The sequence below is a fragment of the Sphaerodactylus townsendi genome, linkage group LG03 (assembly GCF_021028975.2).
Source record: "Sphaerodactylus townsendi isolate TG3544 linkage group LG03, MPM_Stown_v2.3, whole genome shotgun sequence".
Classification (NCBI taxonomy): Eukaryota; Metazoa; Chordata; class Lepidosauria; order Squamata; family Sphaerodactylidae; genus Sphaerodactylus; species Sphaerodactylus townsendi.
The window spans coordinates 178,218,800-178,434,840 of record NC_059427.1 but is presented as its reverse complement, the minus strand read 5'-3'; the positions used below and the strand labels follow the sequence as shown (position 1 = coordinate 178,434,840).

The 216,041-nt window shown below is 54.8% G+C and overlaps 2 protein-coding genes across 2 annotated transcripts; one reads left to right on the top strand and one right to left on the bottom strand.

The window, feature by feature from the left end:
* Positions 1 to 59,558: 59,558 nt before the first annotated feature.
* On the top strand, positions 59,559 to 170,502 carry LOC125428049 (arf-GAP with GTPase, ANK repeat and PH domain-containing protein 2-like). The gene is made up of 13 exons (XM_048487626.1): positions 59,559 to 61,436; positions 131,731 to 131,883; positions 134,484 to 134,570; positions 134,648 to 134,752; positions 136,854 to 137,013; positions 148,277 to 148,381; positions 148,512 to 148,658; positions 152,042 to 152,101; positions 156,843 to 156,994; positions 158,423 to 158,513; positions 161,841 to 162,063; positions 163,662 to 163,917; positions 167,326 to 170,502. The coding sequence occupies exons 1-13, from the start codon at positions 59,559 to 59,561 to the stop codon at positions 167,530 to 167,532; spliced, it is 3,624 nt and encodes a 1,207-aa protein (XP_048343583.1). The 3' UTR covers positions 167,533 to 170,502.
* Positions 167,603 to 192,260, bottom strand: TMEM106C (transmembrane protein 106C). Its single transcript, XM_048487625.1, has 14 exons — positions 192,109 to 192,260; positions 185,113 to 185,116; positions 184,900 to 185,038; positions 181,691 to 181,754; positions 180,172 to 180,331; positions 179,939 to 180,079; positions 179,310 to 179,359; positions 176,680 to 176,733; positions 174,436 to 174,577; positions 170,145 to 170,201; positions 169,919 to 170,077; positions 169,197 to 169,358; positions 167,872 to 167,961; positions 167,603 to 167,668 (listed from the first exon to the last, which is right to left on the bottom strand). The coding sequence occupies exons 1-14, from the start codon at positions 192,258 to 192,260 to the stop codon at positions 167,603 to 167,605; spliced, it is 1,440 nt and encodes a 479-aa protein (XP_048343582.1).
* Between the last annotated feature and the right edge of the window lie 23,781 nt (positions 192,261 to 216,041).

Here is a 216,041-nt window from a genome sequence, read left to right as displayed (position 1 = left end):
TGTGTCTCAGAAAAAGATGTCAGTATGCTCAATTGAGGTGCTGCAGTCAAGAAATAGTATGCTTTCACTGCCCATAATACACAATTTTCTGCATTATTGAACATGGTACTTTGATACAAGAGTATTTCTGCTTGTTGCAAATTGCTTAGGTAGGCACTAGGATCCAGGTGGAGCATTCTACAAAAAAGAAGGTCCGGCATGTTCAGTTCTGTGATGGAGGATTACACAACCCTACTAACATCTTTTTCTGAGACAGTATAGTGGCCACTATATGGTAAGGCTCAGGGCAGTGTACAAACATCATTAAAATCACATACAAACATTCAAAACATTTAACAGTAAAATCCAAGATGTTGAAAATTAATAGCCTATAAACAACCCAGCCCAGTTTGAAGACAGACGCCCCACCCCCATTTAATCAGACAAGCATGGGCAATAATTCAAGGGGGTAATGCTAAATAGCATTAGTGTTAAAGATGGCACATGTACTCCAGGGAGATTGGCTGATGGCATCGGGATATATGAGTGACCTCAGTCAAAGGCCTGGTGGAACATCTCTGTCTCACAGGCCCTGTGGAACTGTTTAAAGTCCCGCAAGGCCCCTGGTGTTAGTTGATAGAGAGTTCCACCAGGCTGTCACCAAAACACCTTCATAAGGCAAAGCAGTGCTTATCTATCACCACACTATCTCTAGCCCACTTAGTTCAAACAGAGTCCTCTGCATCTCAAAGCAAGCTCAGAGCTACCTAGTCAATTGTTATGGCTCCCACAAAGAATTTTATCAGTGGTTGAGACACACAGTAGTGTTCCTGGGCGTTTCCCCACTCACCCCGATCCCCCCTATGCCGCGCGCCCAGGCGTCGGGGTCATCAAAAGGCGCCGTTTACAAGAGCACCAGGGATGCCGCGCGCTGAGGGGGCGCGACATTGGCAGCGTCGGGGTGGCTGCGCTGTCGCCGCCCCTGTCGTGGGGAGTGCCCCAGGACCCCGTGCTACTTGAGGAGAGTAGCGCGGGGCTTAAGGTAAGTGGGGAAAGGCCCCCTGTCTCCAGAGGGAGAGAACTTGAGGCAGCTGGCAGCTCAGATTGGTACCTTTTCAGCGGTGGAACCTCCTCTGTAGAATGCCTGATGCCAGTCCAAAATATTTATTTCTCCTCATACTTTTAAGTAGGGGGTTGAGCTTTTTTTTTTTTTTTAACACACACACACACACACACACACACACACACACACACACACACACACACACACACACACACACACACCCTGCCAAGGGGGCAATACTATCTCTGGGCTGTTTTAGATAATGGAAACAGTGTGAAGGAAGGCTGAAACCGCTTCCGCTTCTGCTCTGCAGTCCCAATCCATATCTGGTCGTTGTGGCATCTAGAAAATTCATTCCCAGCAGTAGCTGTCTGATGGAATGGAGTGAGAGGCAGGTCAGAGTTACTTTGACGTAATTCATTAAATATTGTAACATCTCGTTCCACCCTTGGTTAAAGACATACCAGAGAGGATACAAATTCTGTTCCTGGCACCTGCCTTCCCAGTTTCGTAATTTATCTTGGCATGTGTATGCACAGTGTCTTTTCTCAAAACAAGCTATCAGTTATTCAGCTTGTATTAAACAAGAAGAGCAGGCAAATACTTGGGGTCATTTCCGCCATAGGTGACGTTCAGGCTCCATCTTACTGGTGTGAACTTTCTTCTACTCTTATTTAAATTTGGCCACAAGGGGTGGGAGAGACCACATCTTATCTCTTCTCCTAACCGGCTGAATTCCATTGGGCTCTTGCTCAGCATTCCCAGAGTCCCTGAGTAGCTCAAGGCCACCATCAATCAGGCTGTTGATTTCACAGTCCAGAATATATCTGTGTATTTGCATTAAGGCCACATTCAGGCCATCTTCAGAAAAGCACAAGATTTCTTCAGGCAAGGTAACCAACATCCTGATGGTCCCAGAATTCTTACAGAATTATAACTGATCTTCAGATTACAGAGATCAGCTCCTTTAGAGGAAATAGTGATTTATAATATACCATAGAGTAGGAGACACAGAAGTCCTGGAGTAACTACAAAGGATGGATGCTTTAGGACTTGAAACTCTATGGCGTTCTACAGCGACTGATGGTCATTAACGACCCTGAAGGCTAGAGGCCAGATTGAAAGCGGGATAGGATTGCTGTTGGGTGGTGTCCTCCTAACGGTTTTCAAGAATGGATTTTTCCACTTAACAGTGAGGAAAAAAATGAATAGGATTTTGACAGGCTTTGCTGGTTGAATGGAACATAATTATATAGCCGCCAGTTATACTGGTGCAGATATTTGGGATCGAAGTGCTATGAAACAGAAGCATGCATATAAATGGTGTAAAGTGGGAGAAAATGGTGGGGGGTGTTTAAATTTAACATTTGAATTTTGACGAGAGAGGATTTCCTTGATGTAAGGGGAAGGATTGAAGCAGATGAACTTTGACGTGGATGTGATGTCATAGATCTGCCATCACAGGATGTAATACCACGCCTCTCCTGAACTACCTGCCCTCCCCAAACTCCACTCTCCCTGGGCACCACTCCCAAATTTCCCAAACTGGAGTTAGTAACCCTATGCACAGGGTACCTCCCGCCTGCTTAAAAGTAAGCTATATTTTATTAACTGGATTTCTCAGGATTCCACCACTATCACCTTATTCAGAGTCTGAGAGGACAAAATGAATGCATTGGTGGCTATTTGTTGAATTTGTGACCTAAAGGGCCCATTTCCGCAGCAGCTGGCCAGATCACCACCGTTGGCATACATTTGTGTTAATTGGTGGGCCTTTCCCCACTTTCGACCTTCCCCTTTATGCCGCGCGCTGCTCTCAGCGCGCAGCATCCCAGGTGCGCGCCCGGCTGTATCGACCTCTCCGCTTCTGCGCTGGCTATCAAAAGGCGCCGCTATGGAGAAGAGCGCTTGGGGATGCTGCGCATTGAGGGGCTGATAGTAGCAGCTTCGGGGCGGCTGCGCTGTCGCCGCCCCTCTCAGTGGGGAGTGCCGAGGGACCCCGCGCTACTTACTCTCCTCGAGTAGCGCGGGGCTTAAGGGAAGTGGGGAAAGGCCCGGTTTGCTTGGGTGATTTGTTTCCCCTGGGGTCGCCATGCGCATGTCATCCATTCTTTAAACTCAGCTTCACATATTGCTTCCGTGCATGTATTAATCAAGTCTGCACATGCCCAGAACTTACTAGATCCAACTCCGGCTTCCAGATGGCAATGAAAGAATGAGCAGCAAACGTGCAATCCAATTTGGTGCTGTCATTCTTCATATTTCACACACACAAACTGCACTCTGAGTCCCAAGAAATTACATCTCCAAGTGCGGCCGGGCATCTTGATCCTACTGAGCATAAATGTAAACATATGCACATGACCACTAAAGTGTCATGTAGCATATAATTTGACATACTCCAGCTGGTGAAATCCATTTTTAAGTATGCCAAAACAAGTATGCCAAAATAAGATACTTTTTTGACATTTGTTCAGACACGACAGGGTAAGGAAGCAAGATGGCAAGCAGAAGGTTAATCAAGAATCCTTCCTTTGCTCATTGAGTTCTTTTTTGTGCTAAAGATGGTTCCACAGAAAAAAGCAGGGATGCATGTTGGTAGACTCTAGGGGTGATCGGATTTTTCCCCCTTTAAAAAGTTCACCATGCAATAGAAGAGTCTTTTATAGCCGGTTCTAGGGAGCCAAGATGTTCTGAATTAAAGTACATCCATATGTTCTATGGAAATGCCACATTCTGGAATGTAGAACATTCCCATAAAATAACGGACAGCTGGCCTCCCTGAGACAGGGCCAAACAAATAGAACAGGAAGTGCCCACAGGATGCTATATTATGGAGTCCTCTCCGCTCATCCAAGCTGTAGCTCACTGGTAGGACACAAACTTTGCATATGTATGGTCACAGGAAAGATCTTTGCCTACAGCAATGGAGAGCCACTGCCAATCAAGGTACAAGCTAGTTAGACCACTGGTATAAGGTACTTCTTTATACCTGCTTCTTGTTTCCCAATTCCATTGGACTACTGATGACGGAACTTGGAGAGGTGCACAGGAGGAATGGATCTCATCTAAGCACAGTTGGTTTCCCCTTTTGTCTGTCTTGAGCTGCTGATGAATTTCATTGGGTGCCCCAAGTACTATTTATTTTGAGGAAAAGTGACAACATTTCTTCTTTGCACTTTTATCTGGAATTTTGCACTTGACCATTTATGCACTTGGGTCTCCTTCACACTGGGCATTGTAATGATTTTAATATGTTTGTGCGTGACTTTAAACTGAAAGCTAAGTTGGAGAAAGAAAGATGGCCGAGAGAACAATATGATTGCTTGATTCTAGAGCAGGGGTAGGGAACCTGCGGCTCTCCAGATGTTCAGGAACTACAATTCCCATCAGCCTCTGTCAGCATGGCCAATTGGCCATGCTGGTAGGGGCTGATGGGAATTGTAGTTCCTGAACATCTGGAGAGCCGCAGGTTCCCTACCCCTGTTCTAGAGTGTGCATGTGGGGTAGCTGTGCTGGACTGGCAGAAGGTGACAAGATTTCAGAGTGAAAGGACTAGGAGTGTCAAAACTTTAGTCTGAGAGAGTTAGCGCTCTGCGTGAGCATGGCAGAATGTGGATTTGGGCGTCTTAGTTGATAGTTCCATGGGAACGTCAACTCAATGCATGGCAGCTGTGAAAAAGGCAAACTCTATGCTGGGGATCATTAGGAAAAGAATTGAGAATAAAACTGCAAAGATTGTCATGCCCTTATATAAAGCAGTGGTGCGACCAAGACTTGGGAGCTAACTGTGTCCAGTTCTGGGTCAGCCAAGCATCTCAAAAAAAGGATATATTGAGGAGATAGAAAAAAGCAGGAGAAGGGCAACAAGGATGATTGAGGGACTGGAGCACCTTCCCTATGAGGAGAGGCTGCAGCGTTTGGGACTCTTTAGTTTGGAGAGGAGACGTCTGAGGGGGATAGGATTGTAGTCTATAAAATTATGCATGGGGTAGAAAATGTTGACAGAGAAATTTTCCCCTCTTTCTCACAATACTAGAACCAGGGGGCATTCATTGAAAATGCTGGGGGGGAAGAATTAGGACTAATAAAAGGAAACACTTCTTCACGCAACGTGTGATTGGTGTTTGGAATATGCTGCCACAGGAGGTGGTGATGGCCACTAACCTGGATATTAGCTCTTTTAAAAGGGGCTTGGACAGATTTATGGAGGAGAAGTCAATTTATGGCTACCAATCTTGATCCTCCTTGATCTGAGATTGCAAATGCCTTAACAGTCCAGGTGCTCGGGAGCAACAGCCGCAGAAGGCCATTGCTTTCACATCCTCCATGTGAGCTCCCAATGGCACCTGGTGGGCCACTGCGAGTAGCAGAGAGCTGGACTAGATGGACTCTGGTCTGATCCAGCTGGCTTGTTCTTATGTTCTTATGTTCTTAATGTGTTAGGACTTCTAAGTGAAAAGATCGAATGAGTAAAAGCTCTGTGTGAGCAAATGCTAGTGAGTTGTTTTAGGGTTTCTGTGTGAGAAATCATAGAGTGTCAAAGTTTTGTGACAGTGAGTCAGAAAATCAGAGTGTATACGGAGAAAATCAGAGCCGCAATAAACTTAGACAAAAAGAAAGACAGAGAGTCTGAGAGAACTATGGTCGATTCCCCACGGACCATAAATTGCGTGTTACTCACGCAAACAAACACGTGTTCCCCACCCTGAAACAGCATCACTTTCAATGTGGCGTAGTGGTTAAGAGCAGGTGCATTCTAATCTGGAGGAACCGGATTTGATTCCCTGCTCTGCCACTTGAGCTGTGAAGGCTTATCTGGGGAATTCAGATTAGCCTGTGTGCTCCCACACACGCCAGCTAGGTGACCTTGGGCTAGTCACAGCTTTTCGGAGCTCTCTCAGCCCCACCCAGCTCACAGGGTGTTTGTTGTGAGGGAGCAAGGGCAAGGAGTTTGTAAGCCCCTTTGAGTCTCCTACAGGAGAGAAGGGGGGGATATAAATCCAAACTCTTCTTCTTCTTCTAAACTGAGGACCTCATATTCTCCCTTTAAATCCATGCCGAAGGGGGTGGATTTAAAAGGAGAATCAGGGGAAATTTGGGGGGTGCCTGCTGTCAGGGGTGCAATTGTTAAGATAGAAGCACCAAACGTTCAGGGTATCTTTAGGAGTCTCTCCTAATGATACTACCTAGGTTTGGTGAAGTTTGGTTCAGGGGGTCCAAAGTTATGGACCCTCAAAGGTGTAGCCCCCATCTCCTATTAGCTTCCATTGGAAACAATGGGGGATGAGGCACCCCCTTTGGGAGTCCATAGCTTTGGATTCCCTTGTCCAAACTTCACAAAACCTGGGTGGTATCAATAAGAGACTCTCCTGATAATACATACCAGGTTTGGTGAAGTTTGGTTCAGGGGGTCCAAAGTTATGGACCCTTAAAGGTGTAGCCCCATCTTCTATTAGCTCCCATTGGAAACAATGGAGGATGGGGGCACCTGGGTGGTATCAATAAGAGACTCTCCTGATAATACATACCAGGTAATATCATCAGGAGAGTCCCCCAAACAATCCCTGAAAGTTTGGTGCTGCTAGCCCAAACAATGCGCCCCCTGCAGGCCAAAAACCAAAAAAGCACTGAAATGTTTTAAAAACCCACAAACGGAGGGGCGGAGCTTCGGACATGAATGGGGTGTGTGTTCAAACCCGAGAACCCTCCCCTTACCTACGTCCATGCCGTGGGGTAAGTAGTGCATGCATAAATGGCCAGTGTCTCATTGGTGTCCTTAAAAATATTGTCTGTGAACTTCTACAGCCAGAGTAGCAGTGATCCCCAGTGGAATACATATCTTTATTCATTCATTGGGCCCCTAAAACCATTGTTGGAATTGGTCCACACCCAAATTATTTTTATCAATTATTTACGGAGCACTTTAAATATACAAGGTGCTTTTTGAGCCATGTGGCTTGTTGTTGTTAGGGTTGCCAACAACATGGGAAAAGAAAATGCCCTACCCCTTTAATAGAAGTTTAATGGGATGCTATTTATCAGGTGATGCTATCTACCCGGATACCTTGAGAAGTTTAACCTGCTTGTTTCCATATGTTAAGCTGCTATTAAAGGAATAGTATACATTTTGTTTGTTTTTGTTAACGACCTTAGTTTTAATTAAGCAGCTTCATGGAGGAAGAGAGGTAAAACCCTGACAACTTCTAGTTTTTAATATTCAGGTGGCTTTAGGGTGTCACCTTCCCAGGGCCAGGAGCAGCAGGACAGGAAGTAGAAGGAGAAGCATCCCCCAAAAAGGACCTCCTACTATTCCAGAAGATTGGTGCCATTAGTATCACTTGGGTCCCGCAATTGCTCTGCCACCTGAACCGATCTGGATGGTTCCTTTGAACTAACAACATTCAACATAGATATTGGCACAGTCCCTTGTTTTGGGGACCAGGCTCACTGGTTTGGTGCATCCGACATTCGCAAGCCCAAAGGAGGAAGTTTAGGAAACACTGTGCTAAAGAAGTGGATCAGCAGGAGGGACACAGGCTGTGGTTTACAAGGCAAAGGGCACAAGAAGGCAGCCTAGAAGGTGACTGACAAAATGTGTCGAGCAGTAAAGGAGACAAAAGAGGTCATATAATAAGAGGCAGAAAGGGGAAGATTTTTTGCCTGGAGGACTAGACCAGTGATGGCAAACCTATGGCACGAGTGCCAGAGGTGGCACTCAGAGCCCTCTCTGTGGGCATGCACACACAGAGTTCATCATGTGGGGGGCGGAAAATCACCCCCCCACACACACACACACATCTAGGCTGGCCTGGGCCACTGAGCACGATGTGCGCACCGCGGTGAGCAGGGAGGACTCGGCTGGCGGGCCTGGTGCCTGTGCTCCAGGTGGCTGCTGCCCGGTGGGTGGGGGGCACAGAGGAGGCAGAGATGCTAGAGAGGCACAGAGCGGTGCACACGGGACTTGCTGGAGGCTAGAGCAGGCTGGCCCCTGCTCAAGCGGGTGGGGTGGAGGAAGAGGGGGCCAACCAGTTTTTTCTAAACTAAAACCTCAGCATTCAGGTTGAATTGCTGTTTTGGCACTTTGCGATAAATAAGTGGGGCTTGGGTTGCCATTTGGGCACTTGGTCTCAAAAAGTGTTGCCATCACTGGACTAGACACTTGATTGCGTAGAAATTAATATTTCCATGATCGAAAGAAGCTACCGTGCATAGGCTGATACTCCAAGTACGAGGGGGTGGCCTTGAATTTTTCTGTGTTGCTCTCTCTCAACATGACAGTTTCACCACACTCGTTACTAAAACGTAACACATTTTACAATCCTTTTCCGGATTTTCCAGTCCCCTGAGAGGCTGTCAGAGGGAGGTAGTGGAGGACACCCACAGGTTATTCCGCAAACTGGGATCTGAAGCTGCTGTCTCCCTGCATCCCACACCAACTTTTGATCCAGCAGTGTTTGGTCCAAGCAGTATCGAACCGGGCCCTGAAGCTCCTCACATCCGTTCCCCGACACACCCCTTCATTTCCCGTTCCCTTGAGTAATTGTGTGATTCAAGGCTCCTGTCTGCTAGGCCGGCTACAGCTGCCATTTTACCCCTCCTCTCTGCCCCCGGCTGTTCTCCAAACTCCAGGCTGACACACTTGTTATACCAGCAGGGTGACACAGTGCCTGCCATTTCCTTTACCTCCCCCCACCACAGCTCCCCCCTCCCACAACCACCCCCTCCACCCCCCCACCCCCCATGGCAGGGCTACTGGGCAATTCAGGTTTTAATACTAACTGGTGCTTTTGCCATGTCTGTTAGCTTCAGGCCAGCAATTAGCAACAGTTTTTGACCCTGGTCTCACTGAGAGCCAGGTGGATAGGCCACCCCCACCCCTTCCCTTCCTCCCCAGCACCCCAGACCTCGCTGCATCTGCTGCTCGAGACAATTGCTGCCATCTCCCACGTAGCAACCCAATGTTCTGCTGCCATGACAACCAGCCAGCCTGGGAAGGATGGAAGGTTGCTAGGATGCTGTGTGGCACCTTTCTTTGGAGGTGATTAGCCATAGCTTGGGTACAGTAGTACCCTCAGTGGGCAGGTGGTTGGAGCCTTGGTGGAGAAATACTTCCTGTTTGAAATACCACACCAAAACCTTTCCCCAGATTTCCACAGGTGATTGCCTAGTGAATCCCAAAGGCATCGTGCTCCACTTCAGCTTGGAAACAGGGCAAGTTTTCCATCGTGCTTTTAAGGAGCAGATTAAGACGCTTGTTCCAGACAGACAAATGGAAAGACTTCTTCATGCAATGAATCATAGAATCATAGAGTTGGAAGAGACCCCAAGGGCCATCAAGTCCAACCCCCTGCAATGCAGGAACACCCAATCAAAGCACTCCTGACACATAGCCATCCAGCTTCTGTTTAAAAACCTCCAAAGAAGGAGACTCCACCACACTCCGAGGTAGCGCGTTCCACTGTCGAACAGCCCTTACTGTCAGGAAGTTCTTCCTGATGTTTAGGTGGAATCTCTTTTCCTTCACTTTGAACCCATGACTCCTGGTCCTAGTCTCTGGAGCAGCAGAAAACAAGCTTGCTCCCTCACCAACAATAAATCCCTTCATATAATTAAACATGGCTATCACATCACCTCTTAACCTTCTCTTCACCAAACTAAGCATTCCCAGCTCCCAAATTGGCCTGTGGACATTTTTGCCATGAGATGTGGCAGCAGTCACTGGCTTAGAAGGTTTTAAAAGATGGTTGCCCAGATTTATGGAGGATAGCTCTATTGGTGACTGTTAGCCATCATTGCTAAATAGCACCTCCTGGTGCAAGGGCAGAATGCTCCTGGCTATCAGGTCCTGGGAAGCAGCTGGCGGTTGCTAGATGGCTTTGCTTGGAGCTACCTTGATGCTGGACTAAATGGATCATTGCACTGGTCAGGTATGATTACTCTCATGGTTATATGTCATTGAGGACCAAATGTGGGCAAGGCCCTTACCCTGGGGAGGCTCGTGGGTGGCAGGAGGATCCTGCCTCATAACAGCCACTTTGAGAGGAACAGGAAGGGGTGAGCCTCCCTGAGGTGCCAATCTCATGCTAGGGATGGAAGGAAAGGTGGCTCTTCTGGTAACACCAGATGTGGCTCTCCGTAAGGCCTGGAGTGGGTAGATCAAGCGGACATGTTAAAATCAAATGGCATGCAAATTGCACCCTTGAGTTGCTTCTCCCCTAACCCAGCTGTGACTCCTCCCATTTGTGCTTGAGTCTCAGTAATGTACAAGGCTCTTTACGCTGCCAACTCTGCAGATATGAACAGATGTCCTTCTGCCATCGCTGCAGATACTGTCCGATTTGAAAGTATTTTAACATGCTTACTTAACTACTTCATAGTCCGTGTTTCTCATTGAGATAAACAGTGCAATCAAACAGCGGCCAATAAACAGTGCTCTCTGATCAGGTATGACTAATCTTATGGTTATATGTCCCTGAGGACCAGAAGTGGAACTACCAGGGGATGGGGTTGCAGACCAGGTATACAATTGCCCCTGGGGCCTGACGTAAAATCACACACACCCCACTTAACTTAGTGAAACAGTGCGTGGCTGGAGAAGCGGCCTGTTCCCTTCAGGCTGAAAACGGCCTGGAGGGAACTACACTTCCCAGGAGACCTTGCGAGCCCTGAGGTCTCATGGGAAGTGTAGTTCCCATCGGACCATTTTCAGCCTGAAGGGAACAGGCCGCTTCTCCAGCTTGCACTGTTTCACAAGTGTGTGAGGGTGTGTGTGTGTGTGGGGGGGGGGGACACACAGAGCGTGCACTGGACATAATATGGCCCAGCTATGCCTCTGCTAAGGATGAAACCAAATGCAACATTTTGAGTTTCATGAATGGAATTTAAATTTGCTAGAACTCCCAGCGTGTTGCCTGGTTTGGCATTCAGTATGCCTTGTAGAAAGGGCTGCCAATTCACCTTGGGATATTCCAGGAGATTTGATGGTGAATCCTGGAGAAGGTGGGATTTAGGGAGTGGAGCGGGTTCAGTGGGGTAGAGTGCCGCAGAGCCTACCCTACAAAACAACCATTTTCTCAGGGGAAACTAGTCACTGTAATATGGAGATTGGTTCACTGTAATCTGGAGATCGTGCGGAGCTTCTCCCAACAGTGGCATAGTGGTGAGGGGCAGGTCACCTCTAATCTGGAGAACCGGGTTTGACTCCCCGCTCTGCCACTTGAGCTGTAGAAGCTTATCTGGGGAACTAGATTAACCTGTGCACTCCAACACACACCAGGCTCAGTGACCTTGGGCTAGTCACAGTTCTTCGGAGCTCTCTCAGCCCCACCCACCTCACAGGGAGTTTATTGTGTGGGGAGAAGGAGAATGTAACCCCCTTTGAATCTCCTTACAGGAGAGAATGGGGGGGGGGTATAAATCCAAACTCTGGGCGACCTTGGGATTGTCCTAGCTGTCTCAGAACTCTCTCAGTTCCACCTACCTCACAAGGTGTTTGTTGTGGGGAGAGGAAGGGAAAGGAGTTTGTAAACTGTCTTGAGACTCCTTACAGGAGAGAAAAGTGGATATAAATCCAAACTCCTCTTCCTCTTCTTCTCCCCCCCCCCCCCCCCGGAACTAGGCTTTCTTTGCCAATTTCCTGCCAGGCAGATGTCTTTGCGACTGATTGAAGCAACCGGCTGATCGTGAAGTTGCTGCTCTATGATTTCATCTCATCCTACTCCAGCAGTGTAGAAACTGCAAAAATCATATGGCAGCTGTGGAATCGTGCAGAAAGAATCAGTCTAGTTTCAGAGAGAGAGGTCAGGGCTGGTATTCCCTCCCCGGTTCTCCAGAACATTTTCTGCAGACCAACCAGCTTTGCCAAATAGGTTTCTAGACCTGCTCCAGCCTTCACCAGCTTCTTTGCTGGAGCCAAAGTGAAAGCTGTGTGAGACGTCCTGTCTTTTTCCAGGCCTAACCTGGCAATGACAATCATTTTGGTTTGTTTTAAGGCTTTACTCTTACCATGGCACAGAATATTAACTGTGCCATGGTATGTGTGTGTGAATGGATGACTAGAAGGGGGGAGGGCCTAATAAATCTAATAAATAATAATATATAAGGGGAGGGCCCTATAAACCTAATAAATAAACCTAATAAATAATAATATATAAACCTAAATAATAATAATAATAATAATAATAATAATAATAATAATAATAATAATAATAATAATAATAATAATAATAATAATAATAATAATAATAATAATAATAATAATAATAATAATAATAATAATAATAATAATAATAATAATAATAATAATAATAATAATAATAATAATAATAGAAGCAATATTGTCAGGAGTGTCAGGAGGCCTGTTATGGGGATTTTGCTATTGCTGCTTTCTGTATGCTGGGGGTGGAGGAATGGGTTAATTGCATTTCTAACTGACTTTTGACTCTCTTCTGTATGATGTTATACTGTACCAGGTGCTGCTCAAGGTCAGTGCCTGGCCATCTCTACTGTTATCTCTTTCCCAGTTCCTTTTGGGCGCACTTTCCCAGGATGGGGGGTGCAGGCTGCTTTAACTACTGGGCTTTGCGCGGGCAAACCTCAGTTCTGGCATGACCAGAGAAGATCCTCAATACTCAATAAACTACTGTCTTTATACATGAGTTTGTTTCAGTTTTTGGGATTCTGACAGATATGGGGCTGTGTCAACACTGGTCCCCATTCTGTTGGCACTAGGGACAAGTACACCAGTGGAGAAGGAGAACATACCAGTGGCAGGGCAGTGGCACCCCGCAACTTGGCAGTGCTTGAACCCAGATGCTCCATTGCGCTGGTAGAAGAGTCCACACCAGCATGGGTGTGGGTGGTCTGGGGGTGTTCCTGTGGGCAGAACTGACTTTATTTGGCATCCAATGGGCTTTCAGCCCAGAAACTCCCCCTATTGCAGTAGCCAACTTGCACCATCAAAAGTGACAACCTTCCCTATCGGGTTTTTCAGACAGTTGAGAGTTTCTCTGTTTCCCCCCCTTTCCATGCTGCCTGAAGGGTGCGCTGCCACGGTGCCATCCCTGGCTGCCCCTCTTCTACCCCTCAGGCCAGTGATGGTGAACCTTTTCGAGACCGAGTGCCCAAATTGCAACCCAAACCCCACTTATTTATTGCAAAGTGCCAACATGGCAATTTAACCTGAATGCTGAGGTTTTAGTTTAGAAAAAACCGGTTGGCTCCCTCTTCCTCCGCCCCAGTCGCTTGAGCAGGGGCCAGCCTGCTCTAGCCTCCAGAATGTCCCGTGCGCACCGCTCTGTGCCTCTCTAGCATCTCTGCCTCCTCTGCACCCCCCCCCCTCGGGCAGCAACCACCCAGAGCACAGGCACCAGGCCCGCCAGCCGATTCCTCCCTGCTCACCGCGGTGTGTGCACATCGTGCTCAGTGGCCCAGGCCAGCCTAGATGTGTGTGTGTGTGTGTGGGGGGGGATGATTTTCTGTCCCCCACATGACGAACTCTGTGTGTGCATGCCCACAGAGAGGGGTCCGAGTGCCACCTCTGGCACCCGTGCCATAGGTTTGCCATCACTGCCTCAGGCTATAATAATAGCATCAACATTTTGCTTCCTTGTTTAAATACCTTTGCTTAAAAAATTAATATGACTGGTTTTGAATTTGTTTTGATGTATCCCAATGTGGCTTTCTTTATGTTTGTGCAGTGTTTTGGAAACTCATGAACGTACAAAAGTAAAAACAGCAATATTCTGATATCCGCTCAGCATTGGACCCAGGCTCAAACCCCTGTTCTGCCATGGGAGATTCCCAGGTGATCTTGGGCTAGTCACATGCTTTCAGTCTGACCTACCTTACAGGGTTGTTCCTGGGAGAATAAAATTGAAAAGAAGAGAACAATTTAAGTCACTTTGGATCCCCATTGAAGTGAAACGTGGGGTGTTAATGACATAAATTAAAAACCAGCCATGCACAAAAATGAGAAACGAGAATACAAGAAAGCGTTTGCAATTATTTAAAACTATTTACTTAAAATAATTGCGTAAAATAACCTTGGATCCCCACTGGGGAGAAACATGGGGTATAAATGACAGAAATAAACAATTTTAAAACCAGGCATGAACAAAAAATGAAAGAGGACACAACAATCAATCTATGGCTACCAATCTTGATCCTCCTTGATCTCAGATTGCAAATGCCTTAGCAGACCAGGTGCTCAGGAGCAGCAGCAGCAGCAGAAGGCCATTGCTTTCACATCCTGCACGTAAGCTCCCAAAGGCACCTGGTGGGCCACTGCAAGTAGCAGAGTGCTGGACTAGATGGACTCTGGTCTGATCCAGCAGGCTAGTTCTTATGTTCTTATGTTCTTAACAAAAGCATTTACCATTATTCACAATAAGAAATATAAAGATATGGACTTGCCTCTGGGAGATGTAGCTTTTCAGAGTTCTGGAGCTATCACAGGAAAGACCCAGCTCCCAGCGGAAGTCAGCTCGGCTTTTAAAAAATGATGGCAGTGAATTCTACAAGAGGCAAGATGGAACTGTGGTGCATAAAATAGTCTAACAATATAATTTGGAGACTGCCAAACCGCAAGGGTAGAAATAGGGATCAAGATAAGTGAGGACTGAAATAGTGGTTATTTGTATGTTTTCCTTCTTTTCTTCGAAGCATGTAAATATGTCCAATAAAAGCTTCATCCAGTAACATTAAAGAAACCTTGACCATAAGAAGAACATAAGAACATAAGAACAAGCCAGCTGGATCAGACCAGAGTCCATCTAGTCCAGCTCTCTGCTACTCGCAGTGGCCCACCAGACACCTTTGGGAGCTCACCTGCAGGATGTGAAAGCAATGGCCTTCTGCGGCTGTTGCTCCCGATCACCTGGTCTGTTAAGGCATTTGCAATCTCAGATCAAGGAGGATCAAGATTGGTAGCCATAAATCGACTTCTCCTCCATAAAGCTAAGCTTTAAAAGGGGCCATATCAAAACAGCTGCAAAACAGTCACAACAGCACAACATTTCACCACTGAAAAAGTGATAGATCTATTATTATCTATATGTATAAAAAGCTTACCGTGACTTTGTTACTCACGCCCTAACGCCGAAACGCCTGGACCGATTGCTCCCAAATTTTGACACAACGTCCCTCCCTGTTGCGGGCAGGTAATCGGATCTTCACCGGGCTTGCAGGTCACACCGGAGCCTGGTAAAAGGCACGTTTCCCCAATCCCACGGCGAACCAATCAGGGGCCGCCGTGTCGGGGAAGGGGCATGCCTTGCCCGTCTTCGCAGAGCCGTGCACGTGCACACCGCGTTACACTGCCTGCTGCCGCCCACAAGGAGAGGCTGGAGGAGTGTTCACAACCCTGCCGCAGGAAACACACGGTAGCCCTCTCCCCTCCCTCCTCCCTTCCTTTCCAAACCCCCCCCCCGCCACGATGAAACTTCCCCAACCCAGCCGAGTGCAAGCCACTCACACAGGCGTTGGCCCCAAGGTCACCCAGCAGACTTCATGTAGGAGTGGGGAATCAAACCTAGTTCACCAGATTATCGTTCACTGTTCTTAACCACTACACCACCCTGCAACATCTCTGCTTGATCTATATTTTGGAGAAAAGGAAAAAAAATTAAAAGATTTCTAGCTGCAGTAAAAGTGTTGCATTCAAAAGTCATGTGATACAGAGTACCTATGCTACCTGCACCGCAGTCACATACTCTATCAGAGGAGGCATTTTAAGATACTTCCCTTGCAAGATTCTAGATGGTAAGGCATTGATGTGCACCAACATAAAATGTTGCCTTTACCGAGGAACAGTCAAATATGAACAGTAGTCGGGCAGCTGGCCAGATGGAAGGAAGCCGACAGATTGGGTAGAATAAACACATTGTGCTCTACAGATTGTACTGTTGTCATCATACCTAAACAAACGTTTCCTAATAGCGCTCATATCTTCCTGTTTGGTGACCGATTGAAGGGAGTTCAAGGAAGGAGAAGGAGAAGGAGGAGGAAGAAGAAGAAGGAGGAGGAGGAGGAGGAGGAGGAGTTTGGATTTATATCCCCCCTTTCTCTCCTGCAGGAGACTCAAAGGGGCTTACAATCTCCTTGCCCTTCCCCCCTCACAACAAACACCCTGTGAGGTGGGTGGGGCTGAGAGAGCTCCGAGAAGCTGTGACTTGCCCAAGGTCACCCAGCTGGCGTGTGTGGGAATGTACAGGCTAATCTGAATTCCCCAGATAAGCCTCCACAGCTCAGGCGGCAGAGCTGGGAATCAAACCCGGTTCCTCCAGATTAGATACATGAGCTCTTAACCTCCTACGCCACTGCTGCTCCTGAGTGTTATCCCAGTGAGGCAGTTTGCTATCTATGTCTTCATTCTCTAGGGCAGGGGTCTGCAACCTGTGGCTCTCCAGGTGTTCATGGACTACAATTCCCATCAGCCCCAATTGGCCATGCTGGCAGGGGCTGATGGGAATTGTAGTCCATGAACACCTGGAGAGCCGCAGGTTGCAGATCCCTGCTCTGGGCCTTTGTTTATGTATATTACTAAATGGCCTGCTCTTCATTTCACTCTTTCCTTTGTCAAAATAATTCTGTATACTCCGAGAACTTGGATCTTGAAAACATTATAAGCAATGCAAAGAAAGAAACACAGCCTGATTTGCTTCTTTTATTCCATTCACAATGTCTTGTGCTACCGTTCCCCTTCCACGTTTTGTGCGATGCCCACACCGCTGTGCCGTTGCTGTCTCTGTCCCCTTTTCGGTAATAAATCTGGTGGGTCCTGTGCTAGACTTTTCCTTAATCTGTTTGGATCTGCTAGTCTCTTAACTGGATATTAACACTGCACCTGTTGGGGTCAGATGTATGTGTTCGGAGTGCTGTGTCTATTAATCCTCTAGGTTTTCATAGGAAGCATAAGGCGAGGATGCATCCCGCGGGTCTTCCTCTCTTGTTTAGAGGTGACATTGGCAGCAGAGAATACTTTCACTGCTGGGCCTGAATTCTGGCGAGCTGTTGGCTCACGTTGCATCGGCTCCCTCTCTTTTGCCAGATGGAGCTGTGCCTCTGGTTTGCCTGGCTGAATCCTGAGTCCTGCTGTGTGGGCTTTATTGGCTTCCTTGATTCCTTTGCTGCTTTCCTCAAATATGCCAATGGCACAGTAGGGTTGCCAACCTCCAGGCGGGACTGGACAACGTCCTGGAATTACAACTAGCCTCCAGAATAAGAGAAAAGGGCAGCTTTGGAGAAAATGGCTCTTTGTAGGGTGGACTGTCTGGCTTTATACTCATAGAATCATAGAATCATAGAGTTGGAAGAGACCCCAAGGGCCATCACATCCAACCCCCTGCAATTCAGGAACACACAAAGCACTCCCGACATATGCTGATCCAGCCTTTGTTTAAAAACCTCCAAAGAAGGAGACTCCACCACTCTCCGAGGCAGTGAATTCCACTGTCGAACAGCTCTGACGGTCAGGAAGTTCTTCCTAATGTTTAGGTGGAATCTCTTTTCCTTCACCTTGAATCCATTACTCCATGTCCTTGTCTCTGAGGCAGCAGAAAACAAGCTTGCTCCCTCTTCGACATGACATCCCTTCAAATATTTAAACGTGGTTATCATGCCACCTCTTAACCTACTCCATGTCACCTCTTAACCTACTCCACTAAGGTCCTTCACCTTTCCATAAACCTCCTTCTCCAGGTCCCACCCCCAAATCTTGGGGTTTCCCGAACCAGAGTTGGCAACTGTTAGCCATGTCATGTTGATCCCAAGAGGAGCAGCAGTGGCGTAGGAGGTTAAGAGCTCGTGTATCTAATCTGGAGGAACCGGGTTTGATTCCCTGCTCTGCCGCCTGAGCTGTGGAGGCTTATCTGGGGAATTCAGATTAGCCTGTGCACTCCCACACACGCCAGCTGGGTGACCTTGGGCTACTCACAGCTTCTCGGAGCTCTCTCAGCCCCACCTACCTCACAGGGTGTTTGTTATGAGGGGGGAAGGGCAAGGAGATTGTCAGCCCCTTTGAGTCTCCTGCAGGAGAGAAAGGGGGGATATAAATCCAAACTCTTCCTCCTCCTCCTCCTCCTCCTCCTCCTCCTCCTCCTCCTCCTCTTCCTCCTCCTCTTCCTCTTCTTCTTCTTCTTAAGTAGACAAGGTGTGTGTTCACACCCATTTGTATGAATGTATGGAGTGGAAGATGATGAGGCATGATGGTGGAATGCAAGGCGGTAGAGGGCTTTTTGCCTGGAGGCCTCAAAACCTGGACCTGGCAAAGTTTTTTAAAAGGGAAGGCTGAAGAGAAATGATGTTAAAGCATATCGTATGTGAGGAATACTATGTGTGTTGCTGAAGAAGAAGAGGAGGAGGAGGAAGAGGAGAGAAGGAGGAGTAATAGTTTGGATTTATACGCCACCTTTCTGTCCTGTAAGGAGACTCAAGGTGGCTTACAAGCTCCTTTCCCTCCCTCTCCTCACAACAGGGGCTCAGAGAGTTCCGAAGAACTGTGATTGACCCAACGTCACCCAGCAGGAATGCAGGAGTGCAGAAACACATCTAGTTCACCAGATAAGCCTCTGCCACTCAAGTGGAGGAGTGGAAAATCAAACCTGGTTCTCCAGATTACAATCCACCTGTTAACTCTCAAGTCGCAGGTGATTTAAGTCTCGGGCTCTCAAGTCGCAGGTGATTTATGGTGACCCCCCACAATGGACTTTGAAATCAAGAGAGAAGCCTTCTCCTGCAGAGCCTTCCTTGGAGGTCTTCCTTCCAAATACTGACCCGGCCTAGCTTCCGAGATCTGAGGAGATCAAGCTGTGCCATACCGCCTTCCCTCCCAAACTATCATAGATGCCTATTCAATAACGCTAAATATCTCTGTTTCTGTATCTCCCTGGTGACTTCATAATAGCTGAGTGCTGTCACCAAGACTGACATCACAAAGGCCCCTGACAGCAGATGGGGAATGATCCCTAGTAGAGTTGGCCAGCATGCTGAGGGGAGATAAGGGACGCAGTGCTGTTGTGGCGCTTGGAGACTCTTCTCCGAGATGAAGAGTGAGTCAGATACACGTTTTTCCCCCCATCCTGTTTCAGACCCTTTAAGGACATCCTTGTGTGGGAGTTAAGGGCTGTGCTTCGCTGCTGTTCCTCCACATGGAAGAGAAAGAAAGGGGAGGGGGAAAAGGAGAGAAGCGCCAATGTGGAGCGTGACTGAGACTCTCGGATCTCATCCCACACAACTTGCTTCTCTGCCTGTCAGAAGGCTGACAGGCTGTTTGGGGACACCAGCCCCTTAGAGAAGCTTAAATGGAGAGATGAGGGTGGGAGGGAATAGGAGAAGGTCAAGCTCCATAGTAGCTTTTTCTAGGAGAGGGTTTGCTTGGGTGAAGTGGGGGTGGGGGGGCTGTGGTGTCCAGCAGGGCCATTCTAGCAACAGGAAGTTGGCAGGTTTTAGGGTACCCTTCAAAGGCAGCAGGAATGTAGGAGTGCAGAAACACATCTAGTTCACTCAAGTGGAGGAGTGGAGAATCAAACCCGGCAGCTAATCAACACGCCTTGGATTAAAATGATGGTTTATCAAGGATCTTCTCTACAACGACAGTTCCTGATTGAGTGGGGTTTTAAAACTGGGTTTTTTCCCCCTAGATTGATGGATTGTTTTATTTTTGGGATCCCATTTTCAGAGGGGTGGGGAAAGCGAGGAGCAAAGTTTTCATACATCTAAAATGATTTGTTTATCCCAGTGTCAATTTTCTACCCCAAAAGTTAGATTTTTTTTAGTCACCTCTGGGTGCGTATATTAAAATCCACCTTGAAAGTGGTGCCTACGTGGTAGTGAGCATGAAAGATACTACTACATATCACTGGCATGATGCTTTAGCAGTGTTTCAAGTTCTCTGTATATATTCTTTGCAGCAGAGATGAAAGCTGGGAGAATGGACAATATCGCTTCAGATTGTTGGGGGGACGATGACATTTTTGTGCCGCTACATGAAAAAAAACTTCCTGCTAATTATGAATTAGCACAAAATTCTTCTTCTTCTTCTTCTTCTTCTTCTTCTTCTTCTTCTTCTTCTTCTTCTTCTTCTTCTTCTTCTTCTTCTTCTTCTTCTTCTTCTTCTTCTTCTTCTTCTTCTTCTTCTTCTTCTTCTAGTTGACTCTCCCTCCCTCTCTGCTTAACCTCACCAGGGTTGTTATGGGAATAAAATGGGGAATGGAGACGCATATATGTCAACCTGAGCTCTTTTGAGGAAAGGTGGGATAAAACGAAGACTGATTTATTACGATAAAGTGACTAAAAGGGTGAGGTTTCTTTCTGTTCTTCCTTACCTATTGAGCCTGGAGAAAATGGTATAAGATCTAGCTTTCTCCAAATTTCACGTCTCGTTGGTCCCCAATGGATGATGGTCACTGTGAAGATAAAATTCAGCAAGAATTTGACAGAGCACAGCTACCGGTACATGTACCTTTGGGTGGATTTCAGCGGCAAGTTCGCAAGAGATTAGACATCAAGTGATGTGTAAATGCATGAATCCGCACTGAGGATTAGTTAAATACAAATGCGTGATACACAATGTTCTCAATTCTTCCCCGACTCCCCTTATCTGTACCACATGCTTTCTTCAGTTAGCTTGAAACGGGCTGGTTGTGAATTGGATTGGATGAGGAATTTACTTGCTTGCCAAATAGGTTACTTCTGTTTCAGTTGTAGTAAATAGGAAGGTATGAATTTGCATGCATTTAAGTAAATTAACATGTTTAAATAGATTAAAAATGACAGGATTTCTCTCCAGGAGGTAATATTTTAACTGCAGGGGAGAGGATGTGGAAAGTTTTACTAGGTAATTTCAACATTTGACTTCCATTGATTATTTAGTGCATCAGTTGGGGAGACTAGGGCTGTTTCTGCGCTGCAAAATTATATCTGTGTATGTTTTTTTTTTAACCTGGGTCTATTTTGTCTTGGGGTGTCCATCTGCATGGCTGTCCCATTTTTTTGAAGGAATCCCGTGAAGACTGGGAGGAAATACTCCAGCTTGTTTTGCATGAGCCCAGAACTTCTGTTTTTACTTTGGAAGCATATGTGAGCATGCCCGGTGTCCTCCGTTCTGATTGGCTGTTGTTCTTGAGTGGCAGCTGCAAGCATCTCTGAGGATGCCCGGTGTCCCATGTTCTGATTGGCTGTTGTTTTTGAGTGGCAACTTGAATGAACGTCAAGTGGGGAGATTAGGGCAGGAAAAATAAATCAGTCCTGCTCCCAATTGGTTTTCACACGGTAGCAGGCTGTAGCAGGCTCACCCTGGGTTTTTTTTTAAAAGAACCTCCAATTTGGCAGTTTTTGAATACCCTGGGATGAGGGAAAATATTGCAGGGCAAACCCACCTAAGGACCTGGAATAGTATGGAATTCTTGGCGCACAGGGATATTTTCTTGCTCAACCCAGGATATTTTGACAGTATGGAAACAACCTGAGTCTCTCTGTTTGTTGCCCACTAGTCAGTTATGGAGCAGTGGGAGGAAAACAAGTTAAATAAATAAGGATACTCGGAAGTGATGACACATCCACAGTGTGAAGTCAATGCAGTGTTCTATGGTTTGGGTTCTGCCATAAGCGTTTTCCCCAAATCCTAGAGCGTTCCATTGATGTCATGCCAGTGACATGATGTCACTTGTGGACATTTGCCAGGATTTATTAACCCCATCCTCACCACCTCCCCTTCCTGCTGGTTGACAACAAATGGCTGGCAACTCTCATCAACTAAAACTAATCTCCATTATCGTTAACCTAAGGCAGTGATGGCGAACCTATGGCACAGGTGCCAGAGGTGGCACTCAGAGCCCTCTCTGTGGGTACGCGCACACAGAGTTCATCATGGGGGGGGGCGGAAAATCACCCCCCCACACACACACATCTAGGCTGGCCTGGGCCACTGAGCACGACATGCGCACACCGTGGTGAGCAGGGAGGACTTGGCTGGTGGGCCTGGTGCCTGTGCTCCAGGTGGCTGCTGCCCGAAGGGGGCGCGCAGAGGAGGCAGAGATGCTAGAGAGGCACAGAGTGGTGCGCACGGGACTTGCTGGAGGCTAGAGCAGGCTGGCCCCTGCTCAAGTGGGTGGGGCGGAGGAAGAGGGAGCTAACCAGTTTTTTCTAAGCTAAAACCTCAGCATTCAGGTTAAATTGCCGGTTTGGCACTTTGTGATAAATAAGTGGGGTTTGGGTTGCAATTTGGGCACTCGGTCTCAAAAAGGTTCGCCATCACTGACCTAAGGAGTACTACTTAATATAAGGAGTACTACTATCGTTAATTTAAGTACAACTTTATTCTTGGCCTTTAATGGCACCTTTGTTCCCTTTTTAGCATTTATATCCATTTACTTTATTTATGTCCTGCCTTTCTCCCCAATGTGGACCCAAAACAGCTTACATCACTCTCCTCTTCTCTGTTATATCCTCACAACAACCCTGCGAGGCAAATTAGGCTGTGAGTGTGTGACCCAGCAAGTTTCTGTGGTGGAGTGGAGATTCAAATCTGAGCTGCCCAGATCCTAATCTGACACTTTAACCACTATAAATGCTGTCTCTCTAAGATCAATTCTTATTATGTTATCCCCCACCCCCACCCCCGCTTTTTGTTCTTTTTCCCGGGTTCTTGAGGTTGCAGTAGGCCTTGGGGAAACGGTCCTGTCTCTTTAATAGAGGCTTAATGCTGGCATGGAGGCAAATACCATCCTATCAAGCGCCTTTTGAAGGGACAGGAGAACTTTTCTCTTGCCCACCGTCGGGCATTTATGTTAGCCAGATTCAACAGTCTTCCTTCAGCCTCTACCAACGGAAGGTATCACCAAATTCCAAAACAACAAAGACACTGTCGCTGTGGCTCCATTGACTCTCTTACCCATGTCCTCCTAGAGTGTCAAATAAATGCAGATGCGCGTCTCAGATTAATTCACCCTTTATTAGTGGCGAGGAAAATTTCTAACCCTACTGTTGCCATACGTTTTCTTCTTGGAGATTACAATGCTCATACAACACGTATGGTAGCTCTATACCTGACAACCATTTTAAACTGCTAATTTATTCCCATTTTATTACTTTTAACTGTATTTTTAAAATATATATATATATTATACCAGTACACTAAACCAAATTGGTTTTTTATTATTTGGCACAGAATCAAATTTTTAAATATAAAATATGATACATAAAACAAACGTAGAACTTCTTATAAAAGATAGGTATCGTCTCCAATCTGTCTAATCTGCATGGTAGGATACCTATTGCTGTATCATTTTGCTTTTAACTTGCTAAACAGATCTATTTTTATTGCAATTTTATATTAGATTGTATTTTTACATTGATGTGTAGGGGTATTTATTGTCATTTGCTCTGGCTATTTCTTTTTCTTTTTTTTTAATCTGAAGTGATTTGAACCCCTTGAAGTCAACCGTCAAGTTATGTGGTCTATTTCCTTGCTACTGAACTATACTTGAGACTGAAGAATGTGTCTGTGTAAATCTTGATCTATTTATGCCTATTAAAGGTTAATAAAGATAAAGATAAAGAGAACTTTTCTCCAGGCAGTTGGCAACCTGAAGGGTGTGCCCTGATACGAGCCACCCCCTCGGCCCACTAAGGTCAGCAAAGCCTGCTACATAGGATGCACAGAAAGTGGCCTGCAGATCCGGTGTGTGTGTGTGTGTGTGTGTTTCCCTCCGCCATCTTCTTGTTTAGATTTTTAACATCCAGTCTGATTTTGAGTTCTGGAGAACTGAAAAGCTTACACAAAATGTGGTGTTATTTTGACTGGTTATTTTGTTACTGGGTTTTGCAGGAGCTGGTAAGTCTAACCCAGTGGTGGCGAACCTTTTCGAGACCGAGTGCCCAAATTGCAACCCAAACCCACTTATTTATTGCAAAGTGCCAACATGGCAATTTAACCTGAATGCTGAGGTTTTAGTTTAGAAAAAATGGTTGGCTCCAAGGAGTGCATTACTCGGGAGTAAGCTTGGTGGTAGTTGGTGGCTTTGCTTTGAAGCAACCGCACAACTCTTCCAACGGGTGAATCTTTACTCAGAGGTAAGCCCCATTGCCAGCAACTGAGCTTACTTCCAGGTAAAGGATCGCGCTTTAGTTCTTCACATGAAAATCAGTGAGGTTTAACAGCACTTATCAGGGTTACCTACGCTGCTTCCCCAAAACTAGGTCTTAGGTTTAATGTTAATAATCGAGCCCAGCGGCCCAGGCCAGCCTAGATGTGTGTGTGTGTGTGGGGGGGGGTGACTCTGTTAGTGCGTGCCCACAGAGAGGGCTCTGAGTGCCACCTCTGGCACCCGTGCCATAGGTTCGCCATCACTGGTCTAACCCCACCCTCTGCTCACTCTCTCCCCCTTTCCTGAAATCTACAAGTCATACATTATGAATCATTTACAGCTTACAAAAAGCTTTTCTTTGAACTGTCAGGCTATCTGGCAAGGAGAATGTTTCTGAATACATGCAAAGCCTCCTCCCTTAATCTCTGACTTACCCCAGCGAGCTCTGGGAGACATCAGAATTAACCCCCACTTTGGCCTTCCTTTGTGACTGTTCCCATCTAGCGTCTGTTCCCACCTTAGGGCCAGTTCATATTGTGTCCTCCTGATACATACATGTTTACCACTAAATGTGCACATAATGATGATCCGCTTTAAATACTGACTCTCTGATTCATGTATCTGCCTGATGCATTCATTGAAATATACAGGCTTGTTTCCCACAGAAACAATATCTGTTTGCATGGACAGACAGCGTGCATCAATGATATTTAGTGGCTCTGGAGCCGCACGTGGCTCTATAACATGTCTTCTGTGGCTCTTCTGAGCACCATTTCCCAGCATGCCACCTGCCCCACGTTTCAGGAATGTAGACAAAGTCCTTGCCTGGGACAGGGCAGGGGCTTTTGGGTGACAGGAGGATCCACTTTCAGAGGAACAGGAAGTTGTGAGCTTTCCTGAGGTGCAAATCTCATACTAGGGATGGAAGGAAACGTGGCTCTTTTGGTTGATGGTAATACCTGATGCAGTGGCGAAGCTACAAGGGGGACAGGGAGTGCACTGTGCACTGGGCTGCCATCGCCTCTGGGGGGCTTTTGGTGAAAATCACCTCCCAGGCCCCTCCCTTCCGCCCCTCAGTGCTCTCAAGCGCTCTCTTCCTCACCTTCCTTCATTATCTTAGTAGTTCCTTTTTGAGAACTTTTTCAGGCTGCAAAAGGCCTGTTCACAGTAAAAACGACCTGATCAACTACAGTTCCCAGGTGACCTTGGGGCTCACAAGGTCTCCTGGGAAGTATAGTTCCCATCAGGCCATTTTTACTGAGACCAGGCCTTTTGCAGCCTGAAAAAGTTCTGGAAAAGGAAAGGAACTAAGGTAAGTGGGGGGGGGGGCGGTGGGGGAAATATAGTATGCTCACCAGGCGCAGTTTGGCCCAGCTACGCCTCTGACCAGATGTGGCTCTTCATTAGGCACGGAGTGAGTAGATCAGACGGATGTGTAAAAAAAATCAAATAGCTTGAAAGTTGCACCCTTGAGTTCCTTCTCACCTAACCCAGCTGTGACTCCTCCCATTTGTGCTTGAGATTTAGTGATGCACAAGGCTCTTTTCACTGCCAAATCAGCAGATATGAACAGATGTCCTTCTGCCAGCGCTCCAGATCCTTCCTTTTGTGGTGGCCAAAATTTCTTTTATTAAATAGCTGGCCAACAGAAGAGATTTTCTAATAGTTTTATTTGCAAAGGAAGGGGAGCCATCCCTACCAGGGCAGACTCCACCTACCATCCACAATACATGCATCTATATACAGCTCTTTTCTCCCGATACGCAAGTCCCTCTCCGTTCCTCCATTGGCTAAGAGTACTTAGGAGTTCCACCTACCCGATCTGCCTTTTACATGTCAAGAAGCCCCTTCCTCATATGTTGGAAGCCCCTTACCATTCCATGTTCATTATCGACGCCCCTTATTCAACCCGGGGTGTGTCAGTTAATATGTATTAGCTAATTAAGCATGCGTATTAGCCCTTTACTGATACAACTCATGCCCTTTGTCCTACTTTCAAGCAGCTTGTGGTCTCAACTAGTCCTCATCAGTTTTCTGCAGCCTGGTCTTGCGATCCACTCCATTCATGGTACGAAGAAAACATCCTGTTCCTGTTATCACACTTTCCAATGGTTGCCATTTTGAAAGTATTTTAATGTGCTTGCTTATACATCCTAGCCGCAGGTAGCGGTAACTCTTATGGTATCTCCAGATAGTTGGGATTATAATTGATCAGCCCCTGCCAGCATGGTCAATTGGCCATGCTGGCAGGGGCTGATGGGAATTGTAGTCCATAACATCTGGAGTGCCAAAGGTTCGCCACCACTGTCCTAGCCCATGTTTCTTTCAGACAAACAGTGCAATTAAACAGTGTCCAATAAACAATGCTGTGGGACCAGAATTACAAAATTTAGAAACAGTGCTAAAAAGTAATCAGACATGATACGTCAAACAGTGCAAAAAATGAAACTACAAAATCAGGAAACGGGGCATTAAGGAGAAGGTAAAAATGTAATAAACAGGGAAGGCCTACAATCTTGTTCCCCTTATAAAAGCATGTTCCTGAGCCATTCCATCAAGCTATAGCCCTATTTCTATAAAAATGACCTCCTGAACAATTTTGTTTTGCAAACATAAGGTTGGGAGTCTCAGGCAGGCCATACCATAAAGAGGCCACAATAGAATCATAGAGTTGGAAGGACCCAAACCGGCCATCTAGCCCAACCCCTTGTTCAATGCAGGATCAGCTTAAAGCATCCCTGACAAATGTTTTGTCTAACCACTCCTTGAAGAATGTGTGTGTCTGAGCAGCTATCGATCTTGCTCATTTGCAGGGTAAGAAGGATTTGCTCAGATAAGCAAAGTTGTGGCAGAGCAGAAGTGATTTTGTTGTGACTTTAAGAAGCAGAGACGGTTGGGAGCAGAGGTGTAGCTCTAAGGGGACGGGGGCACTAATTCACCCAACGCAGCCTTCTGTGGGGGGTGTGGCGAGGGTGGAGGATGCACTGGTGCGCTAGGCGCTTTCCCCCCTTGCCACGCCTCTGGTTGGGAGGTTAGGAATGCCTGTTCATGGCATATTTGACTCACCTATACTTTGCCCCATTAAAACATGGCTGCCAAATTTCTACGAATCTAGTCTCTATGAGCAACGGGGTGCCAACAGGGCTACCAAGTTTGCCATTAAACCCACCCACCCCCATTATTGCTTAGAAGGGCAGTGGGGAGAAAAATGTGCTGAAAGTTGCTGGCTCTCTGACAGTATGATGTCACTTCCAGAACAAACCTGGAAGTGATGTCATTGCAACACTAAAATTCACCAGTAACTCTATGGCTCAGCCCAGCAGTGACATCATAGAGTCAGAATGAAGACACCCCCTCCCCCGTCTCCTGCTGGTTGCCAGCAATTGGCTGGCAACCCTAGATCATTCCTCCTTGGCGCAGATATTTGTCTGTTGAACCGTTCCCAAACTGTAAAGTCCAAAATAAGAGGGGGAAAGGGTTACTGCATGCTGCAGCGTTCATTCTCATTACTGGACCTTCCCCTATGTTATTTTGGACTTGGCACAAAAACAGACAACGGTCTCTTTCTTGGAAAAAACATGTTAATTTTATTTATCAACTACTTTTCTTTGAAGGAGCTCAGAGTGGCTTTACATGTGGCCCCCATCTGATCTTCCCACTTCCTAAGGACCCGGGCCCCTTATTTTCAATAACTGAACCTTATCATGTGCTTTCTGCCAGCTCCCCAGTGGGGATAGGATCCTATTTCCTGCAGCTGATGGAAGTGATGACAAGAGATAATTTTTTAAAAAATGGCTGTTGGGCCAATGGTGTGATGTCTCTTCCAGGGAAAACCCACAAGGGATGTCAGTCCTCTCTAGGAATTGCCAGAAACTCTTTGGTTTTTATGGGCAATTCCTAGAGAGGCGAGACTTCATGCTGTCACTGATTTCCACCCTTCCACGTCCTGTTCTCCTGCTGGTTGCGGGGGCTCCTTAGCTTTCAGGCTTTTCTCTGGACCGCAAGCCTATTGCCAGACCGGATGGCTGATTCTGGCCTGTACAGTTCAGTGCTGTATTTTATTAAGGACCAGTACCAAACGTACGGAGTTTATTTGTCTGTTTACCTGTGTTATATTTGTCTATTTACCTGTGTTGTCTATTTGTCTATTTACCTGTGTTGTATGTTTATGCTGTGAACCGCCCTGAGCCCTCCGGGGGAGGGCGGTATACAAGTTTAATAATAAATAAATAAATAAAATATTTCATGTCAAGGGTTTCCTTTCGCCAGGGCTGTCGTGGAAAAAGGGAATGATGAAACCAGCAGGAAGTTGGGACAGTGTGGGTGGGTTGCTATGGAGATGCTAGCAGTATATCACTACAATGCAGGGTGCCGTTCTTCAACCATCCACCTTCTGGTTCAGAATGTTCTTGTGCTGATGCTGATCAGCACCTGAAGGAGAGAACTGGGGAGTGTGTGTGTTTCAGAGGGGATGTACCTCTCCACCTTTGGGAGCCCGGGGTACCAAATGGACAGTGTCTTAAGGCACAAAACTGATTTGACGTCGTGTTGTGGCAGCTGTGTGATGGGAATGATCAGGACCAAGTGGCCTAATTTGCTGTGTATAACCGGAATTCTGTATTTATAGCACTATTCGGATGTTGATGCCCGAGACTCTTTGCTTGTTGTAGAAGAAATACCTTTTGTCCCTACAGGCATGAAGATATGGCTACCCACTTCCAGGTGGGACCTGGACTTCTCCCATAATTACAATGGATCGATCTAAATCAGGGGTCTGCAACCTGCAGCTCTCCAGATGTTCATGCTGGCAGGGGCTTATGAGATTTGTAGTCCATGAACATCTGGAGAGCCACAGTTTGCAGACCCCTGATCTAAATGGTAGAGATTGATTCCCTCAGATAAAATGGCCACTCTGCAGGGTGGACTCTGACATTTTATCGCACTCTCTCCAGGCTCCACTCCCCAAACTGCAAGGAATGTCCCAAGTTGGAGTTAGTAACCCTGCATGAAGATAGGCCTGTTAATGTGTGAATGATGACATGTCAGGAGCTACGGGTCGTGGCTGTTGGTGGGGCTGTCTGGTTGCCCATAATTCCGTTCCTAATTATGACTTTGAAGCAGAGGCGTACCGGGGGGAAATGGCGCCGAGGGCAACACCCACTCCAGGCGCTGCCCCCCCCGTGCCCCACTTAGCCGGCAGCGACAGTCTCGGTCAGCCTGGTGGGGCCGGGCCTGGTGGGGCAGGCTGCGGGCCCACTGGGCACCCCCATGTGATCCAATGTGGGGCGCTCAGGGTCTTTTGACCCCCTAGGTCCCTCTGGCAGATATACCACTACTTTGAAGACCTAACTACTGATCATGGTTTCCTCGTGCCCTTTCCGGGTCCTGCTGGTCAGTCACGTGCTGCAAGTTCCATGCTTGAACTCAATCCCTGGGCATGCAGAGGTCCAACCTTCTTCATGCCTAGGAATTCTGTTCCAAGGACAGAACTTGCAGAAGTCTTTTGGCCTGGGTGGGGGCACTACTGAGAAAAATGTAGCATGTACCTGGGCGCGTATGCCCCAAGCAGAATAATTATGCAAAACAAGTGAATGGATTCACGTTTGCTAAAAGTGCATAATTGATGGAAATTGCAGAATCCAGCGATTCTGGACTCTATATCTGGACTATCTTGGTCTTGAGTGTTGACTATTCATTTGTTTGAATCAAAGTATTACATCCATTGCTGCTGGCCAAAAGTTCCTCTATCTTGCTGTATCTGCTGGGTGTGGACAGGGAAATCAGCTGAGCCGAGAGACTCTCAGACATAACTTGGTGAATTCCATAGCTGACTTAAGCAAGGGTGAACAGATTCAGACATAGCATTAGATGCTTTCACCATGGATAAAAGTGATCCTGTGGTCACATTTAGATAATAATTGCTGTTTTCCAATGTTAAGTGGACTGTTTCCATCATCCCCTGCCAGCATCATGCTGGCAGGGGATGATGAGAACTGTAGTCCATAACATCTGGAGGGCCGCGAGTTTGACACCTGTGATATATGGCAACTGATGCCCCATGAGCTGATCAAGTATCTTCTCCAGGGATAATCCCATCAGCAGTGCCATGAGAAGGTAGCATGAAGTTAGGGTTGCCAGCTCTGGACTGAGGAATTTCTAGAGATTTGGGGTGGAACCTGGGGAAGGTGGGGTTTGAGGAGGAGAAGAGTTTGGATGGATACCCCACCTTTCTCTCCAGAAGGAGACTCAAGGTGGCCTACAAACTCCTTTCCTCTCCCCACAACAGACACCTTGTGAGGTAGCTGGGGCTGAGAGAGCTCTGAAGAACTGTGACTAGCCCAAGATCACCCAGAAGGAATGTAGGAGTGTGGGAACACATCTGGTTCACCAGATAAGCCTCCACCACTCTGGTGGAGGAGTGAGGAATCAAACCTGGCTTTCCAGATTAGAATCCACCTGCTCAGGAGATGCACCTTAGCTGGCTGTACTGTCCTAAAGTCTACCGTTCAAAGGAGCTGTTTTCTCCAGAGAAATTGACCCCTATAGTCTATAGATTAATCATAATTCTGGAATATCTTTGAGCCCCACCTAGTCTTTTTCTGTTTTACTATACATCCTCCACATCTAATCATAGCAAAGAAATGGTAGTCTGGAAGAGGAGCTTCCTTGAAATATTCTTTAGCATCCACTTGGCCCTTTAAATCAGTGTCTGGACCAGGGGTCCCCAAACTTTTTAAACAGGGGGCCAGTTCACTGTCCCTCAGACTGTTGGAGGGCCGGACTAAAAAAATGCTATGAACAAATTCCTATGCACAAATGATTGTAAAATGTTTGATTTCACCTTTCAGCCTTTCTGTCATGGTCTATTTTTAGAACAGTGGCCAAAGTATGTCAAGTACAGGGTGGGCTCCAAATATTGTTGGGGAGGCTGTGGAATGGCTTCCTGTAAAAAAAAAAAAAAAGAGCAGAACTTCTCCTAATGAAGAAGACTCCCACCTAACCCAGGATCAGGTATCTTCCTGGGGTTCTTTCCTCCCAGCAGCCAGCCAGCGACCTCACCAGCCCGGCTGGATGCCAATGGGGAGTGAGGCTGAACAGAAAGCCCTCGGAGAGAGCAACACATGGAGTAGCTTCGAGGTGGGAAGGGCGGAGCAGGCGCTAAGCTACACATGTAAGGTTTCCAACTCTGGGTCAGAAAAAAATTCATGGAGATTTGGGGTGCCAGTCATGTAACTGCAATCAAACAGCCAGTTGGGGCCGGGTTCCTCCTCTCTCCCTCGAGCCCCCACTGCACATGAATGGAGCTTATCGCCATGCTCTGGCGGGTCGGATAAATGCCTTCAGGGGCTGTAAGCCATTGGCCCTCTCGGGTCAGAAGGCTTGGGGACCCCTGGTCTGGACTAAGAAACAGCAAGAGGTTGAAAAACGGTGTTTGTCCCAAGAGTAGTACAGGATGTTGTATTGTATTCATTTACTTCTGCTAAAATAATTTTTGCTCACCACTGGAAAAGTCTGCAACTTGTAAGAGAGATTGAATAAACAAATTAAAAGGGGTTTTTTTGGTACGTGATTGATTTATTTTGTAAGATCTAAGAGGCCAAGAGACATCAATATATGGAACCAAATGATTTATTATATGTAGTGTTATGAAGAATAGATGTTTGCACAAATGTAGGATTAATGCTACTTATTAAAGTATTTGATATAATTAAGATGATTAATGTGGGGGGTTGCACATTAGAATTTGTAAATGTTTATATTTATATTTTGGTTAGCAGCAACCAAGATTGAGTTCAGCCTCTAAAGGAGGCTACTATTCATAGTCACTGTAGTATGTATATGTAATATGGGGGTTGCAAGTAGTCGCATGGACATTCTGCTCAGATCAGGCACTGTTTGGGGAGGAGCAAGAGCCTGAGATTTTTTGATGGGAGTTGTTTCTGTGGAAAACCCACTTCAAGTCCTATATCCCACTTCAAGTTTATCTTCCTGTATACTGCTTGGGACCATTTCAGAAAGCCCTTGTGTGGGAGGCAAATATTAACACTGGATTTGACTCATGGTTTTCAGACATCTGTGATGAGAACTGGGCAGGGGGCCTTTTCTAGGATAAACAAGGGTTGCTTCAAAAACTGCAATTAAATCTGGAACAACTTTTAGAACAAAGGCTCTAGAGCAGGGGTGTCCAACTCTGGCACCCCAGATGTTCATGGGCTACGATTCTCACCAGTCTCTGCCAGCATGGCCAATTGGCCATGCTGGCAGGGGCTGTAGGGAATCGTAGGTCGATTCCCCACTCACGATTAGATGCGTGCTCGTCACTCATGATTAGATGCTCGCCACTCCAAATATCCAGGTTTTCAGAGAACTCCCCCACTTCACCAGTGCCAAACGCCAAGAGATTCATTCCATTTCTGCCCCCCCCCCCCCCCCCCGCACGTGTTATTTTAGAACCTGGAAGAAAGTAGATCTTTTGAAAACGTGTGGGCAATCTGATAATTGGGAAGTTGGGGGTGAATCCAGATTCAACTACCCACTTTAAGGAAGTGACATGGAGCCTCCCAGCTAATCACACAGGGCTGTGTGCGATGCACGACAGCCCCTTTTCCCCTCGCCAAGAGACCAGAGATCCACGTGGATAATGGCAACATGGGGCTGGTTTTGACTGATTGACTGAATAGAAGGCAATACAAAGCAGTGCTACACGTCGTAGCCATGTGGATACAACTACAAGGAGGCGCATGGAAACAAGGCTTTGTTTTAATCGTCCGTTTCTTTGTCTCCGCGTGGAGTCGTTCTGCACATGCTTGCGCAGACGTGGATCCGTCAGTTTGAAAGTAAAAAAAATTGCCGCCCCTTACAATGGCAGCAGCCAATCAGGATAGCCCCTGAGCAGATCGCACATTTGATCCGCCGACAGTGGGGACTTTTGCATGGCTGCTGCGTTTTTGGGAACAAGGGGGCAGAAGCTGCAGTGGGGACCATGAAACTCAAAAGGTCCCAAATCTAACCAAACTGGTTTGTATCTACTTTCATTTTTGAAGTAGAGAATTGACTGTAGTCCATGAACATCTGGGGCACCAGAGTTGGACACCCCTGCTCTAGAGGGATCTGGGAGGGTCTCATTTCCACTCTCACTATAGTCAAGGAAGACTAAATGTACTGATTGTGGTGGGTTTTCCGGGCTGTGTGGCCATGTACTCTTTTATAATATGTACTCTTTTGATGCAGAGGTAGTGAAAATCATCTTGGTGTCAGCATGTTAAAGGAGCTTACTGGTTAAGAGCAGGTGCACTCTAATCTGGGGAACTGGGTTTGATTCCCCGCTCTGCCACTTGAGCTGTGGAGGCTTATCTGGTGAATCAGATTGTGCACTCCAACACATGCCAGCGCCGGGTGACTCCTTTGGAGATAGTCACAGTTCTTGAGCTTCAGCCCCACCCACCTCACAGGGTGTTTGTTGTTGGGGGGGGGAGGAAAAGGAGATTGTCAGCCCCTTTGAGTCAGCCCCCGGAGATTTGGGGCTGGTGCTTGAGGAGGGCAGAGTTTGGGGCAGGGAGGGACTTCAGAGGGATGTTCCACTCTGTTCCACAGAAAGGTGATCGTTCAGTCACTTGAGATGCAGCATTTGAGAAAAATGTGTGCTTCCGCATTAGAATATATCCCGAACGAATATGAGAATTATCATTCATTTTTACTCACTGCCTTTGTCAAAACTGTTATCTTGTGTATTATTGAACATGACACTTTGATACAAGAACATTTATGCCAACATGTACTTTCACTTTCAAAAGGATGGGGGTGGGAGGAGCAGGGTGAGGTAGGCACCAGGACTCAGGCTAAGCATTCTACAACAAAGAAGGTCCGGCACGTTGAGTTCTGTGGCAGGGGAATATACTACTCTCATCTTTCTGTGGAACAGAGTATTGTTGATGTGGAAGAACATCATAAGCTGTTCCTTAAAAAAAAAGCAGAATAGTGTTCTAGCCCACATGAATAAAGGGAAAATCCAGAAAGGGCCGCTGTGGAACTGTTGCTGTTGTTGCCAACCTCCAGCTGGGTCCTGGAGTTCTCTTGGAAGTACCACTGATCCCCAGACCACAGGGATCAGTTCCCCTGGAGCAAATGGCAGCTTCAACAGAAGGATTCTTTTGGCATCACATCCCTCTGAAGTCCCTGCCCCAAACTCTGCCCTCCTCAAGCACCAGCCCCAAATCTCCAGGAAGAAGAAGAAGAGTTTGGATTTTTATCCCTCCTTTCTCTCCTATAAGGAAACTCAAAGGGGCTTACAATCTCCTTGCCCTTCCCCCCTCACAACAGGTAGGTGGGGCTGAGAGAGCTCCGAAAAGCTGTGACTAGCTCAAGGTCACCCGGCTGGCATGTGTTGGAGTGCACAATCTGATTCCCCAGATAAGCCTCCACAGCTCAAGTGGCAGAGTGGGGAATCAAACCCGGTTCCTCAGGTTAGAGTGCACCTAAACCCAGTTGCCCAGATTAGAGTGCACCTGCTCTTAAGCACTACACCACGAATGTCTCAAGCCAGAGTTAGCAACCCTGTCTGTTGCTCAACGAGAGTAGATCTGCACTAGTGAATTCCATGCCCCATCCATCCCCGACACAGCTTCAGCCCAATGTAGTTGTCCCTGTTATGTATTTCCTCAGCCGTACGCCAGTCATCCCATTCCTCTGCTGGAATTCCAAATTCTGCAGGAATATTCCTTCTGAATCTGCTAAGTATCTTTATTACATATACATTCATAGGTATTTGCTTGGCTTGTACAATTCATTCGCAATATAGAATTTGGGTTTCTCTCCTGCAGCGTTTTGTCATCTGGGGGCAGAAATCTACTGTCCGCAGTTCCAAATGGATCTTGGTTGGCGCACGGCCTAACCTTTTAGGGTGTTTCTATTTTGCGACTGCCTCCTTAATTCCATTGTACTGGCTCTCTGTGCGTGTGTTAGTGTTCTGGAGATGAGGGAGAGAGGCTGGCGCCTATAAATAGCATATCAGAGAGGAGTTTTAAAAAAAATGAGCAAAAAGAGCTGCTTAGAGTTAAGAGCATAATTTGCACCAATCTCCTAATAAGGATGAATCACATTGGAAAGGGTTCTGTTTGGATAGAAAAGGTGAGGCAGAGAGTAGGATAATTTGAGACTCAGGATAAGTTATGGAGTATTACATCAGTCCCCTGCCAGCATGGCCAACTGGCCATGCTGGTAGGGGCTGATGGGAATTGTACTCCATAACATCTGGAGTGCCAAAGGTTCGCCACCATGGGCATAGAGCATATCAGTTAAACACCTGTTTTAAAAAAATAATCAGAGAAATGCCCACTAACTTTGTCTCTGTCTTGGTGGGCTGCCTGTTCCATTCTGGACAGGTTTGTTCCCAAGTGGCTTGTTACTGCTTTGCGTTTACCCACCTCAGAAGAACATTTCTCCTCTTCCCACACAACTGAAAGGGTGGTGACCGGGACCAGAGGCGTATCTAGGAAAAATGTAGCCTGGAGAAAAATCTAAGTTTTCCACCCCTCCCCGTCCCCGTATGGGCAGCCTCCCCCACCAAGACAAAACAACTTTTTTGCACCAGGTCTAGAAGTCAGTGTATTGACCCAAGGGGGAGAAGGAGGGGTGTGGGGGGCAATTTTTCACCCCCCACATGACTAAATGGCCACAGCCCGGGGACATTTGACCTCGTATGTCCCCCTGGGCAGTACACCCCTGACCAGGACTCTCTCCATGCGCATGTCAGAATCCCAAAAACTGAAACAAACTCATGTATAAGAACAGTAGTTTATTGAGTATTGAGGATCTTCTCTGGTCATGCCAGAACTGAGGTTTGCCCGCGCAAAACCCAGTAGTTAAAGCAGCTTGCACCCCCAATCCTGGGAAAGCGCGCGCAAAAGGAACTGTGAAAGAGATAACAGTAGAGATGGCTAGGCACTGACCTTGAGCAGCACCTGGTACAGTATAACATCATACAGAAGACAGTCAAAAGTCAGTTAGAAATGCAATTAACCCATTCCTCCACCACCCAGCATACAGAAAGCAGCAATAGCAAAATCCCCATAATAACAGGCCTCCTGACAGCGCACCTCCAAAAACGGAATAGCTCTGCAAAGATTTTTCATGGCTAAGCATGAACTCTGTTCGTCATCAAGCAGATAGCTTGCCAACAGTCTTTGCTGGCTGCGATTCCTTCTGTTTTTCTTTTCTTTTTTTCCCCTTTTGGCATACGGCCGCATTCCCTACTTTAATTTGAGCCTTTAATCGTTCATATCTCCGTGACACTAGTAAGTGTTTATAATAGTACATCTGCACATGGTGTTCCTTTTTAGTATGTGCATGTTGGGTTTGAGAGGCAGGATCATGAGCGGCCTGGAGTTCCGATTGTAAAGAGACCAAATCGAGGGGTTTGTTAGCAGAGGTAGTGAGAAACTACTGCCAGAATGCCATGCCATACCCACCTCTGCTTGAAGAAGATGAGTGTGGATTTATATCCGTTTTCTCAACCGTTAAGAGTCTCCAAGTGGCTTACAAAATTCCTTCCCTTCCTCTTCCCACAACAGACACCTTCTGAGGTGGACACGGCTGAGAGAGATCCGAGAGGACGGTGACTAGTCAAAGGACACGCTGCAGGCTTCATGTGAAAGAGTGGGAAACAAATCTAGTTTACCAGATTAGAGTTTTGCCGCTCATGGGGAGGACTGGGGAATTCAACCCGCTTCGCCAGATTAGAGTGCACTGCTCCTAACCACCACACCACGTTGAGATTGGCAGTGTGCTCTTCCCTCTTCGAAGGTCACTGACTTCAATTTTAGAAGGGTGTAACTCTGCTTAGAGAGCCAGAGTGGTTTGGGGGTTAAGGTGTTGGACTAGGATCTGGGAAACCAAGGTTTGCATCCCCACTCTGCCATGGTGACTTTTGGGGCAGTCACACACTCTCAACCTCAACCCTGGCAAGAATTTGAGCCAGAATGGTGTCGTGGTTAAGAGCAGGTGGATTCTAATCTGGAGAATCAGGTTTGATTCCCCACTCCTCTACCTGAGTGGCAGAGGCTTATCTGGTGAACCAGATGCGTTTCCACACTCCTACATTCCTGCTGGGGGACCTTGGGCTAGTACAGTGGTTCTCAACCTTCCTGGTGCCGCAACCCTTTAATATGGCTCCTCATGTTGTGGTGACCCCCAACCCTAACATTTATCCATTTTACAGATGGAGAACACTGATGCAGAGAGTCTTAGGCGACCCCTGTGAAAGGGTAGTTCGACCCACAAAGGGGTCACGACCCACAGGTTGAGAACCACTGGGCTAGTAGTCACAGTTCTCTCAGAACTCTCTCAGCCCCATCTACCTCACAAGGTGTCTGTTGTGGGGAGAGGAAGGGGAAGGGGCTTGTAAACCACCTTGAGTCTCCTTACAGGAGAGAAAGGTGGGGTATAAATCCAAACTCCTCCTCCTCCTCCTCCTCCTCCTCCTCCTCCTTCTAAAGATCTCCAAGGAGTACCAGAAGCACGATACAGAGACAGGCAATGGCAACCCATCTCCAAATATCTCTTGCCTTGAAAACCCTATCACAAATCAGCTACAAAAAATGCAAGGAAGAAAGAAAGAGAAAAGAAAAAAACTCCATTTAGGATTGCCCTGGCAATCTAGCAGTGGCTCATGATCCATGCAACCATTTTTGACACAGTTTTTTTTTCACTCTGAAGCCATTCCAAGCTGATCTTTTAAAAAAATGCAGTTGCTGGTTTGTGAACACTTGGAGACAGCTCAAGATCGCGACCTCCCAACTCCTGGCTCAAGCCGAGTTTCACATTCTTTCTGGCGTTTGACGCTTTTCCTAGGAGTACTCACAAAATATGAACTGGCCCAAAAGGAATAGCTCATCTACTACAGTACAGCAGGATGATAGGATGCTAAGTCTAATAGATAGCTTTAAAAGGGGCTTGGACAGATTTATGGAGGAGAAGTCGATTTATGGCTACCAATCTTGATCCTCCTTGATCTGAGATTGCAAATGCCTTAACAGACCAGGTGCTCGGGAGCAACAGCCGCAGAAGGCCATTGCTTTCACCTCCTGCATGTGAGCTCCCAAAGGCACCTGGTGGGCCACTGCGAGTAGCAGAGAGCTGGACTAGATGGACTTTGGTCTGACCCAGCTGGCTTGTTCTTATGTTATGTTCTTATGGTATCACTTGTGTGTCACTTGGGAGGGCAGTTCCAGGGCAGATCCAGTTCTAGGAACTGTCTGTGTCGTCAAATAGTTGAAAAGGTGTGTGTGTGTGTGTGCGTGTGTGTGCGCGTGTGTGAGAGAGAGACAGAGAGAGACAGAGAGAGAGACAGAGAGAGGCGGAACAGGGATGCTTACCTGTTCCTGTCAATCTCTTTTCTTCTGCACTCCCTTCCCAAGTCAGTTTTCTACCATCTGCATATACCTGAGAACCCCAGTTGGAAGGAGGGGAACAGATTGTGGGGTGGTGGTGGGGCGGGGGGAAGGAGCAAGTATGGAACAGGATGGGCTTGTGGCTAAAGCAGATAACTCCAATTCAAAACCTGATAGTTATTCCCTTCTAAAGCATTTAAAATGCTTTAAGTCAGAGGTCTTCAAACTATGGCCCTCCAGATGTTCAGGAACTACAATTCCCATCAGCCTCTTTCAGCATGGCCAAGTAGCAGGGCTGATGGGAATTGTAGTTTCTGAACATCTGGAGGGCCATAGTTTGAAGACCTCTGCTTTAAGTTATCCAAGCGGGGTTTTGCTTAACCAGGTGTGATGTCTCACATGTTTAAGAAGTCTTCAGGACTGTGACATCCTGCCTGTTAATAATTGTGCTTTCTGTCAGGACCATGCCTGTCAGTATCTTGATGTCTTGCTGTGTGTGATTTGCAATTGTTTCCCTGTTTCCCTCTTCCCTTCCTAGCAATCTCCTGGTGCCAGCCCATCTTCAAAGAGGTGTGAAAGGTTCCCAGGTTCTTTGTAGCTTTGTAGTAGAAACTGTAGTGGACATTTGGTGTGGGGCGAAACGGGGGGGATTAAAGGATATAAGTCCTGGATCTGAGCTCTCTAGCTCAGATCCTGCTTTACATTGTTACTCTTCGTATTCACCTGGAATAAACTGCTTTTGGACTTTCCTACAGTTTCTGTTATTTCCACGTTCGAGAGTCTGACACTTTCTAGGATACAGGCAAATAAATACTTTGGGGTTAATCGTCGGTTCTACCACCAGATTACACGAGACCAAATACAACAGTAGTTATTATACATTGTAATCCCCTGTAATCCCCATAGTGATCATGGGGGATTGGCAGAAAATCTTTGGATGCTTCCATATAACACTGATCCTGCTGCAGTTTCAAAGGTTCTCAGTGGAGCTCTCAGGATTGTGAAACCCGCCGTCTTTTGCCTTAGCCAGGATACATGACCAAGAAGATCACATACCCAAGTTCTGCAGCAAATATATTTTAACCAATTGACAAACCCACAATCAGCGACTAGAGAAAGGTGGAGAGTGATAAAAAGAAGAGAAGAGAAGAAGAGTTTGAATTTATATCCCCCCTTTCTCTCCTGTAGGAGATGCAAAGGGGCTTACAATCTCCTTGCCCTTCCCCCCTCACAACAAACACCTGTGAGGCGGGTGGGGCTGAGAGAGCTCCAAAGAACTGTGACTAGCCCAAGGTCACCCAGCCGACATGTGTTGGAGTGAACAGGCTAATCTGATTCACCAGATAAGCATCCAAAGCTCAAGTGACAGAGCTGGGAAACAAACCCGGTTCCTCCAGATTAGAGTGCACCTGCTCTTAACTACTACACCACGCTGGCGTAGTGTAATGGAGGTGTGGAGAAAGGTGGAGAGTGATAAAAAGAGGTGTACTTACAGGTGAAGTGGGGAATCTGCTAGTGAATTGTATAAGCCTGGAATGAACGGTTAGTTTTTAATCAGTGGTTACTTTTAAAAACATTGGTATGGGTCCATGCATCCCTGACAGCCACCTCTTTTGATCTAGAAGCTCTGCTTAATAATTCCAAATGAAGGAGGATGGGGAATAAGAACATAAGAACATAAGAACTAGCCTGCTGGGTCAGACCAGAGTCCATCTAGTCCAGCACTCTGCTACTCGCAGTGGCCCACCAGGTGCCTTTGGGAGCTCACGTGCAGGAGGTGAAAGCAATGGCCTTCTGCGGCTGTTGCTCCTGATCACCTGGTCTGTTAAGGCATTTGCAATCTCAGATCAAGGAGGATCAAGATTGGTAGCCATAGATCGACTTTTCCTCCATAAATCTGTCCAAGCCCCTTTTAAAGCTATCCAGGTTAGTGGCCATCACCACCTCCTGTGGCAGCATATTCCAAACACCAGTCACGCGTTGTGTGAAGAAGTGTTTCCTTTTATTAGTCCTAATTCTTCCCCCCAGCATTTTCAATGAATGGCCCCTGGTTCTAGTATTGTGAGAAAGAGAGAAAAATGTCAATATTTTCTACCCCATGCATAATTTTATAGACTTCAATCATATCCCCCCTCAGACGTCTCCTCTCCAAACTAAAGAGTCCCAAACGCTGCAGCCTCTCCTCATAAGGAAGATGCTCCAGTCCCTCAGTCATCCTCGTTGCCCTTCTCTGCACTTTTTCTATCTCTTCAATATCCTTTTTGAGATGTGGCGACCAGAACTGAACACAGTACTCCAAGCGCGGTCCCACCACGGCTTTATATAAGGGCATGACAATCTTTGCAGTTTTATTCTCAATTCCTTTCCTAATGATCCCCAGCATAGAGTTTGCCTTTTTCACAGCTGCCATGCACTGAGTTGACATTCCCATGGAACTATCAACCAAGACGCCCAAATCCCTTTCCTGGTCTGTGACTGATAGCACTGACCCCTGTAGCGTGTATGTAATTCATGGGGGGAAAGCACTCTGAATAAACTCAGGTACCTCGACCTGGATAGCCTAGGCTAGCTGATCTCATGAGATCTCAGAAGCTAAACAAGGGCAACCCTGGCAAGCAGAAGCATACCACCCATGGGGTCATGGGGTATCTCATGTCCCCAGGCGCCACCCTTTTGATCATGTGGGGGGATGCAAAATCGTGCCCCCATGCGATCAAGCTGCCAGGGGGGGCACCCCTCTATCGGAGGCTGCCAGGAGCCTTCTGTGGGCAAGACCTTGTTTTTGCACCCCCCACCTCTATTGGAGGGTGGGGGGCAAAAACAAGGCCTTGCCCCGGGTGCCACTTTATGCTGGTACGCCTCTGCTGGCAAGTATTTGGCTGAGAGACTTCCAAGGAACACCGGGGTTGTGAGACAGAGGCACGCAATGGCAAACCAGGAATCGTCATAACTCAGTTGTAACTTGATGGAAGAAAAAATAGGCTCAGGCATTATTATTGTTTTTCAGTTTTCAGAGTTACTGAAAATAAGTTGCCAAACAAGGTTGGAAATCCTGGCTTGGGAAATTCTTGGGGATTTGGAGATGATTCCTGGGAATGGTGGAGTCTCGGAGGGGGAGGAAGTTCAGTGGGGAAGTGATGTCATACCGTCCACCTTCCAAAGATATCATTTCCTCCTAGGGAACTGATCCCAGCAGCGTGGAGATCAGTTGCAATTCCAGGGGAACTCCAGTCTCCACCTTGAATTTGGTAACTCTATTATTAAGATGCCCCTTATTGTAAAGAACAGAAAGACAGGGCACAATTTTTTACAGGTAAATAGATGTATCCCGATCAAGGTAAGATGTGGCCTTCATTAACACATTTTAAAATCACGTACTTTGGCTTAACTGGCTTGAACCGCTACACCTTATGCACATGATCATGCCTTAAGCAGTTACGAGCCAGTTAAGAAATACGTGATTTAAAAACTGGCTTCAAATACTTTGATTTAATTGTGGCAAATGGGGCCGTAAACTGGTGCCTCCCCCTCACGGCTTGCTGATACTAATAGCTCCCCTGGAACAAAGAGCTGCTTTGAAAAGGTCCAACAGCTCCCGGGTTCAGCTGCGGAGCTGAATATCGGTGCCAGTAGTGCCGGCAGGAGCCGGAGGATGTCTCTTTTCAGCCAGCCTTTCCCAGCTGGCACCGGCATTAAAGAAACCAACGGGAGCAGCTGGATTTGCGCGGGCTGCTGGGATTTTGTTTGCAAGGCCGCATAGGCCTGCCTGAGATACGCTTTGATGCTTGGTCTTTCGAAAGCTCACAAAGCGCACCTGCTGTCCAGCCAAAGGTATTCCCTAATGAGGGTTTGCTGTGGCTAACCCTACAGTTATCCCTCCTTGCTTCCTGCAAAAGGTGCAATTTCAAATTAAGGCGCATTTTAACAGCCATGATATCTGCTCGGAAAAGTCTCTCTGTAAACAATGAGAGTTCCAACGTGGGATGCCTGTTATGAGATTTTATTGCAGTGAAGCCTAACCACGTCTAATGTAGCCACCAAGCACTCTGCAGCCTTTCTTGCTTGCTCTTCCCCGCAGCAGAGCCGAAGGCTGGTTCAAATTTCCATTTCAGAAAATGAAACTGAGGCGCGTGGAGGGGCAGGACAAATAGTGGGTGCGCTTTACTAGGAGCTGCGATCTGCGAGTTTTGTCGATCTGCAAGCCAATTACCATATTCCGTTCTGTGATATCCGAGAAAGAAGACTGACCTTTTTCTTTCTTTCACGACTCATGAGATTGTATCAATGGATAGAATCAGGTGTGAGCAGGAATCAGCATTGCAAGTTTATGCCTTCCATGTGCTTGGATTCTTCCTAAGCTGTTATGGTATTATCAGGGCTGTTAAGAAAAAAAGATGCCCTTTTATCCAGGATTTTGTATGGCTAATATTTAAGGAGGTTTTTTCAATGAGCACTGATGTCTAGAAGCTATTTCCTTAACCAGCATCGGTGGCTGATGCTAATAAGACCTTTGCAGCTTGGCCACATTTTCCTATGGAGGTGCCAGCATTTCTGCAGCTGCTAATACAGCGCAGGAGCAACAGGGATTCCAGATGTCAGGCTTCCCAGCATTTCCCAAATCCCCACGTCAGCAACTGCCACCATCCTACCACCAAGTGGGCTTTATCAGCATGGTGTAGTGATTAAAAGCAGGTGGACTCTAACCCGGAGAACCAAGTTTGATTCCCCATGAGTGGCGGATTCTTATTGGGTGAACTGGATTTGTTTACTCACTCCTACCCTACTTGCTGGGTGGCCTTGGGCTAGTTCTAGCTGACTCAGAACTCTTTCAGCCCCACCTCCCTCAAAAGGTGTCCTAAACTCTTCTTCATCATCAAGGTTCTTTGTTACTGGTAATTGACGTAAAAGGGGCCCCATGGCACGGAGTGGTAAGCTGCAGCACTGAGTTTGATCCCATCTGAAGTTGGTTTCAGGTAGCCGGTTCAAGGTTGTCTCCGCCCTCCACTCTTCCAAGATTGATAAAACAAGTACCCAGCTTGCTGGGGGGAAAGTGTAGAAGACTGTGGAAGGCAATTGCAAATCACCCCATAAACAAGGTCTGCCTGGAAAACGTGATGCGAAATCACCCATGGGACAATAATGACCCGGTGATTGCACCAGAGACTACTTTTACCCTTACCTTTTATTGATATAGTGATATTGTGATAAACGAGAAATGTGTGTTCTACTGTAAATGAGGAGATGAGTCATAAGGGAGGATGCTTGTGGCAGGACAAGATAAGACCTTGGGATGACTAGGATGAAGGTCAAGGCTTGTATCAGATTGTTCACATTAAGCATGCTTTATAGGCTAATACGTATTAACTTTTCCTGCTGCTGACAATAAACTGTACTATAATGAACATACAAGAAGAATAGAAGGGGGGGCACATATTAAGGAGGAACATGTAAATAGGAGGACCAGGAAGTTGCGTCTCTGAGTATCCTTAGCCAATGGGGGAACAGAGAGAGTGTGGCAAATTTGGGAGAAGAGGATAAATGTACTGCAGATATACTGTTTCTGCGGAGTCTGCCCATGTGGGGACAGCTCCCCTTTCTTTGCAAATGTAAAAAGGTAAAGTTTCCCCTTCAGTCGTGTTCGATCCTGGGGTACCACTGCGAGCAGTGATTTCATAGGCAAGCCATTTTTGTGGGATAGTTTGCCTTTGCTTTCCCCGGCTATTCTTTACCCCCTAGCTATGTGCTAGGTACTCATTTACCGACCAAGAAATGGATGGATGGCTGAGTTGACCATAAGCCAGCTGCCAGGATATCTGACCCACAGGGGGCTCGAACTCCTGACCGTGTGAGTGGCAGTGCAAGCACTTAACCACTACGCCACGCGGCTCCTTCTTTGCAAATAAAGCTACTTAAAACTCTCTTCTGTTGGCTGGATATTGGGTAAAGAAATATTGGGCACCACAATTATATTGGTATGGTGATTGCCAAGTTTTTAAAACTCTTTGAAAAGTCCCACAGAGGTACAGAAAGAAAAATAGCCATCACAGGGACTGCGGTAGGGGAAATTGCTGAAGGGTGTGTGGGGACAGGAAACCCAAACTTTTTTGAACCTTTACTTTGCTCCAGTGGCGTACCTAGGCAAACTGGAGCCCTGGGCAAAACCTGAGTTTGATGCCCCCCCCATAGGCAGCCACCCTCCCCCACCGTGACCAAACAAAAAATTTTTTCCACCAGATCGTTTCAAAGTCACCATCACATTATAGAACATGCCCCAACTCACAAATCTGAACACAGCAGAAATATTTTTGAAAACATTTTCAAAATGCTTTCAAAATAGTAATAATAACCTTTATTAGGCATTGAGAGAATAAAAGAAATAAAGAAAACAAGCATTGGCAGGAAGGGGGTGGATTTAAAAGGAAAATCTGGGGAAATGCCTGCTGTCAGGGGGTGCCTGCTGTCAGGGGTGAAATTATTAAGATAGCAGCACCAAAATTTCCAAGTATCTTCATGAGACCCTACTCATGATACCACCCAGGTTTGGTGAAGTTTGGTTCAGGGGGGTCCAAAGTTATCGACCCTCAAAAGTGTAGCCCCCATCTCCTATTAGCTCCCATTGGAAACAATGGGGGATGAGGCACTCCCTTTGGGAGTCCATAACTTTGGACTCCCTGAACCAAACCTCACCAAACCTGGGTGATATCATCTGGATAGTCTCCCAAAAAATGCCTGAAATTTTGGTGCTGCTAGCCTAAAAACTGTGCCATCTGCAGGCCAAAAATCCCACAGACGAACCTGCCATTTTTGCGCCCCCCACAAGGCGGCGCCCAGGGCAACTGCCCACTTTGCCCAATGGGAGGAACGCCTCTGCTTTGCTCTTTTCCAAAACACCAGAGCAAGTTTGGGAAAGACTGCAAAAGAAAACGAAAAATGAAAGAAAAGACAATACAGTGGGGAAGTAGAAAAGAAACCTGCTTCTCAATACCAAGCAAGCCTGGTCAAATGGCACTTCTGCAAGTGGAGTTGCCAGCCAATGGTCAGTATGCTGTGGGAGACTGAGAGATGGGGAGAAAATGCAGCAAAAATTTGAAGTGGTAGTGATGCCGTGACATCATTTCTTGGCCAAAGCTGGAAGTGATGTTATGCTGCTTTATTATTGAACTGAATCCGAAGACAACATGACATCACTTCCAGGTTTGCCCCAGAGATCAAGGTAAGATGTGGCCTTCATTAATATATTTTACATATTGTAATTCCAGTATCACCGTGACAGTGACTTTTTTTTCTGCCTCCCCCCCCCCCCCAGCCTGCCAAGTGGGGGTGGGGACAGACTTGTAACCCTATATGTAAGTGAGCTAGTTTGCAGCTAGAGAGAAATAATTGGGGAATTGAAGTGTAGCTGTAACCCCCATGCTCAGAATGGGTTGACCCAGAAAGGGGTGGAGACTCAAACCAGCAGAAGGCTGCAGAGCTAGTTTGGAGGAGTCAAGGCTACCAGACTCGGACCTTGGTTGTATAAGCCCTTAAGTTAAGGGCTTCTTTTTGTGGTTGTAATGGGTGAGAGTTCTCCTGGAAACCTTCATCATGTTGAATCCTGTTCATCAAGCCCTTGGAGTCTTCAGGAGCCAACCCACTTGCAAAGAAGAATTGAACTTGGCAGTATCAGTAGACTGTAAATATAAGGACTTGAAAATGCAACCTGCACAGGACCTTGAAATGTGATGTTAAATGTTGATGTTATATATTAAGAAAGTAAACCATTTTGTTTTTAAATTTTGTTGTTGCAAACTCATTTCAAGTTCTGCCCCACAGAACCCACAAGCTGAGGTTACATAGCCAGCAGAGGAAGTTAAGTTTTTAAGCAGGCTTAGCAGCAACGACGCTCACTTTGTTTTGGGGTGAACTTTTTGCTTTAAAAGACTAGCAGGCTTTGGGTGCCTGCCTTTATCCAGTAAGGCCTGGTTCACATTGGATTTAGCAGCCATATTTGCCATAGGCACACTAGCATTTATTCCATGTTTGCTGTCATATGCCTGTGACTTGTGACTTTAAACCTGCAGTGTACCTTCATTGCTGATTTCGTATGCATATTGTGTAACCCTCCATGTATTACGTTGGCTTAAGTAGCCTGGAAATTATGGCGTGGTACCTGAGAATTTTCCATTTGACATCACTAACTTGCCCATTTGAGATTACTAACGTGCCCATAGAAAATGTTAGTCACACTACTCGTGAATCGGCAGTGTGGAAGCATCAGGACCACCGGGTGACCAACTTCAAAGTGGGCCTTGTCTGAGGCCAGTCTCTGGGATTGGTTTCCCGATTTGTGAACCTCTGCAATTGTCACAGGCCTCACTATTGTTCTTCTTGGCCAATTTAATCAGTCTTCGCATTTCTTGTGGGGTTCTGTATTATTTTCTCACTCCCCATCACTAGCCATACATACACCTCTACCTTTGATGATCTAACATTTTGCCTTTCCCATTAATGCTGATTTCCTCCCTTAGTTTAATTATTCCTGCTGTTTTCCTACATTTTCAGGGCTTTGGTTGCCATAACAACAAAATGCAGGGATTTTTTTTTAATCGAAGACATATTTTTGTCAGCTCCTCTGACTCAGAAGGAAGCAGACACATTTGACTAGGATTTTTTGGGGAAAGGGAATGAGATTGTCCAGGATAAAACATTATTGGCAGGAAGGATTTTGCAGAGCGGCTGCTTATTTTGTTTTTAAATTTCAGCTACGAGTCAAAATAGTATACAGATTTTCTGACCCTTGATTTATAAAGTTCCATCTGTAATCCCAAAATGTAGGTTTTTTTCTTTCTTTTTTTGTAGTTTAAAGTTTTTATTCTATTCAAACTTAATAACGAATTTAAAAAGAACAATATTTACAGACAAAGATAGAAAAAATAAAGTATATAATGAAGAAAGGAAGAAAAGAAAGAAAAACAAAATCTATGGGGAGGCTGTCTTTCTGAAGCCATTCTGCTTGCTAAACACCTGTTGATCATGATATGAATAGAGTCTGTGGTCTCTTTGATCAAGCCATACAACTTCAATAATCATATTTGGGTTCTCTAAACAAGAGAAGGTGGAGGTAGAGAATAATATCACCCTTCCAATCATTGGTGAACCATCCCTCAGTGAATGTGCCGCGAGGAGCTAATAAAAAGCTCAACGTGTCAACGTGCCATTTCCCCGGGAACTCCCACAGGATGCATTTTTGAGAAGTGTTAGATCTACCAAGTGCTTGTGAAACAATAAGAGTCACTGGATGCTGGGAAAATTCTGGTTCCATCTGAGGAGTCTACTGCTTGGTGGCAAATGTGTCTCAGTGTCTTTGGTGTCCTAAAGACACAGAATGGCCCTCTTAAGACCCAGACCTAGAGATCCTAAAGGCCAAAGGCAAAGGCTAAAGTGGAAACGTGCAGGTTCCATTGCTCAGTGGCAGAGCATCTTCTTGGCATGTAGAAAGGTTGGTCCTTGACGTCTCCCATTCTAAAAGGATGAAGTAGTCAGTAATCTGGGGAACCAGGTTTGTTTCCCTGCTTCTCCACATGAAGCCTACTGGGCGATCCTGGGCCAGTCATAGTTCTCTCAGAACTCTCTGAAGCCCCTCCTACCTCATAAAGTGTCTGTTGCGGGGAGAGGAAGGAAAGGAGTTTGTAAGCTGTTTTGAGACTCCTTACAGGAGAGAAAGGCGGGGTATAAATCCAAACTCATCCTTGTCCTCCTCATCTTCCTCTTCTTCTTGTAGAGTTGCTAGCTACCTGGGGGGAAAAATCCTGTCTCTTAATGGGATGAATTCCAAATTGTGTTCAAGGTTTTGGTTCAGACCTTTATGGCCTTGAGTCATCGAGGGTTTAGTATCTGCGGAACCACATCTCCCCATATTGCCCACAGAGAACGCTTCACTCTTCTAATAGTAATCTCTTGTTCCCTGATCCCAAGGATGTTTGGTTGGCCTCAACCAGGGCCTTTTCAACCCTGGCATCAGTGTGGTGGAACTCTCTGTTGACAGATACCAGGTCCCTGAGGGACCTTGGTTAGTTCTGCAAGGCCTGCAAGCAGAGATGTTCCACTGGGCTTTTGACTGAGGCCACCCATCATCTGACTGTTCATCTTGCCAGCCTCCCAATTTCCAACAAGCGCTTCTTAAAGTGTGCATCTCCACGCACACGCTTTCACCCCTTGACAGCCTGTTAATTGAACTATGTCAGGTGGGGAATGATATAACTCTGCTGGGGGTTGGTTATTAAATGTTTGCCATAGATTATTTTAGTGCTATTGTTTATTGTATTATTAGTATTTCTGTAGTTTAACTTTGTATGTAAGCCACCCTTTGCCCTGTTGGGAAGAGCGGTGTATAATCATCATCATCATCATCATCATCATCATCATCATCATCATCATCATCATCATCATCATCATCATCATCATCATCATCATCATCATCATCATCATCATCATCATCATCACAATAATAATAATAATAATAATAATAATAATAATAATAATAAAACAACAACAACAACAACAACAACAACAATATGGGAACATTGTCCAGAGAAAGTAACGGAAAATGAGAAGGTCAAGATTCTGTGGGACTTTCGAATCCAAATCGACAAAGTATTGAAACACAATACACCAGACATCACAGTGATTGAGGACGAGAAAATGACCATCATTGACATAGCAGTCCCTGGTGACAGCAGGGTCATTGAAAAAGAAGGTCACTAGATACCATGTGGGGGGCTGTCCGGACACGCAGGGGGGCTGACCAGACACGCAGGGCTTATCCGGACACGCATGCGGGTGGGGGCTTATCCGGACACGCGGGGGGGGGGTGTCCGGACATGCGGGGGGCTGTCCGGACAACCTCCCATCCTCCCCTCTCTGCAGCAGGGCCGCGCCCATAACTTTGTCCAAAGCGTCAACATGCACAACAAAGGGCTTGGAGGGGTCGCCATGGAGCAAGAGTGGCCCCGACGTGAAGGCGCGCTTGAGTGCCTGGAACGCCGCCCCACACTCCGGCGACCATGGCAGCGGAGCCAAAGGCCTTGTTGCTACTGGCCCCTTCTCCTTCGTGCAAAGCAAATCGGTGAGAGGGAGCACCAGCTGGGCAAAGTCTGGTATAAAGTCCCAATAGAAGTTGACAAAGCCCAGGAAAGACTGTAACTGATGTCTGGTGCGGGGCTCCTGCCACTGCAACACATCTTGAACCTTACCCGGGTCCATCTCCAACCCCCGGCTGGAGATCCGGTAACCCAGAAAGTCCAGCCGCTCCTTATGAAAGTCACATTTGGAAAGCTTCACGAACAGGTCATTGTCGAGGAGCCGCTGTAGCACTGCCTGCACAGTTGCGACGTGCTCCTCCTCCGACTGGGAGTAAATTAGTACATCGTCCAAATACACTACCACCCCCTTGAACAGAAAATCCTGAAGCACTTCATTTATCAAACACATGAAAGTCCCGGGCGCCCTGGATAACCCGAACGGGAAGATGCGGTAGGCAAAAAAGTTCCACATTCATTTCCACACATTAAGTCTCTGCTAAGGGGTCAGGGTATTTTCCCCCCCAGCTTGTTGCCTACCTTAAACCCAGAGTATCAACCAATGTTAGCACAGAGGCCAAGGACTGATGTTGCCTCCTTCTCCTGATTTTCTGAGATTTACTGGCTCCAAATGTCACCATAGCTAGTTGCCAACCATGGCTAAGTTTGCCAACAGGCCTGGAAGAAAATGTCCTGTCCTTTTAATAGAAGCTCAAGTGTGAAAATGTGTAATTAAAGCTTTTTTATGACATGGAAATAAACAACACATGCTGATAAATAACATCCCATGAAGACATTTTTCTCCTCTGGCACCTTTTTAGCAGCCTTTGATTGATCAGTCCTCCCTGTATGTCTGATTCCCTGGACCCCTCCTCAGATTCGTAATGACGCTTATGCTTGTGCACTTGAAAAGGAACAAGGGGAGGGAGATCACCTGATCCTGCTATGCTTCGGGCTTGATCTGGATTGGGTTATTGTGGAAACTTTCAATGGTGTCTTCAGTTCTCAAATGGTCAGCATCCATGGGTTTTTCCCATGGACTTCATAAGGTCTATTTGGCCATTACATGGTTGTGTACACGGGATGTAGCTCATCAAACTTGCTGGTTGTAAAGATCCCTTCCATTTCTAGTGTGATTCTAGCAGGGGCGGAGCGCTCACAGGGACATGTGTGGCCACATGACCCCGGACGCAGTCAGCTGGTCACGTGGGGGCGCCCCCACAACTCTCCACTTGGCCCCGCCCCACCAAGCTGTTCTTTCAGCTGGTGGTGTTGCCGCCAGGCACCCCTTGGCCCCACCCCGCCAGGCTGCTCCTTCAACTGGTGGAGCCTCTACTGGCTGAAGGAGTAGCATGGCTGGGCCGCCATTGGGTGCCCCTTGGCCCTGCCCGGCTGCTCTGTGGCAGACTCTCACCGGCTAAGGTAAGTGGGGCGCAGGGGGGAGGGCGCCCAGAGCAGGTGTTGCTCCGGGCCCCACCCCACCCCGCTACACTTCTGGATTCTAGAAGCTGGTTTGGATACTCATGTGTATCAGTTGAGCATGACTCTTGTAAGCAATCTCCACTGAAAGGTGTTGTGTTTACGTTGATGTTAAGTTACATGGAAGTTTCCTCTGTGGTGATTAATCTGTAACGATTCCTTTACTTGTAACAAAATAAGAGTTTCCCGCGGCACCTTTAAGTCCAACAAAGTTTTGTTCTTGATATAAACTTTCATGTACAGGCGCACTTCTTCAGATACCAGTGTGCATACACATGAAAGCTTATGCCAAAAATAAAACGTTGTTAGTCTTTAGACGAACAAAGATGGCCCAGGTATCTTCTCAGAAGATGGCCCAGGTATCTTCTCAGAATGGTCATGCATGATGCATGACTAACAAAGGTGCCACTGGACTCAAAACTTTTTTCTGCTGCACCTCTTCGATACAATCAGTGAGCGAGGGATGTGGCTACATGGATCTGTCCCGTCATGACAAAATCAGGGAGGACCAGCAGCCAACCATACTTTTCTACCTGGCATACTAACCTATCTGGGGAATTCAGATTAGCCTGTACACTCCCACACACGCCAGCTGGGTGACCTTGGCCTAGTCACAGCTTCTCGGAACTCTCTCAGCCCCACCCACCTCACAGGGTGTTTGTTGTGAGGGGGGGAGGGCAAGGAGATTGTAAGCCCCTTTGAGTCTCCTAGAGGAGAGAAAGGGGGGGGAATATAAATCCAAACTCTTCTTCTTTTTCTTCTTCTTCATAGCCTGTTTTTCCATATTCTTACTTTTCCAGGCTTCTTCCCTTGATCCAGTGAGGTTTGTCAGTTAAATGAACATTATCCTTGGCCAAGCCATGAGCAGTGTTGCATGTCTGCACCTCTTTAGCTACAGGGGCCTGAAACACTGAGAAATAAGCTAGGATGGATGTTTCAAAGGAGAGTTTATATTTAGTACCAGCCACAAACCAGCTGTGCTCCACTGCTGGCCCAGGTATCTTCTCAGAATGGTCATGCATGATAATTCATCACCAGGGATCTCAGACTAAGGCCTCTAAAAGCAGCATCTGGGTTCTTCGCTGGAAAAGGAAGTAGATGAGCCTGCTTCCAGAACAGATAAGAGGCAAACTACATTTCCTTAAGGCTAATTTATGCTGTGCAGGGCAAGAAGCAGGCCTACATACCAGCCTAGCAGAGGTTCGCTGTAAACAGGGTGACACCAGTGGTGGGGTTCTAATAATTTAACAACCGGTTTGCTCCTCCGCCACAGCCCCCCCCCCCCTGCTGCCCACTGTGCTGCTGTGGAGGAACTTCTTGTGGGGTGGAGGGGCCTTGCCATCACTGTTCTGAAAACCCCCTTACTCTCTGGGAGAGGGTGCTCCAGAGCTTTGAAAGCCGCTTTTAACAACCGGTTCTCCGAACTCAACCAAAAACGAGGTACCGATTCTACTGAACTGGTGCGAACTGGCTGAATCCCACCACTGGGTGACACCCATAAAGGGAATTAGACAAGATAATGACCCCAAGACAGCAAGGACTCCTTCCTTATCAAGGGAAGAATTATTATAAAGTTGAAGTCAAACTCCAAATCCTTTTGATCACATGGAATCGCACATCTATAAGGCTTCAACGCTGAGTTTGTCCCAGAAAAGGCAAGTGTCTGTTAAGAAATTTCTTAGCATAATTAAGATGGTGTCGCTCCACTCATCAAGATTGGAAAGCCCGGAGTGAATTGAAAGGGGGGGGGGGGTGTACAAAACCAGCAGGCCTCGTTTTAGTATGCTTTCAAGAACAGATGAAGGTTTAGCCTCTTGGCTGTGTAGGGGTTTGACAGTCAAACCAATTTAAAAGTTTAATATACTGTACATCAGAGGTCCCCCATCTCACTGAGGCAGTGGGCACTGATCGGATTTTGTGGGAAGAGAGGTGGATGCTTCCTTCATATGGCCCCATGGTTCCCAGTCACAGATGTTGGGAGGTTGCATCTTCTTACAGCGGAGGTGGCCAACTCTGCCCTCCAGATGTTCATGGACTACGGTTCCCATCAGCCCCTGCAGGGGCTGTTGGGAATCGTAGTCCATGAACATCTGGAGGGCCAGAGGTGGACACCCCATCTTACAGTGACGGCAGCTGTTTCCAAATGGGTGCAGTCATAAAGGTGATGCCCCCTGGCTTCTTCTGAAGCTCTGGTGAAGTGGAAGAAAGCCAGGATTGGCTACTTGCTTTGGGCAGACAAGACTGTAGGGGGAGGAGCAAACGGGCCAAGAAACCCATCAGGAGTCATCAGAGTTCTCATAGGAACAACACTGGGGACCATCGCTGTTCATGCATGGGCAAACAGATGTGATGGAGACTGAGATGGACATTCCTTTTGACCCTGAACAACTGCAGCTGCATTAGAACAGATACTGCAGTTCACTTGACTCATTAGAAGTACAACTAACTAGAAGCATGATAAAGATTCTTTAGGTGTGGTGTGGTTGGGGCACTGATGCTGTCTTTAAACGGATGTGTGGATTCCTGTCCACGCAGAGATACATCCCAACAGAGATTAGCCTGGTTGCGCTTGAAGAATTTGTCACGTGCGGAGTGTGTGACAAGTCAGGCTGGTTCAAACCAGAGCAACTTGGCTACTCATTGTGCAAGGCTTTATTTATTTATTTAACCTTATGGGCCCCCTCAGGGCGGCTTACAACAGTGAATGAGATAAAACCATAAGCAGTTCAATGAAACCATAAGCAATCCAATAAATCATAAAAATTCAACAGATGGTCACCTCGTTCTCATCAATAAGCATCGATTAGGCGGAATAACACCATTAAAAATTTAGACTGTAATTGCCCATAACTCAAAACATTCATACATCCACTAATAGGAAAAAGTAACAGGGAAAGGAAAAGATAATTAGGAGTCTGGCTAGTTAGAAGAAGAAGAAGAGTTTGGATTTATATCCCCCCTTTCTCTCCTATAGGAGACTCAAAGGGGCTTACAATCTCCTTGCCCTTCCTCCCTCACAACAAACACCCTGTGAGGTAGGTGAGGCTGAGAGAGCTCCGAGAAGCTGTGACTAGGCCAAGGTCACCCAGCTGGCGTGTGTGAGAGTGTACAGGCTAATCTGAATTCCCCAGATAAGCCTCCACAGCTCAGACGGCCGAGCTGGGAATCAAACCTGGTTCCTCCAGATTAGATACACGAGCTCTTAACCTCCTACGCCACTGCTGCTCCTTGCTGCTCCTTGTCTAGTTAGACACCGTTGTTGTCCTCAACCGTAGGCCTGGCAGAACAGCTCCGTCTTACAGGCCCTGTGAAATTGTGCCAAGTCCTGCTTCTGAAAGCAACACGAATCCTGCTGGGATAGCAGAGAAGTGCATGCGGATTCACGCACGCGAACACCTTCCTACCAGGTAGAGAACAGTGGAGATTATGTCTCCGTGATGTAAGTACAGTTGGCTAGAATTGCTCCCTCAGCACTTTGGAAAGGAAGTCGCCGGTGCGGAGCGTGCTGCTTTCTGAATATGAATCACTTTCAGTGGAGCCATCAGTTAGGATATTTAGGTGCAATTAGCATTAAATCGGCCTGTTTGCTGGCAGCAGGAGAACTCTGGATGGTCTATAGCATGCAAAAGCACTCGGGGGAGGGCAGAGCATATATGTGGGTGTGCACGGCGGCCTGCCTTCTCAGTCACTGCTGTCTGTGGCAGCTTGGAAGGCCACAGGGAGGGCTGCCAGATTTGGCTGGGACAGGTTGGGCCAGACAAATTATTGCTGACTGGGAAACGGGGGGCGTTTTCTGCTCGTCGACAGTTTTTGCTTCGTAAGCTGTTATTTTTCCTTTTGAGCACCGGACATTTTGGGTTACATAAATGCCATCGGAAGGACGGCTGCATTTGCAGGCTCTGTGCTGCCGTGATGCTCATCGGCCCTAATTTCAACGCAACCCCACCTTGTCTTGTTTCACCGTCGTTTCATTCCCTCGGACACATGGCTTAAACTAGCTACATAACACAGACATGCTGCCCCAGAACACATCTTTTAATCACCGCTAGAGTAATCATTCAAGGGTTAAAAGAATCTACCACCACCACCCTTTCTGCTGCACCCTTATCAGATATTAAGCAGTTGTATTAAATAAGAGAGTGGAAGTTACTTAAAATCATAGAGTTGGAAAAGATCAGAAGGGTCATCAAGTCCAACCCCTTGCTGTGCAGGAAGACACAATCAAAGCACTCCAGACAGATGGCCATCAAGCCTCTGTTTAAAAACCTCCAAAGAAGACTCCACCACACTCCAAGGCAACGTATTTCACTGTCGAACAGCCCTGACAGTCATAAAGTTCTTCCTAATGTTTAGGTGGAAATTGGAATCTCTTTTTCTGTACCTTGAACCCATTACTCCTTGTCCTAGTCTCTGGAGCAGCAGAAACAAGCTTGCTCCCCCGTCAACGTTATATCTCTTCAAATATTTGAACATGGCTATCATGTCACCCCCTAAACCTTCTCTTCTCCAGACTAAACATACCTAGCTCCCTTCAAAGGACATGGCATCTAGACATTTTACCATTTTGATCACCCTCCTCTGGACCCATTCCAGCTGGACCCATTCCACTATCCTTCTTGAATTGTGATGCCCAGAACTGGACACAGTATTCCAGGTGAGGTTTGACCAATGCATAATAGGGTGGTACTATTATATCCCTCAATCTATACTCTTGTTGATGAAGCCCAGAATTGCATTGGCTTTCTTGGCTGCTGCATTACACTGCTGACTCATGTTCGGTTTGTGGTCTACTAAGACTCCCTGATCCCTTTCACATGTACTGCTATCAAGCCAGGTGTCGGCCATTCTATATCTGTGCATTTCATTTTTTTCTGCCTAAGTGTAGTACCTTACATTTATCTCTGCTAAAATGCATTGTGTTAGTTTCGATGTAACAAAGAATACAAGGATGAGATCCTGTTTTGTCAAGCCCATGATATAGTGGTAAGAGTCAGATTCCCATCCCCATTCTGCCATGAAAGCTCACTTTGTGACCATGGGCCAGTCACTCTCTTCAGCTTAACCCACATCACAGGGTTGTTGTGAGGATAAAATGGAGGAGGGGAGAATAATCTATAACACTCTGAGCTGCTTGGTGGATGCAAAAAATGTACGAAATAAATAATTGCTTGAAATTTTGCTCTTCGTGGCGGAGGGCAAGACTTCAGAATTGCCACAAGCTCATCTCTGTGTACTATACGCAGCTTCTTCCGCCCTCTTCTTCCGCCCTCTTCTTGTTCGTTGACGTTTCCCTTCCCTTTTGCCCTTACACTATCAAACTGAACAGTTCATCCGCTCAATCGTTTAAATTTTGATGCGATGATGCAGTTTTTGCCACCGTGTTCCAATTCTTTGGCATTGCCCTCATTCTCCTGAAGGCCTCAATGAGAGTGTCTCAACCACACCCTGGATTCTGAACCGCTTTCCGGAAGAAGGGAACCATGAACTTGACATACACTTACGAGATTTGTGGGATCGCCAGCAAACTTGGACAATGTAGCAAAAACTACCCTTTGGCCTGGTTGTCTCATCCTGGTGACCACGGACCGTGATCCATTAGATTGTGTCTGTTTCTGCTGGCAAGGGACCACCTCAGCATACCGTAGGCCTTACCAGTCTGATTTTTTCAGATCTCAGAAGCTAAACAGGGTCAGCCCTCGTTGGTACTCGGATGGGAGACTGCCAAGGAAGCTCAGGCTATGCAGAGGCAGGCAACGGCAAACCACCTCGGTTGGTCTCTTGCCTGGGAAACACCATAAGGGGTCGCCACAAGTCAGCTTCTACTTAACCTCACCATTCTGCAGGCCTGACTAGCCCGTCTTGTTAGATCTCAGAAGCTAAGCAGAGTCAACCCTGGTTAGTACTTGGACGAGCAACCGCCAAGAAAGCTCAGGCTATGCAGAGGCAGGCAACGGCAAACCACCTCTGTTGGTCTCTTGCCTGGGAAGCACCATAAGGGGTCGCCACAAGTCAGCTTCTACTTAACCTCACCATTCTGCAGGCCTGACTAGCCCGTCTTGTTAGATCTCAGAAGCTAAGCAGAGTCAACCCTGGTTAGTACTTGGACGAGCAACCGCCAAGAAAGCTCAGGCTATGCAGAGGCAGGCAACGGCAAACCACCTCTGTTGGTCTCTTGCCTGGGAAGCACCATAAGGGGTCGCCACAAGTCAGCTTCTACTTAACCTCACCATTCTGCAGGCCTGACTAGCCCGTCTTGTTAGATCTCTGGTGAAGCTGGGCAGAGTCAACCCTGGTTAGTACTTGGACGAGCAACCGCCAAGGAAGCCTGTGGCTATGCAGAGGCAGGCAACGGCAAACCACCTCAGTTGGTCTCTTGCCTGGGAAGCACCATAAGGGGTCGCCACAAGTCAGCTTCTACTTAACCTCACCATTCTGCAGGCCTGACTAGCCCGTCTTGTTAGATCTCAGAAGCTAAGCAGAGTCAACCCTGGTTAGTACTTGGACGAGCAACCGCCAAGAAAGCTCAGGCTATGCAGAGGCAGGCAACGGCAAACCACCTCTGTTGGTCTCTTGCCTGGGAAGCACCATAAGGGGTCGCCACAAGTCAGCTTCTACTTAACCTCACCATTCTGCAGGCCTGACTAGCCCGTCTTGTTAGATCTCAGAAGCTAAGCAGAGTCAACCCTGGTTAGTACTTGGACGAGCAACCGCCAAGAAAGCTCAGGCTATGCAGAGGCAGGCAACGGCAAACCACCTCGGTTGGTCTCTTGCCTCAGAAACCCCATAAAGGGTCGCCACACGTCGGCTTCAACTTGACAGCACTTCAGACACACCCACGGCGTTCTGCAACAGCAGATGCGCTGTAAAAAAAAAACAATATCTTGTGCAGCCGACATGGAGCACCAACATTCCTTTTGCCTGCCTGGGCCACGGGCAGGCCTTGTGTGGGCCCGGAAGGGAGGCGTGGTGCGGATGGCTGCAGAGCCAGCCAAGACGGCTTGTTAAGCTAACTCCGGCCACCTGTAACTCCACAGGCAGCGTCGCCTAACAGGCTTTCCTCCTCTAATTACCCCGCTGATCCGGTGGCAGGTGGGGGATTTGAGCACATTAGCCGCCTGAGCAGCTAAGCCTCCAGATGTTGGGTCTCCCCAGCTGTTTCCTCAGATGACCTTGGCCATGGGGGCCAATGGAAGGAGCCCATCAGCACTGGCCAGCTTAGCCCCAGGCTAGGTACAGATCAGATGTTATTATTATTATAATATATTCTTTTTTGGCCAACGCCAAATGGGCGGCCGGTGTGCAGCCGGCCCCTGTTTTGGGGAGGAAGGGCCCGCCCAGCGATGCGCTCAGGGCGGTTTTTTTTTTTTTTTGCGCGCAGGAGGCGATTCCGCGCGATCCAATCCGGGATTTCCACGTGGCGCTGCAGAAACCCCTTCAATTCTCGCCTGGTGGATTTGCAATGTGATAACTCTCAGGATGGGGCTGTCTGCCCCCTCCCTTCTTTTTCTCTCCCCCCCCCCCTTCCTTTTTCTCGATCTCTGTAAAATGCAGCAAGGGAGCCTGGCGCAGGGAGGGCTCCTTTTTCCCCGGGAGCCGTGTCGCCGCTGACATCGCCCGGCTTTGATTTCCCACGCTTGCACCCACCCCCCCATCTATCCACCTTGATCTGGGCTCTCCCTCGCTGCACTCCTGGCTCGCCGCCGGGCTGCTGCTGCTTTTTTTGCAACCGAAACGCTCTCGAGTCGATGGGGGGACTGGACGGAGGGACGCCGGATTGCAGCACAGCGAACTAGGCGGCGGGTCCCCGGGCCTCGTCCCCCTTTGCTTGCAGCCAGTCGGAGGGGAGGAAAAAATAAACCCGGAGACCTGTAGGAGGGCTGCGAAGGCAAGAGACCCGGAGGGGCGGCGGGAGAGCCCTTGGCGGCGGGCCAGGACTGGGAGGTCTGCACCGAGGGGGCGACCGGGGTTGCGGCAAGACCACAAAAGGGGAATTCGCTTGCAGCAAAGCGGGGATATTTCCCCCCTCCCTCCTCCGCCGCCTCCTCCTCCTCCTCCCGCTCCCCTCCCCCGCCTCCTTGGCTTTCCATGCTGCTCCGGCTGCTGTTCGTGGGAACAGCCAGCCTGCGCCCTCCGCCACGCCGGAGCTTTTTCTGCCCAGGCAGGCTGGCAGCCTGAAGGGCAGCGCCAGACTCCATCCCCACCCTCCCTGGCTTGAAGGATGCTCACCTGGGCGCCGGCAGGTGGGCTGCATCGGAGCAGGTAAGCCGCCCGCTCGCCCGCCCACCCCCTCTCCCCGGAGCCGGCGACTGGGAGATGCCCAGGTGCCTGTCGCGTTCCTCGGCAGCCGCCCTTTGTGCATGGACAGAGCAGCGAGGTGGGCGTTAGGGCTCCTGCTGGCACCTGGTGCCATCCCGCAAGGGGTGGCGGCGGCGGCGGCTTCGGGGACCGTTTGGCAGATGCCAGCTGGAGCTGCGGCGGCCGCCACCTTCCGCTCCCCCGGGCACCCATGAGCAGAGGAGCCACCTTGCAGCGCCGGACGACCTACCTGATCTCCCTGACCCTCGTCAAGCTCGAGTCGGTGCAGCAGCAAGGGCAGCAGCAGCAGCAGCAGGAGGACGACAAGGCGGGGGTGGGAGATGGAGCCCCCCAGCCCGACTGCAGAGAGGGCCCTTGCCAGGACGCCAGCCCTCCGGCCTCGCCGGCCGCAGACCACGCCGGGGTGAAGGGCCACAAGGAAGCCCAGGAGGCTGCCAAGCACAAGAGGCAGGAGCGGATCTTCCACCGGCAGGATGCCCTCTGGATCAGCACCAGCAGTGCCGGCAGCACCCCTGACTACTTGCTCCAGCTGTCGCCCAGCAGTCCCGGGATGCCTGGTCCTTCGCTGTCCCCAGACAATGCCGGACGGGCTAGTTCCCTTTGGACGTCGCCCACCAGCAGCAGCCAGGGCACCTTTTGGGAGGCGAACGTGGGGTCTTCGGCAGGCCCCAAGGCCAAAGCCTCCGTGAGCCCACAGGCGCCTGCTGTGGGCCCAAAGCCTGAACTCCTGGGGCCTTTGGTAGCACCGGCGATGTCCCCCAAGCCCGAGCCAGCGGTGGCCTCTGCCACGCCACCGGTGCCACCCGAGCCTGAGGCCGCCGTGCCCTTTCTAACTCCAGCTGTGGCCTCCAAGCTGGAGCCAGCGGTGCCCTTTGTAGCTCCACCTGTGCCCCCGAAACCTGAACCAACGGTGCCCTCTGTAGCCGCAGCTTTCCTGCCAAAACCTGAGCCGGCTGTTCCTTCTATCACTCCAACTATCCCCCCCAAGCCAGAGTTTCCGGCAGCTGCCTTCCTTCCACTTGCTGCTCCCAAACCTGAGGCGGGGGTCCGTTCCATCTCTCCGGCCGTGACTGCCAAGTCTGAAGTCACTGTGGTTCCAGCAGCCCCTGCCGTGGCCCCCAAACCCAAAGCCATTTTCGTTCCGGTCCTTCCCACCATTCCACCCAAACCAGAAGTGGCTCCAATCCCCAAGGCTGGGCTGAAGGGAACCTTGGAGCTGCCTGGAGACGAGTCGCCAGCTCCCACACCCACCACTGCCAGCTGCTCCTCCAGTGCTGCGGCACCGGGACGCCGGATGTTGGTGAGCCACGCCAGCTGGGGTGGCCCAGAGCCTGGGATGACCGAGCTTACTTTGGGCCGAGTGGGGGGCTCTTCTTTCTCCCATTCGGGGGCTTCTTCTCCTCACCCGGCCGCTGGGAACCGGCGCCTTCGCTTGGCCACAAACAAGCCCTTCAAAACAGTCACCACCAGTGGGGCCAAGGTGGGTGGTGAGCCAAAGGCCGGCAAAGGAGGCCACAAAGGGGGCACCCCCAACCGCTTATCGTGGCCGGAGAGCGAAGTGAAAGGCCGCATGAAGGTAGCCATCAAGGGGAGTGGGGAAACGGTCCCCAGAGGGGGGACCCGGGCGAAGTTATCTCCTCACAAAAATAAAAGCAAGACTCTGGACAACAGTGACCTCGGTCATGGGCCGGTCAGCCTGTCCTCGTCTGGTTCCTGTTCCTCAGAGGCAGCCGTGGGGCTGAAGAGAGGCCGGGAGGGGGGTCGGTCCTCTACCCGTGACCGCAAAATGCTGAAGTTCATCAGCGGCATCTTCACCAAGAGTCCTGCTTCCACGCCCACTCACCCAGGGCCCGGATGGAGCCTGAGCCACAAAGAGCTGCTCAATGTTGAACTAGCCAAGGCAGAATTGCCCAGTGAGTATGGATGCCTGAGAGGCCTGCTTGCATGCCAGGGGTTGAGCCGACAGCTGGCAGACTGGGATGTGGGGGAGATGTGGGAGAAGAGAAAGGGGACCCCGGGGCCAGTGGGTGGTTTGGAGAAGGCTTGTGGTGGGGAGCTGCAAGGAAAGGTAATTTGTACCGTCTCCGTGTTGCTGCCTGGGAAGAGAAACCCATCTGGTTCTTTTCCTCACTCCTTTTGCCGTGTGACCTCTAGCTAACCTCTTCTCTCCCCTGCCCTTTACAGGTTTTGTGCCGAAGATTCACTAATGTGAAGGGGGGGGGGTGTCTTTAGGGTCCTGGGTGGTACCTTGTCATGGAAACCTGCATTTTCCTGGGGAAGGCAGATTCTGGACCGCCTAGCCTTGTTGCCAAGGTGATGGTAGATGATAGCCACCAGTGAATCTCTTGTCAAACTCCGGAAGTGTTGTTGAGGTGGGGCGGAGCTTCTTGATCCCATGTGTGTTCCGTAGCAACAGAAGAAGTCTTATTTTGGAGAGGGGTGTGTGCGCGTGTGATGGATTTTTCAGTGCCTGACCCCCGTGTTTGTTTAGGCCCTGTAGAAACGTACGATTCATACCTTCGTGATCTATCTCTTTCAAGACCCCTGAAATGGTACAGAAAAAGAGAAAAGCCCCTCATTTCTGATATGACTCAAACAGCTCATGGCTTGGTAGTAGGTTTGCAGGCCAACCTGGTTTCCCTCCTCCATCCAAAACCTGGTAGAGTGCCGCTGTATTGTCTGCCCCATCCTCATGTTTGGGCCCTTCTCCCATGGTAGCGTGGGGTGATATATTCATTATAAGGTGGGAAGGATGCTTTCTCCAGTAAGGTTTTCCACACGTCATAGACTATCTCAAGATGTTCTTCAGGTTTGGAGCTGGCTTGTATGGAAGAGGTTAGGTATCATTCCAGAAGGTCACCCCAGCTCTCCCCTTTGAGATGCAGCGTTGCTCTTCTTCCATCTTTCTGGCCCTCCCTCTCTACGATGTGATGTATTTGTTGCAGGAAGCTGTCTATGATGAGAAGAAAATGAGGATCACGATGAGGAGATTGCTTATGAGATGCTCTGCTTGTTAGGGGGGTTGTGGTGCCAGCCCGGCCTGCTTCAAGGGTCTCTCTCTCTCTCTCTCTCTCTCTGCATTCTTCGGAGCATGATGAGATGGACCCTGCTGAGCCAGAAACGGCAAGCACAAAAACGGGATCATAATTTATCTCTGCAGCAAGTAGTCCTCTTGCTTGTGCTGAACAAGAAGGGTGCTTATTTTACAGGTTGCTTCAGGAGTAGTGCATGGAAACTAGGGGAATAGACAGAGGGGGAATGAGAGAATGAATGCGTAGGGTTTTGGAAAGGAGATAATTAAGTGAAGATACGGATAGATCTATTTGACAGTGAATGGTAAATGTTTTTCTCTTACCCAGCAGGCAAGGATTGTTGCCACCCGTTGAAATTTAGCTTGCAATAACTGTTTCAATTGCTTTACTGTGTTTATAAAGAGCTGTGAGCGCCCTGAGCCTTTAAGGGGAAGGGCAGCATACAAAACTAATTAATCATCATCATAATAAAATAGAAGAAAGTAAGGCTAGTTTGGTATCTTTTTGAAAATGTCCCCCTAAACACATCACAAAGATGTGAATAGTTGGATTCTGCTGTAGAATGTTCTATTTTATTTTATTTGTAGCCTGCATTTCTTCCAAGTGGGGATTCAAAGAGCTTGTAGCGCCATTCTTCCCTCCTGTATTTTATTCTCAGCCCAACACCCTTGTGAGGTAGGTTAGATTCAGAGAGAGAGGCTGTCTCAAGGTCACCCTGTGAGCTGTTGTCGGACTACCAATAGAGACTGAATCAGTCTGTTCTGTTGCAAACCAACATAGCTATGCTCTGAAACTATAGCAAAATATCCCTATTTAGATACGTGGAGGAGAAATTTTCCCATGGAAAAATATTGTGTCAGAAATTTTTCTGTCCAAAGCACAGGTTCATACAAGCATCAAAGTCTCCGTAGAATTTGAATACCTGAGACTCTCTGCTTTGGGTGCTGTGTGGTTTCCGGGCTGTATGGCCGTGTTCTAGCAGCATTCTCTCCTGACGTTTCGCCTGCATCTGTGGCTGGCATCTTCAGAGGATCCTCTGTTGGGAGCAAAATTAATATAAGACACTTGCCTTATATTCGGGAAAACACGGTAGTAGCCTTTTCATGGCACGCCCCTGGGGCCAAGGATTAAAGCTTTAAAATAGCTCCACTGTGGCAGCAGAATTAAGCATGTTGATGTCACCCTAACCAGTCAACAATTAAAAGTATAGAGAGAACAGAACATTCTGCCACGAGAAATGTTACAAAATGTAAAAATAGCGGTAAATGTTCCGCACATTAAGTTAAATAACTTCTTGGAGACATCTTCGCAGAAAGCAACGGACACTCCTGTGAGGAAACTGGAGCAACTAAGCGTCTTTTCTTTGTTTTGCTTTTTTGCAATATGGGAAAGGAACAATGTGGGCTGAAAATATCCAACAAGAAATATTAACTTTGATTTGATAGCGTCTAAAACCTGTGGTGTATGACAGAACAACAGAATCAAGAAGGCAAAAGTAATGATACTGATGAATTAAGCACAATTTGAAAGTTGATTGCGAAGAAATTGTTCAAGATTTTTTCCTCGCCGATCCACCATTAACCAAGAGGGAGACGGCAAGCAAGAAATCAGAGGGTGACCGGAAAAGAAAGAAAGAAAGAAAGAAAGAAAGAAAGAAAGAAAGAAAGAAAGAAAGAAAGAAAGAAAGAAAGAAAAAGAAAGAAAGAAAGAAAGAAAGAAAGAAAAGAAAAGAAAGCAAGAAGATTCTTAAGGGAAGAATGTGTTGTTGTTAATCAAGATAAAGTTAATTCATGCCACAGTATTCCTCGTTACTCTGTGGCGGGTGTGAACGCTGGACAATGAAGAAAGTTGATTCCTTTGAATTGTGGTGCTGAGGAGTTTTACACATACCACGGACCACCAAAAAAGACAAATCAGTGGGATTCTAGATCAAATCAAACCTGAACTCTTCCTAGTCACTAAAATGACCCTAAACTGACCAAACTGACCACCTATACTTTTGACATATCATGTAAAAATGAGTCATTGGAACAGACAATATTACCAGATAAGTTGAAGGCAGCAAAAAAGAAAAGTTCCGAACATGAGATGGATTGACTCTCTGTCAAGGAGCCTATGGCCCCCAGTTCACAAAACCTAAGTCAGGCTGCTGGATAACAGAATGCTTGGGGGGTCATAAATTCATTGGCAGCAACTCAAACAGCCAGGAGGGAAAATGATTAAGAGCAACAGACTCTGGCCTGGAGAACCAAAGATGATTCTTCCCCACCTCCACATGAGCAGCGGACTCTCATCTGGTGAACTGGATTTGTTTCTTGCTCCTCCACATGAAGCCTGCTGGTGTCCATGAGCTAGGCACAGTTTTCTCCAAACTGCCTTTACCCCACCTACTCCCACAAGTTGTTTGTTGTGGAGAGAGAGTTTGTAGACCGGAGATTCCTTACGAGAGTGAGTGCAGTATAATCCAAACTCCTTCTTCACTTAACATGTACACTAATTATATGTTTTCCCCTCAATTTTAAAATTCAGCGCCAGGTTCTTCATCTGTCAGTTGAGCCCAGCAGTTGTAATTCTCATATCATAAAAAATTGACCCGCTATGGCTCATGCCCTATCTCACTCCGGAAAACATTTTAGAAGAACCTCCTTGAAAAGGAATAAACCATTCTCTCTAAGACTTACCATCAGCCCCTTCCAGCATGGCCAATTGGCCATGCTGGAAGGGGCTGATGGGAATTGTAGTCCATAACATCTGGAGTGCCAAAGGTTCACCACCACGGATCTATGAAGTTGGGACAGCAATGTCCATAACTGGTTTGAGCAAATTCACAATGGAAAATCGTATTAAAAGGGGATGGGGCAGGAGGAGAAACCTTCTTTGTGCATGCCAATCTGCTTGGAAAACATTATTTGGGGTTTAAGAAGCTAATTTTTTTTTGTTGAGAAGTCCGCTACAGCAGAGAAGAAGAAAATGAACGAGTTGGGCAGAGGGGAATATCGAAGATTATCAAAGAAGCTGGGAAACATTCCAGTTACCGTTTGAGGGGAAAGCATTCTTCATATGCCTTGAAGGGGCACTTAATTTTTAAAAAGATTCTACGGCCTACTCTAGACTTGAATGCCACGTGTTGAGAAATGTAAAATGCCAGTAGCATGTTCAGTCCAGTGCTTCAAAATGAAAATAAGGGCATGCTTATTGCACTTCTGTTTCCATATTATCAGTTCCTGTTTGATGCAATACTCCCCCCCCCAAAAAAAAATTAACCTTGCTGGAGACTCTTCACCCCTTCCTGCATTTATTTACCTTGAGATAATCTGTCTTCCTGCCCAGTGTAAAACAAAGGATTATCGATCTTTTGACGGTGATGTAGAACAAATTATGTGGGTGTTTTTTTTTTACTATATCTTCAATTTTTTATCCTGGAATACATGGCTCTTTTGATCCCATATTGTTCAGGCAACAACCCTGTGGGGTAGGTTTGACTGAGACTGGGTGACTGACCCAAGGTCATCCATCAGGCTTCCTTGGCAGAGTGCGGATTTGAACCTGGGTCTCTTTGAGTCCTGTCCACATTGGCTCTTAGTAAATAATAAAAATAACCAACTAAAGGTGGTATAAAACTCCTTTCAATCTCTGGGTGAGCAAGAACGTTTTGACCTGGTGCCCAAATACCAGAAATTAGGCCCCAGGCAAACCTCTAGGGCAGGGGTCTCCAACCTATGGCCCTCCAGATGTTCATGGACTATGATTTCCATCAGCTCAACCAATTGGCCTTGCTGGCAGAGGCTGATGGGAATCATAGCCCATGAACATCTGGAGGGCCATAGGTTGGAAACCCCTGCTCTAGGACAAACAATCCAAGGACAGGGTGCCACTGTACAAAAAGCACTGTCCCTGCTTGCCGCTCCTCCCACCTTCATGGGTAGAAACTCAAAAGAGCAGGCTTTGACAATACTAGAACCAGGGGGCATTCATTGAAAATGGGGGGAAGAATTAGGACTAATAAAAGGAAACACTTCTTCACGCAATGTGTGATTGGTGTTTGGAATATGCTGCCACAGGAGGTGGTGATGGCCGCTAACCTGGATAGCTTTAAAAGGGGCTTGGACAGATTTATGGTGGAGAAGTCGATCTATGGCTACCAATCTTGATCCTCCTTGATCTGAGATTGCAAATGCCTTAACAGTCCAGGTGATCGGGAGCAACAGCCGCAGAAGGCCCTTGCTTTCACCTCCTGCATGTGAGCTCCCAAAGGCACCTGGTGGGCCACTGCGAGTAGCAGAGAGCTGGACTAGATGGACTCTGGTCTGATCCAGCTGGCTTGTTCTTATGTTCTTATGTTCTTAAAAGAAGACTGTGACTTCCAGAGGGATGGCATTTCACTTGGGTTGAGCAGCCGAGTATCAGATCTGGCTCCCGCCTGGACCTGGCATCAGTGGGCTAGAACCAAGGTCACATCTGTATTTGCTGTTATGTGTGGCCTAAGGGCCTTTTCTGTTTTCTATAGCTTTGCTTGTAACTAGTGAAGTATGCAGACCTCCCCCCTTCCTGGAGAAGGGAATGAGCTCTATCACTGGCCTTGGGCTGAACACTATCCTTTTCTTATGCAGGCTATTGTGGGAGCCTGGTGGGAGGAGGGAACAACCAAATAGGCAGTGTTGGAAGATATATACTTGCTACAAAAGCTTGAGCCCCAGCTCCGGCTTTCTGCAGCTAAGGCCCTGACACAGTTCAATAAAGCTCTTGAATCATTCCCGAGTCTCAATTATTGACTGGAGTAACAGACCCTTACACCGAGGGCTCCCAAACTACACATTGCTGATAGGGGCTATTTGCTGGCCGTAGAGTACGTTTTAAGGTCCTTTCCTCCCCAGATATTGAGGACCTTAAATATGGCAGGTGGATTAGAAAGATCTGGATTTTAGACCCACTAGTTCTGAAGAAATCCAGAATCAGCACTGTGAGTGAGCTGCTGAGCTCTTGTAAACAATCTCTCCCCAATTTTTTGTTTTCCTCATTAATCTTTCTTTCTCTTGTTACTGTTATGTATGCTCTATTCACAGGTGTCAAACTCGTGGCCCTCCAGATGTTATGGACCACAGTTCCCATCATCCCCTGCTAGCATCATGCTGGCAGTGGATGATGGGAACTATAGTCCACAACATCTGGAGGGCCGCGAGTTTGACACCTGTGCGAGTCTATTTACTTCTGTTTTTTTAAAAAAACTTTCTTTTCTGTAATTCTTTGTTGGCCAAATAAAAAAATATTTTTAAAAAAGAAAAGCAACGAAGACCGTAACGGAGAACAGGCTTTAAGAGGATCGTAACTGGTGAGCGGGACAAAACAAGAAGAGATATAACCGCTGCCTTTTGCTTGTACCATCTTGGCATTCGCAAGGCATTTCCTTTCACAAAGGCGACAGTAGAGCTTGTAACTTAGCAGCTGTGGTTGCTAAAAATTAATGATTGTCCTTGGTAAATTGTGAATGTTGGAGCATAAGAAGAAGAGTTGGATTTCTATCCCCCCTTTCTCTCCTGTAAAGAGACTCAGAGGCTGACAAGCTCCTTTCCCTCCCACCCACCCCCAACAAACACCCTGTGAGGTAGGTGGGGCTGAGAGAGGTCACCCAGCTGGCATGTGTTGGAATGCACAGACTAATCTGAAATCTCCAGATAAGCCTCCACAGCTCAAGCAGCAGAGCGGGGAATCAAATCCGGTTCCACCAGATTAGAGTACTCCTGCTCTTAAACACTACGCCACTGCTGCATAGCAGGAAGCGGGGCAGAATAAGAAGAGCTCTGCTGGATCAGATCTATACCCACAACCTGTTTTACACAGCAGCCAACCAGTTGTCCTGGAGGGCTAACAACGAGGCATAGAGGCCAGACCAGTGGTGGGATTCAAATAATTTCATAACTGGTTATTTACAAGCACCATTTTAACAACCGGTTCTACCGAAGTGGTGTGAACCTGCTGAATCCCACCACTGGGCCAGACCCTTACCTTGTTCAGATTTTAGAACACAATCTTTCACTATTAAGCTTCCCAGAAATCTGTGGAATATGGAAGTAGTAACCCCTTTTCCCTGTTTTCCAAGCTCCACCCCCAAGTCAGGTTTCTCTCCATGCAATTAGCACGAATGGCAGACGGGCTTGGTGCCAGCCAAGCCATCTTGTAATTTGCTATCTTTGGTCCCTCTTGACCTATCGGTTTAAAAAAGAGAGGAAAGAAATACAGTATCCACTTGCAGGGTTCAAAGCAATTGGCTGGTTATCCTCTTCCTTCTGGCCACTGGAAGAGGAGTGTAACCTATCCTTTCTCCCTAGAGCACATCAATCACTTATCTAGCAACTGCAAATCAATGAGAAATGAAATGTGTACCTAGGCTGTCGAGATGTTGCGAGGAACTGAGACGAGAACAGGGCTTTGTGGGATTTTACAGAGGCGACTCTGAAGCCAGGAGGGACCAGGTGTTGGGCTGCGCTGATTCAAGAAAGATGCACCAGTCGCTTAAATCTAAGCCTTGGTACTGATCCACAATTTTTAATCTATTTACGCTTCAGCTCTCTTTGCATTAACCAAAAGCACACTGCAAACAGCCCTATGAGAGCAGCAGTGGCGTCATGGTTAAGAGCAGGTGCACTCTAATCTGAAGGAACCGGGTTTGATTCCCAGCTCTGCCACTTGAGCAGTGGAGACTTATCTGGGGAATTCAGATTAGCCTGTGCTCTCCAACACACGCCAGCTGGGTGACCTTGGGCTAGTCACAGCTCTTTGGAGCTCTCTCAGTCCCATCTCACAGGGTGTTTGTGGGTGGGGGGGGGCAAAGGGAAAGGAGTTTGTTAGCCCCTTTGAGTCTCCTTACAGGAGAGAAAGGGGGGATATAAATCCAACTCCTCCTCCTCCTCCTCCTTCGTACCCAGCCCTGCACCAGGCTGTATTTTACATCGTTTTTTTACAGTTTCCTTCATGCCAGCAGTGCCATTGACCGAGCAGCTGAACTGTCTACCCACCCACTGTGCAAATGAGTAGCTGGCATTCTCTGGAAGAAGTCCTAATCTTGGGGGCAGTTGTCATAGTAGTAGTGGAAACTGATGTCATGCATTTTTTTTTGTATGTTCATGTGTACGTGGCCAGACAACTGTTCCAACGTGAGGATTCTTCCACTTTTGAAAAGTCCAAGTGAGTTGAGACTAGGGTCCTTGTCGAAACACCTTTTTAAGAACTGTAGCAATCCTACCCCAGTGTTAAAATTATAACGTAAAAGCGGGGCGGGTGGGACAACCTTTTACAATACTGAAATGCCACCTGAGGTTAAAATTCTGTGCCTACTTCATCCCAACCCCAAACAGATGTCCCACCTCCCAACTCGTCAGACCTGGTTCTGTCAAATGTTTGGATTTGGCAGGCTTTCGGTGAAAGTCGTAGATAACTGCTGACCCTCTCGGGTATGTTTATTCGTGCTGTTGTGGTTTACGGTTGCTGCACGGGTGATATAGTCACGAGGATGCTTTTTGCTGGTACCAAAGGTTGTGATGGAACATATCAGAGGCTATGGTCCTCTGGCATGTGTAGGGCTAAGCTTATTTTTATAGGTCAAAACCAGCATTTTGAATTCCATTCAGAAGAAAAATGGAGAGCTTGTGCAGGTAGTGGAATAGAAGGAGAGTTTGGATTTATACCCTGCCTTTCTCTCCTGTAAGGAGACTCAAGGTGGTTTACAAACTCCTTTCCCTTTTTCTCCCCTAACAGACACCTTGTGAGGTAGGTGGGGCTGAAAGAGTTCCGAAGAACTGTGATTGGCCCAAGATCACCCAGCAGGAATGTAGGAGTGCGGAAACACATCTGGCTCACCAGATGAGTCTCTGCCACTCAGGTTGAGGGATCAAACCCAGTTCTCCAGATTAGAATCCATCTGCTCTTAACCACCACACCACGTTGCCCTCCATTGATTGCCCTTCCAAGAAGTGACAGTGGAAAGTACCATCAAGCCAAAGCTGACTTATGGTGACCCCGTAGGGTTTTCATGTCAAGAGACGTTTACAGTGGTGGCGAACCTTTGGCACTCCAGATGTTATGGACTACAATTCCCATCAGCCCCTGCCAGCATGGCCAATTGGCAAGGGCTGATGGGAATTGTAGTCCATAACATCTGGAGTGCCAAAGGTTCGCCACCACGGCGTTAGGAGATAGTCTGAGCAAGTTCTGAGAGGTAGGGGGAGTGTTGCTGTTGGGTTGATGGCCGCAACGCAGGAAGCCTATTAAAGGACCCCGTGGCTGCACCATCACTGAGCCATCCCCGGCCATGGTGTTGCTACTTTCCCCCCAGACTGCACTTCCTGAGAGTCTTAACTCAGCAAGCATTCACTGTGTAAGACTGTTCTGTTTATTATGGATGCAGCAAAGAGCTCTTAAGAGCCAGCGTGGCATAGTGTTTAAGAGCAGGTGGACTTTAATCTGGTGAACCAGGTTTGTTTCCTCACTCCTACATTTCTGCTGGGTGACCTTGGGCCAGTCCCAGTTCTCGCAAAGCTCTCTCACCCCACCAGGTCACTGTTGTGGGGAGAGGAAAGGAAAGGACTTTGCAAGCTGCCTTGAGTCTCCTTACAAGACAGAAAGGTTGGGTATAAATCCAGGGGCGTACCACGCAGGGGGACATATGGGGTCAAGTGTCCCCAGGCTGCAGCCATTTAGTCACGTGGGGGCGGAAAATCGGCCCCTCACACCCCTTCTCCTTCCCCCCAGGTCCATACAGTGACTTCAAGATGACCTGGTGCAAAAAACGTTGTTTGGTCGTGGTGGGGGAGGGTGGCTGCCCAGGGTGGGGGTAGCGGAAAACTCATATTTTGCATCGGGCTACATTTTCTCGAGAGCCGCCTCTGTATAAATCCAAACTCTTCTCTGTTCCTGGTGAGGCTCTCTGTTGAATTAAGATGAACCCCCTACCCATAGGCAGGGAGAAAAACAGGAAAATACTGACATTACTTAAAATTTGAAGCTGGTGTGGAAGAAAGCTAAGAGCCCAGCACAGGGACATAAGAGTCAGTGGGTCTTAAGCAGTCAAGTACTTTCTGTTGTGACTATAAAAGGGACAGCATAGTGGGCGTGCACTCCAATGCATCTGATGAAGTGAGCTCGGCCTTATGAAATCTTATGCTGGAATGAATTGTGTTGGTCTTTGAGGTGCCAATGGTCTTCTCTGTTGTTCAAATGCCTTTGTCTAGGGTGGGAGGGAAAATGGAACGAGTGTTTGCTTAACTATCCAAACGCGCCACCCCTGTTCTCACTTGCCCTTGCCGACTCTTGTTCGAAGTCCCTCACAACCGAGAGATGACAGGCCTGATTTCCTGAGCCATTTCTGGGTGTTGTTGGGCATCTCTGGGCAATTTTTGCTTTTTGAGTCTAATTTGAGGAGATGCCGCTTCCTTATCCTGTCAGAAAATATAATCAGTTGCTAAGTGTTCTTCTCTCTGGGGATTGAGCTTGCTTGAGGAGATTTCTGGCCTGCCCCAAAGGTTAGTCAAGGCCATTTGGGAAGGCCTTATTGTTTGCTTGTGTAGCACCTGAAGGGGACAAGCGAGACAATATACTGCGGGTCTTAAAATTGAAACTTTTGTGTGATTGACGGGCACTCATCAGGGAGTTATGAGGTAGCTGCCAGAATTAGGCGTTAGGAAAAATTCTGCACATGAAGCTTATGGGGAGTAACATTCAAGTTCATGGTCAGAATTGACTGGAGGGTTCTGACCAAACAGGAACAAAGTGTCAAGTGTTGGTGGGTTATGTTATGGCTGATCTCATTGGTTCTTTTTGGACTCCTTTTCAGTCTGTCACCATGGTTCAATGATGGCACCATAGATTGCCCTTTTGAGGAACTTACATACATACATACATAAAACCTTTATTAGGCATAATACCAATGTAACAACCAGCATTATCCAGGCAAATGTTCCATACATAAAACCATCACAGGTATTATTCCAAAGTTCCTAAAAGGAACCTAGCTACAGAATTTAAAATCACAGAAGAAGAGTTGTTTAGTAGGAATGCAACCTTCCCAGCCACAGAGTATTCCTTAAACTTAGCAGGAAGAAGAGTCAAAAGCCTGGTCCCAGCTTCTTCGTATTTGGGGCAATTAAGCATTATATGTTCCATAGATTGCACCACTATAGAACAGTGGGGGCATTTCCGCTCTTGCGAGTCAATTTTAAGAAACCTCCTTTGGAGTACAGAACAAGGGAAGGAATTACAACGAGCCCTTGTGTATATCCATCTAAGCTTGGGCTCTTGGAGTATACTCAGATAGTCTGCCATCAGATTGGTTTTGAATTTGATGTTGAAAAAGAAGGGGGAACAGTTACTTTGCGCTTGGTCTTGTAGAACTTGTAGCTCCTGGTCAAGGAGTCGCCCTTTTAGTTGAAAAAAGAGTTCGGAAGGAGGTAGCATTTGTAAAGAGTCCCAGGAGAATCCCAGGGAAAGTGGCACCATAGATTGCCCTTTTGAGGAACTTGCCGTGAACAGCCTTGAGCAAGCCACTATTCTCCATTTCCATTTCTCTGTCCTGCTTCGTATTTCTTTCATGGGGTTTAGAATATTGGCCTGCTTTACAGGGCTGTTATTAAGAATTACTGGGGTGATGTGCATGAAGAACTTTCAGTAGGTAGGAAGAAATCTTCATGAACCCAAAATATGATTGATAATTCTTCAAAAGGATTACTGGAGAGGATCATGAGAATCCAGTGTGGGCTGAGGGTTGGAGCATCAAACTAGAATCTTGGACATCCATATTCAAATCCCCAACTAGTTACAGAGCTCATTGGAAGACTTTGGACTAGTTGGCTCAGCCTTAACTGGCTCACAGAGGTAAGGATAAAATGGAGTAACGACAGTCCCAAGAAGAGATTTTCTTTGACTACTTCAAAAAGCTCTATTGAAGATCATGGGCTCTACATGTCCAAAAACCATGTGGGCTGAGGTCTGAAGTATGAAGGGAAATTGGGCAGAGGAGTAGCTGAGCCAGAGTGCACCCAGTGCGCATTCTGTGTTTTCCACCACCCCCCGCCCCCCCCCCCCACTTACCTTAGTGAAACAGTGTAGGCTGGAGAAGCGGCCTGTTCCTTTCAGGCTGAAAATGGCCAGGTGGGAACTACACTTCCCATGAGACCCTGGGGCTCACAAGGTCTCCTGGGAAGTGTAGTTCCCACCAGGTCATTTTCAGCCTGAAGGGAACAGGCTGCTTCTCCACGCTGCGCTGTTCATGAAGGTAAATGTGTATGGGGGGGGGGGTGTGCCGTGGGTGTGTGTAATTTTCCACCCCCCCAGGTGCGCCCAGTGCAACACGTACCCCCCCCCCCCAGGTCTCCTGGTAGCTCTGCCTCTGAAATTGGGTAAGCTTGAGTGAACTAGCTTTTTAATAATTAAAGTTAAGCAGACATGGAGGCGACTGTGAATAATAAGAAGTAGAGTTTGGATTTATATCCCCCTTTCTGTCCTGCAGGAGACTCAAAGGGGCTTACAATCTCCTTGCCCTTCCCCCCTCACAACAAACACCCTGTGAGGTAGGTGGGGCTGAGAGAGCTCCGAGAAGCTGTGACTAGCCCAAGGTCACCCAGCTGGCGTGTGTGGGAGTGTACAGGCTAATCTGAATTCCCCAGATAAGCCTCCACAGCTCAGGCGGCAGAGCTGGGAATCAAACCCGGTTCCTCCAGATTAGATACACGAGCTCTTAACCTCCTACGCCACTGCTGCTCCTCCTGGTGGCTGTATTTTGATCGGCACTGCCCAGGCTAGCCTGATCTCTTCAGATCTTAGAAGCTTAACAGGGTCGGTTCTGGTTAGTACTTGGATGGTCTACCAAGGAGTCCAGAGTTCTTATGCAGAGGCAGGCAATGGTGAGGCATCTCTGTTAGTCCCTTGCCTTGAAAACCCTACTTGGTTGCCATAAGAAGAGAAGAAGAGTTTGGATTTATATCCCCCATTTCTCTCCTGTAGGAGACTCAAAGGGGCTTTCCTTTCCCTTCCCCCCCTCACAACAAACACCCTGTGAGGTGGGTGTGGCTGAGAGAGCTCCGAAGAACTGTGACTAGCCCAAGGTCACCCAGCTGGCATGTGTTTGAGGGCATGGTTTAATCTAGTTCCCCAGATAAGCCACCACAGCTCAAGCGGCAGAGCGGGGAGTCAAACCCGGTTCCTCCAGATTAGAGTGCACCTGCTCTTAACCACTACGCCACTGCTGCTCATAAGTCGGTTGCGCCTTGACAGCACGTTACACGCACACTGGATAAAGGTCATATTGTATTGTTTTCCTGTATATGATGAGCTCCTACTCTCTTCATGTTGCCAGCAAAAGGATGGATTTGGAGTGCTGGACAGCTGCTTTATGACCTTGTAGCCCAGCCTCTGACCCTACCCCTTTCTTGCTGGCAAGCTTGTGACCCAGGAGGATGAGCCTGTGGCAAGAGCCAAAGGTCTTTAGTTTTGACTGGTAACCTTGGATGGGAGGGATGGGGGTGGATAACAGATAGGAACCTGGTAACGTGGAGATGGAAAATCGGCCTCTTTTTTTCCTCCCCTCTACTTCTGTTTGTCCCTTTACATTGTATTTTTGTATTATAAACCACTTTGGGTCAGAGATGTACCAGCAGAAAATGGTGCCCAGGGCAAGACTTTATCTTTGCACACCCCCTGCCCCCCCTCCTGACCTGGCCCCAATTACGGTCTCCCAGAAGCAGCCCCCCCCCCATGGGAAGCCATGCCTGCCTTGAGTCGAGGGGTGCCCTGCAGGCCCGTGGCAGGCTCCTGGCCCGGCGCCAGCTACTGCCAGCTCGGCCCCCCCCCATTGGAGGCTGCACGAGGCAGGCACTGCCTCCAATAAAGGGAGAGTTGTCAGCTGCCGCCACCAGGCCAGAAGCCTGCCGTGGACCTGCCGGGCACCCCAGGAGTGGCCTATGATGGGGGTGGGGGGGCGGCTTCTGGTTTTTTTGCCTTCAATGATACCGTCTTATAGATAAAGGTGATTGGATACACAGCAAGTATTGCCCTCATTTTGAACTGGCTTTTTTGCCCTCGGTGATACCGTCATATAAACAAAGGTGACTGGATACACAGCAAACATTGCCTTCATTCTGAACTGGCTTTTTTTGCCCGCAATGATTGTTGCGTTGCCTTGTCATTTCTTTGGATGTGTGAACATTTCCGAGTCCTTTGGAGCCATCCCTCAAGCCAGCAAAACGGAAAAAAAGCATGTTTCACAGGAGGCAAAAGCATTTGTAAAAACATCACTAATTCCAGCTCTCATTAGAGTTCAGGATGTATATAAGAATCTATCCCTGTCCCTTCCAGAGCTCAGGGTGGCTTAAACAGTGGATCACAAAATCTGATCTAACACCAAGTCAGAACTATGAAAACTATAAGGCTGCTGGTGACCCTTGTGTGTACTGAAAGTGCGAGGGAAAATCTGTCTTGTCATCTACTCTTAAGTAACGCTGTGAGTAGAACAGGTGAGTACGACAAGTAAAGGCACCAGTCCATTGATCCATAAATGATAGCATCCTTTTTCTCACCGGTAGCCAGCCAAAGGCCCTTGGAAGGCCGACCCACAAAGCCTAGCAAGCAGAATCTCCCCATCTCCCCCAGCACTGGGATCTGGCGACTACTGCCTCTGAACAAAAGTTTCTAGTCCTTGTGGCAGAGAGCGATGGATAAGCCTCTCCTCCATAAATGTTGTGGAATCCCCTTTTCATGTCAAGTCAACTAGAGGTCATCATTACATCCTGTGGCAGCGAATTTCACAAGGGAATTGAAGGGTTAGCGGGGTGGTTACATGAGCACTCGATTCTCGATTTCGAATACCTTTAATGGCATATAAATAGTTAAACATTAACATTGCAAGATAATAACAGCCTTTACAACTTCTGACGAGTTAAAATAACACCATTTAAAAATTTAGCCACCGCTTCCAACAGCTCGTAGTTGTGGCTGTTTAAAAGATATATAACCTTCTGTTTATCTGTAATGCAGGAAGGGGATTATGTGCTTCTTCCTATCTATCTCATAAAAAGGACAATTCAACAGCTTATGAGATACTGTTTCCACAGAACCCATGCCACACGGGCATTTCCTTTCTTTATGTGGGATCCCAAGGTGGCGTCCAAGGCTAAAGGAAGAAGGCAGGGCATTACACCTAGCTAAGGTGATTGGTACATGAGCACTCACAAGCTAGCATTCAAGTCCTTTATGATCTTTGCTGATACATGTATAAAATAAGGTTTGCTCTCCCCCCTGCTATCCAATGTCTTTCCCTTCAGGGATGAAGAATTTCCCCATAGCATCGTTACAGGGAGGTGACATGATAGCCATGTTTAGATATTTGAAGGGATGTCATGTCGGTGAGGGAGCAAGCTTGTTTTCTGCTGCTCCAGAGACCAGGACCAGGAGTAATGGGTTGAAGGTGAAGGAAAAGAGATTCCACTTAAACATCAGGAAAAAAATCCTGGCAATAAGGGCTATTCGACAGTGGAATGCACTACCTCAGAGTGTGGTGGAATTTCCTTCTTTGGAGGTTTTTAAAGAGAGGCTGGATGGCCATCTGTCAGGAGTGCTTTGATTTGTGTGTTCCTGCATTGCAGGGGGTTGGACTGGATGGCCCTCGGAGTCTCTTCCAACTCTATGATCCTCTGATTTTTCTTATTCTCTTTTCTCTTTTAAAAGAGGAATTTTCCTTTCACTTCTCTTCCAAGAGAAACGGATGTGCTCTTTGGTAATTTTTGCCCTTGCAGTTGTTTTATATCACCCACTACAGGGTGGTCTTCTAGCCAGGAAGACAGGAAGGCCTGGAAAGACGTAGCCGGCTTCTGAGCATTTGCGGAGTGAAATTGGGAAATTTTGCAGACCTTCCTTTTCCTTCCCCTCCTTTCTTCAGATTTCTCGGTCATCAAAACGGAGTTGATTTGAAGCCGGCTTTGAAGGAATTGGATTGCTGGACTTCAGGGAGAAATCGAGGAAAGAGGAATTAAGAGAATTTCTCTTAACAATGCTACTTCCCCTGTAGCTATGAAGCACCCATGGGTTTTTACCTCTTAGCACAGCCTGAAGGAAATGCAGGCTTTGTGTCTGAGAGAGTTTCCCTTACCTGCTGTGTCAGTGTTGGTTTTTAGCCATTGTTCTTTTGATGCTCAGCAATAGAACGTCTTCCTCTTGGCACCCTCCGGCAGCGGATCGTGTGGCCTGACCTTGTGCTGGCACAAGAGGCTCACCTGTGGTGTGTTCTTTCTGGCCCCCATTGCTCGCTGCAAATAATAAGTGGCCTTCTCTTGTGGCTCCTCTGCCTTCACTCTTGGCTTCTCTTGGTCACTGCCTTAGTCACTCTCTTAGTCACCCCCGCCCCAGTCTAACATTTCCATTGTCATGTCTTTCATTCTGCGTGCATGGTGCTCGAAAACCTGGCCCCATCTACAGCACTGAGGGTGGCAGCAAGGACGTAGGTGGGGGGGGGGGTTCTCGGGTTCAGAAGCTCTGCCCCCCCCCCCCGTTTGTGGGTTTTTGTATTTTTAAAGTGTTTTTTTTCAGTTTTTGGCCTGCAGGGGGCGCCGTTTTTAGGATAGCAGCACCAAAATTTCAGGCTATCATCAGGTGCCACTCCTGATGATACCAGCCAAGTTTGGTGAAGTTTGGTTCAGGGGGTCCAAAGTTACGGACCCCCAAAAGGGGTGCCCCATCCCCCATTGTTTCCAATGGGAGCTAATAGTAGATGGGTCTACCCATTTGAGGGTCCATATCTTTGGACCCCCTGAATCAAAACTTCCCCACTAAACCACCATTAGGTGGTATCATCCGGATAGTCTTCTGCTGATACCACCCCGGTTTCTAGTGAAGGGTTACGTTCAGGGAGTACTAAAGATTATGGACTCCCAAAGGTGGGTGCCTCCATCCCCATTGTTTCCAATGGGAGCTAATGGAGAGATACTTAGGGCTACACCTTTGAGGGAGTCCATAATTTTGGACCTATAACCTTGTAAACTTCACCAAACCTGGGTGGTATCTACATCCAGGAGAAGTCTTCCAAAAGATACCCTGAAGAGTTTGAAAAGTGCTGCTAACTAACAATTAGTGTACCCTGACAGCCAGGCACCCCCCAAATTTTCCCAGATTCTCTTTTTAAATCCACTTGCCCTTTGGCATGGATTTAAAGGGAGAATCTGAGGAATCCCCAGTCTAAACATTAAGAAAGTGATGTTGTTTCAAGAGTGGGGATAATCCACCCCAAAACAGCATCACTTTCGCAATGTTTTATCTGGGGACCTCAGATTCTCAACACTTTAAAGGTGGAATTTAAAAGGAGAATCTGGGCTCCCTAATTTAAACACCATTGAAAGTGATGCTGTTTGGGGGTGGCTTCCAGCATCACAGCAGTCGCCCATGGGGGGGGGGGGGTGCGCAAACCTCACATTTTGCACTGAGCTCCATTTTCCCTAGCTACCCCTCTGCCTGAAGGGGAGAGACAAGGGACTGTCGGCTGCCAGCTGAGAGCCCAGCCGGTGGGGGAGGCGGGGTGGGCGGGTCACGGGAGTCTGCCATCCCTTGCCTTGGAGAGCTGCTTTTATAAGCACTTAGGCTGGGGGTTGGGCTTGGGGAGGCGTGGCCACGACCCCAGAGGCAGGTGGGGGTGTGGCCTTGCCCCGAACACCCCCCCCCCCAAAATCTATACCTACGTCACTGGGTGGCAGGTACCTGGATTGGCTGGCAGCACTTCAGTTTCTTAACAGAAAGGGTCTGGAGCTGCCCCTTCCTTGTAGTTTGTATCCTCTGTCCCGGAAGCTGGCGATCCCAGGTGTGTAAGGTCTTGGCAGTAGGCCCTCAGGGCAGTGAAAGTTGCATTCTGCAGATGTGCAGATGAATCATTCTGCAAAGTTTAGGGGTAAAACCTAAAGTCAAATTAAACTCTATTCACATGCCCTGGCAGAGCAATTGGTGATGCTCTCAAGGGGCTGCATGCATGTTGCTAACCCCTGAAAATGACTGCCTAGTACCCAAGAGTCTGTCTCCCTTTGCAATTTATAGAGAAACAGTGAGGTGTAGTGGTTAGCGTGTTGGGCTGTAATCCTGGCGACAGGTTCAAATCCCCATGGATGCTTGCTCAGTGACCCTGGGCTAGTCTCATGCTCTCAGCCTAACCTACCTTATAGGGTTGGTGTGTAAAATGGAGAAGAAAATAATGTAAGGCTCTTTGGCTACACATTGAGGAGGAATATAGGGTATAAATGAAAGAAAGGAGACCTATAGATTGCAGATTCAGTGTCCCTTTCTGATTGCTGTAAAAGAGGACAAGCTGGCTTTCACTGTTGTAACTTTAAAGTCTGAGCTCATTCCGCAAAGGACCTCTCCCCTCCTCCAATCCCGTGAAGGACTTAATTTCCATTTTTGTCCCTTGGCCTAAGTTATCTCTGGCCCCTTCCGCACATGCAGAATAATGCACTTTCAATCCACTTTCACAATTGTTTGCAAGAGGATTTGGCTGTTCCGCACAGTAAAATCCAGCTGCAAAGTGCATTGAAAGTGGATTGAAATTGCATTATTTTGCATGTCTTGCTTAAGAGAAAAAAAATTCTCCGGTATCACATCTCGATTTAAAAAACCTGTGATCATGATCTAACGCCACTTTTAGGTGGCTTCCTATAAAGGAGAGAGCCAGTGTGGTATCGTGGCTGTGGTGTCAGACTAGGATCTGGGTGATTTCGTTTCAAACCCCCAGTCTGCTCCGGAAGCTTGCTGGGTGACCTTGGGCCAGTTGCAGACTCTCAGCCCAACATAATTGACGTGACAGTAAAATAGAGGATCTCCTTGGATAGAAGGGCCGGATAGAAATGAAGTTAAGTAGATAAATAAAATGTGGCAGTGAAGTCGAGGAAGGGCAGAGGACCAGTCCCAAGTCAAGTCAGAGTCAGTGTGTGTGTGCGTGTGCGTGTGCGTGTGTGCGGAAGAGCCTTGTTTTGCTCACTTCTTCTTCATGCTCTTTTATCTACCAGGACACGGCGCTTTGTGATTTCCTCGTTTCAAAGAATGCTTCACGGTGCTCAGACGCCCACTCAGGGGCGTTCTCGCTCCGTCCTCACGGCAGCCATTTAAAAATGAGTTAATGACACACACGGGGTGAAACAATGCGAGGAGATTTGCCACCCCCCCCCCCCCAAAAATATTCTCCCACCCTTCTCCCCATTCCATGCACAGCCAATTGTGGCTGTGTCGTTTGGCAGAGCCTGACACTCTAATGAGCTGCCTTGCTGGTGACTCAGATTGCTAAAACCCATGGTTACTTTTCCGTTTTAAACTGAGGCACCAACACCCGAAATCGTGTTCCTTTCCCCCCTTTTTAGAAGGTATCTTCCCTCTGTTTTCCTCACCAGCTGCTACTCTGTGCGCACAAAAGTCCCTGTTTGCTTTCAGTGTCCCCTCCTTGCTATATAGAGCTCTGTGTGATGAGGAGCTCACAGGCGCATTTATCCCTGCAGCTTTCATGACAATGGGCCTAGCCTTCTCTCCGCCACCTGGCATCGTGGGAGTATTTCCCGTCGTGCCACGCTTCAGTGTCTGAAGCAGCACTTTATGGAAACGTAGCGTTCCAAACCTACCGGTTGCCATGTAAACCGAATTCAGAGACGAGGTGTCGGACAAAGGCTTCTTAATGCTTGGCGCACTCACAGGTGTATGAAACTCCCAAGTGAACTGGAGGTTTGCATCTGTGGCGGATGGTTTTTTTTACTCTCGTAAGTGCTCTTGCTTTGGGTGAATTTCCATGTGTCTTCAACAAGTGTCCCCTTGAATATTCGACCCTGCTGCAGAAATCTCCCTCAGTTGTTCGAAGCTGCTAGTATATTTGGGTGTTGTGTGGTTTCCGGGCTGTATGGCTGTGTTCTAGCAGCATTCTCTCCTGACGTTTCGCCTGCATCTGTGGCTGGCATCTTCAGAGGATCTTCAGAGGATCTTCAGAGGATGCCAGCCACAGATGGCGAAAGCAGCTAGCAGAAAATACTACCGTAGACCTACTACAACCTAATCTATTTCTAATGTTCAATCCGGCCGTGAAAGCCTTCGACAATACATTGCTAGTATATTTGCTTGTGGTGAGAAAGGGTTGCTTGCAGGTGACCCGGCAGGGAAACTTCTGGGTCGTGGAAGAGAGTTGGTTCTTTTTTATTCTTTCAAGCCACTTTTTTGCCATCAATTCACAGCCAAGTTTTGGCAACCCCATCATGTTTTCAAGGCAATCGATGCTCAGAAGTGGTTTGCCATTGCCTGCCCCTATGTAGTGACTCTGGTGTTCCTGGAGTGTCTCCCATTCAAATACTAACCAGGTTTGACCCTGCTTAGCTTCCAAGGAGCCGCGTGGCATAGTGGTTAAGTGCTTGCACTGCCACTCACACGGTCAGGAGTTCGAGCTCCCTGTGGGTCAGATATCCTGGCAGCTGGCTCATGGTCAACTCAGCCATCCATCCATTTCTTGGTCGGTAAATGAGTACCTAGCTCATAGCTAGGGGGTAAAGAATAGCCGGGGAAAGCAATGGCAAACTACCCCACAAAAGAGGCTTGCCTATGAAACCACTGCTCGCAGTAGTACCCCAGGGTTGGACACGACTGAAGGGGAAACTTTACCTTTAACCTGGGCTATCCAAGTGAGGGCTTCAGGCCAAAAGGGTCTCACAAATGAATAACGTGGGTTTATTTGAACAGGAAAACCAGTCCAAAATTTGTGGACTAGAAACCCTGGTGGTGGTTGTATGCAAGACTGGTCTAAAGGACTGGGAAGAGTAGATTACTGAGAGATTCCTGAATATGGTTTCTGTATAATTCTGAATACATTTTTTCTGGTAAAGGTAGCAGTACTGATCAGTTTATGCAGCAAGCAATCTGCTCCCCTCCTGTTCTGTCTTCCAAAGAAGAGTCAGCTTGGGATACCTTGCAGAGTGTGAAAAGCTACCATATATACTCAGGTATAAGTCGAATTTTTCAGCACATTTTTAATGCTGAAAAAGCTCCCCGACTTATATGCAGGTCATTAAAAAAATTTGTGTTTTTACTTTGCCAGCCAGCAGGGGGCGCAGTTTTTATGCTAGCGGCACCAAAATTTCAGGGTACCCTCATAAGACACTCCTGATGATAGCAGCCAAGTTTGGTAAAGTTTGGTTCAGGGGGTCCAAAGGTATGGACCCCCAAATGAGGTGCCCCCATTCCCCATTGTTTTCAATGGGAGCTATTAGTAGATGGGGCTACCCTTTTGAGGGGTCCCATAACTTTGGACCCTCCTGAACCAAACTTCACCAAACCTGGCTGGATGCTCATCAGGAGAGTCTCTTTATGATACCAACCAGGTTTGGTGAAGTTTCGGGTCGGGGGGATCCAAAGATTATTGACCCCCAAAGGGGATGCCCCATCCCCATTGTTTTACAATGGAAGCTAATAGTAGAATTTTTTCCATTTCTGATAATATCCCTGCTTAAAATCTAAGTTGGGTTACATTTGGACATACAGATGATGATGAGGAATCCAGTTTTGGAGGATTTTAACTCTTGTGTTTTTTTAAGCTTGGTTTGCTGAGTTTGAGCTAAGGTTTTGTACTTTTAAAGGTTATTGTTGATACCATATTTGTTCTTATTGACCCTCTTTTCCACTCACAGAGCCAGTTTACTGTTTTTCTTTTGCGAAATAAATATTCCAAAACATTTTAACCTACTGATGCCTCGAATTGATGTAATTTTATTGGCATCTTTTTTTTATTTTGAAAATTACCAGCAGCTGCTGCATTTTCCCACCCTCGACTTATCACAGCTTTGAGGTCAATAAGTTTTCCCAGTTTTTTGTGGTAAAATTAGGTGCCTCGACTTATATGCGGGTCGACTTATACACGAGTATATACGGTATGCAAAGATACACAGACCACAGTATTTTACTAGCCATCAGTGGCATTTGTGGGGACTGTTCTCCCCCCCCCCCCAAAAAAAAAATATTGGCCAAAGTGTTTTCCTTTACATTCCAGACATACACAACTCCTATAAAGATCGTTGCAGTAATGCAAGGCAGGTGGATGCTATTTGTCCTTTATGAAATATTTGTACCCCACTTTTTCCCCACTGGGACCCCAAGCAGCCTCCATCATCATTCTGTGCTCCATTTTATCCTCATAACAGCAGCCCTGCAAGGTAGGTTCGGCTGAGAGAACGACTGTCTCACAGTTACCCAGTGAACTTCCATGGCACAGTAGACATTTGAACCTGGGTCTCCTAGAAGAGTTGGATTTATATCCCCCCTTTCTTTCCTGTAAGGAGACTCAAAGTGGCTTACAAACTCCTTTCCCCCCCCCCCCACAACAAACACCCTGTGAGGTAGGTGAGGCTGAGAGAGCTCAGAAGAACTGTGATTATCCCAAGATCACCCAGCTGGCGTGTGTTGGAATGTACAGGCTAATCTGAATTCCCCAGGTAAGCCTCCACAGCTCAGGCGGCAGAGCAGGGAATCAAACCCGCCTGCTCTTAATCACTACACCACTGCTGCTCCTAGTATTTACTCTGACATCCTAACTGCTTCTCCATGCCGGTACAAATTTTGGGGAGAATGTCTGAGACTGAGAGTGTGGGGTTTGTTTGAGGCCACCTCTTGATCTCAGCTGATGTGACATTGGAAGTGGGAATATCTTAGAACGTAACCACTCCACTCCGCCGTTTCTCGTGCAGTCATAGGTTTGGACAGAGATTTGGTGGCTCATCTTGTTTGTGCCTCTGTCATATGACACATCATGTACCTAAAGCATTCTTGATGGGAAGCTGTCTACTCTCTTCTCAGGTGATGCTTCCTGGCCATGTCAATTCTGAGCCCGGCACAATCAAGAGATGCCACTTTTTATTAGGAGTGTGACTAGTTAGTTAAGGCGGGGACATCCTTCTCCCGCTGTCTTTATAAGTGTGAGGTATGCAGCTGTCAGAAGTGCTCGTTCCTGACCCCCTTCCCACCCCCTGTGTTTGTACAAGTCACCAACAGCCCAGAAGGCAGAATAAAAACACCATTCCCTGTTAACCGCCATATTGCAAATTGCCATCTTCCCACACATTTCAATTGCTGCTCTGTAAACGTCTCTGCTCCCATCCATTTCTCATGCCGATACGTAATACCAAGGGTCAGCAAAGCAATATTTGTTTCCTTTCCACTTTGTGCCACAGTTCCGCCTGCCCCACCCATGCTGCCTTAATTTTTTTTGCTGTTTAGTTAATGACTCTTCTATCCACAGTAAAGCTGTTCTGAAACATAAAGCACAATCCTGAAAATGCTTTCCCAGAAATAAGTTCCAGTTAGTTCTCTAAGGCCCCTTCCGCACACGCAAAATAATGCGTTTTCAAACCACTTTCATAACTGTTTGCAAGTGTATTTTGCTATTCCGCACAGCTTCAAAGAGCACTGAAAGCAGTTTGAAAGTGCATTATTCTGCATCTTGGCGAATAAGCCCTAGTGAGCACCGCCCTTCTCCGCCGTCCTCACAGGCTCGGCCCCTCACAACCAATCAACACATGATAACAGAAGGTGAACATCACAGGGTCCTTTGTTCAAATGGCCTTTATTTCCACTTCAAGCAGTTAACAGTTCTCTCCATGTCTCTTTTACCAAAAACCCTGGGCTTCCCCTTCTGCCCTTTTATACCACTCAGAAAGTTCCTCCTCCCCCTGGATCTCCCTGCTCCAGGCCACAAATGGCTGGAGGGCTGTCTGTCAAGCCCTGCCAACTTGAGATTGGCCTCCCAGTGCTCTTGGCCCTCCCTCCTGATTACAGCCTGGTCTGGGCTGTGTGGACCTCACCCGACTCTGAGGAAAGGTTGGGGCTTGCTGATTGCAGCCTGGTTGGAGCTGTGTCAGCCCTGCCCTGCTCTGTGAAAGTGCTGAGGCTGGCTTCTGCTGCCCAGGCCTTCCTGCCACTTCCCCTGGTTTCTGGCTTCCACAAGGTGCCTTTGTTCACTGGTGAGTCTGGGGGCAAGATTGCCAGTTGCAGGGTGTCCTGCCATCTATGGGTGGGCATTGATGAAAGGGAGGGCTGTGAGGAGGGCTGCTGGAGGCTTGAAGGCAGCCCTGTTCCCGGACAAGGACATACTACTTGATAGGGTTGTATTCCAAGAAGAATGGGGACTCAGAGAAGGGCTAATGTGCATGCTTTTTGTACCCCATATAGACACAATCTGAAACAGTTCCATGAAAAACCACTCCACATGTTTCATGATGTGTGCAGAGAAAAATCAAAAGAAACCAACGCTAAGAAAAGAAAAAGCATAGCTGGCATATTTGATCAGGTAGCTGATGTTTCCTAGTTGTGACAAAAATGCCAGCAATGAAGAGAGTTTGGATTTATATCCCCCCTTTCTCTCCTGTAAGGAGACTCAAAGGGGCTGAGAGAGCTCTGAAATAAACACCCTGTGAGGTGGGTGGGGCTGAGAGAGCTCTGAAAAGCTGTGACTAGCCCAAGGTCACCCAGCTGGCGTGTGTGGGAGTGCACAGGCTAATCTGAATTCCCCAGATAAGCCTCCACAACTCAAGCTGCAGAGCTGGGAATCAAACCTGGTTCTCCAGATTAGAAGAAGAAGAGTTTGAATTTATATCCCCCCTTTCTCTCCTGTAGGAGACTCAAAGGGACTTACAATCTCCTTTCCCTTCTCCCCTCACAACAAACACCCTGTGAGGTAGATGGGGCTGAGAGAGCTCCAAAAAGTTGTGACTAGCGGCTAGCCCAAGGTCCCCCAGCTGGTGTGTGTGGGAGTGCACAGGCTAATCTGAATTCCCCAGATAAGCCTCCACAGCTCAGGCGGCCGAGCGGGGAATCAAACCCGGTTCCTCCAGATTAGAATGCACCTGCTCTTAACCACTACCCCACCTCTTAACCACTATGCCACTTCTGCAATGAAGGAGAAATAAAGCTTGACCCACAGAAAGTCAAAATGGGAATATAATGAAAATCATTCCAGAGAGGGAGCCATGTTAATCTGTTGCTGCAGAAATATGCAAGAATTCGGTTCACGCAAGATGCTGCTGGTGTAAAATCTTGGTAGCCTTCGGTGCTGCCAGTATCCTGATGTGAAAGTATGGCTCACTTCAGGACCTTGGAGAGCATTGAAAATGGTAAGGGTATCTTGAATGATTCTAAAGGGGGGGGGGGTAGAGAACCATGTCTTGATGTGTGCGCACATTCTGCGTGAATCAGGGGGTTTCTAGGGGAGGATGTTGGGAGCATGTTGCCCGTCACAGATCTAAAGGGATTTCAATTCCTAATTAGGGATTAGAAGTGAGAGCAGCCCAGGAAAACTGGATCATTGTAAAAGGTCTGGAACCTCCTTATATCTGGGAATCATAGGCCCCACCACATCATAGACCACACTGTAAATCCTGTCAAATACTTAAGTCTTGGTAGAAACCTATCTTAGTTTGGTAGCTGAGTTTGTACTGGAGGAGCAGTGGTTTGTCCTGGGAAGAGATGTGAAGGCCCTGGGTATAAGGCCCTTTCTGCACGGGCCGTTTACAGCGCCCTAGGGACAGCAAAAACGCCGTCCCTAGGAAGCTGTTTGCATGGGGGGCCCAGCTGCTTCACAGCCGCGCCGCCCTCGCTCCCCCTCAGTGTCGCAAAGCCGCCATTTTCCCACCTTGCTCCCCGAGCGAGGTTTTTGGAAAACGGCGGCTTCCAGCCGCTGCTGTGTGAACGGCAGCAGCTGAAAAGCACCATCCCCCCTTTCCCGATCGACTTACCTTCCCACCAGGCCTTCCAGTCACCCGAGGAGCCTGGGGACCACGCCCTGCCCTCGACTCTGGAAGGCGGTTGCTCAGGGCAGTGATCTGACCTTGGCGACATGCTGGAAGTGCAGGGGAAGATGAAATCCCGATGGCTTGGCTGGCCTGGCGCAGCGTTTGTGCAAACGGTCTTGGGGGGGTTGGGTCAGCGTCATGTACGCCGACCCAACCCCCAGCGTGGCCGTGTGGAAGCGGTCTAAAACAGAAAAATTTGGGGAGAAAGGAATTTTTCCTGTTTCTTCCCCCCCTCCTCCTGGGGAGGGGGGAACCTCTTTCAATTGCAAGATTTGGACGAGCATGGGAGAAAAGAAAACTGTGGTTTTCTTTTCTTTTAGAATAAGCAAAATTCTTTTCCAGACTCACTCAAAATGGGTACAGTGGAATTTTAATGTAAAACAAACTACAGCATCTGACAATGTTAATTCCTAGGTATACTTTTGCTACATTCAGGATATTTTTCAATGATATGTTAACTGTGTAAACATGGACTATTTTAGCAACCTAAAGTGTTTTCAATGTTATGAACTTTAAGTTGATATCCAAATTTGTTGTTGTGACTATTGCAGTTCAAATAACCATCTTTCTTTTGCTTACTGCAAAACACCTTTTCTAATTTCAACTTTTTTTTCCTGCTTATCAGGTGGCAAAAATTAAGATACTTGAGCTGAACTAGCATAGGGTGCCAAAGCACTCTGTCAAGTACTTTTCAATCGTGCTTGTAGCAAATGAAGTCATTGATATGTTCACACTTATAACAATTCACATTTTATAACAATTGCAAGAACTGGGTATTGGTGTCAGGGAAGAAGTGCCATGCTACCAAAGTGCGGTTTGTGCCGTTTTATTTAAAGGAGGCATAAGCAACAGATAATGAGAATGAAATGGCCTTCCCGGTCTTAAGACCGTTTACTTCAGGCGTCATCAAATGATGTAACTGTTTAGGATTGTGCTATTAAGTGTGGTCATAGTGGTATGTGGTGTGACCCTACCGGCACAATTTGTTGCTGTGATACATAATAGCAAGTCAGTTAAAGGATCCACAAGTTGCTTCTCATGCCAAAAGTTCTGTTGGTCCTGAGTCTTGCTATACTCCCTTGTGCGCAGGTGAAATATCTTTGTGTTCAGGTGAAATATCTTTAAAAAATTAAACCAACCAGTGGCTCATATATGCTTTCACACATTCATCTTTTATGTTCCTCATATACCTCAATTCACACATTTTAAAATGTTTTGTTGGGGTTTGCATAGGGCAGGGGTAGGGAACCTGCGGCTCTCCAGATGTTCAGGAACTACAATTCCCATCAGCCTCTGTCAGCATGGCCAATTGGCCATGCTGAGTGAAACTGATAGATCCCTAGGCTATCTGGAAAACAAGGTTCCCTACCCCTGGCATAGGGGATTCGTGCTAATTACTAGGTGTCCCTAATTCAGTGATGGCGAACCTTTTCGAGACCGAGTGCCCAAATTGCAACCCAAAACCCACTTATTTAGTGCAAAGTGCCAACATGGCAATTTAACCTGAATACTGAGGTTTTAGTTTAGAAAAAAACGGTTGGCTCCGAGGTGTGTGTTACTCGGGAGTAAGCTTGGTGGTAGTTGGTGGCTTTGCTCTGAAGCAACCGTGCAACTCTTCCAATGGGTGAATCACGACCCTAGGAGGGTTTACCCCATTGCCAGCAACCGAGCTTACTCCCAGGTAAAGAATCACGCTTTAATTCTTCGCATGACAATCAGTGGGGTTTAACAACAGGGTTACCTACACTGCTTCCCCAAAACTAGGTCTTAGGTTTAATGCTAATAATCGAGCCCAGTGGCCCAGGCCAGCCTAGATATGTGTGTGTGGGGGCGGGGTATGTGTGACTCTGTTAGCACTTGCCCACAGAAAGGGCTCTGAGTGCCACCTCTGGCACCCGTGCCATAGGTTCGCCACCACTGCTCTAATTCCTTCTGATTCAAAAAGAGCCATCATGAAAATCTGTCAAACTGGCTTTTTCAAAGTTTGAGCTAAGACAGAGAAATGCCTTTCTGCGTATGTTCATGGCATCCATACTATCACCCCATCTTCTGTGTTCTTAGAATGGAGCACATTTCTTCGTCCCCAAACTGTCCAGAAGCATAAGGCCACTTTCGGTGTATCCATTTATAGCGTTTCCTGTACCTTTGTAATTCTGCCTACTCCATTGTTTATAGTATACCTTGCCTTAGGCAGTTTGTTATTCACATTGTCTTTTGAGTCTGTACTATAGCATTGTTCAGAGATGTCTCATGCTGTAACAAGTTCATTGCTTTTATTCTGTAACCCGTCTTGAGCCTGATCAAGATAAGAGGGCTATAAGGGAAGTAAACAAAAGAAGCTCAATTTCCACACAGAGAAGGTAGTAACAGAATTAGATTGCGAAGTCGCCATTTTCAGTGGAACTATATTCTGGATTTATTTGGATCCATAGCAGTGGTTCCCAACCTGAAGTACAGGGGTACACACCAGAACATTTGGGAGTACGTGAAAAAAAAATTACATAATGGGTTTGCTAAAATCTTTTCCACAAAAAGTTGACAGTAAATTTGTATATCAATCCGCCATTTCCTGGGCCTTCTGTGTAGTAGAATGCTCTGAACATTCTACTACAAAGAAGGTTCAGGAAATGGCGGATTACTATACAAATTTACAGTCATCTTTTTGTGGAAAAGAGTATAGTGTGGGGTACAATTTTAGGGAAATGGGTTGCCAAGGGATGCACAAGTGAAAAAAGGTTGGGAAACACTGATCTAGTGGGGTGCCCTTGCTTGCAACATGATTCTGAGCATACTTACTCATTAGTAAAGCCTTCTGATTTCTGTGGGACTTCTGTAGTTCAGCAGAGAGGATCCTGTAGCCACTCCACATGAGCACAGGATATGATGCTGGGCACAGAACTCTGCTTTCATCGTTTGATATCCTGCAACTTCACGTCATGCAAACTCAGCAGGTGCATCTCTGCTTGCTGAATTTGTACATTTTATGTAGGTTATTGAATTTGGGTTAGCTTTGGGTTAGCTTTGGGTTAGCTTTGTACAGCAGTGGCGTAGGAGGTTAAGAGCACGTGTATCTAATCGGGAGGAACCGGGTTTGATTCCCCACTCTGCCGCCTGAGCTGTGGAGGCTTATCTGGGGAATTCAGATTAGCCTGTACACTCCCACACATGCCAGCTGGGTGACCTTGGGCTAGTCACAGCTTCTCGGAGCTCTCAGCCCCACCCACCTCACAGGGTGTTTGTTGTGAGGGGGGAAGGGCAAGGAGATTGTCAGCCCCTTTGAGTCTCCTGCAGGAGAGAAAGGGGGGATATAAATCCAAACTCTTCTTCTTCATGTTTTCACTCCAAAGTGTGGTTAAGGAAATGTACTTGCTTTTCATGGTCAGATGCCAACCCTAAGACATCTTGCAAATTGAGCTGATGCTTCAAAATACTAACTTGAAAATGCTCACTGGCAGGAAAAAGGTAAAGGGAGTTCCCTGAGCAAGTACCAGGCCATTCCTGATAGATGGGGGTGACATCACATTACAACATTTACTCGGCAAACTATCTTTACAGGGTAGTTTGCCACTTCCTTCCTGAGTCATCTAGACTTTGCCCCCAGCAAGTTGGGTTTTCACTGGCAGGGGATGTGCTTAACTGAGATTTGGACTTATTTTCTGCCCTCCAGTTAACCATGTTGCTTCTCCCACATCACCAAGGTGTGGAATGCTTAGACTGATCTCCTTTCCTGATCATCTGCCGTTCTGGCATCATCATATTTTGGAGAGGGCACACATGCTTTTCTAGATAAGTCCAGGGGTGCATTTAGAGTGAATGAACAAAGGGACAAACAAACAATGAACAATGAGTGAATGAACAATGAGTGAATGAACAAAGCCATTGAAACTCACAAGCACCAAGGCCCCTTCCACACACGCAAAATAATGCGTTTTCAAACCACTTTCACAACTGTTTGAAAGTGGATTTTGCTATTCCGCACAGCTTTAAAGAGCACTGAAAGCAGTTTGAAAGTGCATTATTCTGCATGTGCGGAATGAGCCCAAGACAACTTCAACAGGAAAGAAGAGACTTTGAAAGTTAGCAAAGCTTGGCTACCAGTACTTAAAAACACCAACAGCAAACCCCAAGGGCATGCTAAGTTCATGAACAATGGACTCCACCCAAACACAGGATTTGCATTCACCAATACTACTGCTGCTGCAGGGCATGAAAATGTGAATCACTCCCTGGACTGATAAGCCCCACCCGCAATACAATACTATCAACCACATCTTTGCATAACAAGTTCTACCCAAACACTTACTGATTGGGGTGCTGTGTGGTTTCCGGGCTGTATGGCCGTATTCTAGCAGCATTCTCTCCTGACGTTTCACCTGCATCTGTGGCTGGCATCTTCAGAGGATCTGATAGTAGGAATGGAAAGCAAGTGTGAGGTCAAAAGGTGAGGCCCTCTGAAAAGAGTAGCCTGGTATGTGAGTCACAAAGAAGTCTGTAGCCTGGGAGTAACAATGAAGATAAGCAAGGTCAATAGGTAAATGCATCTGAATAGAAGTATCCTGGTCTTCAGATGCATTCACCTATTGACCTTGCTATCTTCATTGTTACTCCCAGGCTACAGACTTCTTTGTGACTCACATACCAGGCTACTCTTTTCAGAGGGCCTCACCTTTTGACCTCACAGTATATATACTCCACTTGCTTTCCATTCCTACTATCAGATCCTCTGAAGATGCCAGCCACAGATGCAGGTGAAACGTTAGGAACAAGATCCACCAGACCACGGCCACACAGCCCGGAAAACCCACCAGAACCAAACAAAGGGACATTTGCAGATAAATGCCAAGGCACGTTAACAATGTCTGCATGAGGGGAAATGCCCTAAGGCCATAAAGAGGAAAGACAGCTTTTTAAAAATAGCATACTAAGGATGAGGGCCCCGATTGCAGACATATTGAGGACCCTTTTTAGTTACACCCCTGCCAGATATTAATGTTAATGACAAAACAGCTGCTGATCTCTCATATGAATCGCTGCAAAGGCTATCTTTGAGTTTATGCGCACTCTGGTAATTGAAAACCATGCTGTTAACTGGTGTTAATTAGTACAACCATATTTTATCCAGTTTTTTTTAAGCTTCATTAGTTACCTATTGATTTCCGGGACACCATTCAAAATGCAGTTTATGAGCTTTACAGTTCTGAGTGGTCTGAAAGACCCACATTTTACTATGGAAATCTGCCCAAGAATTAGTATCATTTATAAAAATAGTGACCTGAGAGAGGGTGTTTTTGTGAGGGGCACCCTGTCTTTGAAGCAGGGGTGTAGCTAGGGAAAATGGAGCCCCGTGCAAAATCTGAGTTTGGCTGCCCCTCCCCCCCATGTTCATTTGTGTTTTTTGTATTTTTTAGTGTTTTTTCAGTTTTTGGCCTGCAGGGGGTGCATTGTTAGGCTAGCAGCATAAAAATTTCCGGGTATCTTTAGGAGACTCTCCTGATGATACCAGCCAGGTTTGGTGAAGTTTGGTCCAGGGGGTCCAAAGTTATGGACTCTCAAAAGTGTAGCCCCCATCTCCTATTAGCTCCCATTGGAAACAATGCGGGATGGGGGCACCCCCTTTGGGAGTCCATAACTTTGGACTCCCTGACCCAAACCTCACCTAACTTTGGTGGTATCATCAGGAGAGTCCCCTGGAAACTCCCTGTAATTTTGGTGCTGCTAGCCTAAAAACTGTGTCCCCTGCAGGCAAAAAACTGGAAAACACTAAAAAATGCAAAAAACAAACCTGAAAATGTTGCTGCCTCCCTGGTCCCCTTGTAGCTACGCCTCTGCTTTGAAATATTGTATCACCCACAGCTCTCCCCCCCCCCCCCCCGTGCCTAGCCTTAGTAATTTCAGCAGTGGTGACCGGGTGGTGGTGTCTTTTTATCGTTAATCATGTGTGCACGTGTTTATTTATTTCGATTTGTACGCCACCCCTCCCCACAAGGGCTCAGAATAGTTTGCAGTGGTAAATAACAGATAAAATTTGATTAAATAAACAATTAAAACAGTTATGGTAGTTAAAATCCAATCTAATATAGTTGAAATACATTTAAATGGAAATCAACTAAAAGCTTAATTTCAAATCAGAGTTAAAATAAAACTGGCAATAGATGCCATTTAAAGCAAGTGTTTGTGTCTGTGTGTGTATATATACAGAGAGAGAGAGAGAAAGAGAGAGAGATTTATTTCACTGGTCTCTTATGGCTTTATTGGGTTGTGATTTTACACATTTGATCTGGAGACCAGTTTGGAAGCCCAGGACTGAGAGATAGGGTATTAATCTTCCGACTAACTACATGAGGCTGCCCTCCATGCGTACCACTATCTTTGATCTATCTCACCTACTCTGATTTTGGAAGTCTCAAACCTCTGTCCTCAGCAAAGTACCTGTCAGTTTCTTCTGAGAGTCAGCATGGTGTAGTGCAGTGGTTCTCAGCCTTCCTAATGCTGTGACCCTATAATACAGTTCCTCATGTTGTGGTGACCCCCAACCCTAACATTTATCCACTTTACAGATGGAGAACACTGATGCAGAGAGTCTTAGGCGACCCCTGTGAAAGGGTCATTCGACCCCCAAAGGGGTTGCGACCCACAGGTTGAGAACCACTGGTGTAGTGGTTAAGAGCAGGTGGATTCTAATCTGGGGAACCGGGTTTGATTCTCCACTCCTCCACCTGAGTGGCAGAGGCTTATCTGGTGAACCAGATGTGTTTCGGTACTCCTACATTCCTGCTGCGTGACCTTGGGCTAGTCAGAGTTCTCTCAGAACCCTCTCAGCCCCACCTGCCTCACAAAGTGTCTGTTGTGGGGAAAGGAGCTTGTAAGCCACCTGGAGTCTCATTACAGGACAGAAAGGTGGGGTATAAATCCAAACTCCTCCTCCTTCTCTTCTTCTTGCAGTTAGTGCTTTTTTAACTGTTCAGGCTTCCAGTATTTTCATAACATTCCAGACGTATGTTTTTTCACCAAAGTTTTATGCAACTCAGTACAGTTTTCCATTGTTCTATGACTTTTTATACATATTATATATCATTTGCTTGATATGTATAACAATGTATGTTTAAAAATGTCCGTGATTTGGTTCAGTAAAATGTACACCTATCAACAGCTGTTCCCTACTGCTGTATTGAGTGTTCTGTAATGATTCTTTCTGTGAATATTGTAATACTCTGGGTGTGGTTCTGCACCACACAATCCTAACCTCTGTGCATGTGTGTGATAGGTATATTGTCATAAGTGACTGTGTGTTCTTATCCCAAGTACTATTCAAGAGGAGATCATAGTGATCTTGTTGCTGTTCTTTCATTAGCTTACAAACATAAAAAGACATATGACACAGGGGCTGATGCAGGCATTTGTATTCAAGTTATGCAGACGTTTCTAACCCCCCCTCATCTCAAGTCACACAACATTTGCTTCAGAACTAGATGCAGCAAAGGCGTCGCTGGGCCAAAGTGCGCCCGGTGTGCGCTCTACCCCTCCTGGTCTGCGGAGCCCTGCCCCGCCCCCCTTAGTTCAGCCTGGAGAAGCGGCCTGTTCCCTTCAAGCTGAAAACGGCCTGGGGCTCGCAATGTCTCCTGGGAAGTGTAGTTCCCACCAGGCCATTTTCAGCCTGAAGGAAACAGGCCGCTTCTCCAACCTGCACTAAGGCAAGTGTGGGGGGCTGCCACAGGGTGGATGGGAGGGGAATGCCATGGGGGGGATGGGGGGGAACCCCAACCCCCCTGCCCCCTGGTAGCTTTGCCTCTGAGATGCCGGGCAATAATGAACATATATTCACAAAAACCTTTCTTCCTTGAGGAAGTAAAGGATCCAGCCATATGCATGTGGAAGCATAAATGGCTCAGTTTCTCTTGTGCAACAACTAATACTTTCCCCCATATATATTATGGTGCCCAGAAATTGGTTGCCAAGATCTTGTACACATAAGGATGCAGTGAGTTTTTGCTTTGTGCAAGCAGCTACCATGGTTTTTTCTTGCATTTTCACTTGCCCAAGAGCTCTAACACAAGCAGAGATTTTTCACTAGATTCTACTGCCTAATTACTGCAAATGCTAATTTTTCTGATAATACACCTCCAAATCTCATGTTACAATCATCATCATCATCATCATCATCATCACCATCATTTTAATTTGTACCCCGTTCTATCCCTGAAGGGCTCAGGGCGGCTAACAACATAGGTAAATAAAATACATTATAACATTATGACTGGTAAATACATAAGACTAAAATAAAGTCAAATTTCAGATGGCAACTTAACACTACAAACCTAACAATATACTAATAGTAATAACAGCAGCACTGTATTAATACACAACAACATACATCAAACTAGATCTAGACTATCAAATGCATTAACAGCAAAAAAACTGTATATTAACAGTGTAGTAATAACAGCATAGTCATTAGCTTATCAGAACAGCAATATATAAACAATACCAAATAGTAATGTCTATATTCAGTGGCTGCATACTTGTAGCAGGACAAAACTGTCAATTTGAGATTCAAGTGCTGTTGCTGAACATTTCCACAATGTCCCAGTCTTGTTCCTGATTTATTTGCGAGTCTAAAATTGGAAGCCACATTAACTTTTTTCTTGGGAGGAAAGGGCTCTTCTGACTCCTTTAAAGACCAAAAGATTTGTTGAAGCATAGGCTATCATGGATAGGAGCCCACTTTGTCAGACAGGAAGCTGTTCAATCGGTCAGGGTAGCATCTCATGGGAATCTCTTTCACACTTCCCTGGAGCTCCATGGATTTAATGCCTCCAAAGGGAGTCCTTAAAGCTGTATCTTCTGACCCTACACACGATGTCATTCAGTGTTCTCAAGCTCAGGGTCTAGTTGTGACTGTTGATGGTGCAATCCTGTGCTTCTCTGCTTGGAAATAAGTGGCCATTGAATTCATTGGTTCTTAATTCCATGTAAGTGGGTGTAAAATTGTAGCCAAAGGATTTAGCAAAACTGTTGTCAACGCACATGGAAACAGAACCCAGAGAGAAGAACATTGCTTGAGAATATGCTGCTCAATGCGACCAGTTCGCCTGGCATTGCCTGACCAAGTTTGTTGGTATGCTGTTGTTACATTCAAAGCTGCTTTATCTAGAGTCACATTCTTGGTCCCTCAAGGTGATCATTGTCTACTCAGCCTGGCAGACCTCTGAGCCATGGCCTCTCCATTGTTTTCACCCAAGGCAGCTAACAATCCGTAATTAAAAAAAAAACCAATATCAAGAGAAACATTGTCAGCAGGGTTTAAAGTGGAGTCACCCTGATAAGATGAGAAGGTTTAGTAGTCTTCTTGCACTCATCTCCTACCGCACTTGGAAAAGAATACTTTCCACTCAAGATGTTCTTTTCATAGGTTTTACTTTAGCAGTTGCAAGGTTACACAAGTCTATTCTATACAAGACTATAATACTATACAGAACTCTTCAGCTAGAACAAAGTTCAACACACACTGAACTCAACTCCATCTCTATCTCAGTCTCTGAACTTAGCATAGTATATACAATGCATACATCCAACAGGATACCCCCCCCCCCCCGCATCAGCTTCTCTTGGTCTAGAGTTACAGTTGAATTCACCAATCATGTTAAAGGTTAACTGTTGCTACTTCTTGCCCCTAGACTGACTGTCTCCGGCCTCTGGGGTTGGCAAACTTCTGCTAACTTGAAATGACCCTTTAGTGAACTTTTACTCTCTTTTTTATATATCATGGCAAACATCGCTACTAAAATCTCAGGCACCTGCAACCATATGGCACTCCCATGCCCCCAAAGATGGTTGTTCTTCAAGAACAGATGTAGGGGGCAAATAGTCGAACCTGCATTTTGAAGACTTTGTTGACCTGAATCTATTACATCACCGCCACAGATTTATTCTGTGGTCTCAGGCATAGATCTGAGTAATGCCATATAAATGAATAATAACAAACCCTGGGCGGAGGGTGCTGCACACCTTGCAATGACGCCAGCCTGGTTTTGTTTTTTTTAAAGGACCTGTTTTATATGTTATGAAGAGGCTAACGTGGGTTTATCACAAACTGTGAACACTCAGCATGGAGCTACAGCCCCAAAAAATACATACACTGTACATATTAATGCTGGTAACCTAAGTGGAGTTCCACCGCCCATTGGCTTAAAAAGCACTTAGAAAGGTGAAATTTTAAATATGATTATTCTGCAGAACACTTGGATGAGCATCTTAGTGAAACATTTTTTGAAAGGGTGTGGAAAGCTCACCAGAAATGTATGGTCTGATATTTTCTGGCCCCTTTCTGGAGTTCCCTTTGCAGATGCTTTTCACAGCATGGTGTAGTGATTAAGAGCAGGTGGGTTCTAATCTAGAGAACCAGGTTTGATTTCCCACTCCTCCAACTGAGTGGCAGAGGCTTATCTGGTGAACCAGATGTGTTTCCACACTCCTACATTCCTGCTGGGTGACCTTGGGCTAGTTGCATACAAAGCGGAGCCTGAGACAGTATAAATATCAACAGCAAAAACACAATACCCCTGTCTGGCTCTAATACAAGATTAAAAACTCCATTTTAATGAAAATATTGAAAACATATATATCCTTAAACATGTGCACTATATACGAGGTGGACAACAGACGAATCTGAAGCACAAACACACATACATTGGAGGGAAATCCCTAAACCAATTCACAGGCAACAAGTCTCTATCATGAGATCATCCTATTCTGTGATGCGATCATCGTATTCTGTAGAGTGTGCACAGTTCTGAGAAACAGTCATTGGCTGATGGTCAATCTGAGATGGAGGTGGAAGCATTGACCTGGGATGAATCCAAGACGTTCGACTTGGTAGTCTTCTTCAGCCACTCAAATCACTCTGGGCACAGTTTGTTTCACAGTCCGATACAATTCCGGCTCATACACATAAGGCATTTCGCTCTGGCCTCAAACTCAACACCACAGGTCTGCCCATTATCCTGCCAGTATGTGGAAAAGTGAAATGTCCAAGAATTTTTTAGAAGAACCACTCAACAAAACTCAAATTGCCTGCAGCTGTGCCCCCTTGCTTCAGATTCATCTGTTGTCCACCTCATATATAGTGCACATGTTTAAGGATATATATGTTTTAAATGTTTTCATTAAAATGGAGTTTTTAATCTTGTATTAGAGCCAGACAGGAGTATTGTGTTTTTGCTGTTGACCTTGGGCTAGTCACAGTTCTTTGGGAGTCTCTCAGCCCCACCCACCTCACAAGGTGTCTTTTGTGGGGAGAGGAAGGGAAAGGAGCTTGTAAACCACCTTGAGTCTCCTTACAAGAGAGAAAGGTGGGGTATAAATCCAAACTTCCTCCTCCTCTTCTTCTTCTTCTTCTTCTTCTTCTTCTTCTTCTTCTTCTTCTTCTTCTTCTTCTTCTTCTTCTTCTTCTTCTTCTTCTTCTTCTTCTTCAACAAATTAGTCTTTTGCCTAGATCAGGTTCACTTTGAACCTAGAGCTGTGAGTGTAGAATTCCCTTCTTTTTTTCCTGTGGGTGCTCATTGCGTAGTGCTAACTGACACTGAATATCCTGTAATGCTTTATACCGCCATTTCTCTTTTGCTGTTCTCCTATTGCTTAGCTACCTGTAGCAGCGTAGAGCAGTATGCATCATGCCTTGGGGAGGGAGGACTGGGGGTGTTCAGCTGTACCCCAGCTGCAGCATTAAGGCTGATGTCTGTCTTTTTCTCCCCCCCCACCCCCGCCTTACCTAAATAGCTTTCAGGTCCGCTCTACCAACAGAATCCCCCAGACAGCTTTGCTAGGCTGCCTTTGATGCCCTGATTCCATCTCTCTCTCTCTCTCTCTCTCTCTCTCTCTCTCTCTCTCTCTCTCTCTCTCTCTCTCTCTCTCTCTCTCCCTTTTCCCACCACAAACCTCTGTCTGAGCAGATGTGTTAATCAGGAGGAATTATAAGGGTGTAAAATGACTCCTCCAGCTTTCCCTTTGATCCGCGCTGATTGACATTTCAAAAAAGCCACCAGCCCTAGAGAATCAGAATGCAGCAGGCTCAGAAAGAAAGAAAGAGGGAGGGAGGGAGGAGAGGGGAGAAGGGATGGTTGGCGGAGATTTATTAGAGCTGTGCTTTGTTTGGGGTGAGCTGGCACCAGATCGCACTTCGGAGCCTTTACAACCGGCAAGTGGTGGCTGTCGGCTCTAATTGTAAGAATGGTCCGGAACGGGTGCCCCAGCCCCCTGGCACAGGGCTGCTGGAATGTGCTCCCCGCCCTGACATGTCTGGGAGTCAGAAGCCAAAGATTAACAAGCACCAAAATTCTGGGTGGCTTTTTACAGACTAATCTAATATTGAAGGGGTCCGGGGAGAAGGGTTAAGTGGAAGCAGGACATAGCCTGAGCACCATTTTTTCATGCCCTTGAATGGGTGTGCTAACTATAAATGACAGTGCTCCTGAGCATGTGAAGAGCACTTTTACACTCTTCCAGTTGCTCATCTAGAGTTGGATGGTAGTGAGCAGCAGTGGCGTGGTGGTTAAGAGCAGGTGTACTCTAATCTGGAGGAACCAGGTTTGATTCCCCGCTCTGCCACTTGAGCTGTGGAGGCTTATCTGGGTAATCAGATTAGCCTGTGCATTCCAACACACGCCAGCTGGATGACCTTAGGCTAGTCACAGTTCTTCGGAGCTCTCTCAGCACCACCCATCTCACAGGGTGTTTGTTGGGGGAGGGGAAGGGAAAGGAGTTTGTTAGCCCCTTTGAGTCTCCTTGCAGGAGAGTAAGGGGGGATATAAATCCAACTCTTCTTCTTCTTGTAGAACAAATAGACTTGAAAGGTGGGATTGGGGGGCAAGCTAGAGTCTTCCTAGCACTGTCCCCCTTGAAGAACTAAGTCCATTCTAATTTTGTATCAGAAGGAATTTTGCTGATCAATTGGGTTCTGGAATAAATGATAAAAATATAAGCATATGTTTAAATCTGCTGATGGTGGCTGGTTTTCCTTCTTTCAGGATCAGTGGTCTGGGATTTTCTTCAGGAAACATTGGGAGAAATAGGCCCTCTGACTGTTGTTGTTGTTGTTGTTGTTGTTGTTGTTGTTGTTGTTGTTGTTGTTGTTGTTGTTATTTATTCGATTTGATAAACCGCCCTACCCCCGAAGGGCTCAGGGCGGTGTACAACAAAACAAGAACAACCATAATAAAACAAATCGAATAACCCCAGTTAAAATACAAATCTTAAAACTATAGCAGCAGCAATCCACAATAAATAGTTAATAATTAATAATAAGGGGCGTCTGGCATCACACCCTGGCGATCAAGACCTGGGAGTGGACGAATTCTGGGAGGGGGCTGGCAGATGGTCAGATGGTCAGGTGCACAGCCAGTAAACAGGGCAATAAGAAGGGGTGGGGGGCTGTTGACACATACTCTCTTTCCTTCTAGTTTGCTGTGGGAAGCTACCTGTTTTTGGCTTTGGAGGGCTTTTTCTCCCCGTGTGGTATATGGTCTTATCCGGAGCTGAAGTATCCTGCATGGTTTCTGGGGATCCAAAACAATGAAATCATATTTCCAGGTGCTGAATTGGCAGGCTGTCAAACCAGCTGCCCCTACATTTCCAATTCCAAGAGGCATTTGATGTTTTTTTTGTTTTGATTTTGTGGCATTTTGAGATAACGCAAGGCTGAGAGAGAATAGCGTTTGATCCAAAACTGAATGTGCCATTTTGGTTGTCTGAGGGCTTATTTACTTAAAGCATTCATATGCCACCGCTTCCAGAGACTCGCTTGATGCCGCTCACGAAATATGCAAGGCAAAACAATAAAAAACATCACATTGTTCAAATTAACAGCCATTACAAGCACAAAAGCATCACCATGCATACAAATCCCATTAAACATTTGGGAGTTGAACTGTTCCTCATAATAGTACAATTGGCCACCTAGTCCCGCACCCTATTTTAAGTGTGGCCCACAGACAACAGCTCTTACCCACCTATCTGTCCCCAGCTCCTAAGGTTCAATTTGGCTATCATGGTTAATAAACCAAAAATAGACCTATTCTCCATAAATCTGTCCAATTCTCCAGAGTTAATTAAGAAATCATGGGATGAGGGCAAATTCTCTTACGGTGAAAGAAGAAGAAGAGTTTGGATTTATACCCCCCCCTTTCTGTCCTGTAAATAGACTCAAAGGAGCTTACAATCTCCTTTCCCTTCTTTCTCCCCTGTGAGATGTGTGGAGCTGAGAGAGCTCCAAAGAACTGTGACTAGCCCAAGGTCACCCAGCTGGCATGTGTTGAAGTGCACCAGCTAATCTGATTCATCATATAAGGCTACACCGCTCAAGTGGCAGAGCGGGGAATCAAACCTGGTTCCCCAGATTAGAGTGCACCTTCTCTTAACCACGACACCACGCTGAGGAGCAGCAAAAACAGTTCTCACAGTGGAGGAGAGTGAGAAGTGGGATCTCCAACATGCATGTATTGGTCAGGGCGCCATTTATTTCTTACTTTCCATAAACGATGAAGAGGGAGGAGTGAGCCATGTTTGGGGATGACTCTGAATAATTCAGGGTAGTGAAACCCAAGCAGATTGAGAAGGCCCCAAGGGTCTTTCCAAGCTGCAAAGTCAATGTGGGCAGAAGCGTATGTTCGACTTAGTTCAGTAATCTTTTCCCCCTTAGGGGTTTGTCTGTTTGTTTTAAGGATACTGTCTCAAGAGATGCAGCTTTCAAGGGGAATCTGTTGGAAAACAGCAAGTTTAGCGTTATGCATTCTCAAGCAGGGATCAAAACCACTTGAAGGTGGCCATTTTTAGCAAGAGAACACAGGGGAAGAATTAAATAATCCCTTCTTTCCCTGTGCTGAATTCTCCCCTGAAGTTGTAGGGCCACACTGGCAGTCTAGAAGGAGAAAAACGTGGAATGAGAAGGATTTTGAAACTGCATATAGCCATGGTGGCGAACCTTTGGCACTCCAGATGTTATGGACTACAATTCCCATCAGCCCCTGCCAGCATGGTCAATTGCCCGTGCTGGCAGGGGCTGATGGGAATTGTAGTCCATAACATCTGGAGTGCCAAAGGTTCGCCATCACTGGCATATGACATGTAGATCTGCCTGCTATGTAAAATGATGTATAATTGGATAAAATTCTTAATCCTATATGCTCTGACTTTAGCTGAATGGGCCTTGGGGTAGATATATCAGTGAAAAGGTCAATTAATGTTTGGTGGCCGTGAAAAAGGCAAATTCTGTGCTGAGGATTATTAATAAAAATTGTCAAAGGCTTTCATGGCCAGAATCCACTGGCTGTTGTGTCTGTGGTCTGATAGTGTCTGGATTCTGGGCTGTGTGTCTGTGGTCTGATAGTTTTTGCTCCTAATGCTTCCCCTGCTTTTATGGCTAGCGTCTTCAGAGGCATGCCATAGTGAGCTATGTACGCATCTAACATGTGATGCCAGCCATAGATGCTGGTGAAACGTTAGGAGCAAAAACTACCATATCACAGCCACACAGCTTGGAACCCACAACAGTCAGAAAATAAAATGACCTGACTCATAATTTCATATGTGGAGTGACTGCTTGTGGAGTGCTGTGTACAATTCTGGGGGCTGCATCTGTGAAAAGGGGATATTGTGGAACTGGAAAAGATGCTCAAAAGAGCACTCTGAATGATCAGGGAACAGGAGCATCTTCCTTACATAGAAAGGCTAAAGTATTGGGGGGAGGGTCGTAAGTTCAAGAAAAAAAGTATTTTAAGGAGAGACATCATAGAAGTTTATAAAATTATACAAGGGGGTGGATCAGTGGCGGATTTAGATGAAGAGAGGCCCTAGGCTATTTCCAATTCCCCGCCCTCATGACTAGAGGAAGATGGAAGAGTGTTTTAAACAAAATTGAGTAAAGCCAAGGATGATGACGGGTGTTTAAAATCCCGCCATCCACAATTCCTCCTCTAACAATGTTATTGTTAAATACCATAGTGACTGAAAAAAAACACATAAATATTAAAGTTAGCACTGTGAAAAACATTTGCCATAGCCAAACCTAGTAAACATTTTGTGGAATAAGCGGGAATTTGTCAGAGATATTATACACCTTGGCAGGAGGTCCCCTAGATTTTGAGGCCCTCAGCTTCAGGCTGCCAATTCTATAGGTCAGTGGTTCACAACCTGGGGGTCGGGACCCCTTTGGGGGTCGAACGACCCTTTCACAGGGGTGGCCTAAGACTCTCTGCATCAGGGTTCTCCATCTGTAAAATGGATAAATGTTAGAGTTGGGGGTCACCACAACATGAGGAACTGTATTAAAGGGTCACGGCATTAGGAAGGTTGAGAACCACTGCTATAGGTAAATCTGGCACTGGGGGGATATCACTAGAAAGCCCAGTCACCTAGTGAAGGGGATGGGATAGTAGACACTGGAGAGACAAAGGAAAGTGGCAGCAGATGCCTGGAGCAAGTTGGGCTTGGCTGCCACCATGTCAGATGCTAAAAGAGGCTCTGGACCTAGATGTGGTGGGGGTGGGGCTGGGACTGAAGTTGCAATGGGGGAAATGGGATTCCCTCTACTCCCATGAGCCTTGTGGACCTTGTTAATATCTATTAGCTATGATAGCTAAAACAAGACCTCTTGAGTTCAGAGGGAGCTGCTGAGCCTCCCGTAGAAGGAGCAGCACTGAGGCCCCTTCCGCACAGGCAGAATAATGCACTTTCAATCCACTTTCACAATTGTTTGTAAGGTCGATTCCCCACAGGGAAATTCTATCTAGATCAAACCAAGTTTGTAAAGAAACCATACCTTTTCATCGGGGTCTCAACCTCCCCACCGCTGCATGTATTCAGCGAAGACATGTAGGCCTATCTCGGATTCCAGAAATGTAGCAATCCCCACTACCACGCGATCTCCTTTGCGGGTCTCTCCTGATTGGCTGGCATGCCATGTTGGGGCGGGACCTTTTTGGGCGGGAAATTTTTCCTTGCTCTTTGCAACCTGAGGTACACTCATTTGCAAGGATGAACGTTTAAGCGTTTAGGGGCTTAAGCAGGTTTTCGCTCATTTGAAAGGGTGAACGGTTAATCGTTTGAGCGGTTTTTCGTTCTATGTTAACGTCTCTCGCTGAGACCAACAGTGAAATCGAAACCCAGTGAAATCGAAACCCAGAAGAGGCTGCGCGCGCATCGCTCAGCGCCTGCCAAGAGCTGATTGGTTGCTAGACTTGCGTCACGCTCTGCGGCGGGAATTTTAAACACGGATTGGACCCCGTTCCTCCCCTCGAAACTGGACCGAAACCGTGCTAAGAGGAAAAGTTGTACTTGCTAGCAGGTTCTACCGGGATGTGGGATAAGGGGCAGGGGCGTAACGAGGCAGCCCTGGGCAAACTGTAGCCCTGGGCAAAACCTGAGTTGGATGCTCCCCCCGTGGGTGACCACTCCACCATGACCAATTTTTTTTTGCACAAGGACATTGGTGCCTGCAGGGGGTGCATTTTTAGACATATCAGCACCAAAATTTCAGCGTATCATCAGGAGACTGTCCTTATGCTACTCCCTAAGTTTGGGTGAAAGGTTTGGTTTCAGGGGGGGGGGCCAAGTTATGGACCCTCAAAACTGTAACCCCCATCTCCTATTAGCTCCCATTGGAAACAATGGGGGATAGAGGCACCCCCTTTGGGGAGTCCATAACTTTGGACTCCTTGAACCAAACCGCACCAAACTTGGGGGGGGAGTAGCATAGGGCAGTCTCCTGATGATACCGCTTGAAATTTTAGTGTCACTTGATCCTTAATAAAACTGCGCCTACCTGGCAGGCCAAAAATGGAAAACCACTAAAATACCCAAAAACGAACCCAGCATTTTGATGCCCCCCCACAAGGTGATGCCCTGGGCAGCTGCCCACCTTGCCCAATGGGCATTATGCCAGTGATAAGGGGGAGAATGAGCGCTAGAAACAGGATTAATCCCTGTTTGTTGCTCAAGCAGTGGGGAGTTCTTGCTGAAACCTGGATATTTCGTGTGAGTATCAAGTAATTAATTGACCGTGGGGAATCAACCTAAGTGGATTTTTGCTATTCCACACAGTAAAATCTAGCTTCAAAGTGGATTAAAAGTGCATTATTTTGCATGTGTGGAAGGGACCTGATAGAAACAACTCAGGGGACATGGCTGCCTGCCTTGATGGTTTCCTCTTTGGGCTTTTCACTTCTTGCAGTTGGAAATTGGGTTCTGGTATAGAAGGATTCTTCATCTTATGCTTTGATGCAATCTTGCTCACGGGTCTACCCAAACAAACGCAAGAGGGGCCTCAGTCAGAGCATGTTTCAACACATTTTTACGACTGTGCTTGGGCCGTTTAATTTACGGGAGCTGCCCTCAGCTCAGGAAAGATGGACGAGAAACTGTCAATTTTTCTCCCATCGGCTGGGAGGATAATTATTCCCCCAAAAGCAATGCACTGCTCCAACCCTGCGCAGTCTGCTCCTGCTTTTATTAATACTGTTTATGTGAGCGCACAGTCGAAATGCGTTTTGGGCTTGTTTTCCAATTTTTTTCCCCCCCAAGGGCTGTTAACTTTGGGAGTATTTTTGATGGTTCTCTTCAGATATCTGCCTGTCTGTTTCACCAGCGCCCTTTTTACACATGGCTGACAGCAGGAGGAGATTAGTAAAATCACTCATTTAAACCCCACCCAGCTGGACTGCTTGTCAGTCGTTTGTGAAATGGGCACACTGTTGCTGGAATATTCTCTTTTTTCACAATGCCTTGCCGGCCACACAAACGCCTCTCCAAATGGCTGCGTGATGAAGTGAAATTGGCGGGTTTATCTGGTAAGCCACAAATAGGGAAGTGTGGAGAACCAGTGAGGGGAGGCTATCTGACCTATAGGCTGGTATTTAACTATTAATTTATATCCTGCTTTTTTATTTGAAAGGACCAAAGGAGCTTACCGTAGGACAAAAGAAAACATATCAACCGATACAAGTCATAACAGCAACGTTAAAAGATGGCAAACTGTGAACTGTATAGTTGCATTATTATATGTTTACCTCCTTTGGGCTACTGTATGGAATTTCTCATTTGGGCTCCAAGTTGTCTCTGTGCTCATTCACTTTCTCCTCTTCTCTAAGGCTGACTGGTGTGAACATGGCCTAAATGGGAGCTTGAACCTAGGTTTATCCCCCTCCCAAGTCTAGCGCACTAATCACCGAGCAGCTTCCATGTTGTTTCTGACTCCAAAGAGCCACCTGGTTGCCGTTCGTGTCAAATTCTACCTGGTTTGCGGAATGGATGGAGAGAAAATCTGAACTCTTTAAAGCATAAAGTAGTAATCTTTGGTCCAGAACTACTTCTTCATTGCTGACACTAGACATTTCAGATCAGAGGCGGAGCTACCAGGGGATGGGGGGGTATGCATTGCACCAGGCGAACGCTTGGGGGACAGAAAATCACCCCCTGCGGCTCCCCCCCCCCCCCCCTTATCTTAGTTCAGCCTAAAAGTGCAGGCTGGAAAAGCGGCCTGTTCACTTGAGGCTGAAAACACCCAGATGGGAACTGCACTTCCCAGGAGACTTTGCGAGCCCCAAGGTCTCCTGGGAAGTGTAGTTCCCACCAAACCATTTTCAGCCTCAAGTGAACAGGCTGCTTTTTCAAGCCTGCACTTTCAGGCTGAGCTAAGGTAAAGGGGGGCGGGGGTGCCGCACCGGGGGGCGGGGGGCGGCGGAAAACACAGAGTGCGCACAAGGCGCAGCATGGCCCAGCTACATCTCTGTTTCAGATGTTACAGTAGCACATTCGGGGAGGTTCTAGAAAGCATGTAATGGGGATGTGCGCTACCCATGATCCTCAAAGAATGTACAGTTGCCCTGTCATATGAAAAGGGCAAGATGTGAGATTCCCAGGCATATACAGCTGCAGTACATGCAAACAAATCACTGGATTTGTATTGTTGAAGGCTTTCACGGCTGGAATCACTAGGCTGTTGTGGGTTTTCCGGGTTGCATGGCCGTGTTCCAGTAGCATTTGCTCCTGACGTTTTGCCTGCATCTGTGGCTGGCACCTTCAGAGGATCTCTGGAAAAATCACTGGGTTTTTCAGGGTTGATGTTAATGCAGACTAAGGTGGTACATGCATAGTAAACCCATGCATTGCCCCATTAACACCATGCGGCAATCATGTGTATCAAGAGCATTGTAAGCAGCACAGTCTCCCATGATGTGCAGTCCTAGGGTTCCTGGTCCTCATGACAGCCAATTTTGAAAATGATTGTTACTTGAGTAGGATTCATTCATCCCACTTCTTCCCTGGGTGCTTTGATTCCCCTAGAACAGGGGTGTCCAACTCTAGCGCTTCAGATGTTCATGGACTACAGTTCCCATCAGCCATGCCAGTAGGGGCTGATGGGAATTGTAGTCCATGGACATCTGAAACGCCAGAGCTGGACACCTCTGCCCTAGAGGGAGAAGGAATACCCCTTGTGTAGAAACCAACCAGGCCAAGGAGAACTTTGAGCTATCTTTATATGACTGGATCCACTATGGTTGTGAGAGAGTAAGAATTTATCCATGCTCACAGAGAATGTTTAAGTTTTGTAGAAGTTAAGGCAGGGGTGGGCAATTATTTTTTCCATGGGGCCGCATAAGAAACAGAAAATATTGTGGAGGGCCGGGCCAAAAGGCAGGGGGGCGAGGCGCTTTTGAAAGCCCCGCAGAAGCCGGCAGCCAAGGCAACTGACTTCTGCAGGGCTTTCAAAGACGCTTCGCTCCCCAGCAAGGCAGGGGGGCGAAGCGCTTTTGAAAGCTCCGCAGAAGCCGACAGCCAAGGCAACCGGCTTCTGGGGGCTTTCAAAGACGCCTCGCTCCCCAGCACGGCAGGGGGGCCAGTCAGGGTCATCCGGCGGGCCGGATGTGGCCCGCGGGCCGTATAATGAGGTCTGAGTTAAGGCATGGCCTTCTGGAGCAGCAGTGGTGTAGTGGTTAAGAGCAGGTGCACTCTAATCTAGAGAACAGGGTTTCATTCCCTTCTCTGCCACTTGAGCTGTGGAGGCTTATCTGGGGGACTAGATTAGCCTGTGCACTCCAACGCGCGCCAGCTGGGTGACCTTGGGCGAGTCACAGCTCTTTGGAGCTCTCTCAGCCCAACCCACCTCACAGGGTGTTCGTTGTGGGGGGGGAGAGGAAAAGGAGATTGTAAGCCCCTTTGAGTCTTCCTGCAGGAGTGAAAAGGGGCAGGGGGGCTATAAATCGAACCTCCTTCAGTTCTTCTTCTTACAAGTATGCCTCAGATCATACCAATGCTTGAGACCTCTTGGAGATGGGATTTTGGTGCAGCTTATGAATATCTAATTTGATATTCACAACAGGAGCCAGAAGGTTTTTAGACGGTGTATCCCTTTGCACCAAATACTGAGCAGTCCTTGTTTTGCAGTCAATAAGCTATCAGTGCTGCTATGTGAGGTGGTCAAGACATTTGAGGTCATAGTCCAAGACTTGAGATTTCAGCCTTGAGAGAGGCTGTTGCAAGCCTCAAGGTAGGTAAGGGTATGGGATACTAGCTGCCAGTACATGCTGCCTATTAAACTTTTTATATAACAGCTTGAGATGAGAAAGAACACTGTCAGCCTCAGGAAGTCACTCAGTTGGGAGATCCAGGGCTGTCACAGGAACTTTTAATTGCAAGGGAATTATGTACAGAGTTTGGGACAGCAGTCACACTGCGTGGTTGAGCGAGCGCATTCATGCATGTGGTGAAGAATGGCCCCCCTCCCAATTCATGCTGCCGTTAAGAAGACATCCCATGTCACTCCCATGTGCTAAATTAAGAACTCTCTTTCCCCAGGCAACAGATACACTTGTAGTGTGCGCAGCAAATAAATGTATTGAATGCACTGGCCGGAGGCCAGGGTACTCCTGTTTAGTGACAAAGGGAAATAATTTCCCAAATGAAACAAGATGCATTTGAGAACGAGACGAAACTGAAGACAGGATTACAATAGCGTGCAGGGATTTGGGACAAAGCTGAAGATCACAGAAACATACAGGGCATCATTATAATCTGGGAACAGCCCTCATTTTTCAGTCTGAGTTTTCACGCCCATTACATAAAAGAGTGACCATGTGCTTGGTAGATTCAAAGGCAGTCTTAGTGGGAGCTGCTGCTGATTTTGCCAAGAGAGGTGTTTTTTTCCTTTGGAGCCGGTTCTTATGTTAAGGAATGGCCTGCATCAGGGATTGGCCTTTGCAGATAGCTGGAGGCCTCTGTCCAGGACCACTACACCTAAGCTGTGCAGCGTGACCTAGACTATGGCCCCTTCCGCATAGCAAAAGTACAGCGGGTTGCAGTCGGGATAAAGCAACCCGCTGTCCAGTCGGCGCGTTTGCATGCCTCCGGTGCAGGCAGCGAATGGAGCCCATGGAAGCAATGCGGGTTACTGTTGCACCTTTGCATGGAGGCGTGTTTTTTTTTAAAAAGCTACCTCTCACCAATGCGTGGCTATGGAGGCATGCATGACTGGACCCCCACAGCCACGTTGACGGATGTTACAACCGTGTGCACCTGCGTGGCTACACAGATGCCAGGCGAGGAAGAAAAGAAAAACAGAACGCACAGCCGCATTACAAGCGCCTCCTGCCCGGCCACTTGCTTGGAAGCGGCTGCAACCCAGGCTATTTAAAAAGAATCGTGGATAGTGCGATTCTTGGAAAACTCGGGTTGGGGGAGGGGGGGGACATGGGGCGGACTCACGTTAGGAGCAGGATCCGTGTGAAGTTCCCTCCCAAAATGGGTTTTATACTGTCGTTAGTCCACGTTTATTGGCCCATGCGGAAGGGGGCTATGTTCAACACTGCATATGGCACTGTATGTGCTGTCAAGTTATATCTGACTTATGACAACTCCATAGGGTTTTCAAGCCAAGAGACGTTCAGAGGTGGTTTACCATTGACTGCTTCGGGGTAAGCTGAAAGAGTTCTGAGAAAACTGTGACTGGCCCAAGGTCCCCAGCTGGCTTCATGCACAGGAGTGGCGAATCAAACCCAGTTCTCCAGATTAGAGTTAATTGCTCTTAATGGCTATGCCATTCTGACTCGCTATGTTGCATACAAAGGCCAAAAGGCTGTGACATAAAGGGGATCATTTGATGCAGGGATTTAGATGTTTCTGCAAGGGCAATTCAGGAAGACAAATGTTATTTCTGTAAGTTTTGGTCCCAGGAATACCTTTCTGTTGTTTCCTTTGCTTCCAGAATCGTTTGATGAAGTAACATGAGGACAGTCCCGAGTTCCCTATAGTGAATCAAAGCACACTAGGGAATGGAGTAAGCAGGCTTTGTTCTGATAGTATAGGATTAAATCTAACGGTTCTTTTCCACCAAGCATGGCATCTTCTATTGAAACAAGACTCCATGAAGCTGCCTTATACTGAATCAGACTGTTGGTTAGTAATGTCCACTGTGATGGGCAGCTGCCCTCCAGGGTCTCAGGAGAGCCAGCGTGGTGTAGTGGTTAAGAGCAGGTGGATTCTAATCTGGAGAACTGGGTTTGATTCTCCACTCTTCCACCTAAGCGGCAGAGGCTTACCTGGTGAACCAGATGTGTTTCCGCACTCCTACATTCCTGTTGGGTGACCTTGGGCTAGTCACAGTTCTCTCAGAATTCTCTCAGCCCCACCTGCCTCACAAGGGGTCTGTTGTGGGGAGAGGAAGGGAAAGGAGCTTGTAAGCCACCTTGAGTCTCCTACAGGAGAGAAAAGGGGGATATTCTTCTTCTTCTTCTTCTTCTTCTTCTTCTTCTTCTTCTTCTTCTTCCCCCACCCTCCCCCCCCCCTTGCCCCCCCCCCCCCCCCCCCTTCAACCCTTTGCCCCCCCTCCCCCCCCCCTATCCCCCCCCCGCCCCCCCCCCCGAACCCTCACCCCCCCCTCCCCCCCCCCCCCCCCCCCCGCCCCCCCACCCCCCCCCCCCCCAACCCACCCCCCCCCCCGCCACCACCCCCCCCCACCCCCCCCCCCCCCCCCCCCCCCCCCCCCCCACCCCCCCCCCCCCCCACCCCCCCCCCCCCCCACCCCCCCCCCCCCCCACCCCCCCCCCCCCCCACCCCCCCCCCCCCCCACCCCCCCCCCCCCCCACCCCCCCCCCCCCCCACCCCCCCCCCCCCCCACCCCCCCCCCCCCCCACCCCCCCCCCCCCCCACCCCCCCCCCCCCCCACCCCCCCCCCCCCCCACCCCCCCCCCCCCCCACCCCCCCCCCCCCCCACCCCCCCCCCCCCCCACCCCCCCCCCCCCCCACCCCCCCCCCCCCCCACCCCCCCCCCCCCCCACCCCCCCCCCCCCCCACCCCCCCCCCCCCCCACCCCCCCCCCCCCCCACCCCCCCCCCCCCCCACCCCCCCCCCCCCCCACCCCCCCCCCCCCCCACCCCCCCCCCCCCCCACCCCCCCCCCCCCCCACCCCCCCCCCCCCCCACCCCCCCCCCCCCCCACCCCCCCCCCCCCCCACCCCCCCCCCCCCCCACCCCCCCCCCCCCCCACCCCCCCCCCCCCCCACCCCCCCCCCCCCCCACCCCCCCCCCCCCCCACCCCCCCCCCCCCCCACCCCCCCCCCCCCCCACCCCCCCCCCCCCCCACCCCCCCCCCCCCCCACCCCCCCCCCCCCCCACCCCCCCCCCCCCCCACCCCCCCCCCCCCCCACCCCCCCCCCCCCCCACCCCCCCCCCCCCCCACCCCCCCCCCCCCCCACCCCCCCCCCCCCCCACCCCCCCCCCCCCCCACCCCCCCCCCCCCCCACCCCCCCCCCCCCCCACCCCCCCCCCCCCCCACCCCCCCCCCCCCCCACCCCCCCCCCCCCCCACCCCCCCCCCCCCCCACCCCCCCCCCCCCCCACCCCCCCCCCCCCCCACCCCCCCCCCCCCCCACCCCCCCCCCCCCCCACCCCCCCCCCCCCCCACCCCCCCCCCCCCCCACCCCCCCCCCCCCCCACCCCCCCCCCCCCCCACCCCCCCCCCCCCCCACCCCCCCCCCCCCCCACCCCCCCCCCCCCCCACCCCCCCCCCCCCCCACCCCCCCCCCCCCCCACCCCCCCCCCCCCCCACCCCCCCCCCCCCCCACCCCCCCCCCCCCCCACCCCCCCCCCCCCCCACCCCCCCCCCCCCCCACCCCCCCCCCCCCCCACCCCCCCCCCCCCCCACCCCCCCCCCCCCCCACCCCCCCCCCCCCCCACCCCCCCCCCCCCCCACCCCCCCCCCCCCCCACCCCCCCCCCCCCCCACCCCCCCCCCCCCCCACCCCCCCCCCCCCCCACCCCCCCCCCCCCCCACCCCCCCCCCCCCCCACCCCCCCCCCCCCCCACCCCCCCCCCCCCCCACCCCCCCCCCCCCCCACCCCCCCCCCCCCCCACCCCCCCCCCCCCCCACCCCCCCCCCCCCCCACCCCCCCCCCCCCCCACCCCCCCCCCCCCCCACCCCCCCCCCCCCCCACCCCCCCCCCCCCCCACCCCCCCCCCCCCCCACCCCCCCCCCCCCCCACCCCCCCCCCCCCCCACCCCCCCCCCCCCCCACCCCCCCCCCCCCCCACCCCCCCCCCCCCCCACCCCCCCCCCCCCCCACCCCCCCCCCCCCCCACCCCCCCCCCCCCCCACCCCCCCCCCCCCCCACCCCCCCCCCCCCCCACCCCCCCCCCCCCCCACCCCCCCCCCCCCCCACCCCCCCCCCCCCCCACCCCCCCCCCCCCCCACCCCCCCCCCCCCCCACCCCCCCCCCCCCCCACCCCCCCCCCCCCCCACCCCCCCCCCCCCCCACCCCCCCCCCCCCCCACCCCCCCCCCCCCCCACCCCCCCCCCCCCCCACCCCCCCCCCCCCCCACCCCCCCCCCCCCCCACCCCCCCCCCCCCCCACCCCCCCCCCCCCCCACCCCCCCCCCCCCCCACCCCCCCCCCCCCCCACCCCCCCCCCCCCCCACCCCCCCCCCCCCCCACCCCCCCCCCCCCCCACCCCCCCCCCCCCCCACCCCCCCCCCCCCCCACCCCCCCCCCCCCCCACCCCCCCCCCCCCCCACCCCCCCCCCCCCCCACCCCCCCCCCCCCCCACCCCCCCCCCCCCCCACCCCCCCCCCCCCCCACCCCCCCCCCCCCCCACCCCCCCCCCCCCCCACCCCCCCCCCCCCCCACCCCCCCCCCCCCCCACCCCCCCCCCCCCCCACCCCCCCCCCCCCCCACCCCCCCCCCCCCCCACCCCCCCCCCCCCCCACCCCCCCCCCCCCCCACCCCCCCCCCCCCCCACCCCCCCCCCCCCCCACCCCCCCCCCCCCCCACCCCCCCCCCCCCCCACCCCCCCCCCCCCCCACCCCCCCCCCCCCCCACCCCCCCCCCCCCCCACCCCCCCCCCCCCCCACCCCCCCCCCCCCCCACCCCCCCCCCCCCCCACCCCCCCCCCCCCCCACCCCCCCCCCCCCCCACCCCCCCCCCCCCCCACCCCCCCCCCCCCCCACCCCCCCCCCCCCCCACCCCCCCCCCCCCCCACCCCCCCCCCCCCCCACCCCCCCCCCCCCCCACCCCCCCCCCCCCCCACCCCCCCCCCCCCCCACCCCCCCCCCCCCCCACCCCCCCCCCCCCCCACCCCCCCCCCCCCCCACCCCCCCCCCCCCCCACCCCCCCCCCCCCCCACCCCCCCCCCCCCCCACCCCCCCCCCCCCCCACCCCCCCCCCCCCCCACCCCCCCCCCCCCCCACCCCCCCCCCCCCCCACCCCCCCCCCCCCCCACCCCCCCCCCCCCCCACCCCCCCCCCCCCCCACCCCCCCCCCCCCCCACCCCCCCCCCCCCCCACCCCCCCCCCCCCCCACCCCCCCCCCCCCCCACCCCCCCCCCCCCCCACCCCCCCCCCCCCCCACCCCCCCCCCCCCCCACCCCCCCCCCCCCCCACCCCCCCCCCCCCCCACCCCCCCCCCCCCCCACCCCCCCCCCCCCCCACCCCCCCCCCCCCCCACCCCCCCCCCCCCCCACCCCCCCCCCCCCCCACCCCCCCCCCCCCCCACCCCCCCCCCCCCCCACCCCCCCCCCCCCCCACCCCCCCCCCCCCCCACCCCCCCCCCCCCCCACCCCCCCCCCCCCCCACCCCCCCCCCCCCCCACCCCCCCCCCCCCCCACCCCCCCCCCCCCCCACCCCCCCCCCCCCCCACCCCCCCCCCCCCCCACCCCCCCCCCCCCCCACCCCCCCCCCCCCCCACCCCCCCCCCCCCCCACCCCCCCCCCCCCCCACCCCCCCCCCCCCCCACCCCCCCCCCCCCCCACCCCCCCCCCCCCCCACCCCCCCCCCCCCCCACCCCCCCCCCCCCCCACCCCCCCCCCCCCCCACCCCCCCCCCCCCCCACCCCCCCCCCCCCCCACCCCCCCCCCCCCCCACCCCCCCCCCCCCCCACCCCCCCCCCCCCCCACCCCCCCCCCCCCCCACCCCCCCCCCCCCCCACCCCCCCCCCCCCCCACCCCCCCCCCCCCCCACCCCCCCCCCCCCCCACCCCCCCCCCCCCCCACCCCCCCCCCCCCCCACCCCCCCCCCCCCCCACCCCCCCCCCCCCCCACCCCCCCCCCCCCCCACCCCCCCCCCCCCCCACCCCCCCCCCCCCCCACCCCCCCCCCCCCCCACCCCCCCCCCCCCCCACCCCCCCCCCCCCCCACCCCCCCCCCCCCCCACCCCCCCCCCCCCCCACCCCCCCCCCCCCCCACCCCCCCCCCCCCCCACCCCCCCCCCCCCCCACCCCCCCCCCCCCCCACCCCCCCCCCCCCCCACCCCCCCCCCCCCCCACCCCCCCCCCCCCCCACCCCCCCCCCCCCCCACCCCCCCCCCCCCCCACCCCCCCCCCCCCCCACCCCCCCCCCCCCCCACCCCCCCCCCCCCCCACCCCCCCCCCCCCCCACCCCCCCCCCCCCCCACCCCCCCCCCCCCCCACCCCCCCCCCCCCCCACCCCCCCCCCCCCCCACCCCCCCCCCCCCCCACCCCCCCCCCCCCCCACCCCCCCCCCCCCCCACCCCCCCCCCCCCCCACCCCCCCCCCCCCCCACCCCCCCCCCCCCCCACCCCCCCCCCCCCCCACCCCCCCCCCCCCCCACCCCCCCCCCCCCCCACCCCCCCCCCCCCCCACCCCCCCCCCCCCCCACCCCCCCCCCCCCCCACCCCCCCCCCCCCCCACCCCCCCCCCCCCCCACCCCCCCCCCCCCCCACCCCCCCCCCCCCCCACCCCCCCCCCCCCCCACCCCCCCCCCCCCCCACCCCCCCCCCCCCCCACCCCCCCCCCCCCCCACCCCCCCCCCCCCCCACCCCCCCCCCCCCCCACCCCCCCCCCCCCCCACCCCCCCCCCCCCCCACCCCCCCCCCCCCCCACCCCCCCCCCCCCCCACCCCCCCCCCCCCCCACCCCCCCCCCCCCCCACCCCCCCCCCCCCCCACCCCCCCCCCCCCCCACCCCCCCCCCCCCCCACCCCCCCCCCCCCCCACCCCCCCCCCCCCCCACCCCCCCCCCCCCCCACCCCCCCCCCCCCCCACCCCCCCCCCCCCCCACCCCCCCCCCCCCCCACCCCCCCCCCCCCCCACCCCCCCCCCCCCCCACCCCCCCCCCCCCCCACCCCCCCCCCCCCCCACCCCCCCCCCCCCCCACCCCCCCCCCCCCCCACCCCCCCCCCCCCCCACCCCCCCCCCCCCCCACCCCCCCCCCCCCCCACCCCCCCCCCCCCCCACCCCCCCCCCCCCCCACCCCCCCCCCCCCCCACCCCCCCCCCCCCCCACCCCCCCCCCCCCCCACCCCCCCCCCCCCCCACCCCCCCCCCCCCCCACCCCCCCCCCCCCCCACCCCCCCCCCCCCCCACCCCCCCCCCCCCCCACCCCCCCCCCCCCCCACCCCCCCCCCCCCCCACCCCCCCCCCCCCCCACCCCCCCCCCCCCCCACCCCCCCCCCCCCCCACCCCCCCCCCCCCCCACCCCCCCCCCCCCCCACCCCCCCCCCCCCCCACCCCCCCCCCCCCCCACCCCCCCCCCCCCCCACCCCCCCCCCCCCCCACCCCCCCCCCCCCCCACCCCCCCCCCCCCCCACCCCCCCCCCCCCCCACCCCCCCCCCCCCCCACCCCCCCCCCCCCCCACCCCCCCCCCCCCCCACCCCCCCCCCCCCCCACCCCCCCCCCCCCCCACCCCCCCCCCCCCCCACCCCCCCCCCCCCCCACCCCCCCCCCCCCCCACCCCCCCCCCCCCCCACCCCCCCCCCCCCCCACCCCCCCCCCCCCCCACCCCCCCCCCCCCCCACCCCCCCCCCCCCCCACCCCCCCCCCCCCCCACCCCCCCCCCCCCCCACCCCCCCCCCCCCCCACCCCCCCCCCCCCCCACCCCCCCCCCCCCCCACCCCCCCCCCCCCCCACCCCCCCCCCCCCCCACCCCCCCCCCCCCCCACCCCCCCCCCCCCCCACCCCCCCCCCCCCCCACCCCCCCCCCCCCCCACCCCCCCCCCCCCCCACCCCCCCCCCCCCCCACCCCCCCCCCCCCCCACCCCCCCCCCCCCCCACCCCCCCCCCCCCCCACCCCCCCCCCCCCCCACCCCCCCCCCCCCCCACCCCCCCCCCCCCCCACCCCCCCCCCCCCCCACCCCCCCCCCCCCCCACCCCCCCCCCCCCCCACCCCCCCCCCCCCCCACCCCCCCCCCCCCCCACCCCCCCCCCCCCCCACCCCCCCCCCCCCCCACCCCCCCCCCCCCCCACCCCCCCCCCCCCCCACCCCCCCCCCCCCCCACCCCCCCCCCCCCCCACCCCCCCCCCCCCCCACCCCCCCCCCCCCCCACCCCCCCCCCCCCCCACCCCCCCCCCCCCCCACCCCCCCCCCCCCCCACCCCCCCCCCCCCCCACCCCCCCCCCCCCCCACCCCCCCCCCCCCCCACCCCCCCCCCCCCCCACCCCCCCCCCCCCCCACCCCCCCCCCCCCCCACCCCCCCCCCCCCCCACCCCCCCCCCCCCCCACCCCCCCCCCCCCCCACCCCCCCCCCCCCCCACCCCCCCCCCCCCCCACCCCCCCCCCCCCCCACCCCCCCCCCCCCCCACCCCCCCCCCCCCCCACCCCCCCCCCCCCCCACCCCCCCCCCCCCCCACCCCCCCCCCCCCCCACCCCCCCCCCCCCCCACCCCCCCCCCCCCCCACCCCCCCCCCCCCCCACCCCCCCCCCCCCCCACCCCCCCCCCCCCCCACCCCCCCCCCCCCCCACCCCCCCCCCCCCCCACCCCCCCCCCCCCCCACCCCCCCCCCCCCCCACCCCCCCCCCCCCCCACCCCCCCCCCCCCCCACCCCCCCCCCCCCCCACCCCCCCCCCCCCCCACCCCCCCCCCCCCCCACCCCCCCCCCCCCCCACCCCCCCCCCCCCCCACCCCCCCCCCCCCCCACCCCCCCCCCCCCCCACCCCCCCCCCCCCCCACCCCCCCCCCCCCCCACCCCCCCCCCCCCCCACCCCCCCCCCCCCCCACCCCCCCCCCCCCCCACCCCCCCCCCCCCCCACCCCCCCCCCCCCCCACCCCCCCCCCCCCCCACCCCCCCCCCCCCCCACCCCCCCCCCCCCCCACCCCCCCCCCCCCCCACCCCCCCCCCCCCCCACCCCCCCCCCCCCCCACCCCCCCCCCCCCCCACCCCCCCCCCCCCCCACCCCCCCCCCCCCCCACCCCCCCCCCCCCCCACCCCCCCCCCCCCCCACCCCCCCCCCCCCCCACCCCCCCCCCCCCCCACCCCCCCCCCCCCCCACCCCCCCCCCCCCCCACCCCCCCCCCCCCCCACCCCCCCCCCCCCCCACCCCCCCCCCCCCCCACCCCCCCCCCCCCCCACCCCCCCCCCCCCCCACCCCCCCCCCCCCCCACCCCCCCCCCCCCCCACCCCCCCCCCCCCCCACCCCCCCCCCCCCCCACCCCCCCCCCCCCCCACCCCCCCCCCCCCCCACCCCCCCCCCCCCCCACCCCCCCCCCCCCCCACCCCCCCCCCCCCCCACCCCCCCCCCCCCCCACCCCCCCCCCCCCCCACCCCCCCCCCCCCCCACCCCCCCCCCCCCCCACCCCCCCCCCCCCCCACCCCCCCCCCCCCCCACCCCCCCCCCCCCCCACCCCCCCCCCCCCCCACCCCCCCCCCCCCCCACCCCCCCCCCCCCCCACCCCCCCCCCCCCCCACCCCCCCCCCCCCCCACCCCCCCCCCCCCCCACCCCCCCCCCCCCCCACCCCCCCCCCCCCCCACCCCCCCCCCCCCCCACCCCCCCCCCCCCCCACCCCCCCCCCCCCCCACCCCCCCCCCCCCCCACCCCCCCCCCCCCCCACCCCCCCCCCCCCCCACCCCCCCCCCCCCCCACCCCCCCCCCCCCCCACCCCCCCCCCCCCCCACCCCCCCCCCCCCCCACCCCCCCCCCCCCCCACCCCCCCCCCCCCCCACCCCCCCCCCCCCCCACCCCCCCCCCCCCCCACCCCCCCCCCCCCCCACCCCCCCCCCCCCCCACCCCCCCCCCCCCCCACCCCCCCCCCCCCCCACCCCCCCCCCCCCCCACCCCCCCCCCCCCCCACCCCCCCCCCCCCCCACCCCCCCCCCCCCCCACCCCCCCCCCCCCCCACCCCCCCCCCCCCCCACCCCCCCCCCCCCCCACCCCCCCCCCCCCCCACCCCCCCCCCCCCCCACCCCCCCCCCCCCCCACCCCCCCCCCCCCCCACCCCCCCCCCCCCCCACCCCCCCCCCCCCCCACCCCCCCCCCCCCCCACCCCCCCCCCCCCCCACCCCCCCCCCCCCCCACCCCCCCCCCCCCCCACCCCCCCCCCCCCCCACCCCCCCCCCCCCCCACCCCCCCCCCCCCCCACCCCCCCCCCCCCCCACCCCCCCCCCCCCCCACCCCCCCCCCCCCCCACCCCCCCCCCCCCCCACCCCCCCCCCCCCCCACCCCCCCCCCCCCCCACCCCCCCCCCCCCCCACCCCCCCCCCCCCCCACCCCCCCCCCCCCCCACCCCCCCCCCCCCCCACCCCCCCCCCCCCCCACCCCCCCCCCCCCCCACCCCCCCCCCCCCCCACCCCCCCCCCCCCCCACCCCCCCCCCCCCCCACCCCCCCCCCCCCCCACCCCCCCCCCCCCCCACCCCCCCCCCCCCCCACCCCCCCCCCCCCCCACCCCCCCCCCCCCCCACCCCCCCCCCCCCCCACCCCCCCCCCCCCCCACCCCCCCCCCCCCCCACCCCCCCCCCCCCCCACCCCCCCCCCCCCCCACCCCCCCCCCCCCCCACCCCCCCCCCCCCCCACCCCCCCCCCCCCCCACCCCCCCCCCCCCCCACCCCCCCCCCCCCCCACCCCCCCCCCCCCCCACCCCCCCCCCCCCCCACCCCCCCCCCCCCCCACCCCCCCCCCCCCCCACCCCCCCCCCCCCCCACCCCCCCCCCCCCCCACCCCCCCCCCCCCCCACCCCCCCCCCCCCCCACCCCCCCCCCCCCCCACCCCCCCCCCCCCCCACCCCCCCCCCCCCCCACCCCCCCCCCCCCCCACCCCCCCCCCCCCCCACCCCCCCCCCCCCCCACCCCCCCCCCCCCCCACCCCCCCCCCCCCCCACCCCCCCCCCCCCCCACCCCCCCCCCCCCCCACCCCCCCCCCCCCCCACCCCCCCCCCCCCCCACCCCCCCCCCCCCCCACCCCCCCCCCCCCCCACCCCCCCCCCCCCCCACCCCCCCCCCCCCCCACCCCCCCCCCCCCCCACCCCCCCCCCCCCCCACCCCCCCCCCCCCCCACCCCCCCCCCCCCCCACCCCCCCCCCCCCCCACCCCCCCCCCCCCCCACCCCCCCCCCCCCCCACCCCCCCCCCCCCCCACCCCCCCCCCCCCCCACCCCCCCCCCCCCCCACCCCCCCCCCCCCCCACCCCCCCCCCCCCCCACCCCCCCCCCCCCCCACCCCCCCCCCCCCCCACCCCCCCCCCCCCCCACCCCCCCCCCCCCCCACCCCCCCCCCCCCCCACCCCCCCCCCCCCCCACCCCCCCCCCCCCCCACCCCCCCCCCCCCCCACCCCCCCCCCCCCCCACCCCCCCCCCCCCCCACCCCCCCCCCCCCCCACCCCCCCCCCCCCCCACCCCCCCCCCCCCCCACCCCCCCCCCCCCCCACCCCCCCCCCCCCCCACCCCCCCCCCCCCCCACCCCCCCCCCCCCCCACCCCCCCCCCCCCCCACCCCCCCCCCCCCCCACCCCCCCCCCCCCCCACCCCCCCCCCCCCCCACCCCCCCCCCCCCCCACCCCCCCCCCCCCCCACCCCCCCCCCCCCCCACCCCCCCCCCCCCCCACCCCCCCCCCCCCCCACCCCCCCCCCCCCCCACCCCCCCCCCCCCCCACCCCCCCCCCCCCCCACCCCCCCCCCCCCCCACCCCCCCCCCCCCCCACCCCCCCCCCCCCCCACCCCCCCCCCCCCCCACCCCCCCCCCCCCCCACCCCCCCCCCCCCCCACCCCCCCCCCCCCCCACCCCCCCCCCCCCCCACCCCCCCCCCCCCCCACCCCCCCCCCCCCCCACCCCCCCCCCCCCCCACCCCCCCCCCCCCCCACCCCCCCCCCCCCCCACCCCCCCCCCCCCCCACCCCCCCCCCCCCCCACCCCCCCCCCCCCCCACCCCCCCCCCCCCCCACCCCCCCCCCCCCCCACCCCCCCCCCCCCCCACCCCCCCCCCCCCCCACCCCCCCCCCCCCCCACCCCCCCCCCCCCCCACCCCCCCCCCCCCCCACCCCCCCCCCCCCCCACCCCCCCCCCCCCCCACCCCCCCCCCCCCCCACCCCCCCCCCCCCCCACCCCCCCCCCCCCCCACCCCCCCCCCCCCCCACCCCCCCCCCCCCCCACCCCCCCCCCCCCCCACCCCCCCCCCCCCCCACCCCCCCCCCCCCCCACCCCCCCCCCCCCCCACCCCCCCCCCCCCCCACCCCCCCCCCCCCCCACCCCCCCCCCCCCCCACCCCCCCCCCCCCCCACCCCCCCCCCCCCCCACCCCCCCCCCCCCCCACCCCCCCCCCCCCCCACCCCCCCCCCCCCCCACCCCCCCCCCCCCCCACCCCCCCCCCCCCCCACCCCCCCCCCCCCCCACCCCCCCCCCCCCCCACCCCCCCCCCCCCCCACCCCCCCCCCCCCCCACCCCCCCCCCCCCCCACCCCCCCCCCCCCCCACCCCCCCCCCCCCCCACCCCCCCCCCCCCCCACCCCCCCCCCCCCCCACCCCCCCCCCCCCCCACCCCCCCCCCCCCCCACCCCCCCCCCCCCCCACCCCCCCCCCCCCCCACCCCCCCCCCCCCCCACCCCCCCCCCCCCCCACCCCCCCCCCCCCCCACCCCCCCCCCCCCCCACCCCCCCCCCCCCCCACCCCCCCCCCCCCCCACCCCCCCCCCCCCCCACCCCCCCCCCCCCCCACCCCCCCCCCCCCCCACCCCCCCCCCCCCCCACCCCCCCCCCCCCCCACCCCCCCCCCCCCCCACCCCCCCCCCCCCCCACCCCCCCCCCCCCCCACCCCCCCCCCCCCCCACCCCCCCCCCCCCCCACCCCCCCCCCCCCCCACCCCCCCCCCCCCCCACCCCCCCCCCCCCCCACCCCCCCCCCCCCCCACCCCCCCCCCCCCCCACCCCCCCCCCCCCCCACCCCCCCCCCCCCCCACCCCCCCCCCCCCCCACCCCCCCCCCCCCCCACCCCCCCCCCCCCCCACCCCCCCCCCCCCCCACCCCCCCCCCCCCCCACCCCCCCCCCCCCCCACCCCCCCCCCCCCCCACCCCCCCCCCCCCCCACCCCCCCCCCCCCCCACCCCCCCCCCCCCCCACCCCCCCCCCCCCCCACCCCCCCCCCCCCCCACCCCCCCCCCCCCCCACCCCCCCCCCCCCCCACCCCCCCCCCCCCCCACCCCCCCCCCCCCCCACCCCCCCCCCCCCCCACCCCCCCCCCCCCCCACCCCCCCCCCCCCCCACCCCCCCCCCCCCCCACCCCCCCCCCCCCCCACCCCCCCCCCCCCCCACCCCCCCCCCCCCCCACCCCCCCCCCCCCCCACCCCCCCCCCCCCCCACCCCCCCCCCCCCCCACCCCCCCCCCCCCCCACCCCCCCCCCCCCCCACCCCCCCCCCCCCCCACCCCCCCCCCCCCCCACCCCCCCCCCCCCCCACCCCCCCCCCCCCCCACCCCCCCCCCCCCCCACCCCCCCCCCCCCCCACCCCCCCCCCCCCCCACCCCCCCCCCCCCCCACCCCCCCCCCCCCCCACCCCCCCCCCCCCCCACCCCCCCCCCCCCCCACCCCCCCCCCCCCCCACCCCCCCCCCCCCCCACCCCCCCCCCCCCCCACCCCCCCCCCCCCCCACCCCCCCCCCCCCCCACCCCCCCCCCCCCCCACCCCCCCCCCCCCCCACCCCCCCCCCCCCCCACCCCCCCCCCCCCCCACCCCCCCCCCCCCCCACCCCCCCCCCCCCCCACCCCCCCCCCCCCCCACCCCCCCCCCCCCCCACCCCCCCCCCCCCCCACCCCCCCCCCCCCCCACCCCCCCCCCCCCCCACCCCCCCCCCCCCCCACCCCCCCCCCCCCCCACCCCCCCCCCCCCCCACCCCCCCCCCCCCCCACCCCCCCCCCCCCCCACCCCCCCCCCCCCCCACCCCCCCCCCCCCCCACCCCCCCCCCCCCCCACCCCCCCCCCCCCCCACCCCCCCCCCCCCCCACCCCCCCCCCCCCCCACCCCCCCCCCCCCCCACCCCCCCCCCCCCCCACCCCCCCCCCCCCCCACCCCCCCCCCCCCCCACCCCCCCCCCCCCCCACCCCCCCCCCCCCCCACCCCCCCCCCCCCCCACCCCCCCCCCCCCCCACCCCCCCCCCCCCCCACCCCCCCCCCCCCCCACCCCCCCCCCCCCCCACCCCCCCCCCCCCCCACCCCCCCCCCCCCCCACCCCCCCCCCCCCCCACCCCCCCCCCCCCCCACCCCCCCCCCCCCCCACCCCCCCCCCCCCCCACCCCCCCCCCCCCCCACCCCCCCCCCCCCCCACCCCCCCCCCCCCCCACCCCCCCCCCCCCCCACCCCCCCCCCCCCCCACCCCCCCCCCCCCCCACCCCCCCCCCCCCCCACCCCCCCCCCCCCCCACCCCCCCCCCCCCCCACCCCCCCCCCCCCCCACCCCCCCCCCCCCCCACCCCCCCCCCCCCCCACCCCCCCCCCCCCCCACCCCCCCCCCCCCCCACCCCCCCCCCCCCCCACCCCCCCCCCCCCCCACCCCCCCCCCCCCCCACCCCCCCCCCCCCCCACCCCCCCCCCCCCCCACCCCCCCCCCCCCCCACCCCCCCCCCCCCCCACCCCCCCCCCCCCCCACCCCCCCCCCCCCCCACCCCCCCCCCCCCCCACCCCCCCCCCCCCCCACCCCCCCCCCCCCCCACCCCCCCCCCCCCCCACCCCCCCCCCCCCCCACCCCCCCCCCCCCCCACCCCCCCCCCCCCCCACCCCCCCCCCCCCCCACCCCCCCCCCCCCCCACCCCCCCCCCCCCCCACCCCCCCCCCCCCCCACCCCCCCCCCCCCCCACCCCCCCCCCCCCCCACCCCCCCCCCCCCCCACCCCCCCCCCCCCCCACCCCCCCCCCCCCCCACCCCCCCCCCCCCCCACCCCCCCCCCCCCCCACCCCCCCCCCCCCCCACCCCCCCCCCCCCCCACCCCCCCCCCCCCCCACCCCCCCCCCCCCCCACCCCCCCCCCCCCCCACCCCCCCCCCCCCCCACCCCCCCCCCCCCCCACCCCCCCCCCCCCCCACCCCCCCCCCCCCCCACCCCCCCCCCCCCCCACCCCCCCCCCCCCCCACCCCCCCCCCCCCCCACCCCCCCCCCCCCCCACCCCCCCCCCCCCCCACCCCCCCCCCCCCCCACCCCCCCCCCCCCCCACCCCCCCCCCCCCCCACCCCCCCCCCCCCCCACCCCCCCCCCCCCCCACCCCCCCCCCCCCCCACCCCCCCCCCCCCCCACCCCCCCCCCCCCCCACCCCCCCCCCCCCCCACCCCCCCCCCCCCCCACCCCCCCCCCCCCCCACCCCCCCCCCCCCCCACCCCCCCCCCCCCCCACCCCCCCCCCCCCCCACCCCCCCCCCCCCCCACCCCCCCCCCCCCCCACCCCCCCCCCCCCCCACCCCCCCCCCCCCCCACCCCCCCCCCCCCCCACCCCCCCCCCCCCCCACCCCCCCCCCCCCCCACCCCCCCCCCCCCCCACCCCCCCCCCCCCCCACCCCCCCCCCCCCCCACCCCCCCCCCCCCCCACCCCCCCCCCCCCCCACCCCCCCCCCCCCCCACCCCCCCCCCCCCCCACCCCCCCCCCCCCCCACCCCCCCCCCCCCCCACCCCCCCCCCCCCCCACCCCCCCCCCCCCCCACCCCCCCCCCCCCCCACCCCCCCCCCCCCCCACCCCCCCCCCCCCCCACCCCCCCCCCCCCCCACCCCCCCCCCCCCCCACCCCCCCCCCCCCCCACCCCCCCCCCCCCCCACCCCCCCCCCCCCCCACCCCCCCCCCCCCCCACCCCCCCCCCCCCCCACCCCCCCCCCCCCCCACCCCCCCCCCCCCCCACCCCCCCCCCCCCCCACCCCCCCCCCCCCCCACCCCCCCCCCCCCCCACCCCCCCCCCCCCCCACCCCCCCCCCCCCCCACCCCCCCCCCCCCCCACCCCCCCCCCCCCCCACCCCCCCCCCCCCCCACCCCCCCCCCCCCCCACCCCCCCCCCCCCCCACCCCCCCCCCCCCCCACCCCCCCCCCCCCCCACCCCCCCCCCCCCCCACCCCCCCCCCCCCCCACCCCCCCCCCCCCCCACCCCCCCCCCCCCCCACCCCCCCCCCCCCCCACCCCCCCCCCCCCCCACCCCCCCCCCCCCCCACCCCCCCCCCCCCCCACCCCCCCCCCCCCCCACCCCCCCCCCCCCCCACCCCCCCCCCCCCCCACCCCCCCCCCCCCCCACCCCCCCCCCCCCCCACCCCCCCCCCCCCCCACCCCCCCCCCCCCCCACCCCCCCCCCCCCCCACCCCCCCCCCCCCCCACCCCCCCCCCCCCCCACCCCCCCCCCCCCCCACCCCCCCCCCCCCCCACCCCCCCCCCCCCCCACCCCCCCCCCCCCCCACCCCCCCCCCCCCCCACCCCCCCCCCCCCCCACCCCCCCCCCCCCCCACCCCCCCCCCCCCCCACCCCCCCCCCCCCCCACCCCCCCCCCCCCCCACCCCCCCCCCCCCCCACCCCCCCCCCCCCCCACCCCCCCCCCCCCCCACCCCCCCCCCCCCCCACCCCCCCCCCCCCCCACCCCCCCCCCCCCCCACCCCCCCCCCCCCCCACCCCCCCCCCCCCCCACCCCCCCCCCCCCCCACCCCCCCCCCCCCCCACCCCCCCCCCCCCCCACCCCCCCCCCCCCCCACCCCCCCCCCCCCCCACCCCCCCCCCCCCCCACCCCCCCCCCCCCCCACCCCCCCCCCCCCCCACCCCCCCCCCCCCCCACCCCCCCCCCCCCCCACCCCCCCCCCCCCCCACCCCCCCCCCCCCCCACCCCCCCCCCCCCCCACCCCCCCCCCCCCCCACCCCCCCCCCCCCCCACCCCCCCCCCCCCCCACCCCCCCCCCCCCCCACCCCCCCCCCCCCCCACCCCCCCCCCCCCCCACCCCCCCCCCCCCCCACCCCCCCCCCCCCCCACCCCCCCCCCCCCCCACCCCCCCCCCCCCCCACCCCCCCCCCCCCCCACCCCCCCCCCCCCCCACCCCCCCCCCCCCCCACCCCCCCCCCCCCCCACCCCCCCCCCCCCCCACCCCCCCCCCCCCCCACCCCCCCCCCCCCCCACCCCCCCCCCCCCCCACCCCCCCCCCCCCCCACCCCCCCCCCCCCCCACCCCCCCCCCCCCCCACCCCCCCCCCCCCCCACCCCCCCCCCCCCCCACCCCCCCCCCCCCCCACCCCCCCCCCCCCCCACCCCCCCCCCCCCCCACCCCCCCCCCCCCCCACCCCCCCCCCCCCCCACCCCCCCCCCCCCCCACCCCCCCCCCCCCCCACCCCCCCCCCCCCCCACCCCCCCCCCCCCCCACCCCCCCCCCCCCCCACCCCCCCCCCCCCCCACCCCCCCCCCCCCCCACCCCCCCCCCCCCCCACCCCCCCCCCCCCCCACCCCCCCCCCCCCCCACCCCCCCCCCCCCCCACCCCCCCCCCCCCCCACCCCCCCCCCCCCCCACCCCCCCCCCCCCCCACCCCCCCCCCCCCCCACCCCCCCCCCCCCCCACCCCCCCCCCCCCCCACCCCCCCCCCCCCCCACCCCCCCCCCCCCCCACCCCCCCCCCCCCCCACCCCCCCCCCCCCCCACCCCCCCCCCCCCCCACCCCCCCCCCCCCCCACCCCCCCCCCCCCCCACCCCCCCCCCCCCCCACCCCCCCCCCCCCCCACCCCCCCCCCCCCCCACCCCCCCCCCCCCCCACCCCCCCCCCCCCCCACCCCCCCCCCCCCCCACCCCCCCCCCCCCCCACCCCCCCCCCCCCCCACCCCCCCCCCCCCCCACCCCCCCCCCCCCCCACCCCCCCCCCCCCCCACCCCCCCCCCCCCCCACCCCCCCCCCCCCCCACCCCCCCCCCCCCCCACCCCCCCCCCCCCCCACCCCCCCCCCCCCCCACCCCCCCCCCCCCCCACCCCCCCCCCCCCCCACCCCCCCCCCCCCCCACCCCCCCCCCCCCCCACCCCCCCCCCCCCCCACCCCCCCCCCCCCCCACCCCCCCCCCCCCCCACCCCCCCCCCCCCCCACCCCCCCCCCCCCCCACCCCCCCCCCCCCCCACCCCCCCCCCCCCCCACCCCCCCCCCCCCCCACCCCCCCCCCCCCCCACCCCCCCCCCCCCCCACCCCCCCCCCCCCCCACCCCCCCCCCCCCCCACCCCCCCCCCCCCCCACCCCCCCCCCCCCCCACCCCCCCCCCCCCCCACCCCCCCCCCCCCCCACCCCCCCCCCCCCCCACCCCCCCCCCCCCCCACCCCCCCCCCCCCCCACCCCCCCCCCCCCCCACCCCCCCCCCCCCCCACCCCCCCCCCCCCCCACCCCCCCCCCCCCCCACCCCCCCCCCCCCCCACCCCCCCCCCCCCCCACCCCCCCCCCCCCCCACCCCCCCCCCCCCCCACCCCCCCCCCCCCCCACCCCCCCCCCCCCCCACCCCCCCCCCCCCCCACCCCCCCCCCCCCCCACCCCCCCCCCCCCCCACCCCCCCCCCCCCCCACCCCCCCCCCCCCCCACCCCCCCCCCCCCCCACCCCCCCCCCCCCCCACCCCCCCCCCCCCCCACCCCCCCCCCCCCCCACCCCCCCCCCCCCCCACCCCCCCCCCCCCCCACCCCCCCCCCCCCCCACCCCCCCCCCCCCCCACCCCCCCCCCCCCCCACCCCCCCCCCCCCCCACCCCCCCCCCCCCCCACCCCCCCCCCCCCCCACCCCCCCCCCCCCCCACCCCCCCCCCCCCCCACCCCCCCCCCCCCCCACCCCCCCCCCCCCCCACCCCCCCCCCCCCCCACCCCCCCCCCCCCCCACCCCCCCCCCCCCCCACCCCCCCCCCCCCCCACCCCCCCCCCCCCCCACCCCCCCCCCCCCCCACCCCCCCCCCCCCCCACCCCCCCCCCCCCCCACCCCCCCCCCCCCCCACCCCCCCCCCCCCCCACCCCCCCCCCCCCCCACCCCCCCCCCCCCCCACCCCCCCCCCCCCCCACCCCCCCCCCCCCCCACCCCCCCCCCCCCCCACCCCCCCCCCCCCCCACCCCCCCCCCCCCCCACCCCCCCCCCCCCCCACCCCCCCCCCCCCCCACCCCCCCCCCCCCCCACCCCCCCCCCCCCCCACCCCCCCCCCCCCCCACCCCCCCCCCCCCCCACCCCCCCCCCCCCCCACCCCCCCCCCCCCCCACCCCCCCCCCCCCCCACCCCCCCCCCCCCCCACCCCCCCCCCCCCCCACCCCCCCCCCCCCCCACCCCCCCCCCCCCCCACCCCCCCCCCCCCCCACCCCCCCCCCCCCCCACCCCCCCCCCCCCCCACCCCCCCCCCCCCCCACCCCCCCCCCCCCCCACCCCCCCCCCCCCCCACCCCCCCCCCCCCCCACCCCCCCCCCCCCCCACCCCCCCCCCCCCCCACCCCCCCCCCCCCCCACCCCCCCCCCCCCCCACCCCCCCCCCCCCCCACCCCCCCCCCCCCCCACCCCCCCCCCCCCCCACCCCCCCCCCCCCCCACCCCCCCCCCCCCCCACCCCCCCCCCCCCCCACCCCCCCCCCCCCCCACCCCCCCCCCCCCCCACCCCCCCCCCCCCCCACCCCCCCCCCCCCCCACCCCCCCCCCCCCCCACCCCCCCCCCCCCCCACCCCCCCCCCCCCCCACCCCCCCCCCCCCCCACCCCCCCCCCCCCCCACCCCCCCCCCCCCCCACCCCCCCCCCCCCCCACCCCCCCCCCCCCCCACCCCCCCCCCCCCCCACCCCCCCCCCCCCCCACCCCCCCCCCCCCCCACCCCCCCCCCCCCCCACCCCCCCCCCCCCCCACCCCCCCCCCCCCCCACCCCCCCCCCCCCCCACCCCCCCCCCCCCCCACCCCCCCCCCCCCCCACCCCCCCCCCCCCCCACCCCCCCCCCCCCCCACCCCCCCCCCCCCCCACCCCCCCCCCCCCCCACCCCCCCCCCCCCCCACCCCCCCCCCCCCCCACCCCCCCCCCCCCCCACCCCCCCCCCCCCCCACCCCCCCCCCCCCCCACCCCCCCCCCCCCCCACCCCCCCCCCCCCCCACCCCCCCCCCCCCCCACCCCCCCCCCCCCCCACCCCCCCCCCCCCCCACCCCCCCCCCCCCCCACCCCCCCCCCCCCCCACCCCCCCCCCCCCCCACCCCCCCCCCCCCCCACCCCCCCCCCCCCCCACCCCCCCCCCCCCCCACCCCCCCCCCCCCCCACCCCCCCCCCCCCCCACCCCCCCCCCCCCCCACCCCCCCCCCCCCCCACCCCCCCCCCCCCCCACCCCCCCCCCCCCCCACCCCCCCCCCCCCCCACCCCCCCCCCCCCCCACCCCCCCCCCCCCCCACCCCCCCCCCCCCCCACCCCCCCCCCCCCCCACCCCCCCCCCCCCCCACCCCCCCCCCCCCCCACCCCCCCCCCCCCCCACCCCCCCCCCCCCCCACCCCCCCCCCCCCCCACCCCCCCCCCCCCCCACCCCCCCCCCCCCCCACCCCCCCCCCCCCCCACCCCCCCCCCCCCCCACCCCCCCCCCCCCCCACCCCCCCCCCCCCCCACCCCCCCCCCCCCCCACCCCCCCCCCCCCCCACCCCCCCCCCCCCCCACCCCCCCCCCCCCCCACCCCCCCCCCCCCCCACCCCCCCCCCCCCCCACCCCCCCCCCCCCCCACCCCCCCCCCCCCCCACCCCCCCCCCCCCCCACCCCCCCCCCCCCCCACCCCCCCCCCCCCCCACCCCCCCCCCCCCCCACCCCCCCCCCCCCCCACCCCCCCCCCCCCCCACCCCCCCCCCCCCCCACCCCCCCCCCCCCCCACCCCCCCCCCCCCCCACCCCCCCCCCCCCCCACCCCCCCCCCCCCCCACCCCCCCCCCCCCCCACCCCCCCCCCCCCCCACCCCCCCCCCCCCCCACCCCCCCCCCCCCCCACCCCCCCCCCCCCCCACCCCCCCCCCCCCCCACCCCCCCCCCCCCCCACCCCCCCCCCCCCCCACCCCCCCCCCCCCCCACCCCCCCCCCCCCCCACCCCCCCCCCCCCCCACCCCCCCCCCCCCCCACCCCCCCCCCCCCCCACCCCCCCCCCCCCCCACCCCCCCCCCCCCCCACCCCCCCCCCCCCCCACCCCCCCCCCCCCCCACCCCCCCCCCCCCCCACCCCCCCCCCCCCCCACCCCCCCCCCCCCCCACCCCCCCCCCCCCCCACCCCCCCCCCCCCCCACCCCCCCCCCCCCCCACCCCCCCCCCCCCCCACCCCCCCCCCCCCCCACCCCCCCCCCCCCCCACCCCCCCCCCCCCCCACCCCCCCCCCCCCCCACCCCCCCCCCCCCCCACCCCCCCCCCCCCCCACCCCCCCCCCCCCCCACCCCCCCCCCCCCCCACCCCCCCCCCCCCCCACCCCCCCCCCCCCCCACCCCCCCCCCCCCCCACCCCCCCCCCCCCCCACCCCCCCCCCCCCCCACCCCCCCCCCCCCCCACCCCCCCCCCCCCCCACCCCCCCCCCCCCCCACCCCCCCCCCCCCCCACCCCCCCCCCCCCCCACCCCCCCCCCCCCCCACCCCCCCCCCCCCCCACCCCCCCCCCCCCCCACCCCCCCCCCCCCCCACCCCCCCCCCCCCCCACCCCCCCCCCCCCCCACCCCCCCCCCCCCCCACCCCCCCCCCCCCCCACCCCCCCCCCCCCCCACCCCCCCCCCCCCCCACCCCCCCCCCCCCCCACCCCCCCCCCCCCCCACCCCCCCCCCCCCCCACCCCCCCCCCCCCCCACCCCCCCCCCCCCCCACCCCCCCCCCCCCCCACCCCCCCCCCCCCCCACCCCCCCCCCCCCCCACCCCCCCCCCCCCCCACCCCCCCCCCCCCCCACCCCCCCCCCCCCCCACCCCCCCCCCCCCCCACCCCCCCCCCCCCCCACCCCCCCCCCCCCCCCCCCCCCCCCGCCCCCACCCCCCCCCCCCCCCACCCCCCCCCCCCCCCCCCCCCCCCCCCCCCCCCCCCCCCCCCCCCCCACCCCCTCCCCCCCCCACCCCCCCCCCCCCCCCCCCCCCCCCCCCGCCCCCCCCCCCCCCCACCCCCCCCCCCCCCCCCCCCCCCCCCCACCCCCCCCCCCCCCCACCCCCCCCCCCCCCCCCCCCCCGAACTCTCTCAGCCCCACCTACCTCACAAGGTGTCTGTTGTGGGGAGAGGAAGGGAAAGGAGCTTGTAAGCCTCCTTGAGTCTCCTTACAGGAGAGAAAGGTGGGGTATAGATCCAAACTCCTCCTCCTCTTCTTCTTCTTTTTCATCATCATAACTGAGACTTGTTCTCCATGCAACAGATGAGGTGGTAGAAACTTCGCAGCTTATATTAGTTCAGGCTGCAGGCGAGGGACCATATGATTGAACGTTCTCCTGCGTGTGTATAAAGTGCCACCAAGTCTCAGCCGATGCATGGCAACCCAATAGGGTTTTCAAGGCAAGAGATGTTCCGAGGTGTTTTGCCATTGCCTGCCTCCACATGGGGTGAGAGAGTTCTGAGAGAACTTTGACTGGCCCAAGGTCACCCAGCAGGGTTCATATGGAGGAGTGGGAAATCAAACCTGGTTCTCCAGAGTAGAGTCCACTCCTCTGAAGCACTATGCCATGCTCCAACATGCTTAAAAAACGCCCAGCCCAAGCACCACTTTTCTGCTAGTTTTCTATATGCAGGGATTCCCCCGTTTTCGAACATAACACACACACACAGCTGCAGCCTGAGGCAGTATAGTCTTGGAAACCCTTATGTGCTGTTATTGTAGGCCAGGCCTCTGTCCTTTCCTTGGGCAAGGGGGCCGGTGTGAGTCGTCTTCAACTTTTTCCTAGGCAAGTAACGGTGGCCATACAAGCGACTACTCCTCATCCCTGCCTTCCACACCGAACATCAGCCATCGGGAGCTGCGCGGTGAAGCCTCAGCCATTATCGGTACACCAAGCTCCCTCCACCGTGGGACCAAACGGAGAACCAGCCTTTTCACTGTGAGTTCCGTAGGATTGTAATGGGAATGGTGAGCAGGGACAGGAGAATCAGCCTAGCCCGGAAAAAAAGCCCTCTTGAATCCTCTGATTAACAACCGAAGAGCTAGAAATATCACAGCTACTGCAAGGAAGCATGGGGGGGGGGGGAGCTAGATATTGTTGCCTTTCTCTGCCTTTCCCCCCGCCCTCTCAAAAAATACCCATGCAGTAGGATCTGATGATAAAGGCCATGATAGTTCCCATGATAGTTGCATGGGAATGTCAACTTAATGCACGGCAGCTGTGAAAAAGGCAAACTCTATGCTGGGGATAATTAGGAAAGGAATTGAGAATAAAACTGCAAAGATTGTCATGCCCTTATATAAAGCAGTGGTGCGACCGCACTTGGAGTACTGTGTTCAGTTCTGGTCGCCACATCTCAAAAAGGATATTGAAGAGATAGAAAAAGTGCAGAGAAGGGCAACGAGGATGATTGAGGGACTAGAGCACCTTCCCTATGAGGAGAGGCTGCAGCGTTTGGGACTCTTTAGTTTGGAGAGGAGACGTCTGAGGGGGGATATGATTGAAGTCTATAAAATTATGCATGGGGTAGAAAATGTTGACAGAGAGAAATTTTTCTCTCTTTCTCACAATACTAGAACCAGGGGGCATACATTGAAAATGCTGGGGGGAAGAATTAGGACTAATAAAAGGAAACACTTCTTCACGCAACGTGTGATTGGTGTTTGGAATATGCTGCCACAGGAGGTGGTGATGGCCACTAACCTGGATAGCTTTAAAAGGGGCTTGGACAGATTTATGGAGGAGAAGTCGATTTATGGCTACCAATCTTGATCCTCTTTGATCTGAGATTGCAAATGCCTTAGCAGACCAGGTGCTCGGGAGCAGCAGCCGCAGAAGGCCATTGCTTTCACATCCTACATGTGAGCTCCCAAAGGCACCTGGTGGGCCACTGTGAGTAGCAGAGAGCTGGACTAGATGGACTGTGGTCTGATCCAGCTGGCTTGTTCTTATGTTCTTATGTTCTTAAGTGTATAGTATCCAAAACTTTGTGTCTTTGAGAGTCCCCAGCTCGGTAACTTCTAGATCCAAAATGTAGCTTCCAATTCTGTATCAGCCATGTTGGGTCAAGGCAGTAATATCCACGCTGTTTTCTGCAGAATGGCACGACTCAGTAGATTTGTAGAAAGTTGATTTGACACCCTGCTTTTTTCTATTGTACAATGTCTCAAAGGGGCTTACAATCACCTTCCCCTCCCCTCCACACACACATAACAGGCACCTAGAGGAGGCTGAGCGAGTTCTGAGAGAACTGTGACTGGCCCAAGGTCGACCAGTAGGCTTCATGTGGAGGAGAGGGGAAACAAACCTGATTCCCCAGATTAGAGTCCACTACTCTTGTGGAGGAATGGGGAATCAAACCCAGTTCTTCAGTTTCGAGTCCACTGTTCTTGACTAGTACATCCCAGTGCCCTGGTTAGACAATTTTCTCTAAACAGTGGTGTGCCTGCAGTGTGCAGCTGCTGGGCAGTGGGTTTCAACCCATAGGTCAGAGCTGTCAGATGAGTCATAGATCCCCAACTGCTGGGTCACAGACCACCACCAAAATTATCAATTATTCTGCTGATTTATGCTGCTAGTTCACATGCACAGAGAAAGCCTGCCCCTCCTGGCATGCACAAACAGCAATATGGGCCGTTTTGCACGGCCACCTGAGTGGGGGTGCATCAGAATAGTTTGTTGATGCACCCCCCGGGACCGTTCGCATGGACGGTCCTGCTGGGTGCGCAGCTGACGGCGCAGCCCTTGCACGGGCTGCGCTGTCCCCAAACGGCTCTTACCTTCTCCTGGCTTCCGTCGCGTTGCGGAGGCCAGGGGACATGCCCCCGTGGCCAGCGCGACGGCTCTGGAGTCGGAGGCCAGGAAGCGTGTCCCCTGGCCTCCACAACGCAACGGAAGCCAAGAGAAGGTAAGAGCCATTTGGGGAAGGCGGGAGGAAAATGCTGACTACCACCCGCTGCTGTTCGCATGGCAGCGGGTGGAAGACACCACTTTTGGAAAACCTTGTGAGGTTCAAAAGCAGCTTTTTTTGTACCGCTTGGCCGGCACAAGCACAGCGCTGCTGCAGTGCAGAAGCGCCTGCTGTCCCAAAGCGCCCCAGGGACTGTGTTTTTACCGTCCCTGAGGCACTGTTATTGGGCTGTGCGGAAACAGCCATGGTGAGGTGAGATCACTCAGCGGGAAAAAGGGTTCCTTTGTACTCAGGGTAGGGCTCCCCTTTCTGTCATGCAACTCTAATGTCACTACTTGTCACTTACTTGCAACTCATTGGATCTCATGCTGCTACCTGGAGTTTAAAAGTAGGTCTTGGAACTGGGAAAGATTGAAAACCTCTCTAGAGGGTCCAGTTTCAGTTCATGCGGAATTATAACAAAAGTCCCAAGGCCTGGGTTTCAGACTGTACTCTGAAATTCCTCCCAGAACCTCTGCAGCACACAGAAACTGAGGCAGAAAGAATTCCCCAAAGTTGGAAAGTTTGAAAACCTCTGGATTTTGAAGCATTGCCGTGTTTCCATTGATCTCTCTGTGTCTCTTCGTAGAATCGCAGAGGGAGCGACACAGAGAAACGGAGCCTGGACAGCAGGGGTGAAACCACGGGGAGTGGCCGAGCCATCCCTATCAAACAGGTGCCCTCTTAAACTCAAAGCCGGTTGTTGGTTTTGCTTCTTAACGGCTCGCTCACGCCCATTGCCTCTCCTTTCAGAGTTTCCTGCTGAAACGAAGTGGCAACTCTCTGAACAAGGAATGGAAGAAAAAATACGTGACCCTGTCCAGCAATGGCCTTCTCTTCTATCATCCCAGCATTAACGTAAGTGCACCATAGCCTGAGCCCTGGGAGAGATGGAGGCTGAGGCGCCCGCCATGCCCCCGCCCGCCATGCCCCCGCATTGGCCCCCGCCCAGTGCAAGACGCCCCCCCCCCCCGTCCCCTGGGTGCTATGCCACTGAGCTGAGGTAAAATAGTGATTCCTCAGGCCATTGCTTATGCTACAGAGAATCAGGCATTTACTTAGCTGGTCCAGGTTACAAGCAGCTAGACCACAATGGGCCTTTCCCCACTTACCTTAAGCCCCACACTCCTTGAGGAGAGTAGCGTGGGGTCCTCCAGCATTCCCCACGAGAGGGGTGGCGACAGCGTAGCTGCCCCGACGCTGCCGCGCCCCCTCAGCGCGCGGCATCCCTGGCGCTCTTGCAAAGGGCGCCTTTTGATGACCCCGCACAGAGCACGGAGTCGTGGGGACGCCCGGGCGCGCACCAGGGATGCTGCGCGCTGGGAGCAGTACGCAGCAAAGGGCCCACAAAGGTAAGTGGGGAAAGGGCCACTGAGGAGTTCCTCTCTACTGGCTCACCTTTCCACATCCTTTCACAAATAGACTCTGCTGGCACCAGCAGGCCATTAATAAAATTGCAGAGAAACAGCTGCCATCAGACTTTCTATAAAAAAAATCAGAAACCCCTCCCTCAGTTCAGCCAACTTGGGGGGGGGGGGGGGGGTTGAAATTTTACTTATTTGTGGTATTCTGAACTAACCAGGCCCTTTCTTGTACCTTGACAAGGCGTTGCTGTTGTTTTTTTGTGGTTGCAAAGATACCAATTTCAGAAAAAGAAAAATTTTATCTTCAAGAACATTGCACACAGTTGATACAACGAAGCCCGCAGTTGAACTGCAAAATAACGCAGCATTTGAGAACAAAGCCAATTCAACTGAACCTCAATTTTCAGGACACCTAATGCCCAGTTTGGATCAGGGCTGCAGGGGGAAGGGGATTTAGCCTTTTGGGATGGACAGGCCCGGCTCCTTTTCCCCCCCGAGGCAACTAATGGGAGCTGGCATTACTCTGGAGGAGGGTGACAGTTTAAAACAGGGAGGGGGTTTTTTTGAGCAAAGGGAGGCAGGCCTCAGCATGGAAGAGGAAGAATTTTGAGTCTCTGAAGGGAACAGCATGGGGTGAAGCTGACTTCTGAAAACAGTTCCTTTGTAAATGGTGACTGCTGGGGTGATCTGGGGTTATAGGTTGACATATTAGAAACGCGGTATTGTTGTGTTTGAGGCCCCCATGTTGTCAAAGTTGTAAATAGACATTAACTCTGGTTTTCTCCATTTAAACACTGAGGAATGGGTGCCAGTTACATCAGGGGAAGAAGCTCACGAAAGCTAAGATCTCAGCCTGTTTATAAATATATTTTGAGGTGAAATAAAGAGCGGCAGCATGTTCGAGACTCTAGTCCCAATAGCTCTGGGCTACCTTGTCTGGCGGTCCTCTGCGAGAGGACCTGGTAGGTGAAGTGGTCATCACGATATATTTTAAAAGAGGCAAGACAAGCGGTGACCTGCGTCTGCCTGACCTCCCTGTAACCCTGCACTTGTATGGTGATGGTGGAAGATAGTAGAAACTCGAAGGCTCCTTCTGCACATGCAGAATAATGCACTTTGAATCCACTTTGCAGCTGGATTTTACTGTGCAGAACAACAGAATCCACTTGCAAGCAATTGTGAAAGTGGATTGAAAGTGCATTATTCTGCATGTGCGGAAGGGGCCTGAGTGAAGGGAAAGAGAGATTCGTGTCTTCCTTTCCTCTTGTGCCATTTTCTTGATCTGAAATGGCCTCAGAGCGCCATTCTTTGCTCTTCTGCAGGAATTGTGTGTGTCCCGATGAGTTTGATGTTAAGTTCCCTTGATGGGACAAATAGCAACTCCCCTCGATTCTCAACAGCCTGTTCTGCCACTTCAGAGGTCTGCCCCATCGTTCCCCGCTTTGTTCTCCTGCACATGTGAATTGGGCTTTTGTGCTTGGGTGGACGGAGCTAGAAGTGCCAGCGATTTTCAAAAGGAAAGTTTTTTTTTAAAAAATCACTGATTTAGTGTTTGTGGTGCCCATTCTCTTCACCCATTCTTTGTGCCCCTCTAGGACTATATCCATAGCACCCATGGCAAAGAAATGGACCTGCTCCGTACCACAGTCAAGGTGCCAGGGAAGCGCCCACCACGAGCTATTTCGGCCTGCGGTGCCTCCTCAAGCATTAATGGCTTGGTGAAGGATGTGAGCAGCGTTGGAGTAGGAGACAGCAGTAAGTGACTTGTAGCTGCAACAACACGAGCCACCGCTGTAACAGGTCCCTCTTATTTTTCTTTAGTCACTCCACACAAATCATAAGGTTTTGTGCCAAATGGCATGTGTAGTGGTTAAGAGTAGGTAAACTCTGATCTAGCGTACCAGGTTTGATTCCCCACTCCTCCACTTGAGCAGCAGACTCTAAGCTGGTGAACTGAATTTGTTTCCCCGCTCCTGCACATGAAGCCTGCTGGGAGACCTTCAGCTAGTCACAGTTCTTTAAAACTCTCTCAGCCCCACCTGCCTCACAAGGTGTCTTTTGTGGGGAGAAGAAAGGAAAAGGAGTTTGTAAGCCTCTTTGAGTCTCCTTACAGCAGAGAAAGGTGGGGTATAAATCCCAACTCATCTCTTCTAAAAGAATGCAAGAAGACTTTTATGCTGATTAGTTCCCTTGTGTGTGCAATCACTGGGTCGAATCCAGACTTAAAATTTTAGTGACAATATTTTCCTGCGCGCTTTCAGAAGTTCTACTCTCTGGTGCCATTTCAACAGCCCCTGGTGGGAGCTGTTTTCCCCGATGCACCCCCAGAGAGCTTTTGGGAGACTTTTAAAAACAGTGATTGTTATAGTTCTGTAACACTATAATGCTGGAACAGTTACCAATTGTTTTTGAACCCTCAAAAAGACCCCTGGTGGTACAGTGGCGGGGGGGGGGGGGGATGCAAGGAAGAAAAAGGAGTGGCAGTAAGGGGAGAATAAATTTGCAGAAAACTCCCGTATGGAATCCTTACTGTGCAGAAACAGCTGTGCATTATCTTTTTTATCAAAATTGACCTATCTCATTTTTTCCCATTTAAAATGACCTCAACTGCTATTTACATAAGCCCTGTGCAGATAACCTCATTTTGGCTGCTTTCATGGGGAGGAAGAGAGCATAAGCATACAGCATAAGCATACAGGAGCAGCAGTGGCGCAGTGGTTAAGAGCAGGTGTACTCTAATCTGGAGGAACCGGGTTTGATTCCCCGCTCTGCCACCTGAGCTGTGGAGGCTTATCTGGGGAATTTAGATTAGCCTGTACACTCCAATCCATGCCAGCTGGGTGACCTTGGGCTAGTCACAGTTCTTCTGAGCTCTCTCAGCCTCACCTACCTCACAGGGTGTTTGTTGTGAGGGGGGAAGGGAAAGGAATTTGTAAGCCCCTTTGAGTCTCCTTTAGGAGAGAAAGGGGGGATATAAATCCAACTCTTCTTCTTCCCCCCGTCTCTGGACGATCACGAAGACATCTGTACAGAGTAAATCTGTAGAAGAATTGTTAGTGCGTATGTTCCTTCACCATGATTAGCAACATTGCTGGTCCTGTTGTTGATCAGAGGGAGGGAGCCTGTGTATGGAATACTTACTCATCACATTTGTACTGTGCAGATGACTAAGTGGAAGTGAAGGTCAGGGCTATTCCCCTCATGTCTACTCCCCCTCCCCTTGCAGGCATTTAACGTTTGGACTAGTCATCAATACAGGTCTATTATCAGTGGAGACCAAATGCAATGCAAATGGAAGGCCCATAGCCTTCTTTAGACTGAGGTAAATATTCACTCTCTTCCCTGTGCTTTTACTCTTGAATGATACTTTGGGGAGTACTTAAGGGAGAACAGAGCTGCCATTACTTTTTATGCGGTTGCTAATTGGAAATGTGTAAGCCACAATCCTCACGTTATCACGGTGGTGCTTTTCCCACACAAAACAACAATGTGGGCTCCACAGCAATAGCGTCTCGCCATCTCTCCATGTGAGAACATTTATTTATGTGTTATGGTAAATTTATGTGCCATGCTTTTCATTCTGAGAAAAGTTACAACATGATTTAGAACATCAAAACCACCACATATATTAGCAATTCATTATTGTTGTTGTTGTTGTTGTTGTTGTTGTTGTTGTTGTTGTTGTTGTTGTTGTTGTTGTTGTTGTTGTTGTTCAGCTTAATAGACTGCCCAACCCCCGAAGGGCTCTGGGCGGTGTACAATGAGACATAAAACAAATACAATATAAGGTCTCATAAATACAATATAACGATAAAACATTAAAATTCATTAAAATACAACGGATGCAAGTTAGTGAAGATTAAAAGTATAGCGAGACAGCAACTAGGAGATTAATAAAAACCCACTTCCAAGACATGGGAAGTCCTTCTGCCAGTGAGTGACGCATCTCTCTGGGGACCCTTGCTATGAGAATCTTCCACAGAATCTGCCTGGTGACTAGAGGACTACAGAAGATGTCATGGCAGCTTTTGGGGCTTCCTATTCTTTATCACCTACTTTATGCCCCCTTGCCTGTTCTTTTTCCTCCCCCTCTTAACTTCGTTCCTTCCTTCCCTTTTTTCTATTTCTTTTAATTCATTCCTCGTGGTGGTGGGTAGTGGAAACTAAAATACTTTCCCTGGGATTTTCCTGGGAAGCCTTGCAAATGCTGCCTGCTTCTGAAATCTTCTCTCAATTAAAAAGGCGACTTGCTAGATCAAGAGTTTCAAGTTCTGCAGGACAAGGCGAGAAGCAATTGCTCCCCCCTCTTTTTTAACATCAAATTTAAAATCAATCACATGGCAGATTATTTGAGTTTACTTCAGGAGCCCAAGCATAGATGGATAATCACTAGGGCTCGTTGTAACTCCTTCCCTTGCTCTATGTTACAAGGAAGGTTCCGAAAAATTGACCTGCAAGAGCGGAAATGTCCTCATTGTATCACAGCGATTCAAACCATGGAACATATATTGCTCGACTGCCCCAAATACGAGGGATCTAGGACCAGACTTTTTGCTCTTTGTCCTGTAATCTTTAATGAATACTCTGCTGTGGGGAAGATTACGTTTCTACTTAACAATTCCACCTCCGAGATTTTAACTTTTGTAGCTAGGTTCCTTATAGAAACTTTGAAATGATTACCTGTGATGGTTCTCATGTATGGGATACTTGTTTGGACAATGTTGGCTGTTATGTGGATTCTATGCCTAATAAAGGTTTATATATATATATATTTATGGTCCCACTGGGCAATACGCTATGGGAACCGATTGTCAATTACTAATTTTAATTGCAAATCTTTGTTGTAAGATGCCTTGAGCTCCATAGAGAAAAGGGCGGCCTAAAAATCAAATTATAACTACATAAGCATAAGCATGAGCATTTTATTGTCATTGTGCACGCACAACGAAATTTACAGCAGCATTCCTCGATGCACACAATTTCAGACTCATACCCCATCCTCACTTTCCCCTTCCTCCACCCATCCCTACACAGCCCCAAACACATCAACACGAAGCCACGGAGTTCAGCATCTCCACAGCTCTAGAGTAGAAGCTGTCTCTAAGCCTCTTTGTCCTAGTTTTGATAGACCTGTATCGTCTGCCGGATGGTAACAGTTCAAAAAGAGAGTGTGCTGGATGAGACGGGTCTCTCAGAATATTTTGGGCTTTCTTTAGGCTTCGGGAATTATAGAGTTCTTCCAAGGAGAGGAGAGGGCAGCCGATAATCCTCTGTGCAGTAGTGATCACCCTTTGGAGCACCTTCCTATCTGCCACTGTGCAACTAGAGAACCATACACAGATGCAGTAGGTTAAGACACTCTCTATAGCACAGCGGTAAAAGGACACCAGGAGTTTTCCATTCAGTTGTTGTTTCCTTAAAAGTCTCAGATAGTACAGTCTTTGCTGGGCCTTCTTAGCCACCGCGGCAATCTGTATGCCCCAGGTCAAGTCCTCTTTAATCATAATGCCCAGAAATGCATACATGCATACATACATAAAAGTTGGGTGGGTAGGACTGTAGCAGCCACACTGAGACGTGGTCTAAAGAATCTACAAGTGTTCTTTACTGATCTCCAAGGAATACAGTGTGGTGTTTGTGTGTGTGTGTAGGACGTGTGTGTAATTACTGTTTGTTAGTTCACACTCTGGTTGTGTTCCCTTCATTTATAATTCTCTGTGAAATTATAGTCACTCGGAGGAGGGAGGGAGGGAGAGTCTCCCCACCGTTGCTCTTCACACCACGATGCGGCTGTGGTCTCGCTTTATGTTTAACCTTAATTAGTGCAAGCCATGCTGAGCGTAACAGAATTACGGAAATCCACAGCCAGCGTAAACTATGGGCTGCGTCAAACTTGACATGTTTCCTGTACAGAAAGTATTTCAAAGTGGCAAAAAAATTGCAACCCAAGTGTAAAATACTGTGTGTGACGGTGTCGCATACTACCATTCTGCCGCAGGCACACATGCTAGGAAGTCATTTTGGGCCAGAAGGAACAGATACAGTATAGGTGTATAGTAGATATGTGTGTGATTGGCATCTATGGCAATCTGTGTGCAAAATCACAGTTTGCTTTCTTAAACTGTTTTCAGAAAGGAAATTTGAAGCAGTCCTAGTTTGTCACTAATGTAAGCACAAATCCCAGACAGGATTCCACCACACTTATCACCACCATTCCAGGGGAGGGAATTGAGGGAGAAAAGGGTAGAACTCACGCGATTAACTGACATTGAAGAAGAAGAAGAGGAGGAGGAGGAGGAGGAGGAGGAGGAGTTTGGATTTATATCCCCCCTTTCTCTCCTGCAGGAGACTCAAAGGGGCTTACAATCTCCTTGCCCTTCCCCCCTCACAACAAACACCCTGTGAGGTGGGTGGGGCTGATAGAGCTCCAAGAAGCTGTGACTAGCCCAAGGTCACCCAGCTGGCGTGTGTGGGAGTGTACAGGCTAATCTGAATTCCCCAGATAAGCCTCCACAGCTCAGGCTTCAGAGCTGGGAATCAAACCCGGTTCCTCCAGATTAGATACACAGGCTCTTAACCTCCTACGCCACTGCTGCTCCTACGCCACTGCTGCTCCTACGCCACTGCTGAGATACGTGAACATGAAATAATCAGTCATAGAAAGCATGCAATTACCAAAGAACGCACAGTAAATTCAGTCACAAATTTGAAATGTATATACTAGCAGATACATTGCTGCAAATGTCAAATGACTGGCGTGGCGGAAAAACCCAGATTTGTTGCTAGAGGGTTCGAAAGGCCGCAAGAGACGGTTCCCAGTTATATGCAGGCAATGTCTCCCAATGTAACAGTTAAATTCCAGTAAGAGACTATTCCATTGGTGTGTTTTGTATTATTCTTATTTGTAAGAGATGTGTACATGCTAAATTAGTATCATCTTTTTCTATGGGGAGATCGTAGTTTTGTATATGGTTGCTCCCTCTTCCGTTTTCTCTTCATAAAAGGAAGGTCAGGAGCCAGCATGGGGTAGTAGTGAGGAGTGGTGGACTCTGATCTGGAGAACTGGGTTTGTTTCCCCATCCTTCCACATGAAGCCTCCTGGGTGATTTTGGGCCAGTCACAGTTCTCTCGGAACTCTCTCAGCCCCTCCTCTGAACATTTCTTGCCCTGGAAACCCTCACAGGGTCACCATAAGTCAGCCGTGACTTGACAACACACACCGACACACAGAGAGGAGGACAGCCTGTGGGAAAATAAGTTGCCCAACATCACACTCTGAGGCCATTTCCGCACGAAGGTGGAAACGGCTGGGTCGGCGTTTCCGACGCCGACCCGACGACGCTGGGACCGTCCGCACGGACGGTCCTGGGAACAGCCGGGCAGCCGGCGCCACGGAGCGCCGGCGCCTGGCCGACCCGGCATGTCCCCGGGCCTCCGGCGTGTCGCCGAGGCCTGGGGACACGCCCCCCTGGCCCTGCGCGCCTGCTCCAGAAGCGCTCTGGGGAAACGCCGGCTTCAAGCCAGGCGGGCGGCGCGAGGGCGGCGCGGCTGCGTTGCAGCTGCGCCCCCTGTGCGAATGGCGGCCTGGTGACGGCGTTTTTACCGTCTCCAGGTCGCCATTCATTGCCCGTGCGGAAACGGCCTGAGATTTTCATGGCAAGGAGGAATTTAAGTCCAGCCTGCTCCCCGCTGCACCAGGCAGGCCTTGGTAATTTACAAATACAAAAACCTTTAATGGCATAAAAGAGGTGGTAGTATACAAAATATGTTAAAACCAAATGACTAAAACACCAAGTGCCTTAGTTAAAAACCTGGCAACTGACTCAGTAGTGTGGGGATGATGGTCACTGAGCAAGTATGAAACTATTTCCCTGTCTGATCTCGCTGAAAATTTCTTCAGGATGGCCTCAAGAAAAAGTAACCGAGAGTCTGCCAAATCTTTGCAATGAAGGAGCACCTGTTCAGTTGTTTCAGGTAGGCCCGCTGCACAGGAACATGCCCTGTTCTCCTGTGGGATGCCGTGATATCTGCCTCTTGTTTGGGCAGTTGGTAGCACATTAAGCCGAGCAAGCATGAAATATCTGCGAAGGTGTGGACTGGTTAAATTACTCATGTAATTTGGCATAAAGCCCGGCAAAGGTGGTGAGATGCCATAAAATGTGGGAGAGCAAGTTCTACTGGCTCCAGCTGTGAGAAGCTGCCCTTCGATGTCAAGAGTGCGTTGTTTTAAAACTCCAAACGCCTGTCCTTCGTCCATCAGTAGAAGTTGGTCAAAAGATACACCTATGTTGTTTATTTGATTGATAATTTTGGTGTGCCAAGTGGAGTGGAAGTGGTCGCTTAACAGAAGGTATGTCAGGCTGCCCAGGAGGGCTCTAAAATGAAGGCAAAGCCAATATTTAAACAAAGAAAGCCAAACCCGGGGAAAAATCGTCTTGACTCCGGTTTCCTAACAAAGAACTTGATATGTGACTGAGTTTGGAAGACCCAATAGACGATGAAAAAACAAAGATTGAACACTCTAATTTTTCAGCAGTTTTTGCTCCCCAGATTGGGGCTCCATAAAGTAATTGTGGCAATAGTTTTGACTGAAAAACTTCCATTGCGGCAGGGAAAAATTGACCGCCTCGGGTATGAAAAAATCTGGATATTGCCAACAGTTTAGTTTTGATTGTATTGAGAGTCTGGTGGATATGAGAGGTCCAAGTTAAGGAACGGTGGAAGGTAGTTCCTAAATATCTGTATGAATGAACCTGTTCAAGCGATGTACCGTTTATTTTCCACGCGATGAGTTTTTTTTAATTCGAAAAGACCAACACTTTAGATTTGTTATAATTAATCGACAGGGCACTGTTTGTGCAATACGTAGCAAAGGCTTGAAGTAGTTTTTGCAAGTCCACCTTGGACCGAGACAGCAACATGGTGTCATCTGCATAGAGAAGTGCACATGTAGGTCTTTGTCCCAAAATGGGCCTTGGTAATTTGCTCCTAGATTCTCTCATAATTACAGCTAATTAAATGCACAACTCTGAGAGTTCCTATATCTGCAAGTTCAGCTGCACCCCTTGCCTTCTGCAAAGCTGGTACTGGAGAAAAGGAAACTGAATTAATCGGATGAATGTTGGCTTTGGGCAATTTTGCTTACCTTGTTAAACAAAATCAAATCTTGTACAGAAATTCCCTGCGGTGCCAAGTGGAATTGGCGCATTCACTCAAGCAAGCAGATCTCGGATTCACAAACCTCGAGAGCTGTGTATTTTTGGGACACCATTTGTGTAAAGTGATTCAACAGTGACCTCTAGAGGAGTCCTTGTCTTTCCTAAAATGTCTCTTTTCTGTGGAGATGCTCTGAATAAAGAATAGAGAGGGTGACTTCCGGCTTATTCTGGGTGCAAGAAATTAGTGCTAGGATGATGTTGGTGTGTGTTCTGTCCTTGGATTTCTTCCCGCCTGTCGGTCCTGGCTCTCTGCCTGGTCTGCTTTTATGTTATCGCAGCTCGACTGTGTGAAACTATGCATTGTTGATTATTCTGTGGCGGGAAAGGGGTTTGCTACTGTATTAAAGCTATTATCAAAGTTCTGAGTCTTTTAGAACTCACATCGCCTGTATTCGACTATGACTGCCAGTACAATAAAGAACTGAGAACGGTTACTTTTGCCTGGACTTTACTAGTTCATTACATTTAGGATGCTTGTATCACATCATGCCCCGCACCTGTGCCTGGGCTGCTGAAGGCAGATTTACAGCCCTGGGTTAACCATTAAGCATAATTAACACATGCTTAGGGCACTGAGGGGAAAAGGGGGCACCACCACAAAAAATATTACAGTGGCTTTAAAAGGGGTGTGAAAAGGGGGCACCACCACCACAAAAAAGTTAATTCAACTTCAGATGAACTAGGGTCCCAGAATAAAGGCCTCACATACGTGTATATCTTACAGATAGAAAGGCAGCCAATACCCTTAAATAAAATGCATAAAGATCAACATTTCTCTATCCCAAATTAGCATCACTCCTAGAGAATGTGAATTCTGGCAGCTAAAGTTACTGACTGTAAGCACGTGCATATATATGCATATATTAATGCAGTATCAGTATGGATATATAGATTAGTATGTGCCTATGGCAGCTAGATCTAGTAGACTATTGTGTATATGGACTGTATATAATATATATATATGTATTCCTGCTTCCTAACACACAGTATATATGTAGAGAGAGAGAGAGAGAGAGAGAGAGAGAGAGAGAGAGAGAGAGAGAGAGGCTAACTTAATGTATGATCATTTTATTCTGTTATTCTAGGAGGGAGCCTTTATTTAAGCTCAACCTAGGGGGTGGGTGGGAAAGGTGATAGTTACTAATAATAATCTGCTACTGATCAGCAATTTCAGCCAGCTGTTAGTGTTAATACAAGCCAGCTCAAATTTCCAAACATATAAGAAAGAAAGTACCCAATGCTGACGGAGATGCACCAGAAGTGCCAGAGATAAATTTCATATCATTACTTTTCACACATTTTTTGACAAGCTAGAAACGCAGAGGAGAAGAGGAGACGTGTACAATGAAACAGCAGGCAGATTTTCTTGTCTAACTGAGGTTCCGAATGGCCTCCCAAGTGATGCAACTTCCTCATCTGTTGAAACAGAAAGTTACGCACAGAGTGTCCAAAGCTAATTGATGCTTAGCCAGATGACACTATCTATGGTCTTCAGCAGTTTCACTCATAGGTTCCCCATAAGTTCAACGCAGAAAAAGACTGTGAAAACTATATTCAGTCATGCTGAACTTTACAAAATAATTGTAGAAAACAATATGGAGTGTGCTTTTCCAGACTTAGAGATTGGCTGGTTTATGTTTTTAACATTGATAGTAACAAATTTGCACAACTGAACGTTTGTTTCTGCAGCTGAAGCATATCAAAAATCCAATAACAATGTGACAAGACAGACTCGATGCCTTGTCTCTGGTTAGCATAGAAGGAGATTTGTTATGCCAGATTTATTTATTGGACTTGATAAGAGACACTGCAATTTTAAAAAGTAGAAAAAACCTTTTAAAAGTATAAATAAGTAGACAACAACTTTCTTTTCATTCATGAATGTTAAAATGCTATGTATCTTTAAGGTTTTGGGGGGGGAAATGAAATAAAGGATACTGGTTGTTGTGGGCTTTCCGGGCTGTGTGGCCATGGTCTGGTAGGATCTTTTTCCTAACATTTCGCCTGCATAGCAAGTTCCACCCAAACATTTACTGATTGGTTCCCCACCCTGGGACATGGACAATATATACCCCACTAAAAACATTCCTTTCTCACTGAACACAGTGTGTAACAGACTTCACTCTGTGATACACCTCTGAAGATGCCAGCCACAGATGCAGGCAAAATGTTAGGAACAAGATGTAATAGACCACGGCCACACAGCCTGGAAAGCCCACAACAACCAGTTGAATCCGGCCGTGAAAGCCTTCGACGATACAAATAAAGGATAGTTTGGAGTGTTGTGGGGTTTCCGGGCTGTATGGCTGTGTTCCAATAGCATTTTCTCTTGATGTTTCACCTGCATCTGTGCCCGGCATCTTCGGAGGTTCCACAGATGCAGGCGAAACGTCAGGAGAAAATGCTACTGGAACACGGCCATACAGCCTGGAAACCCCATAACACTCCAGTGATCCAGGCCATGATGAAAGCCTTTGACAATACAAAGGACAGTTTATGTATGTATGTAGTAATGACCAGTATCTATATATTTGTGTGCCTGCCTATCTGTGCCCTGTCAGTGCATTGTACCACCGTTTTTCCTTCACAATGTTTGGAAAAATGTTCTAACTTGAAACATTTGGAATAAGTTTCAACATTTTTATTTGCATTGTTCCCTTATGGCAGTTTAAACTATAAATTATTGGAAAATGGCATGTTTCTAGTGCCTAGCCCTAGTAAGCAAATAAATTGCTATAACATGTTAAACAAATGAAATAAAAAAAAACCAGGCTATATTGTGAATATAAATTGTGAAATCTGGTCAGATTGGCCTGCAAGTGAACTGAATTATGACTCTTGCAAATGGAAAAGCCGGGGCACCAAGGTTGGACTGTGCTCATGGAATCGGAATTATTCCAGCCCTCTGTATTTAATCCCTGGCATCTCCAGATCTTTACTAGGATCTTTACTAGGTTCTAGGAAAGTCTTTTCCTTGCTTGTGACCTTAGAGTTTTGGGATCCCATGCAACACCCATGGACGTGTTTCTTGAAACTTCACTTGCTCCTTGAATCTTGGAGATACAATTTGAAGGGCCTTGAAAGTAACACAGAAAACAATACATTTCAGGTCACTCCCTGTCATCTGACTCAATAGAAGAAGAGTTTGGATTTATATCCCCCCTTTCTCTCCCGCAGGAGACTCAAAGGGGCTGACAATCTCCTGGCCCTTCCCCCCTCACAACCAACATCCTGTGAGGTGGGTGGGGCTGAGAGAGCTCCGAGAAGCTGTGACTAGCCCAAGGTCACCCAGCTGGCGTGTGTGGGAGTGTACAGGCTAATCTGAATTCCCCAGATAAGCCTCCACAGCTCAGGCGGCAGAGCTGGGAATCAAACTCCAGATTAGATACACGAGCTCTTAACCTCCTATGCCACTGCTGCTCATCCCAGGCAGGGGTGAGGAAGACACAGACTTTCTGAAGTATTCAGACTTGGCAACATTTCTCTGTGTGGACATCAGTAGAGCAAAGTCTCCCTTTTTGGTTCTTTTGGAATCCGAAGCCAAACACCAAAGCAGAGTGCTGGTCCCACCCACAAAAACAGCCATTTTGTGATCTCCCCTGCTTGAACGTCAGGCACTCTGTGACTTGGCCTTCCTCCCACGGCAGCCATTTTGTGTCTGCGTTCACTGCCTTTTCTAGAAAGTCTAAAACTGCGGGGACTCCTGTGTTTGAGAGAGAGATTGTCAGTCAGCTTAGACGAGACAGAATATTGATCTCCTGATGGCATATGTTCTTAGAGGCATATGTTTCTCTCCACAGCCAGCCCCAGTCCAGGTCTGCTGAATCCTCCAACTGACCAATCGATCAATCTCTTAGGTAAACCAGACCGGAGCCTGCAACGTTCTGTTTCCTCCTCCAAGGCTGGTAAGTTCAGGATGGGGCCAGATTCTCGCACGGAGAAGAAAGATTTTCAGAATGGGCTAGGCCACTGTGACCCAAGAAGAAAGTGTCGGATGCCCACCACACGATCTTTTTCTCTCATATTTGTTCACAGAGGCGGTCCTGGCTGCAGAAGGGCTATCCAGTCCTGGCAGCAGTGGCAAAGACCCTCCTCCATCCCCCATGGTGGACAGAAAGAAACACAGGCGGAAGAAGCTCGCAACGCCTTCTAAAACCGAGGGCTCAGCAGGGCAGGCAGAAGGTAAGAGCAAGTTGCCGACATAGGTCGACATAGAGCTGAGGCAGCATTCTTTTTTTAGCCTAATAAAGGAGACTGAATACTGGGTTCCCGAGACATAGAATGCTACTGTTCGTTATTGCAGAAGCCTTTTCTAGAGAAACTTTAATTGCTATATAAAAAAAAGGCCTCCCCTCCACAGTGATCTTGTTCTGAGCCCAAAATTATATGCATGTTTAGAAATAATAAGAGCCCGGTGGCACAGAGTGATAAGCTACAGTCCACAGTCAAAGCTCTGCCCCCGATCTGAATTCGATCCCAATGGAGGTTGGGTTCAGGTCGCCAGCTCAAGGTTGACTCAGCCTTCCATCCTTTTGAGGTTTTGTGAAATGAGCGCCCAGCTTGCACGGGATAAAATGTGGGGAGACTGGGGAAGGCAATGGCAAACCACCCCATAAACCGTTTGCCTAGTAAACATTGGGGTGTGCCGTCACCCCATGGGTCAGTAATGGCCCACTGCTTGCACAGGAGACCGGACTCCCTTTACCTAAGAAAGAACATTCCCGCCATTTTCTTGTCTGAGGGAGGCTGCGGTTCCATATGGGAACAAGTGGCAGTTTGCAGGTGACAGAGTAAAATGTTGAGGCCTCACGTATTTGTGAGGACAGGGGAGAGTTGGTTCCACCACGTCACATGAAGTAAACAGTCACATCCCTCAGGACAAAAATTCCAATTTATATTTGTTGCTGAGGTGACAAACAACTCATGGGGACCAAGGAACACAATTGCGCCTCCTACCATGCAGATTTCATGTAGTCTGAATTGGTGCCTAGGCGGGGGAAGGGGGGGATGCTGTGAGCCAGGTGTCAGTGCGATAGAGCGTTTGTACAAATGCTTGTATTATGATATTCATTATCTGCATGGGGTGTGGGAATCAGCACTTTTGAACTAAAAAGGGGGCTGTGCTAAGGTATGTTCAAAGCTATGGTGGTGGTATCTGAGCTGAAAAATCCATATATTGTCCACAAACACGCATGCATACACACTGTTGAACATGGGGGCATTGAAACCCCTGTTGAAATAAACAGGAAATGTGTGCCTTTCTGTCATTATTGTCAATGGGATTTTGCCTCTGGGAACTTCTCAGATTTTGCCTTCTGGACCAGATTTGTCCCTTATGCCTTGTCACCATTATTGGCATTCAAAGGATACTGAATTGAATTGCAGTTGCCCACATGTTATATTTTTGAGCAATAATCAGAATCATACCACTCAAAAGACAGCCCCTTCTCTGCAAAAAAATCAGGGAGCTGGACTCCGGCAGAAGGTGTTCTTTCAGCTTGTCTGGCCTTGGGAATGCAAACTGAAACCAAAGGCAACCGCATGAGTGCTGGCATAGCATCGATGTGGCTGCCAACAGGCCCTTTAATAGAGGCTTCAGAATATGATATTTCTCAAGTGATGTTCACTGGTGTATTCAGTGTGGGGTAAGCCAGGGTGTGAGCCCCAGGCATTACTTGCTATGGGGAACCTTGATCACCCCTTTGCAAAGCAGGAAACCAGCACCGCTTGGAGGGCTGGTCTACCCACCATTAAAAAGCAACAATTCAAAGAGCTAGTCCAGTGGTGGCGAACCTTTTCGAGACTGAGTGCCCATACTACCACCCAAAACCCACTTATTTATTGCAAAGTGCCAACACAGCTATTTAACCTGAATACTGAGGTTTTAGTTTAGAAAAAACGGTTGGCTCCGAGGCATGCATTACTCGGGAGCAAGCTTGGTGGTTGTCGGTGGCTTTGCTTTAAAGAAACCGTGCAACTCTCCCAACAGGTGAATCACGACCCTAGAAGGGTTTACTCAGAAGCAAGCCCCATTGCCAGCAACTGAGCTTACTCCCAGTTAAAGGATCACACTTTAGTTCTTCACATGAAAATCTGTGGGGTTTAACAGCGCTTAACAGGGTTACCTACACTGCTTCCCCAAAATTAGGTCTTAGGTTTAATGCTAATAATTGAGCCCAGTGGCCCAGGCCAGCCTAGATATGTGTGTGGGGTGTGTGACCCTGTTTGTGCGTGCCCACAGAGAGGGTTCTGAGTGCCACCTCTGGCACCCGTGCCATAGGTTTGCCACCACTGAGCTAGTCTATCTGCAGTTGAAAGGAATGAGTAGACCTGACCACCGGAGAGCTGGGCTTCCAAGATGGGGAAGACCCATTGCATAGTGGGTGGGCGCAATTTAAGTGCTTGCCCCGGGTGCCTTTTTCTGTGATTTTATGTAGCTTCATGCCATGAAAATAATCATCAGTCTATTTCTACATATTAATGCACTATTAAAGAGACAGGTTATTTTTTTTCCCTCCAGGTTCTTGGCAACCCTAAACCAAAATGGTTGAGCGTCAAAACCGAAATTACTCTGATCTAAATCTTATCTCTGCCTTGAATCCCGTTGGGTGGCCTTAGGGAAGCCACTCTAGGGTTAAACAGATGAGGAAAAGATCACGCCTCTATCCATAAAATACAATGTGCAGCCTCAGTTAGCCTAGGGACCATCCGGGCAAGCAAAAGGAGGGTCAATCGCAGCTCAGTTTTGGCATTTGAATTTGGTCTCCCGGTGTTGTTATTAGTATTTAAGGGGGGAGGGTTTCAAGGGCACATCTTTTTTGGTTTAAAATGTCATTGGTAGAACGATGGGAACTGGTTTAGAATAGTGGAAGCAACCTTCCGTGCACTCCCTGTGGATAGAACTATGGTCAGTTATGGTCAGAACAAAATGAGCAACCTTTATCCTTTCTTTCTGAACTCTCTATCTCAGCCTGAGCCACCCTGATTGCAATAAGGGAGAAATAACAGTTGTCTCCTTTACAGGATGGGTGGACGTCTTAATGTATTTAAAGTTCTCTGAATACTTGAAAGTACTTTACAAGTGCTAATTATTGTTGTGGGGAGGAAGGCTGTGAGAGATGCCATGACCGCTGTAGGCAAAAAGGGGAGGGGGGGGTCTGTGGAAGGGGATCTGTCCCCTTCTAAATCCAGACAGAACCACGTGAAGTCCAAATGAGCTGCCCATTTCCACCCCTTCCGGCCTGTTGTGCCTTCACTAGGCAGTAATTGTATCCCTCCACAAATCTTTTGTCTCCACTCTGAGTACGGCTGCCTGGAACGTTCTCTTGCAGTTCCTCCACTAAAGGGTTGTCGTCACGCCCCTCACAGCTTTCTCCCTCACTTCCCATCACCGTGCTTCACTCGTCCGCCACCACTGCCACCCCCGTTCCCTGGGTCTGTGGGTTCTGATAGCCTTTGCTTTTTATTATTTTTTTTTCCTCCTCTGAATTCTCTCCCCTTTCTTCTTTTCCTCCCTTCTCTTTCTCTGCCTTTCGCTTCCTGCTTCCCCTCCGGACCCTCGGCAGCCAAGCGTAAAATGTGGAAATTAAAAACCTTTGGTAGTTTAAGAAATATTTATAAAACAGGTAATGTCCGACGGTGGCAGGTGCGAGCGCCTTTGTGCCGTGGCAGCCCGTTGCATGCAGTCGTGCTTACATTGTGATGTGTGGCCTTCATAGATGTCTATGTATCCCGGTGTATCCCGGCCATAGCAGAATAATTCTCCAGCCAACACAGAGTATTAAAGTTCCCTCTGTCCACACAGTGGGTAGGGTTTCTATGCCAAGTCATGCCTGACACCTGCTGGAAACTTGAAGCATAGGGACATGGGCTGCTTGTGTCATGTATGCCATGATGTCATTGTAGGAACCACTGGAGATTTTATGGGAAAATCATAGAGTTTCTGGCGATTCCTAGAGTGACATGACATCACTTCCAGGTTTTTCCAGGGAAAAAAATGGAAGTGGCATAGCTCTAGGAACCACTGGGAAGGCTGTTTACAGTAGTAGCTTTAGAAATTGCAGCGCTTCCTAGAGCTTCCTATGTCACTTCCAGGTTTTTTTTTACCAGGAGTGACCTGACCCCACAGCTGGCATTGTGGGGATGGGGTGGGCAGCCCCAGGGAGACCTGTGAACTCTTACAGTGGGATATGCAATGGAGTATTTCCTGATGACAGTGGTTTTCAAACTGTATTCCCATAAACTTTAGAGATTCTTAGTGACATCAGTCACAGCAGAAAGCCAGATGCCATTTCTATCCTCCAGTAAGCAGGCATGGGGGAATGTGTTCTGGGGTGTATTCTAAGTTCGTACAGGATTTCTGGACTGTACGTGAGGCAGAAATCCAACCAATGAAGCTTCTGCCATCATTGCCTCACCCTGCTGGAGAAAGGTTTACCTTTTTGTTTCTCATGCAACTATTAAAGGCCCATGACGTCTGTCCAATGAAAAGGTGCCAACCTTGGGCCATCCTGTAGCCCTTCAAATGGGGAAAGTTGAACCTGTGGAACTTCTGACTTTTTCATGGTGCTTGAAAGTACAGGAGCCCAGGTGCAGGAAGGATATGAGGTCATGACTTACCCCACACCGTTCCCACACTTAAAAGTTCCAAAAGGGAGTAAAATGCTGAGTAACAGAGCTTATGGCAGTATAATAGAGGCATTATTAGCATTGTTTTATTGTTGCTTCTTTTCCTCATAATTATCTTTGTTTAACACGTTTTTATATCACTGTCTATCTGTAACATGCTGGCCTCTGAACATATAGCAAAATCCACAAAATGGTGGGTCAGCTAAAGTTATGAAGGAGACCTTTGCAAACCCAAGGAAAAACCCAGGTTTCCAGAACAACCTAACTTTGTAAAAAAAAAAAAACACCCCACACCCATAACACAAGGGGAGTAAAAACTCTCAGGTGAACTTACCATCGACATATACATATGACCAGACATTGGGAGGAAATTCAGTGGCGTTGGGGTACCAGTTTGAGTTCCGACAGTCACTATAACATACCCTGAGGTGCCTGCCTCAAGATTTGATGTGGGGCTTTGGGTGTGGCAGCCATGACAAGGTAGGGGAGGCAGCAACATTGAACAAGGGAAGGGGGAGGAGAAGGTCAGTGAGGAAGAGGAACTAAAGAAGGAAATGAGACTTGCACTCTTCCATGATCCCTCACAAGTCCCTGACTTGTTGCTTATGTGTACTTTAATGTTACTGTAAGCTGCCTTGGATGCCCCATTGTGGCACAAAGGTAAGATGACCAGATGGTCACCTTCATGAACCGGGACGGGTGGGCACACGCGCGCACGCACACACTCGCGCAGCCGCAGGAGCACGCTGCCTTCTGGGGTGCTGCCGTTTCCCACCCTGTGACAGGGTGGGAAATGGCAGCGCCCCAGAAGGCAGTGTGTTCCTGCGGCCACGCGGGAGGCTGCCACACTGCCTTGCACCCCAGAAGGCAGTGCGGCAGCCTTCCAAAACCCGGGACATTGGGGAAAACCCGCGGGACGTGGGACAAGTTCTTTCAAGGCGTGAATGTCCCGCCAAAAGCGGGACGGATGGTCAGCTTACACAAAGGTGGCCTGTCTGTATTTAAAATAAGTTACTGTCTCACCCTGTCCCACTGTAAACCTTGGTCGAACAGGTGTAAGAGCCTTCGAAATGCTGCAGAAACCTGCAAAGCTGTTTTCCTGAAGATGACAATAGGCCCGGGGCGGGAGGTGGGGGGGAGCAACAAATGAGAAATGATGCCTCTATCATATGACCTGCAATGTTCTGTAAGAATTACTGCCTGTCTCCAGAGTATCCAAAGCTGTTCTTGCTTGATGGATTAGGATACCTTGGATTTCAACCCAGAACGCTTCCCCACCCAAAGTCCCCTTCTTCCTACTAAGAAGGAAGCCCACAGTGGTTTCTGTTCACTCAGTCAGATCTGTCTGAACTTCCTAGCAGAAATTCCTTTTAAATAGTTCAGCAGAGATAGGATAGAAGCTAACAGTGCAGTCCTTTCAACCTTGTAAGCCAGAGGTGTCAAACTCTGGTGCCCCAGATGTTCATGGACTACGATTCCCATCAGTCCCTGCCAGCTTGGCCAATTGACTTAGAACAGGGGTGTCTAACTCTGTCGCCCCAGATGTTCATGGGCTACGATTCCCATCAGTCCCTGCCCACATGGCCAATCAGCCATGCTGGCCAGGGCTGATGGGAATCACAGTCCATGAACATCTGGGGCGCCAGAGTTGGACACCCCTGTTCTAAGCCCACTGAAGTCAATAGGCTCAGAAGGGTCCATTCCAGATTTGCCCTATATACACACAAGTACTGGTGGACTCTTTGGACTTGGGTTTTCCTGGCAGTTCTCAAATCCCAAAACATGTCAAGGATAGTTGTGGGGTAAGAGAGATGGTTATACATTTGCTGTGGACCTGTTGTGTGGCTTTGGCCACTCATCTTCCCACAGTCTTGGCTCCTCATCAGTAACCTGAAAAAGAACTGCTGGACCCACAGCCCCGTAGTCAGGGCAAGCACAACTCAAGCACAAGACCGTGAAGCCCTCTGCAGATTAAAAGTAAAGGAATTGCAACAATGAATATAGCTGAGGGACTGCGACATTCAGATGATAGATAGTGGGATTCCTGCCCCAGAAAAGGGGGGGACCCTATATACCAGGCTCTGTTTATAGGGCTACAGCGCAGTGGCGTATCTGCAGTGGAGACATGTGGAGTCAAATGTCCCCGGGCACCCCCTTGTGGGGGCGCAATAAATACAGGTCCACTTGTGGCTTTTTTGTATTTTTAGTGGTTTTTTTCAGTTTTTGGCCTGCAGGGTGTAGTTTTTAGGCTAGCAGCACAAAAATGTCAGGGATTTTTTGGGAGACTCTCCTGATGATATCACCCAGGGTTGGTGAGGTTTCGTTCAGGGGGTTCAAAGTTATGGACTCCCAAAGGGGGTGCCCCATCCCCATTGTTTCCAATGGGAGCTAATCGGAGATGGGGCTACAGCTTTGAAGATCCATAACTTTGGACCCACTGAACCAAACTTCACCAAACCTGGGTGGTATCATCAGGAGGGTCTCCTGAAGATACTCTGAAAATTTGCTGCAGCTATCTTAACAATTGCACCCCTGACAACAGGCACCCCCCAATTTCCCCCAGATTCTCCTTTTAAATCCACCCCCTTTGGCATGGATTTAAAGGGAGACTCTGAGGTCCCCGGTTTAAACATTGAAAGTGATGCTGTTTCAGGGTGGGGGAGGATCCACCCCAAAACAGCATCACTTTCAATGTTGTTTAAACTGGGAACCCCAGATTCTCCCTTTAAGGTGGATTTAAAAGGAGAATCTGGGCTTCCTAGTTTAAACACCATTGAAATGATGCTGTTTGGGGGTGGATTCCTCCATGCTATGCAAAAGGGGAAGGTACACACCAAAGTGAAAATGAAGAAAACTTGTACCAACCAGGCTACAATAATAACTTCAAAAATTTGTTCTCCCACTGGAGTAGCAATTTATTTATAAGTAACCAAAATAATTTTATAACTTTACAAACAGTAACAAAATGTTTTGGAAAAATTGTTTACAAACTCCCATTGGAGTTACTTATAAGTAAATTGCTACTCCAGTGGGAGAACAAATTTTTGAAGTTATTATTGTAGCCTGGTTGGTACAAGTTTTCTTCATTTTCACACTGGGGGTGGATTCCAGCATCTCTTGTTTAAACTAGGGAGCACAGATTCTCCTTTTAAATCCACCTTAAAGGGAGAATCTGGGGTCCCCAGTTTAAATAACATTGAAAGGGATGCCGTTTCCCCCAGTTGGGGGGACTGGATACAACACCATAAAATGTTTTCACAGCAATAATAAAACGTTTTGAAAGCTTTTTAAAAACGTTTTCAACATTTTTTATTTCTGCTGTGTGGCATGGCCCATTGCTGTGTTCAGATATGTGAGTTGGGGCATGTTCTATAATGTGATGGTGACTTTGAAACGACCTGTTGTAAAAGAATCATTGTTTGGTCACGGTGGGGGAGGGTGGCCACCCGGGGGGGGCGCAAAACTCAGATTTTATCCCCGGGTTCCATTTTCCCTAGATACGCCCCTGCTACATCGCCATCAGGGAAACTGCACTCCCTTCTCTGCCACCCCTGCAGGAACATTGTTGGCTAGCTGGGCATCCCCTCCCTCCCTCCCTCTCTCCCCACCCCCCGGCCACTTGTAGGGTACCCACCCACACGAGCGTAGTGGATAAAGCGGCCATCATTTCTTGGAATGTGCGGGATGACTCCAACCTCTGCTGCAGCCCCACCTTAGCCTGCTCTTTCGCTCCCACAGAGGAGGAGAACTTTGAGTTCATCATCGTCTCCAGCACAGGACAGACGTGGCACTTTGAGGCCAGCAGCTTCGAGGAAAGAGACTCCTGGGTCCAGGCCATTGAAAGCCAGATCTTGGCTAGCCTACAATGCTGTGAGAGCAGCAAGAACAAGGTATTGGCTCCCCCCTTTTTCCCTGAGGTAATCTAGGCTTACCTTCAATGTTGGTCTCTTAAGGGATATCCCTGTATCTTAGAGGCCCTTCCGCACCTGCAGAATAATGCACTTTCAATCCGTTTTCACAATTGTTTGCAAGTGGATTTTGCTATTCCGCACAGTAAAATCCAGCTACAAAGTGGATTGAAAATGCATCGCAAGTGCATTATTCTGTAGGTGCGGAAGGGGCCAGAGTGATACATTCATTCATTCATTCATTCATTCATTCATTCATTCATTCATTCAGACCTGCTGTATTGGCATAAAATAAATGCGTAAGAAATGCATCATCTTGTGAATTTAACACACACGTTTTTTAAAAAATAAAGGAGATCTAGAGTATAAAATATAAAATCAAAACATGGATAATGAAATTAGTAGTAGCCTCTCAGATCTTTTCATGATGTAATTGTATAGCACCTCTCAGAAATTTTGCCACTTCCTCGATTATGTCATAGTAAATTTGTTTCTAGGCTATAAGGTCCCATCACTGAACGCAAAACCAAAAAACAAATCTCTGCCCTTAGAAAACAAGCATGTCATGGGTAATAAAGGTAGGCCTGTTATCACAAAACAAACAGCTTAAAAATAGCAATAGGGGTCAGTATCAGTCAGATCACAGAAAGAGCGTGCTGCGACAGGCAATGTTATGCAGTGGTTATAGCGGCAGACTAGGACTGCAAAAAGACAGGTGCAGATGCCATGCAATTCATTGGGTCACCTTGGGCCAATCACACATTTTCAGGTTAACCTACCTCACAGGTTGTTGTGAAGATAAAATAGAGATGGGGATAACTGTATATGTTGTGTATTCTTTCTCCAAGAAGCTCAGGCCAAGACTGATGGGGGAAGGGGGGAGGGTTTAAGTTATATTAACATCACTCAAGAGGGTTTTCTGGGCTCATCTCCCTGGGCCAAGTACTCCATTAAGCAGAGACTACCACAGAAAAAGCACCGCTCCATCTCATTGGGCACACAGGGCAAAGGCCAGCCCTCTGCTTATTATGCTGCTGCAGAATGGGATGTCTACCAAGAACTGCACGCAAAAGGTGGGCTAGGAAGAGAGATTTAAAGAAAAAGGTTACTGAAATCACTTGATTCCGTGAGACCCAAGTGCTGCGCACATGTGACTTGAGGACTGGGTGGTGGCAGATCTCCATGGTCCTTAGCTGCAAGGCCTGAGTGAAGCTAGCCCAGGGGTCTGCAACCTGCGGCTCTCCAGATGCTCATAGACTACAATTCCCATCAGTCAATTGGCCATGGTGGCAGGGGCTGATGGGAATTGTGGTCCATGAACATCTGGAGAGCCGCAGGTTGCAGACCCCCGAGCTAGCCGGAAGCCGGTTCTTCTGGTTGCCTCAAGCTTTTCTTGTATCACCCCTGTAGGCTCGAATGGACAGCCAGAGCGAAGCGGTGGCCATTCAGGCCATCCGGAATGCCAAAGGCAACTCCTTGTGTGTGGACTGCGGGGCCTTGAGTAAGCATTTTGTCTCGTCTACGAATTTGGTAGCAGTGTATTGGACGGGTCGCCTCAAAGAGGACGCTCCCCATAGTCAATAATGTTGTAAATAACGTAGGCCTGGGGTCTGCAACCTGCGGCTCTCCAGATGTTCATGGACTACAAATACCATCAGCCCCTGCCAGCAATTGGCCATGCTGGCAAGGGCTGATGGGAATTGTAGTCCATGAACATCTGGAGAGCCGCAGGTTGCAGACCCCCGATTCATAGGCAGTGGAGGCGAATCATGACCGCGGCAAGAAACATCACTTTGAAGGTTGATGTGGGTAAATGTTATCTGCAACATGGAAGGGAAAGCCAACAGAATCTTCTACAGAAGGTTTCTGTCAACCAGCTATTTGACTGGGAGGGACATAAAGAAAGGAATGGGCTTTTTAAAAAGTCAGCCTCCATTGACTCCTTTAGTGACTTCAGCAGCGCAATCTAGAGCCTTGGGTGACCAGGGATGGCACCACCCTTCACCGATCTGGAGGACTTTCCCGTGGTGCAGGGAGCAGAGGGGGAGCTACCAGGGGGCCGGGGGTGCGTTGCACCGAGCATGCACCTGGGGGCGGAAAATCACACTCTGTGTTTTCTGCCCCCGTGACGCCCCCCCCTCCCCACATGTACACACACACTTACCTTCGATTAACAGTGCAGGTTGGAGAAGCACCCTGTTCCCTTCAGGCTGAAAACAGCCTGGTGGGAACTACATTTCCCATGAGACCTTGGGGCTTGCAAGGTCTCATGGGAAGTATAGTTCCCACCAGGCTGTTTTCAGCCTGAAGGGAACAAGCTGCTTCTCCAACCTGCACTGTTTACTCGAAACAGAGTTTGAGAGGCTACTTGGACAGGGGTGCAGGAGAGGCAGGAAAACACAGAGTGTGCACCGGGCGCCCTCTGGCCCAGCTACGCCTCTGGCAGGGAGGGTGAAAAACATACAACCTTCTGCCAGAAATCCCTCCATAGGGCTTAATGGACTTATGCCACCCAAATGGGTGGGGTAAGGCCAAGAGCCAGGGTTGTGATGGAACTGTTGTTGTGTCGACAGGACTGGGGCTGGATTGGAGCACTGAGTGCTGGGTGCCGTGTCTGGGCATCCCTGGTGGCCGTGGCAGCTGCCCGCCAGCATGATTTTACCTCCACCAGGTTAAGTGTCCTGGGGAGGGCAAATTTACTTGTGCAGGGCTACGCCCCCTCCTTAAACCAATTGCTCCCCGCTCCTTCTGGATTGGGCCTACTGGCTTTTTAGTTGCATTTGTATTTTTAAGCCATAATTAAACTAGGGCCGAACCCAATCATCCTCAGTTTATTATATCATCTTAAAATGATCAATGGGGACGGGGAGGGTTTGTACGCAAAATCCTTGTCCCACTTATCGCAAATTAAAAATACCACCTTCCCAATTACTGGGATAAGGTGATGCTTGAGCATCACCATCTTGCTTGTCTGTATTGCCTGTATCCCTGAGGCAAAGAAGATGTGCTTAGTAATCATATTTATTGCCATCTGAGATTAGCTCCCAAGGAGACTTAGACTGGGGTGGGTCTTTCCACCTTTCCCTCCGCAGCCTCCCCCACCCTTCTCCGAGCACTTTTTCCCAATAAGGGTGAATATCAGCAGGGATAGCAGTGTGTTCATGACGGGTTCTGCATCTCCTGTGTTCCTGCCTCTTTGGCACTTTAAATTGCACCTCTGCCTCCAGCATTGATTTAGGTGAGTTGTGGGAAAGCTGCTCTTGAGGGTGTGGGCAGTGGCGCAGCTTCTAGTAGGGGACATCCGGAGACATGACCGGGCACCCCACCTCCGCAAGTCGCATTAGGGGCACCTGGCCAGCCCCAAACCCCTCCCCTTCCTGCCTGCGCCTGACCCACTTTAACAGACTGCTCCGGCGGCAGAGCGGCCTGAAACTCTGTTGGGGACTGCCTCCCTCTGCTGGCTGAAAGAGCACTTCGCTCGTTCAGCCAGCAGCGCACAGTCAGGCTGAAGTGCTCTTCAACCTCTGTCCGAGGTATCTGACAGAATGAGGCTAACAGGAAGGAAAAGGCCGAGCCCTGCCAGAATGCCCCAAACTACTGCGGCACCAAAGGTAAGGGGCATGAGCAGAGGTGAGATCCAGCCAGTTCTCACCACTTCTCTAGAAGTGGTTACTAATTTTTTCTGAGTGCCGAGAAGGGGTTACTAAAGCAACCTTCCCAATAGGGACTGGAGGTGTGTGTGTGCGGCGGCGCCACTGTTTGAATCCCACCACCATTGGAACCTGTTATTAAAATGTTTGGATCCCACCACTGGGCGCGGGGGAGGGGGCGCAGCCTGGGCCGTTGGAAGCCTTCCCCTCCCTCCTCCCCCACCCAAAAGACCCAGCGGGGCCTGCAGGGGCCCGGCAGAAGCCTCCCCTCCCTCCCCGCCCCTACAAGGACGACTGAGGGGGCTTTCTCATCCCTGCAAGAGGGAGCAACAGGCTTGCTTGCTCCTGCAAGGGCTACGGAGGGTTTTTTCTCGCCCCTGCAAGAGCGAGAGATCAACCTTTCTCCTGGGAAAGCTGTCCCAGTCCCCATCCCCTGCCATGTTATTCTGCCCATGGATCAGAGCATCCATGGGCAGAACAAGTTCTCCCAGCCTCCCCCCCCCCCACATCCCCAGATGACAGGATCCATGGACAGAGACAACTCTCCCCCCCCCAATCCCTAGCAGTCTGTGTGTGCCCATGGATGACAGGATCCATGGACAGAGACAGCTCTTCCAGCCCCCTCCCCACCCCATCCCAGCAATCTGACTCTGCCCATGGATCACAGGATTCATGGACAGATCAAGCTCTCGTAGCCCCCTGCCCCCAGCCCCTTTTAGAATGATCGGGTGCACCAAAAAATCATTGTTTGGTGGAGGGAAGTCGCCGGCGGGTGGACGGGGCGCAAAACTCAGATTTTGCCCCGGGCTCCATTTTCCGTAGCCTCGCTCCTGGGTGTGGGTCTGTTTCACCCCAGAGGTCTGGTTTGATAAAATCGGGATGGGCATGTTGCTGGTATAGATTTTTCTGGAAGCTGCTTAATGCAGGGATGCTGTTGTGTTTTCAGGCATAGAGAGTGGGATGTGTAGGACGCCCGGCAGCCAATGTGAAGGGAGAGAAAGGAACAAAGCAGGTCATTAGAGGGGGAACGTTCACTGACCAGAAGGAGCACAGAAATTTCAGGGCAGGAGCAACTGGCAGGGATGATGGGAGGTGAAATGAAAGCGGTCCTCTTCTCTTTCAAGAGTGAGAGGGAGGATCCTCCCCTCAGATTCTGATTGGCCGGTTTCCTTACCTAGACCCCACCTGGGCCAGCCTGAACCTGGGAGCACTGATCTGTATCGAGTGCTCCGGCATCCACCGGAACCTGGGCACCCACCTGTCACGGGTACGTTCCCTCGACTTGGACGACTGGCCCCTGGAGCTCACCTTGGTGCTCACCTCCATTGGCAATGAAACAGCCAACAGCGTCTGGGAGAAGTGCACCCAGGGGCGCCGGAAACCCACCTGTGAATCATCCCGGTGAGTGGAACTTGCTAGTGCAGTGTTTCTCTACAGCCTTGAGAGTCAGAGGTTGCTGTCATCAGGCACATATACAAAAGTCACCCCAAACCAGGGCCAAGAAGAGGGTTTGGTATTGTGAATAAATTAAGCAAATTAGATCCAAACGGTGACTGGAGTGCTGCATCTTTTCCATGTCCAGTCCCCAGCTGAACTCCCCCTGCCCCGCCCCCCCATGGCAAAAAAATACAAACCTTTCCTCCGTCTGAGCGATGGCAAACCAGCAACGGCTCTGTTGTCCCATAGCAGCGTGAACACATGGCGGGAGCAGTGGCCAGAGGGGAGCTTCATAGGGACAGGGGCGCGATCAGCTGTTTCTGCAGTGGAGAGTGGCAAAGAGGGCAGGCAAAGGACCTGTCAATCAGTGGGGGTAAGAAGAGGGGGGAAGTTGGCTGCTGCACGCCCTCCACCAGAGCTGGATTTATGCATTAAGTTAGCTACTGCTAGGGGCATCTAAACACCCCCTTCTCACAATTTATCCATGATCTCTGGTAACACTCTAGGGAGTCTAAGAGGTGACCAAGTCCAGCCTCTCTTGGCAGGTCTGTGCTTGCCCCCACTCCGAGCCTCGAAAGACGTGTCTCCTCTGTACCCCCACCTCTGCAACGACAGCCTTGCCTGGGATCCCAGCCACCTTTACCCAGTTGCCCTCTCCCTGCACTTCTTTGGCCTGGCTTCCAAGAGGCTGGTTAGCACCACGCCTATTTGCAGGAGGGCAGGTTGAGTTGGCGCTGGGTGCTACAACAAGCACGGCAGCCCCACGCTTTTGCCATGGGAAACCAGACCCCTCTAGGCCATTTCACATCCTCTTTTGCACCACCCTAGAAAGCAAGGATGCCCAGGCTGACCGTGCCTCTGGATCTCTGGGCAGCAGCGGCCCCAGGCAGCACTTTAAAATCCAGCTGCCAAGTGTATTGAAAGTGGATGGGAAGGGCATTATTCTGCATTTGCAGAAGGTGCCTTAGAGATCCCCACCCGACAGCAATGAAAGATGGTGCCTTTACTGTAAATGCAACTTTGTGGAACCAACTCCCTGAAGAGGTGGGAGGAGGGCTCCACCTTTTCAAGCGTTCAGGAGACGCCAGGGCTTTTAGCAAGGTGTAGCCTGCAGGCAGGAGGGAAGTCATTGTGGTATAGCCTGGTCTCGTTAGATCTTGGAAGCTAAGCAAGGTTAGTACTTGGGAGACCACCAAGGAAGGCTCTGCAGAGGAAGGCAACAGCAAACAGCCTCTGCTTTTCACTTGCCTTGAAAGCCCCATGCTGGGATTGCCATAAATTGGTGGTGACTTAATGTCCCATGCGTGCATGGACTGCGGCTGTCTTTTGGGTGGAGAGGGAGTTGTCTTGATGTTTACTTTGCTGTTTTAAAATTGAGATATTTTTGTAAGCCACCTTGAGCTCCGAGGTAAGGTGGCGTATAAATAATATTTTAATAAATAAAACAAACTGCAAGATTGCCACAGTTGGGCACTCCCTTCCCATCCCTACTTTCTTTACTGGGTAGGAAGATGCTCATTGGTACTCCCATGCAGGAACAGTCTCTCTCTCTCTCTCCTCAGGGAAGAGCGGGAGTCGTGGATCCGAGCCAAATACGAGCAACGCCTGTTCCTGGCACCGCTGCCCCCCTCTGAACTGCCCCTCGGGTGCCAGCTCTTCCAGTCTGTACTGGACCAGGACCTGAGTTCTGTGTTGCTGTTGCTGGCTCACAGTTCCAAGGAACAGATCAACACCCCCACTGGGGACAAGGACCGGCGCTCGGCCTTACACATGGCATGTGACCTGTCGAACGTGGTCATTACTCAACTTCTAGTCTGGGTAAGCAATTGGCGGAAGATACGAGGCACTGTGAAGGCAGGAGACATCACCATCCAACTGTTCCCCATCCCGAAAGAGACATCCTATGCAAGGGCTGTTTTTTAACATGTGGAATATCACATGAATGGCACTGGAGAAATCCAAATCACAGGTGCATGACAGACACAGGGTGAAATCCAGCGTCTGCAATCTGATGCAATCTCAGGGTCTAAATACACAATCTCAGGGTCTAAATACACAATAGAGGGATGTGGGGGGAACCCCAGGAAACCCCACCCCATGCCCCACTTACCTGGCTGGATCGCCGCTGGGCACCCTTCGGCCCTGCCCCACCAGGCTGCTCCTTCCTCTAAAGTTTGCTTGTGTGAGGGTCTGTTACCCCAGTCAATAACAAGTCTCAAGAATGGTTCAAGAGCTTTATTAGAACTGTGTCAGCCCAACGGCCAGATAGCCGAAACTGGGGTTTGGCTCTCTGGCCCCTGGTATACCTGTAGGTTACAGTTTGACTCAGCCCAGAATCCCCCCACCCTTGCATTCCCATAATAGCAGCATGTGAAAGGACAGTGAGAAAGAGACATTGTTTTTGGGACAGGCATACTCCCTCAGGAAGGCAGATAAGGAGAAACAGGCACTACTGAGCTAGTTACTTGCAAGCAAGAAGAGGCCCCATGACCTTGGGCAATGATAATAGCTGGGCCATCTGCATCCAGGCTGTGTACATGCGAGCTGCCAGACCAAACATGGCGCAGGCCTGACAGCTTGGGAGGGGCAAATTCTGTAGGCACCCAGTTGAAAGTGAACCTGATGCCCACAGAACGAGTGCCCAGACATCCAAATTTTAGCAAAGTTACCAGCAGCCCTGCAGGAAATTAAGTGCCCCTACCCAGAACAACCCCCTCCCCCAGAGCCCCCAAATCTCCATCACAGAGCCATCTGGGCCTAACAGCAAACCCCATTGAAGTCTGTGGTGGGAAAAGTTAATTGTTTCCCACCATAGAACTTGCCTGTCAGATTCTGTGCTCTGCAGTGGCTCCATTGTACCCAATGAGGAATTTCTGTGCAGGCTGCACATTTTTGAAGATAGAGGCACCAGACTTTCAGGGTGGATCCAAGAGGCCCTCCTGGTAATAGCATTCAGTCTTGGTGAACTTTGCTTCTGGGGACGGTACAGGGGTGGGGGGGGGATTGAGAGAGTTCTGAAATAACTCAGCCAGCAGGCTTCATGTGTAGGAGCGGGGAAACAAAATAAGCCTTTTGAACCTCCAGAAGCAAAGCTCACCAAGCCTGGATGCTATTACCAGGAAGGCCTCCTGGAGCCACCTTGAAAATCTGGTGCCTCTATCTTCACAAATGTGCAGCTTGCACAGAAATTCCCCATTGGGTACAATGGAGCCAAGGCACTGCAGAGCCGAGAATCTTAGGCAATTTCTTGGGGTGCCTGTCAGGGTGGCATTTTTAAAGCTAGCGGCACCAAAATGTTAGGGTCTCATCCAGAGACTGTCCTGATGATACTATCCGAATTTGGTGAAGTTAGGTCCATAATCCAAGGTTATGGAACCTCACAGGGGTAGCCCCATCTCCTGTTACCTCCTATTGGAAACAATGGGGGATGGGGCACCCCTTTGGGGGTCCATAACTTTGAATCCCCTGAACCTAACTTCACCATACTCCGTGGATATCATCAGGAGAGTCGCAAGATGGTACCCTGAAATTTTGGTGCCGCTAGCTTTAAAAACACATCCCCTACAGGTGCAAATGTGAAAAAAAACCAAGAAAATACAAAAAAAAAATCAGATCCGAATTTTCAGATATCCGAATATGGTATTTGTCTTCTTTGGGCATACAAATAATTTTATGCCCGAATAAATCCGAATTTGAATTTTACTGAATTTCTAGGGTATTGCCCAAGCCCAATGGCGAGCCTTAGGTGGCTTATAGGTTACTTAAAGGGCACTTCTTCCGAAATTGTCCAGCCCACCAATGAAAATTTGCCTCAGATGCCCTGCTCTCTCTGCTCTTGTCTTCAGAGGTGAGGTGAGTGACAACCAGAGACAGGGCTTTTTCAGCAGTGGCTTTTCACTTGTGGAATGCCCTTCTCCTTGAGGCTTATCTGGCATTTACATTTCTTTCTTTTAGGTACTAACAAAAAAAAGTTTGGGTTTCCCCAGGCTTGTAATGAAGAGGTTGATTCTGTATAGTCTGGCTGATTACCCTCTGTTGTGGTGTGTGGTGGGACTGGAAGTACATTGGCGTAAGAAATCGTGTCCCGATGCACTTCCTCTTTGCCGCGTGCTGAGGGAGGCCGATCAGAGTTTCTTGTCCTGACTGCTTTCCTCTTGCCCACGCTGGCATGCTTCTCACTTTCCACATGGAAAGTGAAACACCTGCTGCAACTGCGCCAGAGCAAGGCAAAGGTGGGGAACAACCCAGTTGCTTAGCTATGGCGGGGCAGGGTGGGGGGGGGTGTAGCCAGCTGGACTAAGGTAAGTGAGGGGTGGGGCGGGGCAGGCTGCACATTTGCCCCCCAGTGCCTCTGAAACAGCCTGCAGTGGGTAATCGGCCTCTTTTAGCCTAGAAACTGTTGTTGTGGGACCCAAGGAGGGCATTCAGCAGTTCACAGGGGAGCCATAAACCACAAACACAACAGCCTACGTGAACCCTGCTGGCTTGGTGGCCCCACCCCTCTGCGACCCACTACCTTGCCGCCCACAACCCACCGCCTCCGCTTGCCAACATCCTTGCCCTAAGGCAGTGGTGGCGAACCTTTGGCACTCCAGATGTTATGGACTACAATTCCCATCATCCCCTTCCAGCATGGCCAATTGGCCATGCTGGAAGGGGCTGATGGGAATTGTAGTCCATAACATCTGGAGTGCCAAAGGTTCGCCACCACGGCCCTAAGGGCAGCGTACAGCCAGCCAGTTGGGCTCCCTGCCCCCCACCTTCTTCCCAGGCCACAATGTGTGGCCGAGACTTATCTTGGCTGTGATTGTAAACTGCTCATAGTCCGTTTTTATGGTTAATGTTTCCGTGCTGGGCTGAGGCTTTTTGATGCTGGAGTTTAACTGTTTTTATTATTTTCATTAAGCCAACCTTGGGCAGGTTCCTGGATAGGCAGCATTAAAAAAAAGGTCTAAATAGATTCATAAATAGATAAGTCTGTGGGAGAACTAGAGGCCTGAAAGCGTCTTCTAACCAGTTAATTGCAGGTTGGGGTCAAAATATAGAAAGGGACTGGGAAAATCCTGCCCCCAGAAGCAAGGACTGGAGAGGAGAGTAGCCCTCTTTCTTGGCTTGAGGGAAGCGGAGAGTGTCAGGCGCCGCGTGCCAAACCAGTTTTCCAGCCTGTGTGGGAACGCGTGGCAGCCATTTTTCAGCTCTTCCTAATACTCATTCGTTCCTCTGCAGTATGGTTCTGACGTGAAGGCCCGCGACGCTGTGGGGCACACAGCACTCTTCTATGCCCGCCGATCAGGGAACCAGGAGTGCATCGACATCCTCTTGCAACACGGCTGCCCAAACGAAGGCTACAGCACTATCCCCACCCCGAGCATGCGCCGGAAAAGCAGCAGTGCCAGCGTGGGAAGGACCGAGGCCAAGTCTGCCCTGGTGTAGCATTCTGGGAGAAGTGTCTTCCCCATCCCGGTGATGCCAACAGGGGTGCAGCAACTGATGCCTCCTCTCCCTACGGAGACCCACACTCCCTGTTGGCATTTGGGTTCCGTGCCAAGGAGCCTTGGATCATGACTTCCTGTCACGCACAGGATGTGATGGCTGTCGCCCCCTCCCCCTTCCCCAAGCCCTTCTATGACAGCTGTGCTCGGCACCAGCTGCCACACTGGGACTGTGGCTCATGACTTTCCTTTAAGCTGGGTCTCGGGCGCGTTCTGTTGGGGCTACTCTGCTGGGCACGAGGGGAACGGCCATCTCTGCAGGCAAGCAGTTGAAACTTACAGGGGTCTGCAACAGCAGCGTTACCCCCCATGCTTGGCGTGAAGGATCAGGGCCCAGGACTGTTTTGCCCTCTTCCCAGTTAACAGGGACCTTTGGGGTTGAAAGGGGCAAACAGCGGTGTGGGGACTTCTTTTTCCTTTCTTTCAGTGTTTGTAACGAGCTTTGAAGGTGGAATGTAATCAGTGTTATTGGAGTGGCTAAGTGACCCACCTCGACTCACCAGTGGGCATGGAAGTGACAATGGGGGGATTGCAAAAAGGGACCAAGGAGCAGGGGCCAGAAGCTAGAGAGGGAATGTCCCTGCCGTTGTTTTGGTATAAGTGGACATTCTCCCACCCAGCGCTCCTTATCCACCAGCCTTCCTCAGTATTTCAGCATTCAGTGTGCCAGGCTTACCAAACACAGTCGAGCGGCAGGAATTCTAGACACCATCAGCTTTCTCTCTCAAGATCTGCCATCTTCCAGATGCGAAGGCTTGGAGGGAAGAATCCCTGATGCAGTGTATTATCGAAGGCTTTCACGGCCAGACTCAACTGGTTGTTGTGGGCTTTCCAGACTGTGTGGTCTGGTAGATCTTGTTCCTAATGTTTCGCCTGCATCTGCGGCTGGCGTCTTCAGAGGTGTATCTCAGAGAGGTGTGTTACACACTATTCCCAGTGAGAAGGGAATCCCTGCTGCGTTCTGCCTCTGCCTCAGGAGGGGAGAGGAAACGAGGTGGCGGGGGGGGGGGGGGCGTTAAAATTCTGAGCCGAAGCTCCTGTCCTGGAGGCACTCAGCTTCCGTTCTGCATCCACAGTTGAGTTAACTCTTCGACGCCCTGAGGATGAGACGTTATCATGGCCTATCAACAGCCTTTGCAGAGTCAGAGAGGGAAGTCTGGAGAATCCTTTCTTTTTTTTTAGCACCAGCCTCCTGTTTTTCTGGAGAAGCAGAACATGCCTCTGCATCTGCTCCTGGAGGGTTGTTGTGACCCCCCCCCCCCAAATCAAAGGGGTTCCTGTTGGGAAACAGCACTCCTAGTTCCCTATTTTGTGACTCTTTTCTTTGACTGAAATTTCACACGGCTGTAGCGCAGGCCATCAAGAAGACGCTCCGCCGCTGCTCGAGGACAACTGGGGCTTTGCGTGTTCCAAGCCAAGACCAAACGGTCCTCCCCGGGGTAGGACCACATTTATCGACTGGCTTGTCCTTTGGGCGTACTAAGGACAACCATCACGACCACTGTCCTTGCTCCTGATTCAAAACTGCACTGAAGCACGTTCCTTCCTCAGACTCTCCTCGGGCTCCTGGACTGGATCCTTGCACTGAAAAAAATATATATATACATGGTTCCCAAAGGCTCCAGGACGCCTCTCCCTGTCTCCTTGTTCTTCGAAACGCCCCGACCCTTTCAAGCCGTTCAGAGAGGCAGCTAAAAGCTGAAGCAACACATTCCTTCGGTGGCCCAGGAGCAGGACAACCCCTCCGCGCACCCCCTCCCCACGTAGCTAGGGAGACCCTGAGCAACTCTGAGAGATTACCAGGGCAGCACTTGGATGCTGAGTACCCAGCTAAAGCTAGGAGCAGAGCCGCTGAGGAGAGTCCTTCTAATGCGCCGCAGGCCCTGGCTTTTAAAACAAGACTCCTTTTTTTCTAGGGTTCCTTTGTAAAAAGCCCCTTTCTGACTACTGTTTCTAGCTCTGTTTTTAATTTATTGCTTCGTTTTGAAAGCCAGACAAAGGAAAACCTTTCTCTTTTCTCTTTTTCTTTCCTCTCTGGTTTGGCAGCTCTTCTGGTGCAAGTGTTTACAGGCCTCCTGTCCCTCCCTGTGGCAGAGGTGTCCGTGTGGTTGTGAGTGACGTGGTCTCAGGCTTTATTTCAAATCTGTGATCAGGGTAATGCAATGAACTCCCCCCTCCTCTCCCCAGCGTGGGGGAATCTGGGTGGGGTATGAGCAGGCGGCCCAAAGCAGCCACTGCACTGGCTGGGCCGGCCCGTAGAACTCACTTCTAATCCTGCCTGCTTCCCCCCCCCCCCCACACCTTGGGGCTCTGGTGTTTATACCCACTGGAGCTGAGCTTGTGGGCAGTAGGCCCAAGCCCACCCAGGCCACGTCACCCTTCCCCCCTTGTCCCCAGGCCCCCTCCCCTCTGTCCTTCAAAACCTGAACAAGCTCATGAATGTATTGGCAATGGTGTTGCACGAGACCTGTACCCCCTTCTAGCCTCTAGGTGGAGAAGGCAAAGGGCCCAATGACGTGGTACGGCAGGAAGCAGAGAGGGGCCGCCTTGCACCTTGGCGTCAGAGCTCTTCTCCCTGCCTTTGGGCCGCACTGCCTTGGAGACTAGAGCCTGGGGTTGCAGGACAGAAAGGGGGCGTTAGGTCTCGAAGACTGAATGTAATTTACACTGTTTGGGTCCGGCAGTTCGGCACAAGTTCCTAGGGGCTGGGAGAACCTCTTGTGCGAGCCCCAGAACGGAATGGAAATGGGACACCACACCTCCCAGGAATGGCGGGGTGGGGAAGGCGGAGGTGTGCCAGAGCTGATCTCTCCGGCCCTGTGCAGCCATTGTAATCTCTTGGATTGTAATTTGTAAGTATGTGACAATGTAAGAAGATGTAATAACAATGACTGGTTATTCCTTCTTGTGACCGTTGCCTGGTTTTATTTTCCCGTTGAGCAATTCCCAGGGAGGGATCGGAGCAACTCTGTTATCTTTATCCAGGAACGACACAGGGGAAGAAGAGCACAGACACTGGAATGGGGTCCGGGGAGAACAATGAAGCAGGTCAGGTTATCGGGGAAACAAACCCTTTAAGAAAAGACTGAAAGAGCTGGGCGCATTTAGCCTGAAAGACGGAAGAATGATGCAACCTTGGCTGCATCCACATATTGCTGGATCCTGTGCTGTTGTTATGCTGCTCGGTGCTGTTGTCATGCTATATATTTCAGAAGAGGAAGATCCAGGTTAAACAACTGCCATGTGGGTAAGATAAGCCTTGTCTTTCCCCCAGAGCAGTTGTTTAACCTGGCTCTTCCTCTTCTGAAAAATGTGTATGCAGCCCATTCCACACGTTTCAGATATCTGAAGAGCTAGGCCTCTGCTGTCGCAGATGGCAACACAAACTAACAGTAGGCTTGAGCTACAAAAGAGTCGTTTGGTGGACATTGGGAGAAACAGCCTGTTTCCAAAATGAGGTTTGGCTCTACCTGAGCTTGTTTTCGTCACGATTCCATTTTTCATTCCGTAAATGCATTTTGGGGGTATATTTCACCTTAGGAAGTTCTGTGCACACATTGCTAATCGCAAGGGGGGTGGGGTGTTACGCAGCAATGAACCAAGACCTAATGAACTGGGGACAGAACATCCTGGAGAATATGGGGACGGGGAATTAAAGTTCTAATTTTTATTCAGGTTTCTTGCCCAGTACTGGATAAAGACCAGGAACAGGTCTTTTCTTAGGGCCCTTCAAACCCATTGAATTGTTTCTTTTAGTGCTCGAGAGGCACAAACAACAACTCTCGGAACATGCAGAGAGGGATCAAACGGTTCTTAGTTCTGTCGGGTGTGGCTTAACAAGGAGTGAAGGAGAAGAAATGGGAAGAATTGTTCTGCAAGACCTGATGTTCCCTTCCATCGCTTCTTGGCCTTTTGGCTAAGATCAAGTGAAAGAGATGTTACGTTCTTTCCTCCAAGGATCCGCAGTGGCCGTAGGAGGTTAAGAGCTCATGTATCTAATCTGGAGGAACCGGGTTTGATTCCCAGCTCTGCCGCCTGAGCTGTGGAGGCTTATCTGGGGGAATTCAGATTAGCCTGTGCAGTCCCACACACGCCAGCTGGGTGACCTTGGGCTAGTCACAGCTTCTCGGAGCTCTCTCAGCCTCACCTATGAGGATATGAATCCAAACTCCTCCTCTTCTTAAATGCCTGTCAGCAAAGGTGGAGCGCCACGCACATTTCAGCCCCGCTTCCTTCAGCAGGCAAGGGCTAAAGACGCCCTTCCGTCTCTCCCTCCAAAATCAATGGCTCATAAACGCACTTTGAGCAAACTGACACAAACAGCTGTTCCAGGAGGGAAAGCATCGCCAGCTGAGAGTACCCATAAGCACAGCCAGCCTTTCGCAGCAGGGTTTACTGCAGAAATCTCACTTGGGCATTCCATGCAAAACAAGAGGTGGGGGCGGGGGAGACACTTTCTGTAACCACAGCTACTGTGCATACCCTACACTAAAAGTCATTCAACCCATACAGCAAGGAACAAAGTATGCCAGCAGGCGGGGGATGATACATGTGTGTTTGCAGAAAATATACTTTCAGGGAAGTTCCCCATCATAGTTTAAGACAGCGGTTCTCAACCTGAGGGTCGGGACCCCTTTGGGGGTCGAACGACCCTTTCCCAGGGGTCGCCTAAGACTCCCTGCATCAGTGTTCTCCATCAGTAAAATGGAGAAATGTTAGGGTTGGGGGTCACCACAACATGAGGAACTGTATTAAAGAGTCGCGGCATTAGGAAGGTTGAGAACCACTGGTTTAAGACATCTTGGGGGATACCTGGGGGGGGGGGAGGGACAGTACTGCACATACTATACAAGCTGAAAAATATGGACAGCTGTTGTGGGGCTAGTTTAAAACCAAACTTTACAAGACCAAGGGGGCTGTTCTGTGTGTGTGTGAGAGAGAGAGGTCCTGCTCAATAAAATCTGACTGGTCAGACCTTCCCGCCCCCCATGTTAGGTTCAATTGCTTCTTGTTGGTGGTTAAGATCAGAGAGCCCCTGGTTCAAATCCTCTCTGTGCTCTGAAGGTCATGCCAGTGACTTTCCTCTTGGCTTAACATAACCTCACAGGGGAGAAGACAAGAACAGAGCAGGGGGCCTGCGTGTCTCCTCGCCTGAACTCCTGGGAAGAAGGCTGAGAAATTGCCAAAGACAACAGATCCCTTTCTAAGATGAAACCTTGCAGGTGGGGGAACTTCCAATTAAGGCCACACGCCAAAAGCTTAAACACACGTCTGGCTCATTGATTCCAAGAGGAGACATCAAGCATCTGGGCCATCTCCTTCTCTCATTGGAATCAACGGCCCTTCCAAACACTTAACAAAACTGATTGGACTGTTAGTGTTATTCACAGCAAGATGCAGGTTTATGACCAATAACACTGGGCAGAGACCGCGGCGAATCTGCATGGGATTGTAATGGGCAAGCCTTTACCTGCACAAAGGTAACTTCTGCCAGGGGAAGATTTCCACTGATTTCCCCACTCCGTTGTAGACCCCCGCTGTTGCACTCAACACTGTTCCCAAGGATCCAACAACCCCCCAGGAAATATATTTCAGGGAGCAAGGCAGAAAAGGTCCAATTGTGAGTGCAATGCCACTTGTAGTGGTTGGGAGACAGCCCTTTATTTTAGGAATTGGACAGACATTCAAATATTCATCTACAAAAGGCAGCGTCAATTACGACCTCCTGGAGGATTCTGCTACAGCTGGACGTGAACTTAGCCCAGCTGCAGTGCGGAGAGAAAGGAAATCAATTTGCACAGCTCATTGTGGAAGATACATGCCTTTCTTTACAAAGTCTCTTTCCCCCATCCTACTCCCAAGATCCTGCCCAACCTTTCCACTGACTGAAGGGAGAGAGTTTTCACTGATTCGCACTCAGGCTGACCTCCAGTTCCCTCTTATGTCATTCTTGGGGGGTCCCTCATATTTCAGGAGCAATATTTTCACAGGATATGGCAGCAGGCAGAAGAAAGAGGAAGCAAAATCATTTGTTGATGGAAGCCTTTCCATTAATGGAAGTCTTTCCTCACTACCAACCTTCTCCAGAGCTCGTTCCTAAAGAACTCAAAGTTGATGTCAGAAAGAGGCAAGAGCAGATGGCCCTGTATTTTGAAGAAATTTTTAACCCCACACCGTGGAAAGGGGTTAAATCTACCATAGACAGCTTGCCTATGAAGGTCCCCCGTTCTGTTGACGAGAATTCCCAGCCTTCTCCCTCTGCCCTGGCATGATAACAGTTGTCCCACTACAAAACTCCTTTGTTTCTATTGGCTCACGCTAAAGATATTCCCAATTAGCTTATGCTTTACTGTCAAAGGTCATAAAACCAGCACAGAGGAAGTAGGCCCAAGACGACCTCCCCTTGCTTATAGAGATATCTACTTAGTCTATGGCAAGAGAGATGTTGGCAACAATCTTTTCTGGAGTCATTTTACTCCAGAGGCAAAGGTTAAAGCGGGTACAGACGCACTTTGCTTGGTTTCTCAGAGTTAGGACACTTGACAAGGTCTCCTGCAGTAGCAACAGCAATTGGGAGCCCCGTAACAATCTAGAAAACTTTGTGTTGAGGAGATCAAGAGAGAAGCCAAGAAGAACCTGGTCCAACATGGAAGAGAGACGGTCCCACCAACCAAGCAGAAGAAGCACTATACCCTTATGCAGCCCTACCTTCCATTTGACCAAGGGGTACTGCAGTCTTTTTTTCCCCTCTGAGCAACTATGGCACCATTGTGAGCAGCCCTATGGCCATTCAATGAAAGGAACCAGCTTGGTAGGGTCACTGAAGGGCTATCAGCTTCCTCACACTTTGGGCTACGTCTTCTGGAGTTGGCAGTGTGGGATCTGGCCCAGAAGCAGCTGTGGAATTGACACCACAGTCTACATAATGGTGTGTCTCCAAAGAACTTTGAGTTACATGGCAAAGGTAGGAGATCTTCACTGAAGTCCTAAAGGGTGGAAGAAAGGAAAGGGTCAAGAGAAAGAAAAGGGTAGGAGACCGAACTCTCACCCCTTAAGCCAAACGCATTCCCCCCCCCCCCATGTTATATCCATTGCCCCATGCTAGAGAGATTGTCAGGTTATGCATATAAGGTAGTCCATCCCATTTTTCTATAAAGATTCACCATTTAAGATAATAAAAGAAATTCTGTATAGGAAAGCTTTCTTTGAAAAGGAGGAGGAAGAGGAAGGAGGATATATATTTGGATTTATATCCCTACTTTCTCTCCTGTAAGGAGTCTCAAGGTGGCTTACAAGCTCCTTTCCCTTCCTCTCCCCACAACAGACGCCTTGTGAGGTAGGTGGGGCTGAGAGAGTTCCAAAGAACTGTGACTAGCCTAAGGTCACCCAGCAAAAATGTGCAGAAACACATCTGGTTCACCAGATAAGCCTCTGCCATTCACACCAGACAAGCCTCTGCTCTTAACCACTACACCATGCTGGCTCTCATCTCCTGCTTCAACCAATGGCTCGGCAGAAGAATAAAGGTTTTATTAAAACAGATACAGCGGAAGGAGGCGTGGCATCGTCCAGCATTGTCTTTGCTGCAAGACTAACCTGTCAACAATGTAAGTGATCTCTGACATGAATTTAACAGCGTGGGAGATGGATCTGAGCAAGCGGACAAAGCCAGATTGTCGCTCTCATTGCAATGTGGAGTTTTGTGGCAGCAGCACTGAAAAGTAGGCAGCAGCCCGAGGCCCAAACAGCCTTCCACAAGATAAGATCCGAACTCAAGATGTGTGGAAAAAAACCACAAGTAGCAAATGCTTGCTGGAGAGGTGACCCACCACTTGGAGTCAGCCCTCCAGTGTATGCAGACAGGATGTCCCCACCCCTCGTGCGCTCAAGAGACCAGTGGAAAGGGGGTACCAGAGTTCATAGAATTATGCTTCTGAAGGGGGAGGGAAGTACAGTTACTGGAGTGCAGGTGGAGGGGGTTGCTATCCATGTACAAAAACTTAGTTTGTATATGCAGACCGGGAAGCAGAGCATTGCATCATCTAGCAAAACAGGCATTTTGGCCTCCCTGGCCCTTAGCTTTCAGAGCCTGGTAAACAGAAACCTTTAATTCTACCAAGGAATGAGACAAGACTCTGCTTAGGGCTGTGTTCATGACCCCTAATTCCACAAAAGTGCAAAACCAGCTTCCGCAGAAACTCAGCTTGTCAGACAACAGCCAAGTCACACTTCTTGTCCTGGTAAAGGCGCGCTTGAACATGCATACCTGAAGGTGTCCTTGAACTTTCAGAAACCAGGAAAGGGGGCTGAATAAAACTTGTGATGCGGGATGGGAGGTTTCTTTACTGCCATTGCCCATCCCACGACTGACAAAACCAGAAGCCATGCAGCAGATTTAAGGTCGTCTCCGCACGGCAGAATTATACCTGTGTACCACTGGTTTCTTATAATCCTGGTTGGTTTTATCCCCGTTTGTCCGTTCACATGGCTTCGCATTTTGTGAAGGCACCCCTGACAGCAGGCACCCCCCAAATTTCCCCAGATTCTCCTTTTAAATACACCCCCTTCAGCATGGATTTAAAGGGAGGATCTGAGGTCCTCAGTTTAAACATTGAAAGTGATGCTGTTTCGGGGTGGGGGATAATCCATCCCAAAACAGCATCACTTTCAATGTGGTTTTAACTGGGGACCCCAGATTCTCCCTTTAAGGTGGTTTTAAAAGGAGAATCTGGGCTCCCTAGTTTAAACACCATTGAAAGTGATGCAGTTTGGGGGTGGATTCCAGCATCACAGCGGTTGCCCATGGGGGGGATGCAAAACTCAGATTTTCCCTAGCTACGCCTCTGCCTGGAGAGGAGGGCAGAAGGGACGGTTGGCCTGTTGGCTGGGAGCCCAGCCGGTGGGGGGGGCGGGCGGGGCAGGGGAGTCTGCTGTCCCTGGCCTTGGAGAGCTGGTTTTATAAGCACTGAGACCGGGGCGGGGCTTGGTAAGGTGTGGCCACACCCCCAGGGGCGAGTTGGGGCATGGCCCCATTCCCAAACCCCTCCCATAAGAAATCTATACCTACGTCACTGTACATGATACGTACCTCATGAGAATTACAATGTTGTGCACTCTGATTCTGGACAATGTGCAAAAGAAGCTAGAAGACAAAAAGGCAGAGAAATAAATAAATCAATTTTTGAAGTCAATGTGTTACAGTTAGATGCGCAACGTGATGTAATGGTTAAAAGCAGCAGACTCTAATCTGGAGAACCCGATTTGATTCCCTGCTCCTCCACATGAAGCCTATTAAGGGAACTTGGGACAGTCACAGTCCTCTCAGAAATCTCTCAGCCCCACCTACCTCACATGTTGCCTGTTATGAGGCCAGGAAGGGATTGTGATTTCAAGCCACTGAGGCTCCTTAAGGTAGAGAAAAGTAACATTTAAAAACCAGTTCTTTTTTTAATGGAATCCAGCCAAGTAGCCATCTTGTCAACTGTGCCTCCATAGAGAGTTTTTGCTGGGGTGGAGTGGCTCCCAAGCTTCTCAATAAGGAAATCTTGCCATAAAACTTTGTTGCTGAGTGCAAACCATCAACTCCCTGCCCTACACAGGTGGGACTGGTCATTTTTAGACAGGCAATCCCAGAATATGCGTTAGATGTAGTGGCTACACCACACACAGAAATCATCCAAGTCACTAAAGAGCTGTCCAACTTGGGCCTTATCATGCTGAGTTCATCTACATATTGTGGCCTCTCAGCTGCTCGTTTTTGGGGGTCACAGGTTGGCAGTCAAAGGGCAAGAAGATATGGTACCCCTGATGGGCATCTGTAGATGGCTGATAGGTTGTGTTTGACTTGGTGGGTTGTCAGCGCAGCAAGTCTCCTGCTCTGTACTGAAGAAACAATAAAATGCAGCAGGACGCTTTAGATTCTGGATCAGCCCTTGCCACAGACAAGGCCAATATCCCTCAAAACCAACAGGCATCACAGAAAACAAAGGCACGAGTCGGGGTGGTGATTCTAGTAAACCTGAATCTCAAAAGTACCCAGGAAAAGCCAGATTGGCTTTTAATTTATTTAATTTACTGATTTTACAAAAAGGTGTAGTTGGAAGAGCCGAAAACCCTGGTGCCGAAAAAGCCGAATAATCTTTGGTTTTTTCAATCCCTCCTCCCACCCACTGCCACCATTTCCTCTCCCCCATTGACATTTTCCAAAGCCTCTCTGGGGCTTGGAAAATACTGTTGGCAGTTCTCCCCCCTCTCCAGCATGCTGTCCCCCAAGTCCTCACAGGCTTGAAAACTGGGGGGGAGGGGGGAGAGAGAACTGAAAATGTTCAGGTTTCAGGTCTTTTACCGTGAAAATTTTCAGTAACAGACAAATAAAGCAAATGGGTATTGGCTTTATTTGACTTTACTGAAAACCTCCAGGTCAGAGGTCTTCAAACTATGGCCCTCCAGATGTTTGTGGACTACAATTCCCATCAGCCCCTGGCAGCATCGCCAGGGGGCAGGGCTGATGGGAATTGTAGTCCATGAACATCTGGAGGGCCATAGTTTGAAGACCCCTGCTCCAGGTTAAAAAACCTGAACCCCAAATTTCTCGAGCACAAAATGTGCTCACCCCTAGGTGGGATTTGGCAGATTCGCATCACTTCGGCAGAACTGGTTGTTCAAATGGTGCTTGTAAACAACCAGTTGTTAAATTATTTGACCTGAGTGGCACAGGCCCAAGGACCATGAAAGCTTAAGTACTGAGAAGAGTACTGTGTGAGAAGGTGGAGGGAAGAAAAGCAAATTAGAGACGTCTCATGAATTAAATCAGAAGGGCCGACGAGAGGTGTTGAATCAGCAAGCAAATGTTGGTTGGCATGAAGGGCAGAAAGTAAAACTGGTTCATTTAAGAAACTGTGAAGTGTTGTTGTTGTTTTTTAATGACTTGTGTTACAAATGTGTGCCAGGGCCAGAAAAATCAGGTTTGGCATTACAATCATTTTTTCCTTTTGTGTTGGCATAATTTTGCAAAGAAGAAGAAGAGTTTGGATTTATATCCCTCCTTTCTCTCCTGTGAGGAGACTCAAGGAGGCTTACAAGCTCCTTTCCCTTCCTGTCCTCACAACAGACACCTTGTGAGGTACGTGGGGCTGAGAGAGTTCCGAAGAACTGTGACTAGCCCAAGGTCACCCAGCAGGAATGTAGGAGTGCGGAAACACATCTGGTTCACCAGATAAGCCTCTGCCACTCGGGAGGAGGAGTGGGAACTCAAAACCGATTCTGCAGATTAGAATCCACCTGCTCTTAACCACTACACCACGCTGGCTCTCTGTAAAGACAGTATACTAAGCCAGGCCTGTCTGAGAGAAGCTTTCAGATGTGCTCATTATATGTATCTCCTTTGGAATCTAGGGAAGGAAGGAGGCATGGTCTAGCTAGCCTAATCTCCCCAGATCTCAGAAGCTAAGCAAGGTGAGTACTTTGATGAGAGACCACACAGACTCCGCAGAAGAAGGCAGTGGTAAACCACGCCTACTTCTCATTTCTCTTGAAAGCCCCTTGCTGGAATTGACATCAGTTGGTTGCAGCTTGCCATATGTTTGCCATCTTATAGCAAGAGGCCCTGGCTGCAGTTCTCCAGTTGACTGAAGGTGAAAATCTACCCGAGGTAACCGATGTAACAACGGCAGAGCTCAGCTACCATTCATGCAAACATAAGCATCAGTGGTTCCTTACTATGCATAATAAGAAGGTCCACCCATTTTGGACTTCACTGTGAAATTCACCTGGGGAAGGAAAAAAATGGAAGACAAGGTATAAGAAGACTTCTAGCAAACGATATGATACCCCTCCTCCAGCAAGATCCCAGCTCCATATAGGGATGCCAGCCTCCAGGTGGGGCCCCCCAGAATGATGGCTCATCTCCAGACTACAGAGATCAATTCACCTGGAGAAAATGGATGGCCTGGAGGGTGGACTCTCTGTCCTTGTATCCCACTGACCTTCCCAGGTTCCATCCCCCAAACTCTGGGAGTTTCCCAAGTTTAAGGTGACCAGCCGTCCCGCTTTTGGCGGGACACTCACGCTTTTCCGCAATGTGTCCCGCATCCCGCGGGGTTTTAAAATTGTCCCGATTAGGCAATGCGCTCCTGCGGCCGCATGCGCCTCCTGCGCTGCCGCACTGCCTTCTGGGGCGCTTCCCTGTTTCCTGACCGGGGAGCGCCGCAAAAGGCAGTGTGCTCCTGCCCCGCGTTACAGGAGTAAAAATCTGGTCACCTTACCCAAGTTGGATGTAGCAACCCTAACTCTCCCCATCCCCCACCAGGGGCACCTGGCAACCCTAATGTAGTAAGAGAGGGCCGTACCAGCTTCTCGCTCAGTGGCTGGATCCTGGTGACATTGACCATCTGCTGTGTTCCGACCACAGAATTCATGTATTGCACCTGACTGCTCAAGCTAGTTACCGTCACGGAGTAGAAATTGGAGTTTCTGATTCGGAGGGTGACCTGTTTAAAAAGAAAAACCACCTCCGGAAGTGAGAGGTTTCCACAGCGAACCAAAGAAGGCGGAATTGAGTACATGTACATTCGCAAGTTACCGTGATGGTGAGGAGAATGAGGGAGTTCTTTTGGTCCAACCACACCTTCACCACTTGGACGCCATCGTCCTCCACGTGGACTGAATGTGGAAAGAGAAAGAAGACCACCAGCCCAGAAGCCAGGAGGCAGAGCAGCACCGACACCAAGACGTAGAATTTCCTGCAACGGACCAGACAAGGTTAGTAGTTCAGACAGTTGCTGTTGTGTGATAATCTCGCACTAACACAGAGGGTCTAGTCCCGTGGTGGCGAACCTTGGGCACTCCAGATGTTATGGACTACAACTCCCATCAGCCCCTGCCAATTGGCCATGCTGGCAGGGGCTGATGGGAATTGTAGTCCATAACATCTGGAGTGCCAAAGGTTCGCCACCACTGGTCTAGTCAGATGATATGGTGAAAAAGCTCTAGACTCTCATAAACCTTCAGGCACGACTCCAAACTATTTCTATTTTGTAAGTAATTTAGAAATGTGGGGAGCGAGCGAGGGGCAGTTCTGCTCGGGGATGTTGTGTCTGCTCAGATCTGCTTGGCAATGGCATTCCACATAGGAGGCAGCCAGGGGCTGATGGGAATTGTAGTCCTAGAGCATTTGAAGGGTCAGAGTTGCCCATCACTGTTTTAAGGCCTAAATCTCTTCTTTGGGTGTATTTTCTCCTCTCTTCTTTGGGTGTATTTTTAACACCCAGCCTAATGAAGAATTCTGGAAGACTCGGAAGCTTCACATACTCTTGTGCTGTTCCTAACAAAATCTTCATTATGGATGTGGGGTTTGGGGTTTTGTGTGTGTGTGTGTGTGTGTGTGTGTGTGTTTGCTTTGAGCCAACTGTTTTGCTTTGATCTAACTGTTTTGATCCATGCCACAGTAATACATATTTGAACATATTCGGAAACAGGGTTAAGACCCTACACTAGAAGAAGAAGAAGAAGAAGAAGAAGAAGAAGAGGAGGAGGAGGAGGAGGAGGAGGAGGAGGAGGAGTTTGGATTTATATCCCCCTTTTCTCTCCTGTAGGAGACTCAAAGGGGCTTACAATCTCCTTGCCTTTCCCCCCTCACAACAAACACCCTGCAAGGTGGGTGGGGCTGAGAGAGCTCCAAAAAGCTGTGACTAGCCCAAGGTCACCCAGCTGGCCTGTGTGGGAATGCACAGGCTAATTTGAATTTCCCAGATAAGCCTCCACAGCTCAAGCAGCAGAGCGGGGAATCAAACCCGGTTCCTCCAGATTGGAATGCACCTGCTCTTAACCACTACGCCACTGCTGCTAATGTTCTAAGAGCACACCAAGTATTATGAAACAAACCACCAGGGTTTTTATTGGCTTCTTCAGAGGATTAGGAAGGGCTTCAGGTTACTTTTGCACGCAGTTGACTAGAGATGACGGTGAGCAGAAGTCTCTTTGCAGCAAGATCTTTATTTACTTCACTTACACCCTGCTTTTCTCCCCAATTGTGCTTCCATGTCTGTAAAACCTATAGACATGTTCAGTAATACAATTATAAATCCTTCTTTTATACTCACGTCCTCCTAGGTTTTAACCTTTGGTCGTGATAAGGTATCAGAGCCACCAGTTCATTAACTTGGTCTAGGAAGAGAGAGAAGGAAAAAGCAGAAATAGCCCACATGCAACGTTCTCAATGCTGCAGATCTTTGTTTTAGTTTTTCAGCAGGCAGTGCTGTATAGTGGTTAGAGTGTCACAATAAGATCCGCGAGACCTCTGGTTTGAATCCTTTTTGCTGTCAAAATTTCCCGGCTCTGCCATGGAAACTTCCTGGTGACACTGGGCCAAATACACACACTCAGCCTAACCTACCTCACAGGGTTATTGTGAGTATAAAATGGAGGAGGGGTGAATGATATAAACCAGGAGTGGCCAACCAATGGTGCTCCAGATGTTTATGGACTGCAGTTCCCATCAGCCCCTGCCAGCATGGCCATGCTGATGGCAATTGTAGTCCATGATGGGAATTGTAGGGACTGATGGGAATTGTAGTCCATGAACATCTGGAGCACCATAGGTTGGCCACCCCTAATATAAACAGTTGTGTGTTCTCCTTGGAGAGAAAGGGAGGGTATAAATGAAGTTATGTGAAACAATTGAGATGTTCTCTATGTTGCAGGTTAATCCATAAAAACACAGTGACTTTTTTTTCTAAAATAACCTGAGACCAGAGAAGAACAGCAAAGCCTCAATGATTGACAGCATATTCCATTTACAGTCAGTCAGTCAAGTATTTATTGTTTGAGCCATTGGCTATAACAATACAAAAATACATGCAGTTAAAACAGTAACTTAGTTAAAACAATAATTTAAATTAAAACAATAATTTAGTTTTACATTAAAATATAAATTATTAGTGTTCGCAATCTCTAAATTAAAATGCCCCATCAAATATGTCAGATGTTTTTGCAGCTTCTTCAGCTCGTCTCGGCTTCCAATCTCCAGTACCTTTTAAGCAACATTAAGTTCAAACAGCTGCTTTTAAATACTCTTTGCTCAGTAGAGTTTCCTTTAGCCAGGGCAAAAGCAGAGAGCTTCATCCTTATAAGAAACATAGGAATCAACATCAGATAATAAGAAAATCAGTTTCTCATCATCGGACAAAAAGGCTGTCCTAGGTAGTATTGGCTCCAAAAACCTTTTCCTTATTTCAGAATATAAAGGACAGGAGAGCATGTAGTGGAAGAGATCCTCAGGCTCTTGTTTTCCACAGAGACAAAAGCGCTGAATATTCCATTTACAGCATATTCCAGTAAGACAGTACAGTGGCAGAGGACTGAACAAATGAATGGTATTTTTCCCATCTCCATCTTGCTAACTATAGGTGACATCAACCCAAACTGAAGAAGGGAAAAACTACCGGTACTGAGAAACAGAGTCCAGCTTAGTAGACCTTTCAGTTAAAACATGATTAATGGAGCCATGACCCAGGTAGGCCTGCCTAACCAAATCTCCTAAGATCTCAGAAGTTAAAAAGAGACAACCCTGGCAAGTATTTGGATAGAAGAAACCTCCCAGGAATACCAAGGTCGAGACATAGAGGAAAGCCCTGGCAAACCACCTCCGAATGTCTCTTGTCTTGAAAACCCCACTAGGCGGACACCATAAGTCAGATGGAGATCACACAGCTGTAGCTGAGATGGCACTAGGACAGTGATGGCGAACCTTTTCAAGACCGAGTGCCCAAATTGCAACCCAAAACCCACTTATTTATCGCAAAGTGCCAACACGGCAATTTAACCTGAATACTGAGGTTTTAGTTTAGAAAAAAACGATTGACTCTGAGGCGTTTGTTACTCGGGAGTAAGCTTGGTGGTAGTCGGTGGCTTTGCTTTGAAACAACCGTGCAACTCTTCCAACAGGTGAATCATGTCCCTAGGAGGGTTTACTCAGAAGCAAGCCCTATTGCCAGCAACCAAGCTTACTCCCAGGTAAAGGATCGCACTTTAGTTCTTCACATGAAAATCAGTGGGGTTTAACAGCACTTAACAGGGTTAACTACACTGCTTCCCCAAAACTAGTTCTTAGTTTTAATGCTAATAATCGAGCCCAGCGGCCCAGGCCAGTCTAGATGTGTGGGGGGGCACTCTGTTTGTGCATGCCCACAGAGAGGGCTCTAAGTGCCACCTCTGGCACCCGTGCCATAGGTTCGCCACCACTGCACTAGGATCTACACTCCCACCCATTAGTCTACCCTCCAAGCCATAGAGGGGCAGAAGTTGACATTCTGCCACAACAGACAATATGAGGTTGGCCGGATTGAATCCATTGAAGACCCTACCTGTGGAATAACCAGGCTACAGGAAAATTCTCCCAGGGCCTTCAAATTTAGAGAATTCCTCCCACCCAGTATGGCACTGATGATTCTATTGCAAACACCACAGTAGCAATGAATACATAACTGTAGAAGGAAGTGTCACAGCTATTCTACAGCACTAGGGGAGATTAATTATTTTCCTGATGGACAGTGCCACCCCCATGTGGGGAACAGACAAGTAGCTGTATCGTGTTTCTTCTTGCCCCATCAGGATTTATAGTAGTGATTGTTGAGGGAGTTTAAGGAAACCAGCACCATGTCCCTGATGCATATATTTTTCCTCCCTCTTCTCCAGTACACCTATCACCTGCCTCCCCATTCCCATTATTGACTTCAATCACCTTGCATAGCCTAGCTCAGGGGTAGGGAACCTGCAGCTCGAGAGCCGCATGCGGCTCTTCTGCCCTTGCACTGCGGCTCCATGAGCCGAGCCGCTGGCCTCCCATCTCTTGCTCTCGCCTCTGCAGGCAGGCAGGGCGTGGCGACATCTTCACCGCTGCCCGGGCGTCAAGCTGGCTGCGCCCACGGGCTTCCTCTCGCCTCGGCCTGCTGGAGCAGGGTGTGGAGCTGCTTTTCTCGGGCGGCCGGCGCAGGCCGAGCCTCCTGGGTCCTCATTTTTTGCCTCCGCCCTGCAGGCAGCAGGGCGGACGCATCCATGCGCTTCTCAGAATGAGCGGAGTAAAAACTAAAAAAACCCAATATATACAGTGTTATCTTTATTTTAAATGTCAAAAATTATTTGCGGCTCTAAGTGTTTTCTTTTCCCATGGAAAACGGGTCCAAATGGCTCTTTGAGTGTTAAAGGTTCCCTACCCCTGGCCTAGCTCTTAACTCTGCCCCCTACTTCCACCAAGATGAAGAGGTCAGATAAAAGCTACACAGACAGATAAAAGCTACAGAGACTTCTTTACCTGGGGGGATATAGCCAATGCCCTGGCAGGTGGGGCAGGTGATGCCGTCCTGCCCAGTGAATTCCACGTAAGGGAATTTGGCAATGTCTTCCTCCCAATCCCTGCAGTCCGGGAAATCATCTTCATCTGTTGCCGACCACTTAGGGGAGGGGGAACTAGACCTCAGAGATTGCCCAGACCCCATGAAAACAGATAGGAGGGAAACAATCTCACGTATCTGCAACGGCAACACAAGAATTAATCCAAAAGTCAGACTGGTCCCCAGTTAGTTCCACTTCTGGAGATATCATCCGTGATGCATTTACGTATCTCAAGCTAAAAAAAAGTTAAGAGCCCTCCACCAAGAGAAAGAATTCTGAAGCTTGTTCACATCTGCACCATTTCTTTTAATTCATTTTGGTTCTAATAGACCCAGGGGTGGGGACAAAATAGCTAGTCAAAATAAAAACCCATTATTAACTAGTAGAAGTCTTTCCTTTTTAAAAAAATCCGTGATTTTAATAGGTTTTGCCCATAAACTTGTAAACATTTTTTTCGCCATAAGGTTTAGAAACAAGATTCCTTGCCCCCCCCCCCCCCCCCCCCAAAACACTGAAGCTCAGTTTCTCAGGAAAGTGGATCCGGTGCCTCAACTTCACTTTCTGATCTTCAGCTATGCAGGCCTGGCATTGTGAGTTCCCCTTGGCAACTCAAACAAACACAGAAATATACAGAGCGACATTATATTCATGTGTACAGCTCAAATAACTTTTTAGTCCTCTGTCTCCATTGGTGCCTCCATGTGGAAAAGCTCTAAGACAGCTTTAAACACACGTATCAGGATTCTGAGCTAGCCGACAGCACTACAGGAAGGTTGATTTACAGCTGCATCCCAATCTTCTAGTACAGGGGTCTCCAGCCTGTGGCCCTCCAGATGTTCATGGACTATGATTCCCATCAGCCCCTGCCAGCACAGCCAACTGGCAGAGCTGATGGGAATCATACTATAGTCCGTGAACATCTGGAGGGCCATAGGTTGGAGAACCCTGTACTAGTACTTCCCAATGCATACTTGATTTCTGTTTCACACATTCATGCTTGCCATGTATCAGGTGCATATTAAAAATGTTGTACTCTAACGTAGACAGAGAAATACAAACTAGGTAGAACCAGAGAATCAGGAACAACAAAGGAAACTGCCTTTTCCACCCAAACATAGAGCCACTGTAATGTAGTGGATAGTATCAGAGTAGGATCTGGGTGATCCAGGTTTGAATCTTCACTTTGCCGAAGCTTAATCTGCCTCACCGGGTTATTGTTGCTTGGATAAAATGGAGGGGAGAAGCAGGTTTGGGTCCACTTTGAAAAGTAAAACAGGGTATTTACATCTAAATAAATATTGTCCCGCTCCCTAAGAACGCTTCCCTTTGCTCATGCCTGACCAACTTCAATCCCTTCCCATTTATCTGAGGCCCCTTCTGCACATGCAGAATAATGCCCTTCCAATCCACTTTCACAATTGTTTGCAAATGGGTTTTGCTATTCCGCACAGTAAAATCCAGTTGCAAAGTGCATTGGAAGTTGATTGAAAGTGCATTATTCTGCATGTGTGGAAGGGGCCTCAGTTCCTCCACCGTCACACTAAAAAACAGACTAGTTATTCTTTCTTTTTCCATTTCTCTGAGACCCCTTCCGCACATGCAGAATAATGCATTTTTGATCCACTTTCACAATTGTTTCCAAGTGGATTTTGCTATTCTGCACAGTGAAATCCAGCTGCAAAGTGCATTGAAAGTGGATTGAAAGTGCATGTGCAGAAGGGGCCTGAGTTTCTCCCCTCTCTCACATAAAAAAACAGATTATTCTTTCCCATTGAAATGCTAGCCATCCAAATGGGCACCTGATAGTACCTCAGTGTGGTGTACAACTCTGCACAATACACACTGATCCTTTTACAAAATCCTAGACAGAGAAGATCTGGCCAGATCAGGAAGGAGCAGCAAAGATTGCTCTGGTGGTACACAGATCTCCAAGCAGTGGTTTACTTTCCCCCCATAGGTACAGTTAGTAGCCATTTCTTTATATAGTAGAAACTGAAGGGGGTACACCAGGATGGGGAAATGCCACTGGGGTAGAGGCCAGTCTCCTGCCTGCCCTCCCCAGCCACATAGTGTCGAGAGTTTCTCTGACATGTGAAACAGGATATTGGGAGAACAGGACAAAATACTGAGAACTGGCTTTTGGAAAGTGATCACGTCATCATTTCCAAACTTCCAGTAGCTAAAATGCACTCCCCCCCTCCCCTTCTCACCTAAAAAATGGAGAAATGAGTGTTTACACCTTTAAATGGCCATTTCAAGAGTTTAAGACATCAAGAATTATTCCGTCTCGGAAGCGCTCACCAACTACATTTCCATAAAACTCACACTTTTACACACATCCGACAATTGGAAGAAAAAGAGTGAAGAGGAGTTTGGATTGATATCCCCCCTTCCTCTCCTGTAGGAGACTCAAAGGGGCTGACAATCTCCTTGCCCTTTCCCCCCCCCCCCCAACAAACACCCTGTGAGGTAGGTGGGGCTGAGAGAACTCAGAAGAACTGTGACTAGCCCAAGGCCACCCTAGATAAGCCTCCACAGCTCAAACCCAGTTCCTCCAGATTAGAATGCACCTGCTCTTAACCACTACGCCACTGCTGCTCTCTTACTAGTCACTGAACAAAGAGATGTACCATGCATGATCTACTCATACCCCAAGAATATCATGGCAGAATCATCCAATAATGCACACATTGTGGTTGGTTTGTAGTGGCATTGTAGTGTAACGTTTTAATGCTAATATTTTACATTTGTTACCTGTCTTATGTTGTTTTAAACTAATTTAATGTAATTAATGTAATTTAATGTAAGTCCTTTTGGATTAGTGGGAACTAGAAAAATCCAATCAATAAATTAAATAAAAACAACACTTGAGCAGCACAGGTAGACCAGAGCAAGGAATCACGCAGAGTCACAACAGGCAGACTCTCCTATGGATACCTGTTTTAATTTAATGCCTGAAGACACAGCATGTGTATATGAGATGGCACAGGTAGTACAACACTGATGATATTGGGTCAGAGAGATTCAGACTCAAATACCCACCCAGCCACAAAGCTTGCTGCCTGACATAGGGCCCGCCATCCTCATTCAGCTTAGCCAACCTCCCAGTTCTGTTGTGAGGGCGGAGCCGCAGTTCAATACTAGAGCATCTTCTTTGCACACAGAAGATCCCATATTCAGTCCTCAAGTTAAAAGGATCAAGTGGCAGGTGATGCAAAGGACCTCTTCCTAAGATCCTGGAAACCCACTGACAGTTAAGAGTAAACGATACAGACCAATGGTCTGACTGAAAAGATGTCACCCACCCGAGATGTTTTCAGCAAAACAGTAGCCCTTAGCCTTCAGACACCCTCCCCCACCCCAACAGACATTCACCTGCAACAACCACAGCAGCGTCACTAATACCAACTCACCTTTCCAACACTCACGCAGGTGGTTTGGCCTATATTAAGCCTCCAAAGGCCTGTCCCTTTATCTAGTGTGCTTTGTGGAGTAAGTGTTTTTCCCCCTAGTGCACCTCTAGAGGCTCCTGTGGCCACACTTACGAATAAAGTAAATTTTAAAAAGCTTGTTCCTGTCTGTAATATTGTTGGGGGTTTTGTGTCTTTTATGAAAGGTATGTGGGAGCCCTGAAATCATCCAGGGTAAAACCAGAGTGGCTGTGCCGGCATTGCATAGAATGTACACAATCATTATAAAGGGGATTTGGCTTTATCCAAATGCCTTAAATAACTGGTCAATTAATCTGAAGTAAAACCTGTGCTGTTATAAGCAGGTGTGTTAATGGAATATATAGAAGCATTGAAAAGACACATTGAAAAAAGAGGCACTGCTGATTTTAAACTGGTTTTACTCTGGATTAATGCGTCTGTGCGCTATCATTGTGGCGCTCTCCGTCATTGTGGCATTCCTTTCTAATGATAGTGACACACATTAAGCAGAGCATTGTGTGTTATAATGGCAGTAACAGCATGTACGGATATTCTTGCTAGTTTAATCTGGATTTATGAGTCAGACGGTTATCAGCTTCTGCACTTTCACTTGCAAACATGGGTGGGATAAATGAGTGTGATGACTCTACTTTTAACCCCTTATTCACCTTGCATCCCTTGCTGAGGTTGGGAGTCAGAAGAATGAGGTAGTATACTGGACTATGGGGGCTGTAACAGTTTTCGAACCTTATATAAAATAGCTGCATTTGAGTCCAGTGGCCCCTTACAGGCCAGAAGGATTTTCAGGTTATAAAAGCTTCCTTCATCAGATATAAGGGAGCTTTGACTCTGGCAAGATTATACCTCAAAAATCTTATTGGTCTCAAGTTACCACTGGTCTCAAACCTAACTGCAGACCAACAGGAACATACTCTGAAACTATCATTATGTAAAATAAAATCCTAGCAAATAGAAAACTAGCCAGGAACAGGCTAGCATACTAGGTTAGTTCTTTTCTCCTTGATGAGCCATTTTTCTATGAACAATTTTGGTTCTCTGTGTTGTGTCTACATGCCACTGAATTCAATAGAACTTACTCCCATGTAAGTGAATATGTGTTACAGCTTCAGTTTTTTACAGAAGGGAGTAGTGTTATTTATTTAAACTTTCTTTAAAAAATCTCAGGCCCCTTCCGCACATGCAAAATAATGCGTTTTCAAACCACTTTCACAACTGTTTGCAAGTGGATTTTGCCATTCCGCACAGCTTCAAAGAGCACTGAAAGCAGTTTGAAAGTGCATTATTCTGCATGTGCGGAATGAGCCTCAGTCTCTCAGCCACAGTTTCTTAAGCAATGTAAAACATCTTTAAAACACATAATGAGGGGAGTGTAAACTAGCTACTTCCTTAAGTTCGGCATCTAAATACTGAGCCTGAATAATCTTACTTAATTTTAAAAATGTATGAATGAACTGATAATTTGCTGGTCTTGAATGGTATCAACATCTATCTGAAGCAGCCATTCACAAGGGCAAAACCTGCTACACTGCTATATTCTGTTCCACAGAAAGATGATTGTTCAGTCACTTGAGGTGCAGCAGCCGATAAAATTGTATGCTTCCGCATTAGGATATAGTCCCAAACAAATATGAGACTTATCATTTATTTGAATGCAGTGCTTTTGTCAAAACGATTATTTTGTCCATTATTGAACGTGATACTTCGATACAAAAGCATATATGCTAAAAATATATATTTTTACTTTCAAACAGAGCGGGGAAGCAGGGCTAGGCAGGCACTAGGACCCAGGCAGAGCATTCTACAACAAAGAAGGTCCCGCATGCTTTTGTTCTGTAGCAGAGGAATAAACAATCTGTTCAAGGCATTAATGGCTCTTAAGGACTGCTGCCTGTAAGAATAGTATCAGAGGGTAGTCGCTATGGTGGTCTGCAGTAAAACTGGCTGAAGGAAGTCTTGACTCTCAAAAGCTTATACCCCTCCCCCCAAACTCACTGGTCTCTAAGGTGCTACTGGACTGGACGTGAATCTAGTTGACTGTGGGGAGAATTTCTTCTTCTTAAAGAGTCTTTCTCTGTCCCCCCCACCCTTAATTCTGAGGTTTTGGAACAGTTTATTCTTGAGGTTCAGAGTTTGATGGGGCTATTTCAGATGGGCTATTCAGATGAGCTGGCAGAGGGCTGGGATACCAGGCTCTCTGAAGGCTCATTCCGCACACGCAGAATAATGCACTTTCAAGCTGCTTTCAGTGCTCTTTGAAGCTGTGCAGAATAGCAAAATCCACTTGCAAACAGTTGTGAAAGTGGTTTGAAAACGCATTATTTTGCGTGTGCGGAAGGGGCCTGAAGCCATTGAGGCTGTCGCTCCTTGGTATTGTGTCTTTTCAAGCCTGAGAGTACTTGGTGATTTTTTTAAAAAATGCATCTCAGGCCTTCTTTTCTTTCTGGTCTGCTGTGCAAAATATTTACATCCCAGCCATTATTCCCTTTCCCCCCACAGAGAAAGCTACTGAAGCTCAAAGAATGTGCTGGAAAGAGGGGTGTTTTAAACTGGGAGGTGAGGGGCTGAGGAATGATCCTGTGAAAAATATCTCATCCCCTTTTGACTCCTCAGTCTAAAACGTCATTCTTTCCCTGGAAGACACTAGTCCTGTGCACACATTTTCAGTGAATACATGTCCTAAGACAGCTAGTGTGTCTTTCTTTAAAAAATGAAACTTCCTTTTAAAAATAAAACCGGTACCTGGATAAAATGTGGGGTTTTAGTTTTTCTTTAGCATTAGGTGCATGGAACGCCGTGTGAGAAGTGCTCAAAGGACATACAAGGAAAAATATTGCACACTTTACACAGACTGTACATACATAAAGACAGGGTATGCATGAAGTAAATAAATAAATATCACACACAGGGCTCCTGAGAGAGGCTGAAAATATGAGACTTCCAGATATGAAACATGGCGGGCATTGGCCGATAACCTTGGTCACCTCTTCGATTCACAAGGTTCATTACACTTTCCTCAAACATTCACAAGATGGCACCAGATGTTACCAAATGGTATGGAAAAGTTGTGCGTTCCGCCGAATGAGCTGGAACGGAGAGAACTATGAGCCAGTTGCTTCAAACACGGTTCGCTTTACACTCCTCTACACTTGACAAACTCTGTTTTTGTTGAGCTGCGATATTAAGATTAAAGTTAGTTGAAAAACATTTGCTTTTGTTGCCTTAACAAGCACGCAACATCTCTCTCTGAGAAAAGCCGTATGAGAACTACTTTTTGGCCACTGACTTAAGGCATAGCTGACTTAGGGAACAGGGTTTGGAGTCCTGGAGTCCAGAAATGTAAGCTGCAGTACTGCAGTCAAAGCGCGGGTCACAACTTGAGTTCAATCCCGACAGAAGTCAGTTTCAGGTAGCTGCTGAAGGCTGAGTCACCCTTCCACCCTTCCAAAGTTGGTAAAAAGAGTACCCAGCCAAAGTGAAGGTGACTAGGGAAGGCAATGGCAAACCACCCCATAAACATAACCTGCCATGTAAACATCATGATGTGACGTCACCTCGTGGGTCAGTACCTTTACCTTTAGGGTTTTCAAGACAAGACATCTTTGCAGGTGATTTGCCATTACCTGCCTCTGCATCATGACCAGTGGCATACCTAGGCAAACTGGCGCCCTGGGCCAAACCTGAGTTTGATGCCCGCCATGGGTGGAGCAGCCCGGCAGCTGCACTCATTCTTCCCAGATGGCCCCAGCAGCCCAAGTTCACTGGAGGCGAAGCTCCTCCGTCCTCTTGCTCTGCCTCTGGTGGCTTGTGGGCCACCGTACAGAGTGGGCATGGCTTAGTCAGAGTGGGTGGGGCTTAGAAATCAGGCGCCCCCACATGACTAAAAATTTCTGCGCCTTGGGCAACTGCCCACTTTGCCCAATGGGCGGTGTGCCACTGATCATGACCCTGATATTCCTTAGAAATCTACCATCCAAATACTAGCCAGGATCAGGGCTGAGAGTATGCAACTGGTCCACCACACTGGTTCTACTTTTCATGAGAGGCAATTTCATTTCATTTCATTTCGTCAATTTAAATGCTGCCTTTCCCCTCCCAGACTCAGGGCAAATTCCAGCATATAAAACCATCAAACATACATTGAATACGTTAAAACATAGATCAGTGATGGCGAACCTTTTCGAGACCGAGTGCCCAAATTGTAACCCAATACCCACTTATTTATCGCAAAGTGCCAACACGGCAATTTAAAAAGGTTTTAGTTTAGAAAAAATGGTTTGGCTCAGAGGCGTGTGTTACTCAGGAGTAAGCTTGGTGGTAGTTGGTGGCTTTGCTTTGAAGCAACCATGCAACTCTTCCAACGGGTGAATCACGGCCCTAGGAGGGTTTACTCAGAAGCAAGCCCCATTGCCAGCAACTGAGCTTACTTCCAGGTGAAGGATCGCGCTTTAGTTCTTCACATGAAAATCAGTGGGGTTTAACAGCGCTTAACAGGGTTCCCTACACTGCTTCCCCAAAACTAGGTGTTAGGTTTAATGCTAATAATTGAGCCCAGCGGCCCAGGACAGCCTAGATGTGGGGGGGGGGACTCTGCACGTGCCCACAGAGAGGGCTCTGAGTGCCCCCTCTGGCACCCGTGCCATAGGTTCGCCACCACTGACATAGATGATGACTAAATATCTTGGTTTGTGGTATAATTTGGGAGCTTCTGGTTGAAACAGGAGAAACTGTTAGCAGAGTGTGTAGTTAGTACAAACTGAAGCAGAGACAGTTAAAGAAACAAAGGAATTTGTTTATGAGTTAACATTGCCGGTGGAATGCTTAAGCATCCCAGCTACATGGCTGATGAGAGGGGAAAAGAGTGTGAAGTGTGTGAAGAAGCATCAAGCTGCCGCTGACTTCTGGCTCCTCCCGCCAGGCAAATTAGAAGCAGAGGTGGTTTGCCATTGCCTTCCTCTGCACAGCCTTCCTTGGTGGTTTCCCTTCCGAGTACTGACACTGCTTATCTTCCAAGATCTGATGAGACCAGGTGATGCTGTGTCACCTTCCCTCGTAGTTGCCAACGACAGCTAAGGGAGTTCCTGGAAATTTTGCGCGAGGGCTTTGGTGTCATGGCTCAGCTTGCTCTGGCTGGGGACTCCTGGGAGGAAGACTCGGATGGAGAGTTGAGGACAGTTTTGGTTCCAGATTCCCAGGCACTGCCTGTAAACGCAGAGCCTGAGTAGTCACACGCACACGTCTCCAGAGCCCCAGGAGCAATGCAGGAGGAGACTGGGTGCCAGTTTACAACAAAAGAGACGCAGCACCGGGTGAGCAGCTATGGGGTGAGCAGAACTGGAAGCAAAGTCTTTGCAGGAGCCAGTAAAGTAACCCAGCTGCAAGAGGCTATTGTACTAGCGCAGTGAGTGGTTGGCTGGCTATAACAGAAAGGTTGCAGCTGAGCTAGCATGTGGCAGTTTGCAGGTCACCGTTTCTGTTTCTAGCCTTGTCTTGGTTTCAGGCTCTGTGTCCTCATTAAGGCTCCTTCCGCACATGCAGAATAATGCACTTTCAATCCACTTTCAAGGCACTTTGAAGCTGGATTTTACTGTGCGGAATAGCAAAATCCACTTGCAAACAATTGTGAAAGTGGATTGAAACTGCATTATTCTGCATTTGCGGAAGGGGCCTATACAACTGAACCCACTAAGAACTGTGTCCGGACTATCCTTGGTTCCTGGGGGTTTGTCTATGACATTAGGAAGGGTACAGTTTGGGGAGAGAGCTCAACAGAGAGATCAAGCCACAGAATCTGCTCCCCCCTCCCCCCCAAAGCTGCCATTTCCTCTAGCATGTGGCAGCGGTTACGAGCAGTGAACTCTAATCAGAAGAACCAGGTTTAATTCCCCACTCCTCCACGTGAGCAGCAGATTCTAATTTGGTGAACCAGGTTTGTTCCCCCCCCCCCCCCCACACACACACAGAATATGCCTGCTGGGTGATCTTGGGATAGTTCCAGTTCTTCGAGAACTCTCTGAGTCCCACCCAGTGGTGGGATCCAAAAATTTTAGTAACAGGTTCCCATGGTGGTGGGATTCAAACAGTGGCGTAGTGCCAATGGGGCTGGGCGGGGCACGACGTGGGCGTGGTCGAGCATTCCGTGGGCAGGGCATTCCTGGGTGGGGCTGTGGCAAGGACGCAGCCACTGCGCCAGTCCTTGGGTGGGAAACGAATGCATGCAGGCGCAGGCTGCCACGCACGCCAGTGCACCTCCTGCTAGACTGCTTCAAGTTTTGCGCGCTACTGCTGAGGAGCGGAGGTGGGGCGTAACTAAGGCAAAAATCACGTGGCAAAATCACCAATTAGTAACCCCCTCTCGGCACACAAAAATAATTAGTAACCTACTCTCGGGAACCTGTGAGAACCTGCTGGATCCCACCTCTGGTCCCACCTATTTCACAAGATGTCTGTTGTGGGAAGAGGAGAGGAAAGGAGTTTGTCAGCAACTTTGAAACTCCCTGCAGCTGAAAAAAGTGGTGTATAAATCGAAGCTTCTCTTCCTCAGCCAGAGTAACTGATCACTATAGTCTGGAATGCAATCGTGTCCCCCTGAATTTTCTCCCAGCAACCCTGGTAAGTCTGTGTTCGGGCACTTCTTTTTGTCTTCCAGAAACATTAAGTGTGGGTCCGTCTCCACATTAAGATATCGTAAATACTGAATTGGTAGATTTGTCATTCATTGTAATTCATTTCCATCCCCTGGGTGGGTCTCTCGATGTTACATTTGAATGAATAATGCATCTTTTCTTCCCCAGTGCATATTCCTGAAAAGGTGTACACATGTGTCTTGCAGGGTGCTTTTGCAAGCAATCCTGTGCATATTTACTCAGCAGTTAAGGTATTAAAGACTGCTGACTTCACACGTTGCAGCTGTGGATGCCTATTACGGAGTGCGGACAATATATTACACGACAATTATGCTTTCTAGAGAGTCGTAAACCTGAAGAATGAACACCTCTTGCCTTTCAAAAATGAATGTCGAATTCAGGATAGTGGCTGAGCAGAGTCTTCTGCAGCAAATTTGGAAATAGGAAAAAACTAAAATTCTATGAGAGTTCAGCTTTAAAAGGGGCTTGGATAGGTTTATGGAGGAGAAGTCGATTTATGGCTACCAATCTTGATCCTCTTTGATCTGAGATTGCAAATGCCTTAACAGTCCAGGGCAGGGGTCCCCAAACTTTTTAAACAGGGGGCCAGTTCACTGTCCCTCAGACTGTTGGAGGGCCGGACTAAAAAAAACTATGAACAAATTCCTATGCACAAATGATTGTAAAATGTTTGATTTCACCTTTCAGCCTTTCTGTCATGGTCTATTTTTAGAACAGTGACCAAAGTATGTCAAGTACAGGGTGGGCTCCAAATATTGTTGGGGAGGCTGTGGAATACCTTCCCCTGTAAAAAAAAAAAAAGCAGAACTTTCCCAATGAAGCATTCCATCTAACCCAGGATCAGGTATCTTCCTGGGTTCTTTTCCTCCCTAGCAGCCATGCTTGTTTACGATTACGCCAGCCTGGCTGATGCCAATGGGAGTAGAGGCGGAACAGAAAGCCTGAGAGCAACTCATGGAGTAGCTGAGAGGGAAGGGCGGAGCAGGCGTTGCCACATGTAAGGTTTCCAACTCTGGGTCAGAAAATTCATGGAGATTTGGGGGTGCCATCATGTAGCACTGCAATCAACAGCCGTTGGGAGATTTGCCGGTTCCTCCTTCTCCCCTCGAGCCCCCACTACACATGAATGGAGCCATCGCCACCATGCCTGGCGGGCCGGATAAATGCCTTCAGGGGGCCACATTTGGCCCCCGGGCCGTAGTTTGGGGACCCCTGGTCCAGGGGCCTCAGGAGCTAAACAGCCTATATGAAGGCCATTGCTTTCACCTCCTGCATGTGAGCTCCCAAAGGCACCTGGTGGGCCACTGCGAGTAGCAGAGAGCTGGACTAGATGGACTCTGGTCTGATCCAGCTGGCTTGTTCTTATGTTCAGGTGCCATTAAGTCGCCCCTTAGAAGACTACAGAAATCTGCTTAAAATGGCAGTGTTGGGGTACTATAAATGTGTCCCTGTTTTCATCTCTTGTGTGAAATATTGGACAATATGTGAGTCAGGCAGTGGGTTAGGAGGGTGGAGTTGTTTTCAGGGAGCTGAAGCCAAATAGTACTGTTGCCATATGATTTTATAGCAATGTACACAGTAGAGTTGCCTCCATCAAGTTGGGAAATTCCTGAAGGTTTTGGGGTGGAGCCTCTGGAGGGTGGGGTTTGTGGAGTGAAGGACCTCAGTGCAGTATCATATCATAGGTCCCTTCCGTACACGCAAAATAATGTGTTTTCAAACCACTTTCACAACTGTTTGCAAGTGGATTTGCACTGAAAGCAGTTTGAAAGTGCATTATTCTGCATGTGCGGAATGAGCCATAGAGTTCACCCTCCAAAACAGGGGAGCGGATCACTGTCATCTGAACTGAGGTAATTCGAGATTTGGAATCCACCCCCAAACAGCATCACTTTCAATGTTGTTTAACTGGGGACCCCAGATTCTCCTTTAAGGTGGATTTAAAAGGAGAATTTGGGCTCTCTAGTTTAAACACCATTGAAAGTGATGCTGTTTGGGGGTGGATTCCAGCCACTCTAGCGGCTGCCCTTGGGTGGTGCACAAAACTCAGATTTTGCACCAGGCTCCATTTTCCCTCTATGCCTCTGCCCAGAGGGGAGGGCAGAAAGAACTGCCGGCTGCCGGCTGGGAGCCCAGCTGGTGGGGGGCAGGGGAGGGCAGAGCAGGGGAGTCTGCTGTCCCAGCCTCTGAGAGCTGCTTTTATCAGCGCTAGGCCGGGGGCGGGGCTTGGGGAGGCGTGGTCATGCCCTAGGGGCGAGTGGGGGTGTGGCCCCACCCCGAACCCCCCCCATAAAAAATCTATACCTACATCCCTGTTGGGAGCCCAGCTGGTGGGGAGGGTGGGGCAGGGGAATCTGCCATCCCTGTCCTTGGACAGCTGCTTTTATAAGCACTAAGGTTGGGGGCGGGGCTTGGGGAGGTGTGGCCATGCCCCCAACGGTGGGTGGGGGAGTGTCCTCACTCCCCGAACCCCCCCCCCCATAAAAAATCTATACCTACATCCCTGGTTAAAAGTGTTGGAATATCTCCTAGTAATGGAGATTATCCCAGTTCCCAACCAACAGAGTGCGCGGGTGGCTGAGAGTACAGCAGAAGCCTGACCTCGTGTGCACGTGTGAGGATCACATATGCGTGTAAGCCTGCACAAGAGAAAGTCGGAGTCAGTTGTAGTTTCTAATCTAATAAAAATATTAGTGAACTCCATTCTGGATAGAAAGGTAGGTAGGTAAGTTGAAGTAAGATGGAGAAGAGCGAGAGAGGAGCCGGAAGGAAGGAAGCCCCTGAGAGTATCAGTCTAACATCAAAGGGATAGAGCCAGCATGATAGAGTAAAGGAGTCAATCCCTAGATCCCTATCCAGCCACTGGCTATCTAGTAAAACCCCTTCTGTGGGTCAAGGCAGGAAACAGTGTAAAGTCCTTCTCTTCCAACAAAAAAAGATCCACAGCTAAAGGAACCCATTCCATGTTCTTCCACATAATTCACTCATTTGGGTGTTTTCTTCTGATCCAAAGCAGGCAATCCCAGCGCAGAGCTACAACAAGCTCCCTCCTCCCAAGGTGAGAGATTCACCTGCAGATCTGCATATAAAACAGCTGAACGATCTAATTAAACCTGATGAAGAGATAAGGCAGAATTATCTTCCTTCCACAGAAGCTTTGGCTGGGCACTTGGAGCCTGCAGGAACCTGTAATTACTTCGTGTATTTAGCCCTCGTGGCACATGACTTAGGAATTGCTGCCATAAACATTAACTAACGCATGTTTCAACCTGACAGTGAGTCTTTGAGGTCAATGAGTTTGTCTGTTAACTGAAAGCTAAGGTGAGATCTGAATTCCAAGTCAGATCCTATTGTTTACTCTTGTGGCTGACAGCCGTGAAATCCATCTGTAAAGAACTGGTTGGCAGGGTGCACTTTGCCACATATGATAGCCAGTACAACTTGGCCAGATAATGAATGCTTCCTAATTTCACCCTCCGTCCAAGAACCCACAAATATTATTGCGTAAACAACACAACCACTGCTTGAAATCCAAGACTAAAGATATAAAATTATAGAGAAGGGTGCCAGGGAAAACCAAGGATCCAGAAATAGAGAAGGCAAGACGGCCAAATCTTGAGCTGTTGCTTAAGAGGACACAGACTATCTTTTGTTTTAAATGTCAAATTCAGGTAGTAGCTTTCTCTTTTGACGGAAAAGAAAGCATTGCCTCAAATATGGTTGGTATGTCTGGTTCATTATCATTCTGTGTTGACACCATTGCTGGAAATATAGGCTACATACTATGTTCTGGTATCTTGTACTTCTGTTTTTAGTGTGAATGTGGTGTGGTAGGGTTTGGAGAGATCTGGATCCAAGTTTTGTCTAAGGTTGCCAATTCGGGCTCAGGGAATTCCTAGACATTTGGGGCAGAGCTTGGGGAAGGCTCAGTTTCTGGAGGGAGTTCAGTGGGGAAGCAATGCCAAAGAATCTCCCCCCTCCCCAATTGCCAGTGTCTCCAGGGGAACTGGTCCCTGTGTTCTGGGGATCAGTTGTAATTCAGGAGAACTTCAGAGCCTACTTGGCAACCACCAAAGCTTTTGGGATCAGCTTGGATCAGTCACTCCCTCTAGCCCAGGGGTCTGCAACTTGCGGCTCTCCAGATGTTCATGGACTACAATTCCCATCAGCAGGTTGCAGACCCGTGCTCTAGCCTAACTACATACATAAAACCATAGAATCACAGAGCTGGAAGGGGCCATAGGGGTCTGCAACCTGCGGCTCTCCAGATGTTCATGGACTACAAATCCCATTAGCCTCTGCCAGCATGGCCAATTGGATCAGCCTACAGTGGTGTTTGCCCAGCCACTGCTTTGAGACTGGCACTGAGAGGGAGCTCACCTCCTCCCTAGGTAGCTGATTCCACTGTTGCACAACTCTTACTGTAATCCCCCCCCTCCCAATATGCAGTTGGAAGCTTTCTGCCCGTAATTTAAACCCATTATTGTGGGTCCTATCCTCTGCTGCCAACAGGAACAGCTCCCTGCCCTCCTCTAAGGCCCTTTCCCCACTTACCTTAAGCCCCGCGCTACTCGAGGAGAGTAGCGCGGGGTCCCTCGGCACTCCCCACTGAGAGGGGCGGCGACAGCGCAGCCGCCCCGACGCTGCTGCTGTCGCGCCCCTCAGCGCGAGGCATTCCTGGCGCTCTTTCAAAGGGCGCCTTTTGATGACCCCACGCAGGCAGAGCGCAAGGTTGTGGGGATGCCCGGGCGCGCGCCAGGGATGCCGCGTGCTGGGAATTGCGCGCAGCAACCCTCGGAAAAGGGTAAGTGGGGAAAGGGCCAAAGAGACTGCTGTTCAATCATGCACCCCCAATCTCCTGTTCTCCAGCCTAAACATTCCCAAGTCCCGCAGCCTTTCCTCGTAGGGCAGTGATGGCGAACCTTTTCAAGACCGAGTGCCCAAATTGCAACACAAAACCCACTTATTTATTGCAAAGTGCCAACATGGCAATTTAACCTGAATACTGAGGTTTTAGTTTAGAAAAAACGGTTGGCTCTGAGGTATGCATTGTAAGCTTGGTGGTATTCAGTGGCTCTGCTTTGAAGCAACCGTGCAACTCTTCCAACGGGTGAAATCATGACCTAGGAGGGTTTACTCAGAAGCAAGCCCCATTGCCAGCAACCGAGCTTACTCCCAGGTAAAGGATCGCGCTGTAGTTATTCGCATGAAAATCAGTGGGGCTTAACGGGGCTTAACAAGGTTACCTGCACTGCTTCCCCAAAACTAGGTCTTAGGTTTAATGCTAATAATCAAGCCCAGCAGCCCAGGCCAGCCTAGGGGGGGCGGGGGCTCTGTTTGCGCGTGCCCACAGAGAGGGCTCTGAGTGCCACCTCTGGCAGCTGTGCCATAGGTTTACCACCACTGTCATAGGGCTTGCTCTCCAGCCCTATGGGGCTTGGCTGCCACAGAACTGCCACAGGACCTGACTCCCCAATAGGGGAAATTTATCTGTACTGATGGCTTACAAGTGAATTGTCCCAGCTTTTCAGATCAGAATGGTCCAGGCTTTTGCCTTCTCTCCCCGTACACCATGGTCCTGACACAAATCTGGCCCATGCATATCTGGGAATTCTGTTCAGCACTGACGGACATCTGGCAAGATTTAAGAAGAGCTGGGCAGCATGTAAATAGTGCAATATGTAGATAGGATCTCAGTCTATCCTACCTCAAGGGGTTGTTGCAAGATGAAGAGGGGGAAATCATCATACTTCTCCGTGGGAAAGATGGGATAAAAATGGGAGAGTTTCCTAGAACCAATTCAAATGGTACCATAATGAAGAAGAAGAAGAAGAGTTTGGATTGATACCCTACCTTTTTCTTCTGTAAGGAGACTCAATGTGGCTTACAAGCTTCTTTCCCTTCCTCTCCCCACAACAGGTACCTTGTGAGGTAGGTGGAGCTGAGAGAGTTCTCAGAGAACTGTGACTAGCTCAAGGTCACCCAGCAGGAATGTAGGAGTGCGGAAACACATCTGGTTCACCAGATAAGCCTCAGGCGGAGGAGTGGGGAATCAAACCCGGTTCTCCAGATTAGAATCCACCTGCTCTTAACCACTACACCACGCTGGCATGGGCGTTGCTGAAAATCAATTGTTTACAGTTATGGTCCACACAGTTGCACTAATATTTAAACTGGCTTCAAGGGCCTGTTGACCAGAAGGCACGGTGCCACACTGTATTACCACTACCGGTTGTGACTAGAGTTGCCAACTCCTAGTTGGGATATTCCTAGAGATTTTGAGGATGGATCCTGGGGAGGGTGGAGTTTGGGGAAGGGAGGGACCTCAGTGTAAGGCTGAACACACTCAAACAAAGCAGCTTAAAAAAGAAGGACTTTATTGACTTATGTCACCCTAAGTACAGGGTGCTGGAACTGAGGATTCATGTCCTCAGTTCCAGTATTTAAACTATTGCTGTAGATGGTGAGACTCCCTCGCTCAATAAGTACACCACCCACCACCCCCCCCCACCACCCCCCCCCCCCCCCCCCCCCCCCCCCCCCCCCCCCCCCCCCCCCCACCCCCCCCCCCCCCCCCCCCCCCCCCCCCCCACCCCCCCCCCCCCCCCCCCCCCCACCCCCCCCCCCCCCCCCCCCCCACCCCCCCCCCCCCCCCCCCCCCCCCCCCCCCCCCCCCCCCCCCCCCACCCCCCCCCCCCCCCCCCCCCCCCCCCCCCCACCCCCCCCCCCCCCCACCCCCCCCCCCCCCCACCCCCCCCCCCCCCCACCCCCCCCCCCCCCCACCCCCCCCCCCCCCCACCCCCCCCCCCCCCCACCCCCCCCCCCCCCCACCCCCCCCCCCCCCCACCCCCCCCCCCCCCCACCCCCCCCCCCCCCCACCCCCCCCCCCCCCCACCCCCCCCCCCCCCCACCCCCCCCCCCCCCCACCCCCCCCCCCCCCCACCCCCCCCCCCCCCCACCCCCCCCCCCCCCCACCCCCCCCCCCCCCCACCCCCCCCCCCCCCCACCCCCCCCCCCCCCCACCCCCCCCCCCCCCCACCCCCCCCCCCCCCCACCCCCCCCCCCCCCCACCCCCCCCCCCCCCCACCCCCCCCCCCCCCCACCCCCCCCCCCCCCCACCCCCCCCCCCCCCCACCCCCCCCCCCCCCCACCCCCCCCCCCCCCCACCCCCCCCCCCCCCCACCCCCCCCCCCCCCCACCCCCCCCCCCCCCCACCCCCCCCCCCCCCCACCCCCCCCCCCCCCCACCCCCCCCCCCCCCCACCCCCCCCCCCCCCCACCCCCCCCCCCCCCCACCCCCCCCCCCCCCCACCCCCCCCCCCCCCCACCCCCCCCCCCCCCCACCCCCCCCCCCCCCCACCCCCCCCCCCCCCCACCCCCCCCCCCCCCCACCCCCCCCCCCCCCCACCCCCCCCCCCCCCCACCCCCCCCCCCCCCCACCCCCCCCCCCCCCCACCCCCCCCCCCCCCCACCCCCCCCCCCCCCCACCCCCCCCCCCCCCCACCCCCCCCCCCCCCCACCCCCCCCCCCCCCCACCCCCCCCCCCCCCCACCCCCCCCCCCCCCCACCCCCCCCCCCCCCCACCCCCCCCCCCCCCCACCCCCCCCCCCCCCCACCCCCCCCCCCCCCCACCCCCCCCCCCCCCCACCCCCCCCCCCCCCCACCCCCCCCCCCCCCCACCCCCCCCCCCCCCCACCCCCCCCCCCCCCCACCCCCCCCCCCCCCCACCCCCCCCCCCCCCCACCCCCCCCCCCCCCCACCCCCCCCCCCCCCCACCCCCCCCCCCCCCCACCCCCCCCCCCCCCCACCCCCCCCCCCCCCCACCCCCCCCCCCCCCCACCCCCCCCCCCCCCCACCCCCCCCCCCCCCCACCCCCCCCCCCCCCCACCCCCCCCCCCCCCCACCCCCCCCCCCCCCCACCCCCCCCCCCCCCCACCCCCCCCCCCCCCCACCCCCCCCCCCCCCCACCCCCCCCCCCCCCCACCCCCCCCCCCCCCCACCCCCCCCCCCCCCCACCCCCCCCCCCCCCCACCCCCCCCCCCCCCCACCCCCCCCCCCCCCCACCCCCCCCCCCCCCCACCCCCCCCCCCCCCCACCCCCCCCCCCCCCCACCCCCCCCCCCCCCCACCCCCCCCCCCCCCCACCCCCCCCCCCCCCCACCCCCCCCCCCCCCCACCCCCCCCCCCCCCCACCCCCCCCCCCCCCCACCCCCCCCCCCCCCCACCCCCCCCCCCCCCCACCCCCCCCCCCCCCCACCCCCCCCCCCCCCCACCCCCCCCCCCCCCCACCCCCCCCCCCCCCCACCCCCCCCCCCCCCCACCCCCCCCCCCCCCCACCCCCCCCCCCCCCCACCCCCCCCCCCCCCCACCCCCCCCCCCCCCCACCCCCCCCCCCCCCCACCCCCCCCCCCCCCCACCCCCCCCCCCCCCCACCCCCCCCCCCCCCCACCCCCCCCCCCCCCCACCCCCCCCCCCCCCCACCCCCCCCCCCCCCCACCCCCCCCCCCCCCCACCCCCCCCCCCCCCCACCCCCCCCCCCCCCCACCCCCCCCCCCCCCCACCCCCCCCCCCCCCCACCCCCCCCCCCCCCCACCCCCCCCCCCCCCCACCCCCCCCCCCCCCCACCCCCCCCCCCCCCCACCCCCCCCCCCCCCCACCCCCCCCCCCCCCCACCCCCCCCCCCCCCCACCCCCCCCCCCCCCCACCCCCCCCCCCCCCCACCCCCCCCCCCCCCCACCCCCCCCCCCCCCCACCCCCCCCCCCCCCCACCCCCCCCCCCCCCCACCCCCCCCCCCCCCCACCCCCCCCCCCCCCCACCCCCCCCCCCCCCCACCCCCCCCCCCCCCCACCCCCCCCCCCCCCCACCCCCCCCCCCCCCCACCCCCCCCCCCCCCCACCCCCCCCCCCCCCCACCCCCCCCCCCCCCCACCCCCCCCCCCCCCCACCCCCCCCCCCCCCCACCCCCCCCCCCCCCCACCCCCCCCCCCCCCCACCCCCCCCCCCCCCCACCCCCCCCCCCCCCCACCCCCCCCCCCCCCCACCCCCCCCCCCCCCCACCCCCCCCCCCCCCCACCCCCCCCCCCCCCCACCCCCCCCCCCCCCCACCCCCCCCCCCCCCCACCCCCCCCCCCCCCCACCCCCCCCCCCCCCCACCCCCCCCCCCCCCCACCCCCCCCCCCCCCCACCCCCCCCCCCCCCCACCCCCCCCCCCCCCCACCCCCCCCCCCCCCCACCCCCCCCCCCCCCCACCCCCCCCCCCCCCCACCCCCCCCCCCCCCCACCCCCCCCCCCCCCCACCCCCCCCCCCCCCCACCCCCCCCCCCCCCCACCCCCCCCCCCCCCCACCCCCCCCCCCCCCCACCCCCCCCCCCCCCCACCCCCCCCCCCCCCCACCCCCCCCCCCCCCCACCCCCCCCCCCCCCCACCCCCCCCCCCCCCCACCCCCCCCCCCCCCCACCCCCCCCCCCCCCCACCCCCCCCCCCCCCCACCCCCCCCCCCCCCCACCCCCCCCCCCCCCCACCCCCCCCCCCCCCCACCCCCCCCCCCCCCCACCCCCCCCCCCCCCCACCCCCCCCCCCCCCCACCCCCCCCCCCCCCCACCCCCCCCCCCCCCCACCCCCCCCCCCCCCCACCCCCCCCCCCCCCCACCCCCCCCCCCCCCCACCCCCCCCCCCCCCCACCCCCCCCCCCCCCCACCCCCCCCCCCCCCCACCCCCCCCCCCCCCCACCCCCCCCCCCCCCCACCCCCCCCCCCCCCCACCCCCCCCCCCCCCCACCCCCCCCCCCCCCCACCCCCCCCCCCCCCCACCCCCCCCCCCCCCCACCCCCCCCCCCCCCCACCCCCCCCCCCCCCCACCCCCCCCCCCCCCCACCCCCCCCCCCCCCCACCCCCCCCCCCCCCCACCCCCCCCCCCCCCCACCCCCCCCCCCCCCCACCCCCCCCCCCCCCCACCCCCCCCCCCCCCCACCCCCCCCCCCCCCCACCCCCCCCCCCCCCCACCCCCCCCCCCCCCCACCCCCCCCCCCCCCCACCCCCCCCCCCCCCCACCCCCCCCCCCCCCCACCCCCCCCCCCCCCCACCCCCCCCCCCCCCCACCCCCCCCCCCCCCCACCCCCCCCCCCCCCCACCCCCCCCCCCCCCCACCCCCCCCCCCCCCCACCCCCCCCCCCCCCCACCCCCCCCCCCCCCCACCCCCCCCCCCCCCCACCCCCCCCCCCCCCCACCCCCCCCCCCCCCCACCCCCCCCCCCCCCCACCCCCCCCCCCCCCCACCCCCCCCCCCCCCCACCCCCCCCCCCCCCCACCCCCCCCCCCCCCCACCCCCCCCCCCCCCCACCCCCCCCCCCCCCCACCCCCCCCCCCCCCCACCCCCCCCCCCCCCCACCCCCCCCCCCCCCCACCCCCCCCCCCCCCCACCCCCCCCCCCCCCCACCCCCCCCCCCCCCCACCCCCCCCCCCCCCCACCCCCCCCCCCCCCCACCCCCCCCCCCCCCCACCCCCCCCCCCCCCCACCCCCCCCCCCCCCCACCCCCCCCCCCCCCCACCCCCCCCCCCCCCCACCCCCCCCCCCCCCCACCCCCCCCCCCCCCCACCCCCCCCCCCCCCCACCCCCCCCCCCCCCCACCCCCCCCCCCCCCCACCCCCCCCCCCCCCCACCCCCCCCCCCCCCCACCCCCCCCCCCCCCCACCCCCCCCCCCCCCCACCCCCCCCCCCCCCCACCCCCCCCCCCCCCCACCCCCCCCCCCCCCCACCCCCCCCCCCCCCCACCCCCCCCCCCCCCCACCCCCCCCCCCCCCCACCCCCCCCCCCCCCCACCCCCCCCCCCCCCCACCCCCCCCCCCCCCCACCCCCCCCCCCCCCCACCCCCCCCCCCCCCCACCCCCCCCCCCCCCCACCCCCCCCCCCCCCCACCCCCCCCCCCCCCCACCCCCCCCCCCCCCCACCCCCCCCCCCCCCCACCCCCCCCCCCCCCCACCCCCCCCCCCCCCCACCCCCCCCCCCCCCCACCCCCCCCCCCCCCCACCCCCCCCCCCCCCCACCCCCCCCCCCCCCCACCCCCCCCCCCCCCCACCCCCCCCCCCCCCCACCCCCCCCCCCCCCCACCCCCCCCCCCCCCCACCCCCCCCCCCCCCCACCCCCCCCCCCCCCCACCCCCCCCCCCCCCCACCCCCCCCCCCCCCCACCCCCCCCCCCCCCCACCCCCCCCCCCCCCCACCCCCCCCCCCCCCCACCCCCCCCCCCCCCCACCCCCCCCCCCCCCCACCCCCCCCCCCCCCCACCCCCCCCCCCCCCCACCCCCCCCCCCCCCCACCCCCCCCCCCCCCCACCCCCCCCCCCCCCCACCCCCCCCCCCCCCCACCCCCCCCCCCCCCCACCCCCCCCCCCCCCCACCCCCCCCCCCCCCCACCCCCCCCCCCCCCCACCCCCCCCCCCCCCCACCCCCCCCCCCCCCCACCCCCCCCCCCCCCCACCCCCCCCCCCCCCCACCCCCCCCCCCCCCCACCCCCCCCCCCCCCCACCCCCCCCCCCCCCCACCCCCCCCCCCCCCCACCCCCCCCCCCCCCCACCCCCCCCCCCCCCCACCCCCCCCCCCCCCCACCCCCCCCCCCCCCCACCCCCCCCCCCCCCCACCCCCCCCCCCCCCCACCCCCCCCCCCCCCCACCCCCCCCCCCCCCCACCCCCCCCCCCCCCCACCCCCCCCCCCCCCCACCCCCCCCCCCCCCCACCCCCCCCCCCCCCCACCCCCCCCCCCCCCCACCCCCCCCCCCCCCCACCCCCCCCCCCCCCCACCCCCCCCCCCCCCCACCCCCCCCCCCCCCCACCCCCCCCCCCCCCCACCCCCCCCCCCCCCCACCCCCCCCCCCCCCCACCCCCCCCCCCCCCCACCCCCCCCCCCCCCCACCCCCCCCCCCCCCCACCCCCCCCCCCCCCCACCCCCCCCCCCCCCCACCCCCCCCCCCCCCCACCCCCCCCCCCCCCCACCCCCCCCCCCCCCCACCCCCCCCCCCCCCCACCCCCCCCCCCCCCCACCCCCCCCCCCCCCCACCCCCCCCCCCCCCCACCCCCCCCCCCCCCCACCCCCCCCCCCCCCCACCCCCCCCCCCCCCCACCCCCCCCCCCCCCCACCCCCCCCCCCCCCCACCCCCCCCCCCCCCCACCCCCCCCCCCCCCCACCCCCCCCCCCCCCCACCCCCCCCCCCCCCCACCCCCCCCCCCCCCCACCCCCCCCCCCCCCCACCCCCCCCCCCCCCCACCCCCCCCCCCCCCCACCCCCCCCCCCCCCCACCCCCCCCCCCCCCCACCCCCCCCCCCCCCCACCCCCCCCCCCCCCCACCCCCCCCCCCCCCCACCCCCCCCCCCCCCCACCCCCCCCCCCCCCCACCCCCCCCCCCCCCCACCCCCCCCCCCCCCCACCCCCCCCCCCCCCCACCCCCCCCCCCCCCCACCCCCCCCCCCCCCCACCCCCCCCCCCCCCCACCCCCCCCCCCCCCCACCCCCCCCCCCCCCCACCCCCCCCCCCCCCCACCCCCCCCCCCCCCCACCCCCCCCCCCCCCCACCCCCCCCCCCCCCCACCCCCCCCCCCCCCCACCCCCCCCCCCCCCCACCCCCCCCCCCCCCCACCCCCCCCCCCCCCCACCCCCCCCCCCCCCCACCCCCCCCCCCCCCCACCCCCCCCCCCCCCCACCCCCCCCCCCCCCCACCCCCCCCCCCCCCCACCCCCCCCCCCCCCCACCCCCCCCCCCCCCCACCCCCCCCCCCCCCCACCCCCCCCCCCCCCCACCCCCCCCCCCCCCCACCCCCCCCCCCCCCCACCCCCCCCCCCCCCCACCCCCCCCCCCCCCCACCCCCCCCCCCCCCCACCCCCCCCCCCCCCCACCCCCCCCCCCCCCCACCCCCCCCCCCCCCCACCCCCCCCCCCCCCCACCCCCCCCCCCCCCCACCCCCCCCCCCCCCCACCCCCCCCCCCCCCCACCCCCCCCCCCCCCCACCCCCCCCCCCCCCCACCCCCCCCCCCCCCCACCCCCCCCCCCCCCCACCCCCCCCCCCCCCCACCCCCCCCCCCCCCCACCCCCCCCCCCCCCCACCCCCCCCCCCCCCCACCCCCCCCCCCCCCCACCCCCCCCCCCCCCCACCCCCCCCCCCCCCCACCCCCCCCCCCCCCCACCCCCCCCCCCCCCCACCCCCCCCCCCCCCCACCCCCCCCCCCCCCCACCCCCCCCCCCCCCCACCCCCCCCCCCCCCCACCCCCCCCCCCCCCCACCCCCCCCCCCCCCCACCCCCCCCCCCCCCCACCCCCCCCCCCCCCCACCCCCCCCCCCCCCCACCCCCCCCCCCCCCCACCCCCCCCCCCCCCCACCCCCCCCCCCCCCCACCCCCCCCCCCCCCCACCCCCCCCCCCCCCCACCCCCCCCCCCCCCCACCCCCCCCCCCCCCCACCCCCCCCCCCCCCCACCCCCCCCCCCCCCCACCCCCCCCCCCCCCCACCCCCCCCCCCCCCCACCCCCCCCCCCCCCCACCCCCCCCCCCCCCCACCCCCCCCCCCCCCCACCCCCCCCCCCCCCCACCCCCCCCCCCCCCCACCCCCCCCCCCCCCCACCCCCCCCCCCCCCCACCCCCCCCCCCCCCCACCCCCCCCCCCCCCCACCCCCCCCCCCCCCCACCCCCCCCCCCCCCCACCCCCCCCCCCCCCCACCCCCCCCCCCCCCCACCCCCCCCCCCCCCCACCCCCCCCCCCCCCCACCCCCCCCCCCCCCCACCCCCCCCCCCCCCCACCCCCCCCCCCCCCCACCCCCCCCCCCCCCCACCCCCCCCCCCCCCCACCCCCCCCCCCCCCCACCCCCCCCCCCCCCCACCCCCCCCCCCCCCCACCCCCCCCCCCCCCCACCCCCCCCCCCCCCCACCCCCCCCCCCCCCCACCCCCCCCCCCCCCCACCCCCCCCCCCCCCCACCCCCCCCCCCCCCCACCCCCCCCCCCCCCCACCCCCCCCCCCCCCCACCCCCCCCCCCCCCCACCCCCCCCCCCCCCCACCCCCCCCCCCCCCCACCCCCCCCCCCCCCCACCCCCCCCCCCCCCCACCCCCCCCCCCCCCCACCCCCCCCCCCCCCCACCCCCCCCCCCCCCCACCCCCCCCCCCCCCCACCCCCCCCCCCCCCCACCCCCCCCCCCCCCCACCCCCCCCCCCCCCCACCCCCCCCCCCCCCCACCCCCCCCCCCCCCCACCCCCCCCCCCCCCCACCCCCCCCCCCCCCCACCCCCCCCCCCCCCCACCCCCCCCCCCCCCCACCCCCCCCCCCCCCCACCCCCCCCCCCCCCCACCCCCCCCCCCCCCCACCCCCCCCCCCCCCCACCCCCCCCCCCCCCCACCCCCCCCCCCCCCCACCCCCCCCCCCCCCCACCCCCCCCCCCCCCCACCCCCCCCCCCCCCCACCCCCCCCCCCCCCCACCCCCCCCCCCCCCCACCCCCCCCCCCCCCCACCCCCCCCCCCCCCCACCCCCCCCCCCCCCCACCCCCCCCCCCCCCCACCCCCCCCCCCCCCCACCCCCCCCCCCCCCCACCCCCCCCCCCCCCCACCCCCCCCCCCCCCCACCCCCCCCCCCCCCCACCCCCCCCCCCCCCCACCCCCCCCCCCCCCCACCCCCCCCCCCCCCCACCCCCCCCCCCCCCCACCCCCCCCCCCCCCCACCCCCCCCCCCCCCCACCCCCCCCCCCCCCCACCCCCCCCCCCCCCCACCCCCCCCCCCCCCCACCCCCCCCCCCCCCCACCCCCCCCCCCCCCCACCCCCCCCCCCCCCCACCCCCCCCCCCCCCCACCCCCCCCCCCCCCCACCCCCCCCCCCCCCCACCCCCCCCCCCCCCCACCCCCCCCCCCCCCCACCCCCCCCCCCCCCCACCCCCCCCCCCCCCCACCCCCCCCCCCCCCCACCCCCCCCCCCCCCCACCCCCCCCCCCCCCCACCCCCCCCCCCCCCCACCCCCCCCCCCCCCCACCCCCCCCCCCCCCCACCCCCCCCCCCCCCCACCCCCCCCCCCCCCCACCCCCCCCCCCCCCCACCCCCCCCCCCCCCCACCCCCCCCCCCCCCCACCCCCCCCCCCCCCCACCCCCCCCCCCCCCCACCCCCCCCCCCCCCCACCCCCCCCCCCCCCCACCCCCCCCCCCCCCCACCCCCCCCCCCCCCCACCCCCCCCCCCCCCCACCCCCCCCCCCCCCCACCCCCCCCCCCCCCCACCCCCCCCCCCCCCCACCCCCCCCCCCCCCCACCCCCCCCCCCCCCCACCCCCCCCCCCCCCCACCCCCCCCCCCCCCCACCCCCCCCCCCCCCCACCCCCCCCCCCCCCCACCCCCCCCCCCCCCCACCCCCCCCCCCCCCCACCCCCCCCCCCCCCCACCCCCCCCCCCCCCCACCCCCCCCCCCCCCCACCCCCCCCCCCCCCCACCCCCCCCCCCCCCCACCCCCCCCCCCCCCCACCCCCCCCCCCCCCCACCCCCCCCCCCCCCCACCCCCCCCCCCCCCCACCCCCCCCCCCCCCCACCCCCCCCCCCCCCCACCCCCCCCCCCCCCCACCCCCCCCCCCCCCCACCCCCCCCCCCCCCCACCCCCCCCCCCCCCCACCCCCCCCCCCCCCCACCCCCCCCCCCCCCCACCCCCCCCCCCCCCCACCCCCCCCCCCCCCCACCCCCCCCCCCCCCCACCCCCCCCCCCCCCCACCCCCCCCCCCCCCCACCCCCCCCCCCCCCCACCCCCCCCCCCCCCCACCCCCCCCCCCCCCCACCCCCCCCCCCCCCCACCCCCCCCCCCCCCCACCCCCCCCCCCCCCCACCCCCCCCCCCCCCCACCCCCCCCCCCCCCCACCCCCCCCCCCCCCCACCCCCCCCCCCCCCCACCCCCCCCCCCCCCCACCCCCCCCCCCCCCCACCCCCCCCCCCCCCCACCCCCCCCCCCCCCCACCCCCCCCCCCCCCCACCCCCCCCCCCCCCCACCCCCCCCCCCCCCCACCCCCCCCCCCCCCCACCCCCCCCCCCCCCCACCCCCCCCCCCCCCCACCCCCCCCCCCCCCCACCCCCCCCCCCCCCCACCCCCCCCCCCCCCCACCCCCCCCCCCCCCCACCCCCCCCCCCCCCCACCCCCCCCCCCCCCCACCCCCCCCCCCCCCCACCCCCCCCCCCCCCCACCCCCCCCCCCCCCCACCCCCCCCCCCCCCCACCCCCCCCCCCCCCCACCCCCCCCCCCCCCCACCCCCCCCCCCCCCCACCCCCCCCCCCCCCCACCCCCCCCCCCCCCCACCCCCCCCCCCCCCCACCCCCCCCCCCCCCCACCCCCCCCCCCCCCCACCCCCCCCCCCCCCCACCCCCCCCCCCCCCCACCCCCCCCCCCCCCCACCCCCCCCCCCCCCCACCCCCCCCCCCCCCCACCCCCCCCCCCCCCCACCCCCCCCCCCCCCCACCCCCCCCCCCCCCCACCCCCCCCCCCCCCCACCCCCCCCCCCCCCCACCCCCCCCCCCCCCCACCCCCCCCCCCCCCCACCCCCCCCCCCCCCCACCCCCCCCCCCCCCCACCCCCCCCCCCCCCCACCCCCCCCCCCCCCCACCCCCCCCCCCCCCCACCCCCCCCCCCCCCCACCCCCCCCCCCCCCCACCCCCCCCCCCCCCCACCCCCCCCCCCCCCCACCCCCCCCCCCCCCCACCCCCCCCCCCCCCCACCCCCCCCCCCCCCCACCCCCCCCCCCCCCCACCCCCCCCCCCCCCCACCCCCCCCCCCCCCCACCCCCCCCCCCCCCCACCCCCCCCCCCCCCCACCCCCCCCCCCCCCCACCCCCCCCCCCCCCCACCCCCCCCCCCCCCCACCCCCCCCCCCCCCCACCCCCCCCCCCCCCCACCCCCCCCCCCCCCCACCCCCCCCCCCCCCCACCCCCCCCCCCCCCCACCCCCCCCCCCCCCCACCCCCCCCCCCCCCCACCCCCCCCCCCCCCCACCCCCCCCCCCCCCCACCCCCCCCCCCCCCCACCCCCCCCCCCCCCCACCCCCCCCCCCCCCCACCCCCCCCCCCCCCCACCCCCCCCCCCCCCCACCCCCCCCCCCCCCCACCCCCCCCCCCCCCCACCCCCCCCCCCCCCCACCCCCCCCCCCCCCCACCCCCCCCCCCCCCCACCCCCCCCCCCCCCCACCCCCCCCCCCCCCCACCCCCCCCCCCCCCCACCCCCCCCCCCCCCCACCCCCCCCCCCCCCCACCCCCCCCCCCCCCCACCCCCCCCCCCCCCCACCCCCCCCCCCCCCCACCCCCCCCCCCCCCCACCCCCCCCCCCCCCCACCCCCCCCCCCCCCCACCCCCCCCCCCCCCCACCCCCCCCCCCCCCCACCCCCCCCCCCCCCCACCCCCCCCCCCCCCCACCCCCCCCCCCCCCCACCCCCCCCCCCCCCCACCCCCCCCCCCCCCCACCCCCCCCCCCCCCCACCCCCCCCCCCCCCCACCCCCCCCCCCCCCCACCCCCCCCCCCCCCCACCCCCCCCCCCCCCCACCCCCCCCCCCCCCCACCCCCCCCCCCCCCCACCCCCCCCCCCCCCCACCCCCCCCCCCCCCCACCCCCCCCCCCCCCCACCCCCCCCCCCCCCCACCCCCCCCCCCCCCCACCCCCCCCCCCCCCCACCCCCCCCCCCCCCCACCCCCCCCCCCCCCCACCCCCCCCCCCCCCCACCCCCCCCCCCCCCCACCCCCCCCCCCCCCCACCCCCCCCCCCCCCCACCCCCCCCCCCCCCCACCCCCCCCCCCCCCCACCCCCCCCCCCCCCCACCCCCCCCCCCCCCCACCCCCCCCCCCCCCCACCCCCCCCCCCCCCCACCCCCCCCCCCCCCCACCCCCCCCCCCCCCCACCCCCCCCCCCCCCCACCCCCCCCCCCCCCCACCCCCCCCCCCCCCCACCCCCCCCCCCCCCCACCCCCCCCCCCCCCCACCCCCCCCCCCCCCCACCCCCCCCCCCCCCCACCCCCCCCCCCCCCCACCCCCCCCCCCCCCCACCCCCCCCCCCCCCCACCCCCCCCCCCCCCCACCCCCCCCCCCCCCCACCCCCCCCCCCCCCCACCCCCCCCCCCCCCCACCCCCCCCCCCCCCCACCCCCCCCCCCCCCCACCCCCCCCCCCCCCCACCCCCCCCCCCCCCCACCCCCCCCCCCCCCCACCCCCCCCCCCCCCCACCCCCCCCCCCCCCCACCCCCCCCCCCCCCCACCCCCCCCCCCCCCCACCCCCCCCCCCCCCCACCCCCCCCCCCCCCCACCCCCCCCCCCCCCCACCCCCCCCCCCCCCCACCCCCCCCCCCCCCCACCCCCCCCCCCCCCCACCCCCCCCCCCCCCCACCCCCCCCCCCCCCCACCCCCCCCCCCCCCCACCCCCCCCCCCCCCCACCCCCCCCCCCCCCCACCCCCCCCCCCCCCCACCCCCCCCCCCCCCCACCCCCCCCCCCCCCCACCCCCCCCCCCCCCCACCCCCCCCCCCCCCCACCCCCCCCCCCCCCCACCCCCCCCCCCCCCCACCCCCCCCCCCCCCCACCCCCCCCCCCCCCCACCCCCCCCCCCCCCCACCCCCCCCCCCCCCCACCCCCCCCCCCCCCCACCCCCCCCCCCCCCCACCCCCCCCCCCCCCCACCCCCCCCCCCCCCCACCCCCCCCCCCCCCCACCCCCCCCCCCCCCCACCCCCCCCCCCCCCCACCCCCCCCCCCCCCCACCCCCCCCCCCCCCCACCCCCCCCCCCCCCCACCCCCCCCCCCCCCCACCCCCCCCCCCCCCCACCCCCCCCCCCCCCCACCCCCCCCCCCCCCCACCCCCCCCCCCCCCCACCCCCCCCCCCCCCCACCCCCCCCCCCCCCCACCCCCCCCCCCCCCCACCCCCCCCCCCCCCCACCCCCCCCCCCCCCCACCCCCCCCCCCCCCCACCCCCCCCCCCCCCCACCCCCCCCCCCCCCCACCCCCCCCCCCCCCCACCCCCCCCCCCCCCCACCCCCCCCCCCCCCCACCCCCCCCCCCCCCCACCCCCCCCCCCCCCCACCCCCCCCCCCCCCCACCCCCCCCCCCCCCCACCCCCCCCCCCCCCCACCCCCCCCCCCCCCCACCCCCCCCCCCCCCCACCCCCCCCCCCCCCCACCCCCCCCCCCCCCCACCCCCCCCCCCCCCCACCCCCCCCCCCCCCCACCCCCCCCCCCCCCCACCCCCCCCCCCCCCCACCCCCCCCCCCCCCCACCCCCCCCCCCCCCCACCCCCCCCCCCCCCCACCCCCCCCCCCCCCCACCCCCCCCCCCCCCCACCCCCCCCCCCCCCCACCCCCCCCCCCCCCCACCCCCCCCCCCCCCCACCCCCCCCCCCCCCCACCCCCCCCCCCCCCCACCCCCCCCCCCCCCCACCCCCCCCCCCCCCCACCCCCCCCCCCCCCCACCCCCCCCCCCCCCCACCCCCCCCCCCCCCCACCCCCCCCCCCCCCCACCCCCCCCCCCCCCCACCCCCCCCCCCCCCCACCCCCCCCCCCCCCCACCCCCCCCCCCCCCCACCCCCCCCCCCCCCCACCCCCCCCCCCCCCCACCCCCCCCCCCCCCCACCCCCCCCCCCCCCCACCCCCCCCCCCCCCCACCCCCCCCCCCCCCCACCCCCCCCCCCCCCCACCCCCCCCCCCCCCCACCCCCCCCCCCCCCCACCCCCCCCCCCCCCCACCCCCCCCCCCCCCCACCCCCCCCCCCCCCCACCCCCCCCCCCCCCCACCCCCCCCCCCCCCCACCCCCCCCCCCCCCCACCCCCCCCCCCCCCCACCCCCCCCCCCCCCCACCCCCCCCCCCCCCCACCCCCCCCCCCCCCCACCCCCCCCCCCCCCCACCCCCCCCCCCCCCCACCCCCCCCCCCCCCCACCCCCCCCCCCCCCCACCCCCCCCCCCCCCCACCCCCCCCCCCCCCCACCCCCCCCCCCCCCCACCCCCCCCCCCCCCCACCCCCCCCCCCCCCCACCCCCCCCCCCCCCCACCCCCCCCCCCCCCCACCCCCCCCCCCCCCCACCCCCCCCCCCCCCCACCCCCCCCCCCCCCCACCCCCCCCCCCCCCCACCCCCCCCCCCCCCCACCCCCCCCCCCCCCCACCCCCCCCCCCCCCCACCCCCCCCCCCCCCCACCCCCCCCCCCCCCCACCCCCCCCCCCCCCCACCCCCCCCCCCCCCCACCCCCCCCCCCCCCCACCCCCCCCCCCCCCCACCCCCCCCCCCCCCCACCCCCCCCCCCCCCCACCCCCCCCCCCCCCCACCCCCCCCCCCCCCCACCCCCCCCCCCCCCCACCCCCCCCCCCCCCCACCCCCCCCCCCCCCCACCCCCCCCCCCCCCCACCCCCCCCCCCCCCCACCCCCCCCCCCCCCCACCCCCCCCCCCCCCCACCCCCCCCCCCCCCCACCCCCCCCCCCCCCCACCCCCCCCCCCCCCCACCCCCCCCCCCCCCCACCCCCCCCCCCCCCCACCCCCCCCCCCCCCCACCCCCCCCCCCCCCCACCCCCCCCCCCCCCCACCCCCCCCCCCCCCCACCCCCCCCCCCCCCCACCCCCCCCCCCCCCCACCCCCCCCCCCCCCCACCCCCCCCCCCCCCCACCCCCCCCCCCCCCCACCCCCCCCCCCCCCCACCCCCCCCCCCCCCCACCCCCCCCCCCCCCCACCCCCCCCCCCCCCCACCCCCCCCCCCCCCCACCCCCCCCCCCCCCCACCCCCCCCCCCCCCCACCCCCCCCCCCCCCCACCCCCCCCCCCCCCCACCCCCCCCCCCCCCCACCCCCCCCCCCCCCCACCCCCCCCCCCCCCCACCCCCCCCCCCCCCCACCCCCCCCCCCCCCCACCCCCCCCCCCCCCCACCCCCCCCCCCCCCCACCCCCCCCCCCCCCCACCCCCCCCCCCCCCCACCCCCCCCCCCCCCCACCCCCCCCCCCCCCCACCCCCCCCCCCCCCCACCCCCCCC

Coding starts and splice junctions, on each gene's coding strand:
- LOC125428049 (XM_048487626.1), top strand. CDS start 59,559: ATGAGCAGAGGAGCCACCTTGCAGCGCCGGACGACCTACCTGATCTCC. Junction 134,753..136,853: donor TCTATCATCCCAGCATTAAC/GTAAGTGCACCA, acceptor GTGCCCCTCTAG/GACTATATCCATAGCACCCA. Junction 163,918..167,325: donor TTACTCAACTTCTAGTCTGG/GTAAGCAATTGG, acceptor GTTCCTCTGCAG/TATGGTTCTGACGTGAAGGC.
- TMEM106C (XM_048487625.1), bottom strand. CDS start 192,260: ATGCCCACTCTGTACGGTGGCCCACAAGCCACCAGAGGCAGAGCAAGA. Junction 176,734..179,309: donor GGACCTTCTTATTATGCATA/GTAAGGAACCAC, acceptor TTTGTCTTCTAG/CTTCTTTTGCACATTGTCCA. Junction 169,359..169,918: donor TGCCCACAAGCTCAGCTCCA/GTGGGTATAAAC, acceptor GGGTCTCCCTAG/CTACGTGGGGAGGGGGTGCG.